Raw genomic sequence first — 255627 nt, 5'->3', positions numbered from 1 at the left:
ACCAATGTACATGGCAGAGGGGCATTGCTGGCACATGATGGCATATATCACATTGGTAGATGCGCAGGTGAACGAGCCTCTGATAGTGTGGCTGATGTGATTAGGCCCTATGATGGTTTCCCCTGAATAGATGTGTGGACAGAGTTGGCAACGGGTTGTTGCAAGGATAGGTTCCTGGGTTAGTGGTTCTGTTGTCTGCTGTGTGGTTGCTGGTGAGTGATTGCTTCAGGTTGGGGGGCTGTCTGTAAGCAAGGACTGGCCTGTCTCCCAAGATCTGTGAGATGATGGGTCGTCCCTTCAGGAGGGTTGTAGATCCTTGATGATGCGTTGGAGGAGGTTTTAGTTGGGGGCTGAAGGGTGATTGGCCTAGTGCGCGTTCTGTTATTTTCTTTATTGGGCCCTGTCTGTAGTAGGGACTTCCTGCGTACTCTTCTGGCTCTGCTCAATCTGTTTTCTTCACTCAGCATTGGTGGTATTGTAGTTGTAGGAATGCATGATAGAGACCTTGTAGGTGTTTGTCTCTGTCTGAGGGGTTGGAGCAAATGCGGTTATATCATAGAGCTTGGCCGTAAACAATGGATCGTGTGGTGTGATCTGGATGAAAGCTAGATCACACCACGTGTATGTATGTGTGCAATTGTTAGCTGTGGCTAGGCATGAAGATAAATGTATGCATTGTTGATGCATCTGTATTAAAGTATGTCAGTGCACTTGTCTGAATGCCAGAATAGAGATATACAATTCAATCATTTTACAAGTGTCTCATGGCCTCACTGGGACTGAGTATAGGATTTTGCAGGCATCTGCAGGAGCCAAGAAATCCTAACTGCCATCTGGTATTCTCCCCACTACCAAATTAATAGTGTTTACAATTTTAATTTTGTATTGGAAATTCTCTACCACAGACAATGGCATTTGCACAGATCGCCAAGGCAAAAGGTGACTTTTCGGGTAATATTCTCAGTTGGATATTCATTACATCAAAGGAATCATTAACTGTGCACAGAATCAACAGATTGTTTATTGTATTCTTATTAGGCTTCTAGACATTCAGATAATATATAACACTCACCACATCTGTGTACAATAAAATTTAAAAATAACTCAAAATTTTGGAGTGTTTATATTAGAGAAATTATTGCTGAATGTTACTCTGAAAACATCTCCGACAGCTGCATGAAAGACCTCCCTCTACTGGAGTGTCATGAAGATTGTTTCTAGAACGATATCCTCCTTTATTACTTCATTGGCTCTTGATCAGAAGGGGTCTGATTATTGGTCTTTTATCTGCGTAAGCTGCCAAACAGAGAAGTTACATTTTGCCACCTTCTCTACCTTCTGCATTTAAAATAATGACATGATTGAAAGCTGAGAGGAAAAATCCTATTTGGTCACAAAACATGGATCAAACCCAACAGAATGAAAACAATACTTACCTACCTCACATACTAGGTATTTGTGAGCATACAATCAATGAACTGACCATAAGTGCTCTGAGCGATGTAAGATGGTAAGTAAATACTAATGATTCTTATTTATAAATAATTAATCATAAAAATCAGGAAATATAGAAAAGACAGGACAAGCCAAAAGCTCCAACAACACACATCCCCACTTACCCTTATAATCATTGGAAATTGATAGATGAATGGATCTGCCCACATGAAGCCTAACCAATTAGCCATCTCTCAAGGTATAAAGATGAGGAGGCAGGAGGACTCAAACCTTATACATCAGCTTCTTACATGATATGACAGAAATGACTGTTGTTCTGTTGTTAATGCATTCTTCCTGGAACAAGTTTTTATAGATTAAAGCTCAGTATTTATTATTGGTATCAATTATTAATTATTAGTATTATTATTTACATAACATAAATAGGTGCTATCAGATATCAAATAAAAAAATTAAACAAACTTAAAAAAAAAAAAGCTTCACATCATTTTCCCTTGGAGAGAAAAAAGGAGGCAAGAGTACCAGAGATCCAAATGCTCGTCACATCTGTTAATGCATTTCTGGAAGCCACTCAGATACTCTGGTGACTGGGTGGGGGAGAGTTTATAACAACCTGAACTGAATAGAACAGTTGTTTAGAGACACAGAAGGAGACAAGAGCCCTGCCCCAAAAAGCTTACAATCTAAAGAGGCGATGTACAAATTAGTGAAAGTGTGTGAGTGATGAAGTTTAGCATGTCTTTTTAGTTGCATGATTCTTGTGTCTGTCTGTCTGTCTGCATTTCATTTATGCATCCGATGAAGTGAGCTGTAGCTCATGAAAGCTTATGCTCTAATAAATTTGTTAGTCTCTAAGGTGCCACAAGTACTCCTTTTCTTTTTCTGAAGGTTTGGGTTCTCTGGTTGCTAAATTCCACTCTTCCTGTCTAATGAAAAAAAAAGTAATTAAATAATACACCAAAAATTATTAAGCAAATGTAAAACCTCCATTAAAAACATGCCAGTGATTTTCTATAAATGCCACTAGTTGTACTGTTAAGTACAATAATAGTTAAAACGTTTGACCCTCAGCTTTGTCCTTATGGCTACTCAGGAAGACAGGACTTTAAAAAGCCCACTCCTAAGCGACCAGAGGAGCTAATAAACAGGAGCAGCTAACAGGGGAGCTTTGCGAGGGAGGGACAAGTGTAAGGAAGGGCTAGATAAACTTAACATTCTTTAAACTGAAAGCCAAAAACACCCCCTGAAAATGCAGGCAGAAGTCCAGCAACAGAGTGGGGGCTACCCAGTTTATTGCACCCAATGCAGCGTGTATGATTACCTGCCTTATTATCAGGTGGCGTGTGTGTGCATTCAGTGCAAGGAGCTCCTGGCCCTCAGAGACCATGTACAGGTTTGGAGACCAGGTTGGAGACAGGTTTGGAGACTGAGCTGGAGAAGCTAAGGGAGGCAAAGAGGTATATAGATGAGATTTTCTGAGACGCAGTAGAATAGTCCCACCTCCAGTCTGACAGCCTCCATGCTGTTAAGGAGGATGAAAGTCTCAGGGAAGCAGAACATCCAACTAGAGCAGAGGGAAACAATCCCATAGTTGGGACCCTCCTTCCAGATGATGTTGTGGTATCCTCTCACACTGAGGACAACTTTCTGTGGGAGGGAACTCCAGTTATCAGGAAGAGACAAGTATTATTAATGGGCGATTGGATCATTAGGAACATAGATAGCTGGGTTTGTGATGACCGGGAGAACCTCATGGTGACTTGCCTGCCTGGTGCAAAGGTTGCGGATCTCTCGAGACATCTAGATAGACTTATGTGTAGTGCTGGGGAGGAGCAGATGGTCGAGGTACGTGTAGGTACCAATGACATAGGGAAGGATAGGAGAGAGGTCCTGGAGGCCAAATTTTAGGCTGTTAGACAAGAGATTGAAGTCCAGGAGCTCCATGGTAGCATTCTCTGAAATGTTCCCAGTTCCACGCTCAGGGCCAGTTAGACAGGCAGAACTGCAGGGTCTCAATGTGTGGATGAGATGATGGTGTAGGGAGGAGGGGTTTAGATTTATTAGGAACTGGGGGAACTTTGGGGAAAGGGGGAACCTATACAGGAAGGATGGGCTCCATCTAAAACAAAATAGAACCAGATTGCTGGCACTTAAAATTAAAAAGGTCGTTGAGCAGTTTTTAAACTAAGAACTGGGGGAAAGCCGACAGGTGCGGAGGAGCATGTGGTTTGAACAGAGACATTCTTTGGGGACGATCTATTAATGGAGATTCTCCATGTTCTAGTAAGGAGAAGAGGATGGAAGATAAAATACAGGTAGGATCTGATGGGTAACAGTCAAATGAAAAAAAGTCTCATTCAATTACACCATGTAATGGGAGATAGCTAAAAAGTGACAAGTGTTCAAAGTTCTTATATACCAGTGCTAGAAGTTTAAATAATAAAGTGGGTGAACTAGAGTGCCTCGTATTAAAGGAGGATATTGCTATAATAGGTGTCATAAATATAAAGAGAAGGGTAACCCCCTTTCTAGATACAGTGCTATAAAATCTCTCCTGGCCAGAGGCAAAACCCCTTCACCTGTAAAGGGTTAAGAAGCTAAGGTATCCTCGCTGGCACCTGACCCAAAATGGCCAATGAGGGGACAAAATACTTTCAAATCTGGAGGGAGGGGGGAAACAAAGGGTTCTGTCTGTCTCTGTGATGCTTTTGCCAGGAACAGATCAGAAATGCAAGCCTTCCAACTCCTGTTAAGTTAGTAAGTAATTTAGCTAGAAAATGTGTTAGATTTTCTTTTGTTTAATGGCTGGTAAAACAAGCTGTGCTGGAGGGAATGTATATTCCTGTTTTTGTGTCTTTTTGTAACCTAAGGGTTTGCCTAAAGGGATTCTCTATGTTTTGAATCTGATTACCCTGTAAGGTATTTACCATCCTGATTTTACAGAGGTGATTCTTTTACCTTTTTTTTAATTAAAATTCTTCTTTTAAGAACCTGATTGATTTTTCATTGTTCTTAAGATCCAAGGGTTTGGGTCTGTGTTCACCTGTACCAGTTGGTGAGGATTATTATCTAGCTTTCCCCAGGAAAGGGGGTGTAGGACTTGGGGGGGATATTTTGGGGGAAGAGGTCTCCAAGTGGGCTCTTTCCCTGTTCTTTGTTTAAAACACTTGGTGGTGGCAGCATACTGTTCAAGGACAAGGCAAAGTTTGTAGCTTGGGGAAGTTTTTAAAATAAGCTGGTAAGAATAAGCTTAGGGGGTCTTTCATGCGGGTCCCCACATCTGTACCCTAGAGTTCAAAGTGGGGAAGGAACCTTGACAATAGGCATCACAGAAACTTGGTGGAATGAGGATAATGAATGGGACACAGTAATACCAGGGTACAAAATATATCAGAAGGACGGAACAGGTTGTGCTGGTGGTGGAGTGACACTATATGTGAAAGAAAGCAAAGAATCAAATTAAGTAAAAATCTTAAATGAACCAAACTGTACCATAGAATCTCTATGGATAGTAATTCCATGCTAGAATAATACAAATATAGCATTAGGGATATATTACCGACCACCCTGACCAAGATGGTGATAGTGACTGAGAAATGCTCAGGGAGATTGGAGAAGCTATTAAAATAAAAAACTGAATAATAATTGGGGATTTCAACTATCCCCATACTGACTGGGTACATATCACCTCAGGAAGGGATGCAGAGATAAAGTTTCTTGACACCTTAAGTGACTGCTTCTTGGAGCAACTAGTCCTGGAACCCACAAGAGGAGAGGCAATTCTTGATTTAGTCCTAAGTGGAGCACAGGATCAGGTCCAAGAGGTGACTATAGCTGGACCGCTTGGTAATAGTGACCATAATATAATTAAATTTTACATCCGTGTGGTGGGGAAAACACCACAGAGGCCCAACACTGTAGCATTTAATTTCAGAAAGGGTAACTACACAAAAATGAGGAGGTTAGTGAAACAGAAATTAAAAGGTACGGCACCAAAAGTAAAGTCCCTGCAAGTTGCATGGAAACTTTTAAAAAACACCATAATAGAGGCTCAACTTAAAGATATACTCCAAATTAAAAAACATAATAAGAGAACCAAAAAGATGCCAACATGGCAAAACAACAACGTAAAAGAAGCAGTGAGAGGCAAAAAGGCATCCTTTAAAAAAGTGGAAGTTAAATCCTAGTGAGGAAAATAGAAAAGAGCATAAACTCTGGCAAGTGTAAAAATATAATTTGGAAGGCCAAAAAAGAATTTGAAGAACAGTTAGCCAAAGACTCAAAAAGTAATAGCAAAAAAATGTTTAAGTACATCAGAAGCAGGAAGCCTGCTAAACAGCCAGTGGGGCCACTGTACAATTGAGGTGCTAAAGGAGCATTCAAGGACAATAAGACCATTGCAGAGAAACTAAATGAATTCTTTGCTTCAAACTTCACAGCTGAGGATATGAGGGAGATTCCCAACCCTGAGCCATTCTTTTTAGGTGACAAATCTGAGGAACTGTCACAAATTGAGGTCTCAGAGGAGATTTTCGAAAAAAATGATAAACTAAACAGTAATAAGTCACCAGGACCCAAAAGTTCTGAAGGAACTCAAATGTGAAATTGCAGGACTGCTAACTGTAGTCTGCAACTTATCATTTAAATCAGCATCTGTACCAAATGACTGGAGGATAGCTAATGTGATACCAACTTTTAAAAAGGGATCCAGAGGTGATCCCGACAATTACAGGCCAGTAAGGCTGACTTCTGTACCAGGTAAACTGGTTGAAACTATAGTAAAGAACAAACTTGTCAGACACATAGATGAACATAATTTGTTGGGGAATAGTCAACATGGTTTTTGTAAAGGGAAATCATGCCTCACCAATCTACTAGAATTCTTTGAGGGGGTCAACAAACATGTGGACATGGGGGATCCAGTGGATATAGTGTACTGCGATTTTCAGAAAGCCTTTGACAAGGTCCTTCACCAAAGGCTCTTAAGCAAAGTAAGCTGTCATGGGATAAGAGGGAAGGTCCTCTCATGGATTGGTAGCTGGTTAAAAGATAGGAAACAAAAGGTAGGAATAAATGATCAGTTTTCAGAATGGAGAGAGGTAAATAGTGGTGTCCCCCAGGGGTCTGTACTGGGACCAGTCCTATTCAACATATTAATAACTGATCTGGAAAAAGGGATAAACAGTGAGGTGACAAAATTTGCAGATAATACAAAACTAGTCAAGATAGTTAAGTCCCTCCCAGGCAGACTGCAAAGAGCTATAAAAGTATCTCTTATAACTGGGTGACTGGGCAACAAAATGACAGATGAAATTCAGTGTTGATACATGCAAATAAATTTGTTACTCTCTAAGGTGCCACAAGTCCTCCTTTTCTTTTTGCTGATACATGCAAAGTAATGCCTATTGGAAAACATAATCCCCACTATACATATAAAATGATGGGATCTAAATTAGCTGTTACCGCTCAAGAAAGAGATGTTGGAGTCATTGTGGATAGTTCTCTGAAAACATCCACTCAATGTGCAGCGACAGTCAAAAAAGCGAACAGAATGTTGGGAATCATTAAGGAAGGGATGGATAATAGGACAGAAAATATATTGCCTCTATATAAATCCATGTTATGCCCACATCTTGAATACTGCATGCAGATGTGGTAGCCCCATCTCAAAAAAGATACATTGGAATTGGAAAAGGTTCAGAAAAGGGCAACAAAAATGATGAGGGGTCTGGCACAGCAGCCGTATGAGGAGAGATTAATAAGACTGGAACTTTCAGCTTGGAAAAGAGACGACGAAGGGGGATATGATCGAAGTCTATACAATCATGCCTGGTGTGGAGAAAGTAGATAAGGGAGTGTTGTTTACTCCTTCTCATAACACAAGAACTAGGGGGTCACCAAATGAAATTAATAAGCAGCAGGTTTAAAACAAACAAAAGGCAGTATTTCTTCACACAACGCATGGTCAACCTGTGGAATGCTTTGCCAGAGGATGTTGTGAAGGTCAAAACTATAACAGGGTTCAAAAAAGAACTAGATACATTCATGGAGGACAGGTCCATCAATGGCTATTAGCCAGGATGGGCAGGGATGGTGTCCCTAGCCACTGTTTGCCAGAAGCTGGGAATGGGCAACAGGGGATGAATCACTCGATGATTCCCTGTTCTGTTCATTCCCTCTGGGGCACCTGGCATTGGCCACTGTCAGAAGACAGGACACTGGGCTAGATGGATCTTTGGTCTGACCCAGTATGGCTGTCCTTATATTTGGGAAGCTCAAGAGCCTGAAATCAAATCTCAAGAATATACTATAGTTCTCTCTAAAGCTGCCAGATTCATAGCATGTCATTTTCTCCAACAAGGGAGCGGCTGAATTCCAACTTTCAATAGCCATTGTAGCTCATTTTACACTTTCTCAGTGTTATGGGCCAGGTTTTCTGGTTCACTTTGCTCCCTTTTAGCCAGGTAAATCGTGAAAATGGAGCAGAGACTCCCTGTGAGTGAGTCCTGGGCTGGAGATACCTCATGTGTGGCGGAGTCACCAGCAGACTTGGAGCCAACAGAGCCAGCTCCTTCATTTCCCTTCCTGCTATGATTGGTACAGGAGGAACAACATGGGCAGGGACAGGCGTGTTGGAGATGCGGCACCATATGGGATTACAGCCACTTGGTTTACATTAAAGGGGCCCAGAGGCTATTGCAAGGATAGAGGATCAAGGAGCCAGTGGTGGGTTCAGCAGAGAATCAAGCCTTTTATGTTCCACCCAGTGGCTGTAAATGACCTCAGGCACCCTGAGGAAATAGGCACTCTTCTGAAATTGAGTGAAATGACTTAAGCGGTATTTTCATTAAAAGAAGTTGTAAAGAAATAATTAATCTAATTCAGCTGATGGCAATATTAAAATGTATTACTCTGCCCTCCTGAAGAGATTGTCAACCACACAAAGTATTCTTCATTACTAATCATCTTATAAAGCATTGGGCCCAGATCCTCAGATCCTAATGTAAACAGGCATAGCTCCACTGATGTTAGTGGAGTGACACTGATTTACACCAGATGGGGAGCTGGCTGTAGTAGTTTTACTGGGGTATATAACATTATGGTACAGTCATTTCTGTCTTCCTATACGTATCCTCATTCACTCATTTTTTTTGTCTGGTACTTTATTTATTACATTATATTTACTAGAGGCCTGAGCCACAGCCTCTTGAAATCAATACGCGTCTTTCTGTGGACTTCAATGGACTTTGCATCAGGAACTATATCTCCTGTCTAGGATGCAGTGTATACCTTTACTTCAGAAATGTCTTGATTTTGTTCAAGCGAATCAAAACAAATATAATTCCTAACCAACCACCGCCACAGTGGGGTACAATTTCTTGCATGCATTTTCTGTGCAACACTTGACAAAAGATGTGAATAGTTATGTCTTTCCAATTTTTGAGAGGCGGCAACAGAAAAAAAGTATTTTCCTGTTCAACAGGCTGGCTCCTCCTCTACCAAACCTGATGCACCCTCTTCCAAGCAGCTAGCACAGGAAGTGTCCGTCAGGTGGATCAGCATTGCATACGTACAAATGCTTAGCTAGATACTGCAAACATTCAGATGTATCTAGCATTCAGATGTTTTGTGCCATGTGTTTGCCGAGGAACGAGAAGGAATAAGAGAGAATCACCTACAGTTTTCCCCCACAAAGAACTATCCATGCCCATCAGCACTCGTTATAGTAACAATGCTCTTCTGTAACAGGCAAACAGCTACTAATGTCATTGACTGACTGGACTCTAGGACACGATCGCATTTGACATCCCCTATGACTGAAGAGCAAGGCTTTTGGACTATAATAGAAATAAGTATATTGAATAGAATAGAAATGGAGCAATCTAGACTCTGCTAGCCGGCGGCAAAGAGTAGCATTAAATAATTAACACTTTGACTTCGCTGATATCAACACTTCTAAAAGAAAGATGTTTCTATTCTTAAATACTATGTGTGCTAGACCTGATACCCCTCTCACTTACACTAGTATGAATCAAGAATCGTTTTATTGAAGTCAGTGGAGTGAGACCAATGTATTATTAATGATTATTATTATTTATTTGTATTTTTGTAGCATCTAGGAGCCCTCCTCATGGACCATGTATTTTCCACTGCATGCATCCGAAGAAGTGAGCTGTAGCTCACAAAAGCTTATGCTCAAATAAATTTGTTAGTCTCTAAGGTGCCACAAGTACTCCTTTTCTTTTAGCTTGGTTTGGCAGCATCACTCAGACCAGACTTTCATAGAATATCAGGGTTGGAAGGGACCTTAGGAGGTCATCTAGTCCAACCCCCTGCTCAAAGCAGGACCAATCCCCAATTTTTGCCCTGGATCCCTGAATTGAACTCATAACCCTGGATTTAGCAGGCCAATGCACAAACCACTGAGCTATCCCTCCCCCTGGGCCTCTGTGGCTGAGATGACTCATTGAGGGAGAAGGATATAGCCAGGCACTACAAGTAACATGTTAAAGACGCCCAAGTGACTTTGGAGCCTACGTCACATTTTCAACAGTGACTTAGGCACTCAAGCACCTAAATCCCATTCACTTGCAATACGACTTGGGATCCTCGGTGCCTACGTCACTTTTCACTTTTGAAGATAGGATTTAGGTTCTTTTGAAATTTTTATTCCCTGATGCCGATCCAACACTCAATGAAGTCAATGGGAGCCTTTCCATTGGGAGCCAGTCTCAAAGGCAGAGTTTCTCCAAAATCATCCTCCAAGATTATTGACAACAATAGTTCTCACTCCTGGGGATTTAGTGCATGGACTTGAATCACTGTGTTTAAAGTGTGCCACCTTCCTCAAAGACATTGCCTGCCTATTTCTTCCTGTACTGAAGATTTTCTCTTCTGTGCATGCTAAGGAAATTAATAACATGACACTCTGCACAAACTCAGCAATTCCCTGTTAAGCGATACATATTCGTTCCATTTACCCTGCGTACATAATTTCAGATTACAGATTGGTCAATTTATACAATTAGCCCCGGGGGAGAATGGGAGTGGGCACGGAGATATTTCTCTCTAATTATCATACTTCATTATAAAACTGAGCAGCTGGCTCCTAAACCATTGTTTTTATATTTTGCAATTTATGATGGAAAATGTTATTTAACATAACTGACTGAGATCATTACTATACATGGGTTTCCAACCCATGTATTTTTTTCCTAAAGCCAAATGATTTCAAACCGTTGAACATGCTGTACTCTATATAATATACTGTAGTCTATATAAGCATAGCTCTGATGACAATTAATTCTATTGTTTAAATGAGCATAAAAATATTTGAATTTCTAGAGAAGTAACCAGCCCAGGAAACTAGGGATAACTGATACTTTCTTTTTTGTGAGAATACACAAAGTAACAAGGTTGTTACCTCCTCTCACGCTGAGCTCTGGGAGGTAATGCAATCTTTAACTTTAATTTGTAAGGAACAAGTTTTCAATGCGTTATTTAATTACTGGGGAAAATGGCAACATTTCTTGTCAGAAGTACAAGGACTGAATTATCTATTGACCCCATCCACTCTGCACCCACCACCATCCAGACCAACTAATAAAATGACTAAAATTGGCACTTGGAAACTCCAAGCATTTTTGCAAGAACCTTCATGTGTTGAATCTACCGGAGTTTTTCAGCCAGGCCCATTACTGTGGTACCTTAGTGCCTATTATTATTCATCAGTTTCATTTTTTGAGAACATATGGGTTAAAAGCTCTAATGCTTGAAACTATTTTCTAACATGAGCCTTATTACTGTATCTGAACAGATTTCTAGCATCTACTAGAAAGCCTTCTGTCACAGTTACTGCATATCTACAAGCCTTCTTATGCCCTGCAGGGAGTCATAAATTTTGCAAGAAGTCTTGATAATGCTCTGTAAACCCTTAACCTGTTCATGGGTTATTTCTTGCTTCACTGGCAATGCAGTGGTGCTTCAAAGATCAGGCTTTCATACAAGACAGGCTTAAATTCTTTGGGTTCAATGATTCCAGGCAAAGTCTAACTTCAGGACATTAACACTGTCGTTACAAATTAAAACTACTCCTGAGTGCTTTGATTTTTCAAAAACAACGGGGAGTCCAGACACGGCTACCCCTCTGATATTTGATTTTTCAGTACCCCTCCTCCTGTTGTCCAAAAGCCTCTTCCTCTCTAGCCACTCTTCCTCTGATTAACAAATGTCTCTTGTGTTTAGTTAAAGACAAATAGGTGTTAGGAATTCTAACATAAAAAGATGGGGCAGTGTTTTGTGAGGTACTTTTTTGAAAGTAAACAAATCTTTCCACCTGTTTCTCAGTTTGCTCATCTTCTATTTCATTCTTCATTCTAATAATTTCTCCTCCTAGATTCAGTATTAAGATATATATAAAACTACCCGTTAAATCCTGCAGCCCTTTCTTAGGTGAGTAATTAGTAGCTGTAGTAAATATCTATATTATGGGAGCACCCAAATGCCCAACTGAAGTCAAGTATTTACATGCACAAGAGACAGTGGGGCCAGCATGATGACAGTTAATGTTTCAGATATGTCACATCAGCTGTCTCACACTGGGGTTCCTTGCTCTTCTGCTTGAGGTGGAAACGATTCTAACCTGAATGTTCTTGCCAAGTGACGAGAAAGTTAAATAACAATCTTAAATAACAATCAAAACATCTCAAAGAATCCCCATTGGTTTTGTTCCCAGTTTTCTAATCTCTCCTCCTTGGTTAGGAATATAAGAAGATCATTCTGTCCTCTGTACTTTAACACATGCTTTGCTGGCTCATGAACACTTCTGAGGAGGGGAGAGGGCAAAGGCAGAGCTAATAAGGAAGAGAGCATGAGGAGCGGACATTGGGGGGAAATGTCACAACTGGAGCCTGAAAGCATTTTCTGCAAATATTTACTCAAATGAAAAAGTGAAAACAGAGAATTTGCTTAGACTATGTAAACGTCCCTTTTGCTATAGATGGATTTCATTGCCTGAGGTGTTCAGAGAAGCAACACACTTTAAGGAATATGTGCAGAAAGCAAATGTTTATCTCAAAATATTCATACTGGAAACTTTTTCTAACAGTTATGGTCACCCATGCAGAGAGAGAAGCTTTTGAGCTTACGCAGAGCTGATACGGCTACAATAACACTGCATCTAGACTTTTTAAGACAGACTCCACTATTTATTTCTCTTGATTTCTTTTTGCATACACAGTTGCAAGTTATTTACACAGAGAAATGTAAATTTCATATTGTTTGTGATCTAGGGCAGCAGAAACCTCATATCAAAAAGAATCTCTGTAATTTGAGCCACAAATCTAATTAATCCACGCTAGCAGCAATGGTTGTCACTTTTAAATCACAACAGTTCGGTGCACTAGGTTTCCCCTCAGCAGCAGATCCCAATTGCTTGCTAGACATGGTCAGAACATTTTCAGCTACATGAAATTTTGCTGAGACCTTTCAGTTTTGCTGAAGTTTTCAATAGGCAAGGAAAGAGCACCAAAGCTATTACGCTCCGTAGGCTGGTGGTTAGAGCACAATCAGGGGATGTGGGGGAGCTGGGTTCAAGTCCCTGATTCAGAACACAGTTCTTCACCCCGGTTACTCTGGAGCAGGGAGTGAACCTGCCCTGCCGGCATACAATCACTCTCACTGTCCCTTTCCTTCCTGGATTGATGAGCTCGGGTTCTGATCCAAAAGATGATTGTTGAGCTGTTTCAACACAATTCTGCTTTCTTGAACACATTCAAAAGGTTCAATTTTCATCCCGGTGTGGAACTGAAATAAATTTCAAAACCTCGCAAGTTACCACCGGAAAGAATTGACATCCTCCAGACAGCTCTATTGCTAACCCCTATTTTGAACCCAACTTCAAGCTCTCAGAAGTGCTTTTTGACAGAGTTTTTAGGAGTTGAACTTCAAGTCAAGTAACGTGCAACGAGCAAAATAACTGAATGTAAAAAGCATTGATTAAATGCAATTAATTAAAAAACACTGGGCTGTAAAATGGAAATTAAGGACAGCTGAGTCCTTAAAGACACAGCTGAAAAAGACACACCCCTGGGGTCTTGCAACACAGTGAAGATGGAGTTCAAAGTTATCCATTCCCAGGGCTTTCCCATTCTACAGCAAAAAATATCCTGGCACCTGGAAGAACCATCACTGACCTAATGCTTCTAGAGGCTTGTAAAATAGAAATTTTCCCTGAGAAAAGAGTGCAGGGCAGGTACATGGCTCCACAGCCTGAGTTGTGACATGCAGTCATTGGGGTTTAGAGTAATCTTTTCTTTACCCATAGGTTATATTTTTCTTTTGGCCCTTTGCAGTCCCTAATCCAAGGCCTCCAGGCTCTTTACTGAGTGTACTCTGAGCAGAATTTAAACTTTTAGCAACGCGCACAGCGTTATCACTAAAATTGACACTGGGGATGAGTTAGCTTGCTGCCTGTGATATACAGCTCTAAGAAAGGACATGTGAAGGACCTGGCTAGCAGACACGTACAGACAGATACTCTAATGCAGTGCAACTACTGCATGCACTCTGGCTACGAAGCCAGCCTAACCGTGCCATGGCTGATCAGCCTAGTGTCAGGGTGACCTTCTGGTAGCACAGAGCTGATGCAGCTCCCCCTCCCCCTCCCCACAGGTGGGGTAGCTGGGAAAAGGGAAAGCGGCTGGTGGAAACAGATGTGGCAGGGGCCTCCCTATGCTAGTCTGATCCTCAGCTGCGTTTTCAGCCATGTAATCACTGTCACCTGGCATAGATGAGAGCCACCCTCGGGCCACTCTGACACTGAATAGAGGGATTGGCCTACACAGAGCAGCAGCAGGATCAGGGAGAGCTTAGCCCACACACACACACACACCTCTGAGCATTCTCTGCGGTTTGGCCACACCAAAGAATATGGCCCACAAATCTTTTGCAGAGGTAGGTGTGCTTTCTGGCAGTGTAAGATACTCGGGGTGAAATTTAAGAGGCTCATCCCAGAACTAGCAGTCCAGGACAGGAGGGTGATGGCAGATTTAAGCCACCTTTGCACCTTCCTGTTCTTGGGCTGCTCTGGGGGCTGAAGTGGACCCCAGCAGGGTACCTTAGAGAGACCGGGGAAGGAACATCTTACGGCAGCCCCCAAGCTGCCCTACTCCAGCACAGCCCTCCCAGACCCACTCCTGGCCTGACCCGACCTCTACACCACGGCTTGCAAGGAGATCTTCGAAAGACAGCCTTATAGCTGTTCTCCTCCGTGCCTGCACTAGGGGAAGCGGGGCTATTTTAGGACCCATTTATGCTGCTCCATCCCTTTTGACTTGGCATAAAGGGGCCAGAGCAGGGGCAAGGGTCTCACCTCCAATCTTTCTCGAAATTGTGTAGTTGTTGTTTTAAATGTAACCAGCATAATATTAAAACTCATGTACCATCCAACCATTCGGTTCATACTAACCTGCTGGATCTGTATTAAAGACATAAATAATGGAAAAGTAGCAGAACTCTAATTGTGTAATAAAGCAAATAAAAACAATTAGAGGCACCACAATAAAAACTAAGTATTACATCAGGGAGTTAATCTCAGCCGGCATTGAAGAAGCTTTTTCACTGTATATACTGATTAGACAAACAGAAGTCAAGAGGGAATTATAGATCATACAATGTTCTACAGTCTGGCTTGCATGCAACTTAATAAAGGGAGAAAATCCATAATTGACTAATTCACTGATAACTTTTCATGGACATATGAAAAACTGGGACTTGTGCCATTATTGAAATGACATGAGTTAATTCAGTTCCTGTCACATCATCTTCTGAAGGGTAAATGATGTAGTACTAGAGCTTAAAGACATTATCTCCAGAAGGAGTTTATGGCACCTTGCAAGATCACATCACAAATATGTGTGACTAGGGAGGCCGTGTGGTTCCCTGCCGCCCCGGAGAGAGACGAGCCCCTCCGGATACCAGAGTGGGCGGAGTCAGGGAGCTCTGAGCCCGCCCCCCAGAGGGTCAGGCACTGCCTTGGAAGGATAAAGGCCCAACCTCAGGGCTCACTGGGGAAGCAGCCGCCAGGGAGGCCAGATGCCTCCGGCCTAGCTTGCGAGCGGGAAAGCCCAGCAGTCTGCGGAAAACCCCAGGATTGGCCCAGCTTGCCCCGGCGCCAGCTACCCCAAGGAGTGGCTGAGCCTGCCCGGTGCCAGCTACCCCGAGGAGTGGCCGAGTCTACCCCTGGCCAGCTATCCCGACGAACCCATGATGCTGGACCCCCTGAGGACACCACCCTGACCCAGGTCCCTCAAGAGGGGGAGTCTGGAAGTAGCCCGGGGCCGGCCGACCGTAGTCTGGCTGCAGCGCAACCTGAACCCATGTCAGTGTGTAGCGGCCAGGATCCCCACTGACTCAGCCGTGGGTCTTCTGCCGCTGCTAGGGCCCCGGGCTGAGACACAGTGGAGTGGGTAGACCTGCATCCTCCCTGCCGCCCAACTTGCGGGTGACCATCTCCTCCTCTCCCAGGCCCTTTGGAACCTAGGGCCTGGGTTTACTGTTTCTATACTGTTACTGCTCAGCCCCCGCGTGAGGGCCTGAGCGCCTGCCTCACCATTGCCCCGCCCTGACCCAGGGTCTGGGCTCACTGTGGTATTTCCACCTTCACAAAGGCTGCGGAGGAAGACTCCTGCAGCTGGACTAATCCCCCGCGAGACCTATTCCCCAATTTAGTGAGGCAGTGTGGTTCCTGCTGTCCCGGAGAGAGACGAGCCCTGGCTAACCTCTCTACAGCGACCAATGAAAGATCATGGGACATTTTATAAGCAATGGAAGCTCTGAAAATTTACAGCATATACCCAAGATTGATTAATTAAGCTGAAAAACAAATTGGAGGAAGGGCACTTGACATTTTGCACCAATGTCTGCTCTCCAAAAGTAAATACCACAGGCTCTGTGACTAGTGCACATCTGACACTGACCGTCGATTGCCTCTAAGAAACTTTTAAAATATTCTCCTTGGCAACAATTCTGATTCTTTTACATGTGAAATGCTTTCTAGTTATTTTCCTTCCCTTGCTTTTTAGATGCTACATCTATTTGCATACACAGCTCGATCTCAAAGATTTTCTCTGTTCCAGCTGCTTACTTACCTGAAGTCAATACTCTAGACATGACCTCAGAATTAGCAAGGAATGTCACAAGCAGATGATGATGACATTAACAAGGAAATAAACAGCAGGAGAAGCCAAATGTAGCTTGTAGCAAAAATGGAAGGGAAGAGAAATACAGAGAAATACTCTGCTAATTTACTGATATGCAGGGGGCAGGACTGTCTCTATAAGAAATGGTTTTCAGGATGTTGGGCATGAGCAGCACTGCTCACACACAACCCTGGTCCCACAGAATCTACAACCACAGAACAACAGGGTCCCCCTGTCACAGAGTCACAGGCTCTGGGCTCCGGAACCACTCTGAATGAAGCCAGACAGGACTCTGGGATAGTGTCTCCCCTCACGGCACCTGTCACCAGGGCAAGGAGCCTGCTCGGCTTCAGTGCGTCCTGGGTCTGACCTCAGAGTGTCCAGCACCTCCTGTTCACACCATGAGCTTTCCAAGTGAGTCCACTAGATGGGACACCTGGGGAAGCCTCACGTGCCCCCAAAGGGCCACACACCCCAACTTCGCAGTCAGCTGTGACTCTCAACCAGCACTGTAACACAGAAGGTTTATTAGTCAATGGGAACACAGCATAGAACAGAGCTTGTTAGCACAGAAATCAGGGACGTTCAGTAAAGTCCACCTTGGAGGGATACAAAGCCCAGAGCCCTGGGCTCTCCCCCGAATCCCCAACCAGGAGAGTGACCAGTTTCCACCAGCCCAGCTGGCCTATGTCTGGGCTTTGCCTTCTTCCCAGACAAACAGGTCACCTGGTCTCTTTGTTCTCCAACACCTTCAGCTGGCTCCTTGCAGAAGAGGGGGCCCGGACATCAGTTGCCAGGATACAGTGTCGGACATTCTCTGTGCCCAGGCAGCCACACCTGCCCTTTAGGGGTCTCTATAACGATCACACACTCTTAGCCCACAACCTGGATACTTCAGTAATACATAGGGGAAACTGAGGCACACATGGAATATTCAGAGAAAACATTAAGAACATTCCGACTTTGTCACACACCCCTGATTGGACTCCTATGCACTACAATAATACAAGTAATAAATTAGAACCACCACAACCAAGCACACTGTGTCTGCTCCCCAAAATGGACAATGGCAAATGGCCAGCTACTGCTAAATCATGGCTCAAATCATCACCAATAGCCTGAGAGAGATTTGCAACAAGTTTGTGTTGTGTCGTATTTGGCTATCATGGGTTATTGTTGTTTGCAGAGAGGTCTACTGCTTATATTTGCCTTGCTGCCAGCCACATCGGAGGCAACGCTGGGGGTTTGAATCCCACAGTGACAATGTTGCTGAGTGCCAAGGTTTGTTCACCTCCAAAGTAATCACTTTCATAACCTGGTAGCTCAGCCTTGGGATGAGGCCACTGACTGGGAAGACAGTGAACTTTTATAATAGATCAGAATCCCCAGGTGTTTCTGTAAGTGCAAGCAGGCTGTGGATGCTGCTGCTGTATCACAGCTCTGTGGCCCTTGTCAGACATCTGGGCTCCCTACTTTACTGCCGACAACTTGCAAGAGAAAAGCGCCTCCTGTGGAAATCCAAGCACATGGGGTGTCTAGAAAGGCTGTCTCTCTCATCACCTTCTCCATCTCCCACCTACACACTGCAGTGGAGAAGAAGAGAGAGAAGAATCCTGGCCCCTGGCAGATTAGAGATGGAGGGAGACTGCAGTCTGCTCTTCAATACTCTCTTCATGCCCTCTTTGCCATTTAGCTGGGTGCAGGCATTTTTAATTGAGATGGGAAACGCCCTTCCCCTGAGTGAGCATGTACAGAATGGGAAGGAAAGCTGAACCTCACTGCCTGCCCCAGCGGCCATGTGCTACGTTGCTCATTTTTCTACCTGTCTGTTTTTTTCTTCGTTTCAGTGGAGGAAAAAATTCTGTCTGTAAAATGGAAGCTAGTGCCTCCCTTGTCATTACAAAGAGTTATTGTCTGCTATGTGCGGTAGCTACGCAGATCTGCTTCTCTCCCTTCATTGCCATTTCCAAGGACATCCAGAGGGCCAAGGATCCGAGTCCTCACACAGGCAAAAAAACTCCCCTGGAATCCAGAATAAGGACTGCAGGAATTCACCAACAGCGTGGAAAAAAACTGGCTCGTGTATTTGCACTTTGGAGAGGACTCATTGGATCAAAGGGGTCTTTGTTTTAATCCTTTGTTTTAAGCCACCGAAGACCCACCAAGTGAGGTCAATAACCTACAGGAGTGGGGAAAGGATTGCAGTACCGCACACAGCAGCAGGAGGCGCTCAAGACGTGAGTGTCCCCCATCACACTGTCCTACAGGGGTCTCTGCAAACAGTACCCACCTAAGGACAAAAACTAAAAGTACTAACACAAAAACTCTCTGGTAAACTATTCTTTGACACATTAATTTGGTTTGAGTTTCCAAGAGCACAAAATGAATGTTAAGTGATTTGAATTCCTTCCAGCTCACGAAAGCTTATGCTCTAATAAATTTGTTAGTCTCTAAGGTGCCACAAGTCCTCCTGTTCTTTTTGCGGATACAGACTAATACAGCTGCTACTCTGAAACCTTCCAGGGCGCGTGTTCTGTGTCCATTCAGAATTGTGCCAGATTTCCCTTAAACAAAGTTCAGTCGCTGGGTGTCAGACAGCCCAGATGCTGAGGATATATTTGAAACAAGCACTTGTGAGCCAAAGTTAATTGCTTCACAACTCAAAGTATTGATGGGGGGAGGTTAACTCTTCCTTGTCAGAAAGATGTCAAATTGATAGATCTGTTCCACATGCTCTCCCTGAGATGCTGTTTCTGTTTATGGTGTTTCCATATAGCGAGGAAGGTTAAATACTGGGTTTATCTCTTTTAAAAAAAGACTCAGTAGCTTTAGCTAAACTAGCTTCCAGCTAAGAGGATTCTGTCTGTTAAATATATAGCTGCATCCTCCAGGCATTTGGTGACCATTCATTTATAGCAATAGAACAGAACAGGTGCTGAGTTACTTTGCGCATACAGCCATATAAATGAGTAGAAACTCCCATGAAATTGCAACAGCTTGAAAGGAGACTCAGGGGCTGGTTCTTGAAGGATGGGTTCCTTCCTTTACAATGGCTGGGTGGTCTCCCATCTCTTCAGTAAGTGATGAACACCCAAATCAACAGGATTGCAACCTCTGCTTTGAAGCTGACCTCCCCCCGGCCCCAAATGCTCACAACACTTCAGTAACAGCTCAAGTTAGGTTTCAGAGTAGCAGCCGTGTTAGTCTGTATTCACAAAAAGAAAAGGAGTACTTGTGGCACCTTAGAGACTAACAAATTTATTAGAGCATAAGCTTTCGTGAGCTACAGCTCACTTCACGAAAGCTTATGCTCTAATAAATTTGTTAGTCTCTAAGGTGCCACAAGAGCTCAAGTTAGCAAAGCATTGTCTAGATACACATTGGCTCATTGAGTAGTCTCTTTCTCCATTGATTCCAGTTACAATAATGGTCGAGTAAAGTACCACTCAACATAAGAACATAAAAACGGCTATACTGGGTCAGACCAAAGGTCCATCTAGCCCAGTATCCTGTCTTCTGACAGTGCCAATGCCAGGTGCCCCAGAAGGAATGAACAGAACGGGAATCATCAAGTGATCCATCTCCTGTTGCCCATTCCCACCTTCTGGCAAACAGAGGCTAGGGACACCATCCCTGCCCATCCTGGTTAATAGCCGTTGATGGACCTGTCCTCCATGAATGTATCTAGTTCTTTTTTGAACCCTGTTATAGTTTTGGCCTTCACAACATCCTCTGGCAAAGCGTTCCACAGGTTGACCATGAGTTGTGTGAAAAAATACTGCCTTTTGTTTGTTTTCAAACCTGCTGCTTATTAATTTCATTTGGTGGCCCTTAGTTCTTGTGTTATGAGAAGGAGTAAATAACACATCCTTATCTACTTTCTCCACACCTGCCATGATTTTACAGACCTCAATCATATCCCCCCTTAGTCGTCTCTTTTCCAAGCTGAAAGTCCCAGTCTTATTAATCTCTCCTCATACAGCTGTGCCAGACCCCTCATCATTTTTGTTGCCCCTTTTCTGAACCTTTTCTAATTCCAATAGATCTTTTTTGGGTAGGGGTTGGGAGGGGATTAGCTAGAGGAGCGCAGAGATCTGTGAAGGGCTGAGAGTATGTAGGGTCTGCTGCTGAAGGCCTGTTTAAACTAGCCTCCTAATTCTAACATTTCCCACTGATGTGGCTCTGGTGGAGGGTGCGGGGAGGGGCGGGGGTTAACCATTGTGCCATCTAACTCTGCTCAGGGCCGGTTACAATGACTTTGGTTGAAGCATTGGTGCCTCATCTACACTGATGCTCTCACTGTTTGTTCCTGCCAGGAGAGACCCTGGAGGGTGGATTCTGGATCCCAGAGTGGCCAGTGGAGAATGAACCATGGCGTTTCCTGTCCTCTGTGGGGTGGGTTTGTATAGGGGATGGTTTATCTGGCTCTGGGTTATGTACTTGAATTGATCTATTTTGGCTTTCAGATTGTTGGCTATGCCTGACCTAGGCCTCTGGGCCTGATTCTGATCTCACTCACAGCAAATTTACACCAGTATCACTCCTTGGAGAGTCACTCCTGATTTACATGGGTGTAGGTGTGTTCAGAATCTGACCCATTACTCTTAGGGAGTGAGTGCTTCGGTGGTAGCTACCATCTTTCAGGTGGGATAAGAAGGTTTCTAACCACCCGAGGAGCAAGGTTCTGGACCAGCCTCCCAGAAGAAGCAAACAACCTGACTCATTTTGTGATGGAGCTTGACAGGATCTGATGGGGCTGCACTAGCAGGGACTGAACGCCATGACCCAGGAGGTCCCTCACAATGCTATGCCATGTCTAAATCCAAGTTAGAGCTATGTGTGGTCACAAAGATTCCCCAGCTATTCTCACAGCTGTTGTGAAGCTGATCGCGGTGTCCTGTTTGGAGTAACATTGCTTGAGCAAGTAATTGTGCTTTTAAAGCCTCTTACAGTCCTGCTTCCACCACAGGTAGCTGTATCTCATGGGGGGCGGGAAGGGTGCAGTGAGATGTATTTATTACATGGGATGTTCATGAGACAGTCCTGTAGTCCTTACACGTGAAATTCCTATTGATTTCAAAGTGAGGTTTACACTCACAAGGGCTGCAGGATCAAGGTCAAGGTAGGGTTCAAAGCTTTTGACTGGGATTTTCAAAGGAGCCTGAAGTAGTTAGATGCCCAAATTCCCCTAGGCCCCAGTTTCTGCAATCTGAGCAACCTTCAGATCTCACATCTTAATCCAAACTGATCTCAAGCAAGAAAATGTCTCCTTTCCCCTGGGCAAGGAGCCAGCTCCTCCTGGATTTGCTCCCCCTGACACTTCTACAGCTGACCATTAAATCATAACCAGAGACTGCAGATTCCAAATGATCTACGCGTTGTGCTAAAACATTCTGACCTAATATTAGTGCCACTGGCTTGATAGAAAAAATAGCAGCTGTGGCGGAGAATTGGAGTAAGGGCAGCCAATACCATTATTATTATTACCATTATTATAATTTTAGGATGTAAAAATAAACTGCAGGATCTTACACTGCACGTCAACATGAAAAGCAAAGAAAAAGTCTTTCAGCAATGTAAACTCCTGGGCAGCAGAAATGCCAATTAAGGAACATCTGTTCCTCATAGTCCAGGAGGACTAGAAGTAACCACATGGCAACCTAATGGGATTAAAGTATAGCACCGGATTATATTAGTACAGCAAAGATCAGCTGCTGTGGATGTTCTTATGAAATCAGTGCAAAAGTGGAAAACAAAATTTCCCTCCTCAGGATAGAGGCAGGGCATTTTTTAAAAAAAATTGTTTTAGCATCTGGATTTCATGTCACAGGTGGAGGCTGGAGCCATGTGTTTTTCAATATGCTGGTAAATATTCAGTTAAATGATAGTTTGTGCTGAGTAGATTAAATCATTTTTTTGAAGAAAGGTTGGTATTGGCACAGCTTGTGGGTTCCAGCATCACCAATTGGCCGTAACTGGATTTCTAGAGTCCAGTAAAATGGGTCACACAGCCTCCTTCTGCCATAACTGTGGTGCCTGAGTGAAGTCCCCAGGAAGAGAAGGTCTGTAACTGTGAGCAGCACATGGCTCATTCACTGGAGGCTTTAATAACCCTTCGGGTGAGGTAAATACATGGAGCTGTGTGGGACATCGCAGGGCTGGTCCTTGCCTAGCATCCTCTCTGAGATGCTGCTGGTGTGTCTAGGGAACTGAGCGTGCTCAGCACGACTGACTCGGCCCCTCCACTAACAGCTCTCATTTGCTTCAGCAAAGGTTAAACCTGAGCACAGCAGAAAGTGTTGGGAAAGCCATTAATGGAGAGGAAATGCAGGGGAGAGGCCAGGGTGAAAATCAGGGCGAAGTCAGCCCCCTGTGGCATTTGATTCCGGTCTCTCATGAGTCTTTTCGGTGGCACTTGGAAAATGACCCAACCCTGCCAGCCCGCACTCAGGGCCACCAAAATCAAGGTGAGTGCTGCTTTGAGGAGGAACCATGAGTCGGGGCTGAGTGAGGGTTTGCAGGCCTGGGCCCAAAGTGCTGGTTCCCACCATTGCACGGCAATGGACAAACAGATCCAGTCATCACAGACCGAGAGTTGAATAGACAACAGGAGCATTCTTTACAAATCATTAATAATAACTGCATGCTATTTTGGGATGCTTATATGTCCCAAATATGTCATTTATATGTAACCTCTATTTAAGGAGTCTAGTAACAAATCTGTACATCATAAGAACATAACTGTTATCATAGCAACCTCCCCATCCCATGATGCGTTCCATCTGAAGGACAGAATTCCTTCTTAGACAGGCATGAAAATGGAACTCTGCTCATTACTGTCTTGTTGAAATATCTTGATTTAAAGGCAAATACATTCAAATTAAAATCAAATTCTTGATATACATTCTGCCTTGAATTAGACCCCAGGCAACTCCAATGATGTAAGAGCCAATTAGGGTCCCCATGACTTCTGGTTTACACCAGAGAATTTAGACTTCGCGTATTTAACCACTTCTTTTTTGCTTTTTTACATATTACAGGTGTATAGAAATGCCAGATAGGAGTCTCTTTTGGTGAGAGTGAGAGAGAGAGAGAGAGAGAGAAGGCAATGCAAATCCATAACCAGAATACAGAACAATTAGGCAAGAATTTTTCTTTACATTTGTGTCAAAAAAGCCCCACAAACTTGCTGGCTTTTGTTTTCCTGTTTAGTTAGAGCACTCAAAAAGTTCATAATAAACTAGATACGGGAAACGTATTATCGGATATCCTCTCCCCCCCCACCACCACCACTTTCACCCAGAGGTGATTTGCCTTGTCTTTACTTTTTGCGTATTTTCAGCATAGTTTGGATGTCCCACCCTTGGACCCATCTCAAAATGTAATTGTTAGTGGGGAAGCATGAGTGGGAGTGTTTCTAGTGGGGTCCTGGGGGATCAGTTCTTGGTCCTGTGCTATTTAACATTTTTAATCAATGACCTGGAAGAAAACAGAATATCATCACTGATAAAGTTTGCAGATGATACAAAAATTAGGGATTGATAAATAAGGAAGAGGCCAGGTGTCGGATAGAGTCTCCCATCCTGTAAGCCTGGCTGTCTTGGGAAGCAGGGACTCTGAATAAGAGAGAGGTTCAAGCTTAATCTCTCTAGTTTAACAGACACTTAAGGAGTGACTCAATTACAGGCTATAAGTACCTACATAGGGAACAAATACTTGATAATGGGCTCTTCAGTCTAGCACAAAAAGGTCTGACATGGTCCAATGGCTGGAAGTTGAAGCTAGACAAATTCAGACTGAAGATGTGGAGTAAATTTGTAACCATGAAAGTACTGAACCATTGAAATAATTTACCAAGGGTCATGGTTCTATCACTGGCCATTTTAAAACTAAGATTGGATGTTTTTCTAAAAGTTCTGCTCTAGGAATGACTTTGGGGAAGTTCTCTGGCCAGTGTTACACAGGAGATCAGACTAGATGGTCACCATGGTCCCTTCTGGCCTTGGCATCTAGGACTGTATGACTACATGGCAGCTCCCCCCAATATTTCCGGTTCCTCCTCCACCCAGTCGAAGGCCCAAGGTTGGAATACCAGGGGCTGCAAGTCAGAATTCAGGCACAATGTCAGAGCTCTGGCAGTGACCCAACACTAGAATATTTAGGTCAGGATTTTGGTGCCATAGCAGAGCTGTGTCTGTTTGTGTGTATGTGAAGCCTGAAATAGCAGGGCCAGTGCAGATCACACTTGAGATTCATTGACAGGGCTATGTGGGGTCCAGGACTGGAATAGTTTGGGTTGAGTGCTGCAAGTTCATTGAGTGAGCTGTGTGGGAACTTATATGATCCATATCCAGACTCTGCTTGGGATAGGCCTGTCAGGTTAGAGTTACCGTTTATTAATTGTATTGATGATTTGTTTGGGTGATGTGCTATTTTCTGTACAAACACAGAAGGGGTTCCCGTCCCAGCCCCTCACTTTCATTAGCTTTGCATTCATGTGCTGTTTAGAAAGCCAGGCTGTGAATAAAAAATGCATGGTAGGGAATTGTTCTCAGCTCTATTTCCTACCTGACGTGTTTTTGAAAGGTTACGGTGATCTACTTGTAAGTAAATGGACAAGCAACAATTTTGAAAGGCTATTTGAAAAATAATGCCATGGTGTCAGGTGGTGCTCCTAAGAGAGGCATTCAGCGATTTCTGGGAAGGAACATTAATGAAATGACTCAATTTGCTCCAGAATAATTTAGTTTTGGGGATGCGGAGGCACTTGCACTGAATTCCTGTGTTTCAATTTAGGCTGAGAATCTCTGGGACCTTAGTGGAGCTGCCTGCCTGCCCTGAAACAGCTAATGGCAAACTCAGGGGCACCATCTGGAAATGTATCTATAGAAATCTTTGTGACACTTTGTGCATGAAAGACTCGCCTGAGCAATGGTAAGTGGTTTACTGGCGTTTCTGCATCTGTATCATCCAGTGTCAAGCACCCTCACCGCTCATTGACTTCTATCTTCCACAGGTGATATTGAGTCTGAGGACTGCTTTTACTCCTGCCTAGAGCATATGATGATTCCTAGAGCCTTTGTGTATACATGAGTGTGTGCATGCTGGCTGCAGGATCAGGCCACAACGAATGTGGAGAGGTTGTACTGTGTGTTTCTCCTGACCAGCCCTGAGGTTTCAGGGCAGAGAGATAAGCAGCTAAAACAGGGAGATTTCCAGAAGATTATGTCAGAAGACAAAGTCCATCATCTGACTAGACAAGTTCCAAATGAGAAGGCTTATTGCAGTACCAAACGGGGGGAGTAGAGAGAGCGCTTTAACCATTTAACTCCTTTTTAAAAATAGACTGTTCTGTCTGCTGAAGGACAGCACACTCCTCCCCATCTGAAATGACACCGTATGCTGTTGCTTTGGCACAAAGGCTGCAGGAATCTCTCTCTGACCTCTCTGCTCTCCCTTGTCCCCACTCTATTTAGACTCCATGCTACCAATGGCACGAAGCTGGTGTTTGGCTTTTGGATAATGATGCTTTGAATGTCAGGGTTCTGACAGTTTCACAGTGTTTGCCCAGGTGAAAGGGGGTGCAGATACAGCTCTCATAGTCCTTGTTCAGCGTTGTTTATTTGTATTTTCCAGAGCTGGTAGAGAGCTCTGGAGATGGCATAACTAGATAGCTGTTTCTTAGTTGCTTAATTCACTTGCTGATGTGCCTTTTTTTTTTTTTTTTTTTTTTTTTAAACACAGAGGGGCATTTCAGCTCTCGATAGATAGCTATCATGTTTGTTCAGCAAATGCCATCCATAACATCTGACCATAAGCTTGATGGTTGGCCAAACCTTTCTCACAGCAGGATAACAGGCTTGACAAAGCCCTGGCTAGGATGATTTAACTGGGACTTGGTCCTGCTTTGAGCAGGGGGTTTGGACTAGATGACCTTCTGGGGTCCCTTCCAACCCTGATATTCTATGATTCTATGATAACAGAAACAAAAGCCATGCCCTCTGTTATGGTCAGTCACAGATTGTGCAATCCCCGTTTACTTGGGAAGGAGATTGATTTGCAAAAGTTGCTGCAGTATGTCTACCATATGTGGGGACAGCTTAGATCCCTAATAGGCCTCTCCCCATTAAGAGCCATGTACTAGTTCCAGCAGTTTGAACAGGGCAATTAGGCAGAGTTTACAGGACTGCTGAAGTATCTGGAAGAAATTAGAGGCATTAGAGGGAAAGAAAACAAGGGGACATGGGAAAAGTTATAGTAAGACTGCAGTGCAGCAAAGCACTTAAGCACGAACTCTGAGCTAATTATTATTGTGCAGGCATATACAATGTAAACTAAACACATCATGAAATGTCATACTGCCTTATCTGTGAGAGATTTTTAATGGTTTCAATCTCCACTATGAAAGTTTTTCCCGGCCCAAATTTGTGCTGAATTTCCCCCTCATTGCATCCAGGGCATTGCATAGTACCAGTGTATACAGTAGCTTATTTAGGTCCGATTCAGCAAAGTACTTAAAATGTGCTTTGCTGAATTGGGATATGTTTATGCATTTTGTTAAATCAGGGCCTAAATGAGGCCCAATGCACAGCAGTGCAAGCCAAATACTATTACAAAAATTTCACAAATAAAAGGCAGTATGAAAGTGCATTATGTTTAGTTTCTATAGTATAAGCAACAATGGTAATTAATACCTTGCACTCCTCTGCATGGTTCCAGACCATTCAATTCCCCTCCATTGCCACCGAAGCAGATGGGTACATGCTCTCTCCCTCTCAGATGCAGCCTCAGAACTCACTGTCCAGGTTCCATAACCAGAGGATGGTATCTGGGTCCAGAGAGGCGAGGCGTTGTACACTGCCCTCCAGATGTCAAGCTGGACACTCTTCTGACACGAGTTATTGTCTGCAACGCGGCCCCACAGTCACAGCGTGTGGAGGAAACCAGGCCAGGCTGGGGCATAGTTGTACAAACCCTGCATGAAACAGAGAGTAGGCTATTGAGCCCAGTCCAGGATCTGTGATCAAGTGGACAAGGAAGCAAGTGCAGTGATGGACTACTGAATTTACTCAGTGTGTTAGACTTGCTGTCCCATCTATGCCTCCACTCTGTAAGGATGTGGTTTCCAGCTCTCTGGCCATGTTGATCGTCTGTGTATGGTAATAGGCCAGTAGTGCTCTTGTCCAAGAGTGGGTGAGCTGCCGCAGCAAAGGAGTGTCAAGCGATCAACCGCTGTGTCACATCCCGGTCTGCACCAGGGTGATGTGAGGATACATTAATTAATCTTTGTTTAGGTCATTTGAGAGTCTTGGATGGAAAGTGATATACAAGTGCAAAAATTATTATTATTAGCCAAATTACAATACGAGCCTTGCTCCAGAAGAAGGAGGAGCGATTACTTGGCCATTGAGGTAAGTTTGTTGTCTGTTGTGCGTATGTTTGTGTTTGTAGTGGTATGCTTGCTGCTGGACTGAAATATACCATGTGGTCTATTGGTTTGGAGCATCATGTGCTGACCATGTGGGTGCCAAGCCCTAGCGGGCTGAGAGCTTCTTAACGAGGCTTTGATCCCTAAGCCCATTAACACCCATCAACCCTTAATCAGGGTCCAGGGCTACACAGGAAGACCAGGGCTTTAAAAAGCCCGCTCCTAAGTGACCAGAGGAGCTAGTGAACAGGAGCGGCTAACAGGGGAGTTTTCTGAGGGAGTTCTTCAGGAGGAGCATGAGGAGGGCTACATACACTTACCATTCCTTAAACTTAAGCCAAAAACACCCCTGATAAAAAAACAAACAACAACAACAAAGGAACCAGCTGCATGAGTAAAAAGAGAATGCAGGCCAAAGTCCAGCAACAGAGTGGGGGCTACCCAGTTTATTGCACCCAAGGGAGCATGTATGATTACCTGTCTTCTGGACAGATGGCATGTGTGCACATTCGGTGCAAGGAGCTCCTGGCCCTCAGAGACTGTGTACAGGTTTGGAGACCAGAGTGGCTGAGCTGGAGGAGCTAAGGGAGACAGAGAGGTACATAGATGAGACTTTCCAGGACACAGTAGAATGGTCCCACGCCTGATCTGACAGCCTCTGTGCTGTTGAGGAGGATGAAAGCCTCAGGGAAGGAGAACATCCAACTGGAGCAGAGGGAAACAATCCCATAGTTGGGACCCTCCTTCCAGATGATGGTGTGGTATCCTTTTGCACTGAGGACAGCTCTCTGCAGGAGGGAACTCCAGTTACTAGGAAGAGACAGGTATTATTAATAGGCAATTGGATCATTAGAAACATAGATAGCTGGGTTTGCGATGACTGGGAGAACTGCATGGTGACTTGCCTGCCTGGTGCGAAGGTTGCGGATCTCTCAAGACATCTAGATAGACTTATATGTAGTGCTGGGGAGGAGCAGGTGGTCGAGGTACATGTAGGTACCAATGACATAGGGAAGGATAGGAGAGAGAGGTCCTGGAGGCTAAATTTTAGGCAAGAGATTGAAGTCCAGGAGCTCCATGGTAGCATTCTCTGAAATTCTCCCAGTTCCGCACACAGGGCCCGTTAGACAGGCAGAACTGCAGGGTCTCAATGTGTGGATGAGATGGTGTAGGGAGGAGGGATTTAGATTTATTAGGAACTGGGGAAACGTTGGGGTTGGGGGGAACCTGTACAGGAAGGATGAGCTCCACCTAAACCAAAATAGAACCAGATTGCTGGCGCTTAAAATTAAAAAGGTCATTGAGCAGTTTTTAAAACTAAGGACTGGGGGAAAGCCGACAGGTGTGGAGGAGCACGTGGTTCGAACAGAGACATCCCTTAGGAGAGGATATATTAATGGAGATTCTCCATGTTCTAGTAAGGAGGAGAGGATGGAAGATTAAATTCAGGTAGGATCTGATGGGAAACAGTCAAATGAAAAAGAGTCTCATTCAATTACACCATGTAATGGGAGACAGCTAAAAAGTGACAAGTTTTTAAAGTGCTCTTATACCAGTGCTAGAAGTCTAAATAATAAAATGGGTGAACTAGAGTGCCTTGTATTAAAGGAGGGTATTGCTATAATAGGCATCACAGAAACTTGGTAGAATGAGGATAATCAATAGGACACAATAATACCAGGATACAAAATATACTGGAAGGACAGAACGGGTTGTCCTGATTGGGGAGGGGAACTATATGTGAAAGAAAGCAAAGAATCAAATGAAGTAAAAATCTTATATGAACCCAACTATACCACGGAATCTCGATGGATAGTAATTCCATGCTCTAACAATAAGAATACAGCGGTAGGGATATATTACCGACCACCTGACCAGGATGGTGATAATGATGGTGAAATGCTCAGGGAAATTAGAGAGGCTATTAAAATAAAAAACTCAATATTAATGGGGGATTTCAACTATCCCCATATTGACTGGATACATATCACCTTAGGAAGGGATGCAGAGATAGTTTGACACCTTAAGTGACTGCTTCTTGGAGCAGCTAGTCCTGGAACTCACAAGAGGAGAGGCAATTCTTGATTTAGTCCTAATTTTAAGTCCTATTTTTCCAGTGTGAGCTCCTAGCCGCTGGATAGTTTTATGTCTTTGTCCCGCTAAATTGTCATATTGCTGCTTGTCATCCTCTTCCCAGCTGTAGCACTGTGCATCCAAGAGTGAAACAGGCTTGGCTAATACCCCAGTTCTCTCTAGGCAGGACCACCGACTCTTCATATGCTATTACTAATTGCAGCTTACAGCCCACAATAGTCATTGCTTAGCACTGAGTCCGGGAAGTTGGAGTCCAATCGTACATTGGTGTTTGGTTAGAAACAACTGAACTCATGAATTTTATTGAAATCATTTCTTTTTATCCAGCCCTAGTGTTTCCCTGCCAGATCTTCCCGGAGAGAGAAGAAGGTTCAGGCTGGCTGCTAGTGCTGCCAGACTAATCGTTTATTTTCCAGCAAATAGATTCATCAGAGCTCTCTGAAAGTCATATGTGCTGGAGGGCTCTTGAACGCAGAGTCCTGGAGTACAGTCAGTTCATTGTTTCCCTATACATACCATTGGTTTTTCAGATTAATAAAGTATTTTGGTTTTCTACTCACTGTTTCAGAATCAAGTCCTGGGAAGTGGGGATGGAACCTCCCCCCCTCAAAAACTGACTATTGTGTATGGGGCAGGAGCAGCTTCACTAAACCCGTACACCACTGTTCTAATCCTCTCATACATTTTAATCCCATTAAGTCTCCATGTGGCTATTTCCAATTCTGGTCTTTGAAGAGGAGATGTTTTTTAATTAGCATTTCTCCTGCCTGGGCGTTTATTTGTTAACATAAGGCCAGGCAGTTGTAAGGCTCTCTTTTCTCCCCCTTAATACTAATATTAAGAGTAAAGATGGAAAGAGAGAAAACCAATCAAGCCTGACACACCAGTCTAAACCCTGCACCAAATCTATTAATCTCTGCTCCTGTTACTGCAGCAAAACAGTCAGCAAAGAGGCCTGTTCAAGTGTCCTTTGGCTCACTGAGGCATTAGGTCTGATTCTGGCCAGAATTTAATAATACTCCAAGCTATAAATATTAACAGCATGCTCTGACCACCTGACCAATGACCCAAAGGATAGGAGACATTATACTTCATTGTGTCACTAGCTCCAAAGAAGGTAACGGATCCTCTACCCAAGCTGTGGTAGCAATTAGTCATGGCTCATTTCCTTTTCATTTTTAATCCTACGTTTGGGCTGCAGCACTCAAAGCATGAAATGGAAAATTACTGTCTTTGAAAAACACTTTTCACACAAACCTAGACCATAAACAGAGGTGATTTTATGAAAAATCAAACTGAGCTGTGAATGGACACTTGCCAGGGCAGTGTGGCTTTTTGACATTGTTTCTAATAATGGTCAAATATTCTTTGTTGAGCCTTCCCATTGCTCCATAAGAACCAAAGCTGTGGTCTATCTACTGTCTCAGAATCCCTAACATGCGTGGAGTTGTACTGTGCAAACCCTTGCTCAGATTTCTATAGATTTCCCCACCTCGTTTTCTTGAATCACTATCCTTAAAGAGAAAAAAATTAGGACTTCCTGAGAACAGGCAGCAAGCCCACAGAAAGGATCCCTTATTTCACCATCAAGATGGCAACCTGCACTGAACACCTCCTATTTAGCCCCAAAATGTGGGCATGAATCTCATAGCGGTAACGTAGCACATGCAGGCAATGAGCAGTTTCCCCAGCCACACAGAGTTCGGCTAATGAACCTCTCTGCTCTCTCAAGCCCTGAGCCTCTCTGAAACAGGTAAGCAGGTATTCAATTAGGGTTACTCATGTGGTAGAGGAACGGGTACTGGGATGAGACCAAATTTATTTACTTTTGACTCAGGATTCTAGTTCTGCAGATGTGAAAGGCAATGATCACTGTCCCAGGCAGATAAGAGAAATATTGCCCAGTCCAAGTACTTAAAAATCATTCTTTTTTTTAAAATAATAAATATTGGGTTTCTTTTACTGTCTTCTGGTTTGGAGCCATTAGAGGTCACATTTTCAAGCTTTTCTCTGAAAAGGGCTAGAAACTTGCTTTAAAAAAAGCAGAGATTCTGACGTAACCCCATGATCCCACAGTCTAGAGCTTTAAGACAAACACCAAATATTGTGAGACTTTCAAAAAAAATGATGAGAGTTGACAGCATTTTGTTGAAAAGGTCTGTTTCCTGATGCATTTCATGTCTAAAATGCCTAGACTGAACACCAGATAAACTATCCCCAGGATGGCTGGAAGTAAACCTTTCATATTTTAAAGATTATTGCTTTCATCTGATTATTTTTCTGCCCGGGTCTTGATATTTATCCCAGATTCTTAACATGATATGGCATAAAGCAAAACTCATACAAATGCAGTAAGTTTAGACTCGAGACATTGCTTTGCTAAAGACAATAGAAGCCTACTTTTTTTTTTAATTAAACCTTTAATTAGACAATCTGTCCTCCAGCTAATGCAATCTCATACTAGTGCACCTTTCAGGTTAAAGCAAAGGCCAGTGCTTTTGACTGAAACTATTAAAAAAGTAACCAGGCAAATGGAAACAATCAGAAACAGATTATTTAGTCCAAATATACCTGGCTAATATCTGTTTCACCTTGATGCACTTGATTCTGTTGCATCATCTTGCTGTTTATGCTGCTGATCAAATGTGTGAATCCAAAGGTAAGTGAAAGTGGCACTACTTTAGAATGACCTCTGGAGCCTATCTTTGCATAATTATTACACAGGCAGTTCTTGCATGTTTCTTGCTATCTGATAACATCAATTCCTGCACATCTTCAGTTGGCAAATCTGGGATTTTACCAGTTGCTCAGGATTAATTTGCCATGGCCAAACAGGTCACAGAGGGAGGGAATCACCCAATGACAATGCCACAAGTACTTGCAGCTCACCTGAACACCTGATGGGCCTGAAAGTACAATAGAGCCTTCCAGAATATGATGAAAAGGAAAACGGCAACCTTGGAAAACTTGTCTGTAGAAGGTGTAGATAATGGTTTGTGAAAGTTAGAGTCACTTCTTGTCCTGATTGCCTGGTGAAAAGAATGAAATAGACGTGAGGGTCTGGGGAACAGCTTTACTCCTTGAGCCTATTGGCCTAATAGTGAAGTCATCCACCACAGGCAAGAGGGGTGTGTCTTCTGAAATATATACAAGTGGAGTGACATCGGTATCCACTGTTACTGACAACAGGCCATTGCTCTATTGGCAACCACTCCCCGATCAGGCAGACAGTGCAGTATGAATGGGTTTTAGGGAGGTGGGAAAGGCAGGATGCCAGCTGGAGGGAGCAGGAAGAGGCAGATGGCATCATAGCGATAAGCATGGGAGTGAGATCTTGTGGTTTTGAGTGAAAAGTTGCCAAAATGCGCATTTCTCTGGAACAGTGATGGTTTCTGGTGAGCCTGGCTCTGAGAGGCTGCACCTTTAAAACAGAGACATCTCCCCAAAACATGCTCTTAAACATAACATCTCGCGCATAGGGCTAGTGACATTTCACGTACCATAGCAAAGCAAATGCAGAAAGTGCTTTTTGGGTGTCTGCAGCAAATTCTGCAGCTACCCAACATTTGGGACTCCCCACCTCCCTCAGTTATGGAACTTCCTGACTACAATCAAAAGAAAATCCCTCCAGTAGACGAGTGAAACCTGGAGAAGGCCAGCACAATTTGTCCTGTTGCTCCCCTGAAGCTATCAGTTCTAACATGCAGCGATTTGTGGGGAAGTAAGGATGGAACTCACTGATTTGGAAGATGTCACATCCACCTCCTGTCCAAGTCTTACTTGCAGCTAGCCCAGTGTTGTACATGTGACCTGTTGTACAGAAGGTTCCAGCTTAGCCACACACTGTACATGAATCCTTCAACGGTCATTGATTCTAAGGCCAGAAGGGACTGTTGTGATCATCTCGTCTGACCTCGTTCAGAGCACTGGCAATAAGACCTCCCTGAATTAGTTCCTGGTTGATCAAAGGCAGATCTTTTAGAGAAACATCCAATCTTGATTTAAAGATGGTCAGTGATTGAGAATCCACCACAACCCTTGGGAAATTGTTCTAGTGGTTAATTACCCTCAATGTTAATATTTTGCACCTTATTTCTAGTCTGAATTTGTCTAGCTTCAACTTCCAGCCCTTGGACCTTGTTACACCTTTGTCTGCTAGACTGAAACATCCTCTATTGTCAAATTTCTGTTCCTCAGGTACATTTCGAAGCCTCTGAAGCTTCATTTGTAAAAAGAAAATGATGGAGTTTGCAGGTGCAAGGTAAGGAAAAGTCCCAATGGTCTGTTTCAGCCCCAGTCTCTCTATACCGTGCATCCACAAGTCTGCCAAAGTTATAAGCAACGGGTGAGGCTAGTGAGCTGATCTGAGCCCTCCAAGCCAATGACAGGTAAGGTAACCACCCCTGGTTCCCCATGGGTAAGGATGGGGATGGAAAGCTGAAGCCTGGGGAGTATTCACAGGGAGCAATGGTGCCACAGCAAGGCAAGACGCTAGAGCCACAGGAAAAGTGCAACCATCAATGCACAGACTATGGAGGTTTTTCTAGCAGCTTCCACCCAGGTAAGTTACAGACATTGGCTAATGAAGACCCATTACACCAGTGAGCCAAAGGAGCAGGGGCTCCTGGCAAACCGATTTACACTAGAGAGGTCTACAGGCTCTTCAGCCATTAACTCAGGCAGAGGATGCTCCTGAGCTGGGCCTGCTAACCACGCTGTGTGTGGCTAGCGAGGGGGAAAAGCTCACAGACCCAGGCTGCACCTTGTTAACTGCATCAGCACTTTACCCCTCCTGACAATGTTCTTTGTTTCCCTTTCAGCCACAGTGCGTGGCCCCCCATCAGCTGGAGTTTGGCTTCTAAATACTTCTGAGGATCTGGGCCTAACAGACTGGCTGACTCAAATGCTGTACCTGTCCCATTACCCATACTGTCACATGGGCAGCCTGATTTACATCCAATCCTCAAAGCAGGGATTAGTCACTGCAGCCCTCCCCTGGGCACCTCATTAATTTGGCATCCACCCTGTGAGTGCCTTCTGGGAGGTGAAGTTCCAGTTACACCCATAGATGACCAGGCTGTGGCCTGCATTAAAGCCCAGGGCTAAAGAGGCCAATCCTGCAGCTGCAACACAGAGTTGTCATGACTGTGACTGCCAACGTCAGGGCAGACTATCAGAAAACAGGCAGACAGCCCAAAATGGTGGTGTGCTTCACCAAGCCAACAACAAATGTGAACTCCTTGGTCACTATACCAGTCTCACCATGGAGTCACAGACAGTCCCTCAGACTCTCCAGTCTATCTCGCCACCCAGACAAACTGGACTTAGTGATAAAAGGTCAATTACACCAAAAATCATACCACCTTCAAGTTGCTCCAGTCCCAAGAGACCAGTCACTTACCACAGATCAGTTGGTATCCTAGATCTGACACCAAAGACAACGCCGGTAGCCAGTTCTGCAGGAAACTCACTAAAGGTTTATTAGCTAAGAAAAAGGAATGAGCATTGTTGAGAGGCTGAAGCAGGTAAAATATATATACAGGTGAGTCAGTCTATGATCCTAAGTGGTAGCAGAGATGTAATTATCTGCCAGTTTCCCAAAAGTCTCTAAGGGCTTTTGACAGGGTTTGGACTCACCACCGCTGTACCGCCTGTTGGTAATTCTGGGAATTAGCTCAGTCCATGTGGAGCGCCCTCCGCTGGTGGTGTCCCATCCATCTCTCGCCCTCTGTTGGCATCAGCACCTGCATTGCTCTCTTCTCACAGCATCCTCTTCAGGACACTGCCCTCCGGCAGTGCCCCCTAGTCCATCCTTACCCCCTTTTGGGGGGGAGTATTAACAGCTGTCTTTTCTCTTCACCCCAGCTACAGTGGCCAACCACATCCCCAAAGACTAACCCTTTCTATCAGGGGTCAGGTGCAGTCCGCTGTGGCCACTTCTAATAGCCAGGTGTAGTACAAGGGGAAGGGGGGGACCCAGGCCTGCCCTCTACTCTGGGTCCCGGCCCAGGGACCCTCTGGCAGCAGCCTCCCTGCTCTCCTCCCTGGTCCGCTTCCCCTTCTGCCCCCTTACATCTTGTGGGCCCTTCTATCAGGGCCTGCAGCCTGGCAGATATTGGGCTGGAGCTCTCCTCAGCTCCCCCAAGCCAAGCCAAGCCAAGCCAAGCCAAGCCAAGCCAGTCCTGTCCTGTCCTGTCCTGTCCTGTCCTGTCCTGTCCTGTCCTGAGGAGACAGACCTTCTCCCTTGAAGGTTTGGGAGAGGCTGCCTGCCTCTTGCCTGGGCAGCCTTTATATAGGGCCTAGCCTGGCCCTGATTGGCTGTCTCTTGCTCAGCCCTGATTGGCTCCCTGCAGGCCCTCTCTGATTGGCTGCCTGTCTGCGCAGCTGCTCTGGCCTGCTGTAGCCCAATCTGGCCTGAGGGTAGGGCACCACCCCACCACAGGGCTACCCAGAATAACTCTGGGGAGCTCTGTCTTCTCGTTGAGTTATTCCGCCCTGTTAGAACCCAAACAGTCCAGAGATGAAGGCTCTTTCCCTGAATCTATACTTATAGCTTCTTCTCACAGCAAACAAGCGGACAGGCCACTAGCCTCGGGGGCTTTTGCTTTGGTGATGGAGAGCGAGGAATGCAGTTAGAGTCTTTGACCATCGATCATCACACACAGACCACTTGCTTTGAAATTGGACTTTTCTGTGAAAGTTCTTCATTTGCATTCCTCCCGGCTTCTTTCTCCTTGGATGGGCTATTTAGTTAGCGGGCACTGTGAATGTTTGCTACTATGTTATAATGAGAGACAGAGAAGTGAAAACAATGCCTGTAACAGCCCACTAGTTTTCATGAAGTTCAAACACCAAATACACTTTTATACATTTAACAATCCCTTTGATCCACCCTAATACCCAAGGAAATTGGCCTGGGGCTTTGGTTTGCCAGCATCACAAGAGTCATGAACCATCCGGGCGGAGGGAGGAAAGTTAAGAAACAATCTACAGAGAAGTCCTTAGAATGAAAATAATTGAAAGCACCTCACCAGAGAGACTCCTGTCAAGAAGCCATCCCTTTGTAGGAGCTCCAGGATTCACACAGTGCCAACCAACATCCCACAGGGCTGCTGAGGTGGGCAGGGAAGGGCGTTCCTTCTGGGGGCAAGGACAGATAGGTACAGCTGAGCTCGCCTCATGGAACTGGTGAGACAAACTAACTGACCAGTGGAAGCCATTCTTTTCCACTTCTGTCAGCCAAAGGCCCCTGGATTTCTCGCTCACTGGCTGCAGGTCTAGAGATACTCTGCACATGCCACACCCCAGGCAGTGATGAGCAAGTCCCAGGAAGCAGCACCACGGTCTCAAAGTGATGTAGTGGGACATTTTGCTACCTCAGAGAACCTGCCATACTTGGCCCGTGCCTTTGAGGAAGGTGACTCCTGGCTGCACGTTGATGCAAACTAGACGTCTGCGTCGTGGTATGCAAACAGGAGAATGCACAGAGCAAACTAGCCATCGCCTGCAACAGCTCCTGCTCCTTCAGCCATCTCTAAGCCTGTCACCAGGGAAGATGCAGAACGGCCCCACGTGCCCACACCTGCCCCGGGAGATGCAGGAGGCACTTTCAGTAGACATCTGGTTTGAAATTCTCTGGCATGGAGCTGGATATGATGAATGATGATACAAGATCATTTTCTGTTTTCCGACTCCAGGCAGACAGCTCAGACCCAGCCTGCATACCAATTACACTGGGTGCCGAGCAGGGATTCTGGCAGGGCCATTCCAGCTGCTGCCGTTTGTACCATCACATGACTTAAACCTGCTCTAGAACCAAGATTCTTTGGCCAACACAAAGGGCTTGACAGAGCTGTAAAGGGGCAATCGGTGTGAGCTGGTGTCTGGATCAGACGCTTGCTCAGCAGAGCCAGAAGACAAACCTGTGATCCACCCTGAGACCTTCTGAGGATGCCACTCAAGGGGTGAGCCAAGCAACAACTGCTGATAATCTCAGGCCAACCAGCTCTTTCATTTGCCTGTAAATAATGAAGATGGCACAAGCAAGTTTGCTTTGAGGTGGGCATGAAACAAGAGACAGTAACCCAAGAGCCCTGGGTGAAATACGTTATGGAGACAGCAAGTAGGATGTAAAGCGCTGGACACGGGAGACGCATGCTTGAATGATAGTGGATAACCAAGAGAGTTTGCGCTTTTCACTGGCACTGTTCAGGTTGTTAGCACTGTAGAGAGAATCCCAGGCCTAACTATGTTTACACAATGCTTGGGGCGATGGAGCTCTGACCCTGACTGAGGATTCTGGCTACCACCCCAATGCAAATAACATCATCATAACATCCGTGAGACAGCCTTCAGCGTGCAGAGCAGGATGGTACTCCCTGTCCAGTATCGACTCTGCCAGTGTTACCTGGCATCCTGGAGGCTTTTGGAGCGTTACAAGTGTCATAGAGCTTGGTTCTTTTCTGATCTTTCTTGGTGTGAATCAGACTTGAATTTGCCTCCTTGAGGAGCTTTTCTGTAGCTAGCAAGCCTTGAAGGTATGCCCACCTTTCGTGAGCTTGCCCTAACTAATGGATTCCCTGAGGTAAGGGCAAATGGCACAACATTTGTTATCCACGCCTGTTTAAAAACCCAGCCATCTGGGTGAGGGGACTCTCTTCTGAGTGGGTTTCACTCCCAGTAATAGAATAGTAGCAGTGATAGTAGCCACAAGGCATGCCAGGGAAATATACAAAACCCCATCTGCTAATCAAAGACTCAGTGACGTGTCAGTAGGTGCAACATGTTTTGGCTTTGTTCCTTGACCAGTGCATCAAAAGCCAGATGGAACTCATTGGAGCCAATATGGATCACTGGGAAGTCACTATTGCTGGGCAAGTGACAAACATGTAAGTGGGGTTGTTACAATGCATGCGGCTTGAGCCTTCTTTGCAGAGTGAGAGGGGGATGTCAGGCAGAACAGGGAATCTGAGACACTGGTAGGAATGGTGTATAAAACCAGGGGCATCCAAATGAAATTAAACCCAGGCTTTGCCAAACATCAAGGATTTTTTTATGGGCATGTGCCAGTTCCCTCCTGAGCCAATAGGACTCCTATGTTCACGTGCCTAGCCCAGAACAGGCCACAGCTTTGGGAAACTCAGCTACTTGGACAACAACATGATACAAGCCCTCATGCAGCATTGTTTATCCTGCAATGGTGAACGGATGCAGGAGAGGCTGGTGGTGTAGGTGGTTGCTATCAGCGGCTGAAGGTGAGATTCCTTTGCTACAACAGCCTTAATCCTGGCACATCTTTCGTCAGTGGGACCCTAATTCCCTCTTTTCTTTCAGAGGGGAGAGTGGGCAACAGTATCCTTGGAGGCAAAAGCCAATGCTCCTTCCTGAAAGAGCTGGAAGACAACATTCGTTTAGATCCTAGAAGCCAACTGATTTCAACAGGGGCTGGCCTGGGCGTATAGTGAATGCATCTCACTTTGCTCACCGGTGTGACACGCCCCAGATACATTGTCCTGGAGAACCAGAGACCCAGACATCACAGCTGAACTTCAGGCTTCTTAAAGTCCCATCTGTCCTTCTGCCCATTGACACCAATGTGACAAGCTCTCTATCGCACATGGACCTCGCTGAGCCCTAAGCTGGATGAACTAACCCCTCTTCACAGAGGACGTGGGCAGCTACTGGGCATCTCACTGCAGATGTGCTTGGTGACACTTTCGGAAAGGCCACAGCAGTAAGGGAGGGGAAAGTGAACTCGGCAGCAGCACTTCAAATGGTGGAACACGTTCTGGTGAAAAGCATGTCTGTGCTTGTGTTTTCTCAATGAAATGGGGCGGGGGGGGGCTACAATTTGACCTAAAGCAACAGTGATGCTCCTTTTCAGCAAAGCACATTGAACCACCACCCCTACGGGCCTGGTTATTAAAGAGACACAGCGAAAATGTTAAGGCTCTAATGCACATTTCTGTCTCAGTTCTACCACTTGTTTGCAGCAGCAACAGGCATAAATCAGAGGCATGAATGAATCAGCTTGGATTAAATAAGAACCAAGTCAAGTCTTCAGTGAAAACTCAAGCAAAGCTTTTTATGAGGGCTGAACAGGTCTGAATAACTTTCCCAGCTTTTACCTTGTTTCTATGTCAGCAGAGAACACAGGACGGACTAGCAGAGGTGACTGCAGGCCAGAACACCGGTGCATAGGCACAGCTGTGCCAGAGTCCCAGCTCTAGAATAGGTGCTGCAGGGCAGGATCAAGGTGCATCAGCAGCAGTCTGGAATAGCGGAAGTGGTGCAGACCAGCCCTGGGGCTGAGCTAGGGGCTAAGGCTGGACTAGCAGGGTGGGCTGCACGTCAGGCCCGAGTTGTATTGGCAAAGTTGTGTGAGGAATCCTTGTACAATGCCTATCAGCATCAGATCAATCTTATTAACCACACTCACTTTCATGAGCATCAAATATACTCCTGCATTTTTTTTATTTTATTTTTTTTACACAAAATTTGGTCTTAAAAACTGTGTCTAAAAGTACATTCTGAAGGGCAAGGAGAATGGGACAAAAGGGAGCAGCAAGCTCAGTGTAAACAAGACATGAAGAAAGCCAAGACAGCAGCCCAGATTCTCTCTGCTGTAAACCGCTGTTCCTCTGCTGACGTCAATGCAGCTTCGCTGAGTTTTTTGTTTGTTTGTTTGTTTGTTTGTTTGTTTGTTTGTTTGTTTGTTTTGTGGTTGGAGGATATTTTTAATAGATGCTTAAGAAACACCAATTCTACAGTCGTGATAGGCAGGTTCTTTGGGTAAACAACATCTGGGAGGTGAAAGTGACAACAATATATATAACAAATGGAAAAATGGGGAAGCTGAGAGCAATGAGTACAAATCAGCAGCTAGGTTATACAGACAATTGATAAGGAAAGCTAAAGGTATCATTGGAATATCTATGGCCAGTAAAGTTAAGGACAATAAGAAGGGATTCTTTAAATATATCAGGAACAAATGAAATCCTAGCAGTGGTATATATCCAAAATTAGGTAAGGATGGTAAACTTGTCAATTGTGATGTAGACAAGTAGGAAGTATTCAATAAATATTTCTGTTCTACCTCCCTGAAGAGCCAGGCTCTGTTTGGCTACTTATGGTTGTAGCCTCGCTGACACAGCAGTAGAGGGTTAAACATTGCAGAGTCTGTGGAAAGGCAGGTGACACCCTTCTCTGTCTGACACAAACCTGACTCTGGATTATGACCTGTAAAACTGATGTCAGTGGCTATTGTTCTTTGCCCAGATCCGAGCAGGCTGGATTTCCTTACTGAACATTCTTTTATTTATGTGCAGAGAGGATTTGTGAGAGCTGCCCAGGGCCAGGAGTAATGCTATCCAGCAGCTATTCAATACTGACAGGGAGCCCGGAGGGAATGGCCAGGAATGACAGACTTGATCTGCTGATTTGGGAGACTGGGACATAGCACAAAGGTGACAGCCCACAGCATGGAGCAAAGCCGGGTCACTGAGGAGTCACAAAGAGGGTCACAGGGTCAATTTGCTTGAATTCTCTGAGCTGAAAACATAAAGGAGGAAAGCATGGAAATAATGCATCTGGGTCTCAGGTATGCATCCGTAGCTGTACCGTGCAGCAGCCCCCAGGGAAAGCTGCAGCGCTAAGACTCAGAAGCAGATTAAGCATTGTCCAAGCTGTAGGAGAGGGAGACGCCACATCCACAGGGGGCATGGCAAGATGCAGCTGCTGGGGCTCACCAAGGATCTACAAGAAAACAAGAAGTCCCTTGAGATCTGGTTTAATTCCCCTTCACAGGCACACGGTTAAACGTGCGAAGGAGGCACAAACAGAGCAAAACCAGCCAGGCTCAGCATGTTACAGTTCGAGTCAGGGAAGCTGCAATCCCAGAACAGTCAGTATTTGCTCCTCTAACAGCCCCTGCAAATACCATAGTTAACGTAGCAGTGACCTGGCCTCTCCCTATTCCCAGTGAACGTGCCACGTGGCCAGAGTGCTCTCTTGCCAGGGCAGGGACACAGGAGTGAGCGGGGAAATCTCACAGCACTTTGTGCTCGCTCTGAAGGGGGAGGGGTGGGAGGATGACCTCGGGGCCTGTGCCCTTCTCCTTACCTGGCCCTCACTCCTCACCTGGAGCACTGAGCTCACCCAGGATCAGCGCCAGATGGGGGATGATGAGAACAGCAGGCGCGTCTCGCCCTGGCCTAGCCCTGCTCTGCTGTGGTGCCAAGATCAGTCCTAGCCTGGCCAGGTACCTTCCTTGTCGGAGACACAGTAAAGGTTGGTTCCTGCCTCCTTCCAGTGGGGGTGATTGTCCTGGGTCAGGAAACTCTTAAGTGGACAAACAGAAACCTGGGCGGAGCATCACGGCCGTTGCCACCGTGGCCAAGGTCACCCAGCGACAGCCAACTGGAGCAGCGAACCATGTTGTGCCCCACAGCTGGAGGGGGCACTGCCCCACCAAGGAACACGATGCTGTGACAGCGGGCAGCCTGAGGCTGTGTGGTAACCCCAGGAGAGGAGATGCATTGCTCTCAAGGAGCACCGAAAGAACTGCACAAACAGAGAGGGGGATCTGCATGAGCTATGGGTTGGGATCTGCCCAAGGCTGCCCCGGGAGCCCTCCCCCACCCCAAGGCTTGTACGTCAAAGGGGAGTTTATTGCATTTGCTTTCTTTTTTCAAGCTGCAAGAGGGCAGCTCAAAATGCAGTGTCCGCCTCCGGCTCCGGACTCCCATTGGTAGACAGGTCAGGCCCCATTCTCCCTTCTTACTGGCATGACCCAGGAGTAACTGCCTCCCGGTCAGTCCCCAGCTTCGAGAGCGATCAGGCCTGATGCTTCAAGAGAATACTTCAGAGGCTCCAGAAAACTGGTCACATCTGCAGGTCCTTCCATTCCTGCTCTTCTCTGGGCTGGGGCAGGCAGCAGTGGCCTGCGAGCTGCTAGCCCTGCTCCAACAGAGCACTGTACCATGCAGCTTTGCCAGGACCTTTGTTTTCATCTCATTGATGTTATCTGACCCAAGCAGGGAGGTCAGAAGGGTGAGATCGAAGCACAAAGCCCTAGCAATTGGAATCCCTGGGGGTTGGTGCATAGTCAATCACATCCCCTGTGAAACCCTCTGCTGTCCCTGCTCAGGTCCTTGTTTCACTGCAGACAGATACAAGAATGTGGTGGTGTGCAGGCAAGCTGGGATCAGCCCCACGGAGGGAGACACATGCCACCCAGAGAGCTTCTGCTAGCACAAAAAATAAAAAACAACACCTGCTGTGTGCACGAGTGACTTCTGGGTCCACTCGGCTGCAGAGGAGCCAGCAGCTAATTAGCTCTGCTGCGCCACCTCCGTCAGTTAAATAATTCAAGAGGCTGGAGAAGAGCCCACATGCTGCAGGGAGACGAGCTAGTGAGTGCACGGCCCTGTAGCACAGTGCACCTCTGATGGCAGAAGGCATCGCAGCACAGAGCAGAATGGTGACAGCGTAAGCAAAGGCTACCAAATGAGAACGGGACTGTTGTCACGCAGGGTAGATGGGGACACCGGCAGTTGAGAACAGCCCCACAGGGTGCAAACACCATCATCTGGGACTCGGCTGCAGGCAGGTCTAAGAAAGTCCATCTGAAGGGAAGGGACTCTGAAAACAAGAAGGGCTGGTTCACACCATCCCCTCTGAATGAGTCCATCAACTCCCTCCCAGTCTTCCTCAGACACAACGTATTCCACTTGTGAGCAGTTTGTTCATGGGGCGGCTCTTGATTTTCCTATCATTGTGGCTGTTCTCACACACAGAGGAGAGGCAGCAGCAGCAGATTTCTGTAGCTCAGCCTGCTTCTATTGTGTTCAGGGAAAAGGTTGTTTTCTACCAGTTGAAGTGAGAAAGGCACCTCCAACTCATATCCAAAGGGACATGCTGGGGCAACCAGCTCCCACCCTCACTACAATGGAGTTTCTTCCTTTTTAGAGAAATTCACAAATTTTCATGCGAAGCCCAGAGCAAGACAGGGAAGTGCCAATGTACAATTGACTGGAAGAACAGCTGACGTTTCAAAGCAACATTTGGCCAATGATTCATTCACGACATTGCCCTGTTCCTTTGGGCATTTCCAAAGCTGTTTGTTTGCACAGGGCAGAATGGTTCTGAGGCACCAGGGGACCAGCTCCAAGACATAACAGCTGCATGAGTTCATGGGGCAAAACCCAGGAACCCACGACCATTCTACGCAAGGAACAACAGGAGGTGGAGAGGATCATGTGCCAGGATTTCCCTGTTTTACTGTCATTTTTGCCAAAATGTCACAATCAAACATGTAATCAAAGGCGGTCCCGCTGTTCCCTGAGCTTTCATCCACCGGAGCAGAGCATAGGGGGAACCGCTGCAGGGGGCATGAGCCCTGCCACTAACCCATGTGCTTCACACTCTGAGTGGGTCGGACAAAGGCCAGCAACATTTATTATGGAATCGCCTCCCAATGGCTGGGGTGAGAGCTGCCTTTAAATCTCTCCCAGACAAAGTACTACAGGGCACATAGTGGCTAACAAGCCAGGACCAGCCCCTGGGAACCAGCCAGATGGGACTAAAGGGATCTTTTCCCTTCCAAAGGTTAATGTCATTTTTTGCTTACTATGCTAGTGGTCGTTACTTACCTCTGCAAACCATGGGCATAGTTTGGGGGGGGGAGGCAGAGGGGGAGTCACCCCCCCCAAACTGCAAGCTTTGGGCAGGTGCAGAATTTGCACCCCCCTCCATGTCCCCATTGGCCTGACTGGAGCTGCCCTTCCCCCCCCACCTCCCAAATGTAAACGTAAAACTACGTCTACGCTGCCAGCGATGACAGGCCAGAGAGGCCAAGCATGACAGTGCAAAGAGAGAAACACAAGCAAGTGAAAAGCAAAGGCACCGCTGAGTACGAAACAGTGGATTTGCCAACAACAGGGGACTCCTGGTTGGGACTGATCAGCAACTGTCCTGTCCCCTTTGTTAGGTGCCACCCTGTGAATCCTCCAGCACTTTGCATTCCAGCTGGAAGGGGAAGAGTGAGTATGCACATAAAGGGAGACATCCCAGCAGGCAGGGAAACCGGAGGCAACAGAATGAGCCAAGTGAGACTCTCCTCCCTCAAGATCCTTCCCCACGCCAATGATGCTAATTTCCTGCTATCCCTTGACTCAGAGCATTGTACAGTCCCTTGGCTCCCGCCTCCCGCTTCCTCCAGGTCCCCTACCTGTTATCACCTCCTATCCCAGCGGGAACGCACCTTCATTCCTTTAGCCCCTGAGAGTCCCCCGCGCTCTCAGCGGCCCCATCCCTCGCACACGCGCAAGTGCACAGATCCCGCACTCCCCCCAGTGGCACAGCCTGCCATTAAAGAACATGGCTTAAAAATATCTTAACGGAGCGAACAGCTGAGGGCCACAGTGGCGCTTCTGTAGCGCTTGCCATCTGCTGTCACATGCTGGGAGTATTAAGTGCAGCTGGGGAAGCCAATCACCTGTGAAACCACATGGCAAGAAGGGGCCATTTCGCCTTGGGGACGAGGTATTTGAAGAACTGCAATGAGAACTGAGTTCATCTCGTTATACAACAACCAAGTTCAGCCCAGGAGAGGCGAGAGCCAGGCTGTCGACCCGGCCTGCCCTATCGCCCCAGCAGCACCGGTGTCTCCCTTGGCTGGCCATTGCACGGCACTGAACTTTGGCTGCTACACAGGGCATGGGTATTGGGGCAGTCTCCGCTCCGAGGGGCTCACAGCCTGAAAGACGGCACAGACCCTTTCACGGCTTTCATGTCTTACCCCTTCTAAAAGCTGGGCCAGGCAGGGCACCAAGCTGAGGTGGGTTAGTGCATGTTGGTTTCACGGGGTGAGTAAGAGAAAAGGCAGGGTCTGGGTGTGGAAGGTCACTCCTGTCCCAGGCCGCTGCCTGGAGACGCCATGGAAAGCGGAGTGCGAGAACAAAAGAAAAAAGGGGTGAGCCTTGTCTAAGCTGTTTCCTTGTCCCTTACCCAAGGCTGCTGTCTCGGATGTAGAAACCCCTTCAGTTGTCCATTGGCCCGGAGGTCAGTAGAAGCCAGCTTTTCCTGAGCAAGTCAATGACAGCTCCCAGCAAGCGCCGGTTATCAGCTGCAGTCAGACAACTGAAAACAATCAGGAATGGAGGTGAGAAATCTCGACTGGCTAATGTTATTGCTTGCAGTTGTCTGGCGCCCACGTCAGATTCGCCTGTGTCCTGGCAGTGCAGCAGTAACCCATAAACGGACTCTCCCTTCAGCAGTGTGATAGTAAACAGACAGCAAGCTGGTAAGACGGGGGAATTCTGGCCTCATTTCTCTCGTAAGAACCAACCTCTCTCTCACGGAGAAGGGCAGCAGGACTGGGGCCAATTCTAGCAATAATACTCTTGGTCCACCCAATTTCTAGGCGATGAAGGACTCTGAGTAAGCAGCCTCCGTGGTTTCATTGTGCATGTGAGGTCAGAAGAATGACAAAGTCCAATTTTGTTATGACGCATGAAACAGATGTTTCGCTGAATTAAGAAAAACAGTCCGAGATAAGTTTCAGAGTAGCAGCCGTGTTAGTCTGTATTCGCAAAAAGAAAAGGAGTACTTGTGGCACCTTAGAGACTAACAAATTTATTAGAGCATAAGCTTTCGTGAGCTTGAAAGGTTTTCCTCCTTTCCCCCCCCTGCTGCTGGTGATGGCTTATCTTAAGTGATCACTCTCCTTACAGTGTGTATGATAAACCCATTGTTTCATGTTCTCTGTGTGTGTATATCAATCTCCCCTCTGTTTTTTCCACCAAATGCATCCGATGAAGTGAGCTGTAGCTCACGAAAGCTTATGCTCTAATAAATTTGTTAGTCTCTAAGGTGCCACAAGTACTCCTTTTCTTAGTCCGAGATAAGAGAATTAAAAGGAGAATGGCTATTCGCAGGCCCCAATATATTGGCTTTTGCTACAAGACTGTCCACTGTATATCATTGTTGTCCTGGAAAATCCCAGCGGGACATAACCTCCCCTTGCAGATCAAACGCCACCTGGATCAATCTCTGTCCAGCTCCTTAAGATGGTCTAGTTGGACATTCAATCTGTGCCTGTCATTTGTGACCTTATTGCACTGCCAGAGCTTCCGTGACTCACGAAATCCTTGACAAGGTCATGGCATTCCTTGATAATTATGCTTCACCATTCATTGAGCTTCCCTTCTGATAATAGGCCCATACCGAGAAAGCCATGAACACCTACCCCGTTCTGGTGGAGACAGTGTCCTCAGTGCTGATCTTCTCCTGCCACTTAATGTGAAGCAGCTAATAAAGATGAGAATCAAAAATGTCAGTCCACTGCTTCTTCAGTGTGTAGGTTTCACTGCTGTGCAATGGATCTGTTAAAACCAAGGCTATGGAGTTTTGCAGCTTCTTCCACAGCGACTTGATGACATTCCAACACTGAGCATTCGGCCTTTGCTTATGCTCTTGAACAACATGCTGGAGCTAAGAAAAAAGTGAGGCTACAGTCTGAGTCCTCAAACTGCTGTGAGCATCTTCTCACTGATGCATGGCTGACATTTGAAGGGCTTTGGCTCTAGCAGTGAGTTGGCAGTGGTTAGCACCAATGACTTGACACAATGCCATTCCTCATCGGATGACAGAGAAAACAAGACTTCAGTCTCTAATGCTGCAATGGCCATGAGCCGTTTGAAGCGGAAAGCTCTCTTGTAGCTCAGCTCTAACAGGAGTTTTTGGTTGAATCAGTCTAACTTTGGCCCATTAACTGGCTGTTGAAGTCAGAAGTGCAGTTTTGTCAGCAGGCACCAATGGTCAGTGCGAACTTGTACACCCATGTCTGCTGATCACCAATGGTTGTTATCACAGACGCAATTGGTAACGGTCCTTGTGAAACCATCTGGGCCGTACCAGATGTGCTTGTGAGTCCTTTGGGTGAGGGAACAGTGAGACAGCCGTCACCATGTTATTGGCAGACACAAATTCCAGCAGTCACTACCTATTCCTGTTGTTCTGCCAGCTACCAAACTTCCCAAGTGTACTTGCCCAGGTGCTATACCCTTTCCTAACCCCTCACTAAAAGCAGGGTTTCATTAAGGATTATCTGGAGCTTCATCATTGGCCGTGGTGTTGGTGGGACTGTACCAGCAGTGATGATAAGACATCCACAGCCGGTACGGAATCAGATGCTGTTAAGTCACTCAATAATCACCCGCCAACCCTGCAATGCCCATCAGGCATAAAGCAAAGGTACAATGGACACACCTTGCCAGAGCAACCCCTTCGGGGGCTCAGAACAAAGACATGTTGTTGCATTTCTATTCCCGGCTTCCTGGCCAGCATACTCAGAGAGAGCTCAAACGTCGATTTTCCACTGCTTGTTACTAGGACGGCTTGAGTTGTTTCAATGTTCCAAGCACCAATCTGACATTTGTACCAACACTCAGGACACTGGGATGGCCCTTCCACAAAGTTTCATTGGTCATTTTTGCCTCAGTGGTGGACACAAATTCCTGGCCATTTTGGCTTGGAGGACAACTGACCACATTGTCACTAGTTAAAAACACCCACATGCCTAACCTAACGTGTTCCCAGCCCTCAGGGCAAACGCCGGAATCCGACTACTACATGTGTTCAGAATTCAGATCCAAGCACAGCAGTGAGTGAGTTCTTAACTCCTGCAGCCCATACCAGGAACTCAGACACTGAGAGATCCAGTGGTGCAGGATGTATGCAGAGATGGCGCCTGATCTCTGGGATACTGTGACAGTCTGCTCAGCAGCCTCCACCCCCTCACCCCCACCTCAAGGGACGGAGGGCCACGTTCAGAGGTAATGTAAGTTAAATCCCCTTTGTGCTATACTTACACCCATATGGCTGATGGCTAAGGCAGTGTGAGTGGGTGAAGTTTGCATGCAATGGCAGTAGTTGCAGGTATTAGGAGGTGGATTTTATTGCTGGATGGAATTGGTTTCAATTTAGCCCCTTCTTCTGGCTGCTCAGTGTATAAATTACACCATTTTAGACATCAGCACGGTGGGTGAGTAGCTAGAAGTGGGGAGGTTTTACACAACCTCTGAATGGGGCTGTCTGTGTTCCAGTTACCGGAAGAATATGCTGGCATTTTAAGAGCAATTCAAGCTATAGGAATGTGCTGCCTTAATTCTTTTTAGACTATGGGGCTTTCTTGCTGTGGTCCCAATTTCCCCTTTTCCAGAGCGCAGCTCTCTTCTGGAAATTGCCACTTGGTCATGTGAAAATGCAGCAACAATCTGAAGCAGCTCCCTTCCATTCCTCCTCCTCATTCCCCCCACCCAGTCATCTCCCAAAGACCATGTTCTCCATTCTAACAGACATGATGCGATCTCATACACAGCACTTCACCCCCTTCGGCCCCCAGCCCCCCAGTCTGCAGGGACAGCAAGGAGCCAATGGAATCACTTAGCGTTTACACTGCTACTGGGAGCCCAGCTTTACAGACAGCTTCAATCAGCTCTTCGGGTTTTCCCTTCAGCTGGGGGAAGGCAGCAAGTAAAACCCAAATCCCAAACACCACCCTCGGTCGCTAGTGACGGGATGGTGGGATACTGTGTTGAACTGGGCCAGGCTCTTAATAACATCTAAATGGTAATGTCACATTAAGCAGCTTTGGGTGAGGCTGAGGTGACACACAGTGGCCACCCAGAGAATCTGGCTTCTTGAGCAAAGACTGCATGGAACAGTTAGTCTACAAAAAGCTTGTAAAGCATCAGACAAAAGCCAGGGAGCAGGGGGCTGACTATCCGGACGCCTTGCCCCACACAACACCCAGGGCATGTGGGTTAGTTCAGAACATCCTGGGCTGGTACTATGTCCAGGAGGAACTCTGGAGAGCTTTTATAGCTCTTGCTATTAACAACACTCCTCTGCACTTCTACAGATGCCTGCACAAGCTTCAGATAAGTCTCACAGCACCCCAGTGAAGCAGGTAATTATTATTTTGGTCCTGTGACCAATGGCAGATGAGAAAGGCCCAAAGAGATTAAGTTAGTTGTCTAAGGCCAGTGGCAGACCCAGAACGAGAACCCAGGAGTCCAGAAGCCAGACTCCTTGCTTTAGATAACACAGCTGCCGAGAACTGCCTGGTTCCTGAATCTATCTGTGGCTCTTACTCTGCTGTGAAAGACAGATCCCTACACTTTAACTGGACAAACAGTTTGGTCTGAAAAAAGGCCGCCCCCCTCCTCCCCTGCCCGGTTTGTTTAGAAGCTCTATTGCATTTGATAACAGACATGCAATAACAAATACACAGAGATAAGTGAGCTGTAGCTCACGAAAGCTTATGCTCTAATAAATTTGTTAGTCTCTAAGGTGCCACAAGTCCTCCTTTTCTTTTTGCGAATACAGACTAACACGGCTGCTACTCTGAAACAGGGAGAGATAGTGAGACACAGAATGGCTGAGACTGCATCCAGGGTGTACAAAACCTCCGTGGAACACAAGCAAGGAGTGATTCTACATTATTCCATGTTTGGCTGCACTTTCTGAGGGAGCCACTAAAGGGGTTAGTCATCTCGACTTCATAGTATTCGTTAATGCAAAGTGATTTCATTACTAGGGTAACTGACTGACAGGGCAAAATTCCTCCCTTGTGCAGCCCCTAACATCAATGGCCTGGGTGAATCTGACCTACCTTCCAACCCCAGCTTGCTGATCTATGGCACTAGCTAGCAGGAAGATGCTCCAGAGTCGTTCTAGGGGTGGCTGACTCTCTTCCTACTGAAATGCACAAAAACGCAGCAGCAACCAAGCTGCTGTACCACTCTGAGGCCCCATGGCAGGGCGTTCGGGCCCAAACCGGGGCAGGCCAAACACCAGAATGGTCCGAAGGCATTGCGCAGGCCGGTCAGTCTGCAGAGTCCTGGACAAACCACAGTTCCTGCTGAATTCAGTAGCTCAGACCCCGGAGGGAATTGCTGTAAGCTCTTGGTTTCCTGCCTTATTCCTGCTGGCTGAGGCCTGGGGTTTGGGCTCCATGCCTTTAATTCTTAATTTTCAGTCACTACTGCCCAGGGGTTGGGGTTGGGGGCAGGGGGACTGACCTGACTCTCAGTGCGGGGGTGGGGAGAAGTAATGACAAGTGTCTTTGCCCTGTGTTAATGCTGGGCCTCCACTCCACACCCTGGGGTCCCAGAGGAGCACATGGGCTCTGAGGAGCTCAGAACTAGCAGCCCCCTGCCAGCACGTCCCCCAGCGCAAACTCAGAGAATCATTTCAAGTGTCTGACGGCCCCGCCGCCCCAAGAAAAGAGGTGCCTGACTCGATCGAGCGTTTGAAACTCAAAGCTTTATTCGGGTGCTTCAGCACCAGAGCAGCATTCCTCACGCAGCGGCATGAGGGAGAGCGAGGCCCCTGGGAAACAGCAGCAGGTCACATAAAACTGGTTCCAGTTTCCTTCTCCTCTGGACACTCAGGAGGCGGGAGGGGCTTCAGTTGGTGGGGTGAAAGGCCCCTCGCTGGTGCCACTGCATATCCCGGATGCGCCTGACGGATTGAATCTGGGGGTGCTGGGCACCAAACTCTGAGCTGTCCTTATAGTCCCCCTTTTCAAACAGGTACTGGTAGCCTCTGTAGCCAGGGTACTGGTATCCGACCCAGCTGCAAAGGGAAAACCAGCCAAGTCAGAGACTGGGAGAACCCAAGTGTCAGAGAAACCCAGCCGGGACAGCACCCAGTGTCTCCTCCCACACAGGCAAGCCCGCCCCTGTGGGTGGTGAATCGAACTCTGTCCCTGGCCTGGCCGGGGCAAGGCGATGTGCCCCAAGGGCTCTCACTAGCACCACGGCGTCAGCCAGCACTGCCCTCTGCTTTAGAGCCATTAAAGCTTTCTTCAAAGCCTCTGAGTGAAAGGGCTTCCCGAACCCAGAGGAGCCACCACCTTGGGGCTGACCCAGCTTGGGAGCTTCCTTCCTGCCCTACTCCACCTGGCTAGGGCACTTGATCCTGGCCTCCTCACACACCTCACTGGCCTCATGAGGCTCCGTGCATCAGGGCAAAAGGTTATTTATTCTCCAGCCCCATCTAGCAACATGTGTTCTTCTGCTCAGCTCCAGGCCCAGGGCAGAGGGCTGAGCAGCAGAGATGCTGACTGCAGGACAGCAGTTGTGCCTGGAGTCTAACCACCTGGTTAGGGTGTTGTTATGGCGATGCCTTAAACTGGAGACAATTCGGGCTCTAGGGCCAGAAGTTGATGCAATCAATGATTCTGATCCTCAGTTCCAAGATTGCAAGTGCAGGGCAAAGAAGACTCCAGTGCCCAGATCCTAACAGGGTCATGTGGACCCACCGTCCCAGGTACTTACGTGCCACTTTGCACCCGTACAGATGACACTTTCTCCTGGTAACCATGAGCATGGAAGCTGGGCACATCATCATCTATTATCTCAATCTTCTTGCCAGTGAAGCTGGGGTTTTCATAGAGGACGATCTTGTGTTCCTGGCTGTCCTGAAGATAGGAGAGATGCGGGGTCAGTGTTAGCAATGAGGCCAGGCACCTTCCAGGGAAGTTATCAGGAAGTCGGAGAAGATGGCTCAAGCCTCCAAACAAAATTCAAGTGCATAGAGAGTGGGCCCAGGTCAGCCTAGTCAGGAGGAGCTTTGCCTGCTCACAGGAGGTGGAATGCTGACTGTGAGCAGACCTGTATAGTGATCATCCTTAGCCGTTCACCAACAAATTTCGGAAGTGGCAGGTTACCCCATAACTGTTCATTCTAGGGTTCCCTCAGACCTTCCTCTGAATCATCTGGCATTGGCCACTGTCAGAGACATGACACTGGCCTAGATAGCCCCTGGTCCGACCTAGTAGGACATTTCTTATTTTCCTGTGGACATACAACTTTTCAGTGGAGATCTGTGCATAGCTATATTCACAAATATGGCGACTGCAGGAGCTGCAGGCATTTGAGGACACAGTGACTTGTCTTTTTGAAAAGTTCAGAACAGCTGGTTTTGTCCAGGATTTTGGCTCCAGTTCTCAGTCTGAGGGGATCCCAGAAAAGGCTCATGATCAGGTCTTTGCCTGACCAGATTATACTGACAGGAGTCTGACACAAGCACTCTCACCACTTTGATGGGTCTCAGGGTGCCAATGGTGTCGCTCCTCCGGCTGTTGGTCCAGGAATCCCAGCGGGGATACTCGCCCTTTTCAAACACAAACTGCTCCCCTTTGCCATTTGCCTGTTCGTAGCCAACCCAGCTGGAAAAGAACAGAGTACAAACATTGGAGATAGATGGGCAATGCACCAGAAACCTCCATTTCTGAACCATCCCCAAAGTCCTCATCAGGTGGCCAGAGAAACAACCCTTTTGGTGTTTGCCTGGAGGAATCAATTGGCTTCCTGGTTATTTATTTACTATACTGGGTGTGTCTCTAAATTAAAAGCTAAGTGGTATTATACTGTTCTGCCACAATGTGGCAAAGTGTGTAAAATACCTTATTTAAGCTAATCTTAGCTACACCCAACAGGACATTAAAGGATCATATGATGAACACATCTGGTGTGTATGTAAGCTCTGTAACCAGGCCATATCTGGTACGGAAGAATGACATGGTGTCAGAAGTAAACTAAGAACAGAAACAGAAGTAAAACAGCTACAACAGTTGCAAACCCAAGGAACAAAGCAACAAAGGTTGCAGGATCTCATCAATCTGCCACTCTTCAGTGCCCCAGAGAACTTCAGCTTTGACAAACCTTCATAATAGACATATGAAACAATGTTTTGCAAGATTTTGCATTGCTATCAACCTCCACAAAGCAACTCGAGATATAGAAGTATCTTCTTTAATTAGTACTATGGGGAAGTAGACAGAGCACATATTTAAATATTTTGACTTTGCTATAGACAGTCACAAAGATGACTATGAAAGGGTTCTGTCTATGTCTGATGCATACGTTATATGTGATTTATGAAAGCATGTTTTTACCAGAGAATTCAAGAACCAGGGGAAAATGTTGAATGTTTTGTAAGAGCTCTGCATACATTGGCTGAAAACTGTGATTTGGGAGAATGCAAAACATGAAAATATCAGAAACAGGCTGGTTATTGGGTTAACAGACAAAAACCTCTCACAGCAATTACAACTGAAGAGAGTTTTAACCATAGTCCCAACTATATTGAAAGCAAAGCTGTCTGAGCTGGTGAGACAGCAAAACCAAGAGCAACTTGCCAAACCTGAAAAACAAGAAGCTACCTTAGAAGCTTTTAACAGATGCAGCCTGAGTGCTTAAAGCCATTACTATAAGACTCCTGAGGTGAGCAGAGAACTCCCAGGCTAAAAGGAACAAATTCCAATCTACGTTCACAAGATGTGGAAAAAGTCACATCCCAAGATATGATGCATGTCCAGCCAGAGGCACACGGTGTAATAAATGCATGAAATATGGACATTTTGCAGCTATTTGCCACACCAAAGATGTCAGGGAGTTGACTCATATTACAGATAATCCAGAGTCACTGTTTCTGGGATCTATCAAAATGACACAGAACCTGCCTGGTGATGAAACTGAATATTCACAGCAAGACTATTGACTCAGGAGCTGACATCACAGTCATCTCAAAAGGGACTTACAATCACCTTCAAGCCCCCCCAGAGCTGAAGTCACCTGGCTCAGCTCTGACTAGCCCTGGAGAGATTCTGATCTACATGGGCCAGTTCACCATGGAAACAACATACAAAGACAAAAACTTTGCATTCAGAGTGTATTGGATCAAAGGATCAAAGACCAACAACTTTCTCAGTGGCAGCCATGACAAGCCTAGTGAAAAGGTAGAAGTCAATGGAATATTTGGCAATACTGGACTTTGGGAAGGAGATCAAATACAAATCGACTTCAGAGACAATACTGAGCCATACAGCATACAAACACCTCTACCAGAGAGACCATGGAAGAGACTAGCTGCAGATATAGGCAAGTTCAGAGGACATCATTTCCTGGTCATTGTGAATTATTGTTCCAGCTGTGTAGAAATAATGAACTTGAAAGACCTAACATGTCATGATGTTATCAAGAAACTGAAGTGCACTTGTTCTCTATGTTAAAATGCAAGTGAGGAATAAGTCTATGTATGGTAGAGCCTGCAAATCTCTCCTTTTAAGCATGCCAGGCACCTGTGACTCTGCTGATTGGTCCAGCTCATTCCATATTGTTACTTTGACTTTATGGGCCAAATTCTGGCAGACACAGTGCATAGACATTCATCAGAACCAGCACCACCAGCATGGAGCATGAGTTGGCAGCCAGCCCACTGTATCCTGGCTCCCCAAATAACACAAAGCCTGCCCAGCAGCCCCACCCTGCCCCCCACAACAGGAGCTGTCCCAGGGATCTACGGAACAGGGATGTTATACAGATTTAGAGAGATCCTGTTCCTGACCCACACACGAGCCTTATGTATGCTCCTGGCACAGAGAGAGAGCGAAAGAGAGAACTGCCAGCCAACTGGGTGCAGAGCTCCACCCGTGTGAGGTCATTGGAGTAAATAAGTTCACGAGGACATCAACGAGGGCTGAGTCTGGCCCAGCATCTGTCAGCCTAGGAGGTGTTCAGGGATTTCTTTCCATAACTCCACCCGGGTTCAACCGCTAGGACCTCTCCCAGCTGGGGAAGCCCGGGTGGGGTTAGGGGGACAGGGACGGGACGTCCATTCAGTAACTTACTTCTTCAGCTGATCTTGTTTTATGCTGAACAGTTGTTTCAAAGTCACTATCACAACCTCCCCTGTCTGACACATCTACTGGCCCAGACTCACCCAAGTGCTTCCATTCCCACCATCCCACATGCAAGATACATACGGTCCAGAGTGTACTAGGATGGAGCCAACTTTCTCCATTCCCGCCTCCTTCAAATTGGAACAAGCTGCATTAAGTTCATGGCAGCGACCTTGGAAATTCTCTTGCTCAAAGACGACAATCTGACACCCAGAGAGAGAGAGAGAGAGGAGAACAGCAGCTTAGAAAAGGGGAGTTGAACCCCTGCCATCCATCCTGCCCGCGAGCACAGGGGTCAGTGCAGGACTGTTCCCTACAGTACATTCCCTTGTGATTTCTCTTCGCCAGTGTAGGGAGGAGAGACTCTGGCAGCTCCATCGATTCTGTTTGCACCTGGGATGGTGGAGGTTAGAGCTGGAAAAGCACCATTTACACCAGTCCATTCAGCCCACATCCCTCAGGCAGGTCAAGAGTCTTCCCTGCATCTTCAAGTGTTTGGCCCAGGCTCCTTTAAAAGTGCCAAGTGACTCCCAGCATGGCCCTGGGGGAGGGCTCTGGATACCCATCCTAAACTTTGGTTTCTTCCATTTCTCTGAGTTACAAACTACCCCAAAGAGCCCGCTCCTTGGTCTTGGTCCCTGCAGAGTGTTCTATGTCTCTTTGATGGTTATTATAAAACTTGGGCCAAATTCAGCCCCAGTCCAACATCATTTTCTTTCGTGAACTCAGAGCAGGCATCACTTAGCCCATTTACCATGGACCTCAGTCATTTTTGTAGCTCTTCTCTGAATTCCCCAACTCAGCCACATCCTCCCAGCACCCAGGTGCCCTGTGCTGAGCCCAGAGTTCGCAATGAAATTACCGGCTATGGCTGGGTTTTCAAATTTGGCTGAGCGTCCTCAACAATTGGCTTTCAAGTCACAGATCTACTCCAACTGTGGCAATCTTTCCTTGCCAAAGCGATTCAAGCCCCAGCGACAGAGCCCGGGGCTTAGGGGTGGGCGTTACATACTAACACGTCGTCCGGCGAGCTGGGCTCTGTCCGGTCAGCACACATTTGTGGGTCAGTGGAGCAGAGAGAGGAAAATCTGTGGTGTCTGCACCCGAAACAGGATGAGGGCTGAGCCAGCTCCACTGAAGCCAATGGCATCCATTCCAACCACTTCTGTAGGGGGTGGATCAGGCCCCGAATGAGGGAAAGGTACCTGCCGACTTGAGCAGGATTGTCACCCCGAAGTCAGAGTTCACAAACAGAGTCCCTGGGTCCCAAGATGAGAATAATGTGAGGTTGGGGCTTTCCCCCTCGCACATACAGGACTCGATCCCTTTTCTAATACATGAGGTCCCACCTTTTCCTAGGCTGCAATGAGACACTGGTGGTTGGCCCATGCCAGCTGACTCGGGCTAAGGTACTGTATAATGGTGGTGTAGACATTTGGGCTCATGCTGGAGCCCGGTCTCTAGGACCCTGTGAGGTGGGAGGGTCCCAGAGCCAAGACTCCAGGAGCTGGGGCCTTAAAAGTAAACACCAAATACCCCTGGGAGACTTACAATAAATTCACAAGAATTAGCAACACTGAATAGTTCTGACACCACCTTACCCTGCCCCCCCCCAAGCCTCCTGAAAATCCCCCTTCCTGGTATTTCTCCTGGCTCTGACAAGTCAGATCCATCAGTATACAGATCAAAGGAAATGTTTGACACAGTACCGGGCTCAAAGACAGCTAATCTTGGGGCACTGTTTCATTTCCTTATGTACAGGCAGGTTTAGGAATTACTTTTTGCAAAGCACTGCTGCAGTTCATGCAGAGGCTTTGGCTCTAAATTTGCAGGATTTATATATTTTCCTTTGGGGGTCCCCCGCTTAGGAATGGCTGTTCAATAGGTCACTTGCTCTCATGCTTTCCTATGAGGCCCCAACAACACAGGGAAGGCTTGGAAAGCTGCTTACTACTGAACTGGGAGCAGCTGGAGTGGGGAAGCCTCTTTATTTTGTCCCACAGCTCTGGATTCTTGCATCCTGGAGGAGAGCCTCTGTGTGGGGAGGAGGTGATGGCATTTGGTGCTGCCATGAATGCTAAGCAGCTGCTTATGGGATGGCACTAGGGCTAAGAGGTCACTGCCTAGCCTCCCGGCTGCAAGGTCACTACAACATTCCTAGCTGCTATATGAAAGGCAGAGGGGATTTTTAGGTACAAGGGCAAGCAGCTGCTGCTTAGGGGAAGGCGTTCTAAGCAGCTCATCCGTTCATATTCCAGCCTGCTCCCTCAAAGAGGGGAAAGCACCTCCTGGCATGCACGAAATTGGGGTAATGGATATGTGCACACACATTTTTACGCATACCCTCGTTTATGCTTCTTGGGACCATATCGCGGTACAAACCCAGCTACCGCACAGAGCACTCACTGCTCAGCATTAAGAGAAGCACGCACTGACCTTGGAGCTGCTTTGCTGTTGTTTAGAGGCTGGCATCTGATGGTCTGACGCCATTGTGAAACTGAGCACCTGGGAGGGAAACTCAAACGGTTAAACGTTGGTCTTGATCATTATAACCAGAATCCTGTTTGGGTTTGTACACCCGCACCCATCCCTCCCAGCCCAGTGCTCTGCGGCGAGCCTCTCCCTTCACTTGATTGGCCAATAAACACCCGAGGAACCCACTGGAATTACCAACACTGGGGGCTTCTAAGCACGGTTTCCCTTGAATCCGGGTGGAGCAGGCCCAGTGGTGGGGGAGGGCCTCCTTCACCCATCTGAACTGTATCTCTGTGATGGGAAGAATTCCCTGGTGCTGGAATTTGTGCTAAAGCTCTGGGCTTGCATAGAATACAATGACTCATCCGAAGCGGGGAGAGAGACCGTACAAACCAGCTGCAAAGGGATCGTGGTGGGAGCAAAAACTACAAACTGCGGCTCCCTGGATGCTATGAAAAGGCTGGAGGCAAGTGCCTTTTATAGCATTGGTTCTGTATAAACATAATTAGTGCTTGCCCAACAAAGGCAAGTGTGCTAAAATACACCACCTTAGAGTCACAAGGGCAGTGTAGCGGGACCCCGGTACGGGGGCGGGAGTGGACTGGCTTTGCCCTGTAGGACTCTCCAGCCTTCGTACCACATCAGCCAGAGTCCTGTATTCTTCAGACATGAGTCTCTGGCTCCATGGCAGAGTACGGAAGGTGACAATCTGTGCACTGACTTGCTTTGGTATGGGGCCAAAAACCAGTCCAGGCCCATCTTGCGCCATCAAGCATTACAAAGTCTCCATTGGTTTCAGTTGGGAGTTCAGCTCAGAGCCCCTTCAGCTGCTGGCCAGTCCTTACGCAGGCAAACTCCCAGTGAAATCAAGGGGAATCGACTTGCAGTTGGCCTGAGGAAAGCTTGCATGAGACCCTCCAAATTTTGTCCCAAACAATATTAACAACAATGCAGAAGGGGTGAGCCACATGGGCTTTGCCTAAACATTTAAGGGCTTGGCTGAAGCAGTTCAAGTTTGTGAAGCTTTCTCCACCACCCACCTCAGCAATTTAAACCCCAGGGAGATCCTAACCTGCAGGGCAGCCGGGACTGTGTGTCCAGGAAAGATCAATCCCAGCTTCCCTGGTTGGCACCAATGGAGCTGCTGATGGTGTGTGGCACACAGCATCGTTGAGCAGGATGGAGCGGCAGTGCGTCCTTCTCTGCCCCGCCCAGGACAGTCTCCCCTGAAAGGAACTCGTGCCCAGTAATGGTCAAACACGAGGAATTTTCAAAGCCACCACATTTGAGTAGGCTCAAAGTTATGTGAAACAAGTGATACCTGCTAAAATTCAATTAAATAAGGGTCAGGCTCCTGACCAGTCATGAAATCACTGTTGCTGTATGCGACCAAAACATTGGTATCCTCTCTTATTCACCCTCCTGGACATACACCCCCGTACAGTGCTGGGCATCTCTTTATTGCATTAATGCTATTAATGCTATTAGGTTGGTCTTCAGACATGCGGCTTTGGATTGCAGTGGAAACAAAACCAAAACCAAAAGAAGGACAATAAATAGAAAATTCTTACCAGTTATACCAGTACCCGCTTGAGCCAGTGAAGGGGCTGCAGCCGAGCAGCAGAATTTATACTGCACCTCAGCAGAATGGTGCCAAAACTATTTACAAAACAGTTAAAGCATGCTACAAAGGGAAAATGCCGGATAAAAGCTCAATGAAAACCAAGGTCAGCTGATCCCCAGCAGCCATTGTCTTGCTAAACCCCCAGCTGCAGAATTATTTCATTAGCTTTCACATTTGGAGCAGCCTGCTTTGTTGGGTGTGTTGGCCAGGAGATTTAGAGTTTGCACGCATCAGCCGAACTCAGGCCAGGCCCTAGACCCTCGCTTTCAAAGAATGCGACCGCCAGCCCTGCTTCAGGATTTTTGGAGCCAGAGACTTTATCCCTGAAACAAACTGACATCCCCGCCCCACGGTTAGAAGTACAAAAATTGCTGAAGTCAGCTGGCTGCGTGCACAATAAATAACTGGGCCTTTCAAACCAACAGTAAATGTCTACTGTTGCCAAAGTCATTACTTTCAGCAGAAAGAGAAAGCTGTGTATGTAATGCTTTAAACATAGCGCCGAGAGCGCAAAGTGGGGCAGAGATGGTTGTGGTGTGATGTGTGTTAGGACAAGGAGGAGACTGACATGTAAACCTAGTACTTTCCAGTGCTTTCTGTGCCAGGATGCAAAACAAAGCTACAGACCAGATTCTAATCTCGGTGACTCTGGTGTAAATCTGGAGTAGCGCCATTGAGTCACACTGCATAAGGAAGATTAGAATTAGGTCTGCAGAACACAGGTGGCTTTCCCTTCTGCCTCAGAGATGGCTGCATTTCAGCAGCGCTAGAGACATACAGTTGGTGAAACCCGTTGGATTCTTCAGGACTGAAGGCCTTATAGCAAAGTATAGTCCAACAGCTGCTCCTTGGAATGCCACTGGACAGGGTGCACCGGCAGAGGGGCAGTGGATGCAAAATTAGAGATGATTTCTTTTAGAAAAAACCAAACACTTCTTTTAACTAACCAGCCTAGGAAGCATCGTAACTATGCCTCATGCTGGGTAACGCGATCTTCTTTTTCTCTGTCAACTCCTTTTTGAGCCTCTGACTACAGCCTAGCAACTCCCAAAGCTCAGCACCTCTGCGTGGAGCCAAGGTGATGTATCAGTGGAAATAAACCTGAAACACATCCATGCGAGCGCCCCTGAACAAAGGCAGAGACCAGCAATTGCATGAACATGTCATCCTGGAAGGGCTGGCAGGAAAGCTGCCTTTCCGATGTTGATCTTTGTTTGGATACAAGTCACTAGTGAGCAAACAAAGAAGTGTCCGTGCTGGGAACAGAAACTTCTCAGGGATTCCAACAAGAAACCAACAACCTGAATCCCCTTTCTGTCACCAATGTGACTGAGTTGAAGTTGACGGCGTTATGCCAGCTAAGACTGTGATGAGCAAGAAAAGAGTCAGGTCCCTGCCCCATGTGCTATAGCCACCCAGTGAGAAAAATTCCTATCGTAGGAGCTCAGTGCCGCCCTTTATGCCACATGAGAAGTGGGCAGGAAGGCTCTCAGAGGGTTTGCACAGCAGCCAATATTCTCAGTGGTATTGCCACTAAACTCAGGTGGGGCGTGATGGTGGATGGGAACCAGAGTGGTGTGGTTTAAATATCTAGTAACTTATGAACTGCCTGGGCTAGCAAGACATTCCCTGGCCTAGACAGGTCATTTTTGACCATCCATTTAATGGCTCATGCCATTGACAGTCAACTACGTGGGGAATAAGAAATGGGGAAGAAGCAGGGCTTAATTTTTAAAGAAAGGTGTCAGGGATCAAGCAATTCTTTTGCTTTTGTAACTGGTGCAGCAAGCCCGGAGGCGCCGGGGCCCTGAACTGCCAGACTTAGAGGCACTGGGGCTCAGCCCTGGCACAAATTAAGCACAGGGAGGAAAGAAATGCAGGATAAAGGCACTGATATCGTAGCAGAGTTCTGTGCTGCAACACTTTTTGTACACAGTCTCATTCTCACCTCTTTCTGCCGTGTGGTCTCCCTTCATCTCCACAAGGGCGCAAGACAGTAATTTTCTTTCCTGTTTCTCTCAGGCGCAGGAGATCAATCTGCTTATTTAGTATAGCAGGTCCTCATGCAAACTCAGAGCTAAGAACTTGGGAACAACCTAAGCAGTGAAGGCAGGTGACCAGCAGACCCGTGGAATTGTTACCGGCTCTGTATGAAACCTCTTCCTCCTTTGGGTCTCTGACATGAATGCAGCTTCCCCCAGCCCCCGAGCGAGTCACATTGCTGTAGCCTGGGTCTGGTCAATGCAATCTGGGGCCCCCAGAGAGAATCTGCTTTGCACAGGACCCATGGGTCTCCTGGCAGGCAGAGGAGAAGTGCCCTCCTGCTAGAGAGGGGCCGCTGTGGTTAAACCAAGCCTGGGTGAGTTAGTGACAGTGCCACATGGCGTCCCGCATGGCGCTCGTCATTTCCATGCTAGGGTGGTCACGGATGCGATGCTGCAAGGTGCCACGTTGCACTCAGTGAGCATCGAGGTTGCTCAGCATCTCTCGGGCTTTACCCATCCTCTTGTCAGGCAGGAACCATGGGGTGAAGAGCTCTGCCAGGTGAGGCTGTTGCCTGGCAACCTTTAGCGCCAGTGAAATTGCCCATTTCGGAGGAACCAGAACAGCCCTTGATACGTTACCATTTCGGGTGGCTCTGCCTTGGGCAGACTCGGGTGAAAGGCTCCTCCTCCCACTGCCAGTGCACTGAGCCGCCCAGCTGCTAGAAAAGAGATGAATCTCGGGCCTGCGCCACATCTTAGGGGAAAGTACCCACTCCGCCATCCCCTCTCTCCTTCTGAGGGACTCTGCCGCCAGCCAGCCGGACGCATGTCTCTCCAAAGGGCGCTCCCTGCTCTGATGGGCGGGGGCAAGACCCTGCTGCGAATTCCTTTTGAGGGCTTTCCCTGCAGGTGCTGGCTGCCTGTGTGTGACGGGTTCCCCCCAGGGTGCTACTTGGAACTGGGGTATCACTGAGCACGCCTGACCCACCAGCCTAGGCTCCCTTTACACTGTACTGCTGAAGCAGGCCAGCCAAGCCCTCCCTCAGACTTCAGACTGCACTTTCCCAGCACACAGGAACACACAGACTCTGAAATCAGCTCTGCATGGAAAGCCCCAGCTAAGAAATTGCCCAGCACTCAAGAGCACCCCCCCCCCACGGGGTGTAAACCCAAAATTGTATCGTCTTGCACTGCACAAAGAACTATACAGTGTAAGCTCATGACATTCGCCCCCTCCCTCAATGTGGCGGAAGATATGCACAAATCCCCTTCCAGTTATGAATTCCACAAACTGGTTTTAGAGGAAAAAAACAAGTTTTTGTTTCTTAGATGTTTACAGCACTCATCTTGGTCGAGGATTCAGTGAAGAACAAACCCTGATTATATCACTCCCCTGCCTTAAATAGGTTTTACATATGGCGGGAATCCTTTGTCTTCCAGTGTGGTTCCCACCACTGATCAGTGGCAAAGTACTAGCATTATTCATGGAGTCCAGTATCAGGTGACTTGCTCACATGATCTTGCAGCCATAATGCAAAGGCCATTTGCAGCATCCCCAAGAAGGTTTTCCAGGAAAGTGGGAGATTAGCATCGTCAAAGACCTGTTGTTTTCCTTAATGGCCCTTCCAACCAGCAATCTAGACTGATTGCACTCTGTGTAGTGAGCGTTCCCCAAGTGTAAACGCATTTGTAGTAGTTACAAGGACAGTATTTCTAACTTCAGATACAAAAATGATACATGCATACACATAGGATAATCGTAGTCAGTAAATCAACCTTTCCAAGGACACCTCACATGACCCATCTTGCATAAAATACATCTTAGTTATGCCATAATCATATTATAACACTAGCTCTATGAAGAATATGGGGTGTAATGCCACATGGTGCTCACAGCGTAACATCTCGACACTGGTCAACTGTCCCACTTAGAGTTCCCCATGCAGTCCACGCAAGCCAAGTGGCTTGAGAGAGGCAGTCAGATCCTAAAACAGCCTGGGATCATTTGTAATGCAAGTAGCTGTGACTGAAATGTGGGGAAATTGCAGTTCTTGCACCGCCCCCTTCTCTGCAGCCAGGTACCTCGGCTGACAGCCAGTAACTGAGCTCCGCAAACCGCCCGCGTTCCCATCTCCACCACTTTGGCTGCCCCCTCCCCAGCGTGGTCGCTCTATGAGCTGCCACAGCAACGGCATCCTGATTTATAGTCACTCAAATAATTCAGCATTGTTCTGTACTCAGGGGCTGTGCTAACACAACTGGCCTTCCCTGAGGGCGAGACCAAAAGGCAAATGCAGGGGTGTCTGCTATGACCTTTGCAATCCTGTTTCTCTTTAGGCTGCGGTTTTGCAGAAACCCCTCTCTCTGATATCACATACAAAGCAACGTTCCAGTAGCTGTGAGGAGGTGCCCATGATACATTCCCCAGGAGCAGGCACTCGGGTTGCCATCTCGTTTTGCATGCAGGCAGCGTGAGCTCTGCAAAGCGGCAGCTTAAGGTGTGTTATTTTTGGAACGCTGCAGTTTATATGTAACAACTTGCACGCTTGTTCTTTTCTCCCTTTTGTTCCATAGCTTCTTGTTGGGCACAGTCTGCTGCTGAAGAGTCTAGCCGCCCAGACAGCTGCTCTGCCCCTCCTTAGGGTGTCATGGAGGCCTCAGCTTAGTTGGCATCAGGGGCATTGGGGGGCAATGCTGGTTGGGGGTTCATGCTGTGGAGTGATGGGGAACACACACCAGGGATTTGTCTGGGGCCGCAGGTACCTCCCACACTGCGCTAGCAGCAGCAGGACATGTCAGGCCATCTGCTCGTGGAAGCCCATGTAGGCCAAGCTCACCATCGAGGTGAGAGCTCAGCCTGTGATGTGGGGCCCGTACGCGTGGGGGAGAAGGCAGCGCTCAGCACTTCTCAGCCTTTCCCATCCTGGGCCTCCCTCACATCTAGCCAGGCCCCCGTCCCACTCGGGCAGGGTGGTCATGCCCCCTCCAGGCTGGGAACCCCTGTGCGATGCCAGGAGGAAAGGAGGGCAGCCCTCAGAGCTGCAGCATTGGCGCCTGCCTGCAGGACACAGCCCTAGCCCAGCGGCCGACTTGTGAACACAACACTGGGACAAGCCAGGCCACAGCAGCCTCCAGCTCTGAGCTTTATTGAGAAGATTTGACACAAACACGGCGAGTTATAAATCACGTCATCCTCCTCTTCCCCGGCCGTGGATGCACAAGACGCCGGCGTCCCCTTCAGCTGGTCTCAAAGCAGCCATGTTTGTGCCACTGCTGGTCCCGGACGCGGCGCACAGACTGGATCTGGGGCTGGTTGGCGTCCCAGTCATTCCAGTGCTGGTATTCGCCCCTCTCAAAGACGTACTGGCGGCCTCGATAGCCAGGGTATTCGTAGCCCACCCACCTGCGGGAGAGGGAGACAACCCTCAGCACATCAGACGGGAGCTCCAGGCAAGCTCCCCAGCGGGGGCTGGCTGGCACAGAGGGGGCAGCCCTGGCTCCCAGCCATAGCGTCGCTGCTTCACATGCACGCCCGGTGCCTCCCCCATGGCTGTGCTGTACCTGGCCACGGAGCTGGTGCTGCTCCAGCCCCCGCCGTGGGCCCAAGGACACCAAGGGCCTAACTGGTTACATGAACAGTTTCTGGGCAGCGTGGGACCTGCCTGGCCTGGCCAAGCCAGGCTAACGGGGGCTGGAACAGGCTCAGTGGTAGCGACGGGGGAAGTCGTCACAGGGATAGATGATGTCGCCTCCCTCCAGCACTACCGCTGTACCCTAGGTGCCAGTCGGGCCAGCCCTCTATTTCACCCCATGTCGCAAAGTGCGGGGGGGGGCACCTCAGCACCATGCCCTGGTCCTGCCCCCCAAGACGCCATACTGCCCACCCAGGGCCTGGCAGCACATGCCTTGCCTTCGCACCTTCTGCTTTCCTGAGTCAGTCGGGCCTTTCCCTGGCTGCCCGAGCCACTTGGAGCCAGCCTGGCGCCCCGGGGGACAACAAAGCTGCATGGACCTGGTGCTCAACAGCAAGAGTTGTCATCCCTGGGAACCTGTCTGCGGCTCATGCCAGGGGATAATTAAAGGCATAAGCATAATTCCCAGATGGGCTGGAGCCATTTCTCATTCCAGCGACGACGGCAGGGAGAGAGATCAGGCCCAGGGGGAGGCTGCCCCCGAACTCATGCAGGGACCTCCAATACAAGTCCCAGGTCCTTCTCTCCCCCACCCGGCGGGGCAGGCTGCTCTTTGCAGCCACAGAAAGGCTGTGTCAACCTGCTGCTGCCCCAGCAGAGTTGGAGGCCAAGGGCCATTCCCCCATCAGCACGGCTCTGCTCAGGCCTCCTGCTGTCCTGTGCACCCCTGCTGGGGGCGGGGGAAGGGTGTCACGGTGCAGCTGCTAAATAAGGCCACAGCAAGCACAAAATGGCAGATGCCCAAAGCTCCAGGAGGGAATGGTGGCATGCCCAGCAAGGAAGGGGCAGGAGGTCTGGGGGAGGTCAGGTGTGTGTGTTATGCCCCAGGAACCAGCAGGGCACAGAGAACGGGCAGCAGCCCCCAACCCCTACCCACCCACATGGACCAGAACCATAGGGACTTCCCTTTCCCAGGGCAGGCATCAGCAGGTCAGGAAGTGACACCCCCCCTCCCCACAACAGCCTAGGGACACCAGTGGAATGTACCCCCCCCCCCAAAGTGAGGAGTTCTCACTCGCCCTGACCCTGGTCTGGCAGGGCCAGGAGGCCGGGGATGGGGAAGGGCTGAAATGTTGCAGCCAAAGTCTGGGTGTCCAAGGTGAAAATACCTGAGAACAGACCAGCACTGAATCATGATCCTAGCCTCCAGGGCAAGCCCAGCCAGGAAAGTCCCCTGCCCCAGGCACGCAGCCCTGCTTTCCTTCTTCCATCGGTTTGTTCAGGCTCTTGGCCCCATAGCTGGGGCACCCACCGCCAACTCAGAAACAAAGACAAAGCTGTGCGACCCCTCCCCCAGGGACGGGGAAAGAGCTCTGGGCACCTGGGATCTGTATCTCTGCGCCCACCCTAGAACATCCCCCAGGCAGTTACTGCCGTGCAAAGCCTGGGTGTAGCCCATGCCCCCAAGGAGCTGCTCTGTCCAGCCTCCGGGCCATCACTGACCGGCCAGCTCCGGGCCCTGAAGGCTGCCAGACCTGGGCAAAGGGGGCACATTCTGCTCCTGTCTCTCTTTGGTGCGGGTGGTTTGGTTGATGGCTTGCTCAGAGTTAGGGAAGAGTTTTCACCCCTGCTCACTGAGTTGGATACAGTTTGTATCAGGCACCACAAGCCCCTGGGACAGGGCTGGCAGGTCTTTATTTTGCTATTAATTGAAACCTGCGCTAGTCTATGTAACCCTGTGTTCCTGGCCCCGGCCCCCCACCACCCGCCGCCTCCTGTCTGTAATTAGCACGTCACTTCTCTGGGGCAGTGTCCCCTAGTGTGTGTACATCCAGCGCCGGCTCGGCGGGAGGGTAAGAGCGGCGCTTCGGCGGCTGCCCCGGGGGTCTCTGCCCTTACGTTCCCTTCAGTGCTTTGACGCTGGCCACCCGGTCCTGGAACCCGTGAGCCCAGAGGCTCGGCACGTCGTCGTCTACAATCTCCATCTTCCTCCCGTTGTAACCGGCGTTTTCAAAGAGGTGGATTTGGTGCTCGCCGCTGTCCTGCAGTGGAGACATCCAGCAAGCGGCTCTCCCGCTGCCCTGCCACCCAGCCCCGCCCCAGGGACCGGCCGCAGCCCCTGCTGTGGAGAAGCCGGCCACGCCAGCCCCGCTTGCCCACCTTGTGGCGATCTCCCTGGGGGAGGCTGAAGGCCCCCGCGGCCCCGCTTGCCCCAGCTGTCGAGGGCGGGAAGTGCCTCCACGCCCAGCCACACCGACTGGACGGAGCAGGGGGCACGGGTGGCCTGGCAGACGCCAGGGCTTGTTTCTGGGCTGGGAGCGCCGCGGTGGGATCCAGACCAGCCCGGTGCTACCTCGGCAGATCCCCGGCTCCGCTTGGCGACAGGGGCCGGGAACAAAGCTGCCGACGGCCAAAGAAACGCGGCGGAGCGAAGGGCCCCCGCCCTTCCAGCTGGGGAGAGGCAGGCCCCAGCCCCCCGAGCTTGCTCAGGGCCGAGCTATGCAGGGGAATGGAGTCCGGAAATGGGGGCTCCTGCCCCAGGCTCCGTGGTGGGGGCTGAGAAGGGAGGGGGGGTTAATAGCCCGGGGGCGCGGGTCTCCTCCAGGGCAGGGCCCACAGGAAAAGCATCTCACTGAGCCACGTGGGGCTCCAGGCTCAGGATAACCCCCATCCTGAGCCTCTGCTGTGCACCCCCGCTGCCCCCGCCCCGCACGGGGGTCCCACGCCTCTGGCTCCCCTTAAAGGGGTTCTCTGGGGCTGCCCCCCAGCTCCGCGCCGGCCCCACTCACAATCCGCAGGGGGCGGATGGACATCAGACGGTCGCTGCTGTGGCTGCTGGACCAGGAGTCCCAGCGCGGGTAGGCCCCCCTCTCCAGCACGAACTGCTCCCCGCAGAAGGCCTGGCGTTGGAAGCCCAGCCACCTGCAGGGAGAGGCCGGTCAGCGCGGGGGCGGCTCTCACACCAGGGCGTGGGGACTCCCACTCCGGGGCTCCCCGCCCTGCCTCCGCTCCGGCTGCTGGCCCGGACCGGACCGGACCGGCCGGGTTTTTCAGAGGGCGTGTAGCAAACCCCGTCCCCCCACCGGGCGGGGGGTTCCCCGGCAGCAGCTGCTGCGGGCAGCCTCGGAGAGGGATGGAATTTAACGAGCCGAGCACCCCACAAGGGCCCGGGATCCCTGCCTCCTAGGGTCAGCCCCTCGCACAGGTCTGGGGGCGAGTCTTCACTTCACAGCCCAGCCTCCAGCCTCCAGCCTCCTGCCGCCTGGGGCTGCCCGGTCCCTGCACTCCCAGCACCGGGTTTGCGTTTCCCAGACTCGTCTCAAGGGTGCGGAACAAGGGCCCTGTTAGCAAGAAACTCATCCTCCTTCTTTGCCGGGGGGCCCTGGCCCTCTCCCCTCCTGCATTGGAAGGGCACGGCCCGCCGCCCTCTGGGGGGCTCACCCGTCCGCTCTCTGTACTTACGGGCCTGATTCTACCTGGATCGATCCCACTTTCTCCAGAGCTTCCTCGGTCACGTTCGGCGTTTCCTCTGTCAGCTCTCGCTTCTTGCCCTGGAAGTTCTCCAGCTCGAAGACGGTGATCTGAAAGGAGAGGGGACGCTCTCAGCCCTGCACTGCGGCGGCCTGGCCCGAGCCGGGAAGGGGAGCTGGACCCCCGGCCCCGCCGGCAGAGACAAGCCCCGATGGGCGGGTGGAGGCGGAAGGAGGAGTCCCAGCACCTGCCCTTCAGGCCACTGCTCAGCCAGTCTGCTCCCCCTGCTCCGGCACCCGTGGGGGACCCCGGGCACTTCGCTTCCAGAAAGCCAGGCCTGGCGCTGGTGATAACTCAGCTGGACACACACACGCACACTTCAAACACAAAGAGCAGCCGCGCAGGCTGGGTGACTAAATCGCCCAGTTCTGCCTTTGCTTGCTCGCCAGTCTCCTTACAGCTGAGCCTGGCGTCCCGGGCTCTGCCGCAAACCGCTCGCTCCCCCGCCGGCCCGTCGAGCCGCCCCGGCTCGCTGGAGCCCGACGAGTCGCGCTGCGCGGTCGCTGGGCTGCCCTGCGAGCGCTCTGGTTCCGTCCACCCCCGTCGACGGCTCGTCCCAACCCACCAACGGCATCTGCAGGGAGGGCGAGCTCCGGCATCGCCGATCTCCGGCGAGAGGGATGGCTCTGGTTTGAGCTTAATAGCCAAGCACTGGCCACGGAGCGTCTGTTGAACGCAACAGGGCGCGATAGCTCATCGCTGCTTGGCTGAAACACCGCCCGCCGAGCCCATGCCTGGCTTCAGGGTCATCGATTCAAATGCAAGACCCAAGATCCACTCCGCTCACTCCAACCGTTCACCTGGGACTCTGCTCTGCTCTGCGGGTTCCTGCCCCAGGGGCGGGTTCATTGTAAACAGTTTCCTACGCATCACTCTCTCTGGGTCCATGAGCTTGTTACCTGGCTCAGTAACCCTGACTAGCCCGGAATGGGTTTAATTTTCACCCGGGGTCTGCGGGGCTGAGCGGCAGCCAAACCTCAAACCCAACAAAACTCCACAGGGTTGGGATTCGGTAACAAATTCAGACGGAGCCTTGGGGGCTTCGGGAACCCTGAATTTCAGAGTCGGAGGCTGAGTTAGAGGCCTCTGCAGTGGAACCATTCCCGAACAGGCGGGTCCGCACACTCTCTACCTGGCAAATGGGCAGCTGCCAGGGAGTTTCACTTTGGGCGTCACTGAAGCCTTGGTGCGAAAGATCGGACGGACCTTGGAGAAAGGAGTCCCCGCAGGAAAAGGGCCCACGGACTGAGAACCCAACAGGGCTCACCCCAAATGTGCCAGCTCCTTCCTTTCCCAGGAGCCTCTTTCCAGCCCAAGCTGCCGGCAATTAGCAGAAATCTAGGCCCCGGCGCAGTGTGAGCCCAGGGAAAGCCATTCGGCCTCCCGTCGCCCGAACGCTGTTGCAGTGAAGGTGAGTCCCAGGGCCCAAACGGTCTCATGGGTCTATTCCTCTCTCCCAGCTTCCCTGGCCGAGAACAGCAGCAGAGCATGGTGCTGGTCACCCGTGTCCTCCAGCTGGGGGGAGCGCGCCTGCCCCTGCAGAAGCGGGGGAGGCCGCAGACTGCTAGTAAGCGGCCGATTCCCTGTGGCAAGTGGGGTCTTTGTCTCAAAGGATGGGTAACGACTGCTTCTGACATTACACTGAGGGCTACCGAGCGCAAGCCCATCAAGGGTTGTGAGTTCAGTCCTTGAGGGGGCCATTTAGGGATCTGGGGCAAAAATTGGGGATTGGTCCTGCTTTGAGCAGGGGGTTGGACTAGGTGACCTCCTGAGGTCCCTTCCAACCCTGAGAGTCTATGATTCTATAATGTGCCTCTTTCTCCGGCACCCCGCACTCCCTCTGGAGACCCTGTACGTTTCCCCAGGTACAACACCGACCCATTGCGCTAGCACCTAGTGGACGCCACGGGGACCGGACGCTGCCCTCTTCCTTCGCACGGTGCAAGACGGAGAAAGGAAATGCAGCACCCCACAGGAGCTGAAGGGCTGAGCTGATGTTCCTTATTCACAGCCCTCCTACACACGCAGCAGAAACCCCGACGGGCGAGGTCGCATTTGCATTTATCATCAGGGACTTTACCACCACTCCACTTCAACAGAATTACGCTTCAGGCAAATCTAGCAAAACTCGGCGGGGCTATAGAACCTGCTTTCTTTGCCAGCCAGATAATAAAAGCTAAGCAGCTGCAACCGCGAACGGGTTACCCGGAGAGGCTTGGGGATCGAGAGACCCTGCGGAAAGCATCTCCGCTTTCCAGCAGCCTGCCTGGCAGAGGTACCAGTAGTGACGCATCAGAACCGCTCTGGCACGCAGGGAACAGGGTTAGCGCCGCACTGGGTCAAGCGATAACACGGCGGCGCCGGAAGGCTCCAGGCCGCTCGCCGGCTCCCAGGCAAGCTGCAGCCCTCCGCGTCAGCGAGCGAGTCCACTCCGGCGCCGGGTATGTTTCAAGGGTGAGCTGGAGCAATACGCAGGGTTAGTCTGTTACTGGCCATCGCTTTTGTACCTTGAAAGTGCCACCTATTTCGCCAAGGCTCTCCCCGGCAGCCAGTGGCTCGGGGGGACTCTGCGGTTCAGTCATGGCGCCTGAAAATCCCAAACGGAAAAACGTTAACGCTGTCACCCTAACAAAAGCTTTAAAACTATGTTATCAAAAGTTACAGCTGCTGCTTCTCCTTCTGGCTTTCCTTGGGAGAACAAGCATGAGGCTGGGCAAAGAAGCACATCTGTGCACTGTCTTCGTAAACCCGCTGATCCATTCTGAACATCCCCCCTGGCCTCCTGCATAACACGGGCCACAGACCCTCAACCAGCGATCCCTGCATGGAGCCCAGTCACCTGGGACTGCGTTAGAAAGAGCCGCGACAAAGACTGAAAATGATGGAGGCCGTCACCGCAAATCCCTGGGGAGCGATTCTGGTGGGTAATTCAACTCACTGTTACAAATCCGCCTCTTATTTCCAGTTAGAGTGTGTCTAGTTTCAGCGGGCAGCCGTTGCCTCAGGTTAATGCTTCTCTCCCTTCTTGTGCAAAAAGCAATCCCACCTGTAATCGCACCACAGCACAATCCCACCTGAGAGGTGGGACCGCCGGGCCCCTTGTAGGCACGCAGCTGCTTCAGCGACGAGCGCTAGGATAAGACCCAGGCCAGACACATCCATTGTCTTTTCTGAGCATCCTTAAGTCAGAGCTTCTGACTGGAATGTGCCACAGCTGACTAACTTTTCCTCCCACCTACCTCCCCCAACTGCCCTCTTTTTAAAGTAGTTTTAATTTAACAGGGCTTGGAGGAGCCAGCGGGCAGGGAGAATAAACACACCGAGTTCAACTAGTGTCCTGGTTAATTAAAACCCCATGGTATCATTTCTCCCAGATTTTAACAAAATATCCTGTACAATAAAAGACCTTTTCTAAAACTCCTGTGCTAACTGCTAAAAACCCTTCCAATTCAAGCAGAGATGCTGCCACTACCTCTTCTAGAGTGTTTCTGTTGTGACCGAGCGGGATCAGGGGACAGCACTATTTATGAGTTGTTTCTGAACAGGGCAGCACATTTTGATGCTGATGCAGCAGGCATGTCTACTGAATTCCAGCCATTAGATTTCACTGCAATAGCAAGGGCTTGCCGCGGACCATGGAAACATTATTCAAATTTCTTCCGGCTTTCCCTTAAAAATATCCCACTCATTTTGCAAAAGATTAATATTGAACTTCGCATCAGCATGTTCCCATTGCTCCTTGCCAAATTCTCTGGAAAACTCCTCCTCTGCAGTTTATTGATGTGTTTACACTAAAACCAAGGACAGAGCAAGGCAAAATGCATACAAAATAGTTACAGTATGTTTCAGGCTACAGAGCAAGGCAAGGCCTGGGGTCTCCAGCCTATGCTGGCTCTGTTGTAGCTCTGGTGACCTGCAGGCTCTTTATCCCAAAGTATTGGAAGGTATTTTGAGGTAGTGTTGCCCAGTGGATAGGGCACAAGACTGGGAATCAGGAGACCTCATTTCTGTTCCCAGCTCTGACACTGATCTGCTGGGTGGCCTTGGGTCAGTCACTTTCCTTCTCTATGCCTGTTCTTTCCTGCCTTGTCCGTCTTGTCTATTAGATAGCAAGCTCTTCAGGGCAGAGGCTATCTCTATCTAGGTGCCTGTACAGTGCCGCCCCACTCTCATTAGGGGGCTCAAGGCACTACTGGCAGGCACGGAAGTGATCTGGAGCCTATTTGCAGAGCACAGCTATTGCATTACACGAAATGCTGCTATAGACCTAGACCAGCTGCTTTTCACTCCCTGGAGCCCAATGGCTCCACATCACCAGTATGCTCCATCTCAGCAGCTGCGGTTCACGTTCCTATTCACAGGCCAATACTGCATATCACTCTGGTTGGCCTGGGCCCAGTTAGATTGCAGAGCAAAGCCGGCACGGCTGTAAGGACACAGGCCTTCAGGTTGCCAAAGAGACCCATCTGCCCAAGTACCCAAGGTTAACAGGCTGTTCCTTACACCCTTCCCAACCATCTGTCTCTTTGGGGGTCTGTGGAGCTGCCAGGACTTTTGATAGCAGTGGTTCTGCTGCAGGTGCTGGCAGGGCCTACACGGTTATTGGCCTTAGAGCTGGGCAAACTATTCATAGCAAAACAACTTACGAGACAAACGTAATGAAACAAATCACTGAAGTCACTCCATTATTTGCCCCAACCTTGGGTGGTGGGCTTTTGCTTTAATTTTTGTTTGTTATTTGAAGAGTTGGTGTCAAAGCTGGGCACTCCCTTGTCACACCAGCCTGCGTGGGAAATAGGGTGTCAGACAGGAGAGGGAAACAGAAAAGCATTGGAATAAGGCACCTACTGCAGCATTTCTCCGTGTTTCCATTGTGTTCATGGGAAGCATCATGGGAACTACAATATCACTAACGTGCCTCAGAACCGGTCAACTCTCTGTCTGAGACCAAGATACCATGGCAAGAAGCAGGGTCGAGGATATGAAGAATTTCTATGGCGGTATACTCCACATGATGGTTAATAAGAACTGATGCATCTTAGAATTTTATATGCCTGCACATCCCGGTAGTATCTAAATGGGGCAGGGGAAGGTGAAGTTCCCATTTCAAAAGGTACTTCTGTCATTTCTATTTTCAATATCACTTCATATCAGGCAACAGACAATCACATGCAAGAGTAAAACTGGGTTGTGAGAGAGATTAGACAATGACCAGATTTAATGGGAGAATAGCTATGCTGCGAATTGTGGTATGCTGGGATAATTAAAATGTCTTAGCAAAGCAAAAGCATCCATTAAATACAACTGGCCTCCAAGCTTTGTACTCTAATTTATTGTCATTGTTTGAATGCAACACATTTTGTACATGCAAAGACCCACCATAGACAGCGGTTTACTGAAGTTCGCTTTTATTGCAGTTCCTTTTCACATTTTCATCTGCTTTTCTATTGATATGAAAACTCTTAGTTGTAAAATATAAAATTACTTCTGTACAGAATACTCGGAGGAGGGACTGGAATGGGATTCATTTGTGTCTTTTACCAAACAAGATACTGTAATTTTCTCTTTTTTTTACTTTAAAAATATAGGTATTTTCCCATATGTTCATTTTCTTGGTAACATCTTCACTTACATTTATTTTTCCAATGACTAAAGTGCCCCCAAATCCTGCTTCATTTGCCAAGTTCATGGAATATGCACATAGATAAGGCAGTTGCAAACCATCACAGAGGGTAGGGATAATGTATTGACTGATTCTTCTTTCCTAGCAGAACTCCATTTCCTCTGGCTGTCAGCTTCTTTAATCCCTCTGAGAAATGCTCACAGCACTGTTAGAAAATAACGTCGTTTGTAAATATCTGGCAGCGCTAAACTTGGAATCACAGTCATACAAGTATATACACGACAGAATATCTGTACAACTTAGGAAACTATGTAGTACAAAATATCTTCTATAGCATAACATTTATTCATTGTGTGATCCATATTTACATGTTCTATAAGGCTATGCAGAATGATATAAAAGTTTTTATCTATACAATAGCTTCTTTAACAGGCTTGATACAGTCAGCATGTTCAATATGGTAAGAAGAAAATACATAAGCCACACGACCTTCCCCTTCTCTCAAAATCCCTTCAGTAGGATGAAAAAATCATGTCAACACATATTTTGGTAAAAATATTTTCAACTGAGGGATAGCATGGGGTGGGGGTGGGGGTGGGACAGACCAAACAGGGGTTTGAAGTGCTTCAGGGAAAGCACATTGATATGAGAAAGGATTTCCAATCACACCCTGGAACTGATGTATTTCACATACGGCTCATCACGCATTCTCCCTGCCCTGGATCATTGTAATCAAGTGCCTGCATTGACCAAATATCCTTAGACTCTGGTACCATGGATGACAGAGGACTCGGAATATTGTGCTTATTGGTTCACACTCAGATCCGCTGTAAAAGGCAGCACTCCACAGATGTTAATGTGGTTGTAGCCAACCAGCGAAGCCTGGTCTTCACTCGGGGGGTTGGGGGAGGTGTGTTCTTGGCTCCAATGAAAATTCTAGGTAACTAAAAGTAGAATCCTAGTGAAGAAAAGGCAGTTTACTGCTAGCAAGTCAATTCAACAAACAAACTGCCTTGTCTTTACTAGGACTGTACCCCAAGTTAGCTAACTTGAGTTCAGAACATACCTTTTTCCTAGTGAAGACCAGACCTTACACCAAATCTGGATTTGGCCCTTCGTCCATGGGTTGGGTTAATTAGCAATGCAATGTTAGCATCTTGCAAGCTTGGGTGCAGAGGTGGGCTGTGAGCTCTAAGAAGAGAGGACATATTTTGCAAAAAAAAAAAAAAAAAAAAAAATAGGGGCCCAGAGTTAACATGCAGAAACAGCGGAGACCCTTTCTAATCTAATGTTTAAAGGCCAAACGCTGCCTTTGGATATTGGTGTAGATCTCATTGAACCCAGTGAAAGCATCACACATGTGCCACAGGACAGAATTTGCCTTACCCACCCAGGTACTTAGATGATCCTCATTACTGTAGTATATGAGTCCCTCTGACATGGGTTTAAGAAGCTGAGCTCCTAACACTATGTATGGGGTGAGTACGTGTGAACAATATGGTCTCGTCAGTTAAACAGATGCTGTAATGGCAAACCAGCATGGATTGGTTTGTATGAAGGGCAAATAGGAGAGAAAGGAGTTTTCAAGATAGTGCAGAGTTCCACATTCATAGATCGTTCCCGAGCAGCCATGTTAGCATATAAATACATCCTGCCCCGCAAGGACACGTTGGCTTGCTTTATACTGTTTATTGTATTACTTAAATTCAAGAACATTAGAAAAGAACATTTACCTCCAGACTGAAATTGTTTCATGTTTTAAATATGAACCTGTGCAAAAGAATTTAAAGATTGTCAGCATTGTCAACTACATTCTTTTCCTCCCGAGATAGCAGGTGTTCACTCTTACGGTTTAATCTCCCTGAACTGTCCAATTGCAGAAGTCTGGATCAGGAAATTAGTTAGGGAAGTGGATTGGACTGAAGAACTTATGGATCTAAAGGCAGAGGAGGCCTGGGATTACTTCAAGTCAAAGCTGCAGAAGCTATCGGAAGCCTGCATCCCAAGAAAGGGGGAAAAATTCACAGGCAGGAGTTGTAGACCAAGCTGGATGAGCAAGGATCTCAGAGAGGTGATTAAGAAAAAGCAGAAAGCATACAGGGAGTGGAAGATGGGAGGGATCAGCAAGGAAAGCTACCTTATTGAGGTCAGAACATGTAGGATTAAAGTGAGACAGGCTAAAAGTCAACTAGAGTTGGACCTTGCAAAGGGAATTAAAACCAATAGTAAAAGGTTCTATAGCCATATAAATGAGAAGAAAACAAAGAAAGAAGTGGGACCGCTAAATACTGAGGATAGAGTGGAGGTTAAGGATAACCTAGGCATGGCCCAATATCTGAACACATACTTTGCCTGTGTTGTTAATGAGGCTAATGAGGATCTTAGGAATAATGGTAACATGACAAATGGGAACGAGGACATGGAGGTAGATATTACCATACCTGAGGTAGAAGCAAAACTCAAACAGTTTAATGGGACTAAATCGGGGGGCCCAGATAATCTTCATCCAAGAATATTGAAGAAATTGGCACATGAAATTGCAAGCCCATTAGCAAGAATTTTTAATGAATCTGTAAACTTGGGGTTGTACAGTATGACTGGAGAATTGCTAATATAGTTCCTATTTTTAAGAAAGGGAAAAAAAGTGATCCGGGTAACTACAGGCCTGTTAGTTTGACATCTGTAGTATGCAAGGTCTTGGAAAAATTTTTGAAGGAGAAAGTAGTTCTCCAATGGTAAATGGGACAAAATACAACATGGTTTTACAAAACGTAGATCATGCCAAACCAACCTGATCTCCTCCTTTGAGAAAGTAACAGATTTTTTAGACAAACGAAACGCAGTAGATCTAATTTACCTAGATTTCAGTAAGGCGTTTGATACAGTGCCATATGGGGAATTATTAGTTAAATTGGAAAAGATGGGGATCAATATGAAAATTGAAAGGTGGATAAGGAATTGGTTAAAGGGGAGACTACAGCGGGTCATACTGAAAGGCAAACTGTCAGGCTGGAGGGAGGTTACCAGTGGAGTTCCTCAGGTATTGGTTTTGGGACCAATCTTATTTAATCTTTTTATTATTGACCTCGGCACAAAAAATGGGAGTGTGCTAATAAAGTCTGCAGATGATACAAAGCTGGGAGGTATTGCCAATTTAGAGAAGGACAGGGATATCATACAGGAGGATTTGGATGATCTTGTAAACAGGAGTAATAGGATGAAATTTAATAGTGAGAAGTGTAAGGTCATGCATTTGGGGATTAATAACAAGAATTTTAGTTATAAGCTGGGGACGCATCAACTAGAAGTAACAGAGGAGGAGAAGGACCTTGGAGTATTCGTTGACCACAGGATGACTATGAGCCGCCAATGTGATATGGCCATGAAAAAAGCTAATGCGGTCTTGGGATGCATCAGGTGAGGTACTTCCAGTAGAGATAAGGTGTTCAGTGCCTTGTATAACGGTACTGTCAGACCTCATCTGGAATACCGTGTGCAGTTCTGGTCTCCCATGTTTAAGGAGGATAATTCAAACTGGAACAGGTACAGAGAAGGGCTACAAGGATGATCCGAGGAATGGAAAACCTGTCTTATGAAGGGAGACTCAAGGAGCTTGGCTTGTTTAGCCTAACCAAAAAAAGGCTGAGGGGAGATATAATTGCTCTCTCTAAATATATCAGAGGGATAAATACCAGGAAGGGAGAGGAATTATTTAAGCTCAATACCAATGTGGACACAAGAACACATGGATATAAACTGGCCATCGGGAAGTTTAGACTTGAAATTAGATGAAGGTTTCTAACCATCAGAGGAGTGAAGTTCTGGAACAGCCTTCCAAGGGAAGCAGTGGGGGCAAAAGACCTATCTGGCTTCAAGATTAAACTTGATAAGTTTATGGAGGAGATGGTATGATGGGATAACTTGATTTTGGCAATTAATTGATCTTTAACTATTTATGGTAAATAGGCCCAATGGTCTCTGATGGGATATTAGATGGGGTGGGATCTGAGTTACTACAAAGAATTCTTTCCTGGATATCTGGCTGGTGAATCTTGCCCACATGCTCAGGCTGATGGCCATATTTGGGGTCAGGAAGGAATTTTCCTCCAGGGCAGATTGGAAGAGGCCCTGGTTTTTCGCCTTCCTCTGTAGCATGAGGCACAGGTCACTTGCTGGTGGATTCTCTGCACCTTGAAGTCTTTAAACCATGATTTGAGGACTTCAGTAGCTCAGACATAGGTGAGAAGTTTCTTGCAGGAGTGGGTGGGTGAGATTCTGTGGCCTGTATTGTGCAGGAGGTCAGACTAGATGATCATAATGGTCCCTTCTGATCTTAACATCTATGAATCTATGAAACTTTTTGGTTACAGATTAGCCTGACTGAAGAGGTTTTATACTCCACTGACACGGAAAGGTATTTGTATGGTAATGAGAGACACTGGGCCCAACTAGATTGACAGAGGTTTAACATTCTATGGAACTGACCCATTTGGTCTAGTCCAAGAAAACCAAATTTCAGTTAGTTAGCAGTGATCCTTTACCACTCACAGAACAGCCATATTGAACATATTTGCATCTCCCAAATAATTACATTTCAGTGACTTCCATGATATTTTACAAAACAGACCATGCCTAATTCATGCCAATTATTCTACACAGGACACCCTCACCGAACTCCTTCTCTTATCCAGTATAGAACATATTGCTTGTTTATTTCTAGAACACATTTCTATCATCACAGAATTGTAACATTTTGAACATGTGGCGCAATGGGAGTTTGGACTGATCAACTTCTTTTGGTTCCAAAGATTCAAATAAAATGTGTGACACAGACCCTTCAAAAGCCAATTACACTACATACCTTTGATGGTATTGGACATAGCTGTGTGCACAGTCAGGATGCAAAGTGTAAAGAAGGCAGCTAACGTAATGAGTGCCTAGATTTTTAAAGGATTCCAACCTATTTATATTAAACTTATCCTAGAATTGCTCTGATCTCAATTGTGATATTTTGGTACAGTAGGGCTCTCCATGTAGCAATTTTACATTAAACCACATCCACGGTTTACTACCTTACACACTGCAGGCATATTAAGTACATGTACAAACATGTAAAAGTAATTATAAACTAATTGATAATGCTGCTCTGGATAGTATGGTTGAGCAAAAGTTTGCAAACAGATGTGGACAAATTGGAGAAAGTCTGGAGGAGAGCAACAAAAATGATCAAAAGTTTAGGAAACATGACCTATGAGGAAAGACTGAAAGAATTAGACTCGAGAAGACTGAGAGGGGACATGATAACAGTTTTCAAGTACATAAAAGGTTGTTACAAGGAGGGAGAAAAATTGTTCTCGTTAACCTCTGAGGCTAGGACAAAAACCTATGGGCTTAAATAGCAGCAAGGGAGGTTTAGATTAGACATTAGGAAAAACTTCCTGACTGTCAGGGTAGTTAAGCATTGAAACAAATTGCCTAGGGAGGATGTGAAATCTCCCTCATTGAAGGTTTTTAAGAGTAGGTTAAAGAATAATCTGTCAGAGAGGATCTAGATAATACCTAGGCCTGTCTTGAGAACAAGGGACTGGACTAGATGACCTCTCGATGTCCCTACAATTCTATGATTCTATGATTCGTGAATTAGTAGCCGGCAGTTTCTGATACAAATGCTTCTGGTAGTTTGCCACCAATTACTAAGTGATCAAAACAAAATACCAGAGGGTGGGAAGCTAAATCTCTGTGTAAGCAAGAAGCAAATTTTTTAATCCTACACAACCACATTAAAAATGTTAAAATGGAAAGCAGAAATTTAGCATCTTTGTGTACAGCAGGTATACAAAACCAGTAAAAACACTGACTTAGCATATACTAACCTCAAGATACACAGCCATAAACAAGGTGAATTTGCAAAATGAATAAAGGAGAAGAAAAGGCCAATTGTCGATTCCAGTGAATATGAAATGTACATGCTTGTACTGATCCTAAAACATAAGTGGATTAAAATTCTAGGGGAGGACTCTCCTAATTTCAGTGAAAAAAGAGGCACTAACAACGTATTTCCAAGTTCCATACACCAGACTGATTTACATTTAGCTTTTGAAACTACTGATCTACTAATACAGCTGTGGGATGAACAGCAGATAAAACTGTGATGGTCTTAAATAAAAAGAACAAAATACTTCTGCAAAAGCACCTTGTATTCAATGGTGAATGCCAAACACCAGCTATCTCCATCTATCACACTTACAAAGAGAGTTCAGGTAAAAGTGAGTTAAGAGTTAAAACTTACTCTTAAAATAGCTTCCAATAGTTATTAATACAAAAAAAAATCATACATGAAGAACATGCTGCAGGTAAGAGCTCATTCCTGGCTCATATTAACAGCAAGTTATAATCTGTGATTGTTAAAGTAAAATAGTAAAAAGTTTCATAAGCATTATTTGAAATTAAAATGGAATTAATCTAAAGAAAGGAGTTTTACAGCATGTTATCATATGTGTAATAAATATTTACGATGTCAATAATTACATGATGGGAACCTGGAGTCACAAGAGAAAATAGATATTTAATTCACATACAATATGAAGAAATAAAAGATCAGAAAAAAAAACACTATCCCATTCAACCTCATCCTAAAGATTTTTTTCGTCAGACATATATAAGATTAAACATTTCTCACTAGCAGTAAAACTACAGTAAATTTCAGTGCATTGTCCATAAAGAAATGGAAACACATACTCATTCAAAGGGCTTTGCCAATATGCAAAACCAATCCCCTCAGTATACCAGAATGCACAGCAAAAACACTGCAGCTAACAATCTGAAGAGTTTGTGGCTTTCATTTTGTTGCATCAGGAAGCGTTAGACAAAATGCTCTGTCATTAAAGACAGGTTTCAGAGTAGCAGCTGTGTTAGTCTGTATTCGCAAAAAGAAAAGGAGTACTTTTCCACAAGTACTCATTTTCTTTTTGTCATTAAAGAGACACTATCAAGTTGCTCAATCCTAAAATTAAACCTCCCTCAGCATTTTTATGGTCACAAATAAATTTATTTGGGTTTTGAATACCTTAAAAAAAAAGCCACTCACACACTTAGCAAGGGAAATTAAAAGTGACCAACATTCTTCTGTCACACCTAAAAACCCTGCAGCTAATACTGTTCAAGTTGTACACACCAACACCACCAAGAACATCTGGTACACATCTGACAAAACAAGCTGGCTGATGCATTACAAGCACAGAAAAATACAAAGCTTGCCTAAAAGTTACATTTCCAAAATAAAAACAGGTCACTCACCACATAAACAATGGGCAGAAAATATATACAACTAGTTTTAAAAAGCAGTCAACAGTGTCTCTTTAATAGTTTGGACAATTGCGCTCCTCTGGAAGCTTCTCCCCCTTCCCCTTATGGGTGGGAGGAGGGGAAAAGGGGGGTTAGCCACATGAAAGAGGGCAGAAGTGTGACTCCGTTTGGCAGTAATATTTGAGAATTCACTGAGCTGTGGCAGAAGAAACTGTAAAACAGCATATCTGGCATTGTCACCTCTCTTACATGGAGTAGGGCAAAGAACTGAACAAAGACATTTTTATTTTGAAGTGAAAAAATATTCATTTGTATTTCTATAAAATAAGGGGTGCTACTGTTAGAATTCTGATAGTAAAAGGGAGAAGAGCATACCGGTCATATCCTTGAGATATTGCAGTTATTTACTGAAATACAGGCTGGGAGTGAAATCACCTCATTTGTGACTTCTTTATGACAAAAGTTGGCACATGGTTTATGGCAGCTAAAAACTTGATGGATGGCAGACAAAGGTTATCCCTTTGACTAGCAGGTGAACTGTTGTGGTAGTACCACATAAGACAAGCCTTCTGAAACGCTGAGAAGAAAAAGGGAAAATGCGTGCAAGTGCTGGTGCCTGATTTTTAACATTTAATTTATATAATAACCTTTCAGTAGGAGACAAGAACTGCAGTGCAGTAGACAGCGAACTCTGTGTTTTGCTCCCACAATGCAACTGTGTGCAACTTCATCATATCTGACTGTTCAGGCCCAGACAGTTTGCCACAGAAAGTTATGAGAATAGCAGAATAGAAAGAGCTCTTCTACTTTGATTCAATTCTCCTTTCCATGTCACTTACTCTCCTTATCGGAGTCCTGGGGGTGCCTACCTTACAGAATGAGCTTTCCTGTTAGCGTATATTTTTAAAAGATTTTCTGGAAAGAGCACTTGGGGAAAAGTAAGTAACTAATACATACTTTAAATACAGTATCCATTTATAATTTATTTATAAATGAACTTCTTCGTTAGCCGATTTCAGAATCTGGATCCAAAAACATCAAAAATCTTCTGATGTGACTGACACATCTGTGTTGTGATGTTAGTATTATCTACATTGCTGACATACCAACATTTGGTCTTACCAAAGTAAAATGTATAGATCATTTCAACAAACAGTTGAGAAGTGAGAGATTGCATTTAGATTATCCTACAAAATCAGCATAAAAATAAACACTTAAAACTGATATTTACAAAGGTAACTAATAAAAATATCCAGTGGGACAATCTGAGGTGCTTCTAGAATGACATTCAACAATTACCTGGAACCCTCATATTGATAAGACTATACATCCTTCCTCGTCTCTTTTTTTTGAGAAATAAAAACAATATTTACATCTATTTTTAAAGAGAATTGGTTGACATTATTGCTTTATCATCCTAAGAATATGACATTCTAATGATGCAATTATACTACATGCTGACAGACCAGATAATCTCAGTTAAAGAATGAAAAATTAACATTATGCTCAATCTAAAAATCAACTCGATCTGCCTGATCAGCAGATCATGTGCAAGCATCAGCCAATCAAAAATATCTTTAAAAAAATATCAGTCAAGTTTCATTTTTTAATATGGCGTAAACAGGATTTGTTCTTTCACTCTCTCTTCCACAAACTTCATTCTGAATAGGAACCACTATTAGTTCACAAGAAAGATGAATATAATTTAAAATTTTGTTATTTTCATAAACAAATACAAACCCCAGCCTTTACACTTGACACGCTTACTAGCATTCACATGCTTGAGTTACTGAACATAGCTTAATTCTGCAGAGATGTCATCTTTGTTTGAAGGCAAGGGGACTTTTTCTGATGCGCCGTATTTCCTAGAACAAATGTCACCCTCTGGCAAGACCTTCTGAACTACTAACTATACTGCACCATCTCTTACTTCAAGTAGTTCTAAAGTGACTATATCCTTCCCTATCTGAGAAGATACAGCTTTGTATTTGTCTATGAATATTAAGCAGCTTTCTCCACAAAGCAGGAAGGCACCATGCACATAGCAGTCGAGGCAGGAAGCAAACAGCAGCAGCATGATGTGTGAATTTTAGGTTCAGATGAGTTAAGGCTTCTGTTATACTTCTCCGTCTTTTCCTAGTCATAATTGGTGTCTGAAAAGGAAATAAAACACAGAAGCTGTTTGAATAGCTGCTGTATGACACTGTTCATCAATTTAACCAACCCCATCACCCTCGGGACTCTCAAGTCTCCATGACACGTGTGCACCATCAACGATGCTCTTTGCGTGTTGCTGGTGCAGCAGCCGCAATCGCAAACTATTTTGTATTATTAAATTGCATATGAAGTATTAAGAGCATCACTGAAACCAAGTGCTCCAATGGTTTAAATAGCTATCTGCAGAACCTGCCCATTAAACAATGACAACACTTAGTAGTAGGACTCTACATATTGTTATAAAATTAGCAGAATGATGAATGTTATCGTCAAGGAATTGCCTGTTGAGAAGTTAATAGTGCCTTCATCTGGGGTAGTAAATAAGGCTAAACAACAATTTAGGAAAGGGGAAAATAGCATAATCTGTACAGTAAATTCCAATGAAATCGGACCTGCTTCATTATGGAAATATTGTACTGTCTTGGACATGGAGTGCACAGTTACATACAACATGTGTATACTCTTTGCTTGCAGAGTCAGTGTACAGGCAGGTTCAGAACAGATTTTCCACTCAAAGCTTCAGATCATTAGCATCAGCTTTAAGGGGCTTGAGCATTGCAAAGATGTGTCTGCTGCATGTCCAGCGACATGGCTGTACCAGTCACAGCAAGAGCTTACCCAGACCCTATGGAAATAGGGTGAGAATACCTGAACATACATTGTTTCTGCCAGACTGCAAGGGCTAAAGGTAACTGCACGTTACTTTTTCCATCAGCTAAGAATCTCTTTTGGCTGAAAAAACAGGAGACTTCACGGCAAAGCAGTCAGATGCAAATTCTACAGAGTAACACCTCTATTTTTACTGTACTGTACCTTCTCAAACCTGATTCTCATGCTGGCTCTGCCTCTTCTTCGATTTCAGCTCTTTCAGCCATTGAGGAGACATTTCTTCTGATCTAAGGATACAGCAAAATAACTTTATCCTACAATGACAATACCTCATTACAGAAACAAAAACAAAATAAGCCATATCCTTCTAGGATCCTAGCAATGAAATGACCAGCTATTTCTGAATTTACTGCTTGCTGGGATTTAAACAGCTCTCTCACCTGTTCTCCTTCTCAGCACTAGAGGGCAGTACCCTGCCACCAGGAGCTCCTTGCTGGAATTGGGATTTAAATAGCTGTGCAGAATTTATTTCACTGGGACTCTCGGGCTCTTGTCTTTTCCGAAGCTGAGCCTAGAAGAAAGGTTTATTTTTTAAAAAGCTGCTTTTAGATTTCCTTGGAGGACAATCTGATCACTCGAATCATTTCACTGGCATATGAAGCAGCAGAAAGCACAAGCCTGAAATCCATAAACTGCATACATTTATAATGGAATTTACCATAAATCTAAGCTGTTGTGAAAACATATACAAACTATTATGAAGTTAAATTTCCTTCTAAACCACTACCAATATTTCTATCATCAATAATACAGGGTCAATGAGTGAAAAAACTATTTACAATATTGCTATAAGTTTCTTAGGCCATCTAACAGATCATCAAGTTTTCTCCTCTGAACTGTTTGGGGTTCTCAAACTTCATTACACCACGATGCCCTTCTGACAACAAAAATTACTGTACGACCCCAGGAGCAGGGACCAAAGCCTGAGCCCGCCCAAGCCCCACTGCCCCCGGTGGGGGGACCAAAGCCAAAGCTCAAGGGCTTCACCCCAGGCAGAAGGCCTGTAACCAGAGTCCCGGCGCCCAGGGCTGAAGTCCTCAGGCTTTGGCCGGGGGAGGTGGGGCTCAGGCTTTGGCTTTGGCCCCAGCAAGTCTAAGCCAGCTCTGGCGACCCCATTAAAATGGGATCGCAACCCACTTGGGGTCCCGACCCACAGTTTGAGAACTGCTGGGTTAATATATAAATTGCCCTTTCGGGGATTCTTGCACCTTCTACTGGAGAGCATCTGATGGTGGCTGCTGTCAATCATGGGATACTGGACTAGATGGACCCCTGACCTAATCTAGTATGATCTGTCTATCTTCACCTTGAGAACAGAGTGGTCCATGCCTGGAAAAACAGGAAGTCTCTGAGGTTGCACAGCTGAGGATCTCTCAGTTCGGTGTATTTTTTCTTCCTCATCAGACTCTTCCTGTTTTGTAGATTTCTCTTCTAACAAAAATTACAATGACCAGATGTTATTTCACCCCAGACGCATTTAAATAGAAACAAAGCAAGTTGGTCAGCAAACTTCCTGTCCATGCCTTGACCTCATAACCCTCTTCCTATGTAACAATGTAACATAGTAGAATCACGAAGACTCAGTGAAAGTTATGTGACATGCTTAAGCACTCAAACCATGGCGTTGGGCACATTGTAAATACCTAATGGTAGAGAGACTCTGTTTATTAGGGCTGTAAAAGGGCAGAATTGCATACTTAAATTAATTCAGCTCTTGCTTCTGAATTGCTCCATTTATACATTAAAGCATAAAAGCACACGTGTGTATGTTACAGTTAAAGTTTACAGTAGCTCAGTTCACTCACATTCACTGGCCTCTTACTTGGAAATTACTACATTTTGGCTTTGCACAATGATCATCAGAGGTCACAGCTTGAACCAAAAACAGCTGTAGCTTTGTAATATTAACGTTTCTGATTCGATGTCTTAAAATGAACACTGCAATTTGTATCGAGTCAGATCACTAATCATGCACACAAGTGCAGCTAGTTACTAGCAACATGAGAACAGAGCAGTCGGCACACTCAACCATGCAATAGCTGGGATAACTTGCTCTTCATGTCCCTCAAACAGAAATCAGCAGAAGGGGCTAGTTTGATCGTACACTCTTTTCTCCCATCCATTGAGCCTTAAGATCCTCCACTGTATTCTGTACTTCCCTGGGGAGGCCAGAGGACTGCAGCTATAAGATTGATGCATAACTACGGTGGTTACCATAGAACCAGAGGCTGTGTCAGCTGATTGAGAGAAGACCATAAACACGCTTTGACAATCACCTTTGGTGATGAAGGCTTGAAACTGGTCCTTCTGCTCTTGTGGCAAAAGTGAGAACACTTGCTATAGTTCATATCATTGTACTTTGTCATCAAGGCATGATAGCTGCCTACCCAGGGCAAACAAAGAGTAGCATTTGTGGCCAAGAAGGTGCAGGAGCTTAAGATCATTGTTGTAAGATGTTGATTTAGACCAGGGGTGGGCAAAGTTTTTGGCCCAAGGGCCAATCTGGGTGGCGAAATTGTATGCAGGGCCATGAATGTAGGGCTGAGGCAGGGGGTTGGGATATGGGAGGGAGTGTGTGCAGTATGCAGGAAGGGGCTCAAGGCAAGGGATTGGGCTGTGGGAGGGGTATGGCAGGGGGCTGGTGTGTAGGAGGGAATGTGGGGTGCAGAAAGGTCTGCGGTATGCAGGAGGGGGCTCAGGGCAAGGCGTTGCGGCGCAGGAGGGCTGCGGGATGTGGCAGGGGGCTCAGGGTTGAAGTGTGGGGTGCAGGAGGGGTTTGGGGTGTGGGCTCCAGCCCAGCACCGCTTACCCCAAGCAGCTCCAGGATGGCCAGCATGTCTGGCAGTGGCTCCTGGGGGTGGGGGGGGGGACAGGCGGCTCTGCCGTGCGTTGCCCTCACCTGCGGATACCACCCCCGAAGCTCCCACTGGCCGCAGTTCCCCCTTCCCAGCCAAGGGGAGCTGCGGGGGGCAATGCCTTCAGGCAAGGGCAGCACACGGAGCCATCTGTTCCTCCCTCCCCCAGGGGCCACAGGGACATGGTGCAGGGCCAGGGCAGGCAGGGAGTCTGCCTTAGCCCTGTGCACCAGGGGGCTGGCAATCCCGCAGGCCAGATTGAAAGCCTTGACGGGCCGTAGTTTGCCCTCCTCTGATCTAGACCAATGTTGCCTGCTTCTCTCATTAGTGGCATTGATTACCAGACAGTTTGGGATGAGATGGGAGAAAAGGCACTCTGACCTTGGCTGGTACATAGTGCTTCTTGTCAGCCTGCTTGCATAAAGGCAAGGCAGTAGCTAGTGTTTGCCATAGTGTATGGGCTGGAGGCTATAGGGCATCATTAATAGGCAAGGCTACCTCACGTTGAGGAGAGGTATGTAAAACATGCACCGGGAGTGCTGCGGTTCTTGTATCTCCTCCAAGGGATTGTTAAAGCCTCAGCCACCCGCTTCATCCATTTTTGGAAGTCTTTGAAGTCACCCACGTAGGATGGGGGAGGGAACATAATTACCTTGTCTCATAAGGAAGAGGATTTATTAGATGGTAGTGCCTTCTCCTCTGCCCTTAGCTCTTCTTTTTCTAAAGAATCTTCCTTGGGAAGAGGGTTCTGGGGTACCAGTGGGGACACTCTATAGAACTGATCACCAGACAGGATCCAAGGGTTCCAGAAAGTCCAAAGTGGCAGGGCATAAGGAAAGGGAGAGGGACCTCCAGGATGCTATTGCCAAGGCTGACGGGTCAGATGTCAACTGGTTCCTGTGGTCTCATCCTTGGGATATAGCACAGGAAAGGTGGTAGAATCCTGTAGGGAAATGTCTGAGTCTGAGCAAGTGTCATCCCTTGTATTCAGCAGAGGAGCTAAGCAGTACTGGAGGGTATGCCAATACCAGAGGGTACATCAGTACTGGCAAAAATCCTTCTTGGTACTCCTCAGGAGAGGGAATTTGGGCTCTACTGACACTTGGAGAGCCTCTTGAGAAAGAAATCCAACCAGTATCAGAGCTCTTAGACCCTGATCCTCAGGTTGAGATGCGTCAAGTGGTACTGGAGAGAGTATGGATGGTATGGTCCTATGCCCTTTATGGCTCAAGGAAGAGATCAAAGATGCTTTCTTCAAAGAGTCCCTCCCTCTGCTTGGAGGGCTCCAATGAGACTACCACTTGTTTGCTGAGAGACTTCTTGGTACACAGTGTGCTAGAAGCCTTTTTTGGAGGTACCAACCTCTCGGTACCAGAGGAACTATAAGCCTCAACATTACCCATACTGTGTGGCAAAGTCTCCTTATTTCCTGGTCTCTGGGCCAATTTCTCCCATCTGGGGATCAAGGTATTTTCTCTTTAGTAGATTCTGAAGTCTTCAAAAGGTGCCCCTTCATCTCTGCTCACTGGAACTGAAGAAATCACTGGACCGGCCTGAGAGGCTGACCCCAGTGTATGGGTGAGAGGGTGGAAAGGTGCAGGGGAAGATTTGGACTCTGAAGTGGTGGCAGGTCTCAAAGTGCATGCTCAATATGGAGCAACTTCAGCCTCTCTCAGGTTCCCAGATCTGCTCTTGAAGCTAAAGCAGACTTGCACTTTGACAGGATGTGAGACTCTCCACGACAGCTGGAATGCCCATTGTTGAGGGGAAAGGACCTGTGTCAAGTCTGTCAGGGTTTGAAGCCCAGGGTTTTGGGCATGCCCAAGAAAGAAAGGCTGCAAATGAACAGGGGCCAAGGGCAAGAGGCCCTGACTATGGAACAAAAGGGGGGACCCACTAAACCACAGAACTTGTGGTGGGGAAAGAAAATGTAAAACAAACTAAAATAAGTGACTAACAATAATAAAATAATAGGAACAACAAGGAAAAAACAAGGTAGGTATGCTAAGTTAGTGGACATCTCTAGTCACAGGTGGCTGAGAAGGAACTGGAGTCCACCCCGCACTGTATAGCCTCAGGCTGAAGCACAGAGACATGTGGGCCTGCACACGCTGCTGACAAAAATCTCTGAAGATGTGCGGGCACATACACAACTAAAGTGGAGTACCCACCGGGACATTAGCTCGAAGAGAGAAGATTCTATGGAGGACATAATATATCTCCAGTCCCACAGCACCATGACTAATTATTTCACAGGACTGAGAGGGATACCTGTGGAGTCTTTAAACATCCAAGTGCTGTCAGTCTCCTGCATCGCAGAGAGTTTGTTTTCGGACTCTATCCATCTGCTTCTCCTGAGCGAATGGGAGCTAGGTGGCCGGTGGCAAATCCTTTTGCTGAGCTGCACACGGGTTTTCAGGACACTGGAATCCAGTATAGAAGTTTGCTTTTAAAGAGAAAAATGTTACCCTCAAATGTGGGAATTTCAATTAGTCTGAAAATAGAGCGGTTCATTCCATAACTGCTTCAGGTCTTATTTTTAAGCATAAACATATTTCAGCTTAATTAAGACTACTTTTGTTTTAAATTATTATCACTGTTATTTTAAACTCCAATTAAATCAAAATTATTCAGAGTGCTAAGACACTGTACAATAACCGATATGGAACTACAGTGGTTTCCCATTTGGACAGTTCCCTGAACTCTGCTTGGTTCCGGATGTCTGATCTGTATAATCACTGCAGATTTATTTTTTGATAACCAAACTATGATAATCTGTGTGCTCTTACTAGGTAACAATGGCCATCAGCCAATCAGAAGGCAGGGATTTGCAAAACCATAAAGTGATTATGCAACTCTCTTTCCTTCTGCTATATTTTCCCAGCTCTGACTGGTCCCCATCCTCAGAAATGTCAAGCTGTTTGCCAGCAACAAAAAGACTGAAAGTTAAATACCATGGACTTTGGTAAAAAGGAGATAATCAGTTATTTAGAACAATGCCATCTCCATACACAAAGGAAAACTGAATGGATTACAGTAGAGCAAAGGCCGCTGCAGTTGTATTTAGTGATATAATTCATTGCTGATTATGACTGAGTCATTTCCCAGAGGCCCTGGGCCCTCCATCCTCCCCTGTGAAAGCTTCTATTTTAAAATAAATATTTTAAAAGTTCTCAGTTCAGAAACTAGCCATTCACCCAAACAGCATAGGGGCCTTCTAGACTTCAACAGTTCTGCTTGAAGTCATCACTGTTTTGAAATGGCACTTGCAGCTGCTGGGAGGATGGGATGTATGGTCCTATAGCAGAGGCCACTGCAAGGTACCCTACACCCAGAATCCCCTGGCAGTAAAGTGTGAAACCACTGTGCTGCACTGCCCAGGATCTGGTCTATTACCCTTAGTTACGGGAAGAGAAAGTGTTAGCCTCCTTCAGACATTTTACAGTGCAGTTTGCCATTTAGCTACACTACTGCTATTTAGGACAGCCACACTAATACGTAAATAGATGCATTGTCGTGGCTTCTGCCAACACTCTACATTCCACCTTCCGCAAAGCTGTAAATTCTACTACAAAACAAGGGGGATTTTGTGTGTGTGTGTGTAGAATGTAACAATTCATAGGAAGTTTTCTACGGTATCTGCCACTAGCTGACGTATAATAAAAGATGAGTAACTCTTATTCAAGATAAATTTTTAATTCACAGAGATTGTACCTGAAAGGAGAAATCAACATTATCTCTAGGTATGCTCTCGTATAGCACTAAAGCTGAGTACAGTCTGCATGACTAGGCACTATATTACCAACATTCCTGTAATTCAGGATTCTTAATTTCTCAAAAGATCCGCTTTAAACTAAAATCATTAAAAAGACTGCAAAAAGATGGTACCATTGTCAATGAGAAAAGTAGTATTCAAATCCAATATCTGTAGCTTAATCTGCATTTCTCACTGCATGGTGAGCACTAGCAATTTGTATCACTTTACTACGTTGTCTCAGAAATGTATGGCTTCCATTTCTTAGAGCCATTAAACTCTTTTTCACAGCATGTCTCCTAGGAGCAGACTGAAAAATGACCAACTGAAGTGCAAATCATTGTCCCTTTGGACTCTTTTAATAGAATTCACACAGACTTAATAGGAAGGGCAGTCACAAGAACTTTCATTGCAATTTATCTTGAACTTTTCACACAGGAACTCAATAAAGAAGCCTTAATGGATAAAGCAGCATAGCACAAGGTTGAACATAAAGTTGGGAAAAGACATGGCATAGCATTTTGCTAACAGTATAGGTAACGTACTTAAAAATGAACAACTCTTTCCCTTTATGGAGACTTACATCAATGAAGGAGAAGTCAATGGTTTTCTCCTCAGGGTAGGTATCTGCTTGAAGGGTTCCCTCAATACCATCAGTTGAATCCACATCAGTACTGGAACGGTCCAAACTTGTGCTCCTTTGGTCTTTTAAGGAATCGTGTTGATCGATCATGGAGGCAGGTTCCGTTTGAGAAGAGAGAGAAGACAGCCAGCTATTTGGTGGCTGCTTCCTTGTTGAAACAACATTGCTTTCTGAGGAAGGAGACTCGGGCACAAAGCTGCAACACAAGAGAATGAACTCTGAGGCAGAAGGATGCATGAGCGAACATATGTGCAAGTATATTTTATACCATGCAATCATGATGTATCGCGTGTTCAGGAATATGTATGCAGCCATCCATGAGAGGGACAGACTATATAGTCCTAGAACTAGTGTGCGGCTTGAGTCATAGGGATAATGGATTGAGGCTGAAGTGAGGAGGCCTCTTCCATAAGCCCCAGAGCAACTACTGTGGCCACAATTGCAGCTGCAAATTTGTACCAGTCCCGATGGCGGAGGAGGAGAATGGCAGATGGATCCATAAACCACAGATCCATCGACGCTGGTCCCACCTCAGCCCCACAACTCCCTGGAGTTCTGCACTGTAATCAAAATTTGCAAAGCTTCACAGTATACAGTGGTTGTGGACCTCCAAATCCAGCCATGCTTTCTGCAAAGGAGCAGCACCAGTCCAGGTCTTTGCGCTGCCATAGATGACAGACAGGATGTGGCCCTTAATCATTCAGAGTGAAAGCTGAAACCACATCTAGAAGTAAGAAATGTATCATCTGGAGACACTACGGGCCAGCAGAGAAGGGTGAATCATTTTCATTGTAATAACTTTTTCACCACCAATGGCTTCACTTAGGATTCACCTACACCAGCGTACCCAGAGGTCTTCCAGGGGGCACATCAACTCATCTAGATGTTTGCTTAGTTTTTCAACAGCCTACATAAAAAGCATTAGCAAAGTCAGTACAAACTAAGAAATTAAGCAATTTTTCAATGATAGGATGCTGTGACACTTTTATATTTATATGTCTGATCTTGTAAGCAAGTAGTTTTTAAGTGAGGTGAAACTTTGAGTATGCAATGACAATCTGACTCCTGAAAGGGGTACGCTAATCTAGAAAGGTTGAGAATCACTGGTCTATGCACAAAAATGTGCATTAACTTAAAATAGCAGTAAAGACAACAAGTTTAACTTGGGTTCAACCCCAGGCTGCTCTGTTACACTTGAGCTGCTAATCAGAGTTACAAGGCAAGTTGCCATGTCTTGTCTGTTATTTTAACCTGAGCCAGCTAATGGAGGTAGGCTAATCTGAGTTAAGAACACCTTTTGGGGGGGGGTGTGCTATGTAGACATATCCTCTAAATCAGTGGTTCTCAAACTTTTTTTTTCCCCGCAGACCACTTAATCATCTTCCCAAATGTTGTTTGTACCATTAACTAATTATTGTAAAACGTTTTGGATAAAAGCGCTATTGCAATGGATGTGCCCTCTCTTCCTCACTGCGGCAGCCCTCAAGCTGGAAAGAAGGGGGTCTCTTCCCCTCTCCCCCACCACAGCAGCCACAGAACTGAGGCTGGGAAGGAGGGCCGTCTCTCCCCAGCAGCCATGGCTCTGGAGCTGGGGAAAGTCGGCTCTTTCCCTGGCCGCCGCAGCCCTGCACATCCCAAATTCCCCCCACCCCCTCTTCTCACCCCACTGCCCCCTCCCACCAACCCCCTATTTCCCCCAAGCTGCTTAAGTCACTGGCCTGACCAAAGGTCAGCACTTCCATGACACTCCAATGTCAGGGCAGGTGGGAAAATGCTATCCTGTGATTGGGAAGCATTAAGCTTAAACAGCATTACGATTTATATTTTGTCTTTCCTATCTGCAATTACATTTGTTACTTAAGGTTCGATCTAGTCAGAGAAATACTGAAGGGTTGATCCCTCGATTGGCACACATCAAGAGTTTAAACACTCAAGAAAATGAAACCAAAATTGGCCTGATGAACCATAGTTGCTGTGGTGAGACAGAGGGGATCACTAGATTAAATAAATCCTAAACTATTGTGGAATTTAGCAGTCGTAAGCAACAATTTCAACTACACCTGGGAGTAGCAGATAAGCAGGGCAGGGCACAGCATGCCAGTGTTATATATACTTATCACAGTTCGCCCCACTCAGGATATGTGCTGACATATTCTGCGCTAGCTCAAGATTCTGGGTTCTTTTAAAGATAAGCCCCTAAATACAGCACACAAACAATTAGCCTCAAGATTAAAAAGTTGTGGATCACTAATGTAAGGTCTGTGCCAGAGAGGAAGGGCCACAGACATCAAGGAGTACTGCGGAAAGGGATCTGGGGGTCATAGCAGACCACAAGCTAAATATGAGTCAACAGTGTAACACTGTTGCAAAAAAAGCAAACATAATTCTGGGATGCATTAGCAGGAGTGTTGTAAACAAGACACGAGAAGTAATTCTTCTGCTCTACTCTGCAATGATTAGGCCTTAACTGGAGTATTGTGTCCAGTTCTGGGCATCACATTTCAGGAAAGATGTGGACAAATTGGATGAAGTCCAGAGAAGTGCAACAAATATTATTAAAGGTCTAGAGAATGTGACCTACGAGGGAAGATTGAAAAAACTGGGTTTGTTTAATCTGGGGGAACAGAAGACTGAGAGGGGACACGATAACAGTTTTCAAGTACATAAAAGATTGTAACAAGGAGGAGAAAGAAAAATTGTTCTCCTTAACCTCTGAGGATAGGACAAGAAGCAATGGGCTTAAATTGCAGCAAGGGCAGTTTAGGTTGGATATTAGGAAAAACTTCCTAACTGTCAGGGTGGTTAAGCATTGGAATTGCCTAGGGAGGCTGTGGAATCTCCATCATTGGAGATTTTTAAGAGGAGGTTAAACAAACACCTGTCAGGGATGGTCTAGATCAGGGGTGTGCAAACTTTTTGGCCAGAGGGCCACATCTGGGTGGAGAAATTGTGTGCCGGGCCATGAATGTAGAGCTGGAGCAGGGGGTTGGGGTGCGGGAGGGAGTGCGGGGTATGGGAGGGCGTGCAGTGTGCAGGAAGGGGCTCAGGGAAAGGGGTTGGGGTGCAGAAGGGGTGCGGCAGGGGGCTCAGGGCAGGAGGTTGGGGTGCGGGGTGAGAGCTTCCGGCCTGGCACTACTTACCTCAAGCGGCTCTAGGGTGGCAGTGTGCAGTGGGGGCTAATGCCCTGGCCCCGTACCACTCCTGGAAATGGCCCACATGTCTGGAAGTGGCTCCTGGGGGTGGGGTGGGGCAGTCGGCTCCGCTGCATGCTGCCCTCATCTGTGGGTTCCACACCCAAAGCTCCTGTTGGCCGCGGTTCCCCGTTCCTGGCCAATGGGAGCTGCAGGGAGCGATGCCTGTAGACCAGGACAGCACAGTGAGCCCTCTGCCCCCACCCCTGGGGCCACAGGGACGTGGTGCTGGCTGCTTTCAGGAGTGGCGCAGGGCCAGGGCAGGCAGGGAGCCCTCTCTAGCCCCACTGCGCCGGCAATCCTGCAGGCCAGATTGAAAGCCCTGATGGGCAGGATCTGCGGGTTGTAGTTTGCCCTCCCCTGGTCTAGATAATACTTAGTCCTACCATGAGTGCAGGGGACTAGAGTAGGTGACCTCTTGAGGTCCCTTCCAGTCCTCTGATTCTATGATTCACTGTGGCAATGTGCTACCATCACATGCTGTGGAATACCATGCTAGTTACAGAGTTTCAATTTACTTTGCTTCCACTGGGTTTTCAAATGGTTTTCACTCCAGTTTAACATTAGGAGCATTTTGCCTCTCCAATCATTCTAATAAAGAAAAACCTCTCCTCTTTATTCTGGGGGCATTTCAGCGAGTCACACACCTTGTTCCACCCTAAAGAGCAATTATTTTTTTTAAAACAAATGATATGAAGTTACTCATGTTGAGCAGCAGATGGCATCAGAACCTAGAATTGGAATAGGAAGGTCTTTAAAGGCAGATCTTTTTTAAAAAGACACACTTTAATAAAACAAATACCAAGGTTTTGAAGACCTGTAGGTGATCATTAGCTGCAGTATTCAGTCCTGGAAAACCTCCCCCCACTCCAACCCCAAACTTAGTTATCAAAAGGAATCACTCTACATCCAGACAAAGACTTATACTGATCAGTTATCTTGCATAACCATTGTGGGACGCAGGGCTGGTGCAGCATTTGATGGGGGGGGGGGGGAGAGAAGTGGAATTAAAGCAGTTTCATGGCATGACAAAGCTGATGTGGTTTTATTTTTATTTTTTTGAAATGAAGCACTCATAGCTCAGACTCATTTCTGCTAAGCGTCCTTTATAATTAAATACCTGCTTTTGAGAAGTTTCTAGCTAAGAAAAAAAATTTTATTTTTATTTTAAAAAACAAAAATCTTAAACTGTGTGCTCGTGTGTGTTAAATATATATATGTGCACATTTCTGAAGAGCAGCTTGGTGTGATTGACAGTGATAACAATCTTGAAAGGAAAACATTCAAGAATGTACAGTTTGAAAAAATAATTTTTATCAAGCAACAGCAAATGTGTTAATTTCCAGATTGGCAGGGACTGGTAGCACTGCACAGGCAGAGTTTCCAGCAGATAAGCAGAAGAAATGTCTCTTGCTTCCCTCAACAGCGGCCCTGCTCCCAGCCAATTAAGACGTGGTGCTAATGAGCTCCAGAGGGAACCTTGTCTAGTATTCTTTATTGGGAAAGATGGTTGGTATCTGCAACTTTAAGCCTTCTAGATTCATTCGGAGTGTGGAAGAATGCAGAAATGTGCTAAGATAATTTTGGGACATAGCACCTTTGGTGGAATTTAAGCTACACATTTAAAACTATTTTCTGATTTGTAAGTCTCTGGAAAAGTTCTCCCAGACCACACCTTTGGATTGAAAGTGATGTAGGTGTGGGCAGCCTTGAAAAGTGAAAATATTTTGTGTCAACAGTATTAGAAAATACAGTTTCTTTCATTTGATTTAAACTAATTAGTGGCTTCCTCATCACAAACTTTTGAATAGATTTCCTTTTGAAGTTCCTGCACAATTACAACATCATTACATTCTAAATACACCTCTATCCCAATATAACGCTGTCCTCGGGAGCCAAAAAAATCTTACCACATTATAGGTGAAACCGCATTATATCAAACTTGCTTTGATCAAAGCTTAGGTTGGAGCACGCAGCCCCGCACTCCCCCCCCCCCGGAGTGCTGCTTTACTGCGTTATATCCGAAATCGTGTTATATCGGGTCACGTTATATTGGGGTAGAGGTATACTGTGACACAGCTAATCTATAAGAAAATGACAAAAGTAACGGGAGCACAAGAATATATTATGCAGAGTAGATTTTTTTCCACCCCAACACCACATTAAGTAAAGGAGCCAAATCAGAAATTAAAATATTAGCCATCCCCTCAGTCCAGCCCCTGGAAGTCCCCAGTGCATCTGGTCTACAGTATCATTTAGAATAGATTGCAACTTCTTTGGGCTAAAAACCTGTTATGCTTGCATATTCTGTATATCACACAATTATTAAAATACTATATCAATGCTCAATACTGTATATGCCTTTAACAAAGATTGTCTATCTTCTAAAAAGTAAACCCAACATTGTCACACAAAGTGCACCCAAACGTAAACACAACAGGTACCATACAAATGTAAACAATGAAATACAATATTTTATTTTCATTGTGCATGTAAACGGTCCTAGGAAGGCAGCCCTAAATTGCTGTAAAGAATATGCTGCTTTACTCAGTGCGAGAGATTGTGTAATACCAGAGTCTGGAAGTATAATATAGGGGACATCCTGTTTTAACTTGAATACCTTTGTAATATATTAAAAAAAGAGTCAGAGTCAACTCTCTGTATCTACACATTGCAAATAAATACCCACATATGATGCAAAATAATTTCCACTTAAAGATTTTAGTTACAGGATATAAAAGGCAAATTCATGCTCATTGTAGTTTACTGATATTGAATGACATTCAGTTTCTTTTTTAAAACTTTCCAGTAGTCCAAGGAAATGGCTAAAATGTCACCTGGTATAAAATCAGATTATTACAATTCCATTATGTAACTAATATGTGTCTCTCTCATAGAAGAGACTGAATTTGCCTCTCTGAAGACTATTATCATTTTAAAATAATTACTGCAAAGAAAGATTGGGATAGCTCACTGAAGAACTTGAGAAGGTTTATACAAAAATTTCTCTTTATTTAAAAAGAGAAAATCTGAATAATTGAACCATCACTACCCACTTTAATGAAATATCTGCTAAACTGCATTACAAATGAGACTCTTGCGCTAGCTCCAGCAGTGCCTAGCTCCAGTGGGAGAGGATTTCTAGTTTCTCTCTCAGTGAAAGGTACCCATAAACAGGGCCCTCTGCGATTTCATAATTACTGATTTTGCCTTGGAATTCCCCTCTTGCCTCAGAACTGTGCTTCAGAATCTTCACTGTCATTAAAAAAAATTATGTTCCTCGTCCTTAAATTTGGGGAGATAACCTTGAAACCAGCAACAGAACGTAAATCAATGCAGGGATATCCCCCTGAGACACTCCTGAAAAGGACTAAAACAATGGCTCTTACAGAGCTGTCTTGTTCATCTGAATCAGGGCCCCATGGGGTATGTCTAGACTGCAATGAGACACCCGGAGCTGGCCTATGGCTGCTGACTTGGGCTGGGGGTGTGGAGGGGCTGGCTATAAAATTGCAGGTTAGATGTTCGGGCCTGGGCTTTGGGACCTTCCCCCTTCCAGAGTTATGAAAGCCAAGGCTTCAGTCCAAGCCAGAACATCAACACTAATTTTCATAGCCCTGCAACCCAAGCTCCACAAGCCTTTGTCAGCTAACATGGGCAAGCTGTGCGTGTTATATTGCAGTGTAGACATACCCATGGACTCCATGGGCAGGGATGCAAAACCATGCTCTGCAGTGTCCCTAGCCTCTGTTTGCCAGAAGCTGGGAATAGGATGGATCACTTGACTACCTGTTCTGTTCATTCCCTCTGAAGCATCTGGCACTGGTCACTGTTGGAAGACAGGCTACTGGGTCAGATCAATGGTCCGTCTAGCCCAGTGTGGCCGCTCTTGTGTTGTTATTCACTGGCCACAAAAACAATCTTTTCCTTGAGATACCAAACATGCCAGCATTACTGACTCAGAATTCACCATGTTGCTGCTGCCAGGCATCAAACATTTTATTTTCTGTCTGCCTTTTGCCAGGACCAACCTGGAGCAGCAGCCTCTTGCTCTCCAACTTTCCCCACCAGGAGGGGGTCATCAGATTACCGTGCACGCTTCCTGCACGGTTTCTTTAAGCCAGGCAGCTACAGCAGACAGGATGTGGGGGGAGCCAGAAGTGTAAGCTGTCATGCTGGTCTGCCTGGAGAATTAGCACTGCAGTTGAGGTCTGGGGAGATGAGCTGCCCAAGAAGTTCCAAGCTGGACCACCTAGACAACATTGTGGTAGCCATGGCCCCGGGAGCCAGGCTGGAGAACATACTGGAAACCCCATTCTCAAAAATAATCATTGTTTGAACTCGAATGAGTATTTTAAACTGTCTCTCATAGGTGTCAGTATATATTTGAGGTCAGGCCTGGGAATGAAAGGTATGATACGTCACTGGGTGAGAGTAAGTTAACTGCTGAAGAATTTAGGTTTCTTGCAGCAGAATTTGGTGCCATTGTGCCATGGAATACAGCCCCTGCCCTGGCCATAATTCCGCACCCCAAATAACTATAACTGCTCTCTACAGTTAAATGATTGATATACAATGCAACTCCTCTGGTAACTCATCACCATGCTTTTGTACAACACCTGTTCTTAAACCCTCAAGTCTTAAAAACTTACTCAACCATAAAAAGTAAACAAGCCTGCAACAAAACACCCGGCAAGTTACTGAACTACATTTCCCATAACACCTTAAGGCTAGGTTAGGAGTCGCATTTAAAAAACCCACCCCTCAGACACAGAGACCTTCTAACTATGAGGAGGAAACAGGGTAAGCCTTCTAGCTCCATTCTTCATCCCATTCCATAAACAAATGCTACATTTACGTACAACCCAATAAAATCTGATGCCATTTAACAAGCACTCCATAATTCTCCACCCCTCAGTCTCACAATGGCTATGTTTTAAACATCTTTTTCTCCTCGGGAATAACTTTTTACACTCAGTGCTCCTTGCAGCAGCACTGGGTATCTAAGCACAGAAGGAGGTGCAGCCCAGGAGGCACCAGGGTGGGGGATGCACACAGATGGCCTTTGCTCCTTGTGTTTCCCATACCCTGGGCCACTCTGGAGGCCAGTCTCCAGTGTACACTGGAGCAGCTCTGGAGGTTGCTTTGGTTTACACCACCTTGCCCACAGCCATCAAATGGCTAGTTTGCAGCTCAGGATTGCTGGAGTGCAGAGCCCTCAGGCCAATCTTCCTGCTCCCAGCAGCATTGTCTGCCCCTGCATGACACAATTCCCCCTGGACATTCTCTCCCTATCTGCCGAAGGAGCTCTCTGTCTAAAAGAGGCATAGCAGGGCAGGGATCTGGCCAAGAAATAAATAAAGCCATTCAATCCCAAACAGAGAAAAGCAAGTTAGCTCAATATGTTTTTTCAAAATGAAGTAAGGTGTAAAGTTAGGGTTTATATAAATACAGCCTGAACATTTGGAAATGTGTGCAAAGTACATTCAAAAGAAAAATTGACAGAACAAGCCCCAAGAGAGCAGGTCTCAATCAGGATCACAGACAATATGGAATTAAACATGCAAAGATGGCTGTAAACAGGCCAAGGCCCAAATCAGCTAGTTGAGCCTGGTTTGAGAGAAAACAGTGAACAATGTGAGGCAAGGTAATGGTTTAAAGCTGAAACATGTTCCCTTTGAGAGCAGAGAAGGTTCATATTTAAGATACACAAGCTTTTTTATTAAGTGTGAAGCAGATTGCCACCACAAGACTAGGAAACCTCATTTCTTTATTACATATGTATGGTTAGAGTATTTTTAACTCTCAGGCTCCATAGTACTGAACGTTTCTATTAAAAGATAAACAGCAGAAGTTTCCACCATTCCCTCCCCACCACATACCTCCCTCTAGTTCCACTGTATACTAAGAAGATCTAAATCATGAACAGAATATACAGGTAGCTTAATATCTTCCACGCAAATCCAGTAACTGAAAAATCAACTCCTCCGTTTACCTGCTGAGTCCTGAGTTCAGGCATCAGCATTCCCCCTGCAATGAATGATGGAATCATCCTACAGGAGAGCAGGGAGGGCTGCCAAGTGCCTAGGATCTTATCAAGGCATTTCCTGCTCTCCTTTATGGGTGATCTCAACATTTGCTGCAGAGGAAAAACTCCCCAGCATTCAAGGCTTGACAATTTAATGCCTAAATAAATTAGCATTTTTAAGGTGGCCTCCTTTTCTATCATGGGTTAACCACAGCCACAATCCAGCTTTGAAATAAATGTTCAAATGGTCTTGCTTTTGAATTTGAAAGGAAGACGCCTTTGTTGTTGGAAACTGATTTCACAGAGAAGGCAGCTGCAAAACACTTAATTAAAGTTTAACTTATGGAAGAGATTTAGATGTTGGCATATCATTTTGTCAGCCCATCAGGCCTTCTCAACCATAAAACTACCCAGCCTTAGCAAGCATAAAATATTTATATTGCACCATCTCCCAGATGCAAAACATATTCTGAACACAAGTGACGTTAGAACTGCAGTAAGACTCAGAGTTAAAGCTGTCATTTCTACATTGTGTTTAGCATTTAAGATATTGCACAAAAACCGACAGACTGATCTGAGACCACGACAATACCTAAACACAAACAGGGGAGTGAGCGAGCTTGCAATTTTCACTCCATGGAGCCATGCTTTAAATGGTATTAAAAATGAAAAGTTGACTTTGATAACTCACCCACTTTCCTGCTGGGCACCTCAGTTATAATCATACTGTGGTACTTAAATTCAAGATAAGCCAAGGTTGGGTGCACCTTAATACAGCATAACACCACCACTTTGACTGGAACAGAACGCTTGAAAGCATCAATTAATGGACACACTGCATTTACCACTGTAGAGTGTTTGGGATTTAAAGGGCTGTTATAACCTACCACCACCTTATTCTGCAGAATGTTTATTTAGATATCATTAATTGGTATGGATAGATACCAGTATTTATATCAAAGAAGGCAAGTAAAACAGCTACTATGCAAGTGCTTTGTGTTAGAGTAATTTGAATCGTCTTGTTAAATTAGGTCGACCATATTTCCCTATGCTGAATACGGGACACCTGGTAAAATTACTCGTATTCAAGTGAGTTCAACAGCGCTCAATCAGAACTATGCAGTACAAACATTCAAATTAACATCAAGTTGACTGAGCCCCTGTTAAAAAGAAATATTGCGTATTTGGATTCTTTTTATTTACCTTTTTATCTTTAAGGCTGTAGGGTTCACACAGGGAACGTCTCACACACACACACACACACACACACACACACTCACTCCTGTACCCCCTCTTTCACTCGGGGGGGGGGGTGACCGACTGACCCAACCCTCCCTGCCCAGCACTCTCTGCTCTCCATGCCTGGCTTAGCCCCTGGGACGGACCCGCCTCTCCTGGTACCTGGCACTGTGTCTTCCCGAGGCAACACAGGGTCACATGTCCCCCTCCCCAGATTTCTGCCAGGGTTCACACCAGAATGTGGCCAACAGCAACCTTTTGGCGCTGTGCGGGAGGGAAGGGATGGGAGCCGCTTCCAGCCATGGGCGGCAGCGGGAAGGGGGGGGGGGGGAGGGATGACTTATCCCTGTGTCTTTGCAGAGCTCATCTCTTCCCTCCCCCCCACCCCCACACTCCCCTGTGGCTGGAAGCAGCTTGTCCCTTCAGGCTGCTGCAGGCCACTGACATAACCCAGCGGCCTCCTGTGCCCCAGCTGCAGCACGGACAGGAAGGGGTTAAGCCCTTAGGCTGCACTGTGCACCAGGCCCAGGGAACCTGACTGCAGGGGCTTCAGCAAATCCCACCACAGTGGCTGAGCAGGGGAGGGTGACTAGAGGACAGAGCAGCCCTGAGCTCCCTGGAGGCAGGACCTAGGGCAGGGGGCTGGAGGGGGAAGAGGGAGCTAAGCTCATGCCCGGAGGGGCTGCTGTGGAGCCTGCAGGGTCGGGGCACAAACAGGCTGGAAATTGCTTTCCCCCCCACCCCCACCACTCCAGGATTTAGCTGAGGGGTGAAGAGGCTTTCCTGTGCCAGCGTCGTGCGGGGCTTTAGCACCTGCAGGGCTCTGCTCCTCCTGGCCCGCGCCCCAGGCCAGAGGGTCTTGGGCTTTCTCGTGGTGCTGGCCCAGCCAAAGGCAGTGGGGGAAGGAAGGAGCTGCCAGCTAGGCTGTTGGTGAGCTGAGCGCTCTGACCAGGGGCTTGCTCTCCCTGGGAGTGGGATGCAGCCCGCTGGGGGGGGTGAAGGGGCAAAGCAGGAAGAGGACAGTAGGAAGGGGAGCACGTAAAGGGTCGAGGGGTGGGCAGCAGAGGTGACACATAACTGGCTGCAGCTTGGCGCCTCCCTGAACTCACCAGCCACCGCGACTCGCAGTGCCAGCCAGTGCCAGCCAGGAATGGGACTCGGGGGATGGGGTCCTGCTGGCCAAGAACCAGCACACAGCAGGGGCTGTGCTGATGAACCAGCAGGGTGAGTGGCCGGCCCTGCATGCTGCAGCTTTGCCCTGCCACCAGCGTTACACACCCACACCCATCGTCGGCCACTGGACCCTCCCCACTCACCGCTGGTGAGCAGGCAGCTGGCGAGCAGGGATGCGGCCAGCAGCCAGTACTGATGTGGGGGAGACAGAAAATACGGGACAATTTGCCTGTTTTTAAGAAAAAGTTGGGACACCTGAAGGAGATCTTAAATATGGGACTGTCCCTTTTAAAACAGGATGTCTGGTCACCCTATGTTAAATGGTCACTATCTAAATAAATGTGTTTTGCTAAAGCCAATTGCAAGATAATACACCTGGAACCAAGAATGCAAGTTATACCTAAAGGATGAGAGTGTATTTTGCAAAGCAGTGACTCAGAGAAGGACTTAGGGTCATCACAGATCATTGCCACAGCACAGTGCAATACCATGGCAAAAGGGTTAACGTGAACCTCGGAGGTATCAAAAGGACAACATCAAATGCATGTAGCAAAATGATCTTGCCTCTGTACACAGTGTTAGTAAGAACACTTCTAGAATACTGTGTCCAGTTCAAGAAGGATGTTGAAATGCTGGAGAGTTAAAAGAAGGACCACAGACAAAATCCAGGGACTGGAAAGCAATCCATATGTGAGCTCAATTTATTCAGTTTATTGACGAGGTAACAACCACTGTGTAGAAGTACTTAAACATGGATAAGATATCTGGTAGTGGCAGGGCTTTTCAATCTTGCTGACAAGGCATAACAAGGTACAATGCCTGGAAGTTAAATTCAACCTCAAAATAAGTTGCAATTTCCTAACAGTGAGGGTAATTAAACATCAGTCCAACTGACCAGCGGAGGTGGTAGATTCACTATCGCTTGGAGTCTGTAAAGTGAAATTGGATGTCTTTCTAAAATGACACGTTTTAATCCAGCATCTGGGAGATTTTCTACAGCTTTTGTGTGTGTGGGCTCAGACTGAGCGGTTGTGGCAGTTCCCTCTGGCCTTGGAACCTGTGAATCCCTCTGTTCATTCTCTTCTTTCATGGGCCAGGGGGAGAACAGGAGTGCATACACTGCCCACAAAATGCTCATAGCACTTGATGCTCTGCCTTAAGACAAAGATAATCAGATCTCATGCATCAGGTCTTTAGCCCATTGCCTTCCAGGTTGGAAAGATTTCCCCCAGCTATCCTCCCAATGCACAATTAGCCATATGCATTTTAGGGTTTGGTTATTTCGTTTTCCTCTGAAGCATCAGAGATAGGTCACATATGGAGATGGGACATCAAATGGGATAGTCCAGTGCTCTGAGGTAGGATACAGAACCCTCTTTCTTAGATTCTTGCTCCCATGCTCAAGTTCGAACTAATCACCAAATTTCATAGTTTCATAGATTCCAAGGCCAGAAGGGACCATTGTGATAATCTAGTCTGATCTCCTGTATAACACAGGCCTCCCACAAAATAATTCCTAGATCAGATCTTTAAAAAAAATAAAATAAAATCTAATCTTCATTGTAAAATGGTCAGTGATGGAGAATCCACCACAATTCTTAGTAATTTGTGCCAATGGTTAATTACTCTCACTGTTAAAAATTTGTGCCTTATTTCCAATCTGAATTTGTACAGGTGTAACTTCCAGCCATTGGGATTTTGTTACATCTTTCCCTGCGAGATTAAAGAGCCCATTATTAAACATTTGTTCCCCTTACAGACACTTATAGACTATGATCAAGTCACTCCTTAACCATCTCTTTGTTAAGCTAAATAGATTGAGCTCTTTGAATCTATCACTGTAAGGCAGGTTTTCTAATTCTTTAATCATTCTTGTGGCTCTTCTCTGAACCCTGCCCAATTTATCAACGTCCATCTTGAATTGTGGACGCCAGAACTGGACACAATATTTCAGCAGCAGTCATACCAGATTCAAATATAAAAGTAAAATAACTTCTCTACTACTTGAGATTCCCCAGCTTATACATCCCAGATCGCATTAGCTCTTTCGGCCAGAGTCACGTTGGGAGTTCATTTCAACTGATTAGCTCTTGATCTTTTTAAATATCACTGTTTCCTAGGGTAGAGTCCCCCATCACACAAGTATGGCCTATCATATATACATTTACATTTAGCCATATTAAAACCAATATTGTTTTCTTGTGCCCAGTTTACCAAGTGACCCAGTTTGCTCTGAAGCAGTGATCTGTCCTCTTCAGTATTTATCACTCCCCCAGTTTGTGTATCATCTTTGCAGGTGGGAAGGAATTTGCCTGCTGGTCAAACTGGAGGTGTTACACCTCTCTCTGCAGCAGAGGCATGGACCACCTGCAAGGAATATCTGGACATATCTCATTAATCAATTCCCTGCCACTGCAGGGCCCATGGGTATTGGTGGAGCCTCAATCTTTCCTATTCTCTGTGTGTGGCACACAACAGTTTGGTCTCCTGAGGACTGAAATGTTTGTGTGTAACTGGGCTCAGTATAGGCAAATCTGGGCAAAGTTTAATGACCTGTGACATACAGGAGGTCAGACTATATGATATAATGATTCCCCTTCTGGCCTTAAACACTATGAAATCTATGGATATATTTCATGGTACATGAAACCTCCCCAAAAACAGTGACAGAAGCACAAGCACCACACAACTAGGTCATCACTCATCTAATTTGCAACATTGAAGTCTGGTTTTGGTCTGAAAAGCAAGTACATAAAAATGGCACTATACTGTTCAACAGACCCGCACCCTACATGAATTCAATCATAACAGCCTGATCTACTAACTGAGGCCATATTTTTTATTGCTTTTTCCTTCTGTAGTCACCAAAGAGCATAAACTAGATTCTATTCTGGCTCATACACGAACAGAATTGTTAACTGAGTTCCAGTGGCAGGATCTTTACTATTCATTAATTATATAACTGGTGATCATGCATGAGCCAGAAGGAACACAGCTCAAATTTCTGACCCCAGCTGCAGCTTGCTGTGATAGTTTTTAAAAAGAGGTTTCCCACTTATAAACCAAGCACATTTGATAGATATGTCATTCAGACACAAACATGGAACTTCATAATGCTATTTTTACAGTGACTGTTCACATTTTAAGGGAAAAAAAGTAATTGGATTTCTCAAAATCTCGCAGGAAATGTCTACACTGGAGCTACAAAATGTAATTTCCAGCTCAAGTAGACATTCCCATCCTAGCTCAATCACTGCTAAAAGCAGAAGCGTATCTGCAGTGGCAAGAACAGCAGGATGGACCAGCCACCAAGTACGATCCCATGTGAGACCATGGGTAGGCACTCAGATGGTTAGTCTTTCCTGCTGTGGCTATACTTTTATTTTTAGTGTGCTGTCTCAATCAGAGCTAGCACAGGAATGACTACTTGAGGCATATCCTCAAACAGTCTACTGCATTGTAAGCTAGAGAAAACATATCAAAAAGGAAAACACAATATGCAATACCCAGCCAAACCACTGGGGACAACACAGTCAGCCTTCCTCAGTCCTACCTGTCCCCACTGTGGCGCTGCTCACTCCAGGTACCATATTGACTGTCAGCCTCTTGCACAAGTGTATCTGTATCCTTGGCCTCTGGGGGTTGTCTGGCAAAGCACTGCCTCAGTTGATCCTGCAACACAATATAATAAAAGTTTAACATGATTCCTTTAACAGTTTGGTTAAACAGTTTACTGAGTTCATTTATGGCAATAGCTTTCCAATCCATAAGTCTAAAGCTGAACAAGAGTAAACTTACGCACAGAAACACAGTTTAACTAGTAAAATGTCTTCAATCTATAAACACACAAAGGCTAGAAGGGTCTTTATAAAAGAGAGGCTTTATTTTCATGGGCAAATCATTGGGGCCTGAAGCAGGAAATGATTATTTTGTTTCATTAACTCAAAGATAGATGGCTACAGTTAATCCCTCTTCTATTTAACAATAGTTAGCAAGTAATTTTTGGAGGGCATCATGTAAACACACATAACTCTACTGAGAGAATAACAGAAATTGTGTAGTTTATCCTCACTTCTAGCTTTTTCTATAGGAGTATTTTGGCAGTATGGAAGTATCATGGAAGCTCCTCGAAATAAAATTATCTTGCCAGACAATTGCACCTGTTTGGCAAACATTGCTCTCTTGCTCACTATTTCCTCACTTTTGTTTACAATGCTGCAGAATCATTTGATGGAGCTCCATTTGACACACCTCCTTATTTGTGCAGCATGATTGGGTCAGTAGGAACGTGCATAGCTTAGAAACTGATGTTTGTTAATTAACTGCTGCACAAAGTCAAAGGAGGAAGCAGAAAACGTGCAGTGCAGGTCCCCAAAAGAACCTATTGTTTTTACAGACTACATTTTTTGGAATATATTCTGAATCCATAGCCTTCACTCCATATGATCGTAACTATTTAAATAGGTTATATTTGGAGTCTAATTTACTTGCCAATGTTCCTTTTAAACATTGGATTGCTATTTTATTAGCTTTTAACTTTTTTGTTACAAATCCACAAGAACATTTAAAGCTAACAATCCTCTGAGGGAGAGAAAATGAACAGTACACAGCATCACACAGCAGTGAGTTTTCTTCAGCCTTTATACTCTAGTTCCATATGTCATTAAAAACAAACTGTTGTTTTCTTTTGAAGTGTCATTTGTAAATGTCTAATCTCCAAGTGCATTGGAAGAGAATGTCACGTGATTAATTCTCAGTTTGAAGCCATAAAAGTAGTGAGAATACCATTTCTTAGTCATGTGTGTCATTTATTGTTCCTACAACATTTGATCACAGAAATTAGAAACAAGAGACTTGGAGACTCATCTTGTTTCTCCCTCCATGGGTGCAGAAAGTGCCCTAAAGCATAGATAAGTGTTTTGTCTTGTTAAACTGAGGGAGGGGAGCAGGTGCCTTAGGAGGAAAGCGATATGGATGCTCCTCAGAGTGAGAAATTATTCAGTAGCATCCTACCAAGTCAGTGAAAGGTGTCGAGTGACAGCTCTGGAGCCCCAAGCTCTATCTAGCCACAGAACTGTGAGCACAGCGAGCAGCAGGAACAGTTTCTTGCCATCGCTTTACTGAGATGACACCAGCTGATGTGGAGGGGCCATCCCTAGGAGTAGAAGGATAATTCTGTCTCCGTGACCAATTAGTACTTGACCTCTCTCAAGGTCTGCCAAAGTTGCCAATCAGCACCTAACACTGAGTGTTCTGGGGGTGGCGACTGCGTTGTGGACACTTATCCTGTAGGAGCTGGATTAAGACCACCTAACTCATTTAACACGGGCCAATCAAAAGCCAGATGATGGTTATGACTGTCAGTTACCAAAAGTCTGTGTAGGATTTGAACCAGCAAGTAGAAGTGAAAGGCTCTCCCTGCCATTATCAATCCCCAGACAATTGAATTCTGTCACTTGGACAATTAGCTGCTGAACAAAAACCAATAAGCACACTGATTACTTTTTGAGCATGCTCAGCAAATACCAATATAAAAATAGTACAGTGCACTGACAAAGGTAGGAAAAATAGTTTTATAGGACAAAACTTTTATGAAGATGAATGGCACATTGGTTCACTTCTATAGGAGTTGTAGTGTAGTCAACTGTCCCAACAGAAAATTTTAAAATGTACTACGTATAAGTAATTAGACAAGAGGGGAAAGGAGTTTTATAACTGCTTGCAGAACAGTCAAGAACACAGTCGCCATGAAGAGAAAAGCAGCAGTAGAAATGCAAACCCAACTGTAAGCCTTTGGATCTCTCTCATTAAAAGAATAATGTCCACACGTCTCATGTTTGCATTACAGAAATCAATACAGAACTGGCCAATGGCTGTAATAAAAACTGTAAAAACCAACACATACCAAGATGCACTTGCGTGTGAGCCATACACTCAGAGCCGTGCACAGAAATTGGTTTGTGCCCTTTTTGTGGCAGAAGATTCTCATGGACATCCTTGGAAGCTGTGCTATATAATGAATGCAATATAACAACAGGCAGGGCTGGCGGCCCCACCCATTATTAAGGTTGCCTGAAAATTCCCTTTATATGGTTCTGTTTTCAGTTGCTTATAACTTTGCCAAACTTTAACCCTTCAGGCTGCAGTTTTTCATGCTGTGTCTCTGTCTTAGGAATGTTGTGAAAATAAATTCATTAGTGTTTGGGGAAATATTCAGATATTCTAGTGCTGAGCCTCATAGTAGAGGCCATGAGGAAATGAATAATTCTGTGTTATGAGCAGGGTTTGAATAGTGCGCAGTAACTAAGACCTAGGGTCACACATTGAACAATCAAACTATTGACTAGCTGCTCTTTAAGCAAGCACCGTCCATCCAGTGCACTGAATAAGGCAGGAAAAATAGTATGTGATCATGCAATTAAAGACTGTATCATAAAGCACAATGCATGCACACAAGAGGGCTGAATTATGGTTACATGGGCAACCTTAACTCTGGCATTTCCTAACTTCTGAGAGCTTGACTTTGCAACCTTAATAATGTATTTTAACAGTTTGTGCTTGTAGTAAATAATTAATATAATAATAATAATCTCTTATAAAACATTTTTCATCCATAGTTCTCAAAGCGCTTTATAAAAAAAGGTATAATTATCCCCATTTTTGGATGTGGAAAACTAAGGCACAGGGAGGTGAAGTAACTTGCCCAAGACTATATAAACTGTATAGTATAAACTGAATGTTATTCTGGATACTAAATGACACCAAAGGATTCTTTTAACATTTGATTGGCTTGCTACAGGTACCCACCTTAAAGTTAGTGTTGTGAGGTACTCTGAATGGTGTTTTATGGAAAGCAGAAGGAGCATAAAAAAAAAGTCTTACATTCATTTTCAGTAAGCACTTCTCTGAGTTCCTATGAACATTTGTATAAAACTACCAGATATCCTGGTTATTTTTCAGCTGAAGTCATAACATGCATCCGATGAAGTGAGCTGTAGCTCACGAAAGCTTATGCTCAAATAAATTTGTTAGTCTCTAAGGTGCCACAAGTCCTCCTTTTCTTTTTGCGAACACTGATTTAGTACATTTAAATATTTTCTTTGTTTTTACATTTCCTCAATTTGCTAGGACTATGTACTTGGTAATGCTGTAAAAAACAAACAAATCCCAAGGTAATAAAACAATGTTTGGGATGGAAAAAGCAGACACATTCATAATTGAAGCTTCTTACTTCACTGCCTCCCATCTCTTTTTCTTGGATGGTAAAAACAAGCAAACACAAACAAACATTTTCTCCAAGGTGGAGGCAGGCATCAGAATCTTAATCTCAATTGTGCCTATCATTTGTTCAGTCATATGGCAGTCACAACTCCTCATTATTCAGCAAACTGTGCATTTGATAAATCCCCCCAGCAGATTTAAGAGTGGAACACTTTCCCAGTAGTAGTAGTTGCATAACACCAGATATTAGAAGGTGTTTGATGAAAAGCAAATCAGATTAAAGCATAGCTACAATGGAATGAATTATAAGGGTAGTAATAGACATAACTGAATAACCTTGGCTTTCTGCATTGTACCTCTCACCTTTCATTTTCAAATAACTGTCTAGTGAAGCTAGCAGGTTGTATTACTAATAGATATAAGTGACAAATATGAAGGAATCAATCCTCTTTTGCGGGGAGGGGGAAGAGAAATGGGTCATATCTGATGTTGCTGATATCCTGAATTTGCAGCAGACAGATGTAAAATCACAGCTATAACATCCTACTCCAAAGTAAAGCACTCTGGTGCCTTCTGTTTCCCAGTGGCACTGAGTCATCCACGGAAACTAGAAATTATGCATCATGTACAGACATGTTGGCTCCTTCTTGCATTCATTATCCCAAACGACCAACAAACAATCACATTTTCTATCTAGGATAGTGTTCAATTCCATGCCATTTGCTTCAGTATATAATCCTTGAGGAGGATACCTGTATGATTTTCTGCCTGTTAGGACTTGTCTATACTGGAAAATTTTACCAGCAAAAGTTCTGCTGGTATATTGCTGCCAAAATAGCTACTTTGGCTGAGTGTGTTCACATTTGGCTGCCTTTGCTAGTGCTGTATGTCCTCACAGCATCAGGCTGTATCAACACCAGATGTGTTGCGCCATGGGAAGGCATCCCAGTGTACACCAGAACCATCAGCTGTCACACAACCTTGTGGGAAATTTTTGCAGTGTACTGTGGGATACAATCACTCTTGTGAGGGATTGTGAGAATTTGTCCGCAATTCTCAATTCTCTCTGCTCCATCCCATAATCTACTCTTTCTGCACTAGTTTTACATTCTCTGCCATCTGATCACAAAAGACATGGATGCCACACAGATCAGTGGAGCTCTCTTGTCTATTTTGAGGACAGGGCATCTGATTCTTGTGTGTTTTCAGAGCCACAACTACCACCACAGTGGCCAGTCATGCACTGGGAATACAGAGGTTAGGTGGATGATACAGACTGTGAATGAAACTGATCAGCTTCTTCATGTATTTACTGACTAGCTATGCACAGCTGAGTGGTGATTCTGGGTCGATGAAAAAAGCAGCAAATGGTGGGACCAGATCATGATGCAAACCAGGGATCACCAGCAGTGACTGCAGAACTTTCAGATGTGGAAAGCCACATTCCTGGAGTTGTGTGCCAAGCTCACCCCCGTTTTGCAGCACAGACAAATGGGAGCTGCTTGGACAACTGAGAGATGGGTGACAATCACTTTCTGGAGGCTTGCAACTCCAGATCGCTATCCTTCCATGGGCAAGCAGTTTGGTGTTAAAAATCTGCAGAGAGGCAATCTTCATCCAAGTGTGCAAGGGGAGTGTACATCTCAATACTTTTAATTTTCATAGATCTGTAACTCTCAATGCTTTAAGAATGAAGTTTCTGTGGCTAAAAAAATTTCTTTGTTAAGCCTGTGCTGTTTGCGGCCTGCCACATTGTCTTTAAAGGGGTTAAAGCAGAAGCCTGGAGTGCTCTAGTGGCACGTGTATAAGTGACTGGTGGGGATGGGGAGTCTCAGACACCAATTTCAGCATCTAGTGTGGGTAAGCCCCATGTCCCAAAGAAGGGTGGGGTATGGAGTCAGGTCATAACACATAGAATGGAAGATATCAGTATGGGGGAAACAATGGACAAGCTAAGCAAAAGTGAGTAGCTGAGTGGGAAGCGTACTATTTCATGCTCAACTTAGCTATCTTTCTCCTTCCACAGAATATACAAACTGCTAAAATGCAAAACGGGCAGGGAAATGGAGAGCAGCTGCACTAAACAGAGGAGAGCAAGTTATTTATTATTTGCTTGGCACTGGCAATGTGCTTGGTACTGTACAAGACAAATAAAAAAAGTCTCTCCCTTGGGAATTTAAATCAAAGAACTAGACACAGATGAGACTACACAAAATGGGAGACCCAGAGGAATGTATCTCATTTATATATGTCTTATTTATTTAAAAAATCCAACTGTTAACAATTCTAATCAAAAACCCGATTGCAGCTAGTTCAGAACAGGTCAGCACTGTCCCCAGTTCTTAGTTCCAACCCATTATAAAACTCTTGAGATAGCGATTCACCTGACATTAGGACAGGGCTTCACATACTTTTTCCAGAATGTGAACCTCACCTTACATTGCATTATAGACATTTCCCCTCCTCTCATGATCCTGCTGATTGAGATTGCTTAATTCCCCTGCTACAAAAAATTACTACTTACTCGTATCTATCTTAACACAATTTAGCAGCCAGAAATAAGAAGAGGAGAGCGAGCAGCATGTGACCAGCTGGCTCTCTAAAGACTACCAGAAAATGTTCCATGGACTTCAGTTTAGGAATCTCCATTCCACAGCATTCAGATAAATGCCACTGTCGTACTTCATTTTCTAATCTTCTGTTTCGTCACCCAAGCATTCACTTGCTGTCTGCTATTTTCTATTTTGTGGAGGGAGCATGGATTAGGTTCTATATTGGTCTGATTTTTCCCTCTGCTGAGAAGAATCCCCCACCTACATATTACATAGAATTGTTTTTGCTCTACAAAATGAGGCTGCACAATAACCACTCTCTCTACTTCCATATTGAAGTTAGTTTCCCTACAGCTGCTGCCCTTGCACAGAACACCCCCAAATCACTCATACATGTTAACAACCAGCTCTCTCACCATGAAGCTGCAGCATCTACAAACTACTGTCATACTGCATTCTAACATCCCATAACTCCTACCAAACAAGGTTTCCATAATTTGTCAGACACTTTCCACCAAAACCATCATCTCTTCCTAGCCTTCCATATGCAAATAGTTTGCCTTTACTTTATTCCTAGTCACAACAAACTGTCTGTCACTCCCATCTAACCTTTTTTTTTGGGGGGGGGGTGTCATTGCTGAGCCAGCTTCAGAGCTTTACTTCAGTCAGCCACATCTGTTTACATTAATATCATCATCATCACAAGACCTAAGAACAGCAGCAAGACCTGTATAGCCCAGGTTCTTAGGACTTCATACTCACATGTCAGTGTCTCAATTTCATACACTGTGACCTGTGAAGTGGTCTGTGATAATGCTGAACAAAGTAATATGAAGATACAATCACTTTTACCTCGTGATAGGAGTTGAAAAAGGTTGTACAGTTGCTCTAAATTTTCAACTATTTCAATGCACCATTCCTAGATACCAAGTGAAATGGCTGTTTTTAATCTCCAGTAAACACACACAGCTCAGCACATAGGTAGTACGAAACTGAACAGCATCCTGCTCCACTTTGTTTGAGTGTCTCCACAGCCTATCCAATAACATTATGATAGCAATTACTTTCCTTGCTGTATGCATTAGATTAAGGTCATGACTTGTTATACCCACGCTGTGAGTAAGTATACAGTCATGAAGAATGTATTAATTTTTCAAATTTAGTAATATGGCATTTTCTTCTCCTATCCTACATCAGACACTTCTGCAGCAATTTCATACAAGCCCAGGGATTTCCTCTTAACCTGGCTAACCATGTGTTTCAGTTACTATAATATCATCTTTGTAGCTTCACATTCTTGGGGGCTGAGTTAAGACTTCTGGGTTCTATTCTCTGCCACCACACAATAGCTCTGTATCCTTGGGCAAGTCAATTCTCCTCTCTTTTCCTGCATTTGACCAGCTGTAAAATGATACAACCACCTTTATGGTAGTTCTTTCAAAGCAGTTTACAAGTACAAAGTACTCTTCTTACTTTTCTCTACTTCTCCTGCTAGCTCAGTTGTTTTTCTGCTTGGTGTTTGCTATATAAATCTAATCATGTTCTCATATTACATGTTAAAATAAAACACTTATGTAATCAATGTACAGAGACTGTCAATCACCTTATACCATTTTCTGCACAAGACTATGTAGAGTTCATGAGGATTGTTGCAGTTGTATTAAGAGCAAGCACTATGGAGCTATAACTACAGTATATGGCAATCTTACCAGCACACCATGTAGTTCCACAGATATTTATGTGACAGCTCAGTAGTAAAACTGTCATGGGATTCAGTAGAAGGAGATCTTTTGCATCACAATACTCTAAACAAACCTCCGTGACAGAGAAACAAGAATAATCTTTGATAATAAAGTTTCCACAGCAAATAGAGAGAAAGTGTTAGGGCTGGAGAAATGAACAAAACCATTCTACATATGCCATTTCTTTCACATGCCTATAATTCTTTCTGGCAAACTTATCTGTGAATCAATACTCAGAACCCCTGAGGTACTCTAATATTTTCCTTTTTCAGAAAGCAGTTCTCAGTTAAAGAGACAAGTCTAGAAAGCATTGTATTTCTAGTGTGTGCATTAACTTACAAATATTAAGCATGTGTCAAATAAGTACTTTTTTGAACTACATGACTGAGTGATTTTTCATTTTACAGGACCCTAACCTTTTTCAAGAATATATAGTTGATATAAGTTGATTTCAAAATGCACCTATGTACAGCCAGAAAAGTATCACAGAAAACGGTCAGAAACACTGGTGAGTTGGAGCAGATGATGAAGCAGATAGTGTTTTCCATTCAGTAAGGCTAAAATGTACGTTCTCTACTCCTGAGGGAAATCTGAGCCACTGCGCATGTGCAGAATTCATGTTCCCCACATATTTCTTTGCTTCCCCACAGAAAACTGACTTTCTGACAGGGAAGCAAAAGAAAGCTGCAAGAACAGTCACACACCACTCCCTAGCAGCACAGGTACATCGTTTCAGGAACCCGGAGCAGCTGACAGAGAGGTAAGTCACTGTGGGGCGGAGTATGAACAAGAGGCTACTAGGCAGCTCTCCAACACCACTTTCTACAAGCCATTACCCTCTGATCCCACTGAGAGTTACCAAAAGAAACTACACCATTTGCTCAAGAAACTCCCTGAAAAAGCACAAGAACAAAACCGCACAGACACACCCCTAGAACCCCGACCTGGGGTATTCTATCTGCTACCCAAGATCCATAAACCTGGAAATCCTGGACGCCCCATCATCTCAGGCATTGGCACCCTGACAGCAGGATTGTCTGGCTATGTAGACTCCCTCCTCAGGCCCTTCGTTACCAGCACTCCCAGCTATCTTCGAGACACCACTGACTTCCTGAGGAAACTACAGTCCATTGGTGATCTTCCTAAAAACACCATCCTGGCCACTACGGATGTAGAAGCCTCTACACCAACATTCCACCCAAAGATGGGCTACAAGCCGTCAGGAACAGCATCCCCGATCAGCGGCACTGCGATGGGTACCCGCATGGCCCCACAGTATGCCAACATTTTTATGGCTGACTTAGAACAACGCTTCCTCAGCTCTCGTCCCCTAATGCCCCTGCTCTACTTGCGCTACATTGATGACATCTTCATCATCTGGACCCATGGAAAAGAAGCCCTTGAGGAATTCCACCATGATTTCAACAATTTCCATCCCACCATCAACCTCAGCCTGGACCAGTCCACACAAGAGATCCACTTCCTGGACACTACGGTGCTAATAAGCGATGGTCACATAAACACCACCCTATATCGGAAACCTACTGACCGCTATTCCTACCTACATGCCTCTAGCTTTCATCCAGATCATACCACTCGATCCATTGTCTACAGCCAAGCTCTGCGATATAACCGCATTTGCTCCAACCTCTCAGACAGAGACAAACACCTACAAGATCTCTATCATGCATTCCTACAACTACAATACCCACCTGCTGAAGTGAAGAAACAGATTGACAGAGCTGGAAGAGTACCCACAAGTCACCTACTACAGGACAGGCCCAACAAAGAAAATAACAGAACGCCAATAGCCATCACTTTCAGCCCCCAACTAAAACCTCTCCAACGCATCATCAAGGATCTACAACCCATCCTGAAGGACGACCCATCACTCTCACAGTTCTTGGGAGACAGGCCAGTCCTTGCTTACAGACAGCCCCCCAATCTGAAGCAAATACTCACCAGCAACCACACATCACACAACAGAACCACTAACCCAGGAACCTATCCTTGCAACAAAGCCCGTTGCCAACTCTGTCCACATATCTATTCAGGGGACACCATCATAGGGCCTAATCACATCAGCCACACTATCAGAGGCTCATTCACCTGTGCATCTACCAATGTGATATATGCCATCATGTGCCAGCAATGCCCCTCTGCCATGTACATTGGTCAAACTGGACAGTCTCTACGTAAAAGAATGAATGGACACAAATCAGACGTCAAGAATTATAACATTCAAAAACCAGTTGGAGAACACTTCAATCTCTCTGGTCACTCCATTACAGACCTAAGAGTGGCTATCCTTCAACAAAAAAGCTTCAAAAACAGACTCCAACGAGAGACTGCTGAATTGGAATTAATTTGCAAACTGGATACAATTAACTTAGGCTTGAATAGAGACTGGGAATGGATGAGTCATTACACAAAGTAAAACTATTTCCCCATGGTATTTCTCCCCCCCACTCCACCCCCCATTGTTCCTCAGATATTCTTGTTAACTGCTGGAATTAGCCTACCTGCTTGTCACCATGAAAGGTTTTCCTCCTTTCCCCCCCCTGCTGCTGGTGATGGCTTATCTTAAGTGATCACTCTCCTTACAGTGTGTATGATAAACCCATTGTTTCATGTTCTCTGTGTGTGTATATAAATCTCCCCACTGTTTTTTCCACCAAATGCATCCGATGAAGTGAGCTGTAGCTCACAAAAGCTTATGCTCTAATAAATTTGTTAGTCTCTAAGGTGCCACAAGTACTCCTTTTCTTTTTGTAGGGCTGGGGACACCCCAGCCAGTGCCTCCTACCCTGAGCCGAGATCAACTGCTAGTCCCAGCTGGGCCGGAGGCAGGAGAGTATAGGACTTCCTCTTTCCCTGCAAGGAGTGGCTGGAGCTGTGTCAGACCCACTCCCAGAAACCTCCCTCAGCTATAGGAAGCTCAGTATCCTACCCTGATTCCTGCCCCCAACACTCCTCAGCTGTGGGTGGAGGGGTCACTGTACAGGGAATTGCTCCCCCATCCCCCCCAGCCCCCATGCATCTGGACCTCCCATACCCAGACACTCCTGCCAAACCTCACCCCATACACCCAGAACCCCCCTAGCACTCCATACCCGAACCCTACCCCACTCAACCTGCATCTGGAGCCCCCTGCACCCAGACCCCCTGCCTCCAGACTCCCCACCACTGCACTAAGACCACCCCCATTGAGCTCCCTGCACTCAAACCCACCCCGACAAGCCTCACCCTGACCCCCCACACCACTGACCCCCAACTAGTTGCATCCAGCCCCCCACCCCACAAAACCCCACTCCCCCAGCATCCATATTCCCTCGCTGAGACCGCCACACCCAGACCCCTCCCACTGAGCCCCAACCACCTTCACCTGGAAACCCCTACAGAGTCCTATTGCTCCTGCACCTGGAACTCCTGCCCAACAAGCCTCTGTGCATCCAGATCCACCCACAAATACCACCCCCCCACTGAGCTGCCTGCATCCACACTGTCCCACACAGAATCCTCTCAACTCACACCTGGATCCCCCCCCCCACACACACACACTAAGCCCCTTCACATTTGAATCCTGCCTAGTTGAGTCTGCTTGCCCTACAACTGATGCACCTGGCGCAGAAGGGCAGGGCCCCAGGGTGTTTCTGGGCCAGGCCCAGGCCTTGTGCTGTGTCAGGCTCAAGTGCAGCCTCACCACTGAGTCCATTTCCCAGGACTGGGGGTGCTGAAAGGTGATCTCCCATCTTTGTGCAGCCAGTGGCCTGTGTTCCCCACTGCTGTACTGGAGCCTCTGCATTTACTTATTGACAAATAAAACTTGCAGGATTTTGCATAATTTTGAAATTGTGCTCAGAATTTTTAATCTTTTTGGTGCAGAATACCCTCAGGAGTAATTCTCTATATACTTGGGTGAATTATATTGCATATGTTTTTTCTTCCCTTACTGCCCTCATGTTTCAAGCTTCTTCTAGGCTCCTGTGTGCCCTTAACAGAATGGCATACGCTGAGAAGCTCAGGAAACAAAATGGGAAACTGCAAAGGAGAAAGGGAATAGCAAGTAAGTATGTCTAATATTAATGAGGTACTTCTGAGAAAAGTTGTTGGAAGCAGAAGATATTTGTTCAGAACAGTTAAAGACAACCAAATATTTAAATGGCAACACATTATAAGGTCTGTTGACTAAATTTGTTGCCCTGCTGAAGGTTCAATAATTCTTAGGAGGTTTCTAACTTGAACACTGATTGACAGACACATTCACCAGTTTGGCTTAAAATTTTAAATTGCTCTTTCATGTTCCTGCAGTTTTATAGACTTTCCTGTGATAACACAGAAGATAATGCTTGGTTTTAACTTAGATTACATAGAGAAAAATTTTAATGGTTTTGTTGAATTTTTTTTTATAACATCCATCTAAGCTCTGAGAATTTGATGGTATAAATAAGTGAAATGGTAGTGGATTTCTAATACTGTATTCAAGCTATGTAATAGTAAAGGGTCCTACAGCAGCTAAATCCTGAAACATTTCCACACCTTTTCTATAGCAAAAAGGTAAGAATTCAAATTGACTTTAATATCTCAGAATAAAGTTACACATTATACACAGTTTTTTCATGAAGTTGACAGATTTCCACTCTATACGGCTAAATTCAGTGCCTTGCATAATGACAGGTTTCAGAGTAGCAACTAACACGGCTGCTACTCTGAAACCTGACATTATACACAGGTTTAGGGCCAGATTGCGGAGCCCTTATTTGGTGAACGCTGACTCATGAGTCATCCCCATTGAAACCACGTGTGCCAATTACAGTGCAGTAAATTCCTGACAGAAAAGATTAGAAATAAAAACATTTCCCTTAAAAAAAAAAAAAAAATCAGAGTTCATATATAGAGGATAGTACACAGAATATTATAATGCTCTGAAAACTAGCATGGATAAACAAAAAGCAATAAACTTCATTTTTTGATGTTTGATAAAGCTCAGTGTAATTATAATTCATTTTTATGAGTCTCTGGCACACGCAGATTCTAAGCAGGTCTGGAAGCACCAAGTACCAAAATACTGAGAGAAAGTAATTTACTAGGTGACTATTTTACCGTGCACACAATCTTTATCACTCTCATCCATCTCCCTTGAAAGATCCAACTTTGCCTCAGATTTGCCAAGGGAGACTGAGGTAGTTAGGCCTCCACTCAGAGTTGGGCATCGGAGTCCTTAGAAACCTTTCAGAATCCCAACATTTGTTTCTGTTTGATTTTTCTGACTTCACCCAGTTTTGTTTACAGACAACAAATGACACATACAAGAAGCCATTAAAAATTCAATATTTGCCAACAGTTATGAAAGATCTCTCCTTATTATAAATTTAGGAGAAAACGCCATTATTCTTAGCTACCAGTGTGGAGTTAAGTTACACACTATGTTCTCTCAATTTCCACTCTGTATAGCATCCGCTGACTTTAATAACAATCATTCTAATACTAGCCAGACATCATATTAATTCTCTTAAAACTACAGATGCATACATTTCAATTAATTGCTCAGAGGCCCTCAGACATGAATACTATATAAAATGAATAGACTATATACTTATGTATTTTTCTTGACTAACACTTTTCTTGGAATTACTTATTATTGTGAACCAAGAATATGAGCTACAGAAAGAACCTCAGGTCACTCACTGAACATTTTAAAGAGACAAGAGTAGAGAAAATAAGTTGGTTACAAATTACTAACTGTGCTAGAATGCAAACTTTCACCTCTGACATCTTAAGGCATCAACACACACAGTATTCTAATATATCAAACATACATATTTCAGCATTATAACTTTCTGCATCAATAATCTTTTGGGGGGAAAGTACCATACAAGACATATCAATAAACCAAACAACCCCTAACTATTGCAAAAGTAATGCTTAGACTATACCCACAATGCAAAAGAAAGGCATACTGGAAAAGCTCTCCTACTCACAAGCAAGCTGCCTTACATCATGCATGGGGAGAAAGAGAATGTAAATAGTTTATATGTTCCTTGACTTTAGCAAAGCTTTTGACATGGTCTCCCACAGTATTCTTGCCAGTAAGTTAAAGAAGTATGGGCTGGATGAATAGACTATAAGGTGGATAGAAAGCTGGCTAGATTGTCGGGCTCAACGGGTAGTGATCAATGGCTCCATGTCTAATTCAGCCGGTATCAAGTAGAGTGCCCCAAGAGTCGGTCCTGGAGCCGGTTTTGTTCAATATCTTCATTAATGATCTGGAGGATGGTGTGGAATGCACCCTCAGCAAGTTTGCAGATGACACTAAACTGGGAGGAGAGGTAGATATGCTGGAGGGTAGGGATAGGATATAGAAGGCCCTAGACAAATTAGAGGATTGGGCCAAAAAAAATCTGATGAGGTTCAACAAGGACAAGTGCAGAGTCCTGCACTTAGGACGGAAGAATCCCATGCATCGCTACAGACTAGGGACCGAATGGCGAACTGCAGAAAAGGACTTAGGGGTTACAGTGGACCAGAAGCTGGATATGAGTCAACAGTGTGCCCTTGTTGCCAAGAAAGCCAATGGCATTTTGGGATGTATAAGTAGGGGCATTGCCAGCAGATCGAGGGATGTGATCGTTCCCCTCTATTCGACACTGGTGAGGCCTCATCTGGAGTACTGTGTCCAGTTTTGGGCCCCACACTACAAGAAGGATGTGGAAAAATTGGAAAACATCCAGCGGAGGGCAACAAAAATCATTAGGGGACTGGAATACATAATTTATGAGGAGAGGCTGAGGGAACTGGGATTGTTTAGTCTGCAGAAGAGAAGAATGAGGGGGGATTTGATAGCTGCTTTCAACTACCTGAAAAGGGGGTTCCAAAGAGGATGGATCTAGACTGTTCTCAGTGGTAGCGGATGGCAGAACGAGGAGTAATGGTCTCAAGTTGCAGTGGGGGAGGTTTAGGTTGGATATTAGGAAAAACTTTTTCACTAGAGGGTGGTGAGACACTGGAATGCGTTACCTAGGGAGGTGGTGGAATCTCCTTCCTTAGAAGTTGTTAAGGTCAGGTTGGACAAAGCCCTGGCTAGGATGATTTAGTTGGGGATTGGTCCTGCTTTGAGCAGGGGGTTGGACTATACGACCTCCTGAGGTCCCTTCCAACCCTGATATTCTATGATTCTATAGAATATATGAATACTGCACATTTGTAGCAATTACAGACTAATAAAGGCAGTAAGCCCTCTTTTCATCTTCTATTCCTGATAAGCCTAACTGAAAGTGTTTCTCACTTTCTTATCCTCTGCCAAAAGGTGTGTAAATCTCCTTTCAATATGGGCTATAATATAAATGCTTGCTCCAAATGAGAGAAATAACCATTATATTTCTTTTTGTATATAAACTACTAACCAAAAGGTTTTCCTGTGACTCACAGAACACTCTCCCCCGGCTTACAACTTTTGCAGCTGCAGTGCATCTACTGACATTAGAAACCACCTTCAGAAAGCTCCTTGCTGAAGCATATGTTAGGATTTATCAACCTGATGAACTGAAACACCAAAGCTAAGGTCCACTTTCCTTCCTATAATCCTAGTACTAAAGAATCCAGGTCTACATTTCAGAAAGGAAAACTACAGGGCTTCAGATAACATATGTAGAGAGACCTCAGGTGGAGTCATTCCCTACACAGAGTGTTCATGATGGAGAGAAAACTGAAATTTAAAAGAAAACCACAATAGAAGGGTCTAACTTCTCTTCCATGCATAAGAGAAATGAACAGCGATTAAGGATTTTCTGACTGACAGTCCAAAATCAGTGCCTTTAAAGGTTTGCTGGACAAGAAAAGTCTCTCCAATAAAACACCTAAGTAATAGTCTTTTTTTCTCCATATGATTTTAATGGTCTCCATCTAACCAGTGGAGTTTCACATAATGCTTTACACAGCTTTTAGATTATGGAATTCTCCAAGCTTTGGTTTATAGCTCCACATATTTTCATGACAGTAATCATGAAAATCATTTCAAAATTCAAGTGAAATAAAGCAAGATGCTTAAAAAAAAAAAAAAAAGACTTGCATTTGTTTCTAATTCTATTGTTTCTCAATATATCAGACCTTATAATAATATTGGGCCTCTTATTACTTCCATCTAGAAATCTTGTTTTTGGCACTAGTCCAGGATTCATCATCATTGTAATTTTCAATCCCTGAAAGCGATGTACAGACTGTATATCCTGCCAATCTGGAACAGAAAGAAATTCTCTTCTATAGCCACTAAAGCAGACACTATCTGAAGGAAAAAGAGACAGCATTATAAACAAGCACAGAATATCTAAAACACCTTGTTGCACTGATGTAGAATAAGGACATGGCATAAATGAAATATTGATTGAGATGGATCTCATGAGTCAGAATCTGCACAATTAGTGGCAAAAATATCTGACTGCAGAAGGGACTGAGACACAACAAATAGCCAACATGACACCCAAGCATGCAATACCAGTAAAAATTAAAAACAAAAAGCTGATAGCATAAAATTAATGGGAGCAATTAAATATATATACAGAATGGGCTCTTTTTCATCAGTCAAGGGAGGAGCAACTCAGTCTGCCTTCTTACTACTGGAGTTGTAGAATGAAATCTCAATGAGTCCTTGGAAAGCCTTTTTAATGTACCCAGAAATCAGAAGCTAGCTGTTGCATACTCTGGCCAAAGTTCTGCTAGCCAACATTAGAAGTCTCTTTTCCAAGCTGAAAAGTCTCAGTCTTATTAATCTCTCCTCATATGGAAGCTGTTCCATGCCCCAATCATTTTTGTTGCCCTTTTCTGTACCTTTTCCAATTCCAATACATCTGCACGCAGTATTCAAGATGTGGATGTACCATGGATTTATATAGAGGCATTATGATATTTTCTGTCTTATTATCTATCCCTTTTTTAATGGTTCCCCACATTTGTTTCCTTTTTTGACTGCTGCTGCACATTGAGTGGACGTTTTCAGAGAACTATAGTGGGGATGATGTTTTCCAATGTGCATTACTTTGCATTTATCAACACTGAATTACATCAGTCACATTGTTGCCCAGCCACCCAGTTATGAGAGATCCCGCTGTAACACTTCACACTTTGGACTTAACGATCTTGAGTAGTTTTGTATCGTCTGCAAATTTTGCCACCTCACTGTTTACCCCTTTTTCCAGATCATTTAGGAATATGTTGAACAGGACTGGTCCCAGTACAGACCCAGGGGAACATCACTATTCATCTCTCTCCATTCTGAAAACTGACCTTTTATTCCTACCCTTTGTTTCCTATCTTTTAACCAGTTACCAATCCATGAGAGGACCTTCCCTCTTATCCCATGACTGCTTACTTTGCTTAAGGGCCTTTGGTGAGGTACCTTGTCAAAGGCTTTCTGAAAGTCTAAATACACTATAACCACTGGATCCCCCTTGTCCCCATGCTTGTTGACCCCCTCAAAGAACTCTAAGAGATTGGTGAGGCACGATTTCCCTTGACAAAAGCTGTGCTGCTTCTTCCTCAACAAACCATTTTCATGTACGTGTCTGATAACAAGCAACGTCTATTTGGTTGTGCACAGCTTGCATATGCCACTGTTCATGGAAAGCTTCTTCTTAACTTTCTTATGCAAAATGCAGCAGACAGATATGATACTTGTCACATTAGTCAATGAATGGTCACCTTACTTTCATTTTTCCAAAGGCAAACTCCACCACAATCTTACATAGTTGAGTGCATAGTTGAATCCGTCTTGTTCAATGTGTGTTCAGGAAGAAGTTTCATTAGCCATACAAAAGTAGGTATTGCAGGATCCTTGAGAATCACAGAACAGTAATACAGGTGTTCAGTGGGAGCAGAGTTCATTTCCCTTTACCATCTCTTGAAAAGTCCTGAGTTTTTAAACATTCTAGCACACACTTTTGCTGGCCACCCTATGTACACGAACACCCAAGAATTTTCCATGGTGGTCCATTAAGGCTTGAATCTCTTTTTGTTAATTTACCTCTGGAGATGGTAGGAGGAGGGGAAAGAGGGGGACACAGAGTGGGCCAAAGAGTTATTTAGTACAGAAATGTAATTGTATTTTTGGATCAGTAGCAAAACTATTAGTTGAAATGACAAGAATACAGCTGTGTAAAGAAGAAGGGCCTTACTATCCATATTAGACATTGAAATCCAGATAATTTTGTACATACACACTAAAGATATATGCAGCAGGCTGAAGGTCAAACCTTCAAGGAATCAGAAAATCTAGATTCTTAAATATACTCACTATTTGATGGGCAAGTACTGTGCATAAGGAATTTATCATAATTTAACACAACCGTTTCTATTGTTTCCTAGAGATCTGGCAAGAAAATCCACCAATCCAGTGTTAAAATTTAATTTGAAAAATAGTGGCTGGTGTAAGGCAATATCCCACTTGTATGCAAGCTCCCCTCACACCCTGTGTGTGCGCACATACACAGTCTCCATCACAGCAGCAACAGATAAATAATTCCTAGAACTGTGCATATTCTTGCTGACCTCACTGATGACAAGGTTAAAAGGCTTCCATATCGGCTCCCCCAGCACTAGCTACTCAGGAAGAGACAGCATTTTTCTGGCCAGGCTGACCTCTTCTATTTGCACAGTAACTTTTCAAGTCTTACAAGCATTTTACAAACCAGGAAAAACAAATAAATCGGGAAACTATATTTAAAAAACTGCAGTGTCCTTTTCATTCCTACAACACATTATTCATCTTCAAGAGGAGGTTGACTGAAGACAAAACATTAAGTATGATTAAAATCTGACCCCGATTAAAGACTTAGTAGGCTGGTACAATAATGTAATTTTAAACAAAACTGCAACACTAAGACCAATGACTAAAACAATTTAAATCACACCCCTATAACAACTTAAAGACCCTGCTGTTTGCAGACCCTTTCCACCACCACCACTGAAACAGATTGAAATAAACACAGATTGGTTTAATACTGTAAAATTTCCCATCCAACTCAGTCCCCTACATAGAGGTAGTTAAACTTCAGAGAACTAGCAGTTTTAAAGTGGTAAATGGGAACTGCCATTTCAGGAGCACATTTGGGATATGAACATGTGAAAATATTGGCATATTAAAATTTCCCAGGCCTCTGTCTTAGAATATAAAGATTTATGGCTTTATTTATTTTTATATATTTGTGGAGAACTATTGCAAACCCTAAAGAGATATACTATTATATTTAAGTACCCCCTAAAACTGTAAACAGTTAATTTTTCCACATGCAACTGAATATCCGCCAAGTCTCATGGTGTAAAGTATTCTGACAAATTATAATATCAGCCACTACAGTTCCATTGTTGCTATGCAACCAAAAGACTGTCAGAGGCATACACATTTTCTCTCTCCGCCCACTGGCATATGATAACCAGTAGAGTCGCTAGTGTTAAAGATCTGCCAACATTTCCTTTATAAACCATGGGAGTTATTTTTAGGGGTAACTGGTTTAGCATCTCAGTCTTTTCAAATCATACCGTGCTGAGTTATAGCACAGATTCAGGCATGAACCTGAATTCTAATATTTTTTTCACAAAGAAGGCATAGTAAAATCGAAGTACAGTGGTCCTATATGCGACAGACCCAGACCAGTGGGGTACAGGAGTCTGGTAGAAGGCAAATATCTTGGCCACTGGATGAACAGTTCTCTCTGTTCCCTGAGTGACCAAAGCAGGGGCTGCCCTAGAGCAATCAGGAACCTGCTAGAACCAATTAAGGCAGGCAAACTAATCAAGACACCGGGAGCCAATTAAGAACTTTCTAGATTCAGTTATGGCAGGCAGGCCAATCAGGACACCTGGTTTAAAAAGGACCTCCCATCAGTTAGTAGGGGGGCACGCCAGGAGCAGGGAGTGAGAAGGCGTGCTGCGGGAGGAGTGAAAAGTTCAAGCGTGATCAGGCTTCAGAAGGAAGATCCTGCAGTGAGGACAAAGAAGGTGTTGGGGGGAAGGCAATGAGGAAGTAGCCCAGGGAGTTGTAGCTGTCACACAGCTGATACAGGGAACATTGTGGACAGCTGCTATCCACAGGGCCCTGGGCTGGAACCCAGTGTAGAGAGAGGGCCCAGGTTCCCCCCCCCCCAATCCTCCCAACTCCTGATCAGACACAGGAGGACTTGATCTGGTTTGTGAGCAACACCAGAAGGGAAGGTCTAAATTGGAAAGGGATCTGCCCTGTCCCCAACCCACTAGGCGGGACACAGAGACTGCAGGGATGGTTCTCTGTTTCCCCCATGCTGGCCAGTGGTGAGGTGAGCCGAGTGGACGGCAGGTTTGAGCCACTAGCAAGAGTAGCCAAACTGAGGGGAGCCGTGAATCTCTGAGGCGAGCAAATCCGCCAATAAGCGTAGGACCCACTGAGGCAGAGGAGGGCCTTTGTCACATATATTTACAGATAAAACGACCACAGCGTCACAGTTTGTCTCCCCACCACTTGGTCAGAATGACATGATTGTAAAATGCAATATTGAGAAGTCAGCAGTTGGGGCTAGCTGGCCTAAGTAAAGAACCCTAAACCTTCCCCTAACCCCAAAACACAATCTGAAATATTCCAGTCAGGAAGAAGTGATCTCAGTGTTACTGAAACTTTAAATTACTAAAAACAATGGGCCCCTGGGGTTGCTAGATACCCTCTTCTGAGAAGAAGGGGGGAGGAGGGAGGGAAGGTAGAATAGGTTATAAAGAGGGTGGGAGCTACCCCAAGGGCTCCAGCAGTGGGGCTCGGGCGGCACTTTAAAGGGCCCGGGGCTCCAGCCACTGCATGGAGCCCGGGGCCCTTTAAAGCGCCAGCCTGGGGATGCCGGTCCAATCCGACAAAGCATACTGGCTCTTATCAATACTGAAAGGCGCAATCAAATGTAATTCCAGTTTTTTGCTTTGACTTAACTTTCTACTTGTTACTGCTACACAAAGTCAAGTCCCATTGAAATCACTGGGTGCAAGGGAACCTATAGATACTGTGTTGCCAGGGTAGGAATATTTATACCTTAACTGAAGTTTAGGGCTGTGGCACAGCCCTAAACAATACCTTTGTTAAACTTCATTGTATTATTTATTTGTACTAAAGCAGTGCCTAGAGGCCCCAGCTGTGATCAATGCCCTACTTAGTGTAAATACATAAGGGAGAGACAATCCCTGCCCCAAAGAGCTTACAATCCAAACAGACACGACAGACAGACAAGTGAAGTGATTTGTCCAAGTTCAAACGGCAGTTAATAGCAGGGCTATCAAAGAATCCAGATTTTCTGATTCCCAGTTCTGTGCTTTCTCCACTAGAACACACTGCCTTTCTAATTTGGGCTTGATCCTGCAAGATCCTCAGCACTGTTGAACCTTTTAGGAACAGGGAGGCAGATTTCTCACTCCACCCACCACCACCCACTCTTTTACAATGGACAGAATGGAAACTACCTGCACTTCCTTGGTTGAACCTTCCCTTGTTCTGGGGAATCCCTAGTCTGTGTAGCCCTGTTTTCTCTATGCCATGTTCCTCCCAGGTCTGGAATAAGCACAGCTGGCAGAGAGCTCCTTGGGAGTCTGCTGCTCTAACCTGCATCAGGGCCAAGAAGAGAATCAGGGAGTTGGCTACTTATCTTGGCTACAGCAGAGGATCTGGCCAAATGAATCCATGGGAACTCAGGTTTAATCAAGAATTCAGTTAACTCAGTGGAATGGGACCCAATTAAAACCTTTGCAATTATGCTTATATGCGTGTGTGGTCAACTTTTTTTTTATTAATTTGCTTATATTATCAACCTTTCCACAACAGTATACATTTCAAAGGCTTCATACAGACTATCTTCAACACGCATACCCTAAAAAAAGGAGTTGCTTAGACCTGCAGAGAAAATTTCCTATAATTGAATAGAAAAATCAAGTGATTTTTAGTGCATAGCTGGATACAGAAGTAGAGTGTGATACTGACAGTGATGAGGAAATAGAAACCAATTCTTTTAAAAAAAAAAACCTGTCTAAACCAAAGGAGCATAGTATTTGAATACGTCCCCAAATCAATTATGGATAGGAAAATAGAGCAGAGTATTGGGAACAGTAGGAAATGTTTGACACATGGGAGAATGTAATAGTCCAGTTCTAGAAATCAGTTTTCCTTTTCACCCTAGTGCAGTAAACATCTTTATTAAATATAGATACAGCATGTACATTGGGGGGGGGATCTGATTCTTATTTAAACAACACAAACTAAGACAAATTTATCATCCCCCATTAACTGCATCTTCAATACTTCTGAAGAATGTTTCTCTACAATTTATCAAAATTCTTTGCAATGGGAGTAAGTAGCTACCCCTGGGGTAGCTATCACTTTAAATAGCACAGAATCACTGGGATTTCTTAAGGCACCATAAATAAAAGGCTGAACACACAAAGCAAGAGCAAACTTTGGTAACTGCTTCAGTATAGAATAGAGTTCGTTTTATCAACAGTTATATTCTTTCTAAAGAATTCATATTCTGTTATTTAACTTTCCCAAAATGTGGCTCATGTGCATCAGTCTGATCTTCTAGGAAGCATTCTCTCTTACAATTTCAACAAGTCTACATTGGATATTTTTAGGGTGGCCGTTTTATGGCATTTAGATTAAATTTATGCACTATACGTAGCTATTAATTTGGTACATTTGTTCATTCTCTGAAGAGGCCATGAGCTCACCTGCATTTCAAAACATTAATGTTTTACTAGTTTTAAACATTAAAGACGAATGGAAAATGGGTAACAACATTTGCTGTGCAGTGCTGCTGGCTAATTCAGAAGGCCTGATGAAGTTAGTGAAAATTGTATATGAATATGGCAAAAAATATGGACAAGATAAAAGCTATGGTCCTATGCAAGGATATTAGGAAAACATGCAAAATTCCAAGGAACATCACAGGCATACAGCAAGGGGAAGAATAAACACTTGATGAGAAGGGACATAAATCTGAAGGTTAAATTTTGACTTTTAAAACCGTATATTTGGTCTCTGTTAAATTACAGCTGTGAAACATGGACATTCAAACAAATTGATAATAAAGAAACTACAGTCCCTCAAATTATGGTGTTATAGAATAATTCTGAAAATATCATGGATAGACTACATAACTAATGAAACGTACTGGTGATGACTGGAACTTAGTAAATGCTAGTTAGAGATCTTATGAAATGAAAGATTCAGCATGCAGGGCACATTTTAAGAGTTTCAGTGGGTGATGCCGGTTTATGGGCAGTGGAAAGGAAAGTTGATAGCAGAACATGAGGCAGAAAAAGAAGATACTGGATGGACAATGTGATATCCTGGGTGGATCAAAAGGATTGTTCATCCACAAAGACATTAGCAGAGGGTTGTACAGAATGGGCTACCATGGTTGCAAACCTCCACTAATGGAGATGCCACATAATAATAAATAATAAATAATAATAATAATAATAAAAATCATTAAAGGAAGTTCTGAATGGAATGATAAAAACAATTTTTAGTATGTAAGTGCTAGTGAGAAGATACATTCTTGGCAACAGATTCTGTCACTTTTATTCATGTTGACTGGTATCTTAGATAGCAAGAAGCCCTGTCAAAGTCACAGAGTAAGGTAAGCCTCAACATGAGTAGAGTGGCAGAATCTGGCCCTTTTCAGTAAAGATGAAGTTGGCTGCATTATATTTTGAGTGATCAGCTTTTAATATTTTAAAGACTGGAGCCAGCACTTCCACTGTACGTAGTTTAGGAGCTGGATGTCAATTCTCGTACACAAACACCACAAAGACATCACTAGCAAGCAGACTTTGCCAATAAACTGAAATGACTAGTTCAGACAGACATAGGACAGAGAACCATCAGCAGTGGAAGGCAGATTGCAATTACTGGGCAGTTTTGCAGGAAGACTATTTTTTTAATAAGATTTTATTGATTTCTGTAGCCACTACTGTCATTACAACTCAACTTTTTACAAAGTTGAAGCACATTAATTACAAAAAACTAGGGAAAAAAAAATGGTTCACTCAATTTGTGTAATGCCTAGCACAATGGGCTCTGATCCCCAGTTGGGGCCTTTATTTGCTACCACAATACAAGTGATAGTATTATTAATGCACTAGTATTATACCAAACTCTAAAAGGGATTGAATTCCAAAGGTGAGCACTCGTCAATTGAAAAAACCCTTATCACTTACCCCAGAGAATTTACCCTAGAAGTTACAGTAAGAGCCTCCCAGAAGTTCCAAACTCTCATTACTGGGTAGAGGATAAGAGAAATACATGTGTGAAGGTAAAAAACAAGCGCAGCAGGATTAGAGCTGTGTGGCATTGGGCGGGCACCACAGAGTCCATCTCAAAGAACTCAAACAAAATAGCATTGTATTATTCCTTCAGAAAAGACTGAGAGGTCTATTCTCCCTGCAATGTGCTCGTGCAGCTCTCATTAACACTAATGGGAGCTGGCATAAAGAGGAGAGAAGACTCCCCTCACTCTCTTAACTGGATTAAGCAGGCTTATTTTATACTGTAACATTAGGAAGGAAATATGTTTACTTGTGTTAAAGACCCACATGTTGGGGAGCAACACCTTCAAGTTATGGTATTTTCCCTTAAAGTTTCAAATAGAAAGCTAGACACACTAAGTGATCACAGTTTTTTCCTGACAGACATCTCTTTATTCTTAAAATAGGATTAAGTTTGACAAGTGTGTGATAAGTGAAAGTTCCTGACACTAATTAGCAAATACTTGGACTCCATAAACTGTATGTTCTTCCTTTCAAAATTACACACACACAAAAATCCAACATCTTGAAAGAAATTCTAAAAGTACACGAAGTTGACAAAATAGAAGAAATTTCAAAAGTAATGCAGAGGATATAAGCAAATGAAATATGCACAAATATTCAATGAAACTAAGAAGAAAAAAATATTTTCAGTACAAAAATATTACTGCAGTCAGAATAAAATGTATTTCAACTAATGTTTCTATTTTAGGCACCTTGCTTAGGTGTCACAGCTAATTGTACATAATTGTCTGCTTTTCTCCAAAATATGAGAGAAATAAGTGCTAGATAATTAAGTCTAAAGACATTTCATTGTTCGAGTGTCATTAGATGTTTATGTTGTAATGAGAACCTACTAAAATTACTAGACTATTTGCAACTAACCTAGGCTTGCTTGCTCTCTCTCTCAAAAAAAAAAAATCAAACATCTTCCAATTGATTCTTCCCATCAAGAGCGCTAGAAAGACTATAAAAAGAAATCCTGGGTACTACTTTTCTTTTGGTCCTAATTTACACTGCCAGCTATGTTCATGGCCTGATAAACAAAAGAAAAGAATGAAAAACCATGAACTGCTTGTGTATTGGCTCTTGTGCACCCATTAATTAAACTAGACAAAATTTATTTTGCCATTGTAAAGGTCCATTTATTTTCATAGAAAAGACACATAATTGACTCATTCTAAAAAGCACACTTTCTACAGCAGTGCAATACTCTTTGCTTTGCAATGTTTCTCTGCAAATTTAGAGATTAAATTGCAATCATTGACAAAGGTGAAAAATTTTAAACTCAAGAATGATTCATTACTGTCCTTTGGGTGAATATATTATTGGTATATAAAAATCATTAAATACAATATTTTAAGTAAAACATTTACTATAGATGAGCAATAATTCTGTAATAAAGTAATTATATGCAGAATAAATAATTTAGGATAATTTGTTTTTATTTATTAGACAGTTCGCATCTTCCCCCCCTAAAAAAGCTAAATCAGCAAAAGAAATAGAGTTTCACTGTAGAGGACATAAAGTGTCCAAGTAATTCAGTTCTCCCTTGAGTTACATCATAGCAAGTTGATGTACCTCGATTTAATCACCCAGTACAGAACACTGGGCTAATGTCCCTTTAAAAACAAACCGTGTATTTAATGAATATTGCCTACTCAAAGGGAATAGAGCATGCATGCTTCATACATGCTCCAAACTTCACAGTGCACATCACTGGCATCACAGTGCACTGCTGAGACCTATGTCATGCATCTTCCCTAAGGTTGCTGCCATAACAGTGATGTTCCTACCTATCCACTAGCTCAGCACCAGGATCACCATGGTGCCAGACAGACTTTATACAGAAAGAGAAGGAGACGGTGCTCCACTTACAGCTTTTTTTCCCCCCCTCAAAGTGGGGGAGAGGGAAGCATAAACTTTCATTGGCTGAGCTGATTTTTTTCCAGACATGGAGGTAGAAATTTCCATCTCTCTTCTTACTGCCTCCATTATCACCATGTGCTAATCAGAGGGAGCTGGGGCAAAATAAGGGACTTTTCCAGGGCTGGGAGCATGCCCAATACACCTGTGTCACTTCTGGGCCAGACTTAAAATACCCAATTTGAATCTTTTTCTAGTATGCAGAGGTCTGAAGTTTCCCTTTTCATTTCATATTCCACTGCATGAGGTCCAATACATGCTGTGACATACTATACTTTGGGGGAATGTAACCCCCATTTCCTCATCTGTATACAATTGTGATATTGCATATAAAGCATGCCATCTGAGGTATCAGGGAAAAGCTTATGATCGACTGAAAGTCACTGTTCTATCTAAATACGTACATCTTCAGCGCATGTGAAGTTACGAGATTGTGTTGTATGATTGTCACTAAAACATGCTGTACTTTGGGGAATCAGCCAGTTTTTAGCTCCCCAGAGAGAACAGCAAGGAAAGACACCAATGCCTGGGCGGGGTGTCAAGCAACCATCAATAGTCATTGTCCAGAAAGGAAGCTACAATTCAATGACTCACCTGCTTGAGGCTATACCAGGGGAATTGCTCAGTCTTGCCTGGGGACTCAGCAATGCCCATCAGACATACTTGGATTTATATTCTCCAAGCACATGGACTAAGGGTATAAAACAGGACACATGGCCCATGCTTCACCTTTCTCCTGTCCCCACCTATGCTGCAAGCAACAAGGAAACTGAGAAGACTTACGACTAACAGAGGAGACGGGTTCAGGTTTCAAGGGTGAAATCTGTGTACTATGAACTGCAATATCTAGTGGAGTGAGAAAAACTGCTTAATCTAGATATTGCTCACTTATAATCACTTGAAATCTATCTTTTGTAGTCAATAAATTTGTTTAACTGTTTATCCCTTTACCAGTAAGTTTACCTGAAGTGTTTAGTAAAGGTGCTTGCTCAGGTTTGCAAAGGCTGATGTATATCCGCTTTCCATTGATGAAGTGGTGAACCAATTAATAAATTGAGCAGTGCAAGATGGTATATTCCTGAGGTACAGTGCTGGAAGCTGGGGGGGATTCGGTTGGTGCCTTTCTCTGTGTGGTTCGTGAGTGACTCTGGAAGCATTCATGCAATCTAGTTGAGGGTGGGGCTCCACATGTGGTTGTGCTGAGTGATAACAGCACCTGGAGGGGCTTGCTGCTTGTCACTAGCAAAGCACTGAGAGAGACAGCCCAGGTTGGAGAGTTAAGGGGGCACAGCTGTCCCACGGCCCCAGGCTGCACCCCGGGGATCCTGTCACACATGCATCTTACAAGTTTAGCATGTTTTGAATTACTAATAAAAAAAATAAGAAAAATGAGTTAGGCATTTAATTCTTCTCAGCCAAACAGAATACATACAAATGTTCTCTTTGCCACTCTGAGGTTTCAAAAGGAGCCCATGTTTGACTAAAGGGCAGCTTTATGGCCATGATAAATATTTATGTAAATAGAATCAACTTAAACTGCACTACTACAGCAAACATCTGTAACTCAGCCACTCCCACTCAGCAATATTTTTGGAATGTTTTTAATAGTTAGTTGAGCTTGCCATTTTCACAAATGTATAAATCCTCCTGTTAATTATACAAAATTTAAGCCCTTTGAGGTGTAACAGGCTTTTTCATATTGTAAACAAATGTATGAAGTGTCTCTAAACACATATTCTATAAAGATTTGGCAAATAATTTATTTAACATTTGATAAATACATTTACTTCTAATGCGTCAATCTTAAAAAGTTTGGCAGAGTACGTAGCTTGGAAAGATACTGCAATAACCAGAGGAAAACACGGGCCACAGTTGCATCTTATGAAGTTAGTAGCCTAGAAATACTTCTAGTTACACACACCTTGGCTCCATACTTACCTCTGTTTTATTTTTAAAATCTATTATTTTCTTAACTACATTTTCATGAAGTAACCCCAACCAAAAATAACTCTTTAGTAGTGTTTGCTCTAAGACCTAGTTTTTCCACAGTATCTCCATATAAAAAGTTTTATAAAATGAATATACTAAATCCAGGTGCTCATGGTAAGTATTCAGGCCTCATCTGCATCTGTGTTGCCTGGAGTACTTCAATTATAAATCAGGGGAAAACAACAACTGGAAGCACTACATTTTGAAAAGGTTAACTGGAATACAACTCAGAAGTTAAAAATCCATGGAGTTTTATAATACATGAGAAGAGTAGGGGAACAACAAATAGAACTATAATGGTATCCATTTTGTAACTAAAGGAAAAAAAAACCCAATTGAAGAACATAACAGATGTCAGTTTTCTCTTGGCCCAATGACCATCCATGGCCAGAATATGACCATTCATTCAAGATCATATACATGTTTACATATCTAGCACCCATTTTTGAACAAAAATGTATCACAGGGTGACTGGATTGCTCATGAGTTTTGTATTGCAGTATGAGCCTTTATTTTTAAGTCATCCATACAAATTCCGCTCAGATCAGTAACAAATGAAACCACATACTATCCAAAGTGTGGATTCTCCATCACTGACAATTTTTAATTTCAAGATCGGATGTTTTTGTACAAGATCTGCTCTAGGAATTATTTTGGAGAAGTTTCATGGCCTATGTTACACAGGAGGTCAGACGAGATGATCACACTGGTCCCTTCTGGCCTTAAAAATCTATGAATGTTCACTGGTATATTATTTTTGGCCTCAACCTAGTTCCTAGTACGTAACAGATCTCCACGTAGACATTCTCAGAGGACAGAAAGTGAACCACATTAATCTTTACTGGCAGTCCTTAGAAGGCAGGGTTGATATTAATTAGCTGTGGGTGTTTGGGGAAGTCTTGAAACAACCCTGTTTTTAAAAAGAAAAGGAGTACTTGTGGCACCTTATAGACTAACACATTTATTTGAGCATAAGCTTTCATGAGCTACAGCATTCACTGAATGCATCCGATGAAGTGAGCTGTAACTCACAAAAGCTTATGCTCAAATAAATTTGTTAGTCTCTAAGATGCCACAAGTACTCCTTTTCTTTTTGCGAATACAGACTAACACGGCTGCTACTCTGAAACCTGTCAGGAGCAGAACAGAATAAGTACATGAAGGGACAAAAGAGATACGGCTAAAATATAACTAAGGCTAAAGTAACATGTACACATTTAACAAAACATATGGGCCACTGTCAAATAAACTGAACTTCTTCCAAAACATCTTAATATATCCCACCATTATCCTTTCCTCAGGCAGGAGGCAGATGTAAAAAGATGTGTTTTATATAGGGTTCTGAAGGGTCAACAAAATCTGCCTTTGACATACCAAAGAGAAGAGCAAATTCCAGAGAAGTGTCACTTCCAAGAAGTATACCTGACCTCCATGTCTAAGAACTGCTGGCTCAAGCCCAACAGTAAATCAGATTCTGAGGTGGCATGTAGGGATACTAATCAGGTTCTGTGAAGGTTGTCTAGATACAAACCACACAGACCACAAGTATCTTGAAATGCACCCAGCCATAAACTGCTTAGAGGGACACAGTTAACTAAAGTGCTTTTTAGTCACCACAACAGTCTACAAATCTAAGAGCAGTTGGTGTTGAACAATCATCTGTAGACTGTTAACCTGAGTGAGTATAATCCTTGCAACAACCTCAAGATGTTTTCCACACATTAGTACAAACATAGCAGCAGCCAAACTTGCTGTCATTTGAGTCTCACTTTGAGCCAAGTACGGGAAAAGCAGAGAAACTGCAATATATGGATGTTAAAAAAAATTAAGAACAGAGTAACACCACATCTCTCAATGGAATCTAAATCACCCTCAGTCTCCCCTTCTGACTTCACGTACACATTGAGCGAGAAGATGGCACACTATATGAAAGAGCCAGTGGAGCAGGTAAGACCAACACCTATCTTCAGAACCTCTCAGGGAGGAAAGGTAGCCACTGAAGTGTAATTCTATTAACTTTTGCCAGGATCTGCAGCCAAGCCAACAAAACATATATACATAAAATTTTACTTACACACACAAAATGTTGTCATTTTATCATCATGATGCTTGTAAGAAATTAACTAGATTATTGCTAACTTGTGGGTAATTTTATGTCTACAGATAAAAACCACTTAACAAAACAATGATTTGAGATCCAAGTGACTATAGCCAAGTTTTGCAGCTTCTGTTTTTTGTTTGAAAATTATCTCACAGAAAATTGAGAGAGACCCAGTCAAGATACTACTTGTTTACACTGCATTTTGGGAGCTCTGGTTTGTTTATCCCCCCAAAAGAGGATGCGTCTTTTGACATTCCCAGGAACATTTCATAAGCAACATAGTTTAATCCCAGGAATATCGTCAGTATTTCCTCCAAGATTTTTAAGAATGGGGCAACCCAATGTGTTCCCCCAAAAGCAGGAGAGGCTTGGAAAGAAAGGAAACAACACACCTGTGACTGCTGCTTTTGTTATAACCAGAAACCAAATTATAGATGTAGCAGAAGCAGCAGGTTTTATGGGAAAGGAATAATGGAGGTAGAAAATATGGCATAGCCAATATAGTTTTCACTTTGGATGAAACCATGGCAAATCACAGGATAATGTAAACTCTTAGCAGACAAATTAAATGTGGAATAGTAAAAGTACTACAGAAAAAAAGTCTCTCAAACATCTTAAAAATACTTTCTGCTGAATAAAGCCAAAACTGTACATTTACAATCATCATCTTGCATTGCCGTTTGCATTGTTTATAGCTTAGTATAAACTGGCTCTTTGGTATGACAAATGTACAGAGATTTAAGGATTCTTAGATTGGAATTTAGGCCATCTTTTTGTTCTGTGATTGAACAGTGGGGTCCTGGGGTCCATGCCTGGGGCACCTATGGTAATATAAATAATAAATTAAAAACATATTTGGGGTCCTTATATCACTTGACTGACCTGGCATGAACAACAGTTCACACACAAAAAAATACAAAACAAATAAATAAATCTATACATAGATTCTGTTGATTCAAGTTCATGCTATCCAATAGTGGTCTCACACAAGGCCATCTATTCTGCTGGTTTTTATTTTAGAAATAAAGGTTTGAAATTATAATATTTTGAGATTAGAAGTGATTGCTGTAAAGTGAAAATTGGACTCACAATGTGCTCTGTTTAAGGTCTTGTACCCTCATGTAAACTGAAAACCTATATTTTGAATTAGGCATTTCCTTCTAGACTTCCTTCCTGAGAAATCTGTAGTAGAACCTCTTCACTGGGCAACTAGAGACAGCAAAGAATGTCAAGATTTTGACTCATGTAAAGAAGTTAGTGCTGCCAAAATTACTAAATCTGAAATTTTGAAGAGATGTAAACAAAGAAAAGGGAAGGACCAGAAAAGAAAAAGCACCAAAGAGAGGAAAGAAGATTTCACAATAGAAGAATCTAACATTTACACCAAAAACAATTTTGTTGATCTATCACGGTATCTATTCCCTGAGCTGTTTCTCTAGTTATTCTCTCTCATAGCCCAGTATCTGCTTCTGCAAGATCCAGACAGAAGTTACTGGCCCTGATCCTCAGTTGAAGCCAAGAACTGAAGCGTGTGGTCCAAGGAGGTGAAGGTTATTTTAATGACAGGTTTCAAAGTAGTAGCCTTGTTAGTCTGTATTCGCAAAAAGAAAAGGAGTACTTGTGGCACCTTAGAGACTAACAAATTTATTTGAGCATAAGCTTTTTGTGAGCTACAGCTCACTTCATCGGATGCATTCAGTGGAAAATACAGTGGGGAGATTTATATACACAGAGAACATGAAACAATGGGTGTTATCATACACACTGTAAGGAGAGCGATCACTTAAGGTTAGCTGTTACCCCGGGGGCGGGGAGAGGAAGAAAACCTTTTGTAGTGATAATCAAGGTGGGCCATTTCCAGCAGCTGACAAGAACATCTGAGGAATAGTAGGGGGGTGGAGGGGGGGAAATAACATGGGGAAATAGTTTTACTTTGTGTAATGACTCATCCACTCCCAGTCTCTATTCAAGCCTAAATTAATTGTATCCAGTTTGCAAATTAATTCCAATTCAGCAGTTTCTCGTTGGAGTCTGTTTTTGAAGTTTTTTTTGTTGAAGAATAGCCACTCTTAGGTCTGTAATTGAGCGACCAGAGAGATTGAAGTGTTCTTCGACTGGTTTTTGAATGTTATAATTCTTGACGTCTGATTTGTGTCCATTTATTCTTTTATGTAGAGACTGTCCAGTTTGACCAATGTACATGGCAGAGGGGCATTGCTGGCACATGATGGCATATATCACATTGGTAGATGCGCAGGTGAAGGAGCCTCTGATAGTGTGGCTGATGTGATTAGGCCCTATGATGGTGTCCCCTGAATAGATATGTGGACAGAGTTGGCAACGGGCTTTGTTGCAAGGATAGGTTCCTGGATTAGTGGTTCTGTTGTGTGGTTGCTGGTGAGTATTTGCTTCAGCTTGGGTGGTCTGTATGTAAGCAAGGACTGGCCTGTCTCCCAAGATCTGTGAGAGTGATGGGTCGTCCTTCAGGATGGGTTGTAGATCCTTGATGATGCGTTGGAGAGGTTTTAGTTGGGGGCTGATCACCTTTCCACTCCCTGATTCTGGGACTTATCTGTGCTAGGTTAGACCTCTAGTGCAATTTAGCACTACTGCAATCATACATGTATGCTCTAGCTGTATGAAGGGGGAAGTATAGGAAATACTGAGACTGTGTCACCTGTGGATTGCCCTAGGCTAGAAAGTCTTTTAAGAAACAAGTAAGCCTAAATTAGATCATTAGAACATTGTGAAGCTGCCTGGTGGCTGGGGAGGACCTGGCCCATCATGAAGTGTTTGTTACTTCAGTCTGTGGCCATGGAAATTGAGTTACAAACTCTGCATGAAAACATGTCTGCAGGGTTCCACAGGAGATAAAAGAGAAATCACTGATTTCAGTTCAAAATAATTAGCAAATATGGCAAAATAAAACTATGGAAAAGAAGGTTTCAGAGTAGCAGCCGTGTTAGTCTGTATTCGCAAGAAAGAAAAGGAGTACTTGTGGCACCTTAGAGACTAACAAATTTATTTGAGCATAAGCTTTCGTGAGCTACAGCTCACTGAATGCATCCGATGAAGTGAGCTGTAGTTCACGAAAGCTTATGCTCAAATAAATTAGTTAGTCTCTAAGGTGCCACAAGTACTCCTTTTCTTTTTTATGGAAAAGAAGCATCCAGTCTAATCCTTTAAGTATGATGCACTTGAAAAATTATTAAAATTCTTCAAAATGTATGAGGCAACTCACATAGCAAGAAAACACACACACATGATCATTTCACAGATCAGCCTGTCATCTCCTAATGCACTGTAATATATTTTAACAGGTATTCTGTGAGGAAGGTCCAGAGATTTTCATGGAAGGGATTGGCACAAAGGGAAGGAGTGGATACATTTTTTTAAGATAAAAATTATTACTGCACAGTCTTCCACTTCACCCAAACTACTTTTGGGGGCATTGGTATTCTTAGATCAACTATAATTCCAGCTATGTAGTTCACCTTGAGTTTTGCAAGTTCCTAGGTGTCTTGTACCACACTGAGCATTCAATCAGCATTATACTGCAATGGAACACAAGAATTCAATTCCACCTAGAAAGAATTGGGTGCCAGTCTGTGGACAGCTAGCTCCCAAACTAGTAAGCAAAAGCTTATCTTGTCATTTGAAAGTACACCACAAAAAGTATCAACAGCAAACTTACACTACCATTGTAAGAATGATTAACAACTAATCCATTTATGATGGATTACACACAGTTTTAACTACATTGGTATTTAATAAAAATCTATAAGTGATTCCATGGAGTTACTAAAACAAATCCCAATTTCATAGAATATCAGGGTTGGAAGGGACCTCAGGAGGTCATATAGTCCAATCCCCTGCTCAAACCAGGACCAATCCCCAACTAAATCATCCCAGCCAGGGCTTTGTCAAACCTGACCTTAACAATTTCTAAGGAAGGAGATTCCACCACCTCCCTAGGTAACGCATTCCAGTGTTTCACCACCCTCCTAATGAAAAAGTTTTTCCTAATATCCAACCTAAACCTCCCCCACTGCAACTTGAGACCATTATTCCTCGTTCTGCCATCCGCTACCACTGAGAACAGTCTAGATCCATCCTCTTTGGAACCCCCTTTTCAGGTAGTTGAAAGCAGCTATCAAATCCCCCCTCATTCTTCTCTTCCGCAGACTAAACAATCCCAGTTCCCTCAGCTTCTCCTCATAAATCATGTATTCCAGTCCCCTAATGATTTTTGTTTTTAGACATTTTCCAATTTTTTCACATCCTTCTTGTAGTGTGGGGCCCAAAACTGGACACAGTACTCCAGATGAGGCCTCACCAATGTCGAATAGAGGGGAACGATCACGTCCCTCGATCTGCTGGCAATGCCCCTACTTATACATCCCAAAATGCCATTGGCCTTCTTGGCAACAAGGGCACACTGTTGACTCATATCCAGCTTCTCGTCCACTGTAACCCTAGGTCCTTTTCTGCAGAACTGCTGCCTAGCCATTCGGTCCCTAGTCTGTAGTGGTGCATGGGATTCTTCCATCCTAAGTGCAGGACTCTGCACTTGTCCTTGTTGAACCTCATCAGATTTCTTTTGGCCCAATCCTCTAATTTGTCTAGGGCACTCTGTATCCTATCCTTACCCTCCAGCGTATCTACCTCTCCTCTCAGTTTAGTGTCATCTGCAAACTTGCTGAGGGTGCAATCCACACCATCCTCCAGATCATTTATGAAGATATTGAACAAAACCGGCCCCAGGACTGACCCTTGGGGCACTCCACTTGATACCGGCTGCCAACTAGACATGGAGCCATTGATCTCTACCCGTTGAGCCCGACAATCTAGCCAGCTTTCTATCCACCTTATAGTCCATTCATCCAGCCCATACTTCTTTAACTTACTGGCAAGAATACTGTGGGAGACCGTGTCAAAAGCTTTGTTAAAGTCAAGGAACACCACGTCCACTGTTTCCCCCTCATCCACAGAGCTGGTTATCTTGACATAGAAGGCAATTAGATTAGTCAGGCATGACTTGCCCTTGGTGAATCCATGCTGACTGTTCCTGATCACTTTCCTCTCCTCTAAGTTCTTCAGAATTGATTCCTTGAGGACCTGCTCCATGGATTTTTCCAGGGACTGAGGTGAGGCTGACTGGCCTGTAGTTTCCAGGATCCTCCTTCTTCTCTTTTTTAAAGATGGGCACTACATTAGCCTTTTTCCAGTCGTCTGGGTCCTCCCCCGATCACCATGAGTTTTCAAAGATAATGGCCAATGGCCCTGCAATCACATCCGCCAACTCCTTTCGCACTCTTGGATGCAGCGCATCCAGCCCCATGGACTTGTGCTCGTCCAGTTTTTCTAAATAGTCCCAAACCACTTCTTCACAGAGAGCTGGTCACCTCCTCCCCATGCTGTGCTGCCCAGTGCAGCAGTCTGGGAGCTGACCTTGTTCGTGAAGACAGAGGCAAAAAAAGCATTGAGTACATTAGCTTTTTCCACATCCTCTGTCACTAGGTTGCCTCCCTCATTCAGTAAGGGGGCCACACTTTCTTCTTGTTGCTAACATACCTGAAGAAACCCTTCTTGTTACTCTTAATGTCTCTTGCTAGCTGCACCTCCAGGTGTGATTTGGCCTTCCTGATTTCACTCCTGCATGCCCGAGCAATATTCAGCCCCAGTCAGAAAGGTAAAATTGCTGTGAAAGTACTGCCATATAAACTCCTGAATATAGGGACTTTTCTTTTTTTAAATTGTTTTAGGACGACAATAAATAAAACGAAGCTTGTAATTCTAAGTCCCTATATCCCTAGGCTATTTTGGTTAAATTGAATCATGCAAATGCTTAACTTTGAAAATATTGATATTATTTCAATTAAACTACTCACATACTTAACCACATGCATAAATGTTTGCAGGATTCAGACCTAAAGTGGCTCTGGTGCCTACCTGCATGAGCAGCAAGTTCAAAGGCCACCCTACCTTTCAGGAAGATTTTCTATGCTGTAAGCAGTGGGAAGTTTTGCTGTGTTACTTCTAAATGACCTATTAAGCAAGAGGCAGACTCCATTCCTTTCTATTTCTGAAACCACATATTTGTATCACTTTTGCATGATAATTTTAAATTGTTTTTCATTTTTACAACTCTAATTGTGTAGAGTCACAATTTCCCATTACGTGCTTCCTCCCACCCATTACATTTGTTTCCAACTAAACTTGTCTCTTTCCTGCTTTTGTGCTTCTTTGACAACACATCTTTTTCAGTTTCTTTAGCTGAGCTGCCAAACAGTAAATGAATAACAAGTCAGACCAATAAAGTGTTTTAGGTTTTATTGCTGATGAAATATTAGCAGGATTGTGTGTGCAGGTGCCACACCTTTCTGAGGAATGCATGCTTTACATAAAGCACACAATGAACAAATCCTAATTAGCCCCCATCAAATCTATCCACACCTCTAGGCTTTAGGAAGGCATACTGCTTTCTAAAAAAAATTCTGAACAAGTTCACATGATAGGGCGATTCGTGGTTTATCTAGACACTAGAAATGAAGGGCTTGATCCTGCTCCCATTGAAATCAAGGTAAAACTCCCTTCTTTCAATGTTGCAAAAGCAAGCCCTAAATCAGAAGTCTGCTTTACAATTTGTTGAACTATTCTTTAAATGTTTGTAGCCATTTATTAAATTCCTTCCCAATAAAACATATGTTTAAAAGAGACTTGGCTCATTTAACAATCAGAATGAGCTGGGTGTACTACTTTTTCTTTTAGTTCACTAGGAAAACAGCAGTTGGAACTACCTGAAACATTGTGGCTTTACAATGCATAGACACAGATTATGAACTACAGAGGTTTTCCTTTTGCCCAAACATTTTATGGTGATTTGTCAACTAAGCCTGGCAGAAATCTGCTAGGTAGGAACAAGAGCAGGATCCCCAATCGCCATACCACTTCAGAGTGTCTCAAATTGACCTTTTATGTGGCCTGGAGAATTCTTACCGCCTCATATGCATAAAAAACTCCTCCCTATGCAGCGTGCATTTCTCTTATCACCTTGTCTTGCTAGTTATTTAACAAGAAAGTGTGCATTTTCTGAAGATAACCCCCAAAAAGAAAAAGACATTTAATCAAAAAATGGTTCCACATTCCATAGTCATAGTGTATGGAGAGCAAGCCAGACCACCCTCACATGCTCTCATTAAATTATGCCCTGCAGATTCCAGTGTGGGCCATAAATTCTGTATTTCATAATACTAAAATATTAATTATTATGTAAGAATAAACAAGCTTTTAGTCCCTTATTGGCCAATATTATTGGTTTACTATTAGCTGCAAGGTGATAGCACCTTGATACTTTTTACCAGTCTACATTAATTATTTCACCTAAAACACTGTTATTAAAAATGAAAAGAACAAAATGTACACATCAAGTAAGAAGCTACATTGGGCAAATGTGTTCCCCATCTGCATACCAAATACAAAGCAGCTTCAGACTAACTTTTGCCAATTACAGACTAGATCTTTGTCCTATCCTAGTTTTAAGAGAACACCAAAGTTAGTTTTTTGTCAAAAACGTGTGTAAATTAGCTTTGATCAATGAGAGTTAATGGAAATTTCTATTTACACTACAGAAAAAGCCCAGCTCATTTACAAAGAGGCAGCATTACAAGTGTTTTGGAAAATATAAATTTAAACTGAAAAGCTGACATGACACAGATCAGTGTTCCTGGCCAAGATGCTGCAGTGAAAAACTTCCTTAATTTTTATCATAAAAGTTATCTACCTTTGGAGAACTAAAAAGGGGGCATTGCTTACAAGGTCTGGTGGCTCTGAACTGGCTTGCCTCTTCCTCAGGGAGGAGAACCTCTGCTGACTCCGCACTGAAAACCTTCGAAGTGATTCTCTGCTCCGGGTTGCAAAATACCTGAAGGATGAGGTTCGCTTGAAGGGAGTTCTGCTTCCATCCTCCCCGCTAGTCCGTTCATGAGCAACTGCAGTTGTGACTAAATTTAGTGCCTCCTGTAAGGATCTACGCACTGTCCCCATCCACTGGGTCATGTGAGTTTGTGCCACTGTCAGTTTGTCTCCAAGGTAATCCATTGTTCCGGGGGGAACGGGGGGGGGGAGAAGAGGATCAATATTCAATGTCAATTTATTCTTTTTAATTCTCTGTACTCCTCACAGTGCTGTTTGTTTTGCAGAAAAATGGTCTATAAAATATTTTTGACAGAGTCTAGTGTAAATAAATAGCACTAGACTAAAACATTGACATCAGTATTTTTAAATAACAGAAGGTATATGTGGTGGAGGTTGGTATTTCTCAAATAAAGAAATAAAAAGGAATATCTTCTTACTTACAAATCAGATTTCCAATTACCAAAGAACCTCATCAAAATAAATTTAATTTTTATCAGCCATGTAAACAAAAGAAAATTAAGGTTTAACTTCTGAAAATAGTTACTTGAAAACAATTTGTCTATTTACAAGCATAGAATTGTTCTCTTACTTTCTCATTGCAGAACAGGAAAAAAAACAGCCCCTTTTAAAGCCAAGATATATGTATATTTTTAATATCAGAATTCTAGAAGGAATCTTATTCTTCTTGCCTGGCAGGCTTTCAGGCAACAGTATGTTTCACAGATTTCTGATGCTTTCATACAATCCATTCACTGGACAAAGTGATACGGTCTTCTGACCAATAAATCCAAGTCTTTTACTACGAAGCCAGGTATCAGTGATCACAGAATCCCCTTCTCACAGGTCACACTGAATCCTCAGAACCATGTTAGGAGATTTTCATTTCCGGAGGCACACAAATCCCAAGATAGAGAGGCAAAATGAAGCTGAAGGGGAACTGTATTAAGTCTGCTGCCTTCAAGACTGGACTTGCTTGGTTGCTCAGAGCCTGCCAAAGGATCTTCTGGATGACATCAGCTCTCTTCTTGGAAGGGGGCTTCAGAACGGAGGAATGTAGCAGGGAATGATAAACTGCTGTACAAGTAGTCAGCAGAGAGACTTTCTCCACCCCATTACAAGTCGCTACACACTTTCACTTCTCTCTCACTATACCATTCTTGAGGATGTTGTTGGCTACCACAGCTGCCTGCAAGCCCATCTGAATCTTACAAATCAAGAGCCTGCCATGCTCTGAATTCTCCCTGAATAAGGCTCGAGAGGCTATAAGCAGATGAAAAACTGCTGCTGCCTTTGGTATCCTAATCTGTTCAGTCAGTTCCTTCCCTTTCTCTCCTCCTCCTCCTCCTCCTCTCGAGAAAAAACAATGAGCTAGGTGAAACAGCCGCAGAGGTCTGCCTAAGGAAGGATCTGGGCTGGGCTTTATTATAGTACAGGCAGGATTGCCATGGCAACCAAGGGAACAGCATCTGCCTGCTGCCTGGGCAGGCAGGAGAGTCGAACAGATCTATTGGAATGATTCATAGTTTGCATATGTCACGTGTACTTACTGATTTTAACCCTTCCCTAGAACTGCGATAGAAACATTTCAGTGAATGGACATTTTAGCAAACCGCCAGAGACACTACTGTACATTAAAATGCAGCAGCCGAGCAGCAGAAAGTTGTGAACAGAGATGACATTATAAATGTAGGCGCTATAAATCTTAAGAATTCTAAAGTATTTGCCATGTGCTATTTTTGTTCACAATTTTAAAAACTACTTTTTGCTTAATGACCTTTCTTACATTGTGAAACATTCTTAACAGATAATGATTAACCCCGAGTATCAAAGAAAAGCTTCAAAGATCTATTCATCCCTCTATAATTTTCTACATGAATTAGATGAGAAATAATGTTTTAAGGTTAGTTTTAGTTATTTTAACTGTCATACAAGTTTCTATTCTTAGACAAAAACAAAGCAAGTTTCCACATTTGACGTTCCCATATATACTTTTGAAGATTCTCAAAAATTCTGACATCAAAGGAGATACACTAGTACTGATAATAGGATTTAAAGGTCATCAATTCCAAGATGTTAGAAAATGCATTTCAAGGAAACTCTAAATTCTACTTTCAAACAAAACAAGAACTACCAAAACAAAAATCGAGTAACGTTTTAGGACAGCAGAGCCTTCGGATGTTTGAGGTGTGGTGTCGTGTATACTAATTCCCACTCTATTTCCAGAAAAAAACTGGAAGACCAGTACGAGTACATGGGACAAGTTTTGCTGACCATGTCAAATGTATGTGAAATATCCCAAATTTGTCCATATAATGGTTTAACTGTGTCAGATTTTCATAATCAATAATGACAGCATGTAATATTTGGAAGTCAAATGTCCATTGCTCAAGATGGAAATTCTGGAATAATCAGTTCAAAAGAACCGCAGAAATAACTATGTACAAGGAATACTAAGGTTCTATCAAACTAACAAACTACATGTCCAAGGGCTTCAAAGACAAGACCATAACTGTAATTCACCATGAAAAGGAAAGGTGCAAGTATGGAGACAAGGAATGGATGTTCACTTTAAAGTTTCCTTGTTTTTTGTTTCTACCACAAGCTAGCATTCTAGTTAATGTCTGGTTTCAGAGTAGCAGCCATGTTAGTCTGTATTCGCAAAAAGAAAAGGAGTACTTGTGGCACCTTAGAGATTAACAAATTTATTAGAGCATAAGCTTTCGTGAGCTACAGCTCAGCTCACGAAAGCTTATGCTCTAATAAATTTGTTAGTCTCTAAGGTGCCACAAGTACTCCTTTTCTTTTAGTTAATGTCTCTCTCTCTAGTGCAGTCCTTCCAGGAAAATTATGAAATGCATATTTAAGTGACAAATGAGCAGCTTCTGTATATTTTCCTGACATAGCTTCCAGCGCGCGGTTTCACAATGACAGAGAAATACTATTTAGACCTTGGTAAGAAGAATGTGTAACAAAACAAACAAAGCACAACACAATGCCACAAAAGGAACCAATGTGACTTATTGGGGGAAATATGATTTCTCCTTCTTCAAAACACGTATTATTGGGACTGCATTTCATCATGTCACTTCGATTGAGCCATGTCAACCTGTTTCTAGTCTTAAACCTGTCCAGTCACAGGGATTTTCACAATACATTTATTGCCCAACAACAACTAAACTAAAGCTTTGTCTACACTACAAAGTTTTGTCGGGAAAAATTGCCTTTTGCCAACGAAACAGGGGAGGTGTCCACACTACAACGCTACTTTTGGTGGCAAAACTCTGCTGTTTTGTCGACAAAACAAAACCACCTCAACAAGAGGCATAGAGCTTTTGCGGCAAAGTTAAAGCGACAAAGCATCAGTGCAGACTCCGCTGTTTGTTCTGTCAACAGAACTGGCTTCCCCCAGTATCCCCACAATGCCTGCCGTGACTGCTCTGCTCACTGGTTTGATCTCTGCTGCCCTGCAGACATGCGCCCCTCCCTTTTCAACGTTCCGGGAAGAATCCGACAGCTGAGCGTGCGGCTCCGTGGGGGGAACAAAGAGCAAATGATTAACGTGGAGGCTCCTGTTCTGCCCTGCACAGGAGCACAGCAGCAGGCAGACTGCTACTGCAGGGATGGGACCGCTGCGCTGCTTTGACACTCCTCAGCATGGAGAGCTCCCAGAGCAGCTCGGGATGCTGCTCCCCACAGATGAGGAGGCTGTGGGAGAACCCGGAGGGAATCGCAGAACCATAAGCCGGCAGGCGGAGCGGGCTGCTTCGGGAGAGACCAGTGTGCCGAGCAGAGCCAGGGGCTGATGTGGGAGGGTGTCCCCTACCCCCTGCCTCAGAATAGATCAGTCAGCCTGCTGTCTCCCCCGCCCGACACACCGCTCTCCTCTCCCCCCACCCCTTCAGTGGGGTGAAAAGCAGCTGACAATCTACTTGGATGCCCCTGGAAGGATGGGATTGAGAAACCTGTGTCATGTGATGCTGTTCCTGTCCCCTGAGGCATTGCAAACCCTTCCCAGAGCACTCTGTGGCCAGTTGCACAGTGGAATAGCTACCACAGTGCACTGCTCTCTGTGTTTATGCAAGAGCTGTTAGTGTGGATGCACCCGGTCGACACAAGAAGCTAGTGTGGACATGCAACAGTGGTTTTATTAAAGTGGCATAACTTTTGCAGACAAAAACTTCATAGTGTAGACAAGGGCTAAAAAATAACTAAATGCCCCAACAACTATGTGGGTGAAAAAAAGACAATTACTGTGCTCTCGAAAGAAATGTGATAAAAGACAAAAAGACCCTATCACCGGTGGGTAAACACTTTTCAAAAAGTGATCACTCCATATTTGACCTCTCAGTCCTCATCCTCAAAGGAAACCTGCACAACACTTTCAAAAATGAGCCAGGGAACTTAAATTCATAACTCTGCAAGATACTAAAAATTGACTGCATAAAGATACTGGATTTATAGTTTATTGCAGCAATCGGTAACCCACAATACTCCGGCTTTCCCCCACCCCATGACTGGACAGGTGTTAATGGGCCACTTCTCACGGAATGGTCCCTTGAAGTTTGTGTTAACTACTTATGCTACTTTGGATTTAGCTTTGACATTCTGTGTACATTTCCTAGACCAAAGACAAGCTCTGTGAAAGCTTGAAAGTTTGCCTGTCTCACCAACAGAAATTGGTACAACAACAAATATTACCTCATCCAACTTGTCTCTCAAACATCATGGGACCAACATGGCGGCAACAACAGTGCATACAATGTGCATATGTGACAGATGTAAACATCAGACAAAAAAATTTACACCAGAAGCGCTGAGACCACACTAACCAGAGCTTCACAAATAAACATTCATCAGAGCAACAACAAAATGGTGGACACAAGAGAAAGGATAACTTGTCTCTTTATGTCCTACTGCGTCTATTTTACCTTCCTCATGCTTTTATTATATTTTTTTTGTGGGGGGGAGGTTGTCAGAATAAGGGTAAGGTAAAGCATTTTGTATGGAATATTTACTTGTAGGGCAACAGCAGTATTTTAGGTTTGAATTAGTAAATCTATACGGAACAAATGCATTGATTTTCACACTGTGGCCACAAACACTGCAAAAGTAATTTATTTGCACACGTGTTGCTTTTACATTCCCTATGCAGAGTTCTGTGGCATTAAAATGTTTAGTAAATCAAGTTCTTAGATAGCATACTTTAATATATTTAATAACAAAGCAGAGGATCTGTACATACAAGCTATTTTCAACACATTTCCCCCCCCATACACACACACACCCCAAGTTTGTGTCATCCAAAACCTGTTGGTATTATCAGCAGTAGGTAGAGGAACGTCTATCCTTAAACAAATACCAAGAGTGAAATCTGGGCCCTAGTGAAGTCAGAGTTTTGACACTGACTTCAACAGGGCCAAGATTGCACCACATATCTCATGGAAAACAAATGAATACCAAAATCTTATAGAGCAAGATATTCTGTGGATTTTAGATTTCTGTAATGTTAATCAAGCACACAACTATTACAGTAAAAAAAAAAATAGTACATGACATCATCAATTGTAATGAGTATGACTGAGAATAACTAAAATCATATTAAACATTATTTAAAATTCTGACTATTTTTGTGAAATTGTTTAATAAATAGGTAAATAGAGACTTAGCACACTGGAACCTTAAACATGGCTTGCCACTTCTAGTTCCAGAGTGGATAAAAATCAATGATTTAAAAAAACAAACAAACAAACAAACAAACAAACAAACAGATTTTTGGTTTAAATTGGATTTTTTTTTGATAAAATGCCTTTTGAGAAAAAAAATCTAAAGATAGTTTTAATTAAGATACATTATAACTCGAAAATATCTCGTCATGGAATACAGATTATAAATTCTAATTCTATGATATGAGACAATATATTCATGTAATGTTTAAGAAAAGTTTTGTAAATGAGTTCCAATAGTTCATGGATTAGGGACCCAATCATATGCAGTTCCAAGGGCTTATGTATAGATTATTTAGGTTAATCTTTCTATTGACCCAATGAGGCTCAGTGCTCAGTCTAGAAGATACCATCAGAGATGCTTAGTTTTGCAGTTCTCAGACTGGATTTGTCTCTCCAGAGCTAACATGCTTGTTAACAGCAAAAATGTTTTAAATAAATAAATAATATAGAGAGGTGAGAAATAACAGACCTCAATTCTGTTGTCCCTCTGCAAATTTGTGTACACATACTCAATCCCTTACCTCTCTCTAAAATTCTGACTGCAAAGTTTCAAAAGGTTCAATGAATAGAAGATTGTTGAGGGCAGAATAGATCCGGACAAGGAGAAGAAGTCTGGAGATAAATGTGAGAAGTGAAGGACATATGCTTTTTGTTAAAATATTATAGGTTTTCTGTTGAAAAAAAAATCCAGAGTACTTAATGTTGTTGTTTTAGTTAAATAAAACAATTTAAATGTCTGTCTGTGATGTTCTCCTCCTAATACAGCATGGCAAGAAAATCCTCCAAATATTAATGATTAACCTATTGAATTGGAGACAGTTCACATCCCAATGACTTCAGAAATATCTGCTTCAATTACCTTTAGTAAATGAAATAACCAAACAATCATTCATTTTCTGATATAGCTGTAAAACTAATCTGAAAAGTTTTCAAAATAAATTGCTGTTTAAAAATGTATAGTGTGTATCTTCTAAAAATGAAACCTACATCTATCCCTGAGTTGTGAAGAATATGTATTAAGGTTATAACAACAAACAAGAATGCACTTCTATGTAGGAAACCATGATTAAATCGAGTCTTCCTGACTAGTGGAATCATGATTTAAATCAATTTGATTTGTGACAAAGTTCCTCCTCTATTTTGGTGGATCTTGCACTTATTGGCAGTTTTGCTCACCTTGGAGCTTCACGGCAGCCCTCAGTTTGGCCATTTTCGTGAATCCACAGTCCAGGTCAACTCTTCATGTCTGACCAGGAGTTGGGAGGAACCTGGGCCCGCCCTCTACTCCGGGTTCCAGCCCAGGGCCCTGTGGAATGCAGCTGTCTAGAGTGCTTCGTGGAACAGCTGTGTGACAGTAACAACTCCCTGGGCTACTTCCCCATGGCCTCCTCCCAACACCTTCTTTATCCTCACCATAGGACCTTCCTCCTGGTGTCTGATAATGCTTGTACACCTCAGTGCTCCAACAGTCCGCGTTCTCACTCTCAGCTCCTAGTGCCTCTTGCTCCCAGCTCCTCACACATGCACCACAAACTGATGCTCCTTTTTAAATGAAATGAGCTCCTTTTTAAACTCAGGTGCCCTGATTAGCCTGCCTTAATTGATTCTAACAGCTTCTTGATTAGCTGCAGGTGTTCTAATCAGCCTGTCTTAATTGTCTCCAGAAGGTTCCTGATTGTTCTGTAACCTTCCCTGTTACATTCCCAGGGAAAAGGGACCTACTTAACCTGGGGCTAATATATCTGCCTTCTATCTCTCTCCTGTAGCCATCTGGCCTGACCCCGTCACAGATTTAAATCATGATTTAAATCAAATCCACCCTGTCTAGTTCAATTTATTTATGCATGACTGTGTGACAATCAGTACTACAAAAAGCATTCTTTTACCTGCCTCTCCTACTTAACTAAGAAGCATGACTTAATAATACAGCCTTATTTGGGAGTTGAATTTTTATTTCATTTCCATATTCTGAACTAGTATCACTCTGCGAAAGAGCTTCATTAACTAACAAGTAAGATCTCTGAAAATCTTAAATGATCTTAGTCATTTTAAGAACAATTGAAAAAAAAATACTTGTAAAAGCAAGCTTCACAACATATTAAGAATTAGAGTTCATTTTAAATTTCAGAAAAGGAAAAGTGGGTGTTGCCATGTGGATTTCTATCTTCTCCATATGCTCAGTCTAAACTGACAATAGGGCCAGTAATGTCTGAAGGATTATTCTAACTATATCATGTTAATTAACAATGCTTCTCTCTTGCATACAAGGTAATACAGTAGTATGTATCTTGCCAGGAATCAGTTAAGATTTTAGATTATGACTTTAATATTAGATAAAGGACCTAATATTAAACTTTAGATCATAAGCATGAAAGGCAAATAAAGACAGCATCAGCACTATGTGATTGGTATCTTTTACAAATAAAGTGTTTCTGTCTACCACGAAAAGCTGATTCTTCATTTTTTGTATTATGCTTTCCTTGGTCTCTTCCCTTTCAGCCTTGCTTTTAATTTATTTTTTTTAAAACCATACATTTTAGAGATAAAACTTCACTACTCTGGATCATTTAACCACCCTAATTGAGCCTAGAATTGCATGGTTGTGTGGATGCCAAGGCTATTCCCACAACTGTTTGCATGAAACAGTAATAAAGTTATGATTACTGTGTGACTAATCTCCTTAAATTCCTCCTGAAGGCATTAGTTTATATTTGTAAGTGTACAGGCTTCACAAGAGTAGTGAAAAGTTCTATGTCTGAGGGTCATTGCTCAGTATAAACTGAGAATTATTACTGATCTGTAATACTGATATAATTAGTAACTTACATATGGTTATTGCACTTAAAGTATTTTATATCTCAGACTTCCCAAAGCCGGTCATAAACATTAATTACTTCTAGGCCGCAACCAAAATGAAATTGTATTAGCAAAAGTAAGTCCCCACATCATGGAGAGCATCCCTTAACACAGCAAATATTGGGAGTTTTGTTTGTTTAAGTATGTTCTCCTCATAGAGGTCTAATACTATTTCTGAGTTTTGAAAGACAACTCAACTATAGAGAAAGAGCATTCCTATATTTACATAGCTTTTTCTTTAAAACAATCATTATCCATTGTTGCAATGACGTGACTATGAGCTTACACTGTCCAGGAGGGAACTGAACAGTGTAAATTGCACATTTCTGGGGCAGCGACACTCGGACTGGGGATATGCAGGTGTCGCTCTGTATGTAATTCATGGATGGCAAAGCATAGCATTCATTTTATTCAGCCCAGAGTGATTTTACATGCTAGTGGCTGTGTGAGCAGAGCCTGGAGGGAGACACAGCAGCCCACATTGCACACTGAGGAATTTCACACACATGAACACATAACTAGACATAATAGTGTACTACTCCCACATATGCAAGAACTAATTATTACCAGAATGTAATTAATGGAAGCAAAACTAAGTAAAATGTCTTAATCAATTAGGTGTTGACAGGAAGTAGTCCCAGAACAAGCAACTGAAGCTTCTACAGCTTGTCTATAAAAAGTCCTTTAAAGGAGTTGTTTTTAACCAAGGATCCGAGGGCCCCGGGGGGGAGGCCCCACAGGCAGATTTCAGGGGGTCCACCAAGCATGGTCAGTGTTAGATTCACCGGGGCCCATGGCAGAAAGCTGAAGCCCCACTGCATGGAGCTGAAGCCTGGGGCCCTGAGCCCTGCCACCCGGGGCTGAAGCCAAAGCCTGAGCAACTTAGCTTCGCAGGGGCCCTTGTGGAATGGGGCCCCAGGCAACTGCCTTGCTTGCTACCCCGTAAAGCCAGCCCTGGCTTTTATATGCAGAAAACCAGTTGTTGTGGCACAGATGGGCCTTGGAGTTTTTATAGCATATTGGGGGGGGCCTCAGAATGAAAAAGGTTGAGAACCCCTGCTTTAAAGCATATATGTAACTGTTTCCAAGACTCTATAATTCATTTTGTCTTTTAGCTGCACAGCTGGTAGTGTTTAGGTCTGTATAATTACTATTAAATAAGCTTTAAAAAGATCAAGATACACCAAACTCAAATAAACAGGGGTAAATTAAAATTATCGCAGTGAATCACCTCATTCAAGTAATTAAAATGTGTTGTTAACTATCCATTTGTCATATACTTTAATTTCCTTCGGCATTTTCAGGAGGACATCCTCATTGGTGGGGAAGAGACATCCATGTTAGTGCTTGTACCTTAGTAACTAACTGAAAGTACTTTACAAGCTCATAAAAAGCTCAACATATTTCCTCTGAGTATGTATCAGGTGTTTCCACTGCTTTATTATGGTAGCACAAATTTTACAAAATTCTCTCTCTAGAAACAGAAATGAGAGAACCTCTTTTGCTCTGTTTTATATAAAAATGTATTCCTTCATCACTGTTTTATGCACAGAACACAACAGAGTCATATTTATCTATTTCAGGACACCTCCATAACTCATGCTATCATCATCATTACATATGAGAATGTTTACTGGTTTATTAGCCTTAGTTAAAAATAGTTGGTGTACAAGAGAATCTATTCCTGTCTATACGCAAACACATATAGTGAGAATGAAACGGCAATCTTTTAATAGAGTGGTGTTCTCAAACTGTGGAAACAGTCTGTGGAACTACAGTAGAAGCAGTAACTTATTGCTACTTTAAAGATGGGGGGGAAATGAATTCAATCTCAAGCAGCAGATTAAACACAAAGTGTACTCTATGCTTGTGTTTAAATTTAAAATTAAATGCATGATTTGGACTTTAATTCATGGTCTCAGTCTCCATCCCAGCAAGTTCATCTTTACCAGTAAAAATAATGAACTAGGACTAATGCAGGCAGATCAGATGCAGGAGTATTTCAGTATCTGAGTAAATATGATCCTGGTTAGGGCATTCTAATGACATTTAACCTATACTGCACTATATGGAGTGGAAGCATAACGCCTTCCTCAGAAATATCTGCCACTTGCCACTGCCAGCGACAGGACTGATCCTGGCAGTGTTTCCCTTCCTACATGGATTGCTTTCCCCTCCCATTCTAGTTAGCAAAAAGATGTAACTGATCTTGAAAGGACTCCACTACAACAGCCAACCAAAATGCAGCAAAGCTTCAAAGGTATAAATGAAGAGGATTTTGAAAGCTGTGATTTTCCATACCGGAAGAGACCTGGGGTAACCATTTATGTTTTTAAGTTATGAAAAACACTGACCCTAGTAAATACATCATATGTGCAAGCAGCACACAATCATTATTAAAAATAGAATTTAAGAGAAGATGGAAAACACCTTCACAGTAAAGCTAATAATATATGGAATTAATTATGAGAATAGCGTACCATAAAAGTGTGTTGATACTGAAGGGATCTTCCAAACATAGGAGAGAAATGTTAACTTGTTTTTACTGATTCAGGGCCTACCAAAATACGTTGTGCTAGCAACTCCTTATATGTGCTTCTCAATTCAATTAAAGACATTGTTTTGGTTACATGCATGATTTGTTTACTTTCCCTTTGCTCAACCTACATAAGCCTTCTCTAAAGCTTTTTCTCTGAAGTACAATGCTTGCCACTCTATAAATCTCTGAGAATGTCAAGTTTCCAGGCTCCAAACATTTCAGTACAGAAGTCTCTTTAGCTAAGTAAGGAATTATTCCAACACAACAAGTGGTACTGCACAAGATGATTATCTCATGCTGAAGTCACCCTGGATTTGTCAAGCTTCTGCAATTCCAGAAAACTCTTTCCATGAAATGCATGAACATGCATTTCTAAATAGTACAATATGACTAATTAGCACAATAGAGCAAGTGACTATATTATTCAGACATTGTTGGATACCCATTTTTCTTTTTATTAACATTTATTCCACCTACAACTAACAAATACAACTGTGTGCAAAGAAATAACAATCCCCACTTTTTCTGCCCACAGTGCAAACAAAATTCTAGATATGTAAATAACATTTTTCCAAAAGCTGCTTTCAACTCTCAGTTCTTACACGCCTTCAAATATGGGCAATTATATTAATGTTTACAGAAAGCTGGAAGGTCAGATTAGAATAGGCTTGTGTACAGCACAGCATGCCATGAAACATACCAAAAATATAAAACCTCAGTGGCTGGTGAAGCTCAGATACTCAGCTTTTGTAGCATGTGTAAGGGTAAAGCCAGAACTAAAACCAGTTCCCTGCTGTTTCCCCGGTCATGACCCAGAATTTCACCATCAGCTCTCTAAATTAGGTAAACAGCAGTGGCTAAACAATTAATTATTAATTATCTATCTACAGTTTAAGCAGTTTCCAAGGTATCAGCCTGTCTCCAAACTTTAATTTTGTGCTGAAATATTGGCAGAGACCTCTTCCATCTTGGCTTTGATTGTTTCTTTGACTACATTACATTCTGGCTCCAGGAACTGTTAAAGACCTAAATCTGCCCTTGTAAGGCTGCAGTGATCTTGCATTCCGCACTGATTCTGGTTCTCTTTAATTAGTAATGGTACTTAGGTTAACCAGCTGCTTTTGACACTGCAGACTATTTAAAAACAATTAGAACACTGTGCCAACTTTGCAGCACAGCTCCTGGTTCACTTTGCATTTGGCACACACTATAGCCAGTTTGTTACATATGCAACAAATCCCCAAGTCAACAGATATTTTGAGATGCCCCTTATTTTTGGCTCTCTGCTCTTCCATGTCTAAAAGATACTTTGAACTCAGCATTTACAAAGGAACCGTCAATACTGTTGACAGTTGTCCCAGGTTAGATTTAACAAAAACAACATATAACATCCCATAATGTTAATATTTGTCACTCTTTTTTAAGTTGTTATATGAATTAAAATTGCTGCAGTATTCTGACAAATGAAATAAGACTTCAGATATTTTAGAAACTTTCAAATGGTCTACTATTTGTGAATAGATCTCCTTTCCCTTTCACAGCCTCATTTTTATTTGTTATTCCTCATACCGGTCTAACCACTACTGCTTGCCCCACACGTGCACATATCTTTTCACAACAGTGAAACCTGGAAAACTGCAAGAACTGCTGGAGAAACATAGTTCAAGAGTTCTGTTTTTCAGTCCACACCAAAAGGCCTAAATTGTTTTTAAAAAAAAAATCTGAACAAAACTAGGCTAATATAATACAATGAGGGCCTGTAGCCAACGTATGATGGTTTTCCTTCTACATCAGATATATTATTCCGTTTCTTTAGAATTATTACACTCTCTTACTAATTCTAATGCACTATTTTTTCCTCAACCTGACAGGCTACAAAAATCAGGACCACTGAGAAGAAGTCTCAGAAACCTCTAGGTTAAGGGAAGCTGTTTTGGCTAAGCTAAGTAAGTACACCATATTTTACCAGGCTATAGGTGCCAGTAATATAAATGTCTCCAAATGTTGGGTCTAATCCCATGTCATTCATGGGGAACTAGGCGCTCTGTAGAATTATGGAAGTTCTCTCCAGGACTAACAATGTAATGTTTGATGTGCTTTTATGATTTTTTTTTTAAATTACTCACTGACTGAACAAACAAAAGTTTTCCCTTCACCTGTCAATGTAGCAATACTCTCTGCAAGTAGCTGCTCTGTTAAAATGTTCAAGACCGAGTTTGTTTGCTGTTAAAGTTAGCCCAAGAGCTACACTAAGACCCAAGGAATTAAAACATACTGGAAATACTGTTTGTGATCCTGTACTTTCAGGACTCTGTATTTGTCTATTTTCTTTGTCCAAACAGAATTCTAACTCCTTTGCAGTGTCCCAGGTTATACTGATGTAAAAGAGCAGTTTCACTTACTCTCCTATTTAGACTAATCATCAATATGGTCTTGCTCCCTGTGTTTGTCCTATCTTCAGTTGTTTACACTACCTTGCTCATTCAGACCCCAAAAAGGAATCCACAGAGTTCAGCACAGCCAAAAGCTAGGAGATCTTTTCTGTAATGCAACAAACACTAAATATACACAACATAGGACACACATCCAATTTTTTTTATCTATCTCCTTGTCTACAATTACCACATAAAACAAGTGTCAATGCCTGCTCAAGAAAGGCTGAGGAGTGGAACAGTGGTGGTGTTTTCAGGTCAGAATTCGAGTGCAAGGACGATCGATGTTCAGCACCTGCCTGCAATGAAATCTCTTGTGTAAACTGAAACAGTGGTTTTCTCTGGTAATGTTTAAACAGAATGCTTGTTTTTGATTTCTGTTTAGTTTCCTATTGAAGATTTTAGATTTGTGAGTTTAGTTTTCAATGGTGCCCATTTGGGACATTTTAAATCCAGTTTACTGTCCTTAAAATGGGGGGGAGGGGCTGAATACACTGCACTTACAATTTATTTATTTTTTGCACTCAATTACAAAAGGGAGGCAGCAGTTTCCCTGATGGCTTTGGTTTTCCTCCCCCATGTGGTTTGTTTTTATTATTCTATTCTACAGCCAGCATCTAAGCGACCAGTGGATGAGTGAATGAGTGTGTTGGCAACAGGTTATGGCTTTTCAGAATGTACAGGAAATAGCTTATATTTAAATATGTAAACAGCAGTAGCTTACAGTCAAATACTTTAAAATATTTACCCAGATTACCAGAATGAATTTTCCTCTAACACTTGAGGGGAAATGTATCGTAATAGCAATAAAATCCTATAAAATGGAATTATTGTAGTGGAGGAACACTAATTTGGGATCTGATGGCTCACATTATTTGTAATAGCTTACAGAATATTTCTTTTCATAACCATCAATTCAAACCCAAACCAGGACATCAGAGGCCAAAAGATTGTTAAGTGTTCATCTGAAGTGGTCCAGTTCTTATTAGGCAAGATACCTATCCACATATAAAAGACCACCTCAGACCAGGCACCCTTGTTAGCAGCATCAGGAGATGGGATAAGGACTGGAGTGGTCATTAACCAAACTTTAGAGCCATTAGCCATAGCCATCACTGGGCATTTCTAGCTATCATTCTGTAGCACAATATAGTATATGGACAGGGCCTGCCTAAAGGAAAATGGTGCCCTGGAAGAACTTTCTTTGGCACCCTTTAAGTACTGCTCCCCAAGCACCGGGCGGCCGCTCAACAGATGGAACAGCAGCAGGTGGAGTCGTGACCATAGTGCCCTGGGTGGTTACCAACCCATAAAGCTGGCCCTGTATATGGGAAAGGTCATTTGAATCCCAAGTATCATTTGCTCCCAGGGTATGCAGGAATGGAGAATGCCCAAAATCAACACAATTCCTCAGGTACAGTGAAAGGGGAAGGAGGGTTTTATTCTTTGCACTAGTGCCACTAAATTGCTACTTTTGGGAGAAGAGAGAGAATTCCAAAGAAGTCTCTTTAATGCGGGTTGAGACTGTTCCATTTATTTGTAAAGGAAGTGGGGGTGGGGGGAAGAGGAAGGAGGAAGAGGTCCCTGCTAGAGGCATAGAAGACCATCAAGCGAACTCCTCACTATAGGGAGCAATTGCAAGGAAGACACTGGTGACTTTACATACAGACTGTTCCTGTGCTCACCACCCAGATTTGGCTGCCATATCTCACTGTGATCAGGCATATTTTCAGGGTTATCAGAGGACAACAGAAGGAACAAGGAGTGGCAAGACAATAGGAATTAAGGAAAGAAAAGAACAGCAACACTCCACAGCTCACAATGAGAATCACCATCAGTCACAGTAGGATTAACAGTTAAGAATATCAAGAGTTAAAATGTTAAAACTGATGAGGACCTTGAATGCACAAGCACCAGAACTCCTTCTACACGTTTCTTCCTTGCCTTCCCCACCTTTCCAAAAAATAAAAATAAAATGATCCAACAATGTGCGGCCAGAGTGCATCACCATCTTCCTATTTTACGAGTGCAACTCTACAGTTACACACCACCAAAGGGACTAGCCAAGAAAACAAAGGTCAGACAATCAGAGAGGATTTCTTCTTATTTAGTTTCATATTGAATTTCTGTAAACAGATGTGAAACTTTTCTTTTAAAAAATCTGTTGCCTGAGCATTTTTCTACTTTCTTTTCAAAACTTTCTGAAACAGTTTTCCAACCAAGTTTCTTTCATTTCTGTGCATGTTATATTCTAAGGGGAAGCTGTTGTCAGATGAAATATTATTTGATAAAACACTCACGGTTGTGTCTTTCAGTAAACATTTATAAAAGAAGGCTACTTAGTAAAAAATAGAGAAATTTTGGAAAACATACTTCTATCTTAACTCTAGGTATGATTTGTTTGTTTTGGCAGAACAAATAAAGGTGAAAGCTGATAATGTGAATGTCATTTGGGTCAAGGTGGAAAAGCTTTATCAAAAAGGAAAGTTTGGTAGCATTTCCTAAAGACAGTCAGACTCTGGATTCATCTAAATCTTCTCTGAAAATTCATTCCATAGCAGGATTACCTCAACTGAGAATACTCTGTCTCTGGCTGTCACACACTTTGCTCTGTGTTTTGTGATCTGCAACTCTGCCTTCTGCTCCACCCCCACCCAGCAATCACCACCCTTCCTGATGTATGTTGTAATCTCACTTGCCTGTTAAATCCATTGTTTAAATTATGAGATCTTTGAGGGCAAGACTTGTCTTAGTGTTTTTCTGAAGCATCTCTGGCACACTTGTGAACTACAAAATACAAAGACAACCAATCACCACCACAAGTCAAGGAAATTAAATACAAACCCTATGTCAGGAGAACATTCTAGAACACAGAATTTTGAAGAAAGCCACACTGGATTTTAAGTTAACTACTTAAATTGCTATAATGCTGATATTTAAATCCCAGAACTGGAAATTGGGGTGTTTTGTTAAATAAGAAATTCTGAAAGTACTAGAAGTCAGTTTACTCTGACTTGGTCAATATTAGATGGAACATCCCAACAGAAGTGTGGTTGACATGACTCAGAAAAAGTTAATATTAAATGTCATTCCTCATTTTAATTACAGCAATATTTTTGTAATGAAGTAACACCTGTTGCTTTCAAAGCTGAATAGTCTTTAACTTGTCTACGCTTGCCAAAAATGTTTAACAAGTTTTGTTGTCAGTGTAAAGCATTCTTATTGCTTAACTGTCTATATTCATTTAGCTATTAAGATGAATGTATTGAAGTCTGTTTATAAGAAGATAAGGTTTAGATATGCATTTCTTCCACTGGTCCAAAACTTGTCTAACAAAATGCACTCAGAACAAACATTCTTTATGAATTCTCCAGGCTTCTTTGGATTGTCAGAAACTATTTTAATTGTAAATATTTCAACTGTATCTTATATTTAGTCAGCTCACCCACCATTGTTTTGTCCAAGAGTGTACATACAAGTGAGAATGAACAGGAGTGTGATCTGGAACTACAGAGATGTGCAACAGCCAAACAATGCAATCAGGTGGCCTTACTACCCCTCGCAATCTTCCTTCCAAGCTTCCCTTCAATGGTTTGTTACACTCACTTGCTCAATCTTGTTTCAAATTAGTTTTAAGTTCTTAGGGAAGTGACCATATACAAAGGGGTCTTGAACTTGTCTGGGGCTTTTGGGAGCTTCCGTAATACAGATAAACAAACAAACAGCAAGCATATGAATCATCCTTCAATAAATGAACAATGTTTTGCACAGAGTGCAGTGATCACATAGAACACACATCTTAACCGAGAACTTCCAATCCACAGGAACATGCTCTCAACATAAGCCTTGACTGTGTGGTACACATCTACACTTCCCCTGTACATATATCCAACATCCTCAAAATACTTAAATACCATAGTGATGGGGCAAGATAGCAGTGGGGGTGGGGGGACACTCAAAAGTTAGGAAATGCCACAGTTAAGTTTACCTGTGCAATCGTAATTCAGCCCCTTTGTGCATATGCATGATCATATAGTCTTCAATTACATGATCCCATGCTAATTTTTTTCACAGGACCCCTGATGTGTGTGTGTGTGGGGGGGAAATTACTGATATTTGGTGGCAATTAGTAATGGGGAGGATATATAATTGGGAGAAACAGGAAGCAAGGGGAGGAGCTTAGAGGGTGAACAGAGAAGGGAAAAAGCTGGTTGAAAGGTTCCTTCTGTTGTATATTTGTCCTATGTCCACCATGTGTGGAAACTGAGGATTAAAAGGTACAGGTGGTGTAAAATAAAGACTGTGTACATTTGTGACTAGGAGACCATGAAAATGGGCTAAGCAGCACGGCTCACTCGGTAGCTGAAGAGACACCCTGTGACATAGGGTCAACGAGAGAGCGCACATTTGCTCGTGACACTTCCAATCCAAGAGGTAAAACAGACTGCCATATTACTGAAATGAATTACTTTTGCCATAAGATACTATTAAACTCTTGCCATCTTTTTCACTCTGATTTTTAAAAGTATTGATATTTTTACCTGGTTTTACACCCTTTCTTACAAACTGAAATCTTAATTAATCTTAAGAGTAAGAAGCGTTAATCCAAGTTTTAGAAAATGTAAGATTAGTGATTCTTCTCTAAAGCATTTAATTGGCGGATTCTCTGTGACTCGAAGTCTTTAAATCATGATTTGAAGACTTCAGTAACTCAGTCAGAGGTTATGGGTCTATTACAGGAGTAGGATGCTGAGGTTCTGTGGCCTGCAGAGTGCAGATCAGATTCGATGATCATGGTGGTCCCTTCTTGCTTAAAGTCTATGAGTCAATGAGCCACAGTACCATAGATATAATCCCCAAAATATGAATTTCAAGAAAAATACATTTTTCCTAAAGGTAAAACCATTTAAAATGTCCAGGAAAACATCCCCCTGCATGCACATGCACCCACACATACCCTACACCTCTTTATGCACACTGAATTGTTTCCATGTAAACATTGTATGAGTGTGTAAATTTGAGGACATGCTAAAAATATACAATAGTACTTTGAATGATTATGTTTATGAACATTCGATACTACCCTTCCACCTCAGCTGGCAGGGGATCAGGAAAGTCTGCAGCAAAAATGTTGATTTTTTTGACCATATGATAAATATATTTACATCAAAATCTGTAAACTACAGTAAAGTTCTTTAACCAAATACAGGTTTATTAGTCTAGCCAGACTGCAGACTAAGATTACAACACATCTCTCAGACTGGCCAAATCTCAAGCAACCAAAGAAGATGTGTGTGTTCAGAAATGCCCCTGAAGAATCAGTCAAAACATTTCTTGATCTTTTTGAACAGGGAAAAAAACCCACTTCTCCTCAAATCACTATGTTTAAAAAAGTGCAAAAGAAAACTAAGCACAAACTGGTAGAGAGAAAATAAAAAAAGGAGACAATGGCATTTATTTATTTCTACTTGAACTTAATAAAAAAAAAGTTAGCTTTTCAAATTTCTGGTCCACCATACCATGCTTAAACCTTTGCTCAGGATCCACATAATCTTAACACTGTCAATCTGTCCCTCTTCAAACACTCTACTGTTTTGTTGCCACTTTATTACATAATGTCTTCATTTCAAATGTGAGCTCTGAGGCAGGCACAAAGTATCTTATTTGTATATTGGGGAACCTCACAAACTTTTCAATGTTATAGTAATAATAATAAGAACATAAGAATTGCCAGACTGGGTCAGACCAAAGGTCCATCTAGCCTAGCATCCTGTCTTCTGACAGTAGCCAATGCCAGGTGCCCCAGAGGAAATGAACAGAACAGGTGATCGTCAAGTGATCCATCCCCTGTCGCCCATTCCCAGCTTCTGGCAAACAGAGGCTAGGGACACCATCCCTGCCCATCCTTGCTAATAGCCATTGATGGACCTATCCTCTATGAATTTATCTAGTTCTTTTTTGAACCCTGTTATAGTCTTGGCCTTCACAACATCCTCTGGCAAGGAGTTCCACAGGTTGACTGTGCGTTGTGTGAAAAAATACTTCCTTTGGTTTGTTTTAAATCTGCTGCCTATTAATTTCATTTGGTGGCCCCTAGTTCGTGTGTTATGAGAAGGAGTAAATAACAGTTCCTTATTTACTTTCTCCACACCAGTCATGATTTTATAGACATCTATCATGTACCCCCTTAGTCTCTCTTTTCCAAGATGAAAAGTCCCAGTGTTATTAATCTCTCCTCATATGGAAGCCATTTCATACCTCTAATCATTTTCGTTGCCCTTTTCTGAACCTTTTCCAAGTCCAATTTAACTTTTTTGAGATGGGGCGACCACATCTGCACACAGTATTCAAGATGTGGGTGTACCATGGATTTATATAGAGGCAATATGATATTTTCTGTCTTATTATCTATCCCTTTCTTAATGATTCCTAACATTCTGTTCGCTTTTTTGACTGCCGCTGCCATTGAGTGGATGTTTTCAGAGAACTATCCACAATGACTCCAACATCTCTTTCTTGAGTGGTAACAGCTAATTTAGACCCCATCATTTTATATGTATAGTTGGGATTATGTTTTCCAATGTGCATTACTTTGCATTTATCAACATTGGATTTCATCTGCCATTTTGTTACCCAGTCACCCAGTTTTGAGAGATCCTTTTGTAGCTCTTCGCAGTGTGCCTGGGACTTAACTATCTTGAGTAGTTTTGTATCATCTGCACATTTTGCCACCTCACTGTTTACCCCTTTTTCCAGATCATTTATAAATACGTTGACCAGTACTGGTCCCAGTACAGACCCCTGGGGACACTACTATTCATCTCTCTCCATTCTGAAAACTGACCATTTATTTCTACCCTTTGTTTCCTATCTTTTAACCAATTACCAATCCATGAGAGAACCTTCCCTCTTATCCCATGACTGCTTACTTTGCTTAAGAGCCTTTGCTGAGGGACCTTGTCAAAGGCTTTCTGAAAAGCTAAATACACTATATCCATTGGATTCCCCTTGTCCACATGCTTGTTGACCCCCTCAAAGAATTCTAGTAGATTGGTGAGGCACGATTTTCCTTTACAAAAACCATGTTGACTATTCCCCAACAAATTATATTCATCTAGGTGTCTGACAATTTTGTTCTTTACTATAGTTTCCACCAGTTTGCCCAGTACAGAAGTCAGGCTTACCATCCTGTAATTGCCGGGGTCACCTCTGGAGCCCTTTTTTAAAATTGGTGTCACATTAGCTATCTTCCAGTCATTTGGTGCAGAAGCTGATTTAGATGACAGATTACACACTACGATTAGTAGTCCTGAAATTTCACATTTGAGTTCCTTCAGAACTCTTGGGTGAATACCATCTGGACTGGTGACTTATTACTGTTTATAATAATCTAATAAAATAAAATAGTATAATAATCAAATATAATAAGGAAGGATGATCTGAACTGTCAAGAAGGTGAACTAGATATTCTAAGAATAAGCATTCTTAAAAAAAAAGAAAATCCAAATATCAAAAAGGGGGAGGGAGAACAAGGAAAGTTGCATATATATGGACATCTTATGTCAATACATTTGTTATCTGAAGAAAATGACAATATTTCAGTTAAGACAGAATAAAAGCCTCCATCACCACAGTATCTGAGCTCCTCGCAATATTTATTTAATTGTTACAAAATCCTGCAAGTTTGGAAGGTGCTATTATCCCCAGATGTTATAGATGGGAACTGAGGCACAGAGATACTAAGTAGCTTGCCCAAACTCATACAGAGAGACTGTGGAAGAGCAGGGTTTGCATTTGCTTTCAGATTTCTATTAAGTTAGAGTTATCCTAATTTTCATAGAAGGAGTTCCACTCCTGTTTTATTATTGCCCTGCTTGGTGAGATCACTGCATGGCATCCACTTCAAATTACCAAAAGAAAGGCTAGTGAACAGGTATTTTGGGCCTTATTTCCTTTAAATGTCAGACCTGTAATTGCAACAGAGGACAATTTCAGAAACATTTATATTTAAGAGATCTAGTGTTAGATACACATTTTGAAATGCACTTTCACAGAGATCTACAAGTGTTTTTATTGCTGTTTGTGTAGGTAGGAGTTTTTTATATTAGTACTTTGCTTTGGTAAATCCAATCTCTCCCCACAATAGTGGGATGGAAGCTGCAAGGAGAAAAAACAATCAGATTTGAACATTTTCAAGGTCTCCCCTTTTGTATTATTCAGAAAATGCACACAGCATTAATTCATCTTGATTCAGCATAAAGAGACTACGCTGGAAATTATAAATAACTCACGGGTTGATATTCATCAACACACGTCAACAAGATTTACAGGCATTGAAAGAGCGGTTTGCATAAGGAACCTATACAAAGGAGTGCTGAAGGCCAAATGCTGCCCTCAGCTACATGAAAGTATTCTCATGGATTACAACAGGGGCTGAGCATGTTTTTGGAGGGCAGAACGTGGAACTAAGATTAAAGAATCCTCTTCCTCCTCCATCTCAAGGAAGGCTAATGCTGAATGAAAAGACGAAACAGCAGTATAAATTACTTCTGTTTAAAACTACAACAGGAGACAACTGAGAAACTACTAAAATGATTTGCTATACATAGAGGCTCAAGGACAAATCATCTCAATTAGCAAAAGAAGAACAGGAAATCAAAGTACAGTAGCATATCCTCAAATTGCTGATATGAGCCAAGTATTATTTGCTAATTCAGGCCCATGTAGTAACAGTCATTAAAAATCCCTTGACAATTTTTTGCAATTGAAGGGATATTAAATCTGGCATCTAGGGAAAATTCCAGTTTGGACTATTACACTCTATCTCCCTAAAATTCCATCATGTAGTTTTGATGTATCTAGGTTATCACTTCCTGCCCTGAAGTGTTTTGTAGTGTTAGTATGCACTGTTAAACTACTGCTGCATTTCACCACAGAAAGTCAATACAAGTAGCGAGCAGGTGGTTTGGAAGTCACTGAGCCCACCCTACAACAACTGGAAATTCCCCTATGCCAAGGGATTCCTTACGGTAGACAGATAAGCAGATGTTGAGGCCAGGACCTGGCCTACACATGTACATATAAAAGTATTAAACAGGCCTTTGGACAGATAGAGTTATAACTTGAATAATGGACCAAAAAAGCCAATAAAACTCATGCAACCTGCATAATCCTCCCATCTATTTCAAATAATTGTTTTCCATGGAGCAACAGGATGCACAGCTTCAATGTGAAATTTCATACAATTTATTGCCCAGCTTTAACTACTGGTTGTTTATCATATTGCAAATCTGTACCAGTGTGCATACAGTAAATGTATTGGAAAACAGCCTACCTACCCTTTTCCTCAAGAAATATTGACAAATCATGTTTATTTCTATGACACAATCATGGCTTAACCTCAAGCAGTGAAGGGTAAAAGATAATCTTGCACATTTTATTGGCACAAGATATGTTATGTGATGGTTTGGACATAATTACTGAAAACCAGTCAGCCAAAAAAAACCACCAAGCTTTTAAACTGCATTATTTAAGAAGCATTAAACCTTCCTTGATATATCAAGACAAGAAGTGGGACTTTTTATTGCCATCTGGCTGAAGAATTTGGTATCACTCTCTCATACACGTATACAGCCTCTGCCCAGGGAATGCCTACCAATGCTGGGGAAAAGTTTTATAATTACAAACATTTTAAAGAAAGACTCATTATATGGAATAAAGTCCAGCTGGGGTAGATAGGCACTTTTGAAAATGTTATCAAAGTTTATGTCTTTTAGGATAAGTACATAGTTTGCTCTGATGTCTGGGCCCAATATCAGTTTAGAAGGCTATTCTGCTTATTCTCTGAAGTTCTTCCAGCATTTTCAATTGAATAGGTTTTATTTCCTTTCCTCAACTCTAAGGCAGCCACGTTAAGCACTACAAAACACATACCATGTGCTACTTCAGATGTCTGTTCTATATTTACAAAATTTGTTAAGTACTTGGTTACATATTATGAACTGTAATTTTATATAAGCAAGCTAAACCATCTCTACAGGAATATAGCTTACATTTATTAACTTCTGCCATGCTTCATGAAAAGTGCAGTTTCATGTATTTATAAACCAGCCTGTTTTTGCAAACTTCACTCAAGGTTCCAGGATCTGGCTGAAGTTACATTTTCAGGGCAACTTTGCATGACTTTTTTTTGTCATATTTTGAGGAAAGTCTAATACAAAGAACTACTTTCACCATGTTCAAGTAGCTCTCTAAAATGCCATTTCCTTTCATACAGTAAACATGTACTGACTGTATTAACAAGTCACAAATCTGCTGAGAGAATAGAAACAATAGTGGGAACTTGGCTGTCTCCCAGCATTAATGGCACAGACAGCAGCCTGGGAAAGCAAAAACAGAGTCAAAACAAGTTTTGATCAAAGTCTTAGTTGAAGAAGACAGTTAAGTTACCTTTGTACTTTGTATATAGAAATCAGGTTAAATAATTCATTTTTAAAAATTTGTTTCAGGATAAGAAGTGTGCTCTTAATTTTTTTTGTTTTCCAATCCTATAACATTGAAAAAAAGAAAAAAAAAAAACAACCAAGGACATATACTTTCTGGCCCCCTCTTGGTCATTCTGTTAAGCTTTCTAGTTTACAAACATTTATCTTATTCAATGTAAAAACTGGTTTCAGAGTAGCAGCCGTGTTAGTCTATATCCGTAAAAAGAAAAGGAGTACTTGGTGGCACCTTAGAGACTAACAAATTTATTAGAGCATAAACTTTCGTGAGCTACAGCTCACTTCATCACGAAAACTTATGCTCTAATAAATTTGTTAGTCTCTACAGTGCCACAAGTACGCCTTTTCTTTTTAATGTAAAAACTGTCACTCCGAGTTACACAAAACTCACATTTGCTGTTATTAAAAAGTGTACAGGAAATTGTACTTAATATTGTTCCCAATTATAGCAAAAAAGTTTTTTTGTTTTACTTATGCAAATTCTCCAATTAAAATAGACAATGAGTGAAACCCTGCCAGAAATGACGTTAGTTGCTGTAGCGTAACAGCGCTCTCTTGTGTTCTAATCAGAAAATGGTTTTGCTTAATAATTAGAAGTTCTAAATAAAAGGCTATTTTTATTTTTAGCAATGACTTGGATGTTTTACAAGGATTGCACTTCCTTCCATGCCACCATTTAAATCACTAGCTAGGTGTTGGAAGAGGGATTTTAAATTAAAATCCCTTCTAACCCTGATATTCTATGATTCTATGAATTCCAAAGTCAAGGGGCTCTCAGAGAACACTCTGCCAACAACTCCCTTTTATGTACCAAGAAAGCTCCAGATGAAGACTTCTTCTCCTGAGTGTAGCAGCTGTGCACAGGGAGAGACACTGTCTCCCTTGTAGGAGAATCCAAAGTTATTTAGGTTTAAGCAGAGGCAATATGCTCTATACTGTACCAGCCACAAATACAGGGAGAATGATCCACAAATTCAGTAGATAGCCCAAATGAACACCTTAATTTTGAAGAGTGATCTAAATATCAGAACATGTACAAAGTCGGGCCAGAAAATATATGCACATATAAATACACATATTCCTACGGGAATGAGAAGCCTTCTCTTCTAATTTAGTGGGGGAAGAGATGAGTTGCACGCTTTGGGAGGCTCATTGTGGATATGTATACCACAGCTGTTGCTAAGTCATGAATTTACCATAAAGCTGAGATGATATTTTCTTAAGTATGCCCATTGGATAAAATGGTTTCCCTATTTCAGGTGAAGAGACAGGGTGACGTGAAAGAAAAGACAGGTAGGAGAGAGACGGATACATGGTAAAAAGAAAAGGAGTACTTGTGGCACCTTAGAGACTAACAAATTTATTTGAGCATAAGCTTTCGTGAGCTACAGCTCACTTCATCGGATGCTCACGAAAGCTTATGCTCAAATAAATTTGTTGGTCTCTAAGGTGCCACAAGTACTCCTTTTCTTTTTGCGAATACAGACTAACACGGCTGCTATTCTGAAACCTGTCAAGATACATGGTAGATCAGCAGCGTGGAGAACAGACATCTAGGGATGTAGGTGTCAGAACTAAGTTTGTTTTATGGGATTGGACCTCCTATAATGAAAAAGCAGCTTAATCAGTCTTTATAACACATACCAGTAGCAGTAATGCATATCTATGGTAGCACAGACATCCCCTGAAAATACAATGGAGGTCTGTTTTACTGGAAACTAAAGTTACATATTATGAAAGCTCTCCCCCAATTTTTGGATTATCCAAAAATCAGATTTATTAGCCTATTTTAAGACATGCACCACACATTTGCAAAAGCAAAGCCATTCACACAAATCTATTAGCTTGCCAGAAATGATAACTATAAAGGATATCCACCTAGTTACAAAAGCCTATTATAGTCATCCAACATTTTTCAGCATGCAATTTAAAGAATGTTTGATTTTAAGAATCTATAATTATACAACCAAAGAAATATTTGAACATCTGCATGCTGTATTTTGTAGCAGTGCCTACCAAAAACAAGCTTGCAATTAGTGCTTCACACAGAAAAGGCCATTTTTGCCATCCTTACTTCTTTATTCAGTTGCAAAGCACTTCCTTACAAAAGAAAAGGAGTACTTGTGGCACCTTAGAGACTAACAAATTTATTTGAGCATAAGCTTACCTTACAAAAGGTAGTCCGCACTCAGCTACTCATGTGGGCAACTACTACTCAGTGAATATAAGAGGGATTGCTGAATTAAACCTTAAATGAGGGAAGCAAATTCTCTGCTGCCTATTTCTAAACAAAGTTTAACTCAATAAGCAACAAATATTCAGAGGTTAAACAAATCAGCATCTTTATTAACATCATTAGGTTAATAAAGACAATGCCATGTATACCAATCTATAAAATAAATGAAAAAGGTGATGCTCTAAGGGACTAACTCTTTGATTAAACATACCATTCTGTTTGATAATATATTCGTACAAGTTAAAAAAAAGCCTCAATGTTGTTATAATTTGCATTCCTTTGAAATCGAGTAACAGACTTATCTCAATAATTAACTCCTTTTATTCAAACACTGTCAAACTTGTAAAAGGGTAAAACAATTAACAGTTAGATTCAAAGAGCAAAAGCAGCCATTTAAGGCAAGTAGAATACCAGAGTAAAAACAGCCCGTTAAAATTTGATTGAATAGGTGTTTAATGAGAGAAAGAAAGTGAATTTAGGCTTTAATGACTTCATAGGGAAGAAACCTGTTAAAATACAATGGTCAAGTGCAATTCTACACCCAGCAGCACTGGCCATACCATAATGTTTAAATATTGGTCAGTAGCCATGCTTGGCAACTAGAAAAAAATACTTTTGAAAGCAATAATTTTAGGTGTTTAGGTATCGCTTTTGAGTAAGTAGGGAGGAATGTTTATGAATTTTCAATAAGCAAAACTATGTTCATTGATAGTTTCAATCTTAGACAAACAAGAGGTAAATTCCATTACTAAAGCATTTGCAGAATCATTAAAATGTCTTATTTTAATGATTCTGCATATAATGCATTTAATGCATATAATGTCTTATTTTATCCTTTAATTTCCAATTAAGAAACCAAATTTTCAAATAAAATAAATAGATCTCTCCAGAACATGAAATGTTACTTTTCAGATAGACTGGAAAGTAACTGTTAACTACAGCTTAGTATTTGATAGGGAAGTTTTTGGAAATTAAATTGTCAAACTAAGCACCAAATGTTTAAACTAAAAAATCCACTCACCCATAAATACTGAAGCGACTTTAACAAACTTGGACAGTAATAATACTCCATTCTTTCAAAGCACATAGTTACTGCAACACCATCTTTGTTGGTTTCTGTTTTCTCTGAGAGCGAGGCTTCCCTTCCTCCAACAGAACTTAAAAGTAGACCAAACACATTAAAGGCAACATGAATAATTTACAAGCTCTGCTTAATAGGATATAAAATACATATGAAGCACTGTGCCTTTAACAAGCGTAGTAGCTACTTTTAAGCAGCAGCTAAACTACTGAAGTCAGATAGGTGACTCATCACTTGTTATTAGCATCTAACTGCTGGAACTTTTCTGATATAGTTAACCCACAGCACAAGTATTAGCCTAGAATTAGTAACAGTAGTTTGGATTTCTTCCCACAAGAATAAAAACTTCATTTTGAAGGGAAAAAAAAACTAAAAAGGATGCTGTTTAAGAGGCTCAGGTTATACAATGCTATTAATGCCACAGTAGTGGTTTGGATTGCTAGCTGACCTTATTTTCCCTGTTCTGAATGAGATGCAGGTAAGAGAAGACCATGCTTTTAATATAAAAAATGCTCCTTTGAGTGAGAAAATGGGCACTCAGATTCCACAATGACAGGTTTCAGAGTAACAGCCATGTTAGTCTGTATTCACAAAAAGAAAAGGAGGACTTGTGGCACCTTAGAGACTAACAAATTTATATGAGCATAAGCTTTTGTGAGCTACAGCTCATTTCATCGGATATGTTGCATCCGATGAAGTGAGCTGTGGCTCACGAAAGCTTATGCTCAAATAAATTTGTTAGTCTCTAAGATTCCACAATGTATCTTTTTACATACTACTGGATCACTGCCAGCAGCAGCAAGCCAACACTACCAAAAAGGGAAAAAAAGATTGGATACTGGAAGTTATTAATTAGCATTTTCAGTCAGTAGTTCTAGAAATGCAAAAGTAAATGGTAACCACATTTCTCCTCACTAAAACTGAGTTAAGTCAGAGAACAGCTAGAGCAGGAACAATTAATTCATAACAATTTTCTACATATCTGTCTTATGCCCTTTTTTAAGGCAGGGAGGGGAACCAATAGACAGGAGCCTGCAGAAAAGGGGATTCCCAGCTCCACTTTACACTTCCTTCAAAGCCCTCTTCAGGCGGAGTTACTGATGCTCCATTATCCAGAGAGGTGGAGTAGAGGGATCACTGAGTATGGTATTAGACAGCCTTGCAAACGTCTACTCACTTCTTTGCTTGAGACACTTTGATTTTGGATGGGTGAGTAAAATATCACCAGTTTTTGCATTACCACCATAAGAACAAACAAGTGCATTTTTGTGGCAGAGCTGGGAAATTGTTCTGATTTTGCAAGACTGATCCAAACTGCTCTTTTAGCTGAAGGTGTCGAGCTTGCTGCATCTAAAATGCATTTGGTTCCAAGCAGTCTGGGAGAGAAAAAGGGCAGTCAAGAGAAACTAGAGATCTGAAGTTAAACACGTTACAATAAAAGGCGGGGAGAGGGGAGGAGGCTCCCCTACTGGGGACACAGGAGAGAACTTTAGTGGCCAGCATCCATGAAAACCTGAACTATGAGGGCATCTGTTCCATTTCCTAAATGTACACCCTCTTCCCCAAAGTACATTCCCCAAAACTCTAATAGATTCAGAACTGATTCAGGTCAGTTCATGACTTTTTTTTAAAACTAGCTGACCCATCCCTACCTATATATTATAGTCTCAAGTAAGTGATTTCTTTAATCATTTTACTTTGGACATCAGTTTTATTGGCAAGGGACTGTAAAATCAACTATTAATTAGATAATAAAAATATAACAAGAATTCAAAGAATGACTACATATGGCCAGCCTCAATACCACTCCAGACTCCACCCACAGCCTGCTTTTGCTTTTACATGCACACTGTGTAACTAGTGGTTTGATCAGAAGCTGCTCAGTCACCAGAGGTGGCTACTAGGCTGTTTACTCCTAAGTGAAATAGCAATTACTTTTTTTGGTCTGTAATACATAAGACTTCTAGATCCATTAGGAGAACTGGGTTGTACATATTACTAATTAGGCCACAAACCCTGATTGTTAAAATCAGGCAAATAATGACTTCCATCACCACTGATAAAAGACAATACTTGAGAAAATATCTTACAGTTGAAGCCCTTGTGACATTCAAATGGTTTATCATAATACTTCGCAGTTATAGCAAATTGCTTAAACTCCAAACCTTACTACCTGGCTGCAAGATGAGCAAGGATCATTAAATTCACTTTACATATAAGCAGACAGAGGGGATTCAGGATTCAAGGTCCTTCACTTTACATGCAAAGTCTAAAAAAGGAAAGCCCAAATGCACTTTAAAACTTGAAGCTATGGATATTTGTGGTAAGGCACTTGCCAATGGAGACTTATAGATTTGCAGCCAATTCTATAATCCAAAAATCCTAGTTTTCACTAAGAATGAAGTAGCAAAAAGAATGTAAATCGTAAGCAAATATCTAATATCCACAATGTATAAAACTTATTTTAGGCCTCTAGATACTGTCATGTATACCACAGTGTCAAACACAAGATTTAAGAAATCTATGTATAAAATCTGAGTTAATGAAGAATTAATCTTTAAAACGGGGCGAGGGAAGTTGCTAATGAAATACAGATAGGAAACTAGTTTATCCACTAAAATTAGACCTTTTCGCTTATCCCCTTAGTAGAAATTTTCTTAATCCTAAAATTATTGAATTTGTTCCAATAAATAAATTATTTGGTCTGTATTTACCAATTGCAAGATAGATTCAAGAGGAAAAGGAAGAAAAAAACAAGCTATGTTAGAATATAGATGGGAGTTTTAGTGCTAAGAAAACTGCAGTAAGTGGCTGTATTTAAGATCTGATTGTGTATGTAACAGTTGTTTCCCAAAAACAACAAGTCGCTCTACAGCAAGGTATAGGATCACAAACCTATACTGACATCAAAAGAATATGAAAAGACAAGGGTTCCGAGTATTCTCTACAAGAGTTGTAAGGAAACATTTTGCTTTGTTGCATATCTCAATCCTTGTAGTTTATGCACTGTACACACTAAATTACCAGAAATAAAGCAACTTAGAGGAATCCCTATAATACAACATATACATCTCATCAGAAACCGAATTTTCTGCAAGCTAAGTGACTCTCACTGTAGTAAATTGCTGCTGTTTACAGTTGACCCTAGCTCAGAAGAGGATGTCAAGAGGATGTCATGCTAGAAAACAGAGGTTAGAAATGTGGTACAAACACTCTGCTCTGGAGTTTCTAAATTAAAACAGTAGATCTCAGACCATTGCTGTAATTCTCTAGTATGAAAGTTTTAACAAACTAAATCTTTTTAAAAAAGTAATAATTTGCGGCATGAATCTCTTTCCTTATTTCATAGGCAAATACAAAACTTACACTGATTACAATTACAATTGTTTTGCCAATGATTAAGTTACATGCAAAGCTGAAATTAAACTCTAAATACAGACAAACTATTCCTCTTACACTACAGATAAGACGAGGACCCATAAATTAGATTACTTTGCTTCAGATTCACCCTTTATTTGAGCAATATAGTCTAATAAAAATAAAAGAAAAATGAAGACAAAAGTAACCAGCAACATCTTTATCAAAATAATTTTTATATTATATGTATCAACAAATCTAAGTTCCATACCTTTCTATGTAGAAGCTAGAGCTGATTTAGATAAAACATTATGCAAGCTATAATTTTAGAGAAGTATCTGAAAAAATACAGAGAGAAAAGCCACATGGAAATGCTAAGTAAAACAAGGAAGAAGTTACTATCATCAAAGTTCACAGACATGTATTTCCTCAGCACTTGAGCCAGAGGTGACATGACGAAAAAGATTCACACACAAACCCTGGAGAGCTTGTAAAAAGAAAAGGATTACTTTTGGCACCTTAGAGGCTAACAAATTTATTAGAGCATAAGCTTTTGTGAGCTACAGCTCACTTCATTGGATGCATACAGTGGAAAATATAGTGGGGAGATTTTATATACCCAGAGAACATGAAACAATGGGTGTTACCATACAGACTGTAACAAGAGTGATCAGGAAAGATGAGCTATTACCAGCAGGAGAGCAGTGGGGGGTGGGGGGAGAAGAGAGGGGGACCCTTTGTAGTGATAATCAAGGTGGGCCATTTCCAGCAGTTGACAAGAACAGTAGGAGGGGAAATAAACAAGGGGAAATAGTTTTTACTTATTCATTGACGTTCAAAGCTATTACAAAACTAATGCACAACAAAAAACCTTCACAGTTTCTTACTTCAGGAGGGTCCAGAAGTCAAATTAGTATAGATAAGTGCAAGCTCCTCAGGTTCAAGCAGCAGTAGCAGAATGTCATGAAAACCATGTACAATATATTCATAAAGTTTAATGCTAAACGAGATCATTACACCATCTAGTCCGACACAGATCATTATATTTCGCCCAATTACCCCGAAAAACAAATGTTTTAAGAGTTTAAATGGTAAGGCTACTAGGATGCTACCAAGGTTAGCAGGCCCAAAATTTGCCCTACTTTTTTTTGTTTAAATATATACATTTCCAAAATCCTGGCAAATTTTCCTCCCCAATATAAAAAGAAAAGGAGTACTTGTGGCACCTTAGAGACTAACACATTTATTTGAGCATAAGCTTTCGTGAGCTACAGCTCATTTCATAGGATGCATGCAGTGGAAAATACAGTGGAGAGATATATATATATACATAGAGAACATGAAACAATGGGGGAGCTATTACCAGCAAGAGAGCTGGGGGGGAGGGGGGCGGGAACCTTTTGTAGTGATAAACAAGGTAGGCCCTTTCCAGCAGTTGACAAGACCATCTGAGGAACAGTGGGGGGCGGGGGAATAACATGGGGAAATAGTTTTACTTTGTGTAATGACCCATCCACTCCCAGTCTCTCTTCAAGCCTAAGTTAATTGTATCCAGTTTGCAAATTAATTCCAATTCAGCAGTCTCTCGTTGGAGTCTGTTTTTGAAGTTTTTTTGTTGAAGAATTGCAACTTTTAGGTCTGTAATCGAGTGACCAAAGAGATTGAAGTGTTCTTGTCAACTGCTGGAAATGGCTCACCTTGATCATCACTACAAAAGGTCCCCCCCGACACTCTCCTCCTGGTAATAGCTCACCTTAAGTGATCACTCTCCTCACAGTGTGTATGTTAACACCCATTGTTTAATGTTCTCTATGTATATAAATCTCCCCACTGTATTTTCCACTGAATGCATCTGATGAAGTGAGCTGTAGCTCATGAAAGCTTATGCTCAAATAAATTTGTTAGGTGGCACAAGTACTCCTTTTCTTTTTGCAAATACAGACCAACACAGCTGCTACTCTGAAACCTGTCATTATGCAAGGCTCTGAATTTAGCCATATGGAGTGGAAATCTATCAACTTCATGAAAAAATCCGTACAGACAGACATCTTCCTCCTTTCCAAATGCAAACAGATGGACATCATACCAAAAGGACTGAAGGTAAAAAATCCATTACAATCTACATACCACACAGACTATACCGACAGCTTGTGCCACACGCTCTCAAAGAAACTGTGGAACCACCTGATCGATATCCTCTACAGCAAACAGGGAAGATTAAGAATGAGCTCTCAAAACTGGATACTCTCATAAAAAACCAACCTTCCACACAAACTTCCTCATGGCTGAACTTTACAAAAACTAGACAAGCCATTTACAACACACACTTTGCTTCTCTACAAAAGAAAAAGGACACTAAACTATCTAAACTATTACATGCCACAAGGGGCCACAACAATGGTTCCCGTAACCCACCCAGCAATATTGTTAAACTATCCAACTATACTCTTAGTCCAGCAGAAGAATCTGTCCTATCTCGGGGCCTCTCCTTCTGCCCCTCCACCCCCACAAACATGATACAGTTCTGTGGTGACCTAGAATCCTATTTTCAACATCTCCGACTCAAGAAATATTTCCAACACACCCCTAAACAACATACTAAACCACAGAGACCTTCCTACCAAGACTACAAAAAGAAGGATTCTGGGTGGACTCTTCCTGAAGGTCGAAACAGACTGGAATTCTACATAGAGTGCTTCCGCCAACGTGCACGGGCTGAAATTGTGGAAAAGCAGCATTACTTGCCCCATAACCTCAGCTGTGCAGAACACAATGCCATCCACAGCCTCAGAAACAACTCTGACATCATAATCAAAAAGGCTGACAAAGGAGGTGCTGTCGTCATCATGAATAGGTCAGAATATGAACAAGAGGCTGCTAGGCAGCTCTCCAACACCACTTTCTATGAGGGTTACCAAAAGAAACTACACCATTTGCTCAAGAAATTCCCTGAAAAAGCACAAGAACAATCCACACAGACACACCCCTGGAGCCCTGACCTGGGGTATTCTATCTGCTACCCATGATCCATAAGCCTGGAAATCCTGGACGCCCCATCGTCTCAGGCATTGGCACCCTGACAGCAGGATTGTCTGGCTATGTAGACTCCCTCCTCAGGCTCTACACTCCCAGCACTCCCAGCTATCTTCGAGACACCACTGACTTCCTGAGGAAACTACAGTCCATTGGTGATCTTCCTGAAAACAACATCCTGGCCATTATGGATGTAGAAGCCTCTACACCAACATTCCACACAAAGATGGACTACAAGCCGTCAGGAACAGTATCCCCGATACTGTCACGGCTAACCTGGTGGCTGAACTTTATCCTCACCCATAACTATTTCACATTTGGGGACAACGTATACCTTCAAAATCAGCGGCACTGCTATGGGTACTCGCATGGCCCCATAGTATGCCAACGTTTTTATGGCTGACTTAGAACAATGTTTCCTCAGCTCTCGTCCCCTAATGCCCCTACTCTACTTGCGCTACATTGATGACATCATCATCTGGACCCACGGAAAAGAAGCCCTTAAGGAATTCCACCATGATTTCAACAATTTCCATCCCACCATCAACCTCATCCTGGACCAGTCCACACAAGAGATCCACTTCCTGGACACTAGGGGGTTAATAAGCGATGGTCACATAAACACCACCATATACCGAAACCTACTGACCGCTATTCCTACCTACATGCCTCCAGCTTTCATCCAGACCACACCACGCAATCCATTGTCTACAGCCAAGCTCTACGACACAATCGCATTTGCTCCAACCCCTCAGACAGAGACAAACACCTACAAGATCTCTATCATGCATTCCTACAACTACAATACCCACCTGCTGAAGTGAAGAAACAGATTGACAGAGCCAGAAGAGTACCCAGAAGTCACCTACTACAGGACAGGCCCAACAAAGAAAATAACAGAACGCCAATAGCCATCACCTTTAGCCCCCAACTAAAACCTCTCCAACGCATCATCAAGGATCTACAACCCATCCTGAAGGACGACCCATCACTCTCACAGATCTTGGGAGACAGGCCAGTCCTTGCTTACAGACAGCCCCCCAACCTGAAGCAAATACTCACCAGCAACCACACACCACACAACAGAACCACTAACCCAGGAACCTATCCTTGCAACAAAGCCCGTTTCCAACTCTGTCCACATATCTATTCAGGGGACACCGTCATAGGGCCTAATCACATCAGCCACCCACTATCAGAGGCTCATTCACCTGCACATCTACCAATGTGATATATGCCATCATGTGCCAGCAATGCCCCTCTGCCATGTACATTGGCCAAACTGGACAGTCTCTATGTAAAAGAATAAATGGACACAAATCAGACGTCAAGAATTAGAACATTCAAAAACAGTTGGAGAACACTCCAATCTCTTTGGTCACTCGATTAGACCTAAAAGTTGCAACTCTTCAACAAAAAAAATTTCAAAAACAGACTGCAATGAGAGACTGCTGAATTGGAATTAATTTGCAAACTGGATACAATTAACTTAGGCTTGAATAGAGACTGGGAGTGGCTGGGTCATTACACAAAGTAAAACTATGTTTATTACCCCCCACCGTTCCTCAGACGATCTGATCAACTGCTGGAAATGGCTGGCCCACCTTGATCATCACTACAAAAGGCTCTCCCCCCCCACTCTCCTACTGGTAATAGCTCACCTTAAGTGATCATTCTCCTTACAGTGTGTATGGCAACACCCATTGTTTCATGTTCTCTATGTATTTAAATCTCCCCACTGTATTTTCCATTGAATGCATCCGATGAAGTTAGCTGTAGCTCATGCTTATGCTCAAATAAAGCTAAAGCTTATGCTCAAATAAATTTGTTAGACTCTAAGGTGCCACAAGTACTCCTTTTCTTTTTGCAAATACTGACTAACACGGCTGCTACTCTGAAATCTCCCTAATATAGTTTTCAGAGTAGCAGCCGTGTTAGTCTGTATTCGCAAAAAGAAAAGGAGTACTTGTGGCACCTTAGAGACTAACAAATTATTAGAGCATAAGCTTTCGTGCTAAAGCTATGCTCTAATAAATTTGTTAGTCTCTAAGGTGCCACAAGTACTCCTTTTCTTTTTCCTAATATAGTTATTACTCCTAACCATCCCTTCCACACCTCTCAGCATTTTAAGATACCAGCTAACATCCTTTCAACCCCCTTCTCAAAAGCAGTGCCTAAAGCAATTATTGAATTATGGGCTTCCTTGCCCATTCTATAAAATTCAGTTTGAGACTCACATTGTAATATTTAAGACTTGACTTTCTAGTTTTCTGGAATTCATATGAAAAAATTCCTTTTCAAAGACATAATTAAAAATAATTTAGTTTGGCTTTTTTTCTTCACTAAAAATACTACATGAAAGAATCCAGATAATGATTTTTAGTTGTCTTAGTGGTCAAAAAGAGTCAAACAGATCTCTGTGATCCATAGCTGTGCACTGAATTTGCCAATAATTACACAAACAAACAAGGATCTTAGAATGGATGTGATGCATTTAGTCACCACATGAGGGGGTATTGTACAAACAGGACCAATGAATACTGGGCTCTAACCTTCTGACGGTAGTATGGTTCACAGTATCAAATGAAGAAAAGGAGTACTTGTGGCACCTTAGAGACTAACAAATTTATTTGAGCATAAGCTTTCGCTGTAGCTCATGAAAGCTTATGCTCAAATAAATTTGTTAGTCTCTAAGGTGCCACAAGTACTCCTTTTCTTTTTGCGAATACAGACTAACACGGCTGCTACTCTGAAACCTGTTATTTTAGAAGTGGTGGTAGTTTGTCCTTACAATTCTCTGAATAAGATTATTTAAAGCAGAGTTCTGCTCTGAAATGTAAAAAGAACCTCTACTCAACAGATCCGCTTCTGGAGAGTTGAGTTCTACCTTACTTCAATACCAAAATCAGTTTTTACTCCTGTTAGCCCTGAAGACCCAAGACAGGTAAGAGACTGTGTAGACTTTCGCTTGTTGTATATCAGAATTCTTTATTAAGTTTTGATGGGTTATGCTTGTGCACGTTTACTGAGGACATTGGGATTTTGCAGGTGTCATTTAGGTTGGAATTTGTCCTGTATAACCTTTACCAATAGGCAATTAAGCACAAGTAGGGAATAACTCTGCTTCATTTTCAGATCACACATTGAGTTTGCAGGGCTGGTGATTAGAAATCAGTTTGTGAACTAAGCACATTTAATATGGAATTGAGAACAAACATGGACTCATTATACCATGTTACTGAGTCATATCTCAAAGCGAAAGCACTTTCTTAGAAGAAAAAGAAATAGCATGTAGTTCAAGAAAAGTAAACTGGCTGAAAATCTAAGATTTTCATTAACGAAAAATCCAAGACATCTGAAATTGCAAAATGTGTCTAACCAAAAAATTTCCCCTCTTTAATTGCAATTAGCAACTTTTCATTAAAGAGAAATGTAGACAAGGTCACAGTTCATAAACTAAGTAATTACATTTTATTATACCTTCTATAATCTTAGTTTAAAGAGCAATCTTGGTATCAAAAGGCTGCTTTTATTCACTTGGGAAGAATGTAATGCTGCAAAGTGACCTTAAAACCACTTCTCTGGATGGAGCCAAGAGCCAAATAGTAAAAACCTCACTCCTGGAGAGACTCACAAAGCCAGACATTTTAGGAGATATCAGATACTTGAACAATCCTAACACAAGTCTCTTCTACTCCTACATGCCACAGCAGTTGCTTCTGTGCCAGCTGCACGTAGGCTACAGAAAGCAGCACTGAATTTCTGAGCAAAGGAAAGATGCTGGATCCACGGTTATCTGAATTCAGTAGCTGATTACCTTCAATATCATGTGCACAGAGAAGTGATTTAGCCTGTTGCCTGCCCCTGAAGTGGTGGTGTTGGGAGCTTGAGAGATGAGGAGGAGATTCACTCCCAAAACTTACACTTAGATCTTGACAAATAGCTTGTTTACTTGAGCTTGGTGGGGGAAGAAGGAAGAATTTCACCCTTAAAACAGATCTTATCATGACAAGAATACCACATTAAAAACAAGGAAAAAGGTGTATCAGCTTAATTAAGATAAAGATTAACAAAGATGCCAAGCACAAAGGTGTAAGGACAACAATCTTCATTAGAAGAAACACAGAAAACTGATTGAGCAATGGGTCAAGGACACAGCAAGTTTTTTCAGGAACTGTTCTCTGAAACTGATGGTTTGGTAAAGTTCACAGCACAACTTCAACCCTATGCTCAAAATTTTATAATCTGGTATCATATGAAAGAAACTCAACTCTCTGCAAAGGGCCAGCACAAGGCCTATAGAAAACTTGGACTCTCAGACTTTAAGGACAGAAAGGGACCAGTAAGGTTATCTAGTCTGACTTCCTGCACACTGCAGGCCACAGAATCTCACCCACCCATTTCTGCAATAGGCTAGAACCTCTGGCTGAGATACTGAAGTTCTCAGATCTTGGTATTGCCTTAAATAGGATATGAACAGTATATTGGCCTTGTGCTGGCCTCCTGCATGGGGTGAATTGCAACCATATGTAAATACATGAATTCCATTTTGATCAGGTGAAAATTAAACTAGAAGCTGCAGGGGACTTCCAAAGTCAAAGAAAAAACTGTAAAGACCTTAAATTTTATAAAAAAGGTTTCAACACTGCATAAAAAAGGATTAAGGGCTGCATGATGATACAGATGAGATCTTGGAGAATATAATAGGGACCAAGAATAGTTAGAGGGTTAAGCTCCCTAAAATTGTGGAATCAGATGGATTTACAGTCTTCTTGATGGATCTTGCATTTGTTGCACTAAGAGGTAGTGGGTGGCCTGCTGTACATTGGGAAGCTTAACAGGAATAATGAGAACATCAAATACTAGCCACATGGAGAATCTGAGTACTATGTACCCATATGTATTGTGACAAAGTTCCTCTTCTACCTTGGTGGGTCTTGTGCTTATTGGCAGATTTGCTCGCCTTAGAGCTTCACAGCAGCCTTCAGTTTGGCCATTTTCATGAACCCACAGTTCAGGTCGACTCCTCCTGTGTCTGACCAGGAGTTGGGAGGTTTGGGTGGAACCCGGGCCTGCCCTCTACTCCGGGTTCCAGCCCAGGGCCCTGTGGAATGCAGCTGTCTAGAGTGCCTCCTGGAACAGCTGTGCGACAGCAACTCCTCCCTGGGCTACTTCCCCATGGCCTTCTCCCAACACCTTCTTTATCCTCACCACTGGACCTTCCTCCTGGTGTCTGATAATGCTTGTACACCTCAGTGCTCCAACAGTCCGCGTACTCACTCTCAGTTCCTAGCGCCTCTTGCTCCAGCTCCTTACACATGCACCGCAAACTGAAGTGAGCTCATTTTTAAACCCAGGTGCCCCGATTAGCCTGCTTTAATTGATTCTAGCAGCTTCTTGATTGGCTGCAAGTGTTCTAATCAGCCTGTCATCTTAATTGTCTCCAGAAGGTTCCTGATTGTTCTGGAACCTTCCCTGTTACCTTACCCAGGGAAAAGGGACCTACTTAACCTGGGGCTAATATATCTGCCTTCTATCACTCTCCTGTAGCCATCTGGCCCAACGCTGTCACAGTATATAATTTCTGATTTTCTTAATCCAGTTTCAAAAAGGTGTCATTTTAAAAATCAACCTATTTTTGTTCCAGTTATTAAACATGGGTATTTTTAACTGACATGACATTTTTTATTACATTTATCAAGAAACGTGGAGGGAAAGATGTAAAAGAACATATTCTTAATATACAATAAACTGTGAAGGACAATTCTAAACATCTAGTAGGATTAAAAAGCAAAATTCAGAGTAAATACATGTAGGGGAATTTCAAAATTAAAAACTATTTTGACCAGCTTAGCAAGATAGAATTTCTCATTTTTGCATGTCAACTGGCATTTTACTTAGTTCTGCAGGTAGATAAGTCCCCACAACAGGGTAGCAGAAAATGATTCAAGAAAGGAAAGTAGGTGCAAGATGCATCTGACCGCATGGGAACCCTAGCTGTCCATTTGCCAAACGGAACACTGCACAATGATGTCCTTAGTAGAACATCTTAACTTTTTTTAGCCAGTTATTTAAAAAGATAGTCAAGTGTCAAACCTCTGGAAAAAGCAGATTTGTAAAAAAAAAAAAAAAATTGTCAGTGCTATTTAGAGGGTTAGTTGTATGATGTTAAAAATGATGCAGGAGTCACTTACTGGTAAAAAAAAATAGTTTATGAAGCAATGGAAAAAGAAATTTAGCAGTCAGCTGGATTTTTACATTGTGTATATTCTTCTTGATGTATTCTAATTTTTCTTCTTAATTCAAACTCCTCCCATCATTGTAGTCCTTAAAAAGATGCTCTTGAGTTGAGTTGACTAACGAATACAGATACTACATGTTATATTACATGTATTTTATAATAATTTATATTGATAGCATATATGCATCAAACATTTTATTTTAAATGGACACTTCAACATGGCCCAATATTTAATTTTGTAAAAACAGGTTTTAAAATTTTAACAGAAACGTTCCCACAACTTTGTTTTTAAATTTCAACGAAACAGTTTTGAACAAAAACACCACTGTAGTGTTTAAAACCAATACTGTATCACTGAAAATGTGAAATTAAAACGGACTACAAACAAAGTGAAAGTTACTTAACTGTTTTTCATTGTGCATGCTGAGAAATAAAGGCAAGCACGGACAAAGAGTAACTGGTGAAAAAATTTTAAAAATCCAATTTACTTTAATAATCCAAGGTTTTATGAGACATTGGTGTAGAAGTGCAAAGTGTCCCTTTAAAATCTAGAAAGGAATTCATTATGCACTTTACATATATTGCGTGATTTAACACAAATCGAAAGCATTAAGATACCCATGGGGGAAAAAAACATTACCCTGAAGTAAAATTTTGCACATGAAGTTACAAGTGTATTTGCTCCTACTGCTGTGAAGTTCTGATATATGAATAGTTGGTATTTCAATGTCACAAAAAAGACACTGATTATGAGTGGAATATGCAAAGAAATAATAGCCTACCGTCCAGTGATGTGCTCTTCGGTCCTTATAAAAGCTATGGCTTCTTCTCTGGATAGGAACTACAGTCAAGTCTTTCCCACCTGATCTGTCAGAATTCTGCTTGGTCCATTCTTTTTCAGAGTCCTTTTTCAAAGGAGTACATAAAAATACCACTTTAAAACTTTGTTTACTTCAAATATGAGAACTACAGAGAAAGCTAGAAGTTGGTTCACAAAGCAGACAAAACAAAGAAGGCTAACTGAAGCAGAAAAACTTTACTCTATGCAACATTTACATGGGCACAGAGACATTAAAACAATTTTTATAGTGGGGATGCTGAAAGCTATTGAACAAAACTGTAAACCCTGTATATGATGTAAACCACTTCAAGCCAGTGGGTGCTGCCAGACCCCCAGCACGCCTAGTGCCAGCACCCCTGCATGGGCATGTGATGCACATTAATTCTTTTGTTAGGAGAACCCTTAGTAGGTTTCCCTCTGCCAGCACCTAGAGAACAACAAACCACAAAAGTGGTAGCTGGAGGGGAGTTTGGGGGAGGGAAAGTACCAACTCATCTATTAAAAAAAAGTTTTTCCCTTCACTGAAGCAAAAACCCCAGCCCAGTTGAGATGCTGATTCAAAACACATTCTATTTATTGACTTATAAAGCTGTGAATATAAAGATTTAACAAATAGTGCCTACAGCATTAAGAATACAACTTATAAACAATACTTCTACATCAAAAGAAAGCTGTAGTTTAATATTGTCAGTAAGTAATTTGCCACTGTTTAAAGGATACTACATATCTGCTACAGTACTGGCTCTTAAAGGACATATTCCCTGTAAGAAATAATACTATGATTTTTTAAATTAAAGAGAAAGAAAGAAGAATCAAAAAGCCAAATCTTCACCTGGCATACACTTATGCTGGTACCAATATCAATGGAGCGAAGCTGATTTATACCCAGGGCTGGCCCACAACATTTTGGCACCTGAGGCGGAGAGCTTAAATGATGACCCCATGCCCCCTTGCTTGGTCCAAAACTTTGAAACTCTGGGTCCTCGCGGCACCTTCCCCCCCCCCCACAGTCTGGCACCTGAGGCAGCCACCTCAGTTCGCCTCATGGTAAGGCCAGCCCTGTTTACACCAGCTAAGCGTCTGGCTCTAGCACAGAAACAGCAAGATTGAAAGCAATCATGACAAAATATCTTCATCACTTTCATAGTTATAAGAGGTGCTCTAACAAATACTGCCTTGTAAATACCTTTTTATTTTCATGGGAGAAAGATTTTTGTTGATACGCACTCCTCTTTTTCAGTCTGTTTTCTTCACTTCCCAATGGGAAGCTTTGCCTGAATTTGGGCTGATCCCTCCTTTCCTTTGCTTCTTCACTCAGAGGCATGCTGCCTCTTGCTTTAGCAGGATGGTTCTTTTCTGAGTATGATCGTTTTAAATCTGGCAGTGCATTTCCAAAACCAGATGTAAGGTCATTCCACTCAGCTTTGCTCTTCATATTGGAAAAGTCACTCTCATGTGAGGTTTTGTTTGCACTCTCTTTGTTCTTATTTACAGAGCTCCTCGTTACATTTTGTGCCAGTCATCATCCAAGACATCTCTGTGAACTGCTGTTTTGTGAACAATTCCTTCTGTAATAAGCCACCGCCACTACCACCACCATCGGTGGAGGAATTAGAAGCTAAACTGACTTCCAGTTTTTGGTCCACACTAATAGGATTTGCAGGCAGTACCTTGTTATTTGTGTACTTTGCACTTTGGAGCCTAGATGTTAAATTCTTCCCTTGATCCTCATCAATAATAAACGTCTTTTTTCTGGTACCAGTAGTGTCAGCAGGTGAATTTGTAAGTTTATCCGAAAGTGAACTAGGCTTTCCCCAAGGGGGAGGACTGAATTTTCTATCTTTGGACTTTTGCTTACTCCATTCTTGGCTACAGGACTCCAGTTTCTCTTTGCTGTTTTCATGTAGAGTTAAGTTCTCCGGCCTGCGGTGTTCTTCTGCATAGGTACCTTGTTTAGTGATACTAGCAGATTGATCCAAGTTCTTCCCATCTTTCCAGTTATAGCTGTGTGGAATTTTATCAGCACATTCTTTTTGTACTTTGACTTCTCCAATAAAACATATTCGGATCTTCAGAGAACTGGTCATCTTTTTTTTCTTGAATGTTACTGGCCTTTATGGATTCCTCTTTATATTCTGCTATAAGAGCATCAATATCTAGAACTCTAGATCTATACCTATCTTCAGTATTCACTCTGAATGCATCATGACTGTTTCTCCCAAACTTATTTTGTGTAAATAGTTCACTGTCTTTGGGCAAATGCCTGAAGTGTAGTGTGGATTTTAGCTCATGGTATGAGGAGACTTTTCCTCCACTATCTTTTAGATCAGGTTGAATAGTATTTTTCAGGCCGTGTTTTAAGAGGAAAGCATCAACATCTATAGTTTTCTCTTTAGCATGATCCAGCCCTCTCTCACAAGACCTCCTATTATCATCCTCTCCAAGCACTGGATATATATTTTTTAAACTTAGAATATCTTGTTCTTCCTCTTTAACCCAATGCTTGTTAACACATGCTTCTAGGGACTTATCTTTACAATGTGTACTCGGTACATTTTTATAGGATTGCTGAGATGTAGGATTAGACCTTCTGGAAGAACCAGAGTTCAGGTTAACTGGTGCACTTTCAACCTCTGTGGGAATTTGGTTATTTTCATTTGCATTAACAGTACTTACAGAGCTTTCTTCTTTTTTATCAGGAATCTGATACGTAACTGCAAAATAGGTTGCCTTTGGTTCAAAGGGAGAAACCTGCTTCTTCAATAATCATCAGGACTGATTGAAACTGTTTGGTTCACTTCCTTTGATTTTATCCCATCTTTGCATCTTTTACTTTTCTTCTTTATTGCACCTCATCAAATTGCAAAGAATCTGTTCTACTCAGCCTTTTGACACTTTCTTGAGTTAGTGGGATAACTCCTTCTCGCTTGCTAGAGTCCTGAGGCAAGGTTCTTCCTTCGCCACCTTTCTGAAATTTTAAGGTCAGAAACACTACTACTAGTTCTTCTGACTTTTTCTTCTGGTTCTACTAATCTGAGTTTGTCTCTTTCATTTCAAGGGCTGCAACATCTAACCCTAAATCTTTTCTTACACAAATTGAGTCTGCATATTTCCTTAATCCAAAGACTCTGGATTTCTCTTTATCAGCAGTTATTACTTCTGTGCTAGGATGCGGGTCCATGGAGGGTTTATACAATTGGCTATTTCCCAGGCACTGAAATATGACTCCCATGTTTATTGGCACTGGTTGAATAACATCTTGACCTAAGTCAGCTCTGGATTCATAGCCATCTGTCCTAACTGGTTTTATACCAGCTCTCTCAGAAAAGTATTTGGTCACATTAGAAAACTCTGTTTTATCTATGCAAGAGATATTCTTTTCTCTTTGCATTTCAGGATGCAGTTGTATCATTTTTTCATTTGCTATCCCTAAATCCTTACTTTTGTTTGTAGCATAAGATGATTTCTCAGTTATAAATACCTGTTCACTCTGATTTTTATTGGACTCTGTTATCTGTTCATGGAAAGTACATTTGCTGTGGAAGACATCTTTAGGTTCTCTAAAAGTAAACTTTTTTGTAGAAGTGTCCAACATGTCTTTAGTGTCTGAAATAAAACTACCTTCTTTCAAGGGGTCAGTTTTATTATCTAGCCCACACAGCTGATCAGGATGTAAGACATTCCCATCAGGTTTTCTCTTCTCTTTCACAGAAGATTTTCTAGTTCTGAGTGTCACAGCCTTATCTTCAGGTACTACTGCAATAGCTTCACTAAGTGCTCTTTCACCAAAAGTCTGAAGGATTTCATATCTTGGCTCTATTCGATGGTAAATTAGAGAGTCCTCTACATGCTTAGGAGTGGGTTTTTCACATTTCTCAGATGAAGAATGTTTTTCCACTGGAACTGCATGAGAAATTTTCTTGCCTTCATTTAGATAAATTGTTTTTCCACATTTTTCTGCATCTGCTACATATCCTGATAAATCAGACTGACTGTGACACTCTCTCTTTGAACTAGTTTTCTCCTGTAATTTTTTTTCCATCCCAGATCTTCTGTTATGGCTTAGCAAAGTCACAACATCATATTTGCCTTCAAATTCATTAGTCAGCTTTCGTGTAGGATCAATTACAGGGTGACCAGCAGCAACATTATGCCTCTGGACATTGTGGTCAAACATGGTGGCTCGGACAGTTTTTAAATGTGCATTTTCTGCAGGAGTGGTGGGTTTCAATTTTTTTTCAAAGTTATTTTTGGCTGACACAGAGTTTTCACTCTGCAAAGATAAATTTTGCCTCTCTTTCAGAAAACTTCCTTTTCTTTCGATCTGACCAGCTTTCTCCGATATTTGTACTGTCTGTCGTGGTTTCCACTGATTCCCAATAGCACAGGTCTCACTACAATCTGTTCCAGGAGGAGGGTTCATCTCCTTAATCTTAAACAAAAAATTCAACAGTTCAAATTAAAAAAAAAAAAAAAAAGATGAACTGCAACATCATACTACCTAGTATGTATTTTACACACACACGCACACGCAAATTCCCTAAGAAAACTAACAGATTCAAATATTGGTCTAAGGTAAACTTGCAAACCCTAGGAAAAGTCCTCTTTACATCAGAATATCTTACCATTTGATTGTTTTTAATATAACAAATTAAAATTAAATGCATGAATAATTCCTGGGTTCAGACTTTCATGGTACATTTTAATCTGCAGTGATTACTTCAAACCAAGTTATACTCCAGAAAAGGTACTGCCACACAAAATACAGTAGAATATGAATAGTTATACCATATTTTGTAAAAGCCAGCTTTTACCAAAATAAATGATATTACTGGCTAGCTAAATGAATAAATGATTAGTACTCCATACTGCCATGCAAGAGACCTCAGGAATCTTCGGTATAACCCAGTAAGGGATAGAAGGCTCATGAATGATTGTCAGAACTTGCTAGTAGAAAGAAGTAAGTAGAAAGATAGATGGTCTTCCTGAGCCACAGGGGTAGGACTCAGGAGATCTGACTTCCATCCTCAGTTCTGCCACTGACTTCCTGTGTAACCATGGTCAAATCACATAACCTTTCTGTATCTTAATTTTTCTTTTTAAAAAGGGAAATAATTCTCTCATCAACATGTGGCAAGGATTAATTCATTCTTGTTTGAGACACACAGATATTATGGCAAAGAACACTTTAATAACGGCTAGGAATAAAAAATAATCAAGAATTGCAGTTTGAGGAAATAATGAAGAACAGCTGCTACTGGCTGTGGGGGGGGGGGCAAGCAATTCTGAGAACACTTCACATCCTGAGCCACTGTTAGAAGAGGAATGGTGTTAAAGAAAATCCAAATTAAACAGATTTGGGGATGCACCTGTGTATTTTCAAAACAATTTTAGGGAGACCTGATACTTCCAGTATCTACATTCAGTGATTTTATCTATTGTCGCAATATGGGCTACATTTTAGTAATTTTCACTGTGGGAGTACATGATGATAAATAGAAGAAGTCTTTCTGCCCTATGAAAGCACTGAAAAAAAAATTAGTTCTAAAATTTTCAGTTAAACTTTTTTTTTAAAGGTTTTAGTTCAATGAATTAAAAAAATTAATACTGTGGAATTTATTTATAAATCTTTTAAACTTTCTGATTTCCTGAGTTTTTTTTAATTGGCAAAGCAAATTTATTCAGTGCTACTTTAGGTCAACTTGTGAAGAGAGTAGCTTCCCATTAACCAAAAGAGTTAAAGTAAAATTTGGATTTTTGTTCATTGTTAAATTACTCTTCTTCAAAATTGACTCATTAGACTCTTATATCAAATTGGCGTTTTTCTTTTAAGTACTACCGTGTTGTAATCAGGACTGAATCAGATAAGAAGAAAAAAACCCAGGCCCAAACATCAAGGGACTCAGGAAAAATATGCCTAAAATAACAATATTAAATCTTCATATACACCACAATTTTATAGTTTTAAGCAGAAAAGTTATATTTTGCACAACTTAAGTATTATACTTAGAAACTAAGTTATTGTATATTCATCAATTTTTAAAAGCGGCCAGAATAAGACACTCCAGATTCTTTATGTAGCCCTGTGTTGTCATAGACCATTAGAATTAAATGTTACAGGAGGGGTTGGTAAAAACACAAAGCATGTTTACTGTAATGATATATTATAAAAGCTTGAATTAATACAGGACACTTTGGAAGTTTCATAAGAAGTTAATATGTGTAAGGCTATTGTCATTGTCTATAGTTTTGCATACATATATATTAACTGAACATGTACATGATTTCTGTACATTACCAGGGTAGCCTAAAGAAGGAATTACCCAGGTAAGCTTATTAAGATTATGCTATTCTTAATACTCACAATGGCAGTTTCTAACTCGTTGCTTTCTATAGCCATATGTGACACAGCATAGTGCTATATAAATTATAACTACAATTCTGTTTGGAAGACCAAGTCTGTTAGGGCCACTTTCTTACCTTTTGATTTTCTTGTGTTTCACTAGTAACATCACTATTCAATTCAGTAGGTTTCTCAGGTTTAATTTCATTGGTTGATGCTGGGCTTGAAAACCTGTTGCAGAAATTTGTTATTTCTTTTAAGTATGGATGACATTAAATGACTTTAGTTAGTTGCCCAATATGCATTTTTCAAATGCAAAATATTTGACTATTTCTTTTCATATAATTTTAAAATGCTCCAATTAATTTCTCTTATAAATGCGATTGGAGAAATAACTATTCAGAGCACAAATCTTATCTTGATTCAATGATTTATGTATGCCTGAACTATTGGCAGAGAAAAGCCCAAACCTTCTCTACAGTTAACAAGCTAGATATAGTTTATTTTCTATCTTGGAAAAAATGTTCTAGAATTTAGGACATATTTAGTTAGTAGACTACTGAAAAATGGGTTGAAAGTTCCCATCGTCTCTTGCATAAACTTTACTGTTATGTTGAATTCTATTTGGTTCAGGCTCTTATCCCACACTCATCATTGCAGCAGTCTACACCACAGATCTCTGCAGTGTCTGCCTGCTCTAAACAGGCAAAACATCAGCTGGAAGGCACTTAAGCCCTGCCCTGCAGTGACAGCTCTCCTCATCTTCTTCCCTGCTTCCTCCAGAAAAAGATGCAGAATCATGGATCTGTGGACCTTGATATTAAGGTGAAATAAATTCCCATCTGGCGCAAAACCTGATAGTAGATAGTGTCACTGAGGTGACACTGATAAAGATCTACCTTAATTTGTGCCAAATGCAAAAAAAAAAAATTTATAAGTATTTTTGAAAATAAAATAAAAGCAAATAGTAAGGCTAACACAATGGAAGTGAAAAGAGCACATTAAACAAATAAAAACTCTGGTTATAGTTTGAATCTTTGAAAATACATGACAGCGTGAGCTATATTATTCATACCTGGATTTCAAAACATGTAAATAAAACTCAAGCAGTATTGAGAGACTGCTAAAATAGCATGCAAGAATTAATATTACTGACAGCGTATTTTTGCAGCCACTATCAAGATAAATTATGAGCAACGGATTAAGCAGAATTCTAAGAAAAATTATGTTGAAGATTACAAGTGAGGAACTGTGATATCTGATTTTTTTTATTTGTACTAATTGAAAACTTGAAAAGTAGAGAGTATTAAATGTCTCTTCTGTAACTTACTTCTTTGTTAAGTCTGCAGAAAGTGGTTGTGATTTGAGTGATCTGCGTAGATTTCCTGGTTTAACATCTGTATTTCTGTTGTCAGTTCTCTATTCTCTGTTGGATGTTCACATTTCTGTTTTCCCTCTCAGTGGCTGCCGGGAGAGGCTCAGTATCCATTGGAGTAATGCTACTTTCTGAGCCAGCAAACAAACGGATGTGTTTTTTAACGCTCCCCCTCAAGGTCTTGTTTTCTTTTTTTAAGGAATCTGTAGAGTTTGCACTGGCTAAAACTCTGGAAGTTTCCTTTTGATCCAATATTTCCACTTCTTTAATTGTTTTGCTTTTGTTATTAGCCATCCCCTTGTGTTTTTCTGATTCATGTAAGTTAGTTACAATGTCAATTTTTTCTCATTTGTTCATCTTTAGATTTCTGTTTAGTTTCCCAAGGGTATTTTTTATCTTTTGCAGAGATCTGTATCGAGTCTTTTGTATAGTTTGGGCTGGATGAGTCTAAATCTTTTGGAAAGACATTCTGGTTTTGCTCACTAGATTTGTTTTTAACATCAAGAAAGTCAATGTCCTGATTGTTACATTTCAGATTTGATTTGGAGGGATCACCTTTATTCAGTTCTATTTCTTCAGCTTTAGGCCTCATTTCAGACTGTTCTTGAGAGCCTGTGTCAGTGAAGTGAATTCCTGGTACATTCTCCTTAATCGCATCAGATGGACAAGTTTTCCTGCACAGAGATACAGAGTCTTTATTTTCAAATTTGGCAGTTAGATCCATGGACAAAGGCCTTGGTTTTCTAACCCATGATTTCTCTGTTGGAGATTTTTCTTCGGAGGCTTCCAAATTGCTACACTTTTGATCTTTTAATGATTCCAGAAAAATAGCAGATACTGGTCTATGGTTTAGCTTTCGTTGCACTTCAGTTAATAAGCCAACTTCGCTGTTGGCATATTTTGCAACGTCTTTGGTTCTCTCACCTATAGGATCTTCACGTGTGTCGTTTTTTTTCATCAGATTGGTGAGGATTCCAGGGACTGGTCTGGGGACTGATGAAAAAGATATTTGCCTATGCAGACCACCTTCAGGTTTCTGGAAGTCACAGACCAGCTGAGAGATCATCTCAGGCTTTGCGTTACATTGCCACTCTTTGTCTGTATAGTGCCAAGTGTTCTATGCTCATCAACAGATATTTTACCTCGTGTTAAATTTACCTTGGATTGCTCAGTGCTAGCTGTTTCAAAAAGAATCACAGTATTTCTGCTGGGACTGGAATAAAAGGTCACATTTGTGACTAATTCATTGTTGCCTTTACTTTCATTTTCAATTAGTTTTTGATCTACTAATAGAGGCACATCTCCACTTAACACCTTAGCAGATGTCATTTCTTCAGTAGGCTGTCCATACACAGAGAACTTGGGGACAAAATTATTTGGTTTGAGAGCTGTAACAGGAGGTTTCACATTCGCAAAAGTATCTGAAAGTTTATCCTTAGAAAATGGCTTTGGAGAAAGCCTTGGCCTTGATCCAGGAGTAGGCATAGTTGCTGGTCTCCAAGTACTCCCAGATTTGTTTTTTTCTTCAAGAATTATTGGTGTTGAAGGATTAGAAGGTAGACCAGCCTTATTACTTGCATCCAAAAGAGGGTTGCTGTAGGTGCGTTGTGTTTTATCCTCACTTGTAATTCATTTAAATCAGGTATTGTTGTTAAGGATGCTAGAGCAGAGTTGATCTCTACTCTTGTTGCCATAGCTATAGTAAACATCCAACAGAACTGGAAAAATCCAATTAGGAAGAACAAACTATAAAAAAAAGCAAAACATAAGTGTTAATATATGCAGTCAGCATGGATACCAAAGTAGAAATTCACTCAAATTCTATAGAATAATAATTATTATTATAGAATAATAATTTTAAATAGAATTTTAAATTTTAAATATTAAAGTTTGAATTTTAAATTGTAATTTCTAAATAGTTGGGCACTTCAGCTATCTAGTTTACAGTATGCATCATACAATCCAATGAACTGCTTCCACACAGTAGGGAGAATGTACTGTATTTTAGTATTTTCATCTTTTAACTGAACAACAACGACAGTGATTGATATACTAAAAATCAGAGAACATAGTGCTAATCCTAATAGGACAGCCAGACAGCACTACAGATTCCCGTAAATTAAGTAAATGTCTTCAAATGTTGAAAAATTAATTTACATCAGGAAACTTGATTGAAAAGGAACTGCATTCCACTATCACAGCCTCAACCCTTATTTTCTTAAGTCTTCTCATGGATTAGCATGGAAATAATATTTAACATAAAGAAAAGATAGCGAGCACAAGAGTGAAGGTATTCTTAAAATTTTATTTGGCTGTTACTAGTTAAGAGAACTGACAATTAAAATATATGAAGTAAATGTTTTCTACATCAAAGCCCGCAAGTTCTGATAGCACTTACCCTAGTTTGCATTGTCTGCATATAGATATATAACTGAAGCAGCATGTAAACTGAAACACTTCATTCTGAGGAGTAGTTTCCTTAGATCTCATGAAGTACATGGACATATAATCACTTCAGTGATCTGTACTACACCTGACCTGTGAATAAAGAGGAGACATTCAGAATCTAGTGTGGCAGAGCATATACTGTACATTCAGGGCAAGGTCTACACTACAGAGTTAGGTTCACGTAAGTCAATTTAAGTCGACCTAATTATGTCAGTGTCTACACTACAGCCTTCCTCCAGTTAACGTAAGTGCCCTACTACATCAACATAACTCCACCTCCACGAGAAGCATAAGGCTTATGTCGGTGTAGTTAGGGCGATGCAGTGTCTGCATAGACACTGTGTTACTTACATCCTGTCTTGTCAATTTCAGGGCAGCTCCTGCCTGAAATTGACAAGAAAGCTGGGAAGCCAAGCCCAGCTGCACCCCACTCTCCTGGAAAGCTGAGAAGCTGGACCCTTCTCCCAGCTAGGAGCTAGGGCAAGAAGCCCAGCAGCTGGACCCCACTCTGAGCTGGAAGCCAGGGTGAGACGCTCAGGTGGTCCCCCCACCCCACCCCCACTGCACATTCTCTGCTGGGAGCCAGGCAGCCTTGTCAATTTCACGGCTCCCTGAGCCCTTAAATTGAAAAGGCTGCCTGGCTCCCAGTGGGGAACGGGGAGGCGAGAAGCCCCAAGCAGCTTCCCCCCAATTCCCGGAGGGGAACGGGGAGTTAAGAAGCCCAGGGCGGCTTCCCCACATCTTCGTAAGGAATGGGGAGCAGAGGGAGGGGGAGCCTGTGATGCAGCCAGTCTCCTTGTAAGGAGCTGCCAGCAGAGCTGAGAGACCAGGCCCCTATTAGGTCAGTGGAAGCGCTCAGGGTGAAGACGTGCACTATTGACACAAGGAGGGTAGTGTGGACATGCACCATCAGTAATTACTGCTGTGGATGTAAGTCAGCTAATATAGGTCGACTTACAATTCTAGCGTAGACATATCCTCAGTCAAAAACTTCAGCTTTCCAATTTAACAAGCTGACTTCTGGTTAAATATACAAAGCAACAAGATTCAATTTTCCAATTTATTTAAAATAATTTGTTGATTTGAATAGCTGCAGCTGTAAATTACAGTAAACACAGAGGTAAAAGCAAGAATATTTTATTATATCATCAATATTTTAAAGCTTTAAGTATATGAAACAAACAGAATAAATAGAAACAATGTAGTGACCACATAAGGATGGATATTGGGTTAAAGCTAGACCAAAACCCAATTCTTATGAGTGTTGTTTCCAGATTCTCAGTGTTTGTGTTCTCAATCTCAGACTAAATGTTGGGCTTTGCATTACTCATCTTAATTATAGTAATTTACTTTCTATTGTAAATCTCATTTCTGTGACAAAAGTGTCTGCAATGTGAGCGCTTTTCCTCAAAAGGCTAATTTTTACCAAAATGTGACTTTTTACTTTAACTAAGGCCTAGACTACTCTAAATAATTATATCAACCTAGATACATCGCTCAGGGCTGTGAAAAATTTTGCTCCCTGAGAGCCATAGTTATGGTTGCCAACCCTCCCAGATTGGTGGGGAGTCTTCCGGAATCGGTTTCAATCTCCCGGTGCTACAGAAAGCCATCCAGGAAATTTTAATATGCAAGTCCGGTCAGCAGCGCAGCTGGGCTAAGACAGGCTCCCTACCTGCCCTGGCTCTACATGGCTCCTGGAAGGGGCTGGCATGTCCGGCAGCAGCTCCTAAGTGCAAGGGTGGCAAGGGTCTCTGTACGCTACCCCTTCCCCGAGTGCCGACTCTGCAACTACCCTTGGCCAGGTATCGCTGCCAAAGGGAGCTGCGGGGGGCAGTGCGTGAGCCACCTGGCTGACCCTGAGCCTAGGAGCCGGACATGCTGGTCGCTTCTGGGAACCGCCTGATGTAAGTGCTGCCGGCAGGAGCCCACACCCCTCACCCCCTCCCACATCCCAACCTTCTTCCCCAGCCCTGAGCCGCCTCCCACACCCAAACTCCCTCCCAGATCTCTCACCCATCCCACAGCCCAACCCCCTGCCCCAGCCCTGAGCCGCCTCCTGCACTCTGAACCCCTTATCCCCAGCCCCAACCCAGAGCCTGCACCCCCAGCCAGAGCCCTCACCCCCCGAACCCTAAACCCCAGGCCTGAGCCACCTCCCACACCCAAACTCCCTCCCAGAGCCCGCACTCCCTCCTGCACATCAACTCCCTGCCCCAGACCTGAGCTCCCTCCCACACCCAAAATCCCAGAGTCTGCACCTTGCACCCCTCCTGAACTCCAACCCCCCTACCCCAGGCTCAGCCTGAAGCCCCCTCCTACACTCAGAACCCCTCAGCCCCAGCCCACACCCCAACCCCTGCCTGGTGAAAGTGAGTGAGGGTGGGGGGAGAGCAAGCCCTCACCATGGACCCAACTAGGTCGATGGAAGAGATGGATTAACTACATCATTGTAAAACACCTTCCATCAAGAAAAGGAAACATTTAAGCCCTTGTCTAATTAGGCACTGAGGTCGAATTTAGCAGCGTTAAATCGATTTAACCCTGCATCCGTCCACATGACAAAGCCTTTTTTTCGACTTAAAGGGCTCTTAAAATCGATTTCCTTACTCCACCCCTGACAAGGGGATTAGCACTGAAATCGGTCTTGCTGGGTCAAATTTGGGGTACTATGGACGCAATTAGACAGTATTGGCCTCCGGGAGCTATCCCAGAGTGCTCCATTGTGACTGCTCTGGACAGCACTCTCAACTCAGATGCACTGACCAGGTAGACAGGAAAAGGCCCACGAACTTTTGAATTTCAATTTCCTGTTTGGCCAGTGTGGCAAGCTGCAGATGACCATGCAGAGGACATCAGCAGAGGTGACCATGATGGAGTCCCAGAATCACAAAAGAGCTCCAGCATGGACCGAACGGGAGGTACGGGATCTGATCGCTGTATGGGGAGAGGAATCCGTGCTATCAGAACTACATTCCAATTTTCGAAATGCCAAAACATTTGTGAAAATCTCCCAGGGCATGAAGACAGAGGCCATAACAGGGACCTGAAGCAGTGCCGTGTGAAACTTAAGAGCTGAGCCAAGCCTACCAGAAAACCAGAGAGGCGAATGGCCGCTCCGGGTCAGAGCCCCAAACATGCTGCTTCTATGATGAGCTGCAATGCCATTTTAGAGGGTTCAGGCACCACTATCCCGCCGTGTTGTTTGACTCCTTCAATGGAGATGGAGGCACACGGAAGCAGGTTTTGGGGACGAGGAAGACTAGTTATGATGAGGTTGTAGATAGTTCACAGCAAACAAGCAAGAAGAGAAACCGGTTTTCCTGACAGCCAGAACGGTGTCTCACCTGGACCTGGAGCAGTACCCCCTGAACCCACTGAAGGTTGCCTCCCGGACTCACCAGGCGGAGAAGGGACCTCTGGTGAGTGTACCTTTTAAAATACTATACAAGGTTAAAAGCCAGCATGTTTAATGATTAATTTGCCTGGCATTCGTGGTTCTCCTGGATATACTCCCGAAGCCTTTACAAAAGCTTTCTGGGGAGGGCAGCCTTATTCCATCCACCATGGTAGGACACTTTACCACTCAGGCCAGTAGCACGTATTCAGGAATCATTGTAGAACAAAGCATTGCCGTGTATGTTTGCTGGCATTCAAATAACATCCGTTCTTTAGCTCTCTGTATTATCCTCAGGAGAGTGATATTATTCATGGTCACCTGGTTGAAATAGGGTGCTTTTCTTAAGGGGACATTCAGAGGTGCCCATTCCTGCTGGGCTGTTTGCCTATGGCTGAACAGAAATGTTCCCCGCTGTTAACCACGTGGTGGGGGGAGGCAAAATGCGACCTTGTAACGAAAGCACATGTGCTATGTATGTAATGTTAACAGCAAGGTTTACCGTGAAAGAGTGTACCCATTGTTCTATAAATGTGTCTTTTCAAATACCACTGTCCCTTTTTTTCCCCTCCACCAGCTGCATGTGTTTCAAGGATTACAGGATCTTCTCCTTCCAGAGGCTAGCGAAGATCAGAAGGCAAAAAAAAAACGCACTCGCAATGAAATGTTCTCTGAGCTCATGCTGTCCTCCTACACTGACAGAGCACAGACGAATGTGTGGAGGCAGACAATGTCAGAGTGCAGGAAAGCACAAAATGACCGGGAGGAGAGGTGGCGGGCTGAAGAGAGTAAGAGAGGGCTGAAGCTGAAAGGTGGTGGCAGCGTGATGAGAGGAGGCAGGATTCAATGCTGAAGCTGCTACAGGATCAAACTAATATGCTCCAGCGTATGGTTGAGCTGCAGGAAAGGCAGCAGGAGAACAGACCACCGCTACAGCCCCTGTGTAACCAACCACCCTCCTCTCCAAGTTCCATAGCCTCCTCACCCAGACGCCCAAGAACATGGTCGGAGGGCCTCCAGCCACTCCACCCCAGAGGATTGCCCAAGTAACAGAAGGCTGGCATTCAATAAGTTTTAAACTTTTAAAGTGCTGTGTGGCCTTGTCCTTCCCTCCTCCACCACCCCTCCTGGGCTACCTTGGTAATTATCCCCCCTATTTGTGTGATGAATTAATAAAGAATGCATGAATGTGAAGCAACAATTACTTTTATTGCTTCTGCAAGCGGAGATCGAAGGGAGGTGGGGAGGGTGGTTAGCTTATAGGGAAGTAGAGTGAACCAAGGGGTGGGGGATTTCATCTAGGAGAAACAAACAGAACTTTCACACCGTAGCCTGGCCAGTCATGACACTGGTTTTCAAAGCTTCTCTGATGCGCCCCGCACCCTCCTGTGCTCTTCTAACCGCCCTGGTGTCTGGCTGTGCATACCCAGCAGCCAGGCGATTTGCCTCAATCTCCCACCCTGCCATAAACATCTCCCCCTTACTCTCACAGATATTGTGGAGCGCACAGCAAGCAGTAATAACAGTGGGAATATTGGTTTTGCTGAGGTCTAACCGAGTCAGTAAAGCCAGCGTGCTTTTAAACGTCCAAATGCACATTCTACCACCATTCTGGACTTGCTCAGCCTGTAGCTGAACAGCTCCTGACTACTCTCCAGGCTGCCTATGTATGGCTTCATGAGCCATGGCATTAAGGGGTAGGCTGGGTCCCCAAGGATAACTATAGGCATTTCAACATCCCCAACCGTTATTTTCTGGTCTGGGAAGAAAGTCCCTTCTTGAAGCTTTTGAAACAGACCAGAGTTCCTGAAGATGCGAGCGTCATGTACCTTTCCCGGCCATCCCACGTTGATGTTGGTGAAATGTCCCTTGTGGTCCACCAGTGCTTGCAGCACTATTGAAAAGTACCCCTTGCGGTTTATGTACTCTGGTGCCAAGATAGGGATATAGGTTCCGTCTATGGCCCCCACCACAGTTAGGAAATCCCATTGCAGCAAAGCCATCCACTAAGACCTGCACATTTCCCAGGGTCACTACCCTTGATATCAGCAGATCTTTGACTGTGTTGGCTACTTGCATCACAGCAGCCCCCACAGTAGATTTGCCCACTCCAAATTGATTCCCGACTGACCGGTAGCTGTCTGGCATTGCAAGCTTCCACAGGGCTATTGCCACTCGCTTCTCAACTGTGAGGGCTGCTCTCATCTTGGTATTCTTGCGCCTCAGGGCAGGGAAAAGCAAGTCACAAAGTTCCATGAAAGTGCCCTTACGCATGCGAAAGTTTCGCAGCCACTGGGAATCGTCCCCGACCTGCAAAACTATGCGGTTCCACCAGTCTGTGCTTGTTTCCCAGGCCCAGAATCGGCGTTCCACCACATGAGCCTGCCCCATTAGCACCATGATGCCCACATTGCCAGGGTCCATGCTTTGAGAGAAGTCTGTGTCCGTGTCCATGTCCTCATCACTCTCGTAACATGCTGATGTCACCTACTCGCACGGTTTCACTTTGCCAGGTTCTGGTGCTGCATATACTGCTGGATAATGTGTGTGATGTTTAATGTGCTCCTAATTGCCAAAGTGATCTGAGCGGGCTCCATGCTTGCCGTGGTATGGCGTCTGCACAGAAAAAAGGCGCGGAATGATTGTCTGCTGTTGCCCTGACGGAGGGAGGGGCGACTGATGACATGGCTTACAGGGTCAGCTTACAGGGCATTAAAATCAACAAAGGGGGTGGCTTTGCAAGAAACTGAATGGCCACCTCAAGGATAGAACTCAAAACCTCAAGGATAGAATTCAAACCTGGGGTTAACAGGCCGTTGATTTCACAGAGGGAGGGAGGGAGGAAGGGATGGGGAGAAAATGAATACAAAACAATCTGGTCTATTTCTTGTTTTGAGCCACTCATCTATCTTTATACATCACGCTGGCAGCAGACTGTGCAGTACGACTGCTAGCCATCGTCATCTCCTGGGTGCTCGGCAGAAGACGGTGCAGTATGACTGCTGGTCATCATCTTCTGCTAGCTACAGATTAAAAGACAGTGCACTGCCGGTAGGACTCAATCGCCATGAGACGAAACAAGGGAAATGACCTGGCTGAGTCACTCCCATGTTTTCCCAGGCGCCCGGTTAAAAGAGTACCCAGGACGACGTCGACGACGGCTACCAGTCATACTGCACTGTCTGCTGCCAAAAGGCAATAAACTGCTGCTGTGTAGCAATGCAGTACCACGTCCGCCAGCACCCAGGAGACATACGGTGACGGTTAGCTCAGCAGGCTCCATGCTTGCCGTGGTATGGCATCTGCACAGGTAACTCAAGAAAAAAGGCGCAGAACGATTGTCTGCCCTTGCTTTTACGGAGGGAGGGAGGGAGGGAACGGTATGTACCCAGAACCACCCGCGACAATGTTTTAGCCCCATCAGGCACTGGGATTTCTACCCAGAATTCAAATGGGCGGTGGAGACTGCGGGAACTGTGGGATAGCCATCCACAGTGCAATGCTCCGGAAATCAATGGTTGCCTCGGTACTGTGGACACACTCCGCCGACTACATGCACTTAGAGCATTGGTGTGGGGGGACACACAATCGACTGTTTAAAAACACTTTCTATAAAACTGACTTCTATAAATTCGACCTAATTTTGTAGTGTAGACATACCCTAAGATATGAGCATTACAGAGGCGTAGTTGCAGCACTGTAGCTCTGCTGCTGTGGCGCTTGTGTGTAGACACAGCCTAACCATGTGATTCCCAAACTTCTTTCCCCAGGATCCCTTTGGCATCTTACTAAGTGCCCTGGACCCTTTCATTTCCAGTACTACCACAACACCCCGCCCGTGTCAACATGGGAATGTCCCTGCTAGTGTCACCTCTCACACACAGTGCATGTGCAGTCACGCTGTATGGAGGACGCCATTTTGAGGGGAAAAAATGGCATACTCCATCCGGCAAAAGTGCTATCTGGTGTGTTCCAGCCCTGGCTCAAGGGTCAGACCCTGCATAACTCATAGCGGGAACAAAGACTGGAAACCACTGGCTTGAGAATTATTTCCAAGTTACCTCCTAACAAGGCAACTCTACAGCTAGTAAAGCTGACACATATAGCCATCAGCAGTAAATGGGAATTTTTTTTAGTAGCAACATGAAACCTATACATTTTCTATTTATATTAAAGACATTTTAAGTTAAAGTAAACTGTGTATTTAAACACACTTAACAGATCAAAGGCTGCAGGTTCATATTTAGTCACTGCAAAATTCTTTGTTCCTCTTAAGGCCATCAAATTCTGCCTCTTCAGAAGGTGTCTGAAAAGTGACTACTGCCAGCTGCAAAAAGTGGCATGAGTGAAGAAGTCTCTGTTTCTCTTCCATCAACAGTCAGACAGTATCTATAGCAAAGGTGTCCGTCACCAAAACATTTTGTATATTTTTGTGACCCACGTGGTATTTTTAGATTCTGCAGAATGCAATCCTTTTTTTTGGCAAAGCAACACTTGAAAATGTTATGTAAGCAAAATGAGTAACAAAAGTGTAACTAAAACAACATTGGCTTCCAGAGTCTGCAGACAATTTGAAACAATGACACCGAGAGCTGTGAACTCTTCTACCCCCATTAACTTCATTTGAGTGTTAACTCAAAAATCCAACAAGAACACTTGAACTGACAACGTTACTTATTTCATCTCTCACCAGTTCAGTGAATGGATTATGAAGGGGGACAGGAATGAAGCCAAGGAGGGAGTTGCTGCAGGGGATAAAGCGCAGAGGAAAGAAAAGAGGGCACGTGCAAAGAAAAAAAGCAGGGTTATGAAGGAAGGGAAATATAGGGCTGAAATAGCACTGGTCCTAATGGAGAAAACATTTTCTCACTGTGCGATACAGAATATGTCAAAGCGCAGAACAGATAATAAACAATGATAGCTCAAAGTTTAGTTAGTACATCGAGTCCACATTCTACCCTTGATCTGTAACAATCCTTCACATTGATATCAGTGAAATTCTGAGATAATCTCCTCCTTTAAGAACTTGATCTCCCTCATATAAAATGACAGCAAATTCAGCACTACTTCGTAACTTTGATACTTTGCACTTGATAAAAGAACCAAGATAACACCTCTAAGTAGGTTTCAGAGTAGCAGCCGTGTTAGTCTGTATTCGCAAAAAGAAAAGGAGTACTTGTGGCACATATCAATCTCCCCTCTGTATTTTCCACCAAATGCATCCGATGAAGTGAGCTATAGCTCACGAAAGCTTATGCTCAAATAAATTTGTTAGTCTCTAAGGTGCCACAAGTACTCCTTTTCTTTTTACCTCTAAGTAGGGCACATAGAAAGGGGAAAAAGTATAGAGAACTAAGAAATAAAATATACCCAGTATTAAATTGTGTCCCAAAAATCCAGTTAGTATCTATATCAGCACTTCCTAGTATTCAAAACATGTCTTCAGCTCTCAGCCAAGTTAGTTTACTCCATTAACTTTGGCAGTTTGTTTCCTATTCCAACCAGCTTGTGTATGAGGAAATTCTGCTTAAACTATTTATATGCTATGCTAGTCCCTTCCTCAGGCTGAGTCCATGACCTCTTGCTTTCAAAATAGTAACTGTCTCAAGCAGCTTATCAGAATCAATCTGTTCCTTTCAGGATCTTAGAGATCTCAGTGAAATCATCCGTGTTCTTTTTTCTAAGGAACACAGTTCAAGTCTGACTAATATGTCTCCAACATGTAAATATTGAAAAAATTATGTGAAAAGCAATAGAATTATTTAAAGTCAATTTAGTGGTAATAATTTCCTAAATAAGGGTGAACTTGAAAAAGAATATTCTAAGTGTGACATTAAAAGGTCTTTTTACAGTGCTGTCTCTCAATTTGATAGTTTGATGTATGCTGAATTGCATATATAATATACTGGGTATTTTACTTGGGAGCGAGGGTGGTTACTGCTTCTTGAAAGGACTAGTACTTTATCCTCACCAGAACACATGGAGAGGTGGATTGGCAGGGAACACACATGCAGAATATAGTGCTTATGATTATTGTTTAGGTCGATTTCCTAGCCAACATTCTTACACTGGGATTTCACTCCTCCGATTATTTTTGTTCTCTTTATGCTGAAGAACGTGATCTTTGTGTAAGCCCATAACCTAATCTAGCCAAGTGAATTTCCAGGGTTTGACATTCTTATTACTCAGATGGGATACTTGGCTTATTACAATTTAGAAAAAAATGAGAAACAGCTGCTGAAAAAGGCACATGATCAACAGCTGTTTATCAGGCATGTGATTTTTTTAAAATAAAAACTGCTATACATGTAAACAGGAGATTCTTACTTGCATTTATTTCTTAATTTTGAAATAACTAACTTGGTTCGCAAAGCTTTATTTCCCTCCATGAACTATACTGCTCTCCACAAGCTATCTCACTCAGTGGTGGGCAACCTTCGGCCCGTCAGGGTAATCCACTGGCGGGCCACCATACCGTTTGTTTACATTTGCATGACCGCCCACAGCTCCCAGTGGCCATGGTTCGCCGTTCCCGGCCAATGGGAGATATGGGATGCAGGAAACTTTTACAGAATATGTACCCTCCACTTCCATATTCAAAGTTTCTACTTTTTTTTCTGCTGACTTTTTAATCCCCTTGATACAACTATCAAGCACCAGTCCAAAGCAAACACAAAGCCAGGAAATGCAAACTCCTAACAGTGAACACACGAGAAACTGAAGTCTGAATTCTGCCAGAGTTCAGATTATAAACTGTTTTATGATGCACAAATTAAAATGCAAACAAACGATTAACCTGCAACTGTAATAAATCTAGCTCTTAGGTGATTTAATAAACAGTCTGTAAGATGTTTTCATATTAATAACTTATCTTCAAAAATGCACTTTGGCATAGCTCATTAGAAATAAAAATACGGTTATTCACTCAACAGTACGGTTTTTGTAACCTATGCACTGGCACACTACAAGCTCTGCCTTTGGGCCATATCAAGGCCTTGCACCAGAGGAAGTATTATGAGGAACCTGCCACAAGGTGCATTCGGCATGCCATATACTACCCATTGTTCACAAACAACTCCCATTTACATTAGTGGGAACACTGTGCACAGCTGGTGGGCAATAGGAATATAAGACTACACAAGAATTTTTGCATCATGAATAATGTGGTTATTGCTAGCTGCCTGCCTTATTTCTGAATAAGTAGGCCCTTAATACGATGAATACTAAGCAGTAAAAGGTTTATTCTGCCTCTGCATTTCAGGGCAGATACAAGTCCAGCTCATTTTTGTAAGGATCCGAAGTGGAAAGAGTGATCAAATAACAATCCCAGAGAAAGGATGTCACTCCTATAATAGAAAATATTTCAAAAATGAAAAGGGACAAAAGTAAAAATCTTCTCAAAACTGAGTAACCATTAAAGCTAATCTGATGAAAACAAATGTAACAAATGAGCCAAGGCAAAACATGAAATAGATTTACTTTCTTCATTCTTTCTATGAAAGATTTGCACCATTAAATATACATTAACCGTAAGCATTCTTAAAGTAGCAGTTGTTTTCTTTTTCACGCATTTTAAAGACAAGAAATGTTAAAAATACTGTCTCTACGATCTCCTTATTTTATTTCAGCAACCCATCCTTTTATTGCTTTCTACATCACTTCCTGCAAATAGCTGATGGGATCCAGTCAGTTTATTCTCATTTAGCCCAATCACCATAGATGTGTGAAAGACACAAAAGACAGAACAATCTAAGAATGTGTAGTCAGTTTTAAAGCAATAAATGTGAACCTATTATAACATGTGACCTAAATTATTAGTGCAATCAGACAAAATAAATATTCCACAAAATATATAATTTAAGTCAGGCAATTCAAATAAAGTCAGTAAACATATAAGCCTTTTCTACTTAGATTTGAGCCTGAATCATGTTATTACGTTACTCATTCACTGAAATAGGATACATCAATTATACTAAAATTGGCATCATCAACTGTTCTGATCTCTCCCATGTTAAGAATTGGGCTAATGAAGTCACTCTTGCACTGGCCTTAATTTTAAATCATTCCCAAAAACCTTTACCCACAAAGTAGTAGCACCTAGTAATGAGCTCATGAGTAAATAAAATCTGGATTGTCCCAAATGCAGATGTATAGCATCAAGTTCAATATAACCACAGATGTAAAAATGTAACAACTGGTTGTTAAAAAAGAGTCACATTCCCACAGAACACTGGCAGCCAGCTAAATACTGTTTGCTAATAATTTTTCCAAGTATTTCTACAATTTGAAAGCTTCAGTTTTCTTCTGTTTTTCTCATATGTCTACATGGAATCTACCAGCAATAAAAGGGTGGTCTACTGTTTTACAAGACAATAATCTGGTTCCCTTATGAGGATAAACTACTCCACCTTCAGGTTTCCCCTCACTGGGGAACAAGATTATTGTCTTGTTAAACAGCATGCCAGTTCTATTAATAGGTTTCAGAGTAGCAGCCGTGTTAGTCTGTATTCGCAAAAAGAAAAGGAGTACCGGTGGCACCTTAGAGACTAACAAATTTATTAGAGCATAAGCTTTGATGAAGTGAGCTGTAGCTCACGAAAGCTTATGCTCTAATAAATTTGTTAGTCTCTAAGGTGCCACCGGTACTCCTTTTCTTTTTAGTTCTATTAATAGTACCTTTTACAAGCACTTGTAAATCTGCCCTTGCTATTGCCTGCGCAAATCTATAACTATGGTACCTTGTTTAACTATCACTCAAACACACACAAGAATGTGAATATGTTCAACTAGACTTCTGGTTATGAAACTAGAGTCTTACCCAAATAAATCCTCACATTTTACATATTAATATCCAGTGTTTTAATCATTTAAATGTTCTAACCCACAGTTATAAAGGTAAAATAGCTAAATAGGTAACATTAAAACTACAAAGCACTACAGCTAAGCAACATTAAATGCCCAATTAGTCCCAGAAATGCAACAACATTTAAAATTAAGGTTGATATTCTATTTTAAACACACTGGTAGTACAGCACATCTGACAGAGCCTGTAAAATTAACAACAATCTGGAGACCACCATGCTACAGCAGGCTTATCACAGATACTAAATGTTTGTTGAAGAAAACATTTGTAGTTAATTTAAAGAAAAAACACTAAACTTCAGAACAAACCCTTTCCTTCAAATATACAGTGTTGCTGTAGCCTGTTGGTCCCAGGATATTAGAGAGAAAAGGTGGGTAAGGTAATATCTTTTATTGGACGAACAGAATGTGTGAGAGAGAAAGAGAGAGAGGCTTTCCTTTCCTTAAAAGGCATATATGAGCAAAACAGGTAATTAAAAAATACATACTTTAGACAGCTTGTAAAAGGGCATCCACAAATCAAGAGAGTTAAGAGAAGAGACAAAAGATTAGGAAGTTGGGTGGAAATTATTTATGAAATAATATAAAAAAATGCAAGTGTCTCCTCCCACTGTATCTGTCTGTCCCATGTAGATATCATCAATGTTGATATTCCATTTATAAAAATCATCCCAACAGATTTAATTTTACAAATCTCCATTATTTAGTTTCACGTCTACTTCTTATTTCCCATAATCCTTCAATTTGTTTATACAGGTTTTAATATACTATTTGTCTACTTTCTGAGATTCACAATTCCAGCTGCTGCCTTGTATTATACTTTCAGTTTACAGAGCATGTCTTTTTTGTCAGGATTTTGTTGTTGTTGTACAGAAAACTCCCCCTGCCATGCCCTAACTAGTTTAAAGCCTGCCTAACAAGACCTCCCAGTCTTCCTAAATGAGCAGATTAACATCTCCAATACTCAGCAAAAGTATTACATAGTGTTCTACGAACCCAAAGTCCTTTCCCCTATACAACCAGAATAAGGTTCTCAGTCTGTGTTCTAATCTATACTACCTTGGAAAGCTAGAATCAGAGTAGCCGCCCAAGGAATACTTTTAATGTTGGGGCTTATACAAAATGTCCTTTTCTTGAACCTTCTGAGAACATTATATTACAGAGACTTGACCACTTTCCTTGGACACTCTCTTACACCCACATTAGACCCATCCTGAAGGATTCAAGGCTATATTTCACTTGTTTAATGTGGCAGTTAAAATATGGACTTTGCTTCTGCCAGTAACTTCTATTTGTTGACTTCTTACTAGGACAATGAGAGTGATAATCACTTCATCCAAGTATCCATTTTCAATTTGCCTCATGCTGGATAGAGAATTTCAACAACAGACCATCTCTGTAAGATAGGTACATTGAAAAGACTACATTAATCAGGCCTGAGAACCACAACCTCCTCAGCCATACAGTCATCTGTAATATCACTGGCACCCTCTCCTTCCTGTTCTGTATTATTCCTGGGAAGCAGTGGAAAAAGTGGGAAGGCAAATAGCAATCTGGCCCATCTTTGCAAGAGAGCATCCATCACCTCATATCCAGAGGCCTGACATATGGAGAGGCCAAAGGTGCTTTGTTGTTCCCACATGCAAAGAGGTCTATCACCAGCCCACCAAACAGATTTACCATGAAGGATGATACTTATGGGGGCAGGTTTCATTCTGCTTAATCCAACTTCTGCCTGGTATTCATCATATCCTGGAAGGGCAGTGTGTATAGAAATAGGAAACTTTGCTCCATACAGGATAGGGTGCATTGATTTTCTCTCTGGGATCAGGCTGATGGCGTTCTTCCTAGGTTTGTTTTGAAAATGCCATAAGACACTGACTGTCAGAGCCAGAACAAGTCTGTTATCCATGGAAGGAAGAGTGCTCTGAGACCTCAATAAATCACTATGTTCCAACCAATGGATTCTGTGCTTCCCTCTTTCTTGTACCCGAAAAAGCCCTCTCCCTGACCACTAGAGAAGGCAGCCTCTTTGCCTTCAGTAGTGACACTAAGTTGAATTTGGCACATTGGGGAAACTTGTGTTGTTATAAAATGAAGGCCAGGCAGGCTAGAAACTAGTAAATGGTGGTCCAAGAGGCCCCTTACTCTCTTCTTATTTTTTCACATCTGGGCATTCCCCTCCGTGGACAGCTGCTGTAGGGTGGAGATGGAGGGACAGGGTGAGGCATGACAACCTGCAGCAGCTGGGAACAACAGCCTGGGCATTAGGGTCTGGTGATCCATGGTGGCATCAAGGGACAAAAACCCAATACTTTCCTAATCTTTTCTATATGGGAGGAAAATCCCCATTTCTCTATTATGAAATCTTCTCAGGGAAGATAAGAAGGAGCAAATAGCTATAGCTTATCTAGGGCAACTGCAGACCCTCTTGAGCATAGTTTCACAGTACTCTGCCTGGAAGAATCTATCCTCTGGTTTGGATATGGAAGCAGAGGGAGAGGGTTTCGGCTCAAAGGCCCCTTACCACACTCTCTGGCACTGGCCATTCTCATCCCATGTCCAGTACCCTCCATCCACAACCTCAGGGGAGAAAGCAATTGAGCCCACAACCCTCTGCTAGGACCTTAAGCATGATTTTCCGTCTGCCCTTCTGGTCTCATCTGCCACGCAAATGGGAAAAGCAAAGTTTGCTCCTAAAGATGGCTATTCCACTACTGCCTACCTCTATTCCTGTCTGGAAAAGGGGAGCCTAGGGGGCAACTGCACTCTGCTTACAGAACCAACTGAGCACCCCAGTGAGACATTTGATAAGTAGAGAAGTAGGAGATACAGGTCTTTCCTTTTGCCTCTGGATTTTCTTAGCTTAGCTCACTCCCTGAAGTCTGAAGGGGTCCCTTCTGCCAGAGTCCCTTCTGCCATCTCAAAAGGGGAAGTAAAATTGGGAAGACGCTCCCAGAAATAAAATGCAGCCCTGGAACACTGCTGGGAGTTGGATGGACACATTATTAAACAGAAGTCTTAGTCAGAAATTCAAAATAAAAAAGGATGAAATTTTCCCAGAAAAGCTCTGCAGTAGGAAGGTGTGATTGGGGTCCTAGTGGGGAACCAGCTGTGGTCACCCAATTAGAGTGAACTGCAAAGAATGGGGCAGACAATCCCCAAAATGCTGGTGGATATTCCAATACTTAGATTTACCAAGCCAGACTAAAACAGCTTCTTTATTACCTTACTGGTTATTCAGAAGTCCAAACGACACAGTTCCCTTAAAGTGACCCAGCCTCAGGCCTATATCCAGGTACCCATGTCAAATATGCTGAAAATTTCTGTAAATCTTATTTCATCATATAAAAGAAAAGGTTCTACCAATCCCAAAGGATTGGACACATTACTTCCCAGGTTAATCAATGTTTCAGATCTTGCCCAAATACACGCTACAGCCAATTCTTATAAACTAAACTAAATTTTATTAAAAAACAAAAAACAAAAGAGAGCATGGTTAAAAGATCAATATACATATAGACATGAGCTCGATTCATTGAGGTTCAGATTCATAGCAGAGATGGTGAGCTTTGTAGTTATAGAGTTCTTTCAGAAATAATTCATAGTTTATAGTCCAATGTCCAAATATCATATTCAGGGCATCCAGGAATAGAGGCTGCTGGACCCCGTTGACCGCCCCCGTCAACTGAGCTTGGGCTGCAGGTCCCGCTGACTGCTGGGGCTCAGGCTGCCAGCCCCAATTGCCCTGCCCCGCTCTTCCTGGGGCTCAGGCTGTCTGCCCTGCAACCAGGTTCCACCTGCTGCCTCCAACGGCTGGGGTCCTCTGGCTCTAATTAGTGAATTTTTTCTGGCGAACCCTCTGTAACATTCTGCAAACCCCCAGGGGTTCACGAACCCCAGTTTGGGAATCACGGCAGTCTTATGCATCAGTATACCCAAATTTGGAGATTTTTAAGGACATAGTGTAAGAGGAATTTGTGCACTCTGGCTTTTACTGTATTTGGACCCATAACCAGACAGTATTTAAACCTAAAAAGGGACAGTAGAAATAGAAGTAATAGTGGGTATGGTTTGTACCAATTGTTAGCAACAATTAACTGAGAGCGGAATTTTCAAAAGCGCTCACGACTGGCTGAACTCTACTCCCAACATAGTCAATGGTAAGAATCTCCTTGACTTTAATGGACGTACAGTAATATTAGGCCAACACTTTCGAAAATGCCAGCCTTAATCTCCACTGTGCCTAGAAATCATAAAATATAAACTATTTAATTCAATCAACATGAGCGTCTTGCGGAGTTCTGAACTCTTGTATAACTGGTTCATTAAGGGATTCCCCACCCTTCTGTCCCATCCTCAGTTGCAAAGATACTGTGTGTGTTACTTCCTACCCCATCATGGACTAAGAGTAACCCTCACCCTAGCAGGGAAAGATTAGACGTGGATCCCTCTAGAACCAACCAATACTATTTCATTCACAAGGCAGAAGGACTCACTAGATAGGAGGCTAAGCCTTATACCTACTGGGATCGATTCTCTGCAGCCTTGCACTTGTGCAGTTATTTATACCTGTGCAAAGCGAGTATAAAAGGCTACCAATCCATACACCTCTATTCTCACCAGTATTCTATAACCAGGCACTTAGGCAGAAATGACAACATACAAGGCAGTGGAGTATCAGGCCTGTTTATTCTGCCTACTAGCTCAGAGTACTGCAAACAGTTGTTTTCTGCAGTTACTGACAAAATGGAAGAAAAGAAAGAAAAGTGAGGGTCTGATTACAAAGTTAGAAATTAGTTCCCCCCACCAAACTCCATTAGGCAACATCTCCATCTATTCCCCCAAGAGCTATTACTGGACTTGATCCTACAATACAAATTCCAGTGATTGTAATGCCAGGAGGTGATTGGTGCACATGATGCAATAAGGGGGTTTAACAATTGTCCATTGCTTTGCAGGGCTCTTTTCGCTTTCAATTAATGGAATAAAGATTGCTTTCAAACCAACACGATTGTTTTATTAAAAGACAACAGTCGGAGGAGAGAGTCAAACAAAAAACTATCAGCAGGGTGGGGGATGGGGAAAGGGAAGAAGGTCTCAGGAGGAGTCGTCCTGGGAAGGCTAAAGATTTGTGTATGTCCAGGGATCATATCCAGCCTTCTCCTTTGGAGTACAGTGCAGCGGGTGCTGTACTTCAGCAGGGCCAAACTGCAGAGGGATGGGTGTTGAGTGCAGTGGGTACTGGGAGTCCGCAGGGCTGGACCGTAAGAGAGGAGGAGTGGAATGCCGCGGGTAAACACTGGAGTCAAGGGGTTCATAAGAGCGTGTTGGCGGTGTCTGGGGGTGCATGGGAAAGAGTTTTGCAACAGTGGCTGCAGGGGAGCGTGGGCACAGAGCTGCTCAGTTTGAAGAGCTAGTATAGCCTGGAGCATGTCTGCTTGGTGCTCCATAACGCTTAAGAGCTGCTCCATGGCTTCATTCTGGCGTGCCGTGTTCTCCTTTCAGTCCCTCTACTCCTTCAACTCCTGTTTCTCGGCGGTGGAGTGCATCATAACATTACGCAGAAAGTCCTACTTAGTTCTTCTTGGCCGCTTTCTAATTCCGCGCAGCTGTTCAACCGCCAATAACAAAGAGGGAGGCTGTGCTCAAAAGGTCATCTCTGTGAAGTTTAAACGCAACATTTTACAGAAGCAGCATTGTTTGCAACACAGACAACACCGATTCAGTGATTTAAAACACAGCCAGTACTCACACACCTGGCTGACCCCAGGCAAGCACATGTGAGCCACAAGACTGCAAAAATGGTGAGTAGCCACAGGGGCAAGGTGAATCACTCTTCCCAGACCCTGCTGTACACTGGGCACGTGGCTCTTGGGGAGAGCCAGCACTGTAGGTTGGGGCATGATAATCATTCCTGTCCACACTTTCTACAGGAGGTGATCATTATGAAAGATATCTCAGTGTTGAGGGTGAGCAGGGAAACAAGGGAGGGTCCTCTCCAAACCTGCGGCTTCCGCCCTGGCCCCTATGTGGCTCGCCTGTGTGCAGCAATGTCCCCCTCCCCCATGATGGCACAGTGGCGCGGGAAAGTTACTGTTAATGGAGCAAGAAACAAAGCAGCTCTGCCGAAGAACCTGCAGCAGCGGATTGCCCAGCATCTCCATGAGAGTTTCCTGGACAACTCTGAGGGAGATTCCCGTGAAGTGAGGGAGTCAATCAACAGCCTGTTTCACCATTCAGACTAGGCATGTGGTGGGAGACAAGCCTGCTTTCTGCAACCCTCCTGTCGCCAACAACTTACTTCAGCAATTCCCAAAATCAGATCCACTTACCAGGGGCCTCCTCTCCTGTTTGTGTTTCATCAAGATCCCACAGCTGTGACTGGCTAGCCTCCTCCAGGGTAGAAAAGAGCTCCTGGCTGCATGCATCTCTGGTCTCAGAGTCATCCCCTGCCTCTGGATCCCCCTCCCCCTCCACATCCTCGTCCAAGATTTGCTCCTCCTGCCTCAGTCCACTCTCAACTGGTATGCAAGCCACCGAAGTATCCATAGTGGTCTTCACAGTGGAGGTGGGGTCGCTGCCAAGCATGCGACCAGCTCTTTGTAGAACTGGCAGCTTGTGGGCACAGCACTGGAGTGGCAGTTTGCCTCCCGCACCTTGTGGTAGGCGTTCTGCAGCTCCTTCACTTTGACCCTGCACTGCAATGTGTCCCAGTCATGGCCCCTTTCTGTCACGCATTGTGAAATCTGTCCGTAGGTATCATAATTCCTACATCTGGAGCGCAGCTGGGACTGGACAGCCTCCTCTCCCCAAACGCTGATGAGGTCCAGCAGCTTGGCAATGCTCCAAGCGGGGTATCGTCTGGTGCATGGAGCAGGCATGGCCACCTGGAAAGATGCACGCACCACCAAGCAAACAGGAAGGGGACTTTCAAATTTCTAAAGGAATTTACAGGGTGGGGATGACGGTAGGTCACCTGAGGGCAGGGCAGTAGAGTTCAAACCAATGACCAGAGAGGTGAGAACAGGTACCTCACAGAGGCCAATCGCAGCGCTGTAATCGACCACAGTGTCTACACTGACACCGCAGTAGCCCTGGCGCAGAAAGCTGTATGCCTCTCGTTGTGGTTTTTTTAAAGCGCTACAACTGTGCAGTTTCTGCGCACTAAGTGGCTTGGCAGTGTTGCTTACCAGAAAGCTGCTTCATTGCACACAAACTTGCCAGTGTAGACAGGGCCTAAGACTCTGGGAGAAGAAACTGCACTAAACACTTAATAAATAATCCACAAAATCTCACCAATGCTCTTAGGCGAAGCCTTTGGTCTCACTGTCAGCCAGTAACATTTGCAGTAGCTCAAGAGCGATGGTGTTCCCCGCACAGGGCTGACTTAAACAGCTCAGCCTGGGACAGCTGACAGTTTGATTGGATGAATGATGGAAGATCAAGCAAGCATTTCATTAAGCAAATTCTTTATCTCGTCCAGTCAGAACACATCATTTGCAAAACCAGGAAGGGATCAAAGTGCTATACAATGGAACCCTTAGCTGAATGCCTGTTGGAGAACACACTGTACACCACCTTGCCCACAGATATCCAGAGTTAGACCTTGTTGGCTGGTAGCCATTTCTGCTTGGTAACAGCCTCACTTGTGTGATAGGCCTCATTGGAAATAACTCTTTACTTGCTTTGTACGACTGTCTGACAAGAAACACCTGGACAAAGTGTACTGCCTTTAGAAGAGTACCCTTAGGTTCCATATATGTATGTAACACAAATGCTCTACAAAGGTTTCTTGTACAAGCTGATTTAATAAAGTCACCCATCTTAGAGTGGGAGAGAATGGATAAGAAAAAGCATTCAGGTCTTATCTACAAGATCTAGTATACCTCCACAATGTAATTGGTATTGTGTAAACCCAACACAAACTAGGTAGTAACTGAGTCTAGTCTAAACAGAAATTGTTAATCTATCCCATTCCATCCCCCCATTATCTGAAAGGATAATGTGTATTTGATCTTAATAGGGCTTCAATTCCAGCCCTTCAGTACTACCTTTTTGAGGTCTTGCTTGTTATACATGTTATCATAGGGCTGTCTGACACTATTCCAAAGCAGATTTGGTTCAAAGGAAACACACAAACGGAGGCCTGTAAACTCCTTACCTTAATCTGTCACTACCATATAGCAGTGTTCTTCAAATGGCAGCCCACGGTCCAGATCCAGCCTGAAAGGGCCTTCCTGCTCCCAGCTGGGGGCTCTGCTGCAAGGTGGTACTGCTACCTGGCTCTGGCTCCTTGGCTCCCCTGCCAGGCGGTACCCATGGCTCCCCTGCCAGGCGGTACCCATGGCTCCCCGGCTACAGGGCATCCACTAGCCCTCAGAGACTAGGACACTACAACTGGAGCGCAGGGGCCAGAGCTTCCGGAAGCCCAGGGCAGAGCTGGAGCCAGGTAGCATGACTGTCCTACAGCAGAGCGCCCAGTGGGAGCAGGAGCTGGGAGCAGGCAGCAGGAGGCTGGGATAGTACATGCTCTGGGGGGAGCCAACCCCTGCTGCCCTGGGCCTCTCCCAGCTCCCTCACTGCCCCCATCTTCCTTCCAGCTCCCTCCACCCAAGCAGTACTACAGAGGCTTCTGTCTCTTGCAGTTACTCGCCCTCCCTCTCTCCACCCTCAGGGGACAAAAACACTGATTACACAAATGAGCATGGGAAACACACTGCTCGTGCAGATAATCAGGATTTTCAGTTAGCTGAAATTTCGATAAACGGACTTCAATGGTATTTAATTTAGAAACTTTAAATTTAAACACACTGGAGCTAGACTTTGTTGATATATTACAATTTACAGCTGTACACTTTTACTCAGGTGCTTAATCAGATTGGATGCTGATGCAACACAAAGCGATCAATGTCCTTTCATTAGATAGCAAACTCCTGAAGAGCCCTTTGGCCCTACAGAGTGCCCTTTGGCTGACCAAGATTTGGGCATTGCCTTATCCAGCCCTCAAGAAAATATAACTGAATATCCACTGCCACACAGTACACAAGCAGTCTTCTTATGGCTAAAGTTCTCCCACACCCTGTCAAAAACCAACCCTAAATGCTCCCAATCTGGAGCAGAAGGGCAAATAGAATCTGCAAGCACAGCAGACGCAAATAGAAGAGCAATTCAGATAAGTGTAACAACAGCCCGTTGTCAATTGGGTCCACATATCTATTCAGGGGACACCATCACAGGGCCTAATCACATCAGCCACGCTATCAGAGGCTCGTTCACCTGCACATCTACCAATGTGATATATGCCATCATGTGCCAGCAATGCCCCTCTGCCCTTGACATTGGCCAAAGAGGACAGTCTCTACATAAAAGAATAAATGGACACAAATCAGATGTCAAGAATTATAACATTCCACCAAATGCACCCGATGAAGTGAGCTGTAGCTCACGAAAGCTTATGCTCTAATAATTTGTTAGTCTCTAAGGTGCCACAAGTACTCCTATTCAAAAACCAGTCAAAGAACACTTCAATCTCTCTTACAGACCTAGAAGTGGCAATATTACAACAAAAAAATCTTCAAAAACAGACTCCGACGAGAGACTGCTGAATTGGAATTAATTTGCAAACTGGACACCATTAAATTAGGCTTGAATAAAGACTGGGAGTGGATGTGTCATTACACAAGGTAAAACTTCCCCCCCTCTCCCCACCGTTTCTCAGACAGTCTGGTCAACTGCTGGAAATGGCCCACCTTGATCATCACTACAAAAGGTCGTCCCCCCCGTCCGTCCGTCCCCCGCTCTCCTGCTGGTAATAGCTCACCTTTCCTGATCACTCTTGTTACAGTCTGTATGGCAACACCCATTGTTTCATGTTCTCTGGGTATATAAAATCTCCCCACTGTATTTTCCCACTGTATGCATCCGATGAAGTGAGCTGTAACTCACAAAAGCTTATGCTCAAATAAATTTATTAGTCTCTAAGGTGCCACAAGTACTCCTTTTCTTTTTGCGGATACAGACTAACACGGCTGGTATTCTGAAACCTAACAGCATTAGCAGAATGCTCACCACACACAAGCCTATTTCCCAAACATTCTTGTAAAGATATAATTCAGACAAAGCTGAGAAGCATTAGCAAAGCTGGCCTGTCATTGACAGAACCATGTTCACTCATGTGTTGAAACATGTGGTTTGGGGTGGCTGAAGAAGAGTGTTGGGGCAAGAAAAACTTCCACTGCCCCGTCAAGTTTAGTGTGAATAAGTCAGTTGGATGCAGAAACCTGTTCCACAACCTTTGGTGAATAAAGATCACTTTTCTCCTAGATAAAATTCTATTTAGAAGTGTAACAAACAAACTGCAGTTCTACTATAATCAGATAAATTAATTTAAACTCCTGTCACCTCAGGGCTTTGGAGCTGTGTGCCGGCTCCGCTCCAGCTCTAGGCAAAAACCTCCAGCTCCACTGCTCCGCACTCCAGCTCTGGGCTCTGCTCCAAAGCCCTGCATCACCTACATGCAGCGAATACTGAGAAGTGCTACCTTTAAATACAAACACTCATCTTGATATTAATTTGTTAATCCTCTTAAATTATATACATTTAATATTAAACTAAGTATTCTATGACTCCACCCAGTCTCCAAATTCGAACAAACATTATGTGTGTGTAATATGGTAAAATAAAAACGCGTGTGTTATATCACCATCAGTCTATGTACAAAGCATTAAATACATCTATTATTCTTTGTGGGAACTGTTGCTGTCAGGCTGAATGTAACATGCAAGGAAAGATTCATATATATCAGTGTGTGCTGCAAGAAGAGGATGGTATTAGTGAATGTATTTAAAATAGAATGCTAATTAGAAACCTAAGGCAAGACTACATTTATATTAAATATCCAACAAGGACTAATAGGATTCAGGTTCCGTCATTTGTCGGCACATAAAAATGTTGTTTCTTGTAAAATCCACCAGGAAAAGAGCAAACCATCTGGGCTGTAGACTCTGAGCATGAAAGGCAATTATAAAAATAAATAAATAAATCTGTGTCCATTTTGTTCCATGAAGTGGAAGTGAAGGTTCCCATGAAAATCAAATACAGCTACGTAAGCCAAAAGTTCATAGACTCATAGGGTCAGAAGGGACCACAGGAGGTCATCTAGTCCAACCTCCTGCTCAAAGCAGGACCAATCCCCAATTTTTGCCCCAGATCCCTAAATGGCCCCCTCAAGGATTGAACTCACAACGCTGGGTTTAGCAGGCCAATGCTCAAACCACTGAGCTATCCCTCCCCCAAATGGGTCAGATCATCTGTAAAATGTATTACAGATTGGCAGCTGCAAATGCATTTATTAAGGATGAGACAGCCAAGTCCTTCTAAAAACTTGTTTTGTTGACTTAGGGATAGTCTACACTGGCAATGTTAAAGCGTTGCCGCGGCAGCGCTTTAATGTAGCTTGTGTGGTTGCGGCAAAGTGCTGATGGGGAGCTCTCCCAGCGCTCTAAAAACCCACCTCCGAGGGGTGCGGCTCCCAGCGCTGATGCACTGTCTACACCTGCGCTTTACAGTGTTTTTTTTTAACACTCCAAGCGAGAAAGTGGCAGCGCTGTAAAGTGCTAGTGTAGACAAGCCCTTACTGTGAGGCATACAAACATCCCTCCTACATTTTGCCCCAATTTACCTCCCCACTTTGAAAGCCATTAATGCTAAAACTGACTTGCAAAAGTACCTATAAAGGACTTGATTCCAAGTAAAAATTTGAACTCATTACCACTACTAGAAAGAAGATGATTAACAAAAAACTTGGACACTAAACACATAGTGGCATTTAAATTCCTGAGAACTGAATAAGTTTATATTTTCAGATTTGTATCTCATGATGATATGAAGCAAATATCTACAAAAACAGAAGTAGATTGTGGATCTGAATACAGACCAAGACTCCTTGTTAAAATGCACAGAAGCAAACCATTGATCAACATTGGGACTAGAAAAGCAGCCATTGTGAAAAAGTAATCGCACAATAAGAGTTTCCTTTGTGTGCAGCAGCTTTGGTTGCATCAATGAAAGTACAATTCATGTGTTAAATGCTGCAGCACATTCAAATGTTCATATATTTTTGATACGTCTTGCCAAAACAGCGGCAAGTCTTCACCCTCAGCAACTAGGAGGTTTTTATATTAAAAAGCTATTTCTAGATAACATTTCCATGATAGATATAAAATTGTCAAGATATTTGAAAAGCAACAGTTTCTTTTTATGTTCATACCTAAACAGAAAACAAACAAGATAATGCATTAAGATAGGCTACATGAGGGATGAATGGCCAATCAGATCTAGATATTGCAGCATAGGTGGTATATCACTTCTGTTATTGTTTAAACAAGAGTTAAAACCAAATGAATCCTCTATTGCTGATTTCTTTTATACTCCTCTTTTATACCCAATGGCTATGTCTTCACTGCACAGTTATTTACACTCATGTTTGCTCCTCTTGATTAGCCTAGCTCGAGTAAGAGCAGCCACACGGCAAAATAAGGACTTTTCCAAATGGGGAGATATTCCTCTTTGACTCCATGTGAGGACCCGCATATCCCACAATAAAAGCGTCTTATTCCAAATTAGCTTAATCCACTCTGGAATTTGAGTAAACTAATTTGGAACAAAGCATTTTATTTTGGAATAAGCATGTTCATACATGGAGTTAATCAGGAATAGTTAATATGCTTTAAAGTCATGCCCTACCTTATTCTGGATTAACTTTCATTTGTAGACAAGCCCTAAAACTCAAACTGCAAAGAGTGAAAGCATTAGCAGTTGAGTTGTGAAAACTCAAGCTATATAGCCTATACCCTCTGGCAGACCAACTATCTCAAATAAAAAGCACCACCACACTTGAGGTACGAGTTTGCGTGAATGGACAGGACTCAAGTGAGGGGCAACATTCAAGTTGGAACTTTAACTCTGCAGTGAACACAAGCACAATGAAAGGTATAGAGAAACTGTAACCATGTATGAAATGCTTACTATGTAATGAAACTTCGGTAATTCATCTAACGTATGCTCATTTTTCTACACCTGAAGACTGATAGTTTCATGCATCCAGTCAAATGATTAAGCTCCTGAAATTTATAGTTTCAATTTTTTCTATGTGCTGTAACAAATTTATTATAAATCAAGATAATTAATATAGTAACTTGTTTCAAAGTGTAAGAAATGTTCAGTCTTCAGTGTATCCAGTTTGAGAAATTCATTATAGATTTGTCATGAGCCAAAAATTAAAAAATTTGAACGTGCTCCTGATAACTGGTATTGTGAGTGAAAGCCTGGTCCACTGAAATCAATCAGAATTTTGCTATCACTTCAGTGGAGCTAAGTTTTCACTGCATATGCCTAGGTGCATGCATCAACAAAAACACACCACTTATTACACATCTATAAAAACCAACCAGGATTATGTCCAACAGACAATTCTCCGGAATCTAATTTTTCCCATATATATCTCTCACAGAATTGCCACTAATATGCTTGTTATAAAATAATGTATAGAAGCTCATCTAATTAAAGTGTACAGTGCACATAAGGGAAGTGATTTATGCACAGTACATAAGACAAACTACCATTTTAAAACACTCCAGACAGGTTAAAAAACTAACGTGCAATATCATTTCCCAATTGTAACATAACTTTAAAATAGCAATAGAGGGGAGTCTAGGTTAGTTAGCTGTTTAATAGTTTCAGATCATGAGAATGTACTACAGAGAAAAGAAATTAGGATCAAAGTCCCAAGTGAGTTATACATGTCATCCCTAATAATGCCAATAAAAACTCTGTTTATACATATACTTTTAAAGATTTTTTTTAAGGAATCAGATACATGTTTATTATATTTGTCATACGTATCCCACAAGCCAGGTTCCTCATCATCAACATAACAATCTCTATAAATTATCTAAAGTAGCTTTTTTGTAAATCAGTTAATTGGAATTGTAAGGTCCCATATCTTGTGAGCTGCCTGATAAAATAATTAATGCTATGTATTACTGGGGCATATGGAATCCCAGCTCTCCAATAATAGAGGATCATGTGTTTCTACCCAGGGGGTCACAAGTTCAGACTGTAAAAGGGACAGTGTCAACTTGGCAAAAAAATAATCAAATATATCAGAAAATAATGTACCCATTATGTTAGCAAGTATCACCTCAGACCACTAGAACTGAAACACACTTTGATATTTTCCCCCAGTTTGTACATCCAACATCACTGTGTTTAATCAGGTTTCCTCTGCTGAAAAGATCCTTAGAAAGATCACAAGAAGAACATTTTGCCCTTGATAAAATTTTGTTTCAAAGGAATTTAAAAATCTTCAGGACTGTTATTTAAGAAGTCTTCTAACAGAAACTGGATTTTTTTAATTATTAATTTTTTAAAAATTCAAGTTGCCAGTATCCCTTTAAAACTACCCAGGACAATTTAAGGAGTCACTTTTAGAAGTTTAGCTTCCAGTAACACACTTTTTCAGCCCAAGCAGAACTCACTCTAAAGCAATCAGATCAGCCAATTGGATTTGAGGAGTTAACTGAATCCTGTATTTCTCTTTCACAGAAGTGCATTTCAAGAAGCTCATAATAGCTGAGTCATTTGAGACTAGGCCAGTAGATCCACCTCAGCTATTAAATATAACAACGTTCTCCTGGTGACCAGATTTTGAGGTCATACTGACAGATCTTACCCTTTAGTCCTGGAAAGCCAAAAAAAGTTACAGATTATGATTTAGTTGGTGTTGGTCCTGCTTTGAGCAGGGGGTTGGACTAGATGACCTCCTGAGGTCCCTTCCAACTTGGATATTCTGTGATTCTATATATCCATCTTACATAGCTCAGGCAGGGCATTAAAACGTTACAGTCATTCTACTAACATCCAGATCCCCTAAGAACCCATTTTTCTCCCACCTGTACAAGCTCAGATAAACACAATACAATGCATCCTATGAAGTGAGTTGTAGCTCACGAAAGCTTATGCTCAAATAAATTTGTTAGTCTCTAAGGTGCCACAAGTACTCCTTTTATTTTTGCGGATACAGACTAACACTGAAACCAAACAATACAATGTGTAGACAATACTGCAGTATCATCCAATTGCCTCATGAAAGAGCATTCAGTTCACCAGGCTGCATCATGAAATGTTGCGGCTAACAACTAACTTCAGTTAGGCCCCACTTTGTTTTGCTATCCACTGTTGAAACATTACTGGTAAAGGATTCCAGAAGAAAGCATTCAGATAATTTGGTTTGTTACTAGTTCAGCAGAGGATTAAATGGGTCACTCTCCAAGTAAGCAGAATTCTGAAGTATGTGGTATCCTCTAAACCTATATAAAAGGTTAAAAGTATTAAGGGGATACTCCCTCTCCACCTCCTTGAATCAACTTAGTGTTCTAGTGAGCATGTGCCATCTGCAAGAAAACCAAAATCAGAGCCAGCTATCCATGCTCATCTTTCTTCATTGATACTAGAATGTGAAAGTGCTGAACCAGCAGCTATTTCTGAAAAAATTGCAGGACGAGTCAGCATATCCAGCTGCACAGAACAAAAACAGCACATATTTCTATCTGCATCTGCACATGTATCCCATACACTGTCCTGCAATTAAATGGTTAACAATTTGGATTCAAGATTAATTTGAATTAGTTGCTGAGGGAAGTTCAGAGCTCTCTTGATGCTATTATTTCAGTTTCTCTGACGGCAACTCAAGACAACCATGCACTAGTTTACACTGTGAAGACCATCTTTGCAACTAGAGAGGCTAGAAACTTCATTTAAATAAAAAAAAAAAAAGCTTAGATCTCAGAGACAACAGCAAAAATCCATTAGTTTTGCGGCTTTTCCACAGCATGGTTTTGTATTGTCCTTATATACAAAACAAATATCTAAGATATTACAAACGTTCTCAGAGTGTGGTCACCCTCACGTGTCAAAACAAAAGCAACAATGAAGATCGCATTCACAGCCTATCACCATGAGCTTCATGTCTGGGCTTGCACTTCCAAGCAGTTTTACTTCTCATTCATGCGTCTACAAACTGGCCTTTGAATACACTATGCTTTCATTCTGTGAAGATTTGTCTGATTCAAAGTAGGGTTTAGTTCTCCTGGCAATAGTTCATTATTTAACAATTAAACACTAAGACAACAAAATATGTATCCACCCCAGGAAACCAATTTAAGAGTAGACAGTGACAAAAATAGGTAGCAGGGTGGATTTAAAAAAAAAAAAAAAGATTTTTTTATTTATTTAAATTGGATTTTTTGATAAAATAGTTTTTCCCTCAAAATCTATCTAAAGATAGTTTTAATTAAGATACATTATAGCTCAAAGATCTCATCATGGAATAAGGATTATAAATTCTAAAGTATGAGGCAATATATTCATGTAACGTTTAAAACAAGTTTTGTGGAATCATAGAACATTAGGGTTAGAAGAGACCTCAGGAGGTCATCTAGTCCAATGCCCTGCTCAAAGCAGGACAAACACCCACTAAATTATCCAACAAATGTAAATGAGTTCCAATAGTTCATGGATTAGGGACCCAATTTTATGGGGTTCCAGGGGCTTCTGTATAGATTATTTAGGTTAATCTTTCTATCGACCTAATGGGGCTTAGTTCTCTGTCTAGAAGATACCATCAGAGATGCTTAGTTTTGCAGTTCTCAAACTGTGGATTTGTGTCTCCAGAGATAACATGCTTGTTAACAGCAAAAATGTTTTAAATAAATAAATAAATATATAGAGGTGAGACATAACAGACCTCAACCTTACTGTCCCTCTGCAAATATGTGTACACAGAGTCAATCCCTTACCTCTCCCTAAAAGTGCAAAGTTTCAAAAAGTTCAATGAATAGAAGATTGTTGGGGGTGGAATACATCTGGACAAGGAGAAGTCTGGAGATAAATGTGAGAAGGGAGAGACAGGCAGCAGAAACAAAAGTGAAACTGTTTGAGCGGCATATTCCAGAAGTCTTGAGGTCTTTCTGAGTGTAGACTTCATTGATTTGAGAACTACCATACCATTATCTCACTAAAAGTGAAAACCTATAATGGCAGCAGGCCGTAAAAGAGACCCAACTGGGGAATATTTTCATGAAGTTCCTCTACCTGTGGGTAAGGACAGGTATACATGCAAAATGCAAACAGTGCAACAAAGAAATGCAAGGCCTGGTTGCCCAAATGAAACAACATCATGAGAAGTGTTCCTTCTCAGGAGAAAGCTGCGTTGAAGATGATGAAAGGAACATGTCTGAACATGCAGGATCTTCAGGTTGGTAAACTTTTTTATTTCATACTTCTTTCTTAAGGACTGCTTGTCTTCCTTCTGAACTATTCTTGAATTCTCACGTTTCAGCAAAAAAATATAGTTATTACTTTATAGTATCATCTTAGATGCAGTTGTGATAAAAAAATAAATAGCTGAAATAGGCAGCTCTTCCTTTTACATTTTCACCTTTAAAGTAGTGCTGAGTGTCAGCGAATGCAATGAGTAATACTAAATGAGCACTATGGTAATAATAATAATTAAATAACTGCATTGACTTATTTTGTTTAGGAGAATCCATCCTCAACATACAGGATTCTGAAGACTATCCACCTTCAAGATCACCATTATTTTCTATAATTTCAGAGTTATCTGCCAATGATAGTGTTTCAGTAACATCATGTATGTCACATAGCCATAGTATATCACCTGTAGCAAAAAGAAAAAAAAAATTCCATCACCCAGAAACAACCATAGATAAGTTTGTGATAAGAACCAGCAGATTACAAAAAGAGGTAATTGATGAAAAAATTGCCTCATTTGTTTATGCAACAAACTCTCTTTTCTGTATGATTGAGAACCCACACTTCATTAACATGGTTCAGTCATTAAGACCAGGATACAGTCCACCCAACAGAGCACATGTCGCAGGCAAATTGCTGGATAAAGTGTATGAAAGAGAAATTGAGCAGTGTGCAAAAGATCTAGAGGGTGAAATTGTTAACCCGAGTCTTGATGGGTGGACCAATGTCCACAACGATCCTGTTGTATGTGCTTGTGTGACAACAGAAGAAGGGAACATCTTCCTTACAAAAACAATTGATACATCAGGAAATGCACACATTGCAGAATACTTATAGCAGTAAAAGCTATAACAAACTGTGGGAAAAAAATTCAAATGTCTAGTATGCAGCTTGGTCACAGACTATGCTGCAAATGTATCCAAGATGAGAAGAAATTCAGTAGTAAAGAGAGTCCCAAGATAATAACATATGGTTGCAGTGCTCATTTGATGTAAAAGACTTCAGTGTTCCAGAAATAAAGGCTAATGTTGTTGAAATTGCAAAATACTACCATAACAACCACTTTGCAGCAGCTTCTCTAAAAAAAGTGGGAGGAACCAAGCTATCTCTCCCACAAGACATGCAATGGAACTCAGCAGTGGACTGTTTTGAGCACTAGATCAAGAACTGGCCTAATCTGATGACAGATGGTGAACAAAATCGTGAAAAAAATAGATGGCACTGTCACAGCCAAAGTTCCCAACATTGGGCATAAGAGAAACATTGAACACATGCTGAGTACCCGGAAGCCTATTTCTGTAGCCTTGAACAAAATGCAGGGAAATCGCTGTTTTATTGCTGACGCTGCTGAAATTTGGAAGGAACTGAGTGAGATCTTAAGCACTATCTCCAGCTCATTTTCTTGCAAATATTCTCAATACTTGGTACCAGGATCAAACCTTAACTGCCGAAGAAGAGGAGATGGCTATGACATGGACATCCAGCAATCATCCCTCCATAATGCCAACTATAAGAAACTTCAGAGCCAAGGGTGAACCATTGAAGAAATATGTTTGCTGATGTTTTAAAGAAAGTCACACCAGTGAACTGGTGGAAGTCACTTAAGCACTTGGATTCAGAGACTGTTGAAGTGATAATCTCACTTTTAACAGCAGTAGCTTCTTCTGCCAGTGTAAAAAGAATATTTTCTTCCTTTGGAATAATTCATTCCAAATTGAGAAATCGTTTGGGACCTGAAAAAGCAGGAAAGCGTGTTTTTCTTTTCCAGAGTATGAGCAAACAGGAAAATGAAGGTGAAGATGACTGAATTAGCTGCAGAAGCCAATATTTTAAGTTTCTCATGTTGACCTGGCTGACATAGTCTATTTAATTTTGCGGTTTTTTAAAAATATTTAATGTAACTATTTTAGTTAAAAACAATTTTAACAAAAACAAACCTGATTTTAAAAAACTTGAACGTTAAACTAAATTCAAAAATTCATATGCTTGTTTTGTTAAAATATTACATGTTTGCTGTTGAAGAAAAAAATCCAGAATACATAATGTTGTTGTTTTAGTTAAATAAAACAATTTAAATGTCTATCTGGTGATGTTCTCCTCCTAATACAGCATGGCAAGAAAATCCTTCAAATATTAATGATTAACCTGCTGGTTTGGAGATAGTTCACCTCCCAATGACTTCAGAAATATCTGCTTCAATTACCTTTGATAAATGAATAACTAAAAATCATTCATTTTCTGATATAGCCATAAAACTAATCTGAAAAGTTTTCAAAATAAATCACTTTTAAAATGTATAGTGTGTAGCTTCTAAAAATGAAACCTACATCTATCTCTGAATTGTGAAGAATATGTATTAAGGTTATAACAACCAACAAGAATGCACTTTTATGTAGAAATCCATGATTAGATCGAGTCTTCCTGACTATTGATTTAAATCAAATCCACCCTGATAGGTAGTACAACAAATATCTCCATTCATTCATAAAGCATCAAGTACATTTAGAGAACTATAGAAGTGAAAGAAAGATACTGCCAACTTGTAGTAAACATTTATACTACATCTCTGAATTGCCTTGTTACATTACCTTGATATTCCATTTTAATTATGGAAGAAAGGAAACTAGTATTTACCTGATTTACAGTTTTAGTTATCTAATAATTTTTAACAAAAACTGATAGAAAGAGGCAGTAGGAGTCATATCCTCAGCCACTGTAAATTGTCTTAGCTTCCTGAACATCAGTGAGTCTACAGCAATTTACATCAACTGAAGACCTCTCTTTAGATCACTAAATACAAGTACAACTTCTACAATAGCTTCTTGAAAGTACACAAGAAAAGTACCTGCCTTGACAAGACACTCCAGGCCAGACCCATGAGTTCTTATGGCCCCAACCCTGCAGTCTTACGTACACATTAACTTAATTGCGATTACTCAAAATGCATAAACTGAAGCACTTGCATAAGTCTTTGCAAACTCTGGGTTTAAGACTGTAATCCACGTAAGTGAGCAAAACAAGTCTATTCTCAGACCCCACCGCAAGAAACTGTTCTATATAAAAAGACATCTGGAAAATAAGGAAAGAAAAATGGCATTTGAGATAAACTGAATGCAAACTCTGATTTTAAAAGTTACATTATTGCACTCTAATGACATTTATGATATTTTAAAGAGTTAATAAACAATGTGTGACTTCCATTGACCTGAAAAGTTCACTTTGCCAGTGGAAAACATTCCCTAGTGAGCAGGGCTAATATATCAATTTCTGTGGGATCTATATTAGAAAAAAGATGCTATTCTAACCCTTATGCTCAAAGAAAAACTTTCTGCTATGACTATGCAGTACTGTCTTTCTGAGTCTTCAGAAAACTTTAGTGCCTTTAATCCCTCTCAGCTTTCCCAAGCAACCCTAACGGTGAAATTATCAAAACTCTGGTAAGTTTCATGATGCCTATTTAGAAACCCATGAGCCACAGGAAAATTGCCAAGAATCATATTACTTTTACTCTAATGATGCTTGTGAAAGCTACCAGAAGAGGCAGCAATGAAGTTATTCATGGGTAACGACCACACAAAAAGCTTGAGAAAAATGTAAACCAATGATGATGCCCCACTGCAGCAGCTAAGAGGCTTGGGGGTGGGGAGAGAAAGCTCCTTGCTCCTTTCCAGCAGCCAAGCTGATGTGAAAGGAAAGGGAGGAGAGACAGTGGGTTCAAATTTATCTACTAGCCAGGCCAATATGCCAGATGGAGCAGAGTCCATGAACACCACCCAAGCAGGAATCCCAGAGCCCTACCAGCAGCAGGGGAGATGAGGGACTGGACTTCTCACCTACATTCCATCTGGAGCTTGCTGGAAGGCTCCTGCACCTCATTTTTCATACCAGTCTCTCGTGTACAGCTCTTTGGCATCTTGTAAATTTTTCAAGCACTGCCCTTTCTATATGGCACTCTTCCTTCCAGAAAAAAGTTATTTGCAAATCAGAACTGGAAGCTTTAGAAAACATCTATTCCAGAAGAAACCAAGCTAACCCAAAAGATATCATGATTTTCAGCATTTTTAACAGAAATGCCAAGGACAGAATAAGTATGTAGAGTGAACTCCCTTCTCAGGGTTAGGCATAGCTGACAGAGGTAAAAACATCTGTGCCCTGTATATACAAAGCTTTCAACATTGCTCCTACCAAAGGAGTTGCATTGGTGCAGAATCACAAGTCTGATTTTCCCTGATTGTTGGTACCTAGTTTATTTTGAAGGCCCAGATCAGGCAGGATGAGAGAAACATACATGAAACTCTCTGGCCTGTATCTATCATGTGGAAGGACTACAATCTTCAGGGTTGCCAAACAGGCAAGGACCTTTAATCAGTACTAAACATACAATTTAATATAAATAAAAAATAAGGTATCATGCCGAGTCCTCTCGCATGAATTATAGATTTTAAATGAGATTTTCTATGATGTTATTCATAATGGTATTCAAGATTTTCCCCAATAAATCCAAAAAATATCCATCTATAAAAAACTCAGTCACTCTCTTCTGCACTTCTTTTATAGCCCAAATAGAGAAGTGAAGGTTGTGGGCAATATTATCTGTAGTAGCTGGAATATCCTTAGCAGGAAGAAAAAAATGTGATGAACGCAATAATAAATTACTATAACCAATACTAGGAGCTGCACAAAAAAATTTACTTTAAACAGTAAACTCAGGTAACCACAGAGGAAAACAGACTTGATAACCTGACGTCTTTTCGAGTAGGGAACCAAGCTTTAAATAATTTTAATTCGTATTGTACTCTGGAAGGGCACAAATGATTTTTAAAAATCGTTTCTAAAAACTATTTTTTGCTACAATTATGTCACAGGTTACATTTTCTGTGTAAAAAGCAATTTTGTCAACTAAATTATTCCAGATAAGGAAGGTTTTACAACTTTGTTTCTATTTTATGGATAAGTAGTTTTAGCTCAATATACACTAAAACAAATCCTGTAATACTGTTTTACCATAACTAGCATCAGTTCTTAGATAAATTGTAGAAAAATAACTGGATTATGTTACCAGTTGACTTTCCCCATTTTTTAATCAGGCAATTTCTTCCATGTATTGTCTACTCCTTTACTATGTCCCAGAATATTGTAGAAAAAAAAATCGTAACCACTCTGCTTTAAAAAGGTGTGAACCTCCCTGTTTTATGGCATTAAGAAAAAACCTCTATTCTGAAGGGGGGAAAACCCAATATCCATTCTTGTAAAAAAAAAAAAAAATGTGGGTCTGAGGCATCTGATCTAACTTCACTGTTACCCTGGTAACATTGTTTACCTCCTCTGCTTGCCATGGAAATTGCCTACAATTGCCACAGAAAAAGTCTATTTTGACAGAACATCAATGGCCATATGTTAGAGTTCCTTTAGCGTGATACCAACCTTTTACATTGTCACATGCAGCAGATTATCTTGAACAGATTTATACCATTATGCTCTGAAGAATCAAAGCCAAAAGAACACAAACTGGTTACCACATTACATAATGGCATAGATTAGCAGCATACCTTCTGCCAAACACGATTTTCCTTAAATCCATTCCATATTGAAAAATCAAAGTCACATAGATGATGCATCAGAAACAAATATCAAATCAATATTCATGTTTACATGATTAATTACTTATCTTCTCAGAAAAGGAAAGTACAATAACAGTCCTGCAATTAAATCCATACAAGCAGTTTATTACTAAAACTGAATATAATAAATAATGCAGGGAAAAAAGTGGATTCACAGACTTGGACTTCCATCTCAACAGATATGTTTAATTTGCAGTTTTAGAACACCCAGATACAAATTCTCCTCTCACTGAAATCAATTGCAGTGAAATCCTTCACTAACTTCATAGCAGTGGGATTAGACCCCATGTGATCTTTTTAACAGATTACTTATGCCCAATATAGCATAAACCTAACTATACAATGTCCTTGTAGTCACATATGAATTACTGCATGTTTTTCCAATTCTGGTATAAAATAAATGTATATTATGTTAGATGCACCAAATAATGACAAAATATAAATCTTTTCTTTCCATCCAGATCCTTTATTATTTCAATTTAGCACTGCTAACATTGCAAATACACGGACCAATTTAGCCAAAAACAAGCTATTTGCATCCACAATGCATTGGAATCATGAAGCCCTGCACTTGTTTCCAGTTACACCAAATTAAAACAAATAAACTTAAAGAGAATAAACAACGACCATTAAAAATGTAGTTCAACCAAGTCTAATCATCTCAAATGCTATACAACAAATTATGGATGTCAGTCTCTTAATTAACCCATGAGGCTTTAATAAGATTTAAATACTATGGAATGACACAGGTAGAAGAGAAGGAAGTTATAGCATTAACATTTTCCTTAGACATTATTATTTTTATTTTTAGCAAGGAAAACAAAACAGTGTTAGAACAATTTAAACCAAGATACCCAGTTGATATTCAGATTAGGCAATTTGTCCAGTTGACAGGTAACTAATGAGGGGAAGGGAAATAAGAACAATGAGGGGAAGAACAGAGAGTAGGAGTTTATCTGTAGCTACCACTAGAGATTGTTACACTTTTCTAAACAGCTTTAGTGTTTAATCCCATCAAAAGGGATACATTATTCCCACAAAAAGAAAAAAGAAAGCTCACGAAAGCTTATGCTCTAATAAATTTGTTAGTCTCTAAGGTGCCACAAGTACTCCTTTTCTTTTGCGAATACAGGCTAACACGGCTGCTACTCTGAAACCTGTCATTATTCCCACAGAAATGGAGACCATAACAACCACCACCAAAACAACAAAAAACAAGGGAAGAAAAATAGCTGGAAGCAGCCAGTTAATAAATCTTTCTGCAAATACCTTATGCACGAGAAGTTACCAGTGCATCAGTTTAACAAATCACCGAATGTCAGAGAGAGACACACACACAAGGCTCCTCGGGATTTCTACAGAAGCTGCACAGCTTCAAAGCCATTTACAAGCACCAGCTGAGCAGAGCTCAGACCCACAGGGAAGTTGTCAGCTAACTTTGGGAACAAGTCCCAGACCAACGTTTTCAAACCCGAAGCTGGACACCTAAATGCAGAGCTCGCAACCCGACTTTCAGACGCGCTGAGCACCCACCGCTCCCTGTGCAGCTGGGGTGCTCAGCGCTGCGACAACCCACGGGCCTGCGCGGGGGCCCAGGGCACATGGAGCAGGGCTTGGCCGGGCACTTTCAGAGAGGCGAGGGAGGGTAAACCAGGAGGGCAAGGTGCCCCTGGGCGGGGGAGGGGGCTCAGAGAGATGGGGGCAGGGTGCCCCGGGGAGGAGAGGTTGGGGGGGCAGGGTGCGCCTTGGGGGGGGCAAGGAGGTCTGGGGGGCATGGTGCCACGGGGAGGAAAGGTCTGGGGGGCAGGGTGACCCTGGGGAGGAGAGGTCTGGGGGGGCAGGGTGCCCCTGGGGAGGGGATCAGGGAAGTCTGGGGGGGCAGGGTGCCCCTGGGGAGGGGATCAGGGAAGTCTGGGGGGGATCAGGGAAGTCTAGGGGGGATCAGGGTGCCCCTGGGGAGGGGATCAGGGAAGTCTGGGGGGGATCAGGGTGCCCCTGGGGAGGGGATCAGGGAAGTCTGGGGGAGATCAGGGAAGTCTAGGGGGGATCAGGGTGCCCCTGGGGAGGGGATCAGGGTGCCCCTGGGGAGGGGATCAGGGAAGTCTAGGGGGGATCAGGGTGCCCCTGGGGAGGGGATCAGGGAAGTCTGGGGGGGCAGGGTGCCCCTGGGGAGGGGATCAGGGAAGTCTGGGGAGGGGATCAGGGTGCCCCTGGGGAGGGGATCAGGGAAGTCTGGGGGGGCAGGGTGCCCCTGGGGAGGGGATCAGGGAAGTCTGGGGGAGATCAGGGAAGTCTAGGGGGGATCAGGGTGCCCCTGGGGAGGGGATCAGGGAAGTCTGGGGAGGGGATCAGGGTGCCCCTGGGGAGGGGATCAGGGAAGTCTGGGGGAGATCAGGGAAGTCTAGGGGGGATCAGGGTGCCCCTGGGGAGGGGATCAGGGAAGTCTGGGGGGGATCAGGGTGCCCCTGGGGAGGGGATCAGGGAAGTCTGGGGAGGGGATCAGGGTGCCCCTGGGGAGGGGATCAGGGAAGTCTGGGGGGGATCAGGGTGCCCCTGGGGAGGGGATCAGGGAAGTCTGGGGGGCAGGGTGCCCCTGGGGAGGGGATCAGGGAAGTCTGGGGGAGATCAGGGAAGTCTAGGGGGGATCAGGGTGCCCCTGGGGTGGGGATCAGGGTGCCCCTGGGGAGGGGATCAGGGAAGTCTGGGGAGGCAGGGTGCCCCTGGGGAGGGGATCAGGGAAGTCTGGGGGAGATCAGGGAAGTCTAGGGGGGATCAGGGTGCCCCTGGGGAGGGGATCAGGGAAGTCTGGGGAGGGGATCAGGGTGCCCCTGGGGAGGGGATCAGGAAAGTCTGGGGGGGATCAGGGAAGTCTAGGGGGGATCAGGGTGCCCCTGGGGAGGGGATCAGGGTGCCCCTGGGGAGGGGATCAGGGAAGTCTGGGGGGGATCAGGGTGCCCCTGGGGAGGGGATCAGGGAAGTCTGGGGAGGGGATCAGGGTGCCCCTGGGGAGGGGATCAGGGAAGTCTGGGGGGATCAGGGTGCCCCTGGGGAGGGGATCAGGGAAGTCTGGGGGGCAGGGTGCCCCTGGGGAGGGGATCAGGGAAGTCTGGGGGAGATCAGGGAAGTCTAGGGGGGATCAGGGTGCCCCTGGGGAGGGGATCAGGGTGCCCCTGGGGAGGGGATCAGGGAAGTCTGGGGGGGGCAGGGTGCCCCTGGGGAGGGGATCAGGGAAGTCTGGGGGAGATCAGGGAAGTCTAGGGGGGATCAGGGTGCCCCTGGGGAGGGGATCAGGGAAGTCTGGGGAGGGGATCAGGGTGCCCCTGGGGAGGGGATCAGGAAAGTCTGGGGGGGATCAGGGAAGTCTAGGGGGGATCAGGGTGCCCCTGGGGAGGGGATCAGGGTGCCCCTGGGGAGGGGATCAGGGAAGTCTGGGGGGGATCAGGGTGCCCCTGGGGAGGGGATCAGGGAAGTCTGGGGAGGGGATCAGGGTGCCCCTGGGGAGGGGATCAGGAAAGTCTGGGGGGGATCAGGGAAGTCTAGGGGGGATCAGGGTGCCCCTGGGGAGGGGATCAGGGTGCCCCTGGGGAGGGGATCAGGGAAGTCTGGGGGGGATCAGGGTGCCCCTGGGGAGGGGATCAGGGAAGTCTGGGGGGCAGGGTGCCCCTGGGGAGGAGGATCTGGGTACCCTGCCTGAGGGGGGCGGGGTCCCGCGGGGGTCCGGTCCATGGCGCCCTCGGGGGGCGGGAGCTGAGACAGCTCGGCCCCTCCCCCCAGAGCGAGTCTCAGAGGGTCCAAGCCGCGCAGGGCCCAGCCGCGGAGCCCCCACCTGCGTCCTGGGCGCGCGGGCCCCCGAGCCCCAGCGCGGCGCCTCCTCCTGCGGCCGCCGGGCGCACAGCGCAGCCTAGCCTGCTGCCGGGGGGAGCCGACCGCTCGCGCGCCACGAGAGCCCGCCCCGCGCGCAGCCAAACCTGCTGCCGGCCCCACGGGAAGGACGGAGGGAAGCGCCTCTGTTACCATGGTGACCGCGAGCTGGGCGGGGCACCCGGCGGCGGGGGCAGCGCCGCTGCAGCGGGAGCTCGCGTCGGTTCTGCTGGGGCTCGCTCGCCGCCCCCACGCCATAGGCCTGCCTGGCCCACGGGGAGTTGTACAGGGCTGGGCCCACAGCGGGGCTGCCCTGGGGCTCCGGAGCCTGGTGGTGAGGCCAGAGGCGCCAAGTGGTTTCCCTCAGATCCAGGGTTCCCAGCACCCCCCCCGCGCACACTGAGACAGGGCCCCGGGGGCGGCCCCCCCCGACGCTGAGGTGCCTGTGCTGGAGCCTGGGAGGTGCTGCCTTGGGCGCCAGGCTTCAGCGCGACCCCGGGGTGCTCGGGGCTGTACGAACCTGAAGCCAGGCCTGGAGAGCCCAGCCCTGCTGGCTTCCCCACGTGAGGCCGGCTGGTTTTGTTCCATGGTGGGTCCAAGGTTTTTCAGCCTCAGCCCCGGCCGGTGAATATTTCACACAGTGACGCCTTTTATTGATGAGGGACCTGTCGGCAACCGTCCCTGCGGCTCTTGCGATCACAGGGTGCAAATTACAGTACCCAGGCCCTTCCCGCCTCACGCAGAAAGCGGAGGAACGAGGGGCAGGGGCGTCTGGCTCGTTGAAGCGGTATAAAGGAAGCCCAACAAAAGCCCCCTTCTTCCCCAGGCAGAAGGCACAGAGGGGGATTCAGACCAGAATCACTCAGATGCCCCCTCAGAGCATCCATGAGAATCCCCCCTGCCCCCTACCGCGTTTAAGGGCACCCGAGGTTGGAGCTGTGGAAATACGACACTTTGCCATTAAGGAAGGTGTGGTGCTCTATAAACAGCGAGTCCAAAGTAGCAATGAGGCAGAGTGACACTCAGAGGGGCATGAGTCACTGTAAACAGAAATCAGAGTAGCAGCCGTGTTAGTCTGTATTCGCAAAAAGAAAAGGAGGACTTGTGGCACCTTAGAGACTAACAAATTTATTAGAGCATAAGCTTTCGTGAGCTACAGCTCACTTCATCGGATGCATTTGGTGGAAAAAACAGAGGGGAGATTGATATACACACACACAGAGAACATGAAACAATGGGTTTATCATACACACTGTAAGGAGAGTGATCACTTAAGATAAGCCATCACCAGCAGCAGGGGGGGGAAAGGAGGAAAACCTTTCATGGTGACAAGCAGGTAGGCTAATTCCAGCAGTTAACAAGAATATCAGAGGAACAGTGGGGGGTGGGGTGGGAGGGAGAAATACCATGGGGAAATAGTTTTACTTTGTGTAATGACTCATCCATTCCCAGTCTCTATTCAAGCCTAAGTTAATTGTATCCAGTTTGCAAATTAATTCCAATTCAGCAGTCTCTCGTTGGAGTCTGTTTTTGAAGCTTTTTTGTTGAAGTATAGCCACTCTTAGGTCTGTGATCGAGTGACCAGAGAGATTGAAGTGTTCTCCAACTGGTTTTTGAATGTTATAATTCTTGACGTCTGATTTGTGTCCATTCATTCTTTTGCGTAGAGACTGTCCAGTTTGGCCAATGTACATGGCAGAGGGGCATTGCTGGCACATGATGGCATATATCGCATTGGTAGATGCGCAGGTGAAGGAGCCTCTGATAGTGTGGCTGATGTGATTAGGCCCTATGATGGTATCCCCTGAATAGATATGTGGACAGAGTTGGCAACGGGCTTTGTTGCAAGGATAGGTTCCTAGGTTAGTGGTTCTGTTGTGTGGTGTGTGGTTGCTGGTGAGTACTTGCTTCAGATTGGGGGGCTGTCTGTAAGCAAGGACTGGTCTGTCTCCCAAGATCTGTGAGTGTGATGGGTCGTCCTTCAGGACAGGTTGTAGATCCTTGATGATGCGTTGGAGAGGTTTTAGTTGGGGGCTGAAGGTGATGGCTAGTGGCGTTCTGTTGTTTTCTTTGTTGGGCCTGTCCTGTAGTAGGTGACTTCTGGGTACTCTTCTGGCTCTGTCAATCTGTTTCTTCACTTCAGCAGGTGGGTATTGTAGTTGTAGGAATGCATGATAGAGATCTTGTAGGTGTTTGTCTCTGTCTGAGGGGTTGGAGCAAATGCGGTTATATCGTAGCGCTTGGCTGTAGACAATGGATCGAGTGGTATGATCTGGATGAAAGCTAGAGGCATGTAGGTAGGAATAGCGGTCAGTAGGTTTCCGATATAGGGTGGTGTTTATGTGACCATCGCTTATTAGCACCGTAGTGTCCAGGAAGTGGATCTCTTGTGTGGACTGGTCCAGGCTGAGGTTGATGGTGGGATGGAAATTGTTGAAATCATGGTGGAATTCCTCAAGAGCTTCTTTTCCATGGGTCCAGATGATGAAGATGTCATCAATGTAGCGCAAGTAGAGTAGGGGCATTAGGGGACGAGAGCTGAGGAAGCGTTGTTCTAAGTCAGCCATAAAAATGTTGGCATACTGTGGGGCCATGCGGGTACCCATTGCAGTGCCGCTGATTTGAAGGTATACATTGTCACCAAATGTGAAATAGTTATGGGTCAGGACAAAGTCACAAAGTTCTGCCACCAGGTTAGCCGTGACAGTATCGGGGATACTGTTCCTGACGGCTTGTAGTCCATCTTTGTGTGGAATGTTGGTGTAGAGGCTTCTACATCCATAGTGGCTAGGATGGTGTTTTTAGGAAGATCACCAATGGACTGTAGTTTCCTCAGGAAATCGGTGGTGTCTCGAAGATAGCTGGGAGTGCTGGTAACGAAGGGCCTGAGGAGGGAGTCTACATAGCCAGACAATCCTACTGTCAGGGTGCCAATGCCTGAGATGATGGGGCGTCCAGGATTTCCAGGTTTATGGATCTTGGGTAGCAGATAGAATACCCCAAGTCGGGGCTCCAGGGGTGTGTCTGTGCGGATTTGTTCTTGTGCTTTTTCAGGGAGTTTCTTGAGCAAATGCTGTAGTTTCTTTTGGTAACTCTCAGTGGGATCAGAGGGCACTGAATTTAGCCGTATAGAGTGGAAATCTGTCAACTTCATGAAAAAACTCGCACAGATACAGACAGACATCATCTTCCTCTCCAAATGCAAACAGATGGACATCATACCGAAAGGACTGAATGTAAAAAATCCATTACAATCTACATACCACACAGACTATGCTGACAGCTTGTGCCACACACTCTCAAGGAAACTGCGGAACCACCTGATCAACATCCTCTACAGCAAACAGGGAAAGATTAAGAATGAGCTCTCAAAACTGGATACTCTCATAAAGAACCAACCTTCCACACAAACTTCCTCGTGGCTGGACTTTACAAAAACTAGACAAGCCATTTACAAAACACACTTTGATTCTCTACAAAAGAAAAGGACACTAAGCTACCTAAACTACTATATGCCACAAGGGGCCACAACAATGGTTCCCGTAACCCACCCAGCAATATTGTTAATCTATCCAACTATACTCTTAGCCCAGCGGAAGAATCTGTCCTATCTCGGGGCCTCTCCTTTTGCCCCTCCACCCCCACGAACATGATACAGTTCTGTGGTGACCTAGAATCCTATTTTCGACGTCTCAGACTCAAGGAATATTTCCAACACACCTCTGACCAACATATTAACCCACAGAGACCTTCCTGCCAACACTACAAAAAGAAGGATTCTAGGTGGACTCCTCCTGAAGGTCGAAACAGCAGCCTGGATTTCTACATAGACTGCTTCCGCCGACGTGCACGAGCTGAAATTGTGGAAAAGATATCAGGAGGGCCAAATCGCACCTGGAGCTGCAGCTAGCAAGAGATGTCAAGAGTAACAAGAAGGGTTTCTTCAGGTATGTTGGCAACAAGAAGAAAGCCAAGGAAAGTGTGGGCCCCTTACTGAATGAGGGAGGCAAGCTAGTGACAGAGGATGTGGAAAAAGCTAATGTACTCAATGCTTTTTTTGCCTCTGTTTTCACTAACAAGGTCAGCTCCCAGACTGCTGTGCTGGGCATCACAAAATGGGGAAGAGATGGCCAGCCCTCTGTAGAGATAGAGGTGGTTAGGGACTATTTAGAAAAGCTGGACGTGCACAAGTCCATGGGGCCCGACGAATTGCATCCGAGAGTGCTGAGGGAATTGGCGGCTGTGATTGCAGAGCCCTTGACCATTATCTTTGAAAACTCGTGGCGAACGGGGGAAGTCCCGGATGACTGGAAAAAGGCTAATGTAGTGCCCATCTTTAAAAAAGGGAAGAAGGAGGATCCTGGGAACTACAGGCCGGTCAGCCTCACCTCAGTCCCTGGAAAAATCATGGAGCAGGTCCTCAAAGAATCAATCCTGAAGCACTTAGAGGAGAGGAAAGTGATCAGGAACAGTCAGCATGGATTCACCAAGGGAAGGTCATGCCTGACTAATCTAATCGCCTTTTATGATGAGATTACTGGTTCTGTGGATGAAGGGAAAGCAGTGGATGTATTGTTTCTTGACTTTAGCAAAGCTTTTGACACGGTCTCCCACAGCATTCTTGTCAGCAAGTTAAGGAAGTATGGGCTGGATGAATGCACTATAAGGTGGGTAGAAAGCTGGCTAGATTGTCGGGCTCAACGGGTAGTGATCAATGGCTCCATGTCTAGTTGGCAGCCGGTGTCAAGTGGAGTGCCCCAGGGGTCGGTCCTGGGGCCCGTTTTGTTCAATATCTTCATAAATGATCTGGAGGATGGTGTGGATTGCACTCTCAGCAAATTTGCGGATGATACTAAACTGGGAGGAGTGGTAGATACGCTGGAGGGGAGGGATAGGATACAGAAGGACCTAGACAAATTGGAAGATTGGGCCAAAAGAAATCTAATGAGGTTCAATAAGGATAAGTGCAGGGTCCTGCACTTAGGATGGAAGAATCCAATGCACCGCTACAGACTAGGGACCGAATGGCTCGGCAGCAGTTCTGCGGAAAAGGACCGAGGGGTGACAGTGGACGAGAAGCTGGATATGAGTCAGCAGTGTGCCCTTGTTGCCAAGAAGGCCAATGGCATTTTGGGATGTATAAGTAGGGGCATAGCGAGCAGATCGAGGGACGTGATCGTTCCCCTCTATTCGACACTGGTGAGGCCTCATCTGGAGTACTGTGTCCAGTTTTGGGCCCCACACTACAAGAAGGATGTGGATAAATTGGAAAGAGTACAGCGAAGGGCAACAAAAATGATTAGGGGTCTAGAGCACATGACTTACGAGGAGAGGCTGAGGGAGCTGGGATTGTTTAGTCTGCAGAAGAGAAGAATGAGGGGGGATTTGATAGCTGCTTTCAACTACCTGAAAGGGGGTTTCAAAGAGGATGGCTCTAGACTGTTCTCAATGGTAGCAGATGACAGAACGAGGAGTAATGGTCTCAAGTTGCAATGGGGGAGGTTTAGATTGGATATTAGGAAAAACTTTTTCACTAAGAGGGTGGTGAAACACTGGAATGCGTTACCTAGGGAGGTGGTAGAATCTCCTTCCTTAGAGGTTTTTAAGGTCAGGCTTGACAAAGCCCTGGCTAGGATGATTTAACTGGGACTTGGTCCTGCTTTGAGCAGGGGGTTGGACTAGATGACCTTCTGGGGTCCCTTCCAACCCTGATATTCTATGATTCTATGATTCTATGAAAAGCAGCATCGCTTACCCCATAACCTCAGCCATGCAGAACACAGTGCCATCCACAGCCTCAGAAACAACTCTGACATCATAATCAAAAAGGCTGACAAAGGAGGTGCTGTCGTCATCATGAATAGGTCAGAGTATGAACAAGAGGCTACTAGGCAGCTCTCCAACACCACTTTCTACAAGCCATTACCCTCTGATCCCACTGAGAGTTACCAAAAGAAACTACAGCATTTGCTCAAGAAACTCCCTGAAAAAGCACAAGAACAAATCCGCACAGACACACCCCTGGAGCCAGGACCTGGGGTATTCTATCTGCTACCCAAGATCCATAAACCTGGAAATCCTGGACGCCCCATCATCTCAGGCATTGGCACCCTGACAGCAGGATTGTCTGGCTATGTAGACTCCCTCCTCAGGCCCTTCGTTACCAGCACTCCCAGCTATCTTCGAGACACCACCGATTTCCTGAGGAAACTACAGTCCATTGGTGATCTTCCTAAAAACACCATCCTAGCCACTATGGATGTAGAAGCCCTCTACACCAACATTCCACACAAAGATGGACTACAAGCCGTCAGGAACAGTATCCCCGATACTGTCACGGCTAACCTGGTGGCAGAACTTAGTTATGGGTCAGGACAAAGTCACAATTTCACATTTGGTGACAATGTATACCTTCAAATCAGCGGCACTGCGATGGGTACCCGCATGGCCCCACAGTATGCCAACATTTTTATGGCTGACTTAGAACAACGCTTCCTCAGCTCTCGTTCCCTAATGCCCCTACTCTACTTGCGCTACATTGATGACATCTTCATCATCTGGACCCATGGAAAAGAAGCTCTTGAGGAATTCCACCATGATTTCAACAATTTCCATCCCACCATTAACCTCAGCCTGGACCAGTCCACACAAGAGATCCACTTCCTGGACACTACGGTGCTAATAAGCGATGGTCACATAAACACCACCCTATATCGGAAACCTACTGACCGCTATTCCTACCTACATGCCTCTAGCTTTCATCCAGATCATACCACTCGATCCATTGTCTACAGCCAAGCGCTACGATATAACCGCATTTGCTCCAACCCCTCAGACAGACAAACACCTACAAGATCTCTATCATGCATTCCTACAACTACAGTACCCACCTGCTGAAGTGAAGAAACAGATTGACAGAGCCAGAAGAGAACCCAGAAGTCACCTACTACAGGACAGGCCCAACAAAGAAAACAACAGAACGCCACTAGCCATCACCTTCAGCCCCCAACTAAAACCCCTCCTACGCATCATCAAGGATCTACAACCTATCCTGAAGGACGACCCATCGCTCTCTCAGATCTTGGGAGACAGACCAGTCCTTGCTTACAGACAGCCCCCCAATCTGAAGCAAATACTCACCAGCAACCACACACCACACAACAGAACCACTAACCCAGGAACCTATCCTTGCAACAAAGCCCGTTGCCAACTCTGTCCACATATCTATTCAGGGGATACCATCATAGGGCCTAATCACATCAGCCACACCATCAGAGGCTCGTTCACCTGTGCATCTACCAATGTGATATATGCCATCATGTGCCAGCAATGCCCCTCTGCCATGTACATTGGCCAAACTGGACAGTCTCTACGTAAAAGAATGAATGGACACAAATCAGACGTCAAGAATTATAACATTCAAAAACCAGTTGGAGAACACTTCAATCTCTCTGGTCACTCGATCACAGACCTAAGAGTGGCTATACTTCAACAAAAAAGCTTCAAAAACAGACTCCAACGAGAGACTGCTGAATTGGAATTAATTTGCAAACTGGATACAATTAACTTAGGCTTGAATAGAGACTGGGAATGGATGAGTCATTACACAAAGTAAAACTATTTCCCCATGGTATTTCTCCCTCCCACCCCACCCCCCACTGTTCCTCTGATATTCTTGTTAACTGCTGGAATTAGCCTACCTGCTTGTCACCATGAAAGGTTTTCCTCCTTCCCCCCCCTGCTGTTGGTGATGGCTTATCTTAAGTGATCACTCTCCTTACAGTGTGTATGATAAACCCATTGTTTCATGTTCTCTGTGTGTGTGTATATAAATCTCTCCTCTGTTTTTTCCACCAAATGCATCCGATGAAGTGAGCTGTAGCTCACGAGAGCTTATGCTCTAATAAATTTGTTAGTCTCTAAGGTGCCACAAGTACTCCTTTTCTTTTTGCGAATACAGACTAACACGGCTGCTACTCTGAAACCTGTAAACAGAAAATATCTGCACTGAGGTGTGGAGATAAAGGGAAAGTCCAACCTCCATTATCTAGAGGCATGCGATTGCCAGGCTGGGCGAGAGATGTTAGCCTTTTGTCGCTCAGCAAGACAGCTCCATACTCACACATAACGCAAAGAGACAGAGGTAAATTCATCCCTCATTTACTCCTGCGAGATGCCTTTGATGTCAACAAAAGTCACATCATAGTAACAGTAGAATTTGGGCCCGTTACTAAACTGCTGTGCTGTCGCAATGTTTCTGAACACCGAGGACGACATATCCACCAGACGTGTTATCTAGCTTTCCATTGTTGTATTCAAAGGAAAATGGCAGCAGCAGTGACTGTTTGGTGGAAAGGTGCAGATCCCAAGTCCTGGCAAGACCCTCAAGTGTTATGCAAGATTCACTCTGAGTAATCACAGATTAAATCTTAGCAAGGAAGATTAAAGCACTTGTCTCAGCCTCAGGAGATCACGCTTCACTTCCCATCTCTGCCCTGGGTTTTCTGTATGCCTCGGTTCCCTATTTGTAACAGAGACACTACTCCTCTCTATCTTGACTCTTCATCTTATAGACTCTTTGTGGAAGTGTTGTCTTTTACTATATGTACATACAGCACCTAGCACAGTGGGGTCCTGATCTCACTTGGAGTGGTGTAGTTAACAACTAAATCATCACATTATTGCTCAGCTGTCTGCCTCAATGCCATCTTCCTCCATAGAGCTACCTCGAGCCAGTCATCTGAGACCTAGCCAAGCAGGGTATCTGCTGCTACAGTCTTTCCAAAACCCCATGATTTTGGTGAGTGCCACTTAGAGCTATTTCAAGCAAAAGTAAATATTCTATTCTGTAGAAGCTACTGAGACTAACTTCTGGCAGCCTTCTAGGATTCCCCCCGAGGGGAAAACCTCAGCTGTACCTTTAGAAGTTTTGAAAATGAAAATGCCCAAAGAATGACACTTTTAAAGCTTCAACTACAGCCACAGGAACTCGCTTCTCAGATGCTTCAAGATCGAGCAGGCTGACAAAAACTCCATACATAATGCTATGGGTGGACAGAGCACTGTAGGATAGGTGAAATAGCACAAGCAAGACGGTATGCTGAAGTGCTTACAGTTTAAAGGCAAGGGCCCAAATCCTCCCCCTTCCTCTAGCCCTTGTCACTTGTGGGGACCTGACCACAGGGGGAACCAATGCAGTTCCAGGGGCATTGAGGAAGGAGGATGCTGAGATCCTGCCATTTCACAAAAACAAAAGGAGTACTTGTGTCACCTTAGAGACTAACAAATTTATTAGAGCATAAGCTTTCGTGACCTACAGCTCACTTCAAGCTTATGCTCTAATAAATTTGTTAGTCTCTAAGGTGACACAAGTACTCCTTTTCTTTTTGCGAATACAGACTAACACGGTTGCTACTCTGAAACCTGCCATTTCACAGAGGTTTTGGAGCCAGGCTGGAATGCCTTCCAGGGGTGGAGTGCAGTCGCTCCTGCAGAGCAAAGTTCCACTGTCCACTGTGTGGCATATGGGAAAGGATTCCTTCCCCTCATAGTACCCCCGATTCTTACTTAAACCCCTCCTCTTCAGGAATGAGTATTTAATTCATAGGAATTAACTGCAATCCATAGATAATGTTAAATATTGAGTCCCAACCCATGTCATAAATTAAAGCTGTAATTCCATCCCAGAGCAGCACCAGCAATAGCAAGCAGATACTGCAAGACGCAATGGACACAGCCACTTGAACTTTGCACCCTTGGTTTATGATTTCACCAGAAATCTCAATGCAATGATATGCAAGTTCCATACAACTAAGCAGAATGTTACCCCTTATAAAAATAATAGAACTAATTAATCTGTGCATTTCTGGTTTTTAAAAATACAGAATTTATCATAAAAATGAACATGGTTTAGCCGTTTAAGACGTACCAATGTATCATTGGCACTGCTAGTTCCAGCCAGTCCTTTTACTGACAAGTGAACTTTGTTTCTGCTAAAAAGAAAAGGAGTACTTGTGGCACCTTAGAGACTAACAAATTTATTTGAGCATAAGCTTTCGTGAGCTACAGCTCACTTCATCGGATGCATCATACAGCTTGAAAAGAGATCACACAAAATGAAGTTATAAAAAGAACAACATGAACTGTGACTGAGTATCAAACACCGTCTATTTCAACTAGGATCTGGTCCTCCCATCTTGTTTCTCTCGTGTAATGTATCAGTGCCCTACAGTGGAGAAACAGGTTAACTGCAGATGCTATAGATCTTGGTACTGCCCTGCCAGTGACTGGGCCAAATACAGATCTGAGTTACACTGGATTCAAAGACCATATTGGACCACTGTGATCATCTAATTTTCCTTCCTGTATAACAGGCCAGAGAACTTTCCCAAATTAATTCCTAGAACAGATCTTTTAGAAAAACATCCAATCTTGGTTTAAAAGTTGCCAGTGATGGAGAATCCACCATGACCATTGGTAAATTGTTCCCTCAATATACATGATTCAGTGGCTGACAGTTGAAGTTAGACAAATTCAGACTGGGAATAAGGTGTACATTTTGTCTGCTAGATGGAAGCACTCATTATCAAGTATTTGTTCCCCATGTAAGTACATATAAATTGTAATCAAGTCATCCCCTAAACTCTTTGTTAAGCTTAAAAAATAAGGTTGCTGGATATCACTATAAGGCAGGTTTTCTAACCTTTAATCATTCTTGTGGCTCTTCTCTGAACCCTCTCCAATTTATCAACATCCTTCTTGAACTGTGGATACCAGAACTGGACACAGTATTCCAGCAGCGGTCATACCAGTGCCAAATGCAAAGATAAAATAACTGCTCTGCTACTTGACATTTTGAAAGGAAACCATTTTGAAGCACTTGGAGGAGAGGAAAGTGATCAGGAAGAGTCAACATGGATACATCAAAGGCAAGTCATGCCTGACCAACCTGATTGCCTTCTGTGATGAGATAACTGGCTCTGTGGATATGGGGAAAGCAGTGGACATGATATATCTTGACTTTAGCAAAGCTTTTGATACAGTCTCCCACAGTATTCTTGCCAGCAAGTTAAAAAAGTATGGATTGGATGAATGGACTACAAGGTGGATAGAAAGCTGGCTAGATTGTCGGGCTCAATGGGCAGTGATCAATGGCTCGATGTCTAGTTGGCAGCCGGTATCAAGAGGAGTGCCCCAGGGGTCAGTCCTGGGGCCAGTTTTGTTCGACATTTTTATTAATGATCTGGACGATGGTGTGAATTGCACCCTCAGCAAGTTTGCAGATGACACTAAACTGGGAGGAGAGGTAGATACGCTGGAGGGTAGGGATAGGATACAACCGGCCCTAGACAAATTAGAGGATTGAGCCAAAAGAAATCTGATGAGGCTCAACAAGGACAAGTGCAGAGTCCTACACTTAGGACGGAAGAATCCCATGCACCGCTACAGACTGGGGACCGACTGGCTAAGCAGCAGTTCTGCAGAAAAGGACCTAGGGGTTACAGTGGATGAGAAGCTGGATACGAGTCAGCAGTGTGCCCTTGTTGTCAAGAAGGCTAACGGCATATTGGGCTGCATTAGTAGAAGCATTGCCAGCAGATCGAGGGAAGCAATTATTCCCCTCTATTCGGCACTGGTGAGGCCACATCTGGAGTATTGCGTCCAGTTTTGGGCCCCCCACTACAGAAAGGATGTGGAAAAATTGGACAGAGTCCAGCTGAGGGCAACAAAAATGATCAGGGGCCTGGGGCACCTGGCTTATGAGGAGAGGCTGAGGGAACTGGGCTTGTTTAGTCAAACACCATAGAGATGTCCATTACAATCGATACTATTATCTTTATCAAGCAAACGTGTAGTCTCATCAAAAAAATATATCAAGTTAATTTGACAAGGTCTATTTTCCGTCAGCCCATGTTGATTGGCATTCATTATATTACTCTCCATAATTCTTTATTAAATCAAGTCCTGTACCAGCCTCTCCATTATCTTTCCTGGGACTGATGTCAGACTGACAAGACTATAATTACCCAGGTCATTACTCTTGGTTTTTACTCCAGGTGTTTACTCTTTTTAAATATTAACACTGTCTTCCAGTCTTCTGGAACATCCCCAGTATTCCAAGAATTATTGAAAATCAGTATTAATGGTCCAGTGAGCTTTTCAGCCAGCTGTTTTAAAGCTTTTGGATGCAAGTTATTTGGACCTGCTGATTTTAAAATATCTAACTTTAGTAGTTGCTGTTTAACATCCTCCTGAGATACCAGCTGAGTGGAAAGGAGTTATCATATGACATGACGACATCATCCGTTTTTTCCCCAAACACAGAGCAGAAATATTTATTGAAAACTTTGGCCTTTTCTGTATTATTGATAATTCCACATTTCCATCTAGTAATGGACCAATACCATTGTTAGATTCCATTTGTTTCTAATAAACTTTAAAAACTCCTTGTCCTTAACTCTGCTGCCAACAGATTTCGCCTTGTATCCCTTAGTTTCTATTATCAATTTTCTACAATTTCTAGTTTCTGATTTAATTCATTACTATCAATTTCCCCTTTCTTCCATTTGTGTTAGTATATTTTCACTTAGGGCTTATCTACACTACAGTTTTGGATTGCTAGGTATCTCACTGTAAACAAAACAAAACCCCACCTTTCTTGCAGTGAAGGCATAGCAAGGGACATAACTATACCCTGCACATAGACAAGCTTTGAGTCACTGGTACTATGCCATCTATGCCTGGCCATTACAGCAAACATGCCCCAAACAATAAACACATTAAGGAATAATTAACTGGAAGGTTTCTTTTAATTAAGCCACTTTTAGCAATAATGCAGCGGAAAAGCCTGGAGCTTTTGACTTATGAGGTTAAACTCTATACAATTTTTTTTAAATAATTTTTTAGAATTTTTAGTTTAAAATGTAGAATCCAGGCCAAGAAGGAATTTACTTCCTCTCCCAGTACAAGTTTTGGCACTTGAAAACATACTACCATCCCACCAAAAGCAAATGTAACTGATGGCACTAACTACCCCTTAGCTGGTGACAATGCACACAGTTCCACATTTGCTTCTCCCAGTTGCACTCTAGCATGTGAATCAGAAAGACTTGGAAAGGCCACACTAAATATCTGGAAATACAGATTTCTGTACATTCTGCATAGATTAAAAAAAAACTACTGGCCCTCAAGTTTACAAGGACAAATGCAGGCAGCTGGTAATTTACTCCTGACCTCTGAGCATAGATGTCTTGCTCTCATCTTGTCCTGTTTGTACTATTTGCTGATAGTCTCTCTTTGCTCTGAGTGCCTTCAGCAAGAAGGCAAAGGCACCGAAGCCCTTTTAAGCTACTCCAGCAGACTATGGGGACTATAAAGGGGGCAGAAATGGCCCCTGAGAAAAACCTTCATTAAGAATTTTCCTGGCATAGCATGGCCACAACCACCCTACGTCACCCTTCAAGCATTAAGGGGGATACCAGGAATCGGGAGAGGATATGTTTGCAGCACACGGCATTCTGGGTATTGAGGGCTGACGGCCCACAGAGGGTTTGTGCAGCCAGAATGCATGCGAGTGTCAGAATGCACAATATCACTCATTCCTAAATTAGATTCACAAGATCTGCAATGGCATCACATCTGGGCAATTTTCTCCCTGGCCTTGGCCTGCATTTCCAACTTCAGTCCGAGATCCCCTGCCTGGTTCAGAAAGAAAACCACATCGTCTGGGGTCTTTACCCACTGCTATTGGTCCTCAAAAGCTGGTGAGCAGACGTGCACCATATACAGGACTCTAGAGGATATCTCTGCTGAAGTGGGTGGGTGAGATTCTGTGGCCTGCCTTGTGCAGGAGGTCAGACTAGATGATCATAATGGTCCCTTCTGACCTTAATAACTATCTATGCTGCTTCCTGGGAGGTACCTGGTCCCCTAGATAAGCAAATGGACAAGCACAACCAGTGCCTGTAAATGGACCATATGCCTCCCTGATGTGACTTGTTTGACTCGCCTCCTGGGGCTCAAACGAGAGGGATATTTGGCCCTTTTGTTCTATTTACTGTTAAAGAACCAGTAGCATTATTAACAGATACTTAGCACTTAAACAACAATGCTTTATAATGTTCAAAGTTCTGAATGTTAATGAATTAACCTAATTAACGTTGCAAGCTGCATTTTCAAGTGAACCTTTAGTTTTGTGTCTGTTTTAACTGCAGATACAAATTTACAGGTGCAATTAGCTACTGGCACTATAAGGCCTGAGAGGAGAAGTACAAGCAGGTCACATTCATTAAGCAGGGGTGAGAGTGGCCAAGAAAACAAAAACCAAGAACCCAATGCCTGACTCTATTTCCCTGAAATCTAGTTCATGTGCAGTTGGTCCCTTTGCTTGTCATTTTAAAAATATCCAAAGGCACTTGTCCAACTTGCAAAATAAAGGGCTGCAAGATTCCAGCATCAAACCTGGAGCCAGGAGCACAGTGAGCGCTCTGAATCCACTAGGGACTGGTCCACTGATTCATCTCTTGTAACTGTAGTGTTCAGTATTAAAATACACCTGTCAGTAGCAGAGACCCACTTCCATTTAGTCTGACCCATTCATCAGAGGTCTCCTTGAATGGGGACTCCTTGAATAGCTGGAGGCTCAATTTTAACACAAAAAGGAATAGTGGGCCTATCTAAATATTGCCTGGCAGAACTGATAATGTCATTCCAGTTAGGAGTCTGGCAAACAACACTATATTCTAATGTTCTAGGACCACCATGCTTTTTCTTGAACAAAGAGACCCATATTTGGTTTCAGATTGCAGCTGTATTGCTTTTTGGAGATTGGATGCTGCTAGCATTTGGAACAGTTCTTACCTTGTCTTGGATTTCTATAGCTCAGGGACTTTGCCAGAGGAGGATCATCTGCAGAACATCTGCAAACAGCTGCAGGTATTTACCTTTCAGGAGATGAAGTTCCTTCGGGTCATTACAACTCTGGCCTCATTCATATTGTCTGTCACTCATGCTCCTGAAGGCTCCAGTGACACCCACAAGTTAGTGGTGGTGTCCAGCAAACTGAGCCAATGTGGCATCGATAATGATAATGAGAGTTCATGGATACATCTGCCTGTTTGAAATCCATGCTCACTTTTCTCCAGGTCAAGTCTCCCCTCATCACCCCACCAAAAAATGAACTACTTTCTGAAGCAGGATCTTCACCCAGTGGTTTCAGCCTGTTGTCTGATGTTGGAAGTTGTGTCTTTTTGCACTGGTATAATTGAAGGCTTGCTTGTTTTTTACCCTCCCGCCAGTGATTGGCACAATCTTGGGACTGCTAATTTTTCCATGTAGTTTGCATTCTGCATTCGCTAATGAAATTGATGAAATTCCCCATCCAATCCTGGGAAACATAAGCTTGGCTGGCTGGGACTACACAGTGGCTATCCTGGATGTCGTTCCACCATGTTTGCTGCCAGTCATCGGCAGATACAACTTAAATGAGTCAAGTCTTTTTCTCTACTGCTACAGAAAGTATAATTCTAGTAGGAGAAGATGAACAAAATAATCCTTCAGTAAAACAAGTGTTTTTTGATTGACTGCTCCACGGTTTTATACAGATAAACAAAACCAGGGCATAGCCTTTTCTTATCCAACATGCACTAGGCCGCAAGTAACCCTCACCTTAATGCTAGCAGAGTGGTGGGCCAAATCCTCAGCTGGTGTAAATCTGCATAATTCCATTGAAGTCAATGAGCTGCACAGCCAGTAGCTGAGAGCCTGAGCCATTGATCCCACAGCAGTTAGTAAACTTTGTCTCCTCTTTACCAAAGCAGCTTTGTTTCACTCAGTTTCCATTGTCTGTGCTGAAAAGGAAGGAATGAACAAGAGGAAGTGCAGGGGTGGCAGCACTGGAGTCTGGGCAGGCAGGCTCATAGCACAGAAGTAGTGTAGAACAGCATCTGTCTGAGGCTTGATTAACTAGCATTGGCAGGCAGCATCTGTCCAGTTCCAGATAATGATAGGGTTAGACAGCCAGGGCACCATGAGAGACCAGAAAGGGGCAGGGAATGGAGAGAAAGTCAGAGCTATACAGGGTAGGCCATGGTGTAAAAGGGAGCAGATGGATCTGGCAGTGAAAAGAGGGGAGGCCTGCTGGGGGTAGGATGGGAAGAGGGATGTCCCTGGCAGGAGAAGGAGTTAAAGAAATAGCAATGAGACCCTGAAAGCGGACGGGAAAGGCAAGAAGTTCTGGAGAAATCAAACAGGTGCAGATCTCTTCTGACAGACACCTTCAGCAATAGCATCAAGAGGGTTCTTGCTTTTTGTCTCTGAGATTCCAGTTCAGGTTACAAGCAAGAGGGCTGGTTTTCACCCCCCTGTAACTGCCATCCTCCACAAACTCACCCTGGGATCTGAGAGTCAAGCTGGTCCCATTCCGTCTTGTGCCTTATCACCAGCAGTAAAGGGAAATTGGGCCCAACGCTGGTGAGGCTGATGTAGCAAAGGGGCAACTGACTGGGTCATCGAGAACGGTTCTGCTGAGGAGGCACCAATGTGTTGCTGGGTACACCAGAGCCATGAAGAGCTCTGGATTTGCATGAAACTGAAAATCTCACTCCTTGAGCTACTAGACCCTACCTATGGCACAGACATAAGATATTTAGATCTAGTCAGAATACTTCTCACCATTCCTACCTTATTAAGAGGAAACTACACCTCAGAGGCTATCCCATTTCACAACAGAATATTACTGAGATACTGATCGGAAACTGGAGAAAACACTGCACAACATGATGCAGGATATCATTAGCACCAATCATAATGCTGTAAATACACACTACACTTTGCAAAAGAGAAAATGTATTCCCTATTACAAAGAGCTGGAGCTAAGAGGGTTAAAGCATGAAGTGCACTTTCAGAGAGTCCCAGACATCGCAGTGATTTTTAGATATACATTGGAGACTTCCTTGTCAACAGTTTAATAAACCTAGACATGCCTCATTGCAGATCAAGAGAGTTTGCACCACTAATTGCAATCTGGATAACACAAGCATGTGTTAGTTTCTCTCGCACAGCAACTGTATAAATTCTTTCCAGACTAGGAACAAAATATGTTACAGGAACAACTGGGTAAATCTTCTGAGATTCTCACTTTTGGATTATATTTGTGGAATTATAGTACGGTATAAACAATGAGTAGTTTTGATGACTCTTCATCTCTCCTGCTAGTGCAGTAATGAAAAACCCCTTTATCAATATCTAGATGCCCCCTTAAAATGGTTTGTTTCTGGGGCATCTGCCCTCCCCCTCCCCAACATAAAAACACACAATTAATAAGAGGCACCAGAACAAGCATCTCTGAAGATGTTACGTTCCAGGATTCAGCAGTGAGCTCTATTTTGATTTGATTTCCTCTGACATTCTGAGGCTGTTTATAGGCAGAATGACTGTCATGCACGAATTGTGCGTTAGGGACACCTGTTGCTAGTACAATTTTAAAAGATACTATGGGCTGCCTCTCTTTGTATTCAACTTCTTTGAGTTCAGGGATCTGAGTCGGCAGTAGTTGGATGTTCTGCTCAATAATGTGAGATTATATTGTTAGCTGGGAGATTTATCTTCCTAGGAAGGCCAGGTGGGAGGTCTGGAGTGGTATGCGAACTGAGTGACGCAACAGTCTGCCAACACCACAAAGGCGGAAGGAGGCGGCAGTGAGTAAGAGCTGCTAGGCAAAGAGTGGTTGTTTACTTCTATCAGGCTGTAACCCACCTTCAGAGCAACACTGCTGGTGCTAAGGTGAGGAGAAAGCTGCACACGAGTGGGACAGCACCAGCAAGATGCATAAGGCATATGGGTTGCTCCTGTGAAGTGCTGAGTGCCCTCAACTCCTATTAAAGACAAGGGGAGGTGTGGCCTGACTGTGCAAGATGCCGAGAGCCCCAGGTCAGAGGTGAAAAGGAGGACTTGTGGCACCTTAGAGACTAACATTTATTTGAGCATAAGCTTTCGTGAGCTACAGCTCAATTCATCGGATGCATTCGGTGGAAAATACAGTGGGGAGATTTATATATATATATATATATATACATACACACACACACACACACACACACCATGAAACAATGGGTTTTATCATACACACTGTAAGGAGAGTGATCACTTAAGATGAGCCATCACCAGCGGGGGGGGGGGGGGGGGAGGAGGAAAACCTTTCATGGTGACAAGCAAGGTAGGCTAATTCCAGCAGTTAACAAGAATATCTGAGGAACAGTGGGGGGTGTGGTGGGGGGGGAGAAATAACATGGGGAAATAGTTTCACTTTGTGTAATGATCCATCCACTCCCAGTCTCTATTCAAGCCTAAAGTTAATTGTATCCAGTTTGCAAATTAATTCCAATTCAGCAGTCTCTCACTGGAGTCTGTTTTTGAAGTTTTTTTGTTAAAGGATAGCCACTCTCAGGTCTGTAATTGAGTGACTGGAGAGAAAGGTCAGAGGTGCTTGCAGGAGGCCAGGCCACAAATGATGGCTGCCCACAGCAGGACAGAGAGCTTGGCAATACAGAAGCGGGGTGAAATGCCCAATTTTTTTAAAGCGTGGAGCATCACCATTTCAATTGAAGCATTTTAGTAACATGCTCCCCTGCAGAGATTTCTGTATCTAGCTAGCTCTGCAGCCCTCACCATCTGTAACTCTGCTTAGATCTGTGTGTCTCTCTCTGCATTCCCATGGATCTGTAGCTCAGATTCTAAGCTTTGGAAAGACACTAAGCCTGAGCTGTAATTCCAAGATGCACCAGAGACACTGGTATTTAAACATCTATCCCTTTAAGCATTATTTTGTGTGTGTCTATTCTTATCTAAATGTTTATTTTCACATTTTCCAAACAAAACATTTCCACCCAATATTTTGAACAACTCAGTTGATAGTGTCACTCACATACTGCTGCGACACATCAGATATGCCTAAGGGTTTTATAATTCTATCCTAATCCAGGTCATTCACTGTCAAGATGCAAAAGCAGGTGATATGATGTGGTAGTTGAATTCTGCTTCAGCATTAATCTCCCTAAGCAAGTACCTCATACGAGCCTCAGATGGATTGGCAATTGGATGTCTTATTCATGCACTGTTCCTGGACAACTAAGAGCTTAAAAAAAAAACCTCTCCATTCTCTCCTCTCCTTCCCTTCAACCTGAGCAACAACCCAAAGAGGACTAGACACAGCTGCACCAATAGAGGAATCCTACTTCATCTTCCAAAAGGGTACAAGGGAGAGAGAAGAGCCTGGTGATATCCACCACCTTTCCTTGGCTAATATTTGTGTACAGAGGGCCAGATGCAGAGTCCATTGAAGTCAGTGGAAAGACTCCCACCACCATCCATGGTCTGTGATTCAGGACCAAGTTGAGTAGGTTTCCACCTGCAAAAGCAGTCTCACAGGGTGAGAATGACAAATATTTTGCATTTTTGGTAGCTACTCCTGACTCCCCAGAAGTGGTGATCTTCACTGGCAACATGTAATTGTCTCCCCGTGTTCTAGAAGGAGGCACGTCTAAGACTACTTCTTTTCTATCCATGCTGCTGAAACAGCTTCTAAACCAGTGCCAAAGCTGGAAAAATTGCTGGAGAGAATTAGATTGTGCATGTACCGCACGAGACTCAATTATCCAAACCTCCATTTCCAACCAGCTGCCAACATGTTTCCCTCTTCTATTGACTCCTGAACATCTCAGTATCTTTGGAGGGTTGATTAGGATTCGATTGTATGTCGCTTTCCTGACATGCTTAAACAGTTTTTTGAAAGAAAGGAACTCAGTTCAAACATTGATCTTTGTAAGTGACAAGACCCATCGTGTACATTTGACCCATGAAAAGCTTTCTTGTCAATAAGAGTTGTGACTACAGATTCAGGTTCTGATTCTCCACTGCTTTGATC

General features: G+C 43.4%; 5 protein-coding genes and 1 long non-coding RNA gene across 11 annotated transcripts; 1 reads left to right on the top strand and 5 right to left on the bottom strand.

The window, feature by feature from the left end:
- Positions 1-51555: 51555 nt before the first annotated feature.
- Positions 51556-60260, bottom strand: CRYBB2 (crystallin beta B2). The gene is made up of 6 exons (XM_038373563.2): positions 59977-60260; positions 58367-58435; positions 56015-56133; positions 53284-53416; positions 52524-52666; positions 51556-51819 (listed from the first exon to the last, which is right to left on the bottom strand). The coding sequence occupies exons 2-6, from the start codon at positions 58418-58420 to the stop codon at positions 51651-51653; spliced, it is 618 nt and encodes a 205-aa protein (XP_038229491.1). The 5' UTR covers positions 58421-58435; positions 59977-60260; the 3' UTR covers positions 51556-51650.
- A 4880-nt stretch (positions 60261-65140) lies between these two features.
- Positions 65141-72074, bottom strand: CRYBB3 (crystallin beta B3). Of its 2 annotated transcripts, none has more exons than XM_038373442.2 (5): positions 71685-72074; positions 69109-69227; positions 68436-68568; positions 67546-67688; positions 65141-65417 (listed from the first exon to the last, which is right to left on the bottom strand). In XM_038373442.2, exons 1-5 carry the CDS (start codon positions 71757-71759, stop codon positions 65252-65254), a joined length of 636 nt encoding a protein of 211 aa, XP_038229370.1. In that variant the 5' UTR covers positions 71760-72074; the 3' UTR covers positions 65141-65251. The 2 variants fall into 2 exon arrangements, with proteins under 2 accessions (XP_038229370.1, XP_038229372.1); XM_038373444.2 differs by lacking the exon at positions 71685-72074 and adding an exon at positions 69743-69766.
- Positions 72075-81345: 9271 nt separating this feature from the next.
- Positions 81346-190877, bottom strand: KIAA1671 (KIAA1671 ortholog). Of its 5 annotated transcripts, XM_038373531.2 has the most exons (9): positions 187652-190877; positions 186407-186529; positions 107428-107546; positions 92184-92439; positions 90118-90292; positions 86298-86422; positions 85372-85502; positions 85136-85218; positions 81346-84258 (listed from the first exon to the last, which is right to left on the bottom strand). In XM_038373531.2, exons 1-8 carry the CDS (start codon positions 187898-187900, stop codon positions 85140-85142), a joined length of 1257 nt encoding a protein of 418 aa, XP_038229459.1. In that variant the 5' UTR covers positions 187901-190877; the 3' UTR covers positions 81346-84258; positions 85136-85139. The 5 variants fall into 5 exon arrangements, with proteins under 5 accessions (XP_038229459.1, XP_038229461.1, XP_038229460.1 ...); XM_038373533.2 differs by lacking the exons at positions 186407-186529; positions 187652-190877 and adding an exon at positions 172934-173147; XM_038373532.2 differs by lacking the exons at positions 186407-186529; positions 187652-190877 and adding an exon at positions 145520-147013.
- LOC119843738 (uncharacterized protein KIAA1671-like) lies at positions 189293-194372 on the bottom strand. The gene is made up of 3 exons (XM_038373530.2): positions 194139-194372; positions 192946-193039; positions 189293-190897 (listed from the first exon to the last, which is right to left on the bottom strand). The coding sequence occupies exon 3, from the start codon at positions 190886-190888 to the stop codon at positions 189494-189496; it is 1395 nt and encodes a 464-aa protein (XP_038229458.1). The 5' UTR covers positions 190889-190897; positions 192946-193039; positions 194139-194372; the 3' UTR covers positions 189293-189493.
- Positions 194373-195811: 1439 nt separating this feature from the next.
- LOC122456774 lies at positions 195812-235773 on the bottom strand. Its single transcript, XR_006275825.1, has 3 exons — positions 235672-235773; positions 196582-196721; positions 195812-195929 (listed from the first exon to the last, which is right to left on the bottom strand). It is a non-coding gene; the product is annotated as an uncharacterized LOC122456774 (long non-coding RNA).
- An 87-nt stretch (positions 235774-235860) lies between these two features.
- On the top strand, positions 235861-251247 carry TMEM211 (transmembrane protein 211). Its single transcript, XM_038373744.1, has 3 exons — positions 235861-236040; positions 250507-250636; positions 251003-251247. The coding sequence occupies exons 1-3, from the start codon at positions 235861-235863 to the stop codon at positions 251245-251247; spliced, it is 555 nt and encodes a 184-aa protein (XP_038229672.1).
- The last annotated feature ends 4380 nt before the right edge of the window (positions 251248-255627 follow it).

The sequence above is a fragment of the Dermochelys coriacea genome, chromosome 15 (assembly GCF_009764565.3).
Source record: "Dermochelys coriacea isolate rDerCor1 chromosome 15, rDerCor1.pri.v4, whole genome shotgun sequence".
Taxonomy (NCBI): domain Eukaryota; kingdom Metazoa; phylum Chordata; order Testudines; family Dermochelyidae; genus Dermochelys; species Dermochelys coriacea.
The sequence above is the reverse complement of the archived record's forward strand: the minus strand, read 5'-3'. Positions and strand labels throughout refer to the sequence as shown.

Coding starts and splice junctions, on each gene's coding strand:
- CRYBB2 (XM_038373563.2), bottom strand. CDS start 58,420: ATGGCGTCAGACCATCAGATGCCAGCCTCTAAACAACAGCAAAGCAGC. Junction 56,134..58,366: donor AACAGCAAAGCAGCTCCAAG/GTCAGTGCGTGC, acceptor TCTGGGTGTCAG/ATTGTCGTCTTTGAGCAAGA. Junction 52,667..53,283: donor CCCTGAGACCCATCAAAGTG/GTGAGAGTGCTT, acceptor TCCTATCTTCAG/GACAGCCAGGAACACAAGAT.
- CRYBB3 (XM_038373442.2), bottom strand. CDS start 71,759: ATGACTGAACCGCAGAGTCCCCCCGAGCCACTGGCTGCCGGGGAGAGC. Junction 69,228..71,684: donor AAATAGGTGGCACTTTCAAG/GTACAAAAGCGA, acceptor CTCTCCTTTCAG/ATCACCGTCTTCGAGCTGGA. Junction 67,689..68,435: donor CCATCCGCCCCCTGCGGATT/GTGAGTGGGGCC, acceptor TCTCCACTGCAG/GACAGCGGCGAGCACCAAAT.
- KIAA1671 (XM_038373531.2), bottom strand. CDS start 187,900: ATGAAGAGCAAAGCTGAGTGGAATGACCTTACATCTGGTTTTGGAAAT. Junction 85,503..86,297: donor TGGACCACTCTGTTCTCAAG/GTGAAGATAGAC, acceptor CCTTTCTTCTAG/GCTCAGCTTCGGAAAAGACA. Junction 85,219..85,371: donor AGTGCTGAGAAGGAGAACAG/GTGAGAGAGCTG, acceptor CTGTATCCTTAG/ATCAGAAGAAATGTCTCCTC.
- LOC119843738 (XM_038373530.2), bottom strand. CDS start 190,888: ATGAACCCTCCTCCTGGAACAGATTGTAGTGAGACCTGTGCTATTGGG.
- TMEM211 (XM_038373744.1), top strand. CDS start 235,861: ATGGTGACCGCGAGCTGGGCGGGGCACCCGGCGGCGGGGGCAGCGCCG. Junction 236,041..250,506: donor TGGGGCTCCGGAGCCTGGTG/GTGAGGCCAGAG, acceptor ATTTGGTTTCAG/ATTGCAGCTGTATTGCTTTT. Junction 250,637..251,002: donor CAGAACATCTGCAAACAGCT/GCAGGTATTTAC, acceptor CCCTCCCGCCAG/TGATTGGCACAATCTTGGGA.